At 39.4% G+C, this 288,358-nt stretch overlaps 3 protein-coding genes across 3 annotated transcripts; 1 reads left to right on the top strand and 2 right to left on the bottom strand.

The window, feature by feature from the left end:
• Positions 1-64,612: 64,612 nt before the first annotated feature.
• Positions 64,613-197,607, bottom strand: LOC126334521 (integrator complex subunit 13). Its single transcript, XM_049996873.1, has 12 exons — positions 196,810-197,607; positions 196,662-196,736; positions 187,414-187,572; positions 177,862-177,986; positions 162,205-162,295; positions 135,784-135,994; positions 122,423-122,576; positions 102,511-102,727; positions 100,730-100,894; positions 88,828-88,985; positions 65,961-66,152; positions 64,613-65,258 (listed from the first exon to the last, which is right to left on the bottom strand). The coding sequence occupies exons 1-12, from the start codon at positions 197,041-197,043 to the stop codon at positions 64,883-64,885; spliced, it is 2,157 nt and encodes a 718-aa protein (XP_049852830.1). The 5' UTR covers positions 197,044-197,607; the 3' UTR covers positions 64,613-64,882.
• A 25-nt stretch (positions 197,608-197,632) lies between these two features.
• Positions 197,633-241,229, top strand: LOC126334522 (28 kDa heat- and acid-stable phosphoprotein-like). The gene is made up of 6 exons (XM_049996874.1): positions 197,633-197,837; positions 198,087-198,184; positions 212,810-212,917; positions 212,996-213,129; positions 224,428-224,579; positions 240,788-241,229. The coding sequence occupies exons 1-6, from the start codon at positions 197,828-197,830 to the stop codon at positions 240,853-240,855; spliced, it is 570 nt and encodes a 189-aa protein (XP_049852831.1). The 5' UTR covers positions 197,633-197,827; the 3' UTR covers positions 240,856-241,229.
• Positions 241,230-282,582: 41,353 nt separating this feature from the next.
• Positions 282,583-285,348, bottom strand: LOC126334519 (zinc finger protein OZF-like). The gene is made up of 2 exons (XM_049996869.1): positions 285,136-285,348; positions 282,583-285,053 (listed from the first exon to the last, which is right to left on the bottom strand). Exon 2 carries the CDS (start codon positions 284,967-284,969, stop codon positions 283,707-283,709), a length of 1,263 nt encoding a protein of 420 aa, XP_049852826.1. The 5' UTR covers positions 284,970-285,053; positions 285,136-285,348; the 3' UTR covers positions 282,583-283,706.
• Positions 285,349-288,358: the final 3,010 nt, after the last annotated feature.

Genomic DNA, 288,358 nt, shown 5'->3' with positions numbered 1-288,358 from the left:
TTCTTTTTCCTTGGCTTTGTGCTCCATCTCCACAGGGCCAGCATTTAATTTCTGGATGTGGCAATGTTAGTGACAGATGTTGGTAGACATCTTTATTGTTGTCATCCTGTTCCCCTCTGTAATGAAATTTGTGTACCACAGCCATCTGTATCTATTACTGTTCGACATCAAACAATGTGAACATTTTCTTAATATTTGTATATTGAATAACATAGACAGGATGTGGCTACCAGCATGGTATTTGTCTAGTCAGATGTGGGAAATCACCTAAAAACAACATCTGGGCTGATTGGCATACTGGTTCTTCATCGTTGATCTTCCAGGCAGATCTGACCCAGGGCCAGTGTGACTCCCAGAATTCCAGAAGCAGCTTGCTAATATGCACAGTTACCCAGGTGGACCCACCTGTGAGAATACTGCTGCTGTTTATTTTTGTTGTTGTAGCATTCTCATATACATACAAAGCTGTTGAAATGATCCTGGGGGAGACTGTATTAAATGTGTGAATGATGTTAAGTGTGCGAAGTTTGAGGGACGTGGTGTGAGTGAGTGTACATATGTATGACTCTGGAATTAATGAGATCTACCTGTAAGTGACTAGAGAAGTGATGAGATCTACATGTAAGGGACTAGAGAAGTGACGAAGTCTGTGGAATAGTTGCAATATAATATTTTCCTTGTTTTTACACATTATCAAGGCACACAAATTAATTCCATGTGACATTATCTACTTTCTGTGTATCTATTTTCTGTGACTTTTCTATATAACTGCATAAAAGATGAATAATAATAATTATTATTGTCATTGTATTATTATTATTACTATCATTATTATTATTAAACTATATCTTGTTCTAAATCTGGCTTCTTAATTTTGTCCAATAAAACATATATCTGTGGTGTTGGTGAAAACCATTTAGAGAAAATCTTGTACTTAACAGAAAGTAGTTCGATAGGTTTATAGTTTATTATACCTTGTCTGTTTCCTTTCTCGTGAAGTTGAATAACTACAGTACTGTTCCACTAAAGAAAATTGACAATCTCCACAGATATTATGCAAACAATTATGGAGCTACTTTTGTATTACTTTTACTCTACCTTAATCTACTTTTACTGAAACAGTGGTTGAATGGCAGCTTTCATTGTTGCAGCAGCACATTCAAAGACACCGCTATCATTTGTGAACTGACACAGCATCCTGTAAGTAATAACTTATTTTAAATCTCCTCTGTGGCTCTCTAAGTTTTAACAGATGAATTTCACTTGTGTTTGTGCATTTTTCAGGAACAATTCCATGTTTTATTAAGTGTGTAGTGCATAGTACCACTGCTGGCATCACACGACGCATTTGTCTTGTTTTGGAAGAGGCACTTGCAGTAGTTAGGTCCTTCAGTCAAGTGGTAGCTTTTGTTACTGCAGCAGTCCATCTAATTACTTTATAATTTGTGAGTTGACATAGCTCCCCATAAGAAGCAACTTATTTTATATTTCCTCTCTGCTCTTTAGTTTTAACTTGTAAATTTTATGTGTATTTGTGTATTTATCAGGTACAGTTCCACACTTTATTAACTGCCTACAGTATATTTCTGCCGTCTTTGGTATGGATAGACACTTTGATTACTGTGCACAGATGTGAGCTGAGTTGGTGGACCTTTCCTCACAGCCCCAGGTTTTGGGTGCTATTTGTGGCTCACATAGATCCTGAGCCAGGTGCAATCACTCACCTTGCTCCAGATAAAGCACTTTGGCCAATAAGATCTGGGCATCCATAGAGCAGGAATACTGGTATTGGGAGCTCCAACATTGGGGACATAATGGGGGTCCCTTAGGGATATGGCTGCCAAAGAGGGGAGAGGCAAGAGAGCACACAGATGTGCTCTCTGTTTGCATACCAGGAGGAGTCATTTCAAATGTGGAATGGGTACTTCCAGATGCCATGAAGAGCACAGGGTGCAGCCAACTGCAGGTGGTGGCTCATGTCAGTACTAACAATGTGTGTTGCTTTGGACCAGAAGAGACTGTCTCTGGTTTCAGGCATCTATATGAAGTGTTAAAGAGTGCCAGTCTTTCTTGTGAGATGAAGACAGACCTCACCATCTGTAGCATCACCGACAGGACAGACTGTTATCCTTTGACAGAACTGAGTGTGGGCTTTCAATCAAAGGTTCAGATGGTTCTGTGACCACGTAGGGTGCACATTCCTTGACTTTCACCATAGGGTAGTGAGTTTTCTGGTGCTGCTTAATATGTCAGGCATCCACTACACATAGGAAGTACCTATTTGGGTAGTGGCAGATGTTTGGAGGTTAGCTTAGATGGCCTTGAGAAACTACAGTAAGGACATCACTCTAAAAGGATGGAGGAGAAGCACAGAATGAGGGTAGACATAACAACAATCAGTATCATAGTAGTTAACTGTTGTCGCTCTTTTGCAAAAGAACCAGGGCTCCAAGCACTAGTAGAAAGCACTGAAGATTAAATCATTATAAGTGTAAAAAGCTGACTAGAGCCAGAGATAAGTTCATCCAAAATTTTTAGGAAGGACCTAACCATGTTCAGAAAGGATAGATTAGATACAGTTGGTGGTGGAGTGTTGATTGGTGTCAGAAGTAGTTTACCTTGTTGTGAAATTGAAGTAGGTAGTTCCTTTGAGTTAGTATGGTCAGATGTTATGCTTGAAAACTGGAAGAAATTAATAATTAGCCCCTTTTACTTACTTCCTGACTTATATGCTATAGTTGCTGAATAGTTCAGACAAAACTTGAGTCTCATTTCAAATACATACCCCCATCATACAACTATAGTTGGTGGTGGCTTCAATCTACCCTCAATATATTGATGAAAATACATTTTGAGTTGATTGTAGGCATAAAACATTATCTTAATTTGTACTGAATGCTTTCTCAGAAAATTATTTTGAACAGTTAGTTCAGGAGCCCATTCACTCAAAATGTAAATACATACTTTACCTCTTAGCAACAAATCACCCTGTGCAAATAGGGACCTTCATGTCAGATACAGAGCTTATTGATTCCATGTAACTGTAGTCACCACTGTGTACTATGAGAGCCAAAACCACCAAAAATAAGTGTAATATAAAAATTCTCTCTATGCAGGTACTGACCAAATGTGGTTTGAATTCAAACAAATAGTTTTGATAGCAGTTGATAGATATATGCCAAATACATTATTAAGAGACTGTGATGTTCCCCCATGGTACACAAAACAGGTTGCAACATTTTTGAAGAAGCAAAGAAAAAAAGCATGCCAAGTTTAAAGAATGCAAAATTTCCAAGAGTGTGAAGTTTTACAGAATCTCGAAATTTAGCATGGTCTTCAATGGAAGTTTCCACAATGAAACTTTGTCTTGAAATCTAGCAGAAAATCCAAGGAGATTCTGGCTGTATGTAAAGTACACCAGGGGTAAGATGCAATCAGTACCTTGATTGCGTGATATCAATGGTGATGTTACTGATGACCATGCCGCTAAAGCAGAGTTACTAAAGTCTTCCATAATCCCCTCACCAAAGAAGATGAATAAATCTTTCAGAATTCAAATCTGCCTACATGTATAACTTAGAAGTAAATATCCTTGGTGTAGCAAAGTATCTTAAATCACTCACTACCAGTCCAAATTGTATAGCAATTAGGTTCCTTTAAGAGTATGCCAATAGAATGGCTCTGTAGTTAGCTATCAGCTACAACCATTCACTTGACAAAAGGTCCATACCTAAGAACATGTCAGTAACCAAGAAAGAAAATAGAAAATCCAATTAATTACAGACCTGTATTATTAACATCGATCTATAGTAGGACTTGAAACATATACTGTGTTCAGAAAGTATGAGTTACCTCAAAGATGTTCATTTATTGATAAATAGCCAACACGGATTTTGAAAATATCTTTCTATGAAACACAACTATCTCTTTATTCTCACAAAAATGAGTGCTGTCAACAGGGGACATCAAATTAATTCCATTTTTTAGATTTTCAGAAGGCTTTTGACACCATTCCTCACAAGCAACTTCTAATCAAATTGCATGCTTATGGAGAATTGTTTCAACTGTGCAACTGTATTCGTAATTTCATGTCAGAAAGGTCACAGTTCATAGTAACTGATGGAAAGTCATAAAGTAAAATAAAAGTAATATCTGGCATTCCACAAGGAAGTTTTATAGGCCTTACGCTGTTACTGGTCTACATAAATGATTTAGGAGACAATCTGGGCAGCCCTCTTATATTGTTTGCAGATGATTTACTATCTTGTAAAGTCATCAGATGATCAAAATCAATCGCAAAATGATTTAGATAAGCTTTCTGTATAGTGTGAAAACTGCTAATTGACTATAAGTAATGAAAAGTGTGAAGTCATCCACATGAGTACCAAAAGAAATCCACTTAATTTCATTTGCATGACAAATCTCACAAATCTAAAGACTGTAAATTCAGTTAAAGACATATGGATTACGGTTACAAATAATTTAAATTGGAAGAATTATCATTTAAATTGGAAGTATTATCTATGGATAACATTGTTGGGAAAGCAAACCAAAGACTGCATGGTAGAATGCTTAGAAAATGCAGCAGGTCTAGTAAAGCAACAGCCTACATTATGCTTGCCACTGTCTTCTGGTGTATTGCTATGTGGTGTGAGATACGCATCAGAGAGGATTGACAGAGGACATCCAAAATGTTCAAAGAAGACCAGCTCATTTTGTAATACCACAAAACAGCAGAGAGAGTGAAAAACATGGACATGTGTTATTGCCACTTACGACCTTAGATGTGCAGTGAACTAGCTTTATTGCTGCATCCATGCAATATATCCAAGAAAGAGGCTTGGTGGCGGGAATGTGACAGGAATTGATAAGAGTTGTCTTGTCAGCGACATATATTTATTTTGGCATACCTTGATAGACATTACAAGCAAACTCGTGTCTTTAATATCTGTACTGGCACTTTGTACTGGTGGCCTGGCTCAGTCACTGATCCTGGAGGGTACACACTCCAGTGATAAGCAAGCTGTGTGACTGTGTGAACTGCATGAAACAGAGATTGCATCTCTGAATGGTTGGTTTCCAGTGCAACAAGCAGAGTATCATGTATTTTGCAGGTGGATGAAAGACACCACAAAATAAATGAGTAAGCGGAACTTCGTGTACATTTCTGTGGGGAGTTGCATTAACTCAACCCACATGGTCTGCAGTGAGAAAGAATGGAGGAATGTGTTGTGTTGCATTGTCCAGCTCACGCTGATTGCCTGCTTTGTCTCGTGTGGCCTAGTAAACATCATATTTTGCCAAAATTTGACGTAACAGTAAATCTGCACACATGGGCCAGCAAATGCCGGGAACTGTTTGCTTGTGTCGACTGTGGCCACAGTTCCGCCATTCGTACATATTTGCAGGATGGCCACCACACAGATCCCTCTTTGTTGAGTGGAGCTAAATAGCTGCAATAAAGTGTGATGCCCAGTCTGTGGCATGTGTTTGTTTAGAGTTCATGCACTGTATGGTGACATAGGTGTAAGCACGATGGCTGCAGATCAGTCAGCAATGGAAGGGTGGTGGCTCGTGATGTCATTGTGCAGCACGTGTCCTCATGTGTTTGACTAGTGACAGCAGTGGCAGATGGCACTGGCTATGAACTGTCTGAAGCAATGCACAGTGTAGGTGCATGGCTGTGAGTCACTTGGAAAGTCATCTCGAAGTCTGATGCAGTGATACCTTAATAATGGCTCAGAGCTTTCACCAATGCTATAGTTAATACACTATAATAGAATGAAGTTCACAATTTTGAATTGTACAGAATGACATCCAGAATGGCAAATTCAAGGTTCACGAGTTGCACTGCACACAAGTTTCCCAACGGACTCAGTCAGAGAACCAGAGCGCAGCATTTGACGCGGCCTCAACGCTCAAGACAGTGGAGGTATGGAGATGGCACGCTAATTATAAACTAGCACGAGTACGGTGTCATTGTGACTTGAACATGGGTCCCAGAATTGTGACAGACAAGCCCTGCAGCACAGAGAGTGACGTCCAGAGCGCGACAGGAAAGCAAGTACAAAAAGCCATTGGCACGGGATGTGGTGTCCAAAGCTTAATTGTGGAATCTGGTTGCAGGCACAGCCAGCTAGAGGCAGGGTTTCTACAGCAGATGGCAGCAGAGGGGTGTCAGATTTTAATGGTGTATGGCGGCTGGGGTTCATGCTTGCTGCGTTGTGCAGCATGGCATTTCGACAATTATGCACAGGTGGCCAGCATGCATGATGTACTTCACTAGCAGTTGTAGTGGGGGTTACCCATGCACCTTTGGTGGACACAGCCCAGACAGCAGTGCCAGCTGACCGGGTAAGGTGGTCGGAGGCATGTGCGGCAGCACAATGACAGCTGGCTGCAGTTGTGCATCACTAGTGGCTACAGGTGTAGACTCTGTCTGATCACAGGTGGACAGAGTGTCATCTCTTGTTGCGTCTGCACAGGATTGTAGAAGTGTGTGCCTGCTGGAGTGTGCAAGATGTGAGCTGGCTTGATGTAGTCAACTGAGCTTCCCATTGCATTCAATGCTGAGCACATTTTCTCCACAGGTGGTCATACAGCATAGGTCCAAAGTAGCGAAGCTGGAGAGGTGGCTGTACCATGACAGTGTGCAACAAGACATGTATGCAGTGCTGCAGGTCAGTGGGCATGAATACTTCTTTCCTAGTGACATGACGCATCGGTTCATGGGCTCGGAGGCCAGACATGTGAGTGCCCAGACATTCTGCCAGGGTGGGGGCCATGGCATCTAGTTGGAATGGTACTCCTTCTACAGTATCACCTAGGATTGCAAGAGGTTGTCTATAAATGAGGTTGGCAGGTGATACATTGATTTCCTCCTTCAGTGCTACTTGCAGGTCCAGCAGCACAACTGAGAGTACCTCTGTCCAGGCGGTGTCATGTCACACGAGGGCAGCTTTCAGAGCCCTATGCAGCCATTCGACCATGCCGTTTGACACCGAATGGCAGCTTGTGGTTCAGTGTAATTGGACACCTCACAATCTAGTGATGTGTGTGAACAATGCTCTGTCAAACTGGTGGCCGCGGTCTGTTGTCACATGACTGGGGCATGTGAATTGGGCCACCCAGGTGTCAATGAAGGTGGTGGCAGCGGTTCTCGGCAGTGAAATCTGCAATGGATGTTGCCTCCAGCAACCAAGTGAAGCAGTCCACCATTTGGCTTAGTAGAGAGGGGGAAGACTGACAAGGTCCACGTGGACATGCACAGTCGGCGTGTCACAACAGGAAAGGCACCCACAGGTCCATGAGTGTGCTTCCTCACTTTCACTTGCTGGTATGCTGTGCCATCTGCACACCCATTTACAGCAGTCCTTCTGGAGCCCAGGCCAGATGAAACACACAGCCATGAGCATCACAGTGGTGTTGGTGCCAAGGTGTGAAAGTCCATGGACTCAGTCAAAGGCACTGCACCGGAATTTCTCCAGAAGGAATGGTCGGTGTCAGCCAGTGGAAATGTCACACCAAGTCTTCCATGAAGAGCCAGGGACAGGCTATAGCTCCAGATGCTGGCCACTGGAGGTGTCATGGCAGAAACTCTGCAGTTCTTCATTGCTCTCCTGTACTTGGGTGATGTCCTCAAAGTTTACAAGGGGCAGGCACACACTCAGTGCAAGCAATTGGTGACTATATTGTCTGTTGTGGAAATATGGCAGATGTCTGTCATAAATTTTGACAGATATTCGAATTGCTAGGGTTGGCATGGTAAACACTTGAAGTGATTGTTGTAGAATGCATCTGTTATTGGTTTATGGTTGGTGAAAATGACAAATTGTTGGGCTTCTACCGATGGGCGGATCACATATACCACAAGCAACTCCCGGTCATAAGCACTCCAATTATATTGCAATTCTGATAGTTTCTTCAAGAAAGAACTGAGCAGCTGCCAGCTCCCACCAACATGCTGTTGTAGCACTCTGCCAGTGGTGGTCTAGCTCACATCCACCACTACAGGTAAATCCACATTGTATACCAGGTGCACAAGCACCATTACTTCTGCGAGATTCCATTTTGACTCCATAAAGCTCTGGCCCACCGCATCCATCCAGTTCATAGGAATCTTTACTTTTGAGCTGGGACTGTGTAGTACCTTACTCATAAGTTCTTGCATTTGGCAATGTTGGGCAGATGGCAGTGATAAAAGTTCAAAATTCTGAGGTAATGGCATAATTCTTTGTGCATCTGTAGATGTGGTATGTTCAGAATCACTTATACTTTCTCCAGTAGTGACATCAATCCAGTGGGGATGATTAAATGGCAAAGGAACTCGATTTCTGTCACAGTGAATACACGCTTCACTGGGCTGATAATGATTCTGGCTTCACTCAGGTGCTGAAAGATGATCATTAGGTGGTGCAGTGGAGCTCATAGTGACTTAAAGAACACCAGAAAGTCATCAAGGTACGCAAAAAAAAGGCAGGTCTTGCAAAATGCCACCCAGTAACCCCTGCTATGTCTGGGTAGCATTCAGAAGACAAACATCATAAATAGACTTTCAGAAAGCTCAAATGGTGTGATGATAGCCGTTTTCTGAAAGTCTTTGGGTGCCACTGGAATTTGTATGTAAACCTTTGTGCAGTCAATCTTACTAAATATGACAACCTACCAAGGTGTGACTAAAATCTTGAAGATGTGGTACAGTATATTGGTCTGGTACCATTTGTGAATCAAGGGAGTGATAGCTCCTCGGGGCATCACCAATTGTCTTTTTTTGTAACTACATGCAACGCACCTGACCATGGGTTAATTGATGGATGAATAATACAAAGTCTGGTTGCAGCTTGGCCTCAAACTTGGTCTTTGCTACCATGAGTCTATAGGGCGTGAGCTGATGTGGGTGGCATGACATGAGTGGGCCAGGCATAGTTATTATGCAGTGCACTGCTGAATGCTTAATGTCCTTCACTGTGTTAGCTGGGCATATGAGTTCAGGAAATATTTCCAGACTGTCAACATAAGGTCCAGAGCACTTCATAGGTTTCATGCTGTAGAATGTGGCCTGTGGCCACTGTCTCACTACTTTTAAATTTGTTTTTGCATTGACAATCTTGCCTTTTGTGATGTCAGCTAACAGCCCATAGTGGCTGAGAAACTCTGTCCCAGGATCAGCCGGTTGACATTGGCAATAGCAAATGTCCATGGGAATGTGCGGCATAATCCAAGACCTGAATTGTGGTTTTGTGTGCCATTTGTGGTAATGGTTGACTTGTTTGCTGCAGTGAGATATAATCCTTTGCCTTGGCCCACCTGCAGTCTCTTAGCATAGAACAGGGGAATATCGAGAGGTTTGAACCTGTGTCAGTGAGGTACCTCACACTGCCCCTCCATTCTGCTACGAAGGGATGACTGGACACTGAACTGCAGCCAGATGCATCCAGGCCCAGTTGCATGTGGTGTTTGTGTGCATGCAGAGAGGTTGGCACTTTGTCGCCTCAGTGCTGAAGCGTGCATGATACTAGCAGAAGTCACTTGGTGGCTGCTCTGCTGTCAGTGGAGTACTCATAGAATGACTGGAGGTGCATTGCCAGTTGCACAAGATGATTCAGCAGTGGCTGGATCGGCTGCCACTACAGTGCCTCTTGCCCTCTGACCACAAATGCATCAGTCAGTTGACCTGCATGGTGAGAGCTGTTACCTGTGCACCCAAGTTGTGAACTAGCTGGTGCAGGTCAGTATCCATAACAAAGGCTGTGGTAGGTGCATGCAGGCTTTGAGCACTAAGAATTTCCTGAGCTCTACACTTGCAGTGAACTGGCTTTACTGCCGCACCCACACATTATGTCCAAGAAAGAGGCATGGTGTGGGAAAGTGATGGGAATTGATGAAAGTTGTTTTGTCGGTGACATACATTTATTTTGCCATACCTCATAACATATTACCAACAAAATCTTATATTTAATGTCTGTTCTGGCACATTGCACCTGTAGCACAGCTTGATCACCATTCCCAGAGGGTACACACTCTGGTGATAAGTACGTTGTGTGACCATCTGAACTGCATGAAATGGAGGTCACATCTATGAATGGTAGTTATCCTGTGTGACCCATGGAGCATCATGTCTCTTGCAGATGGATGAAAGACATTGTGGATTGAACAAATGAGCAAAACTTCATGTACACATTTATATGGAGTTGTGTTAACTCAATCCATGTGGTCTGCTGTGAGAAAGACTGGCGGCATCTGTTGTATTGCATTGTCCAGGTTACAGCGATTGCCTACTTTGTCTCACATGGGCCGGTGTGATTCACACTGTTGCCAAAATTTGGCATACCAGAAAATTTGTGCACAAGTGTTGGTGAATTCCAAGCACTGTTTGCTTGTTCAGGTGTGATTGCAGTTTCATTATTCATGCATTTTTATGGTGCATCTGCCACAAGAGTGCCACAGATATTGTACAAAAATAGCAATTGCAATCATTAAAACAAATACATTTCTTGTTGTGGCAGGATCGTCTCATGAAATTTCAATAATCGTCTTTCTCCTCTGAGTGCAAAAACGTTTCACTTGCACACACCTGCACGGACAGAAATGATTGTCATAATAAAATACAAGAAATCAGGGCCCTCAGGAAAAGACTTAAGTGTTGATTTTTCCTGCACGCTCTTTGAGGACGGAATGGCAGAGAAATAACTTGAAGGCAGTTCAGTGAACCTTCAGCCAGGCACTCAGTTGTTAACTGCAGAGTAATCATGTAGATGTGGAAATACCATCACCTCCAATTGCCTGTCTTTCTTCATACTTTGAATAATTTTATACACCACATCTGCCAACCTTCCAAAATTTTATTACTTTCATTATTAATTGTATGTGTTTTTAATCCACATGTCACAGTATATGAACATTAAGAAAAATCTTGGAATGTTTAAACACTTTTCTCTCTGTGTTGTTAGGTACTCTGTCCTCTGCCAATTTGTGTGAAGAAATGTGATGTCTACCCAATGTGAGTTCCTGTTTTGTTTTCTTCGTACTCTTATATTTCTAATTGTGTCTTTTTTTTTTATCAAATTTTCATTTTATCTTCTCACATCCTATAACAGAGCCCCTAAGTATCCTTCCTGTATGGACTATAATTAATTAAAGCACACACAGAGGCATTTAAGCAGTATTCTTACCATATTCCATATATGGAATGGGAAGAACACATAATAATTTGCACAATAGGAAATACCCTCATCCACGCATTTCTTAGAGGTTTCCAGAGTCTGGAAATGGATATAGAGTTTTGTTTAATTATTTATATTCTATCAAGTTACTATTATCATTTGAGTGAATGTCATGCCTTCTATTCCATAGCTGTGATATTCCATTTGAGATTTTCTTTGCTTTCAGTTTCTTCATACTTACATCATCTTTTGCTGATTGCATAAGTGTCTTTTTTTTTAAATATAATTGTCCCAGGAGGAATGGTGAAAACTATGGGACATGACAGAAATGATCATTAGAAGCAAGAAAGTCCAGTAAACATGGGCTCTAAAAGGCATACCTTACAAGCTATCAGCACAGCTTCATCTTTGATACTGTGAGACAAATCTTTTCTATTTGTGGCTCTTTGGTGACCAAACCAAGAAAAAATGCCCAAAAAACATAGGCTCTGAAGTGCATACCTTCTGACCTCTCTACATCTACATCTACATGGACACTCTGCAAATCACAGTTAAGTGCCTGGCAGATGGTTCATTGAGCTACCTTCACAATAATTCTCAATTTTTCCACTCTCAAACAGTGGGAAGAAAACACTAACACCTATATCTTTCTGTGTGAGCTCTGCTTTCCTTTATTTTATTATAATGATAGTTTCTCCTAGTAGATCAGTGTCAACAAAATATTTACATTTTCAGAGAAGAAAGTAGGTGATTCAAATTTTGTGAGAACATCCCACTGCAATGAGAAATGCCTTTGTTTTAATGTTGCCCACACCAAATCTTGTATTTTGTCAGTGACACACTCTGTGCTGTTTTTCAAAAATATAGAATGTGCTGGACTTCTTTGAATTTTCTCAATGTCCTCCATTAGCCTTTTCATGTAAGGATCCCACACCACACAGCAGTACCCCAAAAGAGGACAGACAAGCATCGTGAAGGCAGTCTCTTTAGTAGACCTGTTGCATCTACTAAGTGTTCAGCCAATATAATGCAGTCTCTGGTTAACCTTCCCCACAACATTTTGTATATGTTCTTTCTGATTTAAATTGTTCATAATTGTAATTATTAGGTATATAGTTGAATTTAGGTGTTTAGATTTAATTGATTTATTGTGTAAATGAAGTTTAACAAATGTCTTTTAGTACGCATGTGGATTACCTCAAATTTTCCATTATTTAGGGTCAATTGCCAATTTTCGCACCATACAGATATATTATCTAAATTGTTTTTGCAATTTGTTTCGATCTTCTGATGATTTTACTTGTTGATAAACAACAGCATCATCTGCAGACAACCCAAGACAGCTGCTCAGATTGTCTCCTATATCACTTACATAATTAAGGAATAGCAGAGGCCCTATAACACTATGTTGCGGAACACCAGAAAAAGAAAAATTGGAAATTTATGGTAAGTTCTATGGGACCAAACTACTGAGGTCACTGGTCCCTAAGCTTACACGCTACTTAATCTAATTTAAACTAACTTACACTAAGGACAATACACATACCCATGCTCGAGGGAGGACTCGAATCTCCGACAGGGAGAGCCACGTGAACTGTGACGAGGTGCCTGAGACAGTGCTGGTACCCCATGTGGCAGAACACCAGAGATCACTTGCATGTTACTTGATGAATTTCCACCAGCTACTATGAACTGTGTCCTCTCTGACAGGAAATCATGACTCTGTTCCCATAACTGAGATGATATCCCGTAAGTATGCAATTTTATTACAAACCTTCTGGAAATCTAGATATACAGAATTTGAAATCCCTTGACAATAGCACTCAACTCTTCATGGAAACTATTATTAGCATTTTGCACTGAAATCCATGCTAAATTTCAAGCGTCTGTAAAAGATGGCCAGTCTTGCAGATTTTGCATTCAATTAAATTTGGCATGTTTTTTTCATTGTTTCCTCAACAGTGTTCTGACCTGTTTTGTGTACCGAGGGGTTTTGTTAATTTACTTGGTATAAATCTTTCAACTGCTGATGATACTATTTCTTTGAATTCAAGACACATCGGACCTATACTTACATTGTTAACTTGAAATGAGTGGAGGTTGTCTCTCAGAATGGCATCAGGTGAATTTTTATCTGCTTTTATGACTAGATTTTTTTCGTCTATTTTCAGAGGGTTTGGGAATTCCAGTATTCAGTTTCACTATGACAAAAATGTCTTCACAAAGCCCCAAATCTGTTTCGATGCTCATTATTAGATCAGGATTATTTGTTGCTGAGAGATTAAGTGTATTTTCACAACCATGTACTATTTGAGTGTGCTCATGAACTAATTACTTGAAATAATATTCAGAGAATGTATTCAGCACAATTTCGGTTGATGTTTTTCCATACCTCCGGATTTAAACATGTATTTTTTCCAATATATTGAGGCTAAATTAAAGTCACCACCAATTATAATTATATGAGTCGGGTATATGTTTGAAATTAGACTCAAGTTGTCTTTGAACCTTTCAGCAGTTTTGTCATCTGAGTTCGAAGGTTAGTAAAAGGATTCAATTATCATTTTATTCAAGTTGCCAAGAATGACCACTATCCATACTAACACAAAGGAACTATCTACTGAAATTTCACTAGAAGATAAGCTACTTCTAACAGCAACAAGGAAGCAACTACCTACTGTATCCTTTCTGAACACCATTAGGTCCATGGCAAAAATTATGGCTGAACATATTTCCAGCTTTAGTTGGATTTCAATGTTTATAACAATTTGAGCATCAGTGCTTTCTATTAGCATTTGTAACACTGGTCCTTTCCCAACAGAGCTATGACAACTTACAGCTGTTATACCAATGCTTCCTAGGTCTATATTCTTGCTGTGTTTTATGTGCACCATTTGAGACTGAAACGTTTGTGTGTTTCTGCAAGACCCTGTAACCTAAAAAACCACCCACTCCATGTCACACAGTCCTCACTACCCATGTAGCCTCATCCGGCATGTAATGGGCACCTGACCTATTTAGCAGAACCTGAATCCCCACCACCCTATGAGGCAAGTTGAGGAATCTGCAGCCTACATGGCTGTGAGCATTTGTTCATCTTTGCTACTGTGAAACATATCTCTTCTGCTGAACAAATGCTCATAGCTGTTAAGGTCTGCATTTCAGAGCACATGTTTACTCGACTGTTCTGCTTCAAATTATTTTTCCTGTCATATCCCTAAATTTTAAGCATTCCTACTGGGACAAACTGTGTGTTTCTTCTTTTGGGATTTTCTCAGTTATCAGCTTATGTACCTTCTTGTTTTCACCTCCTCATCAGAATGTCAGAACATTGGAGTGTAAACTCGAATCATTTGCATGGAATATTTTTTCTTAATTTTCAAGATCAGTGAGATAGTCCTTCAATAAATTTAAAACTATTTTTAATTTTCAGGTTTATAATTAAGTCTACATCTGAATTTTCTCCCTGCTTTGTTCTCTTGCAGTAAAGCACATGACATGATTTTTAATTCTATAATAAAATTCTGATTCTGGATCTCATTCTCGACATGAGTGTGTCATAGTTCTTCCATTATTGTCTTTCATACTCACATGCACATTTGGCTCACCCTGCTAGTACAAATGGATACTGGAGAAGTTTAATGCCAGTCTTTTGTGGCTCACTGTGAGAATGGCTGAACGGTTTAAAGCTGAAATATTAGCAGAGGGTAAAGTTTCATTGCGACTGAACTCTCAAAATTTTATGGCTCAAGTAATACATTGTGAGAACATAAACATTCTCATGTGTTAGATGGATTCTACATTTGTAGACAGTTGCCTCCAGTCAGATTGTTAACAGAGTAATTCCAGTCATGTAGTAGATATCTATGGGATAAAGGTTTTAGACAGCTGCTGATGGATCTGAATCTTTCATTGGAATGTGATATCAACTTGCTTAGTGTGGGTGGCTTTGTAGTTTTGTGGTAGGACAGATACAAGGTGCACTCAATCTCATGAAGCAAACTGAGGAGCTACTCAACAGATCAGTAGAACCTGACAATGGCAAGGAGAGTGGTTTGCAGACCAGATACCCCTTCATACGGCATCCAGTGATTCCATTGCCAGAGAATGACATGACAGGTGGTCAGGCCCGATTGGCAGGTGTAGGGCCAGAAGGCAGAACTTCACCTGCTTCACCCTACTATATTTCTCTCAGATTTGTCTTTTTTCTTTTTTGTTTCTTTGATTTTCAGAGCAAAAGGCTATGTTAAAGTCAGTAAATGATGCCAGTATTGTTATCATGTTAAAAATCAGTTCAACATTGTGTCTTTTTGTTCTGAACTCATCCCAGATATTATCCAAATTGTTTGTTGAATTCTATTCATTATTATGTTGCATAGTTCTCAGCAAAATACTGACAGAAGAAAGTTACATTTTCGCCACTTGTCTTTCAGAGTGGTGATCACAATGAAGATCTTTATCACTCTTTGGGAGTTTTTTTCTGTAATTTTAAGTGTAAATTACCATTATTGGGTCTGAATATTTAAATGCTTTGCTGTAAACTAATCTTCACCATTTATAGTGTAACAACACAGATCCAACACATAGTCTTAATGTACCAGGATGTTTCACAAGCAAAGCAGTGAAGTGCACACAATATTAGGAACAGAAAGCTGGTTACAACATGGAGTTGACAGCAGTGAGACTTTCGGGGAACATTTAAGTGTACAAGAGTACAGCTCACAGGAAATAGAGATGGCATATTTGTCACATTAGACAAGAAACTTAAAGCCAATGTAATAGAAACTGAAGCTATATGCAGGATAGTTTGGGCAAGACTCAGCATCAGCAAAGGTTGTAAAACTGAAGTTGGACACATCCATCAGTTAACCTCCTGACATAACCAAAAACTTCAGAGCAAACCACAGATCACTTATATATAATTTCCCCTGTCATGCTGTAATCATCTGTGGAGACTTAAGTCATTCAACAATCAATTGTGAAAATTGCAGTTGTTTTAGTGGTGGGCATGGCAAGCCATCCTGTGAAACATTACTAAATACCTTCTCTGAAAACTACTCATGTTGGACATATATTAGTTTTAATGGCAACAAACAGACCTGAGCTCTATGAGGATGTCCACAATGAAACTGGTACCAGCTACCAAGAGGTGTTGTGGCAACACTGATTACCAAAGTACAAAGGGCAAGTAAAACAAGTAGAAAGATACATATATTCAAAAAACTAGACAAAAAGTAGTAGTTACTTATCTTAATGAAGAACTTGAAACTTTTACAACAAGAGAGGAGCATGCAGAGGAACTATGGCTCAAGTTTAAAAGAATAGTTGATCATGCAATTGATATATTATTATTTATTATTAGCGAATGTCCCCATAGGAGAACGATAAGCAGGTGTTGTTGTTGTTGTTGTCTTCAGTCCTGAGACTGGTTTGATGCAGCTCTCCATGCTACTCTATCCTGTGCAAGCTGCTTCATCTCCCAGTACCTACTGCAACCTACATCCTTCTGAATCTGCTTAGTGTACTCATCTCTCGGTCTCCCTCTACGATTTTTACCCTCCACGCTGCCCTCCAATGCTAAATTTGTGATCCCTTGATGCATCAAAACATGTCCTACCAACCGATCCCTTCTTCTAGTCAAGTTGTGCCACAAACTTCTCTTCTCCCCAATCCTATTCAATACCTCCTCATTAGTTACGTGATCTATCCACCTTATCTTCAATATTCTTCTGTAGCACCACATTTCGAAAGCTTCTATTCTCTTCTTGTCCAAACTAGTAATCGTCCATGTTTCACTTCCATACATGGCTACACTCCAAACAAATACTTTCAGAAACGACTTCCTGATACATAAATCTATATTCGATGTTAACAAATTTCTCTTCTTCAGAAACGCTTTCCTTGCCATTGCCAGTCTACATTTTATATCCTCTCTGCTTCGACCATCATCAGTTATTTTACTTCCTAAATAGCAAAACTCCTTTACTACTTTAAGTGTCTCATTTCCTAATCTAATTCCGTCAGCATCACCCGATTTAATTTGACTACATTCCATTATCCTCGTTTTGCTTTTGTTAATGTTCATCTTATATCCTCCTTTCAAGACACTGTCCATTCCGTTCAACTGCTCTTCCAAGTCCTTTGCCGTCTCTGACAGAATTACAATGTCATCGGCGAACCTCAAAGTTTTTACTTCGTCTCCATGAATTTTAATACCTACTCCAAATTTTTCTTTTGTTTGCTTTACTGCTTGCTCAATATACAGATTGAATAACATCGGTGAGAGGCTACAACCCTGTCTCACTCCTTTCCCAACCACTGCTTCCCTTACATGCCACACGACTCTTATTACTGCCATCTGGTTTCTGTACAAATTATAAATAGCCTTTCGCTCCCTGTATTTTACCCCTGCCACCTTTAGAATTTGAAAAAGAGTATTCCAGTCAACATTGTCAAAAGCTTTCTCTAAGTCTACAAATGCTAGAAACGTAGGTTTGCCTTTTCTTAATCTTTCTTCTAAGATAAGTCGTAAGGTCAGTATTGCCTCACGTGTTCCAACATTTCGACGGAATCCAAACTGATCCTCCCCGAGGTCCGCATCTACCAGTTTTTCCATTCGTCTGTAAAGAATTCGCGTTAGTATTTTGCAGCCGTGGCTTATTAAACTGATAGTTCGGTAATTTTCACATCTGTCAGCACCTGCTTTCTTTGGGATTGGAATTATTATATTCTTCTTGAAGTCTGAGGGTATTTCGCCTGTCTCATACATCTTGCTCACCAGCTGGTAGAGTTTTGTCATGACTGGCTCTCCCAAGGCCGTCAGTAGTTCCAATGGAATGTTGTCTACTCCGGGGGCCTTGTTTCGACTCAGGTCTTTCAGTGCTCTGTCAAACTCTTCACGCAGTATCGTATCTCCCATCTCGTCTTCATCTACATCCTCTTCTATTTCCATAATATTGTCCTCAAGTACATCGCCCTTGTATAAACCTTCTATATACTCCTTCCACCTTTCTGCCTTCCCTTCTTTGCTTAGAACTGGGCTGCCATCTGAGCTCTTGATATTCATACACGTGGTTCTCTTCTCTCCAAAGGTCTGTTTAATTTTCCTGTAGGCAGTATCTATCTTACCCCTAGTGAGATAAGCTTCTACATCCTTACATTTGTCCTCTAGCCATCCCTGTTTAGCCATTTTGCACTTCCTGTCGATCTCATTTTTGAGACGTTTGTATTCCCTTTTGCCTGCTTCATTTACTGCATTCTTATATTTTCTCCTTTCATCAATTAAATTCAATATTTCTTCTGTTACCCAAGGATTTCTAGCAGCCCTCGTCTTTGTACCTACTTTATCCTCTGCTGCCTTCACTACTACATCCCTCAGAGCTACCCATTCTTCTTCTACTGTATTTCTTTCCCCTATTCCTGTCAATTGTTTCCTTATGCTCTCTCTGAAACTCTGTACAACCTCTGGTTCTTTCAGTTTATCCAGGTCCCATCTCCTTAATTTCTCACATTTTTGCAGTTTCTTCAGTTTTAATCTACAGGTCATAACCAATAGATTGTGGTCAGAGTCCACATCTGCCCCTGGAAATGTCTTACAACTTAAAACCTGGTTCCTAAATCTCTGTCTTACCATTATATAATCTATCTGATACCTTTTAGTATCTCCAGGGTTCTTCCACGTATACAACCTTCTTTCATGATTCTTAAACCAAGTGTTAGCTATGATTAACTTGTGCTCTGTGCAAAATTCTACTAGGCGGCTTCCTCTTTCATTTCTTAGCCCCAATCCATATTCACCTACTATGTTTCCTTCTCTCCCTTTTCCTACACTCGAATTCCAGTCACCCATTACTATTAAATTTTCGTCTCCCTTCACTATCTGAATAATTTCTTTTATTTCATCGTACATTTCTTCAATTTCTTCATCATCTGCAGAGCTAGTTGGCATATAAACTTGTACTACTGTAGTAGGTGTGGGCTTCGTATCTATCTTGGCCACAATAATGCATTCACTATACTGTTTGTAGTAGCTTACCCGCATTCCTATTTTCCTATTCATTATTAAACCTACTCCTGCATTACCCCTATTTGATTTTGTGTTTATAACCCTGTAGTCACCTGACCAGAAGTCTTGTTCCTCCTGCCACTGAACTTCACTAATTCCCACTATATCTAACTTTAACCTATCCATTTCCCTTTTTAAATTTTCTAACCTACCTGCCCGATTAAGGGATCTGACATTCCACGCTCCGATCCGTAGAACGCCAGTTTTCTTTCTCCTGATAACGACATCCTCCTGAGTAGTCCCCGCCCGGAGATCCGAATGGGGGACTATTTTACCTCCGGAATATTTTACCCAAGAGGATGCCATCATCATTTAATCATACAGTAAAGCTGCATGTCCTCGGGAAAAATTACGGCTGTAGTTTCCCCTTGCTTTCAGCCGTTCGCAGTACCAGCACAGCAAGGCTGTTTTGGTTAATGTTGCAAGGCCAGATCAGTCAATCATCCAGACTGTTGGCCCTGCAACTACTGAAAAGGCTGCTGCCCCTCTTCAGGAACCACACGTTTGTCTGGTCTCTCAACAGATACCCCTCCGTTGTGGTTGCACCTACGGTACGGCCATCTGTATCGCTGAGGCACGCAAGCCTCCCCACCAACGGCAAGGTCCATGGTTCATGGGGGGAGGGATAAGCAGGTGATTTATCAATATTTCTTTAGGTTCTTCTTGTTTTGCCAATATTTCTTCATTTTCTCCCCAAAGGCCTTATTTCTTTCTTCAGTCCACTTTGGTCGGTATGGTTTTGGTGCCGTCTCTGAAGTAAACTTCCACTTGTCAATTTTTCTTCTGAATGTATCCCTGTCTGATGCGTCTGTTATGTCAATTCTTGCTTTTGTCAAATCCTTCTTAACTTCAGTTACCCAGGGTATTGTTGCTTTAAGTGATGTCACATAGTCCAATAGACGTTTAGTTAACCTGTTTCCAGGTAATCTGTGTAGGTGTCCATAAAATTTCATTCGCCTCTTTCTGATGTCGCTTTCGATATTTGATAGTTTTTCAGTTGTTTCGATGGTCTGCAGTCTGTATCCATCTTGTGTGTATCGTGGTTCCAAAATTTTCCTAATAATTTTTCTCTCTATTTTCTTAATATCTTGTAAATCTAGTTTTCTATTCAGTGAGAGCATTTCACTTGCATATGTGACTGTAGGTTTGATAACTGTGTTGTAGTGTCTGATTTTAGTTCCTTTTGACAGGCATTTTTTGTTATATATGCTTTGAACAAGTCCGAATGCTTTCTTGAATTTCTGTACTCGGTTGTTTTGTGCTATTTTCTTGAGTCCTGTTGGTTCAATAACTTCGCCAAGATACTTAAAGTGTTTGACTCTGTTGATTTCACCAAAATTTGTTTCCAGTTTCGGAATATCTAATTTGGAGCACATAAACTCAGTCTTCTCAAAGGAGATTTGCAGGCCAACCTTCTCTGCACATTCTTTAAGGATCTCAATTTGTTTTATTGCAGTTACTTCACTGTCAGTTATAATTGCTATGTCATCTGCAAACGCTAAATATGGGATGTTCAATTTTCCTTTACCTCTTCCTAGTTCAATTGGTTTCCAGAAGTTTTGTTTCCTTAGTTCGATTTCCCATTCTTCCATTACTTTGTCTAAAACTATGTTGAATAATAGTGGCGAGATCCCATCTCCTTGTCTTACTCCTGTTTTAATTAAGAATGGTTCTGAGATTTCGTCTATGAATTTAATTTTTGATTTGGTTTCTGTCAGTGTTTGTTCGATTAGTTTTCAGGTTTTGGTGTCTAGTCCACGTTCTTCGAGAATATTAAATAGAGACTGTCTGTCTATAGAGTCATATGCTTTTTTTAAAATCAACGAATGTGCACACTATTGGTTTAGACCAGATTGCTTTCATTTTTAAAATAGCTTTAAGGTTAAAGATCTGTTCAGGGCATGATCTGTTAGGTCGAAAGCCTGCTTGGTAGTCTGAAATTGTATGTTCTAGTTGTTCTTGTGCCCTCTTTAGTAGACACGCGAATAAAATTTTATAAGTCACAGGTAAAAGTGAAATGCCTCTGTAGTTGTTTACGTCTGCTCTGTCTCCCTTTTTGTGCAGTGGATGAATTAGTGCACACTTCCAATCCTCTGGAATATTTTCTGTCTGCCAGATTTCTGTGATGATTTGGGTGATCTCTTTTAGGGAGTTTGGGCCAAGGTTCTTCAGTAGTTCAGCTACAATTCCATCCTCTCCTGATGACTTATTATTTTTGAGCTTCTTAATGTGGCTATATATTTCTTCCTGAGTTGGCACTAGTGAACTTTCATTCGTGCATTCTGGTTGTAATCTGGGGAATCTTGTTTTCGGTTGTGGGCAGTTTAGAAGTTGTGAAAAGTATTTAGCTAGTTCTTGGCAATTTTCTTTGTTAGTTAATGCTAATTTTCCATTTTCTTTCCTGAAACAGAGATTTCGTGGATTGTATCCTTTGACTTGATTTGCGAACATTTTGTAAAAATCTTGTGTGTTGTGGTTCCTGAAGTCTTCTTCTATTGAGTTTAGTTGTTCATGAAGATATTTTCTTTTAGTTTGCCTAAGTATTTTAGCTGTTGCAATTGATATATATAATTGTCTGTGTATGTGCGGATGGATATGTGTGTGTGTGTGTGTGTGTGCGTGCGAGTGTACACCTGTCCTTTTTTTTCCCCTAAGGGAAGTCTTTCCGCTCCCGGGATTGGAATGACTCCTTACCCTCTCCCTTAAAACCCACATCCTTTCATTTTTCCCTCTCCTTCCTTCCTTCCTGACGAAGCAACTGCCAGTTGCGAAAGCTCGTAATTCTGTGTGTGTGTTTGTGTGTTTTGTTCATGTGCCTGTCTGCCGGCGCTTTCCCGCTTGGTAAGTCTTGGAATCTTTGTTTTTATATATATATATATATATATATATATATATATATATATATATATATATATATATATATATATATATACTCTTTGCCTTTAAATATGTCTGCTTGTGTCTGTGTATGTGCGGATGGATATGTGTGTGTCCCTCTCATTATATATATATATATATATATATATATATATATATATATATATAATGAGAGGGACCTTCCTTGATATGCAGTCAGAGTAAAGAAATAGAAACTACAGCATAATGTATGTAAAACAAAGCATAGGGCTATAGACAGAGAGACAATAAATGAAACATGTTGGCTGTCAAGAGAGCAATGTGAGATGCCTTTATTAGCTACTGTAGCAGTATATCATCAAATGATCCTTCCTGAAGCCTAAAGAAACTCTGGTCATGTGTGTAAGCTGTTAGTGGCATCACAGTTATCATCCAGTCGCTCACAGATGAAACAGGAATTGAAATGGAGGCTAGTAAAGCAAAAGCAGAAATGTTTAGTTTCATTTTCAAATATCCCTTTGTCACCTCCAGTGAGCAGTCTAGGCACTCAATGACAGTGGAGACTGGAGAAGCTCTCTCCAGTCAGCTAACATGGGGACAGCTAACTAGACGTCTAAAAGAGTTAAGGAACTCTGTCAGGAAATAATCGAACAAAGACAAGACTTGAATAACAACAATCTTTAACTATGTTTTCATCTGAGCAAGAATTTGATTGCAAAATCCCATGGATGGAGGCACATGGCTAAGTATAAGCACTAGCAGAGTCAGAGTGAATACTACATGTCCAGGCCCTGGGCCTCACCTATACAGATGTACCTCATGGAGTGCTGTCTGTATTGAACTATTCTGCAGGCTACACTGCCCCCACCTTTTATCTGTGCAGCAGGCTACATCACCCCTACCATGTTGGTGCTTCTGAACACCACCCTGTGAGGCCTTGTATGACCATATATGGTCACCGCCAATGCACTGCTACACGCTTCCAATGTGCGTTCACCGCGATGTCGCCAAACACGGATGCGACCATCATGATGCTGTAAACAGAACCTGGATTCATCCGAAAATATGACGTTTTGCCATTCGTGCACACAGGTTCGTCGTTGAGTACACCATCGCAGGCGCTCCTGGCTGTGATGCAGCGTTAAAGGTAACCGCAGCCATGGTCTCAGAGCTGATAGTCCATGCTGCTGCAAACGTCGTCGAACTGTTCGTGCAGATGGTTGTTGTCTTGCAAACGTACCCATCTGTTGACTCAGGGATCGAGACGTGGCTGCACGATCCACATGAGCTCCCTTGATACCTTGTAAGTCTATGTAACATTTCCAGCCAATATCCAAACCAACGTCCTTCCACTGGAATCTCCTTTGCATTCTGAGTACTTTTCTAGAAAAATTGTCCATTCTGACTGCTGTTGTGTTGCCTTTCAGTCATTGCATTTTTTAAATATGAAACACCGTTACAAAGGAAAACCAAGGAGAACTGCCCCAATTTAATCCTCATATACTGAAAAGATGAATGAAGTAAAAGTTAATGTCAGTGGGGTTGAGATACAATTCAAATCATTAAAACTGAACAAAGCTCCAGGGCCTGATGGAATCCCTATCACATTCAACACTGATTTTTCTGCTAAGTTAGCCCATCTGTTAACTATAATCTATCACAGATCCTCCAAACAAAAACCATGACCAGTAGTTGGAAAAAAGCAAAGGTCACATCCATTTAGAAGAGGGCTACTAGAAGTGATCCACAAAACTACCATCCGATAACCTTGACATAAATCTGTTGCAGAATTTCAGAACATATTCTGAGCTTAAACATAACGGGGTGTCTCAAACAAAATAAACTTCTCTATGCCAACCAGAATGGATTCCAAAAACATAAATCATTTGAAATCCGACTAACATTCTCCTCAAATGACATAGTGAAAGCTTTGTATAATGTAGCCAGGAAGATTCAGTATTTCTTGATTTTCCAAAAGTGTCTATGCTTATTGTCGAGAGTATGAACATGTGCAGTACCAAGTGAAATTTGTGTATGCAAATGTAGAGGTGACCCAGGGAAGTGTATTTGAACTCTTGCTGTTCATGGTGTATATTAATGAGCTTGTGGTAAATATTGATAGTACCCTCAGTTTTATTGCCATAGTATGCTATGACTATAGTATCAATGAGTCACTGCTGGAACAGGCTGACTTGTACAAATATTTGTAGTGTAACACTCTATAGGAAAATGAAATGAAGTGATCACTTAAGCCCCATCATGATTAAGCAGGTGATAGACTTTGGTTTATTGGTAGAATACTGTGGAAATGCAATCAGTCTACAAAGGAGATTACTTACAAATCGCTTGTGCAAGGCATTCTAAACTATTGCTCAAGTGTGTGGGTCCATACCAAATAGGAATAACAGGGGATATTGAATGTATACAGAGAAGGGGAGCATGAATGGTCACAGGTTTGTTTGGCCTGTAGGAGAGTATTACGGTGATGCTGAAGAAACTAAACTGCCAGACTCTTGAAGACAGATGTAAACTAGTGCATGAAAGTCTACTAACAAAATTTCAAAGACTGACTTTAAATAATGACTCTTGGAATATATAACAGCCCCCTACATATCACTCCCATAGGGGTTACGAGGACTAGATTAGATTAAGTACAATGTGCATGGAGTCATTTAAACAATCATTAAATAAGACTGTGTATTCCGTATGTGAATGGAACCAGAAAAAATCCTAATTACTGGTACAATGGGACATACCCCATGCCATGCACTGCACAGTGGTTTGCAGAATAAATGTAGATGTAGAACTATTGGTTACTGTTAACAAGCAGCTATAATAAGACAAGCCTGAGAAAGAATTCCATTCTTGCTGATATAATTAAAATTCTACAGATGAATTCACACATAGTAAGCTGGAGCCAGCAGCAAGTTCACGACACTTATCATTTAGTATAAACCATTCAATGGTGTATGGTGTGTAGCATTCTATCCCTTTCATATTGATGTTAATATGCATCTTATTTACACATTTAAATATTTTTCTATGCATGCATGTTACAGCTATAAATTTCAACCCTTTCAATTTCAATATTTTGCAAAATAGAGCATGGTAGAAACATATTGGAACCTTGATGCTCTCAGTTTGCTTGAATTTCATAATCATCATATTATTTCAAGAAACACCTGTCTTTTCTTATGCAGCTAATAGATGTTCCTTGTTAGTCAAGATAAAAATAATGATAACAAAGATATTGAAAACATCTTAAATTTTAACTTATACAAGTTAATGTTATGTCAAAGCATAAAAGTAATGAACAATAGGGTGTAAACTATATACAGAGACCCAGGTAAAGTACTGTTATCACCTGTGTGTGCATTTCAATTCAACTGATTTTCTCTCTGTGCTTACTGGCCCCCATCACATTATATTTTTGAAATAAACAGAACACTTATTTCTTGTTTTTAAGGGGTCTCATATATTGGACCATGACGGAATCAGCTACTAACAGCATCACCTGGGCATGAGTGGTGGAAACTTTGAGCATTTTTGGATGAGAAGAATAATGAATTTGCTGATTAGCTGTTGTGCTTACAATGCTTAAAGATCATAATTGTTTGTTGTTAATACTGTATTTTCTGATGTGAAGGAGTTATAGATTAGAACTACTTGAATGCTTGTTAATTAACAGTAAAGATAATGACATGACATGACAAAAAAGGTAGTGAACTTAATCAAGGACAAGGACAAAAATGTTGTAGTACATGTGCTGAACTCAGATTTCATGAGAAGAAGTGAAATGATAATATTGGGTAGCCCAGAAAATAAATCATTGAAACAATTAGAAGCATTAAGAAGGTGTGAAGAATCTAGGTCAGTTTGATGGGTAGCAGGTGTATTAGTGTGCTTTTTAAGCATACCATCAAAGATTTAATTTTTGTTTGTGTAATATAGCAGAAAACACGGAAAGACCGTACAGTTGGGTTAGAGTTGTATTTTCTGTTTACATTAGGCTGCAGCAAATCTATAGAATTTTGTTTAGTTGTTCTTTGCTCTCACCAGCAATTTAACTGTAGTGTACCTCTTCATTATTTAACTCAAATTTCCAGAAAGTTATGTAAAGTTTAAGTTGTTGTCTCAGAAACTTTGCACTGTTGTTTTTGTTTACATACAGTTGTGTATAGGCCAAATTTGTGGAATTATATTTTCGTGTTTCTCTGTAATTTAACTGACTTATTCTTAATAAACTATTATGTTTATAATGAGTGAAAAGTGCTTGACCTGCCATGGAACTGTTGGGTCGTGGCTTTGGTGTGACGAGTGCTGTAGTTTTTTCCTTGTGGGTGACTGCAGTGACATGGGAATAGGGGGAGTAAATGAGATGTGTCAGTGGTCTTGTATATTTAGGATATTTATTAGAGATAGGAAGATACTAGAATAGGAGGGGAAAATTGCTGCCCTTCAGGCTGAGTTAGACAAGACCAGGGGAGATCTTGATAGGTTAAGGAGGGAGAAGGGTAAAGAGAGGTGGGAAGTGGCAACAGGCAACAGGAGGAACAAGCCTAGAACTTTGTCTGACAGCTTCATGGTGAATGTGGAAAATAGATTTGTTCTGTTGCTTTAGTTAGAAGCTGGTGAGCCTCAAGCAGTTGCAAATTGAAAAGTAAGAATGTAGGAAAATCAGTAAAGAGAAAGAAATTGTTGTTGTTAGGTAGTTCCCATGGAAGAGGTGTTGGCCAATTTTTGCAGGATGAACTAGGATCAGAATACCAGGCCATCAATTTTTTTTAACCTAGTGCTAGTCTAGGGCAGGTGATAGAGAATTTAGGATCACTTTGCAAAGATTTCACTAAGGAAGACACTGTGGTTAAAGTGGGTGGGGCCAGGTAATAGTATTGACAGAGATCCTGGGTTCAGTATAGAGTGTGACCTTGCAAAGATTGCATCAGCATCGAAGCATACTAGTATTGAGTTTGTATCTGTTTTTGGGTGCCATGACCAACCTCATCTGAACTCTTCTGTCAAGAGAGTTAATTTGGAGTTGGAACGGCTGCTTATGTCGGGTGTAGGATCACACATTGCTGTGGTTCCTGTTGATTCTCTCAATAGGTGGGATTATACTAGGCATGGCCTTCACCTCAACAGGAAAGGGAAGGGTAAACTGGCTGGGAAAATAGTAGGAAAGTTAAAGGGGGGAGGGACTGTCATGAGTGATAAAATACTAGTGGTTATAGGCTTCAGAAAAGACCCATTTTTAGGGTAGGGAGGACAGAAAGAAACCATGTTTTAAGACAGATTAGGATTGAGACAAACCTTCAGTTTGAAAAAGAAACCAAAAAATATAATTCTAGATTATTACATCAGCATAAACAGCTATTGGTTAAGAATTTTCAACAATCAGCAGAAATTTCAACTCTATCCAATTTTAACTCAGTCAATTTGAAATGTCAATTATCTTTATTGCATCAAAATATTTGAAGCCTGAGAAATCAAATTAATGAATTGATTATCTGCACAGATGAATCAGAGTCCTCAAACCCAGCTGACATAATCTGCCTCTTGGAACATCATGTGACCACTGGTATAGAACTTTTAAGTGTTACAGGATTTAGGTTAGCATCTCACTTTTGTAGAGCAGAAATGGAGAAAGGAGGAGTTGGCACATTCATCAGGAACTGTCATAAATTTAAAAACATAGACATTCATAAACTTTGCCCAGAACAACATATGGAAGCATGTGCAACAGAAGTAGAATTTCACAAAAATTCCTACATAATATTAAGTGTATATTGAGCACCTGCAGCTAACTTTAATCTGTTCATAAACCACCTTGATGCTGTACTGGCCCATTTAGCAACCAAAAACAAAGAAACAGTAGTAGCTGGTGACTTCAACGAAGACTTCCTTAAAGACTCTCTCATTAACAACTTACTCGAGTTAGTAACACTGTCATTCAACTTAATTCCCACTGTAAAGTTCCCCACTAGGATAGCCAATTGCTCACAAACAGCCATTGATAATATCTTTACAGAATAGTCCAATGAAAAAATTATATTACAAAACCAATAGTCAATGGCCTCTCAGACCATGACATGCAGTTCCTTCTGTTAAATGTTAATACTGAAAAGGATACAAAATCTGTTAAATTTGAGCTCAAGAGTGTAATCAATTAGCCAAACATTGATTATTTTAGGAAACTCCTCAGAGACATTCATTGGAGTGATGTTTACAGTTCTCATGGTAAGAATGAAAAATATAACACTTTTGCTAATAAAGTGCTTACCTTATTTGAACACTGTTTCCCCCCAAAACTAACCAAGGTAACAGCAAAGTCTACAAAGAAGCCATGGATTACTCAAGGAATAGATGTATCTATAAAACAAAAAGAAAACTGTATCTGTCAATCTGAAACAGTACTGATGTTGATGCTATAGCACATTACAAGAAATGCACTCTATCTTAAGGGCACAAATGGCCCATCAGGACCATCCAACCGCAGTGTCATCCTCAGCTGAGGATGCAGATAGGAGGGGTGTGTGATCAGTACACTGCTCTCCCAGTCGTTATGATGGTTTTCTGTCACTGGAGTCGCTACTATTCGCTCAAGTAGCTCCTCAATTGGCATCATGAGACTGAGTGCACCCCGACTAATGACAACAGTGCACGGCGGCCTGGATGGTCACCCACCCAAGTGCTGACCACACCCGACAGAACTGAACTTCAGTGATCTGACGGGAACTGGTGTATCCACTGCGGCAAGGCTGTTGCTTTACAAGAAATACTGAAAGATAATAAAGACTGTAACACAAACATCAAAGCAAATATATTACAAGGAAAAGATAGTCATATCAGATAACAAAATAAAGACAATATGGGATATAGTGAAGGAGGAAGCCAGTAGAACCAGACATGAAGAGGGAAAAATAGCATTAAGAGAAAATGAAACATTGGTGACAGATGTATATAGTGTTGCAGAACTTCTTAACAAACATTTTATAACTGTTTCTGAAAAGATGGAGTTGTCACGTTTTGTAGATGTTGCTATGGAATGCCGCAGATCAGACATGTCAAGTAACTTCCATAATATGAATTTGACCCTCACTACCCCAGCAGAAGTAATGCCCATCATAAAATTTTTACAATCAAAAACATCTAGTGGGTATGATGAAATATCAACAACGTTAGTTAAAGACTGTGATTCTGACTTAAGTAACATATTAAGCTATCTGTGTAACCAGTGGTATATCAGTGGAATATTTCCTGAATGGTTGAAATATGCTGAAGTTAAGCTACTGTTTAAGAAATAGTACCAAATTTCCATCCAATTTCACTTTTGCCAGCATTCTCAAAAATTTTAGAAAAAGTAATGTGCAATCAGCATTATAACCATCTTGTCACAAATAACATACTGTCAAAGTCGCCATTCAGATTTCTAAAGGGTTCTGATATTTAGAAGGCTATCTACACTTACAGTAAAAATGTACTTAATTCAATAGACAAAAATTACAAGAAATTGGTATATTTTGTGATATGTCAAAGGCATTTGACTGTGTAAATTACAATATACTTTTAAGTAAATTAGAATATTATGATGTAACAGGAAATGCTGCAAAATGGTTCAAATCTTATATCTCTGGCAGAAAACAAAGAGTGTTACTAGGAAAGAGTATTAAGCTATCAGGCATCATCCAACTGGGAACTAATTACATGTGGGGGTCCCCACAAGTTTCTATCCCAGGGCCCTTACTTTTTCTTGCACATATCAATGACCTCTCATCGGTAACATTACCAGATGCCAAGTTTATTTTGTTGCTGATGATTTGAACATTGCAATAAATAGCAAATTAAGTTTAGTCTTAGAAAGATCAGCTATTAAAATATTTGTGGACATTAATCACTGGTTCCTAGCCAATTCTCTGTCACTAAACTTTGAAAAAACACACTACAAGCATTTCAGAACTTGTAAGGGGTGTCCCACAAATGTATGCCTAACATACAGTGACAAGCAGATAGAATAAAAGGACAGTGTTAAATTCTTGGGATTACAGCTTGGTAATAAATTCACACCACAGAACTGCTGGAGTGTCTTAACAAATCTCTATTTGCAATGCAAATTGTGTCAGACATACATAAAAATGAAAAACTGGCATATTATGCTTACTTTCATTCCATAATGTCATATGGGACTATTTTTTGGGTAATTCATCAAGCCAAGCTAAAGTTTTCTGGGCACAAAAATGTGCAATAAGAGTTATATGTGGTGTGAACTCAAGGACATCCTGCAGAAGCCTGTTTAGGGAACTAGGGATACTAACTACTGCTTCCCAATATATTTATTCCTTAATGAAATTTGTCATTAAAAATATATCATTTTTTCAAGCCAACAGCTCAATTCATTGAATCAATACTACCAATAAGAATAATCTTCACAAGGATTTAATGTAACTACTCTTCTACAAAAAGGTGTGCATTATTCAGGAACACACATTTTCAATAACTTGCCAGCAACCATAAAAAGCTTAACAACCTATGAAGTTCAGTTTAAGAGAAGCAAGCCTAAAGGATTTATTGGTGGCGAACTCCTTCTACACCATTGATGAATTTCTCAGTAGAACCAACTAACTTGTTTGTTTGTGTGTGTGTGTGTGTGTGTGTGTGTGTGTGTGTGTGTGTGTTTGTGTGTGTGTGTGTGTGTGTGTCTATATCCATCTATATCCGGATCCTGCTCCAGCTACTGCCGGGGATCTGGGTGCTGACGAGTCCTCTCCATTCGGTTTGGTCCTCCCACCATTTTTCTTCCTCCACTTGCTGCCAGGTCACACCTCTCCTTTCCACAGATATTCTCACTTCCATTTTCCACCATGTTCTTGGGTGCCCTCTAGGTCTTATTCCATCTATCTTTAGTTATTCCAAAATTTTGGGGAGTCTCTGCCCATGGATCCTCTTAACATGCCCATACCATCATAATCTCTTTTTTTTCTATTGCTTCTCTCATACTTTCTCATTTACGGTCGTTTCTAATTTCTACATTCCTTTCCATTCTTGTTTTTCCCTTAACTGCTCTGAGAAATTTCATTTCCCCTTGTTTGCAGTTTGCTCCAGTCCCTTTCTGTCATTGTCCATGTTTCTCCACCATAGGTGGCAATAGGGAAGTAATAATTCTTATACATAAGGAATTTTGCTTTTTCTGAAACTTCCTTATTCCAGATCAGGTGTTTTATTGTTTGGTAGAAATTGCCTCCCTTCTGTAACCTCCTATTAGTTTCACTGGTTATTCTTCCATCCCTAGATATTTCAATCCCTACATAAGTGAAACTTTTTACCACTTTGAGAGGTTCTCCAATCAGGTAATATTTCCGTTGATCCCTTTCTTTGTTCCAAATACCATTACTTCACTCTTATCTTTATTTATTTTTAACCCATACCTTTTCATTATTTCCTTCTACACATCAAGTTGTAATTGTACATCTACCTCTTTATCACCCCATATTAGCATATGATCTGCAAAAATCAACTTTTTGTCTTTTTCTATTACTATATCTTTAACTGCCCTATTCATTCCCTCCATGACAACATTAAAAAGTACAGGAGATAGAATATTTCCTTTCTTAAGTCCTTGTCTTATTTGGAAGTATTCAGAGTTCCCCAATGGTGGTTTAATTCTACAATTGTGTTCTCTGTACAGTGTCTTTATTACACTAATGTATCCATCTTCTATATCTATCTTCTTCATTTCTTCCCAGAGTCTTTCCCTGTTAACTGAGTCATATGCCTTTTCTATGTTTATAAAAACCATTATTACCCTTTTGTTATACTCCCAATTTTTTCCATCAGTTGATGGATAGAAAATATCAGGTTGATCATGCTTCTTCCTTTCCTAAACCCATGCTGTTCTTCACTCAGCTCCTTTTCTATCTTTTCACTTATTTGATTTAGTAAAATTCTTTCAAAAATCTTGGCTGTATGACTCATAAGGGTTATTCCTCTGTAGTTTTTATAAAGTCTTTTATTGCCTTTTTTGAAGAAGAGAACAATGTCTCCCCTTGTCCAATCATCAGGTATTGTACTATTTCTCCACACACTTGATAGTACTCTATACAGACACTGCATTCCCACTGGACCTGCTGCTCTTATCATGTCCACTGATACTTCATCAGGTCCTGGGGCTTTCCCCTCATTCATCTCCTTCACAGTTATTTCCATTTCTTCCAGTGTAATTTGTCCTAATTCTGCTTCCCAACTTCTCTCAATTTCTCCATTATTTGTTGTTTCCTCGTGTACCTGCTCCTCAGCATTTAAAAGTTTCTTAAAACATTCTTTCCAGAGATCTTTTATATTCTCATTCCAGTGCAGTAATGTGTTCACTGTAAATAAGTACTCTAGTAGTTCTATTACATGTTTATTACCTTATAAATAAATAAAAACTTTTTTTAAATTTTAAATTCAGTGCATTAACATGATCTTAGCAAATGATTGATTCTTTAATATAGTGTTCATTAAAAAAAAGATGAACATTCCACTTGGAAGGTACATTAGCTTATTCATTTCAGTTATAAATATTTGTTTTCTGACATGTTCTACATCCTGGAGAACCTTCTCACTATGGATCGATTGGAATGAAGGTAAATCTAATCTAATTTAATGGTGTCGTATACATTATTAAATCGCTAAACCAGTTCATGGCAGCTGGTCCTTGTTGAAGGTTGCCCATCTAACAGATTCTGAGAGCAACAAAAATTTGATTTTTAGTATTTTATACAATTATTGGCAGAATTTAAATTTTAAAATGCTGTCACGCTATGCTCATTATGAGGTATAATGTTTAATACAGTACGACAAGTATTACAGTAAAAAAACTGTCTATAAGGCTTGAGGTAGCATAATTCGCAGTGGGCATATTATCCAGCCTATATTCATGGAGTATTTCAGAATGAGAGCCCTTAAAGATTTTCAGCAAACTTTACGCATAATTTCAAACCTTTATGAAACTTTCTCTTGCTGGTGCCACCATAAAATGATGAAAGGAAAACAGTTATTGCTTACTGCATTTTCACTGTTCATGCAAAAGAACTTCAGTGCCAGGTATGACATTTTAATTTACACAACCTTGTTACTAACTGTATTCACAACACATTTTCCAGAAAAAAATCCACATATTTACCACTGAATATATCTGCAAAATTATATATTATTTAAAAAATCAAGGGCCTTGTTTACTGGTTCTTGCAGAAACAGAAAAAGGAGCAGAAAAGTATTAAAAATGGAAGCATATTAAAATGTATCATAGAACATTTTCAGGTTGAAATTTAGCACAAGCAGGACAAAACATAAATATTATATTGAATGGAGAGTTAGGCTTCAGGGGAGACTTTCGACAACATGATTGTTGTTGTTGTCTTCAGTCCTGAGACTGGTTTGATGTAGCTCTCCATGCTACTCTATCCTGTGCAAGCTTCTTCATCTCCCAGTACTTATTGCAACCACCGAGCGAGGTGGCGCAGTGGTTAGCACACTGGACTCGCATTCGGGAGGACGACGGTTCAATCCCATCTCCAGCCATCCTGATTTAGGTTTTCCGTGATTTCCCTAAATTGTTTCAGGCAAATGCCGGGATGGTTCTTTTGAAAGGGCACGGCCGATTTCCTTCCCAATCCTTCCCTAACCCGAGCTTGTGCTCTGTCTCTAATGACCTCGTTGTCGACGGGATGTTAAACACTAACTACCACCACCACCTACTGCAACCTACATCCTTCTGAATCTGCTTAGTGTATTCATCTCTTGGTCTCCCTCTACGATTTTTACCCTCCACGCTGCCCTCCAATGCTAAATTTGTGATCCCTTGATGCCTCAGAAAATGTCCTACCAACCGGTCCCTTCTTCTTGTCAAGTTGTGCCACAAACTCCTCTTCTCCCCAATTCTGTTCAATACCTCCTCATTATTTATGTAATCTATCTATCTAATCTTCAGCATTCTTCTGTAGCAACACATTTCAAAAGCTTCTATTCTCTTCTTGTCTAAACTATTTATCGTCCATGTTTCACTTCCATACATGGCTACGCTCCATACAAATACTTTCAGAAATCACTTCCTGACACTTAAACCTATACTCAATGTTAACAAATTTCTCTTCTTCAGAAACGCTTTACTCAAAGTAAAATGACAGGAACAAAAGCAAGGCCTGAAATAAATAACTGAGAACCTCTTTTTCTCCATTAGAATATAATGCTGCAAAAATAGGATTCTATCACACTGAAAAATTATTAAAAAGTTAAAGGAAGAGGTCAAAGAGGTCTACTCCATGAACAAATCTGTCGAAAACAGCACGGAAAGGAGATGTAAGGCATACAATACACCAGTAAGACAGATCCCCAAAGTCAGATTTACAAAAGAACAGTATTGATAAAAAAAGGCATTATTATTATTGGAAGATGTGTGTAAGAATTTGATAAAAGAAAATGCTTGGCTTTATTAATGACCATAAAAGATAACTAGCTATATCATCAACCAGGAGAGTAACTATAAGTTACCTTACTATACGACAATTCTAGTAATTAATCCAGAAACAGTTGTAAGAGTTCTGTAGTGCAGTTTCAAGATCATATAGCAAATAACTGCTTGGTTTCATCTCTGTACAGCTGCATGAAGAAATCGTTTGTGGAACACTGTAAACTCTGTCAACAGTTTGAAGAGGTTCTATGTCAGTACTGAATACGAACCAGACAAGATATGTTAAAGGCAAGTTTATTAACCCAGCACCATGTTCATTGCCATGCAGTGGTACTATTAAGGACTATGTTAGACAGCATTAAGGACAAAAAAATATCTGGAAGACTTGGAAAAGTATAGAGCATTAAATGAGATTTTCATTTCACTTTAGAAGTCAGTGAAAATGATTCCATAGAGCGACATTAAAGACATTTATTTTTTATTTTATTCATAGCTGTTATTTTCTCGGAAACTGTAGTATGGTATATATTTCAGAATAAAATTCAGTCATCAGTTTCACTCTATTTTTATTTTGCTTTATGGGTTTCTACAGATTAATTTGTCATCTTCAGAAGCCTACAAAATTTGGAATAATGTAATTTATGATATAAAAATCAAAATAATGAACATAGCTTTCTGGGCCTGAAACTGTATTTAATGTATGGTAAAATTAACTTTCACATTTACAGAAAACCCACTACAACAGATAACATCATTCACGCTTCTTCTTCTCACCCTTTTAAGCACAAATAGGTGTGCTTTCATGCTATGATAGACAGTTTTGTTGAGGTGCCACTGACACCTTCTGCTATTGCCACTGAACTTAATAATTTAATGTATATAGTGATCAGAAATGGTTATCATAAGAACTTTGAACCAGAACACTATAAAAATAAAGCAAATAGAATATAAATTCCTCTATGCTGTTGTTGGGTCTCCAATCCAGAGACTGGTTTGATGCAGCTTCATGCTACTCTATCCTGTACAAAGCTTCTTTATCTCCAAGTACCTGCTGCAACCTACATCCTTCTGAATCTGCTTAGTGTACTCATATCTTGGTACCCCTCGATGATTTAGAACCCCCTCACTGATCTCCAGTACTAAACTGGTGATCCCTTGATGCCTCAGAATGTTCCTACCAATCAATCCCTTGTTCTAGTCGAGTTGTGCCACAAATTCCTCTTCTCCCCAATTCTATTCAGTACCACTTCAATATTTACATGATCTATTCATCTAATCTTCAGCATTCTTATGTAGTATCACATTTTGAAAGCTGCTATTCTCTTTTTGGCTAAACTATTTATCGTCCATGTTTCACTTCCATACATGGCTACATTCCATGCAAATACTTTCAGAAAAGACTTCCTGGCACTCACATCTGTACTCGATGTTGACAAATTTCTCTTCTTCAGAAACGCATTTCTTGTCATTGCCAGTCTACATTTTATATCCTCTCTACTTTGACCATCATCAGTTATTTTGCTCCCCAAATAGCAATACCCATTTACTGCTTTATGCGTCTCATTTCCTAATCTAATTCCTGCAGCATCACCCAATTTAATTCGACTACATTCCATTATTCTCGTTTTGCTTTTGTTGATGTTCATCTTATACACTCCTTTCAAGACCATGTCCATTCCATTCAACTGCGCTTCCAGGTACTTTGCTGTCTCAGTCAGAATTAAAATGTCATCAGCGAACCTCAAAACTTCTGTTTCTTCTTAATGGATTTTAATTCCTACTCTGAATTTTTCTTTTGTTTCCTTTACTGCTTGCTCAATATACAGACTGAATAACATCGGGGAGAGGCTACAACACTGTCTCACTCCCTTCCCAACCACTGCTTCCTTTCATGTCCATCGACTCTTACAAGTGCCATTTGGTTTCTGTACAAATTGTAAATAGCCTTTTGCTCCCTGTATTTTACCCCTGCCACCTTCAGAATTTGAAAGAGAGTATTCCAGTCAACATTGTCAAAAGCTTTCCCTAAATCTACAAATGCTAGAAATGTAGGTTTGCCTTTCCTTAACCTATCTTCTATGATAGGTTGTAGAGTCAGTGTTGCCTCACATGTATCAACATTTCTACAGAATCCAAACTGATCTTCCCCGAGGTCACCTTGCACAAGTTTTCCCATTCATCTGTAAGGAATTCCTGTTAGTATTTTGTAGCCATGACTTATTAAACTGATAGTTTGGTAATTTTCACACCTGTCAAGATCTCCTTTCTTTGGGATTGGAATTATTATATTCTTCTTGAAGTCTGAGGGTATTTCGCCTGTCTCATACATCTTGCTCACCAGCTGGTAGAGTTTTGTCATGACTGGCTCTCCCAAGGCCGTCAGTAGTTCTAATGGAATGTTGTCTACTCCGAGGGCCTTGTTTCGACTCAGGTCTTTCAGTGCTCTGTCAAACTCTTCACGCAGTATCGTATCTCCCATTTCGTCTTCATCTACATCCTCTTCTATTTCCATAATATTGTCCTCAAGTACATCGCCCTTGTATAAACCTTCTATATACTCCTTCCACCTTTCTGCCTTCCCTTCTTTGCTTAGAACTCGGCTGCCATCTGAGCTCTTGATATTCATACACGTGGTTCTCTTCTCTCCAAAGGTCTGTTTAATTTTCCTGTAGGCAGTATCTATCTTACCCCTAGTGAGATAAGCTTCTACATCCTTACATTTGTCCTCTAGCCATCCATTCTTAGCCATTTTGCACTTCCTGTTGATTTCATTTTTGAGACGTTTGTATTACTTTTTGTCTGCTTCATTTACTGCAGTTTTATATTTTCTCCTTTCATTAATTAAATTCAATATCTCTTCTGTTACCCAAGGATTTCTACTAACCCTCATTTTTTTGCCTACTTGATCCTCTGCTGACTTCACTATTCCATCTTTAAAAGCTACCCATACTTCTTCTGCTGTATTTTTTCCCCTTTTCTTGTCAATTGTTCCCTAATACTGTCTCTGAAACTCGCTATTACCTCCAGTTCTTTCAGTTATTCCAGAGCCCATCTCCTTAAATTCTTACGTTTTTGCAGTTTCTTCAGTTTTAATATACATTTCATAACCAATAGATTGTGGTCAGAGTCCACATCTGCCCCTGGAAATGTGTTACAATTTAAAACCGGTTCCTAAATCCCTGTCTTACCATTATATAATCTATCTAAAACCTTCCAGTGCTCTAGGCCTCTTCCATGTCTACAACCTTCTTTCATGATTATTAAACCAAGTGTTAGCTATGATTAAGTTATTCTCTGTGCAAATTTCTTCCAGGCGGCTTCCTCTTTCATTCCTTACACCCATTCCATATTCACCTACTACTTTTCCTTCTCTTTCTTTTCCTACTATCGAATTCCAATCCCCCATGATTATTAAAATTTCATCTCCCTTCACTACCTGAATAATTTCTTTTATCTCGTCATACATTTCTTCAATCTCTTCATCATCTGTGGAGCTAGTTAGCATATATACTTGTATTACTGCAATAGGTGTGTGCTTCATGTCTATCTTGGATACAATAATGTGTTCACTATGCTGTTTATAGTAGCTTACCTGTGGTCCTCTTTTTTTATTCATTATTAAACCTACTCCTGCATTAGCCGTATTTGATTTTGTACTTGTAACCCTGTATTCACCTGAGCAGACGTTTTATTCCTCCTGCCACTAAACTTCACTAATTCCCACTATATCTAACTTTAACCTATCAATTTTTAAATTTTCTAACCTATCTGCCTGATTAAGGGATCTGACATTCCATGCTCTGATCTATGGAATGCTAGTTTTGTTTCTCCTGATAATAATGTCATCCGGAGTAGTATGTGCCCGGAGATCTGAATGGGAACTATTTTACCTCTGAATGGGAACTATTTTACCTCTGGAATATTTTACCCAAGAGGATTCAATCATTATTTAACCATTCAGTAAAGCTGCATACCCTCGGTAAAAATTACGGCTGTAGTTTCACCTTGCTTTCAGTGCCTCTTCTTTCAGTAAAAATGACCTTACTGTTAAGAAAAATATCACAATCCCATTTCTTGGTGACATTTAATATTGTATAGCTAATCTGTTTAAAAATATGGAATCACTTTATCCTTTTGCACAAATAATGCCACAAACCTTCTTTATTCATAATGAGAAGTCACCAACACACAAATTTCTCACATCTGGAGTACATAAAATCCAGTGTAATATAGATCAGAGTTTTCATATATATCACCATGTAGCGCACTATATGCTAGCACAGACTGACAGCTGAGGTGCAAGCTCTCAAGAAACATATGAGTACCATTGTAAAGTTACCAGTGTAGGCACTTGTAATGTAACAGAATGATACAATATATTCAGAACACTTCAATTCCATGTCAACAACAAAAATTATGGTACCATATGTTGTTCACTGTAAAGGTACATTACAGTTAATTATATATTTAATATATGGTCAGACAACTTGACTGGCATAGCAAATTTGGTTTTGGGCCACAAATACAATTATTCACAGAACAATATAAAATAAGTGAATATCACTACTATCATGTAACTTACATGACATAAGCAGTGCATGGCAGGAAACTTGTCTGGAGGAATGAATGTGTTCCATATAGAATTGGATTGTGCAGTGCATTCTCATGATAGTTGTAGGAGAACAGCATGATGGTAGTATTTATGGGAGAACATCTTCTTACAACCATTATAAATATTGTATGAAAATCACAGGTATATTTTAGTGTCTGTGATTCAGAATGTATTGGAAATTAGCTGAAGTGTGAAGCTTAGTGAGCACCATGATGCATTGTTGAGACTCATCGCCATCATTTTTTGCCCTGGACACCTTATGGCAACGTCTTCGCTTAGCCACACAAAGAATCATGTTGCATCCAGGTTTGATTCAAGGAAAGCAGAACACTGAAAGTTGAGTCATCACCTGTGCTGCTGGAAGAATGTACTGCATGTAAACAAAGTAAAGTTGCTTAAGTAATTTCTTAGAGTATGTTTCGCTTGATGCATTAAAAATAAAACAAAAATTTTTAGGGAAACCACTAGTTACAAATATTTGATTATTTCACACTATATGTCTCACATCACATGATGAGGTAGTTATCCTTTCATTATTGGTCATACTTCTTAAAGTTGAGTAACTCACTATCTCTTGAAGAATTTGCAGAGAGTTAAGAGCATGAACTGGAGTTGCTAAGGTGAAGAAATAAGCAGTCTGAAATTGTAATATTTCGAGATGCATCAACAGGAAATTCCTGAATCCCATTCAAGAACATTGTGCTCATGTCTTTATGATCTTTACATGGCCTAAATCTCTTTTTTGCCAGTGGAGATTTATTTACCAGCCTGCTGTATAGTTTGAAAGTGTCAAAACAAATAATACCTCTCACTCCTCTGCGCAGAGAATCATGTTTGCAGTTGCAAGTTTTGTCATAAGCTGCACTGCTGTAAAACTTCCTTTATATAAATGAAGCAAAGCTTATCCTATGCTGCACTTTGCAGAGGGGCCGAGCAGACACACCTCTGTATGAAATCAGGATAGCAGTTGGGTACCTGTGAAGCATCTCTGATGCTAGTAAAACATTGTCAAAGTTCAATTATTTATTAACCATGTTTACATTTATCTTGTTCCACATCCGCCTCATAGCCAATGCCTCAGTCAGCTGTGTGTTGGATTCCTGCTGATGGCTGCAGAATGAGCTCCTGGTCATGCAGACCCAGGGAAAGAGTGAGTGACCTCACACCACAGCACACTGCCAGCACAGCTACGGTCCAGCACCAATGGTCTCCTACTAGCTGCTGGAGTGTACTCCATCCCACACTGAATTCTATGCTGACTATGATGACCAATCCAAGATGTGATAATGTCAGAAGTCATGTGGTCAGTTGATCTCCTTCATACTGGAAGTGCCTGAGTGTTGAACAGGAATGTGGACCCTACAAGACCCTGCTGCTGGTTTCCACACTGAAGCTCAGTGCTGACAGCACTCAATAGATGTGGTATTGTTGGAAGACAGTCAGCTTCTCCATCAGCACATTAGTGGCAAAAAGTATGAAGTTCATCAGGTGAAGACCGTCATCTCAGGTACATCTTCAGCTGTTTTGTAGACTGTTCTCAAGTTTCTAGGACATAGATATGCTACAGTATCATAATCAGAGAATCAAGTGCTATTATTGTGAATGCCATCGATCCCAATGGTCAACTCCTTGAGAGCAGGAGGGCTCAGGTATTTAAGAGAGCTAACATGAGGCTACAATGCAATGCTCAGTTTATAATGGCTGCAAGTGTCCTTCTTATTCTGCTATATTCGCTTAACAGTCCCTTTAACTGCTGTGTTCATTCTCTCATACTGGTCCTTAGTAAATAGGTACAGTTTATTTCACATCTATTATGAGCTAATGGATATGCATGAAATGTTTCCCTTGGTTTTCTGTCCCATGCTATTTTCTGCTGAGCTTGTTCTCTCTCTCTCGGCACACTCTTGTAACCTATCGAGGCCTGACCTACAAGCAACATACCATTTATTTCCTGGTTCCGCCTCTGCCTCTGGCATGAGTGCAAATGAGTTTTAATAAAAATTTCTAATTTTCAGCCTTCCTACTCCTTAATGAATTTTTCCCAAATTTTATCTGTTTTACTCATTATTGCTTAGGTGAGACCTGCATTTTATTTAAAAAATTAGTTTACAGCTGTTTCCTGCATTGCTTCATAACCAGAGTCTACAATCTTAGTTACCTTAATTAATCTACTTTGTCATACTGACCTGGTTAACTACGTTCTTTACATTTTCTTCTTCTATTACTTATTACTGGTACTTACCCACTCTACAGGTATCTGTTGACTGGTTGCCGCATTTGAATGAGGTATCTTATACTTTAGACAAAATTAAGTTGCACAAATAATACTAGAACCAAGATTATGCTTGTCATTAATAAACTGTAAATGATTGTGTTTTATCTATGTTTCTTGTGATATCATTTCATGTCTTGCAATATTTGATTGACTGAAAATTGGCTTTTTCCTGAAGTTACCACATTAATTTGTCTATTGACTGTAGCAAAGATGAATCTAAGGTATCGTTAATAAAAGTCGGGTTTTGATTAGCTACGATATGTGAATACATTATTCATTGCTGAATCCATGGTTGTAGCTGGAAGATGAAATTGTCTTCCTTCTGTCCCACACCTAGTTCTATTAATTAACAATCCATTGCCTTGTAATTTTAGTTTCATTACCCTTGTTGGTTTACCATTCCTATAGCAAGTGATAATTAATGTTTCATTGAATAAAGCCAGAGATCTCCAATTTTCTGAAATTTTGTCTGTGGCGCTAAGACTTTTTTCTCCCACTCTCCTGTTCCCATTTGCCTCAAAAACAACAGTATTTCACATGATTTGTTGATCACCTGTTATATGCTGGTTGGAAAAATAATAACATTTTCTCTAATGAAGTCTTTGAAATCTGCTACAGACATGACATAAGCATCTCTCCACCTAGAAACTAATAATACTTCATGAACTGTATCTGATCCATTTCCCAATTCTATTCCATTTAATTGGATATGGGTGTACTGTGTAACACCAGTACTGCACATTTATTCCTACTACTGGAAATATAATTTTAATGTGCAGTCTAGCTTGACCAGTATTTACTTTTACATTAGATATACGATAAAATAAAGCTATATTCTTAATTTTTATCGGCATGGCATGAAGTAGTCCCTTTGGGAACTCTCTTTGTGTTTTCTGTGATGCCATTATCACTTTATATGGACTTAATAATGTTGAACTCAACTGCCCATAAGCAGCATGATGTATTGCTTCATGAAAAGTTTTGACCTCAATTCTTTTATCATCTAATCTATCTGCTAATGTTTATATTGATGTACCTATTATCACTTTCTCGTCTCAGCTGCTTAACCGGCTTGTACTTTTTCCACATCACTATTTAAGACTTTCCTGGTGCTACATGCATATTGTTCTAATTCTATTGTTAAGTTTCTTACTGTGTTAGTAACACTGAGTATTCTTTGCTCCATGTTCCATGTACATATTGTGTGGTGATCTACTTTTGCTTTTGTATCTTCTGCTAACTTGTACATTCCCAATTGTGCTGTTTAAATTCTTGATGATGTCCTTGTTATCCATTGCTCCAAACACAGTTTTTAACAGTTTTCTTCCTGCATCTAACCATCCATGTTTTTTACATATTAACATTTGTGGTTCAGTTTCTGTTATCAGTTGCAACTGAGTCCTCAGTTTCTCATATAAGAGTTTTATTCTGATACACGTTCTGCATGTCTTCCAATAATCTTCCTTTCTCTACTTCCTTTTGTACAGCTGTAAACCTATCTTGCATTCATTGCATATCATTTCCTACTTTCCAAATGTTAAATTTAAATGCAACTGTCCATTTTTGACTCATTAGCAGAAAATCTGATAGCACTCCATCTTCAGGCCACAAGTGGCCCATCGGGACCATCCGACCGCTGTGTCATCCTCAGTGGAGGATGCGGATAGGAGGGGAGTGTGGTCAGCACATCGCTCTTCCGGTCGTTAAGATGGTTTTGTTTGACCGGAGCCGCTACTATTCGGTCAAGTAGCTCCTCAATTGGCATCACGAGGCTGAGTGCACCCCGAAAAATGGCAACAGCGCATGGCGGCCTTGATGGTCACCCATCCAAGTGCCAGCCACACCCGACAGCGCTTAACTTCGGTGATCTCACTGGAACCGGTGTATCCACTGCGGCAAGGCTGTTGCCAAAAAATCTGATAGCCCAGCAAATAAAATTCCATTATATTGCGGTTGATTTTGTATCACATATCCCCTGCAACAGTATAGTAGCACTATGCTCAGAAGAAAATATTCTGGTCAGCATCTTGGCACACCACCTGGGGAAAAGGGAAGCACTGCCTATCCCCTCCCTCCTTTACATAAGTAAATAAACACAGAATGTGACAAGTTAAGAAAATTAAGACTAACCTAAGTAACAAATAAATATAATATGTGCATTGTATCCAAGAGCTTATGTTATTTACTTCTAGATCTAAGTACATAAGGTACTTTTTCTGATGTACTTGCTTCTTTTGTATTTTTGCTCTTTCTGTAACGGTTGAAGGAATTTGTGACAATGCGTCAACTCATCTTTAAATGGTTTGACTCTACTTACATGTATGATAGAAGTTCTAGTTGATAACCACAATTTGATATTGACTAGTAATTTCGATAACTTGGTAATGCCCATGGTATTTCCTTTTATATATATATATATATATATATATATATATATATATATATATATATATATATATATATATATATATATATATATTAAAAACAAAGATTCCAAGACTTACCAAGCGGGAAAGCGCCGGCAGACAGGCACATGAACAAAACACACAAACACACACACAGAATTACGAGCTTTCGCAACTGGCAGTTGCTTCGTCAGGAAGGAAGGAAGGAGAGGGAAAAATGAAAGGATGTGGTTTTAAGGGAGAGGGTAAGGAGTCATTCCAATCCCGGGAGCGGAAAGACTTCCCTTAGGGGAAAAAAAGGACAGGTGTACACTCGCAAACACACACACACACATATCCATCCGCACATTCTTCTGGTAGTCATCGTCATTGAATTTTCTGATGAAACAAATCTGCTTGTTATGCACAAGGAATGCAGTTCCTTACATATTGTTCTACAGCACTGTTATATTTTCCACCAAAATCTTTCAGCTACATGTCTATCAGTTGTCTTTTTTTGCCATGACCCAATGATACGTGGTCATGTGCTTGACGTAATACTTCCATTCTCAGCACTGCAGGAACTACAACATGAGGTCCACACTTTGTAGACCTGGATAGCAAGATTTCTTGCATTTCAAACTGAGGCTTTGTTTGAAACAACTGGCATTCACTGTCAGCTGTTTGTGCCTTTATCCACACTGTCTGGCTTCCACATACTACTTGCAAAGCTGCTATCTACTTAAGCTTTCTACTTAAAACATCAGCTTTTGTGTGTTTGACTCTGGGGTTATGAATTAGCTCATAATCAAACTCATTTAGTTTTAAACCCATCTTGCTAATTGACTCGGTTGATCTCTTAACTCTAATAACCATTTTAAATATGTATGGTCTGTAACTACTTTGAATTTACAAAAGTTTCAGTAGCAGCAAAAATAAGAGATTCCACATAAAAATGCTAACATTTCTTTTTCAGTTGTTAGATAATTAGTTTTAGCCTTATTCAATTGTCTGGAGGCATATGCCATGAGATGTTCTTTCCAATCAAAATTCTGACTCAGGACACAGCCCAAAGCAATGCTGGATGCCTAATGGTCATGCAGTTTCCACTCCATCTTGACTGATAATATGCCCAAGGTAAGTTACTTGTGTCTGAGCAAAATGGCATTTAACCACATTACTGTAAGGTGTGTTGCCCTCAATCAACTAAACACTTTATCCAGATGTTTAACATGATCTTCTATAGTTTTTGAATAGACGACTATAAACTCAAGATATACCACACAGGTGTTCAGTTTTAATTCATGAAGTACACCATCTAATAGTTGTTGAAAGGCGGCTAGAGCATTTTTCAATCCAAACAGCATTCTTCAATGTTGGTAATGATCTGAATGTGCAGTGAAAGAAGTTTTGGGTATTTCTGCAGGAAACACTTCTAGTTGGTGATAACCACTTCTATGATCAATTGTTAAGAAATATTTACATTTTGCTTTGTTGTCTAATGTATTCGTTATGTTCAGTATTGGATATGCATCCATTGTGGTTCATGCATTCAAATAACAATAGTTACAGCAATATCAATATTTTCTGATACCATCAACTGACTTTTTGGGCATCAGAAAAATACCTGCCGACCAAGGGCTATCGCTATACTTGATAATACCCTCACACAATTGCTGATCTATAAACTCATCTACTAGTGGCTGTAGATATTTCACTATCCTGTATGGTTTCCTATAAACTGGTGGATTATCACCTGCAGGTATGTTGTGTTGTGTGATAGGTGTTACTGATAGTGGACCATCTGAAACAGAAGGGTCTGACTGTTCTAACGCCAGAGCCTCCATGGCTTCTCATTCATTATTTTTCACGTGATGAACCTTGTCACATAGTACAGATGCTTTGATGGTCTGTTTCATGTTGTGAGCACAGTGTGACCCTTCAATATTCTCATCTTTGAGTATCTTTAAACTTGCTATAAGTAATCCTTTCGGCAGATTCACTTCATCTGTCTTGAAGTTATTCAGGTTTACTGGAATCATCAGTTCCTCATTGACAATAGTTATGTGAGCAACACTTATTCATAATGCATTTCATCTAATGCTTCACTGTATTGCAGTGGCTCAACCATACCATAATCTATGCTGTTGCATATCAGCATCTATAGATACCCAAACCAACTTCCCTGTACCAGCAAGTGCTTCATCATGTGTAATCATCTTTAATGTATATGTATGCAGTTCAGTTGGTGACACCTTACTGTGCGCTGTGAAAGATTAGTTTTTGTATGATGCCTATCCAGGAAATCAAGTCCAAGAATCACAGAATACCCTTGCCTTACAGTTGGCAATACTTCCATATGCTCATGAAAATCTATAGTTCCATTTCTAAAAATGATCTTTTTTTATCCCCAATGATACCAAGTCATTGTTTCCAACTCCATATAAGTTATACCTTGGAGCCCCTAGTCCTCTCCTACCCATGAGGTCCAGACTGATAATAGGTACATGTGCACCAGTATTGACTAGAAATTTACATTCTTTACCATTTACAAATCCCACCAAACAACAATCCGTCTCTACCTTAGTGCAGTACTCTGACTTATCAGGAATGTTTTCTGATGGACGTAGCACCTCAGATTATGTTTAATGTTTGCTTCTTATTCCCATACTCATTTACCTTGTGACCAAAACACCTACATCTGTAACATTGTGTTTGTTTGAATTGTGGCTTCAGATGCCTTTTCTTCCCACAATGATAACAATTCTTTTTAGAAGCACAAAGTCCCTTATCGTTGTGTACCCATGTAGCAATATTTACCTCCTACAGATGCATGGCAGTACGCAGTGCTGCAGCCAAGTTCTCTGGATTTTCCATTCAGGCTCTTTGTGAAAACTCTGCAGGACCTCCTCACAAAAACACATCGAGTGATCTGTTCTCTGACTCATTGAGTATGATGCGATTCATGTCAGGATACCACATCAACCCATATGTTTGCACATTTATTTTATGGGTTCTGTCTGGAAAAGTCTCATTTGCAATCTGTGTCAACCCACTCAACTTTTTCCTAAAAACCCTGGCATTATTTTGCTTACAGTGTCTCTGACACAAACCTTCCATTAACTGCTCAAATGTACTTGCCTTGCTCAGTGTCCCATGATACATCACATATGCCATGGCTTCACCCACAAGGCATTAAGTTGGGCCATCGACAGAGTAATTGCATATGACTGATTACATATACTGGCTGTAGCTAATACATCATTAATTAATTCCGTGATACCTGCTGTTGTTTTGCTGGAGAAGTGTGTAATGAGGTTAGCTATTGCAGAATCTACTGAAAAGTGGGGTATTGCTTCTGATGACTTAAATTCACTCAGACCCAGCTGTGAATTTCACATGGCCCACAAAGATTCTAACTGTGCCACTAATTCCTCATAGCGTAACTTCTGTTGAGAATTTTCCTCTGAAAATTGTGATGCTTGATCTGTTAAAGTGGCTATTGTATCATTAGTAGTAACTGACCTTGTGCCTAGCATATTTGTGCAATTTACTGCTATCTTAATGTATACCAAAAATATCTGCGCCAACATATATCAGACAGGAAAAATACGACTTATTCTGTCGAAACAAGACTCAGTTACTTCTTTTGCCTGATCATTGCCCAGTGACACTGAGTACATTCCTCTGCAGCATGACCATAAAATCTACAAATAGAACAAGCTGTCAGAACAAACTTAGTGCATGGTTCACTATGATCCTCTAAGTTACAAATAGTACATCTCACTGGTAACAAATTTCTTTACAGTTGCTTCTGAAGTCTGATAAATCAACAGCCTCCACTGGGTTTAAAAAGATACTTTTGACATAGCCTATCCATCAATATGGTTAAATTCTGCAATGTCACAAAGAAAGAAAAATGCTTTTGTGGTCACTGCATTGTGGTTAATGCTGCAACGTATGGACACTGTAGACGCAGACACCTCTGATGCCAAATCCTCTGATGATTGAGTCGGAGGGAACACTTCTGACATCAATTTAGAGAGTGGCCAAGTGGAGAAACCTCTGCATAAAGTCAGATAGCAGCAGTTGGGTACCTGTGAAGCATTTCTGATGCTAGTAAAACATTGTCGAAGTTCGATTATTTATTAACCGTGTTTACATTTGTCTTGTGCCACACTGGCCTTGTAGCCAATGCCTCATTCAGCTGCATAATGGATTCCCACCAACAGCTGCCAGGTGAGCTCCTCATCTGTAGACCTAAGCGAAGAGTGAGTGACCTCACACCACAGCACACTGCCGGTGCAGCTATGGTCCAGTACGAAGTTCAATGCCGTCAGCATTTTGTGATGTGGTGGTGTCAGAAAACAATCAGTTTCTTCATCAGCAATGAAGGTGCATCTTACAGAGATGCAGTGACCCTTTGATGAAATGATGATTTACAAGTGAAGTATTGAATTGTCATTGCAAATACAAACAGGAACATTAAGCTGCTGGAATCTTAAACACAGGAGCTCAGTTTACCTTAATTAGTATACACATGAACATGATTAGAAGATTCTGTACCAAAATATTGTGAAATCTGACAGCTCTCCCAAAATTTCATACAACATTAATAATAGTAATAGACATGTCACTTGAAAAAATATAACACATTGTAACCTCAGTGACTCTTTTTTGCACACTGTATCTTGAGCAGAGGGAATCTGAGAAAATGAGCAGGATTAAACACCTGGGAAAACGACTGGAACCCAATCTTCCTGAAAGAGTAGCATTATCAACTTGAGTATATGAGCTGGAACTGACATAACAACTGACCAAGAGCACCTGTAACAAACAGATCTCACCTCTAACACAAAAATGAAGCACTCCCAGGTAGTCATCTGCCCTGAAGCCCAATATGCTTCAGAATGTCTACTGCTCAACAGGAAGGGTCTCTCAAACTTGAAATCCAGGACAGAAAGATAATGAGGAATATACTGGGGACCAGTCAAGGAAACTAATGGCACAAAAGATGATCACACTAGCAGCTCTACAGATATTGTGAAAAAAATCACAGATGCTACGATATCTAGCCTTTTATGGCTGTGTCTACAGGATGCATCCCAGCAGGTTGACTAGTCGGCTTCCCAATTACTGGCAAAAGAGGACAGCCAAGTCACCATGGTTGATAGAAGTGACAAAATATCTGCAGGAAATGGGAGGAACAGAAAGAGACATAAAAAACTCAAAATCTCTCAGGGGATTCCTTAGGCAAGTAAAGTTGCAGGCAAACCACCAAGAAACGAGACAGGTGCCCTCTGGACAGAGGAGAAGTAGGGAACAACATAGCCGGAAGATGTGCTACTACTACTGGGTGAACATTAAAACCTCTCTGCAAACACAATATTTGAATGTTGTGGCTCTTACTTGGCCTATGTGAAAAACAACAACATTAATAATAATAACAATGTAAATAAATTGCTGCTCTTGGTTATTTTGGAGATGGTAATGACGAAAAACATGGCAACAACAATGACAAGAAATATGCACTGGAAAAGTAACTGAAAACAAACTCAATGAACCAGACTGAGATATAGATTATTTGCTATAAAGGGCGGCCACCCCAAAACTATCACTGACCAGCAATGGCAGCACAGAGTGAAGTGTTTGCACCCAAAATATTTAGTTCGGATTGAGCAACTGTGATTGTAAGACATTTGTACATTGTATTGTGTAAAATAAATCATTTACATTGAGATTCTACTTCTCTGTATACTACTGAGCAATTCCTTGTTGAAGTCACAGAGGAAACTACCCATATTCATGACTCCAACAGTGAAAACGTTGCAATTACCGTGATATTCTGCACTGAAGTTTTCTCTTCTCTTTTTGTTGTAGTGCCTACAATGCAACCAGATGATACGTCTTCATACCCACTGGCTATTTTATTTGGCTCATCAACTCTGTTCATGTACGGTATTAATGCTACTCAGTATTCACAGAACTCACCAAAACAAGAGGTGTACAAATTAGAACTGGACATGAGTGCTTACATTGCTACACAGAACACATTAAGGTTGATAGAACAGTGGCTCCTTTAACAGTGAACTGATGTGCCAGACTTAAAACAGGGTAATCCCTCATAAACTACATGTGTACAGACTGATTTTACATCTTCTGCATCTCATCACATACAAAGACTTTCAGTACAACTCCTCCATACTTTCAACCATTGTGCAACACTGATACCATGAGCAGGAAAACTACAAATTTAGTGTTCGCAATAACAAATACAGTCCAACTCCACATCCAGTACCTACTGTGACATAAAGCGTGCAGTGTCTACTGCATCGTACTTACAAGCTTTTGTCAGGACCTTTCCACAACAACAATACAGGGGCAATACCACCACAATGGCTGGCGACTGGACAACTACCCCTTATCTAGCGCAGATGCCATGGTAGTGCTTTATTATCCAGATGCCATGGTAGTGCTTTATTATCTGGCCCTCACAGAGCAGCAACTGGTGGACTACACCATACAGCGATAAACAGCAACACAACCTAAAACCCCTCCATTCAGGTCCAACCATGTGACTTTATTGTTTGTAGTGATAGAGTGCATTATTAAAGTGTTACGAATTGTGGACAATAACTCAAAATTTGTCGTGCTAATATACCATCCAGCTAAGTTCAAAGAGTTAATCACTAACCTAATGCTCACCTCCTGCCAGTAACAAATACAACATAGTGAAACCAGCACCCTTGCAAAGCATTTCTTACTCACCAAAGCAACAGGGGCCACAAGTGATATACTAGGAACATTTACTGGGCAGCACATGTTCTCAACTATGGCATCACCTACAATCATTAGTGGATCCCATCCTGTTGTCAAACCCCTCCCTCTGGACATTATGGATTGTGCAGCTCCTTCAGCAACAGCAGCTGACAATAATTGCCCACAAAAGTGATTTGTTGGACAGGAAACTGGCCCTGGCAAACAGACTTTTTACAGTCATGCAACAAGACAGTGCATCAGTGAGAGTGAGCCTACCCCTCCCTTCTGTCCAACTGGCCAGCACCCTGAACAAAGCTGATGCTGTCCGACAATAAGTACAGCTCATTTCACAACCCCACACCTGAGCACTTGTGCTCAATACATGTACAGCACAACATCATCAACTGGCAATACAGGACCAACTGATTCTGCCACTTTTCAATTCCCTGCTGTTGGTACCACACCCTTTTTGGCACTACTGCTCTCAACTGTTGACAGCACAGGTTGTGCACAAACATAGTCGATATAGGTGTACTGGACCTATGTGCATATGGGATTGTTCACTAATAAATACTTCCTGATCAGCACAGGCTTGGAAGTATGTACAGTACCATGACACGTACTTGAACCTTGCTATGAGGCTCCAGGTTTACAACTCCGTGCGGCACACCATGTCCATATGCATGGCAAAGCACAACATACCATACAATTCATGGATGAGTTATATTTACCTGGATGTTCAGCATTACTGATGTGGTAGAACCTGTCCTGGAGATCATTTCTGCCTTGACATCAACATGGCACTCTGTTCCATCATACAATGCGACATTTCATCACAGAGTTTTATTTATAATCTGCCACAGGCCATGAGACAACTAGTGTGAAAGCTGATGACTTAACCACACAGGTGCTCGAATGTATCAGAACAACACGTCATCTCTTCCACACAGGATTGTCTTTTTGCGACCTGGGATGACTCAGGGTCCCTAAGTTATGACAACAACGGATTATACCAGCAAATTCATGAGCAATCACTCAGCATTGCGCATATGTGTGTGCAGCTACGACACTTAAGACACATTACAGCAACTGTAAACGACACAGCCATTTCTCGGACAGGAAACTACCACCCTCCGCAATACACTGTTGGTGGTATGCAACCTGACCTCTTCCAGTGACAACAAACACACAGCACAGCAGCCACAAACAATGTAGCCATGCCTCCTATGGCCAACCATGCCCCTCCAGAACATGCGAGGAAGCCACACAGCCCACCCTATAACAACAACAACAACAACAACAACAACAAACACATCCAGTGGCGGCTGCAAATGACGCAGCCATGCCTCCATTGGCTAGCCACCTCGCTGTGCTACACGCTGAGGAGGCTGCACGATTTGAGCTGTTACAATGACAACAAAAATGCCACAATGGCTGTAAATGACACGCCACATGAACATCCATGCCCTCCCACCACACTACCTGAACAATTACAGGGACAACTCTCTCAGGCCAATAAAGCGCATCACGTCACCTCTTGCGACTTCCCAAAAACTCTGACCCCATCAGTGAAGCACCGCAGGTTCTACTTTATTAGTGCAAGCAAAAGTTTGTATAACACACTACATAAATCTGACAACGAGCCCCCCTGTTCAGCACAAAGCATGCCACCTCGCCCCGGTCCTCTTCAGCTACAACTGCAGTGAGTGGCAAGTAGAAAGTGGGTAACGTACGGCCATCAAACAGCACATAAACTTCTCCCATTAAATAAGTAGCTAAGAAAGATGGCTCTATTCAAATATGTGGAGACTACAGAACTCTTAACCCATGAACAATGTATGACAATTACCCTGTATCAAACATAGGTGACTTTACCCTTGCACTTGCAGAGGTTGCTAAAATCGCCATCATGATGCCATTTGGCTCATTAGAGTTTCTGGTGAAGCTGTATGGCCTCAAAAAAGGTGGCATAGACCTGTGAATGATTCATTGATGGGATATTGTTTAAACTTAACTGTTGCTATGCATATTTAGATAACATTCTAATTTTTTCCCATGGTCATCAGAGCCATTAAGTTCACATCAAATGTGTTCTCACTGCTCCTCATGATACAGGGATGAACATAAACAAAAACAATTACATAGAAATAAGGTCATGTTTCTTGAACATGTAACCATCACAAGAGGAGATTAAGCCCAAAACAGACTGTAAACCTGTAGCTCAACAGCTCCAGCCTCATTGCACACAACAAAACTTTCAATGGTTCTTGGGAATCGTTAAGTATTACAGACATCATCTCCCACATGCTGTGTAAGTTCAAGCACCACTGACAAATGCCCATGTGGGTATGGACACTGGAAATGCAAGCAGCATCTCCCTGCATGAAGGAGTGCCTGGAAGATTGGTTGCTCTGTCATGCCTGGTACCAGTTGCACAGCTGAGTTACCTCCTCCAGCTGGAAGTAGCAGGCAGTACACAATCTCCACAAAGCTTACAGGATCACAGACAAAATGGTTGGCTTTTGACTGCAAAGCACTCATCGTTTATGAAGCCATACACTATTTTCGTGAGGATATTGATGGTTAACACATGATTATACACGGTGTCCCACATAAAGCTGGTACGCTTCATGTACCGGTTAATCACCTCTAGTTGAACTTTTTTTGATGTGGCAACATTGTCTCCAAAGTTGGCTACACTGCATTTTATCAGAAAGTGGAGTGCAGCTGTGTGTTTGCATGTCAGATTTTGAGAGAAATTTGTATTGTTGAATTGTTACAGAAATGGGGTGGTCTGTATTAGAAAAGTGAACTGATAGTGTGGAGTGTTACATAAAGACAGGCTCCATCAAGGAATGTGAGGAAATGTTTCAAGCAAAGTATCCTGGTAGGAAACTCCACACAACCAGCACTATTTGAGTTCTGTACAAGAAATGGAGGACAATAGGATCTGTTCAGATTGTGCAGAGGAATAGGTGACCGATAGTGAGAACCGAAAAAACTATACACAGAATTCACATGGACATTTCGAGCAGTCCCTGTGAGCTGGTAAGGAGGTTATTGCAGCAAGTTGGTGTTTCGTGTACATTGAGTCATTGTGTACCAAAAGATATGAAATTAAAAGACTATCTTGTGAATGTAGTGCAGGAACTGAAATTTGAGGATCGGGAAAAAAGAGATTTCATTATTGTAACTGGCAGTTAATGTTAATTTCTAATAGCTATTTGGACCCCTTGCTTTACTTCATATCAGATGAGGCCTGGTTTCATTTGTCAGGTAATGTACATTCCCAGAATTGCAGATACTGGTCATAGGACAAACCACATATTCTGCATGAAGAACCTCTCCACTCAGAGAAGATAGATGTTTTGTGTGCATTTTCTGACATTATTGGCCCATATTTCTCAATCACATCTTAAACAGAGCCAAATATCTAGAGATAGTTGACTCTTTCTAAGCACAGTTAACAGATGTGGAAAAGCTGTACACAGTATTCAAAAAATGTGGAATGTGTGAGCGGTTGCTCCATCTACTCACACATCCAACTAAAGTACGGTCCACATAACCAACATGTTCCCTGAAGATAGACTTGTCAGTAGAGGCCTCTGGCTCCCAAGGTCCTCAGACTTAACATGATGTGATTTCTCTTTCTGGGATACACAAAAAAGCAAAGTGTATGCTGGCAATTCTCACACAATAGACAATCTTAAACGGAACATTACTAGAGAAATTAACATAATCATGCCCACAGAATTACAGTGTGTAGCTGGTAACACCATCGCACACGAAGGCAGCAATGCCTGGTTGCCCATAACCACTAGTTTCAGCATCTCTTATAAACAGGTAACTACATGTTTCTTAGTTAGTTCATTGTTACTTCAATCTTTAGTGTGAGGCACGGGACACCCTGTATATACAGATTATAAACATATGATTGATGCCCATCATTTATGATCAACCCAAAACAATTTTGGCACCTTGATGTGATTACAATGTCTGCAGGGCAGATAACATTGTCATGGATTGCTTATTGTGTAACAGCATCTCCTCCCTCACCCTCAACTTCAACATTGTTGTGGAAGAACAGGATTGTGATCAGATTATTAGTACATTGTTCAAGGATGCAGAAAGTAACCTCGAGATTGAACGTAGTTCAATCCTGGGAATGGATGCAACTGTCCTCTGTAACATTTTTCAGCAATATATTCGAGCCTATTACACCTTTATTGATGTGACATACAATTTTTGACACTCTACATAATCTCAGCCAGCCAGGGGATCATTACTGAATGTTTTGTTTGGCCAGGTGTTAAACACGATTGTTGGAAATGGACAAGGTCATGCCTAGACAGTCAATGCAGCAAAGTGGGCTGGCATGCACAGACTCACCTCAGCAAGTTCAAAACTCCACATGGATATACAATGAATACCACAAGAGGCCACTGCCATACAGGCACAACAACTTATCCAGTGCCTCTCAAGTCTGTGCAACAACCTTCAGATCGAACTCACAAACTCAAACCTCTGCTCCCACTTCGCCAACACATTGTATTCTTCCACTGATAGTGTGTACAACCATCATAGGGACTGTGGTCTGCATTACTTACGACTCAACTAGCAGACAGGTGCCAAAACGTGACATAATATGGACACACACACACACACACACACACACACACACACACACACACACACACACACAGTTCCGCACCAGCAATCAGAAAACTCAGTTCAGTACAGTACTCAGAAAACTATCTCCTAAATTAGCTGTCACTATTTACAGAGAGCTTGGACCACTAACAGTGTGCATATTACTTCAACTTATAATGAAAATATCATAGACTGCAGATCCACAGCTAAGTTATTTCGATATCATGGTTTTAGGTTCAGAACATCAAGTGCCACATATCAAATTGTACCAGTTGTACCATTTTGTAACATACTCTTAATAAATATTATTTCTTAATACATCTGTTATGGGGTGCCCTGTCATACAAGTACTTCATTATCTAGCATTCCATGGCTACCTTCAAGAAATCATGACAGGAAAACCTTTTTTGCTACCGTGAATGTTTGGGCTGAATTAATAGTAGCATCTAGTTACTACATCACATGTCCATTCATATAAATCACATCAACTATAAACAGTACATCAGCACTGACAGTTGTCACCTGTTCCTTGTCAAAGTCTCTTCCCTAAAGCCTCACCACCCGTAAATGCTGCATGCGCAGTTGGGAGGGGGTAGGAGTTTTTGAAATTTACTGATAATCTTTCCAGGGCCTTTTTTGACAGACAATATCCTATCAAGCTCATCCATAAACAGATCTCCTGCACCATCTCATTCTCCAACATAAGTAAACCTGTCAACCAGCCACCAATCAGCACTCCTCTTATCATATAGTATCAACCTGGCCTTGAAAAGCTCCACCATACTCTTCACCTGGGTTTTGTCACATGTGCCCTGAGATTAGGGATATCCTAAGTAAAATCCCCAGAATATCTTTGTCCATCCCTATTTCAATCCTGCTCCTAATCCTGCACCCCATGGGCCGTTCCCTTGTGGATAAACTAGATGGAAGATCTGTCCCTTAAACCAATCCATCACCTCCTACTGTAGTAAAGTCACAGGCATTTCCTACCCTGTAAAAGGCAGGGCCATATGTGAAGGCAGACACGTGATATATCAGCAATGTTGCAATTACTATCCAGCATTCTACATGGGCAAGACATGTAACTCAGTCAAACCCAGAAACTTGACCATCCAGCAGCCAAACATTATCTGCTCTACAATATAAATGACTTTAACAGCTGCTTCACTGTCAGTGCCATTTCCATACTCCCTTACAGCACAAGTTTCCCTCAATTACCCAACTGAAAATTGTCTCTCCAGTACATCCTGCATTCTTGCAATCCTCCATCCTAAAATTCCAAAAAGTTGTTTCCTACTGTGTCTCCTTCCCTCTTCCCTTTTCTCCTCTGTCATTATCCACAGTCCTCCTTTTTTCTGGATTGTGTACTGCCTTCTAGCAGCATTCTGCTTCTCCTCTCTACCCCCATATCCACGCCCCCTGAAGTGGACATTTTCTCTTATCTCTCTCTCTTGTCCCCTCCCTCCTTTCACTCCTCTCCCCACCCAAACCCCTCTAGGTCTCCAACTTTCTCCCTTTTAACCCCCTTTATCCTCCTCTTCCTATAACTCTTATGTGATCTGCCACCATCAGAACTCCTTTTATCTTGTTGTGCAGATGCTGAGTCATCTGTCTTTCCCTTTCTTGCGTAGCACTATCCCACCATCCCACTACCCCCTCCTTGCCTTGTGGTCCTTTCCCACAGCCTCCCCAAATCCATTAGCCCAGGCAACTATTCTCAATAAATAATAATGGTTGTCATTGCAGTCACAATATCATGCGTTTGCATGGCTGTGTATGTGGCACTTACAAATACAAGAAGAGCCAAAGAGCTCAAAAGCTAGTGAACACTATTTCCAGTTAAGTGTGTGTATGTACCACACATCAGTCTGCTATAGGTGAGTGGTTGCCTTTCCCTTATTTTATGTAGCTGATTCCTTATTTGTATCCAGTAAGTCATCTACAATATGGAGGATGTTTGGCATGGAGTAATTAACATGGACTGCATTTGAAAAAATTATGCTGACTGTTTCAACCTCTAATAATCCTTAAAAATTAAAATGATTTCCCTCATTTGCATATCAACTACAATTACAACAAGAATGATTACATTATATGCTTGTATTAAAAAATATAGAAACAAGTATCTGCATCTCACTCATGTAGTTTTCTAATTGCGAGATCCAACTGGCAAGTTCCTGTTGCTGGATCGGAAGTGGCACAAAGAAGTGCAAAACTATCCATAAATTATGAGCACTAGACAGAGATCACCATAAACAATATTATACTGATTATGGCTACAATGAAAAGCGTTACACTTTACATACTTCTTTGAAGGGTGCCATTTTCATGCCAATCAAATAGAACTTCACCAACTTGATACATTGAAATGAGCCATATTTATATAGGCAGGCAATCTCAGGAGCCCCGTTGATGGAGCAGTCATATGTTACTGTTCCATCTGATAGTACTCTTATGCCTTTGACAAATTAAAACAAAATCCCTGTTATATTTCTTCAAAAGAAATCCTGTAGTATAGTTGGTCTAATAGGGTCAGGTTGCCCTGAACTTACACTGAGATTGGCTAACAAGCATCCTGATCTCTAGGATCCATGCTGGTTGGTTAACAGTTTATCATTCCCACCAATATCTTCGCCATATGCAGAGTGATTCTTATCAACATTTAAAAAACGCTGAAATGACGTGGATGATGCTGAGACAAATAATTTAATATAAGACACATGGGCCCCGAATATCAGGAAATACCACAAAAGTGGATGACAAATGTTCAACATGTGATGCCATCAGATGACATACCTCGTGCTGCAGTTAGGCTTGCTGATCCTACCCTTACAGGCTGCACATCACCCAGCTAAGCTACTGTTTTCTTTTTCTTTTTTTAAACTCCTTTTGTAAATGTAATCTATTGTAAACTTAGAAGTTACAAAATTATCATCCTTGCTGTAAACAAAAAAGTTGTTCTTATTTTGCAATTATTTCTTTCTGGCCCTTCTTTTTGTGTTTACAGACTTTATTTAGTCTGTATTACATTAAACCACCAAAGAGACTGGTATAGGCATGTGTATTCAAAAACAGAGATATGTAAACAGGCAGAATACGGCACTATGGTCAGCAACGCCTATACATGACAACATGTGCAGCTGTTAGATTGGTTACTGCAGCTACAATAGCAGGTTATCAAGATTTAAGTGAGTTTGAACGTGGTGTTACAGTCGGCGCACGAGCGACGGGACACAGCATCTCCACAGTAAAGATGAAGTGGGGATATTCCCATACAACAATTTCATGAGTGTACCATGAATATCAGGAATCCAGTGAAACATCAAATCTCCAACATCACTGCGGCCAGAACAAGATCCTGCAAGAATGAGCCCGATGATGACTGAAGGGAATCGTTCAACATGACAGAAGTACAACTGTTCCACAAATTGCTGCAGATTTCCATGCTGGGCCATTAACGAGTGTCAGCATGCAAAACGTTCAATGAAATATCTACAATATGGGCTTTCAGAGCCGAAGGCCCACTCGTGTATCCTTGATGACTGCACAACATAAAGCTTTATGCCTCGCCTGGGCCCGCCAACACCGACAATGGACTGTTGATGACTGAAAACATGTTGCCTTGTCGGACAAGCCTTGTTTCAAACTGATCGAGCAGTATATGGGTATGGAGACAACCTCAAGAATCCATGGATCCAATATGTCAGCAGAGGACTGTTCAAGCTGGTGGAGGCTCTATAATAGTGTGGGGTGTATGTAGTTGGAGTGATATGGGACTCCTGATATGTCTAGATACGACTCTTGACAGGTGACACTACGTAAGTGTCGTGTCTGATCACCTGCATCCATTCACATTCATTGTGCATTCCGACCAACTTGAGTACTTCAGCAGGACAATCCAGTGCCCCACACATCCATAATTGCTACAGAGTAGCTCCAGGACACTCTTCTGAGTTTCAACACTTCTGCTGGCCACCAAACTCCCCAACATGAATCTTACTGCGCATATATGTGATGCTTTGCAACGTGCTGTTCAGAAGAGATCTCCAACCCCTTGTTCTCTCACAGATTTATGGACAGCCCTGCAGGATTCATGGTGTCAATTCCCTCCAGCACGACTTCAGACATTAGTTGAGTCCATGCCGCATCATGTTGCGACACTTCTGCTTGCAAGGTCGCTACATGATATTAGACAGATTCTTTGGCTCTTCAGTGTAGCTCATTTATGATAACAACACAGTTCCAAAGCTTACACTCATTCACTTGTGATGTGACATGTTAGGTTTTCATTGTAGTGTACTATGCAGTACACCAGTACAGATCACAACCCAAGTAATCACTTGTGATGCAACATGCTAGGTTTTCATTGTACTGTACTATGTAATAATCCAGCGAAGACCGATGAGACCCACAAATAAAGTAGTAAATCCCCATAAATAAAGTAGTAAATCCTAACTCTATGAAAACACATAATTGTCTAAAGCAATGCAAAAAAATACTGTCTGCCACGTGCAAGACACTGAGTAGAGTCCTGCGAGACCGAGTAAGCGAGCCCAAACATGAACTGGGGCGAGCACACCCTAACTGGATAGGCTGCCCGCACCAGTTCTAGCGACCGAGCATAGAAGCTGTGACCGAATACATAGCACGTAACTTCAAACACATTACAGTGTGAGACTGCAGCCAGCACGGGTTTCTCATTTGTGGTGTGTATCTCTCTCTAATCATGCAGCATGGGGAAGCCAGTGAAGTAAGAGGTAAGATTGAAAACAATGTTTACACGTTGAAGACACCAGAAGTTCTAAAAAGCAAAGTATGGCGTACATTTGTGTTGGCTGTAGATGAAAACAGTGCGTCTACTGGATACGTATCGTGCATAAACTGCTCCACGTTATTGTGTTTCCAGTCGGGAACCACTCATTTAAAGAAACACAATTGCAAGAAACCTCATAAAGATACAGCTACTTCAGGGATACGAGCAGTAATAAAAAAAATAGTATTACAGCAAAGGGTGCTGCAATGTGTGCTGAAGATATAAGACCTTTTAATGCTGTTTCCGGTGAATGTTTCAAAGAACTAGGCCAAGAATTAATACGTCTAGGTGCGCATCATGGAGAAGTTAACATGGCAGATGTCATGCCACATCCCTGTTCTATAAGCAGATATGTCAAAGAACAAGCTGATGCAATACGAAACAGCATAATGCCTTCTGGTATTGCAGAAGTTATTAATAAAACATATGCTGTGACAGTAGATATGTGGACTGATTCGCATAATCAGGTGCACTATTTGACACTCACAACACATTACATTAACTCAGATTTGTCTCTTGTGAAGAATGTTTTATTTTCAACAAAATTCCCGGACATTATGAAGATGGGAGTAAATGTTATGAAAGAAATTGAAGAGAGGATGGCTGATTGGGACATTTTGCCGGACACGTTGCACAGTTTTATTTTTGTCTCCCACCAGGGAGCCAATGTAATAAAGGCTTTGGAAAATCACGAAAGGATTCCTTGTGCTGCTCATTGTATAAACACAGCACTTAGCCAGACTTTCGATGAAGATAACTGCTTGTTAAATAATGCCCCGGACATCGCATCAACAATAAATACTGCAAAATGCAATGTAAGCTACATTAAGAAAAGTGGCCTCTGCTCGTCTTTGAAATCATCGTTGAAACAAGAGGTCTGCAAATGCTGGAACATGTTGTATGCTATGCTGGAATCCTTACACACTCAGTATAAAGAAGTTGCTGGCTTGCTGACGGAAAAGGACTCTGCTTACAGATTGCAAGGATATGATAATGAGCTTGCAGGAAAAATTGCACATTTTCTGATACCATTTAAAGAGGCCACAGATGAATTAGAAGGCGAAAAAGAACAGACAATCCAGTTAGTTCTTCTTTGGTTTTACAAACTGCAAAAAATTTGCAGTGTCAATGACACTGACTGTCACATGAGTAATTACTGCAGTTAAAAGCACTGTTTCATTATGATACACAATATATTTATGATTTACTAGCATAATTGATGTGTACCAATAGATACGTATTTTTAACAGGAGGTACAAAGGATTAAAAATCGAGCCTTGACTTTCGTTTGTGATCACTTCCAGACATAAATTTGCTGTGTTTCTTTGGCCGTCTTTCCATGATCTTAATATGCTTGAAGTAAATGAAAAGCAGGAAATTCCTACCAATGTGTGACAAATGTGTGCTACTTATGCAGGTACAACATGCAATCATTAACATAATCATTTTTGCATAGTTAGTGGATAGTCTATTATAGAGAAATGGGAATGTTATAATTCGTATAATATTTCATTAACGTAAAACACTCCGTTTTTAAGGGAATGTTTCAATGATTTCCACATCAGTTCTGTATTACTTGTCTGTTTTGTTTATTATCATAAATCCTTCAAGTACTGTGCCATCACCACCCAGAAAGAGAAATCGTTTCAAGGAATGGAGGAACAACAGATCATCTGCGGCAGATTAAGTTGATCTCTACATTTTAGTGCACCCCAGAGATGATGATAACATCTTAAAGTGGTGGAGCAGACATGAAATAGATCTGCCAGGCCAGGATGCAGTTGCAAGACGCATTTTAAGTATCCCAGCAACAAGTGCACCTAGTGAAAGGTGCTTTAATAAAGCCAGCACATTACTGAAAAAGGGCCGCAGCCAATTACATCCAGAACACGTATAACTATAATTTTGTTTCTGTTGCAAACAAGTGAAAAGTATGAAAAGTTACGTCTGTAAATGTTTAATGTTCTTTGTATGCTTTCTTTACGAAGATGGTTGTCTTCTAGGTTACAGGGACAGAACTTATTTAATGTTTCCTATTAATGAAAGGATTGTATTGAAATATCATTTTACTTTCCAAGTGCTTTATGAATTTAGCTGTGTTATGTACCCATTCTTGGAAACGTTACTTTCGTATTGAGAGAGAGAGAGAGAGAGAGAGAGAGAGATTAGATTTGTACAGTACAGTGCAGCGAGCCGAGATGCAGTGAGTTGAGACGTCAGCAGTGACTGGTCAAGCTCGGTTATCCATGTGTGAGGAATCCAGACATCAGACATGGGACGAGCACGTGACCGAGCCGAGTCGTGTGGGGCCGGACATGAGTGGCTCAGTCTCCCCGTCAACAGGTGAACCATGACTGGTCAAACATTGAGCATTGCAGCACTCTAACACTGAGCCCCACATGCTAAAGGTTTGCATTTATGCCCAAAGCCACACCGAAGTGAATACTTGACTTGGGTTGGGATGATCAGATGCAACAGACTGCATTGGCCGTAAGCTACATCCTCTGGTAACATCACCATGTTCAGTATTTGTCATCCACTTCATGGGTATTTCCTGACATTTGTGGCCCCAGTTGTCTTATATTACATTACTTGTCACATCATCATCTAGATCACTTTTTAAATGTTAATAAGAATCACCCCATATACTGTTAAGGCAACACTATTACAACTGGGACAATTTTTTGAGAGGGAAGGAAGACTACAATTGCCTCTCTCAACTAGCTGGGAAATTGTACTGTCTGCCACTGTATCTTAAGACATTGTAGATGGATTTCCTTTGTGTCATCAAGGTGCTGTAATATGAGGTACTTGATTTAAGTTGCTACAGAGAGCAGAATCATGACCATCAGAAAGTGCTGAATGCAGTTCCTACATGGAGTCATTACAATTACTGGACTCAAACATGTTAGATATGTAGCCAAACCCACCTCTCATCACTTTCACACGGCAGTAAAGGAATTCTGGAACCATGTAGGCATTGGCAGCACTTTTGGCAAAATGATCTGCCATTGTCTGGACAAAATCTCTAGATGATGTTCATACACTTTCCTCCATCAGTCCATCAGTATTGGATGTGGCCAACTGCAATTCCCAGAAATTATTTAGATTGAGCCCCATACTTGTGTTGAGCTAATAGAATAATTTATTTTGTCTCAGAGCATTCTGAATGAGCTCTTCCATCTCTCTTTAATGTTTATTGTATCTTTACAACATGAGAGGCTGAGGGGTTCTCCGCACTTGGTTGGCATTTGGAAATCTGTAGTCACATGCCTGGCCCTCATTGTTGGGAAGCAGCACTCCTCACCCAATAACAACTCTTACAGGGGTTTGTATTTTTTGCCTAATGATTAAATTGAAGGTTGTTGAAAATGTGTGTGGCTCCATCAATGTTTATAACTTCTTTGCCCAAATGTAATGCTCTCATTTGGCGGCTTTTATCTTCTACAGCATTTTTTTCACTCTGAAAACTGTAATTTCAGCTAAGTGCTGTGAGAATGTTGGAGCTTCTCTTTCACTTCATGTTTGCCTTACCACATTTGCCACATGTTATCTGACCATTACATGCAAATGTTGTATGACACTTAAAACAGCTCCCTTATGTCCAAAACTTACATGAAAAAAACATGCCTTAATATATTCTGAGGAACTGAGCAAGTAAAAAGTGATAATAATGAGGACAGTTTTTTTCACACACACCACTTACTCACTTCATACTGTTTCTACCATCCACAGGATGGTTTTTACTGTGAGCATAATGATCCACTTCATCTCGTAAGTAGCTATGGAGTTAAAGGTTGAACCCGACACGACTTTACATCATAATGACTGTAATACAATACAGGTGCAGCAAGTGCTCTAAGGACAGCCTATAACTCTTTTTCCTCATCAGCAACAATATAAAAAATATCTATTATTAATCATATTTGGCAACAACAAAATCTTTATTTATAGATTTAATCATATATCATTTAACAAAAAGTAGACGTTCCAGTTTTGTTTTTACTGCCCCTTAAAGAAATGCTTGGAATGTTAACCGTACACAGGTCTCAACCATATATAATTGCAACAAACTTAATAACCAAAACTTGCTACCATTATACACTATGGTCCATAGAGACTTGCATAGGTACATGATGTACTTTACTAATTAACAGTTTAGCATTCTTTCCCAACAAAACGATGTTCACACACAAACACATTTTAAAAATTATTTTCTGGTTACATATTTCTCATGTTTTCAGGCTATTATTTTTATACTTGTCCTCATTTCTGATGATTTCGGTTACATTTTTTATGACTGGAGAACAAAAGGTCATCAAGTTCCTGTTTCATTACAAATAAAATGTACTTCTTGCCAAAATATAATAACGAGCCATTAATTCCAAAGCATGCTGCACTCAAAGATTGTCAATATAGAATGCTTACGAATAATAATACATTAAGCCAGTCAATGAAGTTATAAGGGTAGTGATAAGTTCTTATTACAAGACAAAGTCACTCAAGTAAGTAAGCACAAAAACATTCATAATTATTAGTACTATATACAAATAAGGTTTAAAAACAGAGAAATAAATGATAAGTATTCTCATACTTGCAAAACACATTTTCATTACACCTCATTTCACTTGGGAATCGACATTAAGCACACTGGTACACACAATATTCAAAAATGGAACAAAGTACCACTCATGGCAAGTAGAAACTCGTTAGTTCCACTTGCCAGGAAAAAAGTGTGAGAAACTATCACTAACCAGTAAAAACGATAATCAGTATTAAGACTTGCACAGGCACATTAAGCACTGTCATGCTGTCTAAATAGTTTCCAGGTGATAAACAAGGAATCATAATAAAACACAGCCTACCCATCGCCAACTATCTCAGCACCACGATTACCACCAGTTCTTGATTCACTTGCATCTTTGACATTTGGATACAGTCTTGCAATGCTGCCGCCACCTGGAAGTGGATCTCCTGAAAGCCGCCCTGAGAATTCCAACTTTGTGTCAGAACGTGATGCAACTCGTTCAACCCACACATCAAGGAAAGTGCGAGGTCCTGAATATATGCTACTTCCTACAGCTGCTGATCTGTGTCCCACTGGTGGCACTCGAGTTGTGGAAACAATTCCCACTGTTGCAGATGCTGGTGGTGGAGACATTGGAGAATCGGTTGTTGCTCGGATAACTGTTGCTCGAGATGAAAACTCTGATGAGGTTTCACCCAATTTTCCAAATCTGCAGAAATGAATATTAAAATATCTTAAAAAGAATAAAAAGCTTACTACAATAAGCATTGCACATTTTAGACAATAGAAGCAAGCATCCCCTTATATCTCTTACGAAGGAAGATAGCCAAGTAAAACAATAGAAACAAAATTGTATAAGCATTCAAAGATCTCTTTAAACATTTCAGAGACGAGCCAGAAACACACATTCTTGTAGTGGTGCCTTTTGATGTTACCATGGAAACTGAATAGTTGGTGTGACCTTACTGTTGACCTCTGTGGTGTCACTACTGACTTGGTACTGATATTCAGGTGTGCCATCTGAAGAGGTGAAGTCTGATATGGCCTGGGACTGGACTTTGCTTAGGATATGGACTTAAGATAACTTGCACTGTTTCCAAAGAACATATTGTACATATATTTCTTTTTGTGAATAAACTCTATCTGTAATGTGTGTAAATCACCAGAACTAAAATAGTTAATAACAAATAATAACAATCTAAATGTAATGGTTGATTATGTGCATAAAGCCATTTAATATTTCTCTGTCTGCAGATAGTGGCTTTCAAATAGAAGTAGTTAAAGTCAGTGGCAAAGCAATACAAAAACAAATAGTGAAATTATTCACAAGAGTGTCCGGAGCAAGAAAATCCACCTAAAAATATGTACTGTATATACCTACTATACATATCTTAGAAATGCATTCACTTACTGGTCAAGTTCACGAAGAGCTTCATCAAGTTCTACTATGTCTCCAGGTTTCTCAGCCTTTGTTTTATCGTCGTCAGGAGACTTGTTCCGGCATTCCAAGAGGCAATTCAACACACGGCTGTGTTGCTCACTGCGACAATGTGCACGCAAGAAAGTTTCCAGTTCATTCCACATAATCCGATACTGTTCTTCCCTGAATAACCAAATAATGACCAATTTGTAACTTTCTACTATTTCGTATTATTTGTATGAAATAATTGGAATAAAGTAGAACACATACAGAGTTGGTTGTTGTAAATTGTGTGTATTAATATAAAATTAAATCCAAATGTTACATACACATTAACACACAACTCTTCCTAGAAAACAGCAGCACAAATAATACTACTAAATCAAATTTTGTCCCTTCTCCCTTGGATCAACACATTCAAAATTTAGAATAAAGAGAAGCAAATGCATCAAATAAAAAAAAACTGAGAAAGATAACAGCTTCATATATACAAAGACAATCGTCAGAGGTACACAATAATTGCTCACACCATAGACATGGTGAATAATATGACACGGAAACCATCAGATGCCAGTCCAAGTCGAAATCAGAGCATGAGACAGGCCATGCACTGTCGCAATGCAAAAATATAGTGGTGAGGTGGCTTTCTCAGCAAAGTGCTAGACACTATCACTATGGAACAAGAATCATCCATCCTTGATAATGGAGGGTTCTGTAGTCTGAAGGAACTCTAAATAAGGATTACTAGATTGCAGATTAATTAATGGTGAAAATCACAGTTGGGGTGATGGAGAAAGGTAGAAACAGACCGTGTACAGGAGAAATAGGGAAAGGACAGAAACATGTGAAACTTTGTAGGCCTCAAGTTTCACGTAAGGTAGCAAACGAATGAAATGGATATTCTAGTGAAGATTTCCTCTCTATCCCCTCTGTTCTCGTTAGCCAACTGAAAAGTTGAAAAAGGGAGATATTTCAGAATTTCTGGAGAATACTAAGAAATGGCATCTAACAAAAATACACTCCTGGAAATTGAAATAAGAACACCGTGAATTCATTGTCCCAGGAAGGGGAAACTTTATTGACACATTCCTGGGGTCAGATACATCACATGATCACACTGACAGAACCACAGGCACATAGACACAGGCAACAGAGCATGCACAATGTCGGCACAAGTACAGTGTATATCCACCTTTCGCAGCAATGCAGGCTGCTATTCTCCCATGGAGACGATCGTAGAGATGCTGGATGTAGTCCTGTGGAACGGCTTGCCATGCCATTTCCACCTGGCGCCTCAGTTGGACCAGCGTTCGTGCTGGACGTGCAGACCGCATGAGACGACGCTTCATCCAGTCCCAAACATGCTCAATGGGGGACAGATCCGGAGATCTTGCTGGCCAGGGTAGTTGACTTACACCTTCTAGAGCACGTTGGGTGGAACGGGATACATGCGGACGTGCACTGTCCTGTTGGAACAACAAGTTCCCTTGCCGGTCTAGGAATGGTAGAACGATGGGTTCGGTGACGGTTTGGATGTACCGTGCACTATTCAGTGTCCCCTCGACGATCACCAGATGTGTACGGCCAGTGTAGGAGATCGCTCCCCACACCATGATGCCGGGTGTTGGCCCTGTGTGCCTCGGTCGTATGCAGTCCTGATTGTGGCGCTCACCTGCACGGCGCCAAACACGCATACGACCATCATTGGCACCAAGGCAGAAGTGACTCTCATCGCTGAAGACGACACGTCTCCATTCGTCCCTCCAGTCACGCCTGTCGCGACACCACTGGAGGCGGGCTGCACGATGTTGGGGCGTGAGCGGAAGACGGCCTAACGGTGTGCGGGACCGTAGCCCAGCTTCATGGTGACGGTTGCGAATTGTCCTCGCCGATACCCCAGGAGCAACAGTGTCCCTAATTTGCTGGGAAGTGGCGGTGCGGTCCCCTACGGCACTGCGTAGGATCCTACGGTCTTGGCGTGCATCCGTGCGTCGCTACGGTCCGGTCCCAGGTCGACGGGCACGTGCACCTTCCGCCGACCACTGGCGACAACATCGATGTACTGTGGAGATCTTACGCCCCACGTGTTGAGCAATTCGGCGGTACATCCACCCGGCCTCCCGCATGCCCACTATACGTCCTCGCTCAAAGTCCGTCAACTGCACATACGGTTCACGTCCACACTGTCACGGCATGCTACCAGTGTTCAAGACTGCAATGGAGCTCCATATGCCACGGCAAACTGGCTGACACTGACGGCGGCGGTGCACAAATGCTGCGCAGCTAGCGCCATTCGACGGCCAACACCGCGGTTCTTGGTGTGTCCGCTGTGCCGGGCGTGTGATCATTGCTTGTACAGCCCTCTCGCAGTGTCCGGAGCAAGTATGGTGGGTCTGACACACCGGTGTCAATGTGTTCTTTTTTTCCATTTCCAGGAGTGTATTTACACATAAAAATATGTGATACTCAACTAGATATGAGAAGGACATGCTTTAATAAACCAAAACCGTGTGTACATTATGTTTCCCCAGTAAGTGATTCTAGATAGCAGCCACTACTCACTTATTGATGAACAAAACATTTTTGTTCAATAACTGAGCTAAGTTTGTGAGATTCAGTTTTAAGTATACAGCTAAGTTATGTCCGAAACATCTCTCAAATGAGAAAGCTTGTTTTATGTGAGGAGTCAACAGTTCTAAATTAATTAACTAACTGTGACTGTTTTGTCCTTGGTTCTTCCAGAAATATGCAGTAGTTTGCAGCCTGTGGTGGCGGCTTTGTGTCCCCTTTCCCTGGCAAGTAGTAAATCCTAAAGGCTATCCGTCCAATAAAACATGGCTTGGAAACTACAAAAATAAACACATAGGGTGAGGTAAAAAATTATGCAAATAAAGTACAGGTTTCACAAAAAGTATCCTAAAATGAATTGGGAGTCAGGTATAACATGAGGTACAATGTATCTGTGTCACAATGTCTACGATATTACAGCTACTGTGAAGAAGGCTGCCACACCTCACACACACTATAAAACAAATACAGAAAGATACACAAAGGACACTGGAGATCATTAACATTAGCAGCAGGCACTGAATATGAGAGAAGAGAACTATTAGATTTTATGAAGTAACCTAGTGCATTAGTGATGTACTAAGGGCAGTGAGTAACAAATAAAGCAACAGAGTAAGTTGTAATTTGTGTGTGAAATATAGTGTTTCAGTCAAACTAAGAATAAGGAAGCATGCTGTTTGTGTTTGACTGGGCAAGTGGCAATAGGTACAAGCGTGGTTTGAAAAGTTCTCGGAATCACCACGATATTCATTGGACTGTTGCCTGTAAACAGGTGCCACATCAGTGCTCTTGGAAGAGAGCTGGTGGCAGTGACATGGCTCTGTTATTGTTGCTGTGTAGTGATTTGCAAAGATGGAAAAAAATCGAGATTCGAGCAGTGATTAAGCACTTTGTAAAGAAAGGTATGAAAGCAAAGGACATTCATGCTGATTTCCAGAATACACTGGGGGACTCAGCTCCTTTATATTCAACTGTTGCTAAGTGGACAAATGAATTTAAATTTGGTCTGGAGAGCTTAGATGATGATCTGCGCAATGGTTAGCCATGATGTGTCACTACTCCAGAAATCATTGCAAAAGTGCACAAAATTGTCATTGAGGATCGCCGATTGAAAGCGCGTGAAATTGCTTATGCTTGTCAGATGTCACCTGAAAGGGTATATCACATTTTAACTGAAGAATTTGAAATGAAAAAATTATCTGCAAGGTGGGTACCACGACTCTTGATGCTGGTCAAAAACACACAAGAAAGGACATATCAGAACAATGCTTGGCCCATTTTAGGAGAAGCGAACAAGATTTTTTGCGCCAGTTTGTGACCACAGATGAAGCTTGGGTGCACTAATATACCCCAGAGACAAAACAACAGTCAAAGCAGTGGAAACATACTGATTCTCCATCACCAAAGAAAGCAAAGACAATTTCTTCAGCGGGAAAGGTAGTGGCATCAGTATTCTGGGATGTGAAGGGGATTCTGTTTGTAGATTATCTCCCTACTGGGCAAACAATTACTGCAGAATACTGTGCTAACCTCCTGGACAAATTGCAACACAATATACGGGACAAAAGGCCAGGTTTCACATGGAAGAAAGACATATTCAATCAAGACAATGCACACCCGCACACATGTGCCATATCCATGGCAAAATTACACAAACTAAGGTATGAATTGTTGCCACACCCACCTTATTCACCTTATATGGCTACACCAGACTTCCATTACTTCCCAAAACTGAAAATTTTTCTTGGTGGACGAAAAACGAAGAATTGATAGCCTGAGTTGAGAACTATTTTGCAGGCCTGGAGGAAACTTGTTTCTTTAAGGTTATTAAGGCACTGGAACATCGTTGGACTAAGTGCAGTAATCTATAAGGAGACTACATTGAAAAGTAAAAAAGTTTCAGTGATATAAGTACTTTTTTTCTATTCTGTTCCGACAACTTTCCAAACCACCCTCGTATAAAGCAGTATGCTTATATCAGGAGTATTTTTCAGTATGACAGTAAACAGTGTGTGGGATGTTTCAGCAGTGTATCATTCCATGAATGAAACAGGCTCAGTGGAACCTGCCCTTGGGAACAGCAGACAGCCACACCATATACAAACACCTGCCATGGAGAAACGTGCACAATTATTAAGATATGAGTACACAACAAGTGGATCTTGCAAAGCATGAAAATCCCATGTCTTTGTGGTTTATTTTATGTAATTATGCCTTTATCCAAACCATTTGCAAAAGGTGCAAGGAGTAAGTGAGGCTGATTTCCACCCACATGCAGAGATCTTTCACATGGTCACTCCTATAGTGATGTTTGTGTTATCCATGGCATCATTAAATAAGACTCACATGTAGATGCATTTTACTTGCTTTCCTAAGGCATTATTCAGGGCTGTTTAATGAGCCCATGCTTGTTAACGAGACACTTAATTGGGCCAGTTTACTTTATGTTCATGAGGGGCACTCTGCCTTTATCACTGGAAAATGTTTCTCTAGGAGCTAAGTGTACCATGTGGTTCATGCATGATGAGGTCCTAGCTGCTTAGGATTGGATATTCATCCGTTTTGGATAACATCTTCCACAGAGAGTGGATCAGCCATTTATGTCCACACCAATATCCCACCCAGTTTCCAAACTTTAGTCCACTTGATTTTTGTTGTAGGAAAGCATGTTACAGGTAATGTTCGTTACCACAACATCAACAACCTGGTACAATGAACTAATAACTCTAAAGTTCTTCTACAAAACCAAGTTTATTATCAAGTGGCTTCACTGACTACATCAAAATGTTGCCATGTGAGCATTGCATTCGTGGACAATTTGAGCATCTCCTGTAAAGTGACAACTGCATCTCCTGTAATACTGTAGCATACAATACAGTAGAAGAGTTTTGTGAAGCATTTGTTCACAGAAACATTTCATCAAGCAATCAGAGGGGTTAACACCATCCCCCCTCAATATCTGATACCAAGGTTTAGATACACCTTGCATAACAGAGGGAAAACTATCTAGGATGCAACAGGATTACACAAAAGCATATTAGACAGTGTATCTCTACATCAACGACTAATGTGAATGTATGTTTGTATGTATGTATGTACGCATGCATGCATGTCTGGTTAGGCTCCAGGCAGCAACTACACATAACAGCAAAACCCACAACACCTAAAGAAGACAGCTGGGTCGTTCATTGTGATAGAGTGCATAAAATAGATATGACAACTCGGCAAAACATCTGGAAGCCCACTATTAATGTGAAACACATTTTTTGTCATTGTTTACAAAGTTACAACTGAAATTAATTGGTGATTATGAATTAAACATCCCTACATATTTATAAATGAACTGGTATACCTAGTGACTTGTTTCAATATGTTATAAGACTGTTAAGTCCTTGTTTGACAGCCTTTTACAATTTCCCAATATATTTTGTTTGTGTGTGGGAGGGAAGGGATAAGATGGCATAACTGATGGCAGGATACAGCTATGTCAAAAACTATATGAGATGATACTTCCTACTAGTCGACATAGCACCATACAGACAGGAAATGGAGAGAAATTCCATTATGGGAATGTTCACAGGGAATGAAATGGGAGTCCCTTATGTATTCTCCATTGTGTATCACTGGTGAACAATACAGAAACCTCCTGTCACATCATGTGCATCATTAGAATGATTTGAAGAAGACTTGGTGGAAATGAGGGTGCTTGTGTGGTCAACCAGATCACCTGATCTTAATTCTATTAAGAACATCGGAGGTGCCATTAAGAAAGACGTGTCCCCAGTTTTGACTGACCCCATATAGTTGTAGGTAGTGGTTGATCAGACATGGATCAGAATGAGTGCCTAATTGCTTCCTGGAGTCCATATGATGGCCATCATTATCATGACAAAAGGAGGTGCTACATGCCATTTCATAGGTTCTTTAATTCAGGTGCTAACGAATATCCAATCAAAGAGTAAGCAACAACATAATAGACAGGAGGTAATACCCAACATATAAACTACAGTATAGAGTCAAACTGCTTCAATGGTTCATGGGCATCCCATCAGATAACACTGTGGAAGCTGCACAGTATTTCAACAAGACAGCTGTTCATCATCTTCAGGTGTTACTGATGTGTTGCTACGTTGCCTCGCCAATATATTCACTGGCTCACTAGAAAAATGCAGGTGCCTAGGGGTGGGGTTACAATGTCATCATAGATGAATTATAGAGCACGCCGACATTCAGGCCCTCTGACAGAGAAATAGCACACTGTTTTTGCATGCACAACATGGAAAAAAGCAAGGCCGAAAATAGTGATCCAGTGCGCACAGAGTTAGAATGTTGACACCCAGTTTAAGAGTGTGGACTCAGACTCGTTTGTCTGCATCCAACGATTCTATAATACCATCAATGCTGGTTCCCATGCCTTGCCGAGTTGGAATTCCATGTCTCTGTTAATCAGGTCATTACTTATATGGCTTTTGGCTGTTACTTTAATGGTGGAATCCCAGTACTTGGAAGTGGGAAAAAGTATTTTTGTTTCATAGTTCATGCTATGTCCTGTGTCAAGACAGTGTCCACCACAGCAGACTTTTATGACTGACCCAATCTGGTGTAACTTCTATATTCAGAGCACCTATCCTTAACAGCGTGACACGTCTGGCCAACGTATGATTTCCCATACTGGCAAAGGATTTTCTATATCCCTGGTCTCCTAACACATAACTTGTCTTTAACAGAACCCAGCATCATTTTCACTCACGTTGGAAGGTAGAACAAAAAAACAAATTTTATTCAACGTTTCTTGCACAACATGCCGATGTTACACACACCAGCAACATTAGAGTAGGAAACCCATCATCATGGAGTTCTCTGTTTCTTCTGGCCACTCTTGAGGTTTAGTGAGTGCATGTTGGAATGCATTATGAATCTGTTTAAGATTTTGAACACACACCACAGAGCAAATGTGGCTAAAGCTCCCTGCATCTCAGATAACTCTAGCCCTATGAAAAAAAGCCCATAATACGCCACTGCGTTGAGATGGGTGATGGCAGCTCACAGCTCATAGATGTAGGTCAGTGTGAGTTGGTTTACAAAACACACTGTGACCCAAGGAAACAACTTCTTTCCTCAAAGTCTTCCATAAAAATGTTAGCTACTGTGGGAGACAAATGAGTACCCATATTGACACCATCAGTTTGCTCAAAATACTATTCAATAAATAAAATGTAAGTCAAGGCAAGCATATGTTTGAGCAGATGTAAGATGTCCTCCTCCAACTTAGCTCCTATAAGTTGTAATGAATCCACCAGAGGTACTCGAGTGAACAAAGAGACCACATCAAACTCAATACATCAGCTGGCTCGAGATGCAAAGTCTGTCTTCAGTCATTATATAAGATCTTCTGAATTTCGAATGTAATGTTCACATTTTCCTACCAAATAGTTCAGAAGAGAGGCCAGATGTTTTGCTAAGTAATATATTGCTCACAATGGGATGAAGTGGAACCCATCCCTCATGGATCTTAGGGAGCCCATAAAGTCATGGTGGAACTCACGCTTGTACTCTTAAGTTCTTTTTAAGAAGTCTGGGAAACTGGTTGGACTTGAGATGTGCAGATGTCTTCCATTGTACTGCGTTAGTTGGATCTTTCTGGAGATGACAATATGCTGAAAATCCTGCAGTAAATCCATCATCTTGCTGAAGTAAGATGGTGCAAGCAAAAGAATAGTAGTGTTTCCCTTGTCAGCAGGTAAAATCACTGTTTTTCTGCCTTCTCTTAAGGAATGGAGCCCTTTTCTTCTTTCAGTGTTTATGTTCTGCTTATGTGTGGGCACCCAAGTTATGGCCCTGCAAGTTTCTCACCATATTTCTTCAGCAGTCTCACTGGGAAATTTAAAGGCACCTTGCTCAACAGCTCTGATAAAATTCTTGATAGGCAATGTCTTTGGAATGGGTGCAAAATTTAGTCCATTTTCCAACATCGATATTGTAGCATCACTCAGTTGCATATCTGTGGAATTAAACACAGTGTGTCTACAAGGTTTATGTTCTTGTGATGATTGGCGTGTACGGTGAAGGAACTTGGAAGTTTGAAGCACCACAGCCTGCTGCCATGTCATGTCGTGTCTGAAAGCGACCATGTAACACTGTTCACCCACTCCCAGGAATCTGCTGACACACTCTACAAGGTATTCATATGTAGTTAAAGCAAGCTTCCGGAGTCTCTTTATCTACTTCTCAGCTAGTACAGTTGATGCTTTCTCTCATCAATGCCATGCTGGCTTGTTGTTTGATCAGCAAAGTCTATATAATAAGAAAATTTGGCAAATATCATTATAGTTTGCTGGTCTCGACACCTCAATAAAAATGCAATGGAGCACAACTGTCTGAATATCCCCATTTGGTTGGCTGATCAAATCATGGTAAATCTAGATTAGTCGATCATTCAGAAGTGAGAGTGGCCTAGTGTTGGACTGAATGGAAATGTGAAGGCAGGCATACTCATCGTCATGGTTCTGGTTTACCATGTCTGACTACCACAAGGGAGATCACTGTATTGTGCATCAAGCACATCATAACAGTTTCACATCTGTGTCCGCCATCCATGGACAAGTAATGGACACACTACAACATTCTGTGCCACACTGCACCATTGGTCAGAGACTAGCAGCAGACAGACACGACAACATAAATTGCTGCATGTGCAGTGGTGTTGTGAGTGGGAAGCGTGGACTGCTGATTAATGGCATTCCATTGTATTCAAAGATGACTGAGCATCATCAGCAAGTGTGGTGGTGATATGGGGAGAGGTCCCATTCCTCCAAAGTTTTGTAGAGGTACAGCAGTGTTATTACTGGTGTCATGGTGTGGAAAACCAGAGTGTACGACCTCATGTCATGGCTGGTAGTGACTGAGGGAACTCTGAGGACACAGCAATACATCACAGACACCCTGCATCCTCATGTTACCTCTAATGTGACAGCAACACGGTGCCTTTTTTCACAGGAAAATGCCCATCTATACTTGGCATGTGCCTCTACGAATTGTCTGCAGAATGATGAGGTACTTCCGTGGACAGCAGGATCCCCTGATCAGTCCCCTATAGAACATGTCTGAGAGCAACTCAGAAGTCATCTCCATCTCAATACCAATATCAGAGATATAAAGGACCATTTGCTAACTTGTCTCTGATAAGTGGTCTCATATTGCAAAGTCCCTGGACTTTGTAATGACTTAACTAACATTACATACCCTCTCAACTCTTGAAGATTTATTCCATTTCTCCCTGCCCTTCTGGGAGCTTCAGTTTTTTGGTCAGGATGTGTACATCTGAATACTTAATAACTCCCAACCTTTTGCCACGTATGTCATACACATATGGAAGACCATGGTGCAAGACCTGTCCAATACATCCTTCCAGCAGATCTTACTCCAGCCCCATTATAGGCTTATCTTAGTCTACTATAGGCAGCACCACCCTTGAAAGCAGTCACATTGTATATCATCTGTGATTTCTGCACAGCATTTTATGTGGGCATCACCACTAAACAGCTGTCAGCCCAAATGAGTAGCCCACTGCGAAACTGCAGCCAAGAGCAGAACTGCCTACTCAGGGGCATAAAAGGATCTGCCTCAATGACTGTTCACGAACTTATGCCATCTGGTAGCTTCTCGACCACCCCCCTCCCCCTCCCCACCCCACATCAGCTTATATGAATTACAGAAATGAGAGTTCTTCGGGTAATACATCCTTCAATCCCATAACCCTACAGGCCTAGATCTCTGCTAGCACTTGCCACACTCCCACTGGCACCATTTCCTCATGACCCTTAACCTCACTCACCTTGTACTCACACCATCTTCTCCAAAGTCTCCCTTTTCCTCTGTTTATCTCCCACTCCCAATACATCCCTCTGCATCATTTTACATTGTGTACAACCCTCTCTGCCTGCAGGTAGAGCGATCGCACTGGTTATCATGTTCTGCCCTGCACATGTGTTTCCTCTTCATTCCAGCCATCAGTCACTCTTCCTCAACCTTCTCTCCCTCCTCCTTCCCACAACTCTCGCTCAGTCCCACATGCACACTCAAATCAATCTGCAGTGCTGGCACAATGTTGTCACCCAGAACAATGCAATATGGCCAAACAGGTGTGTGTGTGTGAGAGAGAGAGAGAGAGAGAGAGAGAGAGAGAGAGAGAGAGAGAGAGCACATGCACGTGTGTGTGCATGAAGGAGGACGATTTATGTGAAAGCTAGACATTATATGACTGTTGATGAGTCAGTGAGTTGTTACCTTTATTCATTAAATTATAAATAGTGATATTAGGAATAAAAGATACAATCACACACTGGGAAGCTTGGCTTGGAATATCAACAGTACTCTATGAAAAGGAAAGCTTTCTATTCACCATAAAGATGACATGTCGAGTTGCAGGCATAATGAAAAGACTGTTGTACACTGAGATTTCACCCAAAGCCTTCTTCACAAAACACACACACACACACACACACACACACACACACACACACACACACACACACACACGACTGCTATGGCTGCTGCAGCCATAATGCAACTCTCATGTAGAATGCAAGCAGGAATCTGGAATGAGGTGGGGAAGGGGGATAGGAATAGCATACCCATTGTGGGGGAGGGGAAGAAGAGTGCTATCTTGTGGAGCATGGAGTGTACAAGGACTAGATGACAACAGGACAAGGCTGCCAGGCACAGCATCATGAGGCTGTGGAGATGTATTTGGGGATACGGGGACCAGCAGAACATGAGAGCAGCAGAGAAGTGGAAAAGACCAGTGGATGTGTTGGTAGAGAGCAGTGCACAATGAGGGTGAGGGAGCGTGAGCAGGGAGGTAATAAGACCAATGGGGTGGCAATTGATGAATAATTTCAGGAGCAGAGAATAAGTTGTTAGGGTAACTCCCATCTGCACAGTTCAGAAAATGTGATCATGGAGGGGAGGATTGAAAGCATTTTATGTTCATGCTCTATGTTGTGCCATGGGGTGGTCGGTCCACTTTGCTCTTGGCCACAGTCTGCTGTGGTCATTCCATCCTAGTGTACAGCTGATTGGTAATCATATCAATACGAAGAGCTGTGCAATGATTGCAGCAGAGCTAGTATTTTTACAGGTGACTCAGCCTCTGATGGGGTAGGATAAACCTGGGACAGGACTGCAATAGGATGTGCGGGATGGTTGCAGTGGGCAGGTCTTGCACCTGGGCCTTCCACAGAGGTATGATCCTTGTGGCAAGGGGCTGGCATATGGAGTGGTGTAGGGATGAACTAGGATCTTATAAAGATTGGGTGGGTAGCAGAACATCACTTTAGGAGAGGTGGGAGGGATCTTGGGAAGACTGTCCCTCATATCAGAGCACAATGATGGATATCACATCCCTGACAAAAGATACGGTTCAGTTGTTCCATTCCAGGATGGTACTGGTGACAAAGTGGGGCACTGTTTTGTAGCTGGTTCTTGGGGGTTGGTGGGAGGATTGGGGACGTCTGGGGATATGGCATGGGAAACTGTTTGTGGATTAGGTGTGGAGGATAGTGCCTGTCTGTGACAGCCTCTGTGAGACCCTTAGCATATGGGAGTTCTTGTCACTGCAGATACACTGTCCACAGGTGGTCAGGCAGTAGGGGAGGGACTGTTTGGTATGGAAGGGATGACACCTGTCAAATGCAGGTACTCTTGGTGACTGATGGATTTAATGTGGACAGAAGTGCAGATGGAGCCGTCAGAGAGGAGTAAGTGAAATTCAGGTTGGGTGAGGAAGACCAGGTGAAGCTTCAACTGAAGCACATCTCCACACTCTCATTGTGTGCCACACACGGCCAATGAACCCAATGATCTTTTCCCCTTCTCTGCTCCACATTTCTGACCCCTCTCCCCAACCAATCCATCCCCCACTGTCTCCCAGGATGAACTAGGACCTTATGGAGATTGGGTGGGTAGTAGAACATCACTTTAGGAGAGGTGGGAAGGATCTTGGGTAGACTGTCCCTCATATCAAAGCACAATGACGGATATCACAGCCCTGACAAAAGATACGGTTCAGTTGTTCCATTCCGGGATGGTACTGGTGACAAAGTGGGGCACTGTTTTGTAGCTGGTTCTTGAGGTTGGTGGGAGGATTGGGGACGTCTGGGGATATGGCATGGGAAATCTGTTTGTGGATTAGGTGTGGAGAATAGTGCCTGTCTGTGACAGCCTCTGTGAGACCTTTAGCATATGGGAGTTCTTGTCACTGCAGATACACTGTCCACAGGTGGTCAGGCAGTAGGGGAGCCTTGTCCTGTTATCATTCTGCCAGACAGCGCTCTTCTTCCACTCACCTGTACATTGATATTCTTTCCCCCTACCCCGCCCCACTCAGGAGCACTGCTTTCGTTCAATACAGGAGAAGCATTCTGACTGCTGCAGCCAAAGAGAATGGTTGTGTGTGTGGCAGGTGTGTCTTTTTGTGTGAATGTGTCCGAGTTTTCTTCCTTGAAGAAGGCCATGGCTAAAAGTTTAATGTTTAACAACATTTTCATTCTGCTGTCTGCAACTCAACATGTCATCTTTAAGGTGAGTAGCACTCTCACCTTTTCATAATATTGCTGAATAAAAGATATAGATATTGAAATCAGGAGGTCTAACATAAAAATTGATGAAATGTGGATCTGAAGGCCATATGGGGCATAAAATATTTATTAACAACATAGGAAAAGATAGAGTGCTACTTACCGTAAAGAAGACATGACTTTGTCCGTAAAGAAGACATCACTTTGTCACTAAAGACACACACACACACACACACACACACACACACACACACACACACACACACACACAAGAAAGCACACCTCATGCACACACATAACCACCAACTTCAGCATCTCAGAACCTCCAGCATCCCAGCTGAGATGCTTGCTTGTGTGTGTGTGTGTGTGTGTGTGTGTGTGTGTGTGTGTGTTGGGGGAGGGGGGGGCTGTCACCTTAGTGACAACTATTTGATAACATATTTATTGTTGCATACCAAATATGTCATGGAATGGGCCACAGCAAAGCCAATACTAGGAATATAAATATTATCATAGTTGTGCTAGACCACTGGTTTTCAAACTTTTTGGGTCCATGGCTCCCTAGAGCTGAATATGAACACCAACTCCTCCTTTCACATGGCATCCAACTACACTCCTGGAAATGGAAAAAAGAACACATTGACACCGGTGTGTCAGACCCACCATACTTGCTCCGGACACTGCGAGAGGGCTGTACAAGCAATGATCACAAGCACGGCACAGCGGACACACCAGGAACTGCGGTGTTGGCTGTCGAATGGCGCTAGCTGTGCAGCACCGCCGCCGTCAGTGTCAGCCAGTTTGCCGTGGCATACGGAGCTCCATCGCAGTCTTTAACGCTGGTAGCATGCCGCGACAGCATGGACGTGAACCGTATGTGCAGTTGACGGACTTTGAGCGAGGACGTATAGTGGGCATGCGGGAGGCCGGGTGGACGTACCGCTGAATTGCTCAACACGTGGGGCGTGAGGTCTCCACAGTACATCGATGTTGTCGCCAGTGGTCGGCGGAAGGTGCACGTGCCCGTCGACCTGGGACCGGACTGCAGCGACGCACGGATGCACGCCAAGACCGTAGGATTCTACGCAGTGCCGTAGGGGACCGCACCGCCACTTCCCAGCAAATTAGGGACACTGTTGCTCCTGGGGTATCGGCGAGGACCATTCGCAACCATCTCCGTGAAGCTGGGCTGCGGTCCCGCACACCGTTAGGCCGTCTTCCGCTCATGCCCCAACATCGTGCAGCCCGCCTCCAGTCGGGTCGCGACAGGCATGAATGGAAGGACGAATGGAGACGTGTCATCTTTAGCGATGAGAGTCGCTTCTGCCTTGATGCCAATGATGGTCGTATGCATGTTTGGCGCCGTGCAGGTGAGCGCCACAATCAGGACTGCATACGACTGAGGCACACAGGGCCAACACCCGGCATCATGGTGTGGGGAGCGATCTCCTACACTGGCCATACACCTCTGGTGATCGTCGAGGGGACACTGAATAGTGCACGGTACATCCAAACCGTCATCGAACCCATCGTTCTACCATTCCTAGACCAGCAAGGGAACTTGCTGTTCCAACAGGACAATGCACGTCCGCATGTATCCCATGCCACCCAACGTGCTCTAGAAGGTGTAAGTCAACTACCCTGGCCAGCAAGATCTCCGGATCTGTCCCCCATTGAGCATGTTTGGGACTGGATGAAGCGTCATCTCACGCGGTCTGCACGTCCAGCACGAACGCTGGTCCAACTGAGGCGCCAGGTGGAAATGGCATGGCAAGCCATTCCACAGGACTACATCCAGCATCTCTACGATCGTCTCCATGGGAGAATAGCAGCCTGCATTGCTGCGAAAGGTGGATATACACTGTACTAGTGCCGACATTGTGCATGCTCTGTTGCCTGTGTCTATGTGCCTGTGGTTCTGTCAGTGTGATCATGTGATGTATCTGACCCCAGGAATGTGTCAATAAAGTTTCCCCTTCCTGGGACAATGAATTCACGGTGTTCTTATTTCAATTTCTAGGAGTGTATAAGTATGGATTAAATGAAAAAAAAAAGAGTATGAGTAGTTATTTATTTATTGAATGACATGCCATATTTTAATCAACTTTTAATGTCATTACACCTTACTCTTGCAATGAAATCAGTGGGAAGGATGAACTTGCTTCTGCATCATCAGTCCTTCAAATCTCAGCACAAGGCTGGAATTGTGACACTTCTCTCTCTACATTCATTAGCATTCTGTATTTCATGCTAAAGGCTGCAAATTCCAAAAAAACCTACCTCAAATAAGTAGAATGTTGGAAACATGTGTCAAAAATCATAGGCCCTCGTTATCTGCTGGTGCATACTTCTGCTTCATCATGCTCTAAAACTCAAGCAGTGATCAAGAAATGAACTTCAATTTCAAAGTTGAGTCTGACAAAAATCAATAAATTACACTTTCTTCTTCAGTTGATGGCAATTCTGCACTGACCAACTTGTTCTGGCATGAACTTGATGTATCAGTAAGTTCATTTAAATAATCCAGAAACACAGAAAAATTTTTCACTCAACTGAAAGTCACTGACCTGTAAAATCACTTGAACAGCAGAGGAAACATAACATATATCTTTATTTGCCACAATAGTAATTTTTTTCTGACGGCTAAAATTTTATCTAACAGTTGCAGAGGGTCAGTCCCACTAACTTGAAGGGATACATTCCATAGACTGAGTTTTTCAAGGATGTCACAAAAATATGCCAACTTCAAAACAGTCACATTCTAGTAAGTTCTCGGATTCAGATATTTCCCTTGCAAAGGATAAGGGAAAAGTTATTTCCTGAGCTCACACACCCTTTCAAGGCAATTTCATGTGGCAGCCAGGGAGAGACACTGTAATAAATGGGGAAATGTACTCAGCCCCCATTATTGACACGTTTGTTGAAAACATGTTGACTTACATGGCTGACTTTTAATGAACTTCACCACTTTGATCACTGATTGAAGAACTTATTGAAGGATGGGGCTCATACTTTTTGATGCCACACCTTTTCGTAAATACAACAGTGTGTTCAAATGGAGTTAGGATCCTCTTTATGGATCAGATCTTGCAATCCAGTGTAACAGTTGTCTTTACACGTGCCTACACGTTGCTTCCTTCCACAAATAGTGTAGTATTTCGAAGATGTCTGCTGCTTTAGTTCCAAAAGCCCCCCACACCAAACAGAAGATCTTGAGGAAGTAAAAAACCACACATAATAAATTAGATACACATCACTGTGGTTGCCTAGAGCCTTGTCAGTAAACAATCACTTATCAGTATGTCTAGTGTGTAGAGCAAGATATTGATTTTTCCTTGCCTCTCAGCCAAGGTCAAGATGACAGGACCTAGTGTATGCCATGAGCAGCAAACAAAGAGATTGCACAATTATATTACACAAAGTTAAAAGTTTAAAAATTGTTACAAGACTTGAGCAGAGATTTTAAATATTGTTACAAGACTTGACCAGATCATGTAAACCTACAAAAATATTTGACGTTGTAAATGTGTGCATGATCTGCTAATAGGTTTCTCAAAAATTCACTTCTTGTAAAATTTCAAAAATGTGTAATGTTATAGTTAGAAAAATGAAATTTAGGATTTATGTTCAGTTTATTATAAAAACATTTTGTACAAGTCTCATGAAGCTACCGCCTTTATTCATTTAATAGTTAGCTAAAAAATTGTAATAAAAACAGTAAAAACAAATTAGATTATCTTACTTTACTTAACAAGGTGCAAACTTGGGATGACTGCACTATACTTAATATATTTAATAATGAAGTTGTAACAATTGTAATTTAACAGAGGTAAAGAAATTAAGAATGATACAGTTCACAGGTCACTATCTACCCTCGATTTCATTTGAAAAATTCTGAAATCAAAGTTTTCGAGTAGTCGGGCTGAGACTTTTACACAATATAAATAGAGTATAGATTCACTTAGTCTTCAACTAACAATGATATCAATAACTTTATAATCAGAATGGGTGCTGACTGGGTGCTGTTGCCTTTAACCAAAGTATCTCACCTGGGGTGTGATTTGACCATCATTAGCTATACGGAATGTGTTAGGCCATGATTCTGTCCACAACACACAACACTTAAGCCTCAGATGGTGTTAACAATGACTTGACATGTTTATTTTTTGCTCGAATGAGGTACTGCACTTAACTAGTGTAAACATGTAAAAGGGAACTTACTGGGATTAACATTTGCCTGGAATGCACTTGTTTCATTTCAACATTTTATTTCGTGCACCACCTTCTCTACTGTAGTAAAATGTGTAGCAAATGACTGTGATTATTCTCTACTTTTAAGGTGAGGAATTAATTCTACAGTATACTTGTAACCACTAAGAACAGATATCATCTCTGAACTGTATCGAGTGCTGAATATGATAGGACAAGCTTTAATGATTTGCAAAAATTAATACTTGTGCTTGTGAACAGTGATCAGAATATACTGCTTCATTAAATGAGAGCAGACATTTATTTATTGTCATAGTTCTGGATTCCTCTGCATTATTCTTAAAAGTTAGAACATTTTATTTCAGTTTCAGTGAGCTGAATAAGGACCTGTGGACTGAAATTTATTGAACAGGGTGTTCTCCACTGTTTCCTGGCTGTTCACTCAAACAGTTTTCAGGCTCTTGTAAAAGGCAATGTTATCCAAAAATCACACAAACCAGATTTACAAAAATTTCATCTTCTAAAATGAACAAGTCAACCAACAATAAACTATAACCGCTGTATCATCCAACTGAATAGCAAAATCACCATTACCTCTGAATTTTTCAACCAACTGATCAATAATGTCATCAGCCATATAAAGTAGTTGATGACTAATAGCAGTGTCTAACACAGGAAAACTTGTCACCGACTTTGTAGCTGACTCACCTATCATAATAAATACAATGTCAACTATCATAATAAATACAATGTCAAAAGTAGCTGGTAAAATAAGGTCTTCCATTATGGAGTGAGGTTTCTCGCTCCCTGCTACAAAGGAGGCAACTTACTAAGATAAAAGAAGAGCCTTTGTAGGAATCATAGGTCATTTGAAATATCACGTTTGGTACTTACATTTAAAAAATTATCCATGCTGAGAGAGAAAAAGAAATCCCAGTTGACAAACAACAATTAAATATGATCTGCATTCAACAAAGCTAAACTGCAAACTGATTTTTACTGAATAAAAACAAATGCATCATATAGTAAAAAGTTTTAATTTTTTTGTTTTTTAGTTTTATTTATAGGCTTTGCCATACATATCATGCAACAGGCAGTTAATTACATAAATGATAAAATTGATAACTAAAAAATTTGTGAAATGAAATGCTGAGCACATAGTAGCTGGTAACAGACTGTAATAACATTTCATACCAAAATGCACAAGTACAATTACTTTAGATTACGGAAAGGAAAAAAAGGTAAAGAAGAACACAGGTACAATAATTTGCTCCAAAATGAAATTGCTAAGTAATCGTCTGGTTATATGATGTATTCAATGCAGTAATAATTAAACAACATGTACACAAGTCACAATCACTATACAGATAGTCCATGGGAGGGTACAGAAGTGATCCACGAGAATGGTCTTCAGTTATAAGTGCAGGTAATAATCTCTTTTAAAAGTCAATCACTTTTATGCAGTGATACAGTGAAAGTAGTGGGAAATTGCTTTATCTTGGATAAACATCATTTTTAGCAGTACTGCTCATTTGAAAATAATACATGATTTGAACCACCTTCTGGATTTGAGGCAGACAAACAAGTTGGAGAGTCTCCGATTATTACCCCATGATGGTGTCTAAACATGTTGTAGTGAAAGAAGCGGATTCTTACAATTTACATGACAAGCTATCTACTGCAAATCCAATACATAAACTGCAGTCTTATGAGGGAAATTACTGTAGATTGTAGTACTGATTGAATGTAGATTGATAATAGTACTCTTAATCAGTCAGACATGATCTAGACCTCTTTCATAACTAATTACTTGATTAATTGAAAAGATTGATAAATGGTCTATGCCTCTGCCACAAACACTGGAGCATTTTGAGTGAGGTATTATTACCAATCCATTTGTTCATCAGGACAAGTGAAGGCAATGCACTCATAGGGTAGGTCAGTAAATATATTAATGGCATTAGGTCACTACATTTTCACAGCTGTCCTGAGAATGTTGTTAATGTTAGATGGTTCACATCTGGCTGGCAGATGGATCTTGTACAAACTGATTAATAGAGCAAGAGCAGTTCCAAAGTGTTGGTTCTTCAGTGAACTGTTTACATATCAATTACTATTCAGCAACGTGTATTTGCTTCCCTGTACTTGATTCTCTGTCAAATAAATTTATGTATTAGGTCTGGCCCCTACTGTGGACAGCATTCCCACTGATTCCAAGACAAGAGCATGGATCAGTTAACAAAGGACACACCACATATCATTGCTTAGACCCCCCATCAAACATGGATCTTGCCGCTGATGGGGAGGCTTGCGTGCCTCAGCAATACAGATCGTCGTACCATAGGTGCAACCACAACAGAGGTGTATCTGTTGAGAGGTCAGACCAATGTGTGGTTCCTGAGCAGCAGCAGCCTTTTAAGTAATTGCAGGGCAGCAGTCTGGATGATTGACTGATCTGGCCTATTAACATTAATTAAAGCGGTGTTGCTGTGCTGGTACTGCGCACGGCTGAAAGCAAGGGGAAACTACAGCCATACCTTTTAGCAAGGGTATGCAGCTTTACTGTATGGTTAAATAATGATTGCGTCCTCTTGGGTAAAATATTCTGGAGGTAAAATAGTTACCATTCAGATCTGCAGGTGGAGACTACTCAGGACGACATCATTATCAGGAGAAACAAAACTAGCATTCTATAGATCGAAGCATGGGATGTCAGATCCCTTAATCGAGCAGATAGGTTAAAAAATTTAAAAAGGGAAATGGACAGGTTAAAGTGACATATAAAGGGAATTAGTTAAGTTCGGTGGCAAGAGGAACAAAATTTCTGGTCAGGTGAATAAATGGTTACAAGTACAAAATCAAATAGAGCTAATGTAGGAATAGGCTTAATAATGAATAAAACAATAGGACCATGAGTAAGCTATTATGAACAGCATAATGAACACATTATTGTACCCAAGATAGACACGAAGCACATGCTTATCACAGTAATACAAGTAAATATGCCAACTAACTCTGCATATGACAAAGAGATTGAAAAAATGAATCATGGGATAAAAGAAATTAATGAGAGAGTGAAGGGAGAGAAAAATTTAATAGTCACTGGGGACTGGAATACAACAGTAGGAAAAGGAAGAGAAGGAAAAGTAGTATGTGAATATGGAATGGGGGTAAGGAATGAAAAGGAAGTCATCTGGTACTTTGCAGATACCATAACTTAATCATAGCTAACACTTGGTTCAAGAATCATGAAAGAAGGTAGTATACATGGAATACGCCTGGAGACACTGTAATAGATTATATAATGGTAAGATAGAGATTAAGGAACCAGGTTTTAAATTGTAAGACATTTCCAGGGGCAGATGTGGACTCTGACCACAATCTATTGATTATTAACTGTAGATTAAAATTGAAGAAACTGCAAAAAGGTGGGAATTTAAGGAGATGGAACCTGGATAAACTGACTAAAGCAGAGGTGGTACAGAGTTTCAGGGAGAGCATAAGGGAACAATTGACAGGAATGGGGGAAAGAAATACAGTAGAAGAAGAATGGATAGTTTTGAGAGATGACATAGTGAAGGCAGCAGAGAATCAAGTAGGTAAAAAGACGAAGGCTATTAGAAATCCTTGGGTAAGAGAAGAAATATTAAATTTAATTAATGAAAGGAGAAAATAAAAAATGCAGTAAATGAAGCAGGAAAAAAGCAATACAAACGTCTCAAAAATGAAATCAACGGGAAGTGCAAAATGACTAAGAATGGATGGCTAGAGGACAAATGTAAGGATCTAGAGGCTTATCTCACTAGGGGTAAGATAGATACTGCCTACAGGAAAATTAAAGAGACCTTTGGAGAAAAGAGAGCCACTTGTAAGAATATCAAGAGCTCAGATGGAAAACCAGTTCTAAGCAAAGAAGGGAAAGCAGAAAGGTGGAAGGAGTATATAGAGGGTCTATACAAGGGCAATGTACTTGAGGGAAATATTATGGAAATCGAAGGGGTCATAGATGAAGATGAAATGGGAGACGTGACACTGTGTGAAGAATTTGACAGAGCATTGAAAGACCTAAGTCGAAATAAGGCCTCAGGAGTAGACAACATTCCATCAGAACTACAGATAGCCTTGGGAGAGCCAGCCCTGTCAAAACTCTATCATCTGGTGAGCAAGATGTATGAGATAGGCAAAATACTCGACTTCACGAAGGGTATATTAATTCCAATCTAAAAGAAAGCATGCATTGACAGGCATGAAACTTACATAACTATCAGTTTAATGAGTCATGTCTGCAAAATATAACACAAATTCTTTACAGACGAATGGAAAAACTGGTGCAAGCCAACCTCAGGGAAGATTAGTTTGGAGTAAATAGAAATGTTGGAACACGTGAAGCAATACTAACCGTACAACTTATCTTAGAAGATAAAGGAAAGGTCCACCTATATTTCTAGCATTTGTAGACTTAGTGAAAGCTTTTGACAATGTTGACTGGAATACTCTCTTTCAAATTCTAAAGGTGGCATAGGTCAAATAAAAGGAGAGAAAAGCTATTTACAATTTGTACAGAAACCAGAAGGCAGTTATAAGAGTTGAGGGGCACAAAAAGGGAGCAGTGTTATTCAATCTGTATACTGAGCAAGCAGTAAAAGAAAGAAAACAAAAATTCAGAGCAGGTATTAAAATCCATGGAGAAGAAATAAAAACTTTCAGGTTTGCTGATGACACTGTAATTCTGTCAGAAACAGTGAAGGACCTGGAAGAGCAGTTGAATGGAATGGACAGTGTCTTAAAAGGAGGATATAAGATGAACATCAACAAAAGCAAAACAAGTATAATGGAATGTAGTCAAATTAAATAAGTTGATGCTGAGGGTATTGATTAGGAAATGAGACACTTAAAGTAGCAGATGAGTTTTGCAATTTGGGGAGCAAATTAACTCATGATGGTCAAAGTAGAGTTTCTGAAGAAGTGAAATTTGTTAACAATGAGTATAGATTTAAATGTCAGGAAGTTGTTTCTGAAAATATTTGTGTGGAGTGTAGCCATGTATGGAAGTGAAACATGTACGATAAATAGTTTAGACAAGAAGAGCACAGAAGCTTTCGAAATATGGTGCTACAGAAGAATGCTGAAGATTAGATGGGTAGATCATGTAACTAATGAGGAGGTACTGAACAGAATTGGGGAGAAGAGGAATTTGTGGCACAACTTGACTACAAGAGGGAATCGGTTGGCAGGACATTTTACGAGGCATCAAGGGATCACCAATTTAGTATTGGAGGGCAGCGTGGAGGGTAAAAATTGTAAAGGAAGACCAAGTGATGAATACACTAGGCAGATTCAGAAGGATGTAGGTTGCAGTAGTTACATGGAGATGAAGAACTCTGGACTGATGATGACAACAACAACAACAACAACAACAACAACACAAACAACATTACTTACAGTAAAATATTTCTGTCTCAATTATTATTATTATTATTATTATTATTGGTGGTGATACTCACCTTTTCGGACCCTTTCCCCTCTGTCCCATATTTGGTGTTTGTAGGTTCTCATGTTTTGATTCCAAACCAATGAGATTATAGATTACCTGCTTGCATTGCACTACTTCTTCGTTTGTGAGCTCTTCTTTCACCATCAACTGAGGAAGAGGATCAATGTACTGAAAACAAAAACTGACATTAGTAGTGTAATAGACAGTTTAAATCTGAAAGAAAATTCCAGTCACATTAAAGAGAATGAAAGTTTGTACTTACTATATTTATACTTTCCAGCACAACCAAGGGGGAAAAAACTAGAAGTATGTAGGATGTATAGCATGCAATAACTACTGATGAAGATACAAGTGTAGAAAGTTTTGAAGTGTTCAATCCAATGTTCACATAAAGCACATGTGGGAAACACACTTCATCCTAATTTTACGAGATGGCCACATGGTTGATTGGAACACCACCACCTCCAGAATAAAAGTTTAATTGCTTATCAGCAGTGACGGTTTGTATTGGTAGCACTTGTCCACTATTATCTACAGTGATTACCCAGCAACAGGTTTGGGCGCATCTGATGAGAGGGTGCAACTGAACCACAGCTCTTACAGGGATCACCATGCAGGCTGGATGGATTATGTTTTGGCGTCCGATCTGGAGCAGATGGGCACGACAGCACCTGCTGAGGACTGTGTGCTGGGGCTGTGAAGACTAGCGAGAGGAAGCAGATGTGCTGGCAGGACTCTATTCTATAAAAGCATGTGGTACTCCAAGAGCACCGGCTAGTGGCAGGCACAGGCTGTACAGACTGAGGAAATTGCTGCTGTGGGATACCTCAGCAGCTGTCACCATGGGAATTAAAATTGGAGAGTGGGTTTGTGTACGTTTACTTTCAACCTTTCTGTGTTTTACAAACTGTATCTGTTGATGCTCATCCTGGTCAGTTTTGCTTCAGTTGTCAAGATTCATCAGCTACTGTAAAGGCTTATTCTGTTATTGTATTAGATGCTTGGCTCTGACTTTGCTTTTGGTTACCTCAGAAGCCTGTGAGTTTGGATTAACTGGCAGATTTTCAGTGTTTTGGAGTTTTACAAACTGATTAACTATATCCTGTGGTTTTCCCAAAGTTCAAGATTGTAATTTAATTAATTTTGTTGGGTGTTTCATGTGGGTTAATCACCTTATTGATGCATTAGTTAAGATGAGGCAGCTTTATTAATTTTTAGATACTTCTGTTAAGAGTTCATGAATGTATTTGCCTTGTGTATCTTGTATGGAATTGTCATGCGTAGTGTATTGCAATCCATTCTATTATGGTAGGTGCAGCATGTGTAGTGTATTGCAATCCATTCTATTATGGTAGGTGCAGCAACAGTAGCTTAAGGGATCAAATGAGTGAACAGTCTGTTGCACATATGTAATTGTTTATTAATTCCAAGTATGTGTCTCAAATGATTAGTGTATCACTGGACTGGAACAATAAGGAAATAATTACAGCCCAAATACACAGAAGTGGTACAACAATGTTACGGACAGGGAACTGTGCAACATGGATGCCAGCCAGGTGATAGTGCTGGAGCAGTTGAGGTTGTCTGGCGGAGGAGACCAGATAGCAAGGTCATCGGTCTTACTGGATTAGGGAAGGACAGGGAAGGAAGTCGGCTGTGCCCTTTCAAAGGAACCATCCTGGCATTTACCTGGAGTGATTTAGGGAAATCACGAAAAACCTAAATCAGGAGGCCAGACACGGGATTGAACCGTCGTCTTCCCGAATGCGAGTCCAATGTGCTAGCAACTGTGCCACCTTGCTTGGTCTCGAAAAGTGGAAATTTAGATGATGTGCAGGGGAAGGGGAGGGGGGAAAGGGGAGGAGGTTGATTATAGGAAACTTCTTGTATTAATATGAAAAGAAGAGGAAAAAGGGGGGTAAAAGAGGAAACATTGAGAGATGAGGATCATGTAAGATAGTGGGTAATGTTGCACGAACGGAAAGGGAAGCTTGTCGTGCTGTTAGAGGAAAATTTGGACCTGGGAAGAATGAAGAGAGTGTGACATAGGTGTCCAAAGAAGAGGAGGGTGGAGGAATTGGCTTTAATGAGGAGATAGAATAAGATGGAGGGAAAGGAGGCGAGTTATAGTCAGATGGGTGGGGAAGGAGGAGCTGGAAATGTCATTTTGGAAACAAGATGGTTAACACAGAGTGTACATAAAGTCTAGGAACACTTTTAATTATTTAAATGATAATTAACTGAAACCCTCAGCTGCCGACAGGTGTTTTTGATATACCTTGATGGGGACAGCTGAAAATGTGTGCCCCGACCGGGACTCGAACTCGGGATCTCCTGCTTGCATGGCAGACTCTCCATGCATCTGAGCCAAAGAATACACAGATGAATAGAGTGACTGCAGGGACGTATCCCTTGCACGCTTCCTGTGAGACCCACATTCCCAAATGTTCACAATCTACATACGTGATGTACCTGATAGATATTTGCCCATCCACTCATTACTCGTGCACACTATAGTGACGATTCCCGTATACTGTTCAAGCAACCTGTGCGCATTCGCACAGACGAAGGTCAATGGGTGGGTAGCCTTTAACTATATATATGAAAGATAGTAACTGATCTTGGAAGAACAGATACCATTGATGACCGTGCAGCTTCTCTAGAATCAATGATAATGTATATGTGTATCCGGTGGCTCAGATGAATAGAGCATCTGCCATGTAAGCAGGAGAACCCGGGTTCGAGTCCCGGTCATTTATTCTAGAGAAGCTGCACAGTCATCAATGGTATCTTTTCATTCGAGGACAGTTTGTGAACTTGACCACTCCCAGCTAGACCAATTTTTGGAAGTTGTTAGCTCCCTCCTATATGAGAAACTTACTTATTAAAGGAAAGTAATTTAAAAAGATCTCTCCACTACAGAAAACATACCTTGCAGCACATTATGATCTGAATCAAAGCAGAAAATACCAAGGTATCTTCCCATTTGTAGAAAGTGTGGTCGGACTCAGCTCCATTCATTTTAGTAATAAACAGCTCAATCTTCCTAAGGAAAGTCTCAAGAGCAATATTCAGCTCATTTCAAATGAACATCGGACCAGTGATCTCATTGCTGATTTAAAGTTTTCTTTAGATCATGCAGCTGATGATAAAACTAATCAATGAAAAATCTTATGTAAAGCAAGAGACAAAGGGAGACAATTATCTTCCAAAACTGTTTGTAATAAAGTTGGGACAGTAGTCTGTACAATATAATCTGCCCTGATAATCATTATAAATACAAAGTCAGAAATCCAAGAATACCAACCTTTCACCCCCAGATTAAGTCTCACAAGGAATTTTTCCCAATCTGTGCCGTTGTTAATTGTAGAGGCAATACTACTGAACTTGTTTACAAGATTGTATTAAATATGCTCAAACAATTTTATACCTTTGAAACCTCCTACTCTGTCCTAACCAAACAGTACTGAAACTTCCTTGCAGATTACAATTGTGTGCCCGACAGAGACTCGAACTCAGGACCTTTGACTTCCACAGGCAAGTGCTCTACCATCTGAGCTACCGAAGCACGACTCATGGCCGGTACTCACAGCTTTACTTCTGCCCGTATCCGTCTCCTACCTTCCAAACTTTACAGAAGCTCTCCTGCGAACCTGGATCAGATTCGTTTGCCACGAAGACCTAGCCTGTAGGGAAGGGACTGTTTGATGTGGAAAACTAGAAACGGTTGATTTTATAGTAGCGATAGTGTTGAAAGCGGAAAAAGATTTTTTTTTTTTTGTGTTATGGTTTGGAAGTGGGTTAGGTCTTATTGAGTATATATAGGCGGGATAAAATTGTATAGTAGATTACAGTAAAAAGGAGAAGGTGAATACAAAGTGAAACTACTGGCAAAAACAGAAAGAGAAAAAATAAGATGACAGAAAAGATTTCGAAAAGCAACAGTGACAATAACAAACGTAATTGTTGGGTTCAAATTAATGATATGAATATAATAGAGGGAAACATTCCATGTGGGAAAAATATATCTAAAAACAAAGATGATGTGACTTACCAAACAAAAGGGCTGGCAGGTCGATAGACACACAAACAAACACAAACATACACACAAAATTTGAGCTTTTGCAACCGGCGGTTGCTTCGTCAGGAAAGAGGGAAGGAGAGGGAAAGATGAAAGGATGTGGGTTTTAAGGGAGAGGGTAATGAGTCATTCCAATCCCGGGAGCGGAAAGACTTATCCTAGGGGGAAAAAAGGATAGGTATACAAACGCACACGCGCGCACACACACACACACACACACACACACACACACACACACACACACACACACACACACATATCCATCTGCACATACACCGACACAAGCAGACATTTGTAAAGGCAAAGAGTTTGGGCAGAGATGTCAGTTGAGGCGGAAGTACCCTTCAGTATATCCTCTCTTCTCAATATCCGCCAGGCCTCAACCTCCGCTAATTTCAAGTTGCCGCCGCTCATACCTCACCTGTCTTTCAACAACTTCTTTGCCTCTGTACTTCCACCTCAACTGACATCTCTGCCTAAACTCTTTGCCTTTACAAATGTCTGCTTGTGCCTGTGTATGTCGGATGGATATGTGTGTGTGTATGTGTGCGAGTGTATACCTATACTTCGTGGCAAACGAATCTGCTCCAGTTGAGAATCCTTGAACCATTACACTAACAACCTGAAAACAGCTTTCACACCCCGCAACTACCCTCCCAACCTGGTACAGAAGCAAATAAGCAGAGCCACTTCCTCATCCCCTCAAACCCAGAACCTCCCACAGAAAAACCACATAAGTGCCCCACTTGTGACAGGATACTTTCCGGGACTGGATCAGACTCTGAATGTGGCTCTCCAGCAGGAATACGACTTCCTCAAATCCTGCCCCAAAATGAGATCCATCCTTCATGAAATCCTCCCCACTCCACCAAGAGTGTCTTTCAGCCGTCCACCTAACCTTCGTAACCTCTTAGTTCATCCCTACGAAATTCCCAGACCACCTTCCCTACCCTCTCGCTTCTACCCTCGTAACCGCCCCCAGTGTAAAACCTGTCCCACGCACCCTACCACCACCACCTACTCCAGTCCTGTAACCTGGAAGGTGTACACGATCAAAGGCAGAGCCACATGTGAAAGCTTTGTAAAAAGCAAATGTCTGCTTGTGTCTGTATATGTGCGGATGGATATGTGTGTGTGTGCGAGTGTACACCTGTCCTTTTTTCCCCCTAAGGTAAGTCTTCCCGCTCCCGGGATTGGAATGACTCCTTACCCTTTGCCTTAAAACCCACATCCTTTCGTCTTTCCCTCTCCTTCCCTCTTTCCTGAAGAAGCAACCGTCGGTTGCGAAAGCTAGTAACTCTGTGTATGTGTTTGTGTGTTTTACTTATTGTGCCTGTCTACCGGCGCTTTCCCGCTTGGTAAGTCTTGGAATCTTTGTTTTTAATATATATATATATATATATCTTCCACATGGGAAAAATATATTAAAAACAAAGATTCCAAGACGTACCAAGCGGGAAAGCGCCGGTAGATAGGCACAATAAATAAAACACACAAACACACACACAGAATTTCGAGCTTTCGCAACAGGCGGCTGCTTCGTCAGGAAAGAGGGAAGGAAAAGGAAAGATGAAAGGATGTGGGTTTTAAGGGAGAGGGTAAGGAGTCATTCCAATCCCGGGAGCGGAAAGACTTAGGGGGAAAAAAGGATAGGTATATACACGCGCCCGCGCGCCACACACACACACACACACACACACACACACACACACACACACACACACACACACACACACAGAGATATATCCATCCATACATACACAGACACAAGCAGACATATTTAAAGGCAAAGAGTATGTGCAGAGATGTAAGTCAAAGTGGAAGTGTGGAGGCAAAGATGATGTTGAATGACAGGTGAGGTATGAGTGGCAGCAACTTGAAATTAGCGGAGATTGAGGCCTGGTGGATAACGAGAAGAGAGGATATATTGAAGGGCAAGTTCTCATCTCCGGAGTTGGTGGGAAGTATCCAGATAACTCGGACGGTGTAACACTGTGCCAAGATGTGCTGGCCGTGCACCAAGGCATGTTTAGCCACAGGGTGATCCTCATTACCAACAAACACTGTCTACCTGTGTCTATTCATGCGATTCGACAGTTTGTTGCTGGTCATTCCCACATAGAAAGCGTCACAGTGTAGGCAGGTCAGCTGGTAAGTCACGTGGGTGCTTTCACACGTGGCTCTGCTTTTGATCGTGTGTGTGTGTGTGTGTGTGTGTGTGTGTGTGTGTGTGTGTGTGTGTTTCCGTAATCTACCATACATTTTATCCTGTCTAATTATACTCAATAATACGTCATTTACTTCCAAACCATAACCAAAAAATTTTTAACACTTTCAACATAACCGCTGCTATAAAATCCACTGTTCCAAGTTCACAAACATTTCATGTAAACTCGTGAATACTATTTCACAGCTTCAGTTCCTTTCACCCATTAAACAACCATCTGAACTATTTCAAACAACTTTCGTTTTATTTCCATTCCCAAATTTCCCACATAACCGATCATTTTTTAGCAGCTTCCCACAGGTTTAAACGTTATTATTTCTTCATCAAACAATTGTTAGCCTCATTCTAATAACCTGCCAGTACACAACCAGTCCTTTGAATACATTTACACGCATATTTTTCGAGATTTTATTCGAAAAATTTTTTCGAATTTTTTTTCTTATCCGGGAAATTCTTTTCAAAACCTATTTCGAAAAACTTTTCTTTTTCGAAACTTTTTTCGAGAAATTTTTTTCAAAATTTTCCTGAATTTCCCCACCCTTTAATGTGTTTTGGAGACAACGCTACTACCTAACCTTTGCACCCATTGTTGTTCACCAACCTAAGTTCAGCACAGGATCAACATAGCTCATCTCAAACCAACACTTTTTCGACTTTTTTCACACCTTTATCTCTCCCTATATATATTTCTATTTATTTTCACTTTAACCTCATATTACCCTTTCCACCTTCTAATACCATGTCAACCTCACAACACCCCTACAACGATCAGATTAAATTTTATTTACATTCCCTCCACAAACATGCCTTCACCCTAGCCAGATTACGCTCCCATATTTTATTTACTCAGGCTTGTCTGACATTTGGCATTACTCCCAAAGGCCTCACACTTAAAGTTCCCATCTCTGGCTGCAATCCTTCTTTCCATCAGTCCTTATACCAGTTCCAAACAGCACAATCCATAGCCCTCACCCGCCTAATCCTTCACCTACACATCGACTCAGCCAATGAACACACCCGTCAACTCCTATCCCAAATCAAAGTCCTCAATCTTTCCAGTCCCACATCCACACCGGCTGTTCATAGCATCCTCCTACAGGCCAACCGCAAATTAGAACAGCATGCCACCCTCCACCTCAAAAAACTATCCAATCTCCTGGTTTCCCACCTCCGGAAAGGCAGCTCACTCACCCTCCACAACCTTTCCAACAAACCTCAACCTCCTCTCATTGCACACAGACCCAGTCTCTCCCATCTACTCAACCTCCCACTTCCAGCTCCACTCCCCCCAACACCTCAAAATTCTAGTCAACACAATCTGGAACCACAACACCCCAATTCAGTAGTTAACCTTTCCTTCAAACCTCTCTCCCAATCCGAAACCTCTGTCCTATCCAAAGGCCTCACCTTCAGTCCCACTCCCAGGTTCAACCAAACTGCCCTTGTCAAAGATTTACTGTCCTACACTCGTAGTCTCTGCTGGAAATGTCACTTTGCCACGAAGAAAAATAATCGTAATCCTACCCCTAATGATCCAACTCCCCAAGACACTGTCCAAATTGAACCCTGCCTGGAACAGTTCCGTCCTCCATCACAGCGGGACCCACCTCCTCTTCCTCAAAATCACCCTCTCCAAACCTTCCAGGAATTTCTCACTTCCAGCCTTGCCTCTCAATCTTTCTTGAAAAACCTTAATCCTTCTCCCAACATCACCACAGCCGAAGCCCAGGCTATCCGCGATCTGAAAGCTGACCGATCCATCATCATTCTTCCGGCTGACAAGGGTTCCACGACCGTGGTACTTGATCGTCGGGAGTATGTGGCTGAGGGACTGCGTCAGCTTTCAGACAACTCTACATACAAAGTTTGCCAAGGTAATCCCATTCCTGATGTCCAGGCGGAGCTTCAAGGAATCCTCAGAACCTTAGGCCCCTTACAAAACCTTTCACCTGACTCCATCAAACTCCTGACCCCACCGACACCTCGCACTCCTACCTTCTACCTACTTCCTAAAATTCACAAACCCAAACATCCTGGCCGCCCCATTGTAGCTGGTTACCCTACCCTCTAGCTCCTACCCTTGCAACCGCCCCCAGTGTAAAACCTGTCCTATGCACCCTCCCACCACCATCTACTCCAGTCCTGTGTACACGATCAAAGGCAGAGCCACGTGTGAAAGCACCCACGTGATTTACCAACTGACCTGCCTACACTGTGATGCTTTCTATGTGGGAATGACCAGCAACAAACTGTCCATTCGCATGAATGGACACAGGCAGACAGTGTTTGTTGGTAATGAGGATTACCCTGTGGCTAAACATGCCTTGGTGCACGGCCAGTACATCTTTGCACAGTGTTACACCGTCCGAGTTATCTGGATACTTCCCACCAACACCAACCTATCCGAACTCCGGAGATGGGAACTTGCCCTTCAATATATCCTCTCTTCTCGTTATCCACCAGGCCTCAATCTTCGCTAATTTCAAGTTGCTGCCACTCATACCTCACCTGTCATTCAACATCATCTTTGCCTCCACACTTCCCCTTTGACTTACATCTCTGCACATACTCTTTGCCTTTAAATATGTCTGCTTGTGTCTGTGTATGTATGTATGGATGGATGTGTGTGTGTGTGTGTGTGTGTGTGTGTGTGTGTGTGTGTGTGTGTGTGTGTGTGTGTGTGTGTGAGTATATACCTATCCTTTTTTCCCCCTAAGGTATGTCTTTCCGCTCCCTTAAAACCCACATCCTTTCACCTTTCCTTTTCCTTCCCTCTTTCCTGACGAAGCAGCCGCCGGTTGCGAAAGCTCAAAATTCTGTGTGTGTGTTTTATTCATTGTGCCTATCTACCGGCGCTTTCCCGCTTGGTAAGTCTTGGAATTTTTGTTTTTAATCAATACTCTTTATGGGTTGCTGAGATACAATGATCTTTAAATTAACCAGAATGCAGCACGTAAAGAAAAAACACATTTTCAGAAGTTTTTGAGCAAGCAATTTGTGTAACTTGGTACGAATCATCTCAAACTTTTAACAAAGGTAGATAAATCGATACAGCTAAAACAATTTTTTTTATCTAATAATCTTCATCGATTGTGGAGATACAATGACTTAAAGTTGAACTAAATGCAGTTTGTAAAATATGTTCTTACATGAACTGAATGTGTGGTTGCTTCTTAAAGTTGATAAAATACATAAAAAATGAAATCTTACTAAAAATTGAATTTTCAAAAATATAGTGTAATTCACACTTCACACACAAAAAAGGGTTCAAATTTTGTGCAAAAGTAGACAAATACATGTAATTAATAGTTGTCCTATTGTTTTGAGAAAGTTTCATCCAATGCCATGACACAGCACTTTAAAGTTGCACACAAAATCTTCAGAAACTACTATGAAATCTTGTATAAAAGTTATTTTCAAACAAAAGAAGCTAAAGTTCATCAATTTTCATACAGGATTTGAAAGATGACAATATTTTGTCATGTATATTGTGTTTCAGAGATCTGCTGATCTCATTTCAGTCACACATACTCATCCTTAATTCAGGTTGGCTGTTGCAATGTTTCATGGTAGAGCTAAAGTTGGGAACCACAATGCAAAATGCTCTTACCACAGCACAAAAATAGGTCCACCCTTGCCAGAGGTAGGAATGAAAAGAATGGAACTAGTTTTTGACTTATCTGGCAATATCAAAGACATTTAAATCTTTAAAGTTAATCCTACTTCCCCAAGACGATGAGCTGTCTTGGCTGCAATGTCTTGGCACACCAGCATCTTGCAATTTATAAGCTCAAGTCCCTGATCCTGTGCCCAAAATCCAGGACATTTGCCAGCCACAGTAAATAATATGTAATATCATATGACTGAAGAGCATACTTGTAATAGCTAAAAGAGTTTTTCTGAGGGATAAAATTTCTGGGCGTGGATTTTTTCCTGGAGGAACCCTAAGGCAAGTTTTTGGTTTTAGGTTGGGGGTGACTGATTGTTTCCTGGAGAGGACCTTTTCTCCCCCTAATCCATACCCTGTTACATGTATGGTGATGATGCAAGAGAGACTATAAGCACATTTATGTGCTTCTACAGAGTGGGATACATCTATAATAGGAAGTATCGGAGCTTGGCAGTGCATCTCTAATCGAAAATAGCACATTGTGGGGATGCATGCACCCTAAACTTTAATGACTTTTTGTGTTATACTGCACGACACGACAAATGCCATGCTGGATGACATGATGGCATGTCATGCTGTACAATATTACATCAAGTATCATGTTATTTTACTTGATACACTGCATGATATTTCATGACATGGGTACTAATACTAACAAGTGAAAAAAGTGTGTGTATGTCAAGATGTTTTGAATTAAATGTCTCGAAGCTGCCAGGTAAATTGAGAAGCTACTTCCCTTAGGAAATATTCGCCTCCTGCACCCCCCCCCCTTTTTTTTTGCCATGATAAGTGTGTTTTTCATTCTGGTTGTCTTCATATTTGATTTGCTCCTCCCCCTTCCATTCTCCCCTAATCTGTTATACTCAAAGTTTTTCCTATTCATCTTTCTGTGTCTTTTTATGGCTCCCCTATGTCAATTTGTAGTTTATGATAAGGTGTTTTTCACCTCTGTTTTACATGACAACTGGATCCCATACTTAAGACTTTCATTGTTTAATCAACTAAGTTTTAAAGTTTCTCAAATTTACTCACTTCTTAGTAATATGAGACCTACATATCTGAGTTGTAACTATTTCTTTATTGTTCCAGTCTGACAATGTGTCTGATGACGTGTAATCGGAATTAATAAACAATTACATAATTGCAACAGACTGCTCGCTTGTCTGAATCCGTTATACATAAATTTTAGTGAATAGGTTTTTGAATGTTATGTTACAGTGAGTTACTGTGGCAGTTTAGCCACGGAGTCAAGCAGAGTCCACATCCAGTACTGGTGACTGGAGAGAGCTCCTGGTTGTACTGGTTACCTGTCCTGTTATGCCTTTAGGCAATTGTTAATGCTTGTGTGTGTGTGTGTGTGTGTGTGTGTGTGTGTGTGAAAGGGGGGGGGGGGAGGAGAGGAAGGAGGGATGGAAAGGGTGGTTACAAGTTTCACTGAGAGTAATGGGAAGGAGACTTGAAAAGGAAAATCTGAAAGGAGGAGGGTCAGGTGAAGAAAAGCAACACAGGGCACAAAAATGGCGAGATGATGTAAAGAATGAGCCATTTGAAGCCAAAATTAAGTGATTCTAGCATAGCTCCAACTTTTACACAACCCCTTTCTTATCCTTCTACAGCCTAGCTTTTAGTGGTTCCCAAGTTAAAGTTTGGCTGTAGTATAGCATGCTACATTTACAATGCTAAAATTTTGAAACAATCATAATAGTTTCCTTCACTGGTCAAACAAAGCACAATATTTTTAATGACGCTGTACTTGAGCCTTGCATCCTGTAAATTGCAGGTGTAGACTCCACAGTCATTTTATTGTGGTCATTGTGAAATAACAACAATAATAATAGCAACATAACTACTGAATATACTAGTATTGCTGTTCTCATTGAGATAATTGGACATCTTTTTGATTTAATATGGGATCTATGGTAAAAGAAACATACCATCCTCAGATTAAAAATTAATGTTGATGAAATAGTGATGGGCCAATACTTTGTATGGCGATCAAGTCGGGCTCTCATCTTGTCTAATGGTGTCTCTGGCTCAGTTTCATCATATTTTCGTTTCAGAGGTATCAGTTTGTTATTCTGCATTAGCACACCAAAATCCTAAAATGAAGAAAATATAAAATCAGTGGATTCACTCAACACTGGCAGGAAACTGTACATGATGATGATGATGATGATGATGATGATGATGATGATGATGATGATGAGATAAATAACATGCTTTGCTTTACTTAAAAGCACATTTAGTTATACATGTACATTAACATAGTTTTTTTGTGTCATATTTAAATGTCAACAAATAATTGTGTTTGCAGAAAGAAAATGAATTGGGAGTATGAGTCACTGACAATAGCAACATTCAAAATACTGGTACTGTATGCACTATCTCACTCAGTAATCACATTTGATGGTGGTCTGTCTCTCTTCTTGAATACTGGGGTAATACAGCAAGTATGATATCTTTCAAAACATCACAACACACTGATCTAGTTACCTGGCTGAAAACCCATGAACTTTTTGTCATTACACGTGGATAAATACTCTAGTATAATTTCATGATGCTTATGTAGAAATAATGAGGTACAACCCCTAAACAAAATGTGCTTCTGATGAGCCTGAAACTGAAAGTTTACAGTCAGTCTGTATAACCAGATTTTACTTATACTATTGATACACAGACTTTCTAGAACTAAGGAGTGCTCAAGGAGCAGCTGGGTGCTGCATGGTGGTACACAATATACAAGATGAAATAAAAACATGGAATGGAAGACACAGTTATGGCTATAAAGAAACCACAATGGATGTGGGTATGGCATTTAGGTAATGTATAGTAAATCTACTTAGGAAGTTCTTGTCTGGATTCCATGAGATAAAAAACAGATCTAGATAATGACATAATGGAAGGTGGATAGATGGCAAAAATGAACTTGCAGGAGTGACATGGGGAAGTCTGGAGAAGACCAATATCCAGTAATGGATGTCAAATGGCTGATAATGATAACTATGAATGAAGTGTGACAACAGGCATTTTCAAAAATTTGAAAAAAAGTAAGATGTCAACCCAAAGACTTCTAATTAGCCCTTTGATAGCGTGCCACAAGAAACAATAACAATTATAACTATTTCATTTCTGTCATTTGTATCTATGCTACTTAATGTAAAGGGAGCAACCAATGCAAATAAAATATTTCCAAACTCAGTTGATAATGTCATATCCACACAATCCTCTGGTTACAAAGCTGGTTACAAAGTATCAACTGCCAATGCTTTTCAAATGTGAAATTACCCTTATTATTCAAGGCACAGATTACAAATATCCAACAAAGAGAGGTACAGTACATTTAAATCAGTTGACAGAAGAGCAACCTGATTTCTATGAGAACATGGTAAATAGGTTTCAGAAGAGTAAGTTCAAAAATATTGCTACATTTTTGTATCATCCTGGTTATAATATGAACATAACTAATTACATACACCATGCCAAAATGGTATATGGGACAATTTCTTTTAATAAAATTAAGTACATTGTAGATAGATCAATAACTGCTGTACAGTTTACCAAGAAGAGCAGCCATAGTGAAATAAATTGATGTAATGAAATAGATTCAGCTCTTTGAAGGTTCTTAAAAGAAATAATCAATGAGAATAGACCTCTTAAACAAGTAAGTGATAAAAATAGCATAAAATTTAAAAAAATGAAGAAGCTAAATTAGTACCGTTATCCGATAATCTGTCACACGACCTCCACAACCTTCACTGATAGAAGGAGGATCTTCCAAGACACTACGTGCAGTTACTAAAGTGTGGACAAATATTTCTCCGCCATGAGCAGCAAGCAAATGTGAAATTATCTTTCCTCCAGTTTTCCTTGGCATTTCCAACATGACAGAACGACCATTCAGCAAGAAGTTTATGAGACACGAAGAAGGCCGGCTATGGAACAAGATAGCAATAGATTAAATTAGATACACTGTTCATTGTGGAGATCTACAGAGAAGAACCCCTAAAGGATGTGGAGGATGTCAAACAAACAAAAATACACAATAAATATTTACAGAAAACCCTCATATATTAACATTCTTTCCGCAGATCTTAAGTGAGATGATCCTCAAGGATGCGGAAAATTTAACAAATTATACACTTTTGTTATATTCACATTAATTAAAAACTTGTGACAAATATTTCAATATACACACACTAATGTATATAAAACAATACCAAGGCTAATGCACCCAAGCACTTACAAGAACAAAATAAGTTTGCAAGTCACTTACACAAATCCCACTGCTGCGCTGAAGTGGTAGCAAAGTCGAGTATTTCATAGCATTCATATTATGAGATATAATTAATAATAAAAACATCAATATATTCTACTAAAAAAATCATCAATGAGGACAAGAAGTTAACCATCAATAAATACTTTTGTTTCCTCTTAAACTGTACTTAATTAGTAGTTGCATCTTGTATGCTTGTTGACAAGCTACTGAAAATTACTGAATAATAGACATCATTCTGTTCGAAAATTGACTGACTTTTAAGTCTTTATGAAGAATATTCTTAAATTTTATTTGCTATTTATCACAAAGTTTATATCATCTGTAAATAAAATGCACTCATCATCTGGTAATGTTGCTGTTGAAAGAACGTCAATAAGAACAATAAAAAGTAAGAGTCCTAAGAATGAAGCTTTTGACAAACACACAAACATACATACTAAAAGTGTATTGAATGCACTAGGACTGAAACATTTGCATGGTTTTGGCACATTTTTTTGAATTATACACACTCCACTTTGATCAAGTTGTCTGTACTTGTTAGTATGATTCTTTATGATTTTCCATGTGCATAGTACCTATAATAACACGATAACCTTCCGTAACGGTTAAAACACTAGTTAGAGGATGAACACGTTTAATACAGTGAAACCCAAGTGCATATACAGGACTGTGTTAGCCTTGTCAGCTACACTATCCAGTGGCGGAGCTATGTATGTGTTAAGGGGGGTGGGGAGAGTTGCAATGTCTCTGAAGAAAGACAATGTTCAGAAGAAGATCAGCAACATATTTAAACTCTCCTTTACATGCCTGCCAACCGCTCAATGCCTCAGCTAGAGGGTGAGTAGTTACCATTACTCCTTTCATTATTTGTATTCTATTCAAAACCTTCCAATACCATTTTATCATACTTAAGTGATGAGAAAAGACAAGTAAGTAACAAGAATGCAAAATACACTACTGACCAAAACATTAAACAACAGGGTGTGCATAATGTTATTACATGCAGAACTGGAGATACGGCTCAAGCATAGGATTTTCTCCGAATAACAAAGAATTACGAAGGAAAAAATATTTGAACATATATGCATTCATTGCAGTGTGAAGGAGAAAGTATTCACTTCCTCCTAGGTTCAAATTTTGCTTCTTTTGCTGGTTTCAGAAAATTATGATTGATGTAACAGAAAGCTGACAGTCTTAAATATCATAAAGCATTTGGCAGTGGGTCAAGTGGCTCAATGCAACTGCACTAACAGTAATTCCCAGTTTGGAAAAATTTGCACTACAGATTAAGAAAATTATAAGAGGTAATCAAAAAGTTTCTGTTTGAAGGTTATACATTCCAGAATTATTATGTCAATCGGACAAATTTGCCATGAGCATTGAAGCAATCATCCACTGATGCACCAAGCTGAAGATACCTGTTTGGTAAAAGGCCAGGTCCTGCTGCATGGAGAAGTCTCTAATTGCCTACTGCACATCCTCATGCAATAGGAATCACAAACCCTTCAAGGACATTTTTAAGGGACTGCAGGTATGATAATCGCATTTGTAATTATCAGAAGCATAGGGTGGGTGCTCAAGTGTCTCTCACTACCATTGGCATAACTTCTGTGTTATGGCATTTGTGGTCTGGGGAAGTGCTTCATCATGAAGCAGCAGCACTCACTGCCACTGCTTTCCAGGACATTTTCCCCAGATATGCTTCCTCACACACATTCTTCATTCTCTGATGGATGTCTACCAGTGTTTGTCCTTGAGCAGCCAGTACATTAGTCCTGTTTGGATGTGTTTGGTAATAACGTCGCCATAGTTTACGTTTCCACATTTACCGCATACATGTTGTAAATAAACAAATGCCACACTAATCCCTTTCCTATATGTTGGTGACTATAAACCCACACCAGAATTGTGCTATGTTGCATATATACTGCAGCACAGCCCTGAAATGGAAACTTTTTTATTGCCCTTTAGATGTTAAATAATAGCAAGATAGGTCTATAACTAATTAATTTCTGAAGAAAAGGACAGATTGCTACTCACTGTAGAGATGACCTGCTGAGGTGCAGTAACAATGAAAAGACAGCTTTTGGCCAAGGCCTTCTTCAGCAAAGAAAACAAGCACAAATTCACGCAAGCAAGCACACTTCAATCACACATGCCCACTGCTGCCAGTAGCTGCAAGTGGTCAGAGCCACTAGTGATGGTGGTCACCAATGTAACGGTCTGCATCTCAATGGGGCAACTTTCTGGTAAGTAGCAATCTATTCTTTTCCTAATACTGCTAATATTCCAACCTGGAGTTTCCATTGTTTAATTAATTTATCAACTTTTCTTACAATCCTCGAGGTTAATAATTAAGTCTCGTCTACAGCAACAGGCTAATCTCCGGAAGGCACATGTCTGTGCTATCTGAATGACACAGGACTAGGATCAGATCACATAGTCACAGTCCTTATAAGTGGCTCCTTCATTTAAACAACTTATGACCATATGCACAGTAGAAAGTTGTTATGTTCCCTGGATCAGATGAATTATGCACATAATTTCTTGTATAATGCTTAATATATGTACAGTCTTCCCCTATTTTCTATCATTATCACAACTTTTTTTCTCTGGCGTTTCCTGCTTATCACTGCAGATCCTGTCAATTCATCTCTTTTCAATTCATATTCCTAATTTTAACCTTTCTTTTTCTTGTCTTCCTTTGTACCTATTTTCTCCGTTTATGACTTAATTTTCTCACCTTTTAAAAATTAGTATTAATATGTATGTTATTAAACAATTACATTCAGCTGTTGTTGTACTTCATCTATGTGTCTCAGAGACAAAATTGTTAACAATTCATCATGTCTCCATTCATTTATGTATCATAAAAAACCTCATGGCAATTGTTTTTATCCATAACAAGTTTTCAATGCACAACAGTGTCCACTAAATACAGCAATGCTCTTCCCCAACCACCATGGAAATATCTCTTTAAATAGTTACATGAACCATGGATCTTGCTGTTGGTGGGGAGGCTTGCATGCCTCAGCGATACAGATAGCTGTATCGAGGGTGCAAACACAATGGAGGGGTATCTGTTGAGAGGCCAGACAAACCTGTGGTTCCTGAAGAGGGGCAGCAGCCTTTTCAGTACTTGCAGGGCAACAGTCTGGAAGAGTGACTGATCTGGCCTTCTAACACTAACAAAAACAGCTTTGCTGTGTTGGTACTGCGAATGGCTGAAAGCAAGGGGAAACTACAGCTGTAATTTTTCCCAAGGGCATGCAGCTTTACTGTACAATTACATGATGGAGTGTCCTGTTGGGTAAAATATTCTGGAGGGAAAATAGACCCGCATTCAAATTACTGGGCGAGGACTACTCAGGAGGATGTCAGTATCAGGAGAGAGAAAACTGGCATTCTACAGATCAGAGCATGGAATGTTATATTCCGTAATCGGGCAGGTAGGTTAGAAAATTTAAAAAGAGAAATGGATAGGTTCAATTTAGATATAATGGGAATTAGTGAGGTCCGGTGGTAGGAGGAACAAGACTTCTGGTCAGGTGACTACACAGTTATAAATACAAAATCAAACAGAGATAATGCAGGAGTAGGTTTATTAATGAATAAAAAAATAGGAGTGTGGGTAGGTAACTACAAACAGCATAGTGAATGCATTATTGTGGCCAAGATAGATACGAAGCCCACACCTACCACAGTAGTACAAGTTTATATGCCAATGAGCTCCACAGATGACGAAGAGATTGATAAGATAAAAGAAATTATTCCGATAGTGAAGGGAGACGAAAATTAAAATTAATAGTTATTGATGACTGGAATTCAATAGTAAGAAAAGGAAGAGGAGGAAACATAGTAGGTGAATACAGAATGGGGGTAAGGAGTGAAAGAGGAAGCCACCTGGTATAATTTTGCACAGAGCATAACTTAATCATAGCTAACACTTGGTTCAAGAATCATGAAAGAAGGTTGTATACATGGAAGAGGCCTGGAGATGCTGGAAGGCTTCAGATAGATTATATAATGGTAAGACAGAGATTTAGGAACCAGTTTATAAACTGTAAGACATTTACAGGGACAGATGTGGACTATAACCACAATCTATTGGTTATACACTGTAGATTAAAACTGAAGAAATTGCAAAAGGGTGGGAATTTCAGGAGATGGGACCTGGATAAACTGACAGAACCAGAGGTTGTGGAGAGTTTCAGGGGGATCATTAGGGAACAATTGACAAGAATAGGGAAAAAAATAAAGTAGATGAAGAATGGGTAGCTTTGAGAGCTGAAATAGTGAAGGCAGCAGAGCATCAAGTAGGTAAAAAGATGAGGGCCAGTAAAAATCCTTGGGTAACTGAAAAGATAAAAATGCAGTAAATGAAGCAGGCAAAAAGGAATACAAATGTCTCAAAAGTGAGATCGACAGGAAGTGCAAAATGTCTTAGCAGGGACAGCTAGAGGGCAAATGTAAGGATGTAGAAGCATATACCACAAGGTGAAAGATAGATAATGCCCACAGAACAATTAAAGAGACCTTTGGAGAAAAGAGAACCACTTGTATGAATATCAAGAGCTCAGATAGAAACCAAGTTATAAGCAAAGAAGGGAAAGCAGAAAGGTGGAAGGAGTATATAGAGGGTCTATACAAGGGCGACGTACTTGAGAATAATATTATGGAAATGGAAGAGCATGCAGGTGAAGATCAAATGGAAGATACAATACTGTGTGAAGAGTTTGACAGAGCACTGAAAGATCTAAGTTGAAACAAGGCCCCAGGAGTAGACAACATTCCATTAGAACCACTGATAACCTTGGGAGAGGCAGCATTGACAAAACTCTATCATCTGGTGAGCAAGATATATAAGACAGGCGAAATACTCTCAGACTTCAAGAAGAATATAATAATTCCAATCCCAAAGAAAGCAAGTGCTGACGGATGTGAAAATTATCGAACAATCAGTTTAATAAGTCACGGCTACAAAACACTAACACAAATTCTTTACAGACGATTGGAAACACTGGTACAAGCCGACCTCGGGGAAGGTCAGTTTGGATTCCGTAGAAATGTCGGAACACGTGAGGCAATACTTACCCTACGACTTATCTTAAAAATAGATTAAGGAAAGGCAGACCTACACTTCTAGCATTTGTAGACTTACAGAAAGCTTTTGACAATGTTGACTACAATACTCTCTTTCAAATTCTGAAGGTGGCACAGGTCAAATAAAGGGAGAGAAAGGCTATATACAATTTGTACAGAAACCAGAAGGCAGCTATAAGAGTAGAGGGGCGCGAAAGGGGAGCAGTGGTTGAGAAAGGAGTGAGACAGGGTTGTAACCTATCTCCGATATTATTCAATCTGTATATCAAGCAAGCAGTAAAGGAAACAAAACAAAAATTCAGAGTAGGAATTAAAATCCATGGAGAAGAAATAAAAACTTTGAAATTTGCCAATGACATTGTAATTCCGTCAGAGACAGCAAAGGAACTGGATAGCAGTTGAATGGAATGGACAGTGTCTTGAAAGGAGGATATAAGATGAACATCAACAAAAGCAAAACAAGTATAATGGAATGTAGTCAAATTAAACTGGGTGATGCTGAGGTAATTAGATTAGGAAATGAGACACTTAAAATAGTAAATGAATTTTTGTATTTGGGGAGCAAAATAACTGACAATGGTCGAAGTAGAGAAGACATAAAATGAAGACTGGCAATGACAAGGAAAGTGTTTCTGAAGAAGAGAAATTTTTTAACATCGAGTATACATTTATTAGTCAGGAAGTCGTTTCTGAAAGTATTTGTGTGGAGTGTAGCCATGTATGGAAGTGAAACATGGACAATAAATAGTTTAGAAAAGAAGAGAATAGAAGCTTTCAAAATGTAGTGCCACATAAGAATACTGAAGATTAGATGTGTACACCACATAGCTAATGAGAAGGCATTGAACAGAATTGGGGAGAAGAGAAATTTGCGGCTCAACTTAACTAGAAGAAGGAATCGGTCGGTAGGACATGTTTTGATGCATCAAGGGATCACCAATTTAGTATTGGAGGGCAGTGTGGAGGGTAAAAATTGTAGAGGGAGAAGAGAGATGAATACACTGAGCAGATTCAGAAGGATGTAGGTTGCAGTAGGTACTGGGAGATGAAGAAGCTTGCACAGGGTAGAGTAGCATAGAGAGCTGCATCAAACCAGTCTCTGGACTGAAGACCACAACAACAACAACAACAACAACAACAACAACAACAATCTAAGTAAGACCTTATTGTATATAATTCTTTAATAAAGCTTCTTAATAAGAACCCATTAGTACATGAACATTCATTTTTCATTCAAAATTGGGCAAATTATGCCATAATAAAAATTTTGTTCACCTGTCTAATTACAGGAAATGCACAACTGATAGCAAGAGTTGACTTTAAAATACAAGCAAACAAAAAATGTTTCTTTCTCAAGACTCTGTGCTGAAGATGAAATTTGATTTGGGAAAGTAAAGAATATATGATGTAACATATTTTCTGCTGCTGCACAACTAAATCGTTTTTTCACTATTGTGTATGGAATCTGCAGAAGAGTAACAACACACATAAGTTTGGCCATAAAACCGCACCCTAAAGTAAAAAATTACATTTTTTCATACAGTCTTTTCTTATGGTACTTGCATTGAGAATCAATTTTGTCAAAACTGATTTTACCGTTTTATGACACAGTTAAGTAAAATGGTGGAAGTAACGTTATGTAACACAGGTAAAATTTAAAGAAATGTAGCTGCTTCAATAAGTTTAGGAATACAAAGATTTGGGGAAAAAAGTGGCATATATATTCAAATAAAGCATTATAAAATTACAAATATGTATATCCCTGAAAGGCAAAAAAAGTTGGAGGGAAAGGGTTTGAAAATAATAAGTAGCACTTCGACTATTCCTTCATTCAAAAGGTGTTTTCAGTCTCCCAGATCTCCCATAGTTTCACAGACTGCAATCCCATTTATCAAACAGCCAGTCTATAATGTTACCTTTCTCTCTGCAGCTTCATTTTTTGTAGAAAGGTCTGATACCACAACTGAAGAGAGTGAGCTGATTTGTTCAATGATTAGAACAATTGATGAAATAAAGCTATTTTCTGAGGCAGTGCAACACCTCAATTCATCTCTGAACATGATGGGATACCATTCATCAGCTGTCAATGCTTCCCGGTCACCGCACTGCTCCAATTGCAGCCATTTGCATTGTAGTGTTAATGGCAGCCTATGCATTGGACTGTAATTCCATAGTCTGGTTGTTGCTAGTCTCTGACCAATGGTGCAATATGACACAGTATGTCACAGGGAGTCAACTGCTTGTTCTCTGATGGCAGGTGCAGATGTGAAGGAGCTACAAAGTGCCTGGTGCATAATACAGCAAACTTGCTATGGTTAAATGTCGTGAACTAGAACATTAATGACAAGTATGCCTGCCCTCACTCTCAGGCGGTTCAAGATCAGGTCACTGTTGCATCCAAATGCTCCAAAAATCTGGATATTACACAATTTCACTTGCTAGTCAAACGGAGAGCTACAATGATGCCACTTTCAAACTCTATCAGGTGCTGATATGGCTGTCACACACAAGTACATGGCTTCTCTGTGTGCTTCACAGTGAACACTCAATATCTGATACTGTTTATGCCTCTTCTACAGGGTGAATCATCTAAAACTTGTACCGCAAATATTGTGAAAATGAAATGTGCTATTCATGAGTGGTTTCCACAGAATGGACTGGCAGACAGGGGCTCATATTGTTAGCCAATAAACAGATTTTAATAATACTTAGAAAGTGTATTTTTGTGCAAACATGTATTTTAATAGATGGAACAATGCCTGTTGACATTAACAAACTAGAAGTGCAATAAATTAGAATGTCAGTGATGTTTGTTGCAAGAGTCTAGTGTGAGACATTTACAAGATATCGTGTTTTGGAAACTTCCCAAAGTGACATTTGTTTGTGACATTCAACCTGTGTATTTGCTAAGTACAACATTGTTATGTTTTTTACAGTGTGCCTGTGTGCTCCTTGAGTGCACTGCAGCTTGCTAGACAGTTAGTGTGTGATAGTCCAAGTAGTAGGTCATGAATGGATGATGGGATTTACCAACGCAGAAAAAGCTGACATGCTCATAGTGTATGGAAGGAGTAGGAAAAATGCAGTTTGTTTTTGTTTGGTGTATGTGGCAAGATATCCCAATAGACATCACCAATCTCTCTTCAACTATTTACATGAAGGTGCTAGTGCAAAACATAGACAATGTAACAGAAAGGAACAGTGACTACACAAGAGGGGAAAATAAATGTTCTTGCTGCTGCTGCAGCTGGTATGCACATCAGCTCCCGCACAATCGCATGAGGAAGTGGCATGAAGCAGGTGTCCTAGGCATTCTCCATCGAAACAGGTTCCATCTGTAACACACCTCTCTCCAACACGAGCTGCATGAAAACAAACTATCAGAACCATGTTATCTTCTGTACATGGACACAGAGACAGGATACTCTAGATGTGACATGTACCTTGTTTAGTGATGAAGTCACATTTAACAACCATGGGGGCCAGGTAAACTACAGAAACATGCACTATTGGTCTGTTGACAATCCCCATTAGTTATGTCAGGCAGGATGGCAGCACCCATGAAGTGTTAATGTGTGGTGTGGGAGAGTGAACCATCAGATCACAGGCCCATTTTTCATAGACAGAACACTGTACAAGCACAAGCACCGAAGCCTCCTAACAGACCATCCTCCACAGATGCCAGAAGGCGTTCCTCTGGAAACCACAAAGAACATGTGGTACCAAAATGATGGCTCTCCAGCCCATACTGCAAGAAGAACTACAGCATGCCTAATGAACTGTTTCCAAATTGTTGGATTTGATGCAGTGGACTTTTACCTTGCCCAGTCTATTCTGTAGATCTGACGCCTGTACACTTTTTTTCCGTGGGGAAAGGTGAAAGACGTTATCTACAAGAACACACGACTTATTCCCAATTACATGCAACAGCATATTACTGCAACCTGCTCGAATATCTCCACTGAAATGCCAGCATGTGCACAGCTGTTATTCCATATCAGAATGGAAGTATGTATTTCCACTGCTGGTGGTTATTTTGAATATAACCTGTGGTGGCCAACTGTCTCATTACTGGTCAGAATCCACATAACTAGTATATGCAGTTGTGCTGTTCTTTAGGTGTTGTACAAGTGTCAGTGTAGGAAATTTTCAATATATGATACCTCAAAAATGACTCGCACTAGACTCCTGTAACAAACACCACTGACCTTCTAATTTACCCTACTTTGCATTTGTTAATGTCAATAGGCATTGTTCCATTTAAAAAACTATGTTCGCACAAAAAATACACCTTCTAAGTATTATTACAATCTTTTGATTGACTAACAGTACAACCCCAGACTTCCAATACATTCTGTGAAAACCTCACATCAATAGCACTTTCCATTTCCACAGTATTTGCAGTGCAAGTTTTAGGTGATTCACGAACAACACTAATGCACACTGGTGGCCATTCTACCTATCACAGAGGATCACAACTCTAATCATTTTCAGACTCGCTGCTGGTGTGTTTGTGTATAAAATTACATTGACATTCAGCCATGTCTTCTATGTGCTTCACTTTTCTTGTTAGGCAGTGTAACAGCCATGCCATATGATGATTGTTTTTGATCAGTTTTACTAATCAAACTTAAGCACACTTGCATCTCAGCTTTGCATGTAATGAGCTGTGCAAGTACGATACGAGACAGCTGTGTCTGCAATGTTTGTGCCCAATCAGGCTTGGGAAGATGTTCATAAATATTTATGACTGAAACTCAAGTTGATCCAAGTCAACATGTTGATTAAATTTAACTGCAATTGCCTGCTGCACAGCATTATTCCAAAGTACGCAACAAAAGACCTGGTGAACAAATCCTACATTGCACAGTGCATCACATGCAAAGCTTAGACCTGTAGATGCTCACAGCTGATGTGTGAAACTAGTCAAAATAAATGAAACAATATACAATCTATGGCTGTGTTCTGTACATTAAAAGTGAATGTGTTGTGTATAATTCCAACCAAAGAACATACTTCTGAAATGTTTGGTTACTGTTACAGAACTCTAACGTACACTACATAGTAGTAATACAAAACTCTGAAACAACAAGAGAAAAAAAGTATTCATATCAGACTATTAACCAAGGATTTCCAGTATGTGTTCAGGTAATATTTTTTATATAGAACAGTCCTGACCACGTAAAAACACATTAATTCATAAGTTGTGACCAGTTTCAACCTGATATCGACAATCTTCAGATCATACTCCAATGATAAAATGTGGACACAATGGCATGTAGCATGAACTGTGGATACAACCCACTGGTGTCTACTGTACGGTCAAAACCAGTCACCACTCATTAATAAAAGTGTTTTTATGTGATCAAAACTATTCTGTTCAATATTTCATTACTGTTCACTGTGATCACTGCCATTCCCAAAACATTTACAAAGATATAATTTTGTGAAAGAAAAAAGAAACATAAAACTGTCAAGAAGAAAACAAGCAACTGTGTTGCCAGACCATGAGATGATAGTTTGAAGTTTGTGGTATTTGTGGTTACAGTGACGATATTTCTTATAAGTTTGTAGAGAGTACAACACAAGATAGAAAAATTTTATTATTATTTCATAAACTGAGCACTAGCACTGGAGCTGAATGTACCACATGGTACACTATGGGATGTGGTAGCCAATTAGCACAAAAAGAATGATGCAGTATGCTAGAAAATTCAACCACCGATTTACTTAACTCTTTATTATGAAGTAATAAGTAAAAACAATAATGATTGACAATAAGAATCCATGGGAGACACCTAAGATTAAATTGTTAATTTTATTGTATATCACAAATGTAGTAAATTAGTTCTTTTGTGAACCAATCTGAATCTATAGTACTATCCAAGATTAACTGAAGACTTCCCAGAAAGTATGACAGACTTATTCTTTAGCAGCACATCAAAAAGTGCAGTCAATGGTACAACATATCCTCGTCACATAACAGGATAATTAAATCTTTCTAAAGCTTCCAATATGGTTAGTTATGAAATTCTTTTACATAAGCTGGAAGCAATGGGGATAAACAAAAAAGAAAAAAAGTGGTTTCAATCACTTTTGCAAAGTAGGCCAGAGGTTGTGGAGCTCAGTTCATACTAACCACAAAATCAAATTAATACCTGATGCAAGGAAGGTCAAAATAGGTGCACCCCAGGGCAGTGTGTTAGGCCATCTTCAGTTCCTCATTTATATAAATGGCATACACACCTCAGAAGCTGCAGTCAAGATCATGTTGTTTGCAGATGACATTAGTGTAATAGGAAGTGATGTGAAAGAATCTCTGTCCACTACAACTGAACAAGTTCTCAAGTCCTTGCATTCATGGTTCACTGCCAGTAGGTTGACCTTTAATGTGAGAAAAACGAACTATGGACAATTTGAGAAGATGAATCAAAACCAAAAATCTCCATGTGGTACTTAGCTGAACTGTGTTAGAAAGTGTACGATGCATATAACTGGTAAGTATGTTGAATAAGACTACAAGTGGAAAGATCATGCAACTAAACTCTCCCAGGACTCAGTTCTGCATGTTTTTCTCTGCAAATTATTTCTAAAGTTTGCTCCTCAGATGGTGCTAGAATGGATTATTATGGTTGCTTCCAGTCCCTTGTAGTTTATGGAATAGTTGGGTTAAAATTAATTGTCAATTACATGAAATTTTTACATTACATCTGAACCTTGCCACACAGCTTTTCGAGGACTCACTGCAAGCCCCTATTTAAAAAGTTTTGTTTGCTCACTGTACATTCCTTGTGTGTTGATGACAAGAGCTAGTCTTGGTGACCTGTAAACAAACTCTGATTACCACAGTGCTAATACTAACAACTGTTGGTCGCTCCACATAGAACATGTTAGAACAACATGTACTCAAACACACTTTGGTGTCATTCTTTATAATGAACTGCCAACATACATAAAGAGAATGGAGTCAGAAATGGTTTTTCGATCAGGGTTAAAATCATTTCCTGTTGATAAGTGTTTTTACAATGTAAATAAATGCTTTAAGTTACAGGATTAGTATCCACTTGCTTACTGTTGAGTTCTTCTGATTCTCTTAACTAATGCACATTCTACACTGTGTTTGTCTTTGTAGAGAATGTTTCTGCTGCTGGTTTTCTGTTTCCTCTCTTTCAGATGCAGTGTAATACAACTCCAGCATAATTCAACTAACGAACACATCACAATAACAATTCCTAGAAACTGCAATAATGTTGAGATTAAATTTTTCCACTGTTCTGGGATACTGATTGTCTCCTTTTCAGGCATTGATCATTGGCAATAATGACAGAACCAGGAATGTATGTATACAGGGTGATTCAGAAATGCATGTAAATATTTTAAGGGTGTATTTGTGAGGTAAATATAAGACAAAAATGTTCTATAAATGTTTTTCCATAAACGTTTAATTCCAGAGTTATCGTTAAAATACGAAAGTCATGTCCGTATCAAAACGACGCCAGTGCAAGCAGCAGGATGCCATATTCTGGTACGTAATGCACATACGTATCTCCCAACAGTTGATTCGAAACTGCATGAATAGTGTTTGTTTGTGTTTGCAATTGCTGTTTACTCCTACTGTACAGAAGATGGCGCTGATGTTGTTGGTAACGGAAACGTACTTCCTGTCGTTCATTCATCGTCGGAAGGCTACAGGTTTCGTGCACATGATGTACTCAAATAGTGAGTATGCTGATATGCACCTTGTGTATGGTGCAGCAGATGGAAACGCACTTGCAGCAAGACGAAGGTACAGTGAGCTGTTTCCAAGACGACGGTTACCAAGTCATCAGACGTTTGTATCTGTGGACAGACGTATGCGGGAGTATGGCATTCGTCCTGGGCCACATTCAGGTCGACCACTTGAGCATGCAGTGAACATCGAGGAACATGTTTTGGACCTGGTAGACCAAGATCCAGCCATCAGTATGAGACAAATTAGTGCAGCTGTACAACTTCCACAATCTACTGTATGGCGGCTGCTTCGGAGACAACAGTTACATCCATTTCACCTGCACAAAGTGCACGAATTGACACCTGCAGACTATCCTCGCCATCAGCAATTCTGCCAGTGGTCACAAGAGCGTCATTTGAATGATCCAATGTTCATTCGGCGGATATTATTCACAGATGAGGCCATGTTTACTCGTGCGGGTGTAATCAATTCGCATAATATGCACCAGTGGGCTGTCGAGAATCCTGGCACGAGAATTGTGCGTGGATATCAACATCAATTCTCCATAAACATTTGGTGTGGTATTGTGGGGAATGACTTATTTGGACCTCATGTTCTACCTCCAAGGCTGACTGGGCACGCTTACCGCGAATTTTTGGAGGGGGAATTGCCTGGATTGTTACAGGATGTCCCTCTTGCAACACGAGCCACCTTGTGGTTTATGCACGATGGTGCTCCTGCCCATTACAGCCGCAACGTAAGGGCGTACCTCAATGATGCGTATCCACATCGATGGATAGGTCGCGGAGGACCAATTGCTTGGCCAGCCAGATCACCTGACCTGAACCCTTTAGACTTTTATTTATGGGGCCGACTAAAGACATTGGTGTATTCTTCTGCAGTACCGAACAGAGAAGTGCTACAACAAAAAATTGAAGGTGGTTGTGAAATTATTCGTGGAGAGTTGAACGGACTGTGTAATGTGCAGAGATCATTGCGGCGATGAGCACGGGTCTGTATGCAAGTTCAGGGACAGCATTTTGAACATGCATTGCATTAAGATTTGTGCAAATACAGTACAGTACAGTACAGTCTGTAAATTCTTCACGTATTTTCCTTAGTTATTTTGCATTGATTTAGTTCAATCAACAGGAACTAAAGTAATACAGTATTCGCGAGGAATTGTTTCAGTTTGTTACGTCACGTTTATTTACCAGTTTGCGTTTTTAGTCCAAATGCACTGTAATTAAACTGTGAACTCTGGGAAGTAAATACTTTACGTTGTATTGAATGTATTATCATGTTTTGTTCATAACTCTGTAATAAGTCAAGTATAGCAAAAATTGTATAGAACATTTTTGTCTTATATTTACCTCACAAATACACCCTTAAAATATTTACATGCATTTTTGAATCACCCTGTATATAGAGTCCTTGAAAAAGTGTGCCACTTTTGAAACATCAAATTTTGAGCTTTGTATTTTCAAAACACATTAACAAATTAAATGAACATGTTCATCACAGCTTCCCATTTCAAGTATGGAAAATGATGTCTAGCATATGTCCTCCTCTACTGCACTCACACATAAGAAGTTTGTCCATGAAATTCTCTTTGAACTACTTGCGAGACTCCTCTTGTATTACACCACCAAATTTCCTCCTTTAACTCACAGATATTTTGGGATTTATGGACCGTACACTAACAATTTAAGATAAACCCAAAGAAATAATCGCAAGAGGTTAAGTGCCATAACCTTGGTGGCTATTGTTGGTCACCATTCCATGAGATGAGGCAATCCAAAAAACGCTCGTGGAATAACTCAATTGTTTCATCATGAGAGTGACAGTTGGCATCATCCTGCTGGAACCAAAACTTGGACATCTATTACAATGCGATGAAGCCATAAAAAATCTCTTACCATGACATTGTATCTGTTTATATTAACTGTCACAGCTTGTCCTCGCTCACCTTAAAATAAAAAAAGGGCCATTGATGCCAACCACCCAAAAGCCACAACAAACTGTCACTCACCGTGGATGCATTTCCCTCTCTTGAACCAGGCAATTATTTTCTGACAGCTACAAGCAATAGTTCTGTTTATTCACAAACGCATTTAAGTGGAATGTGATATGTCACTAAAGATGAAGATCCTCACAAAATTGCTGTTTTCTTACAAACCAGTCAAAAAATGTTGCCTTTTCTCATATCTGACTTCTCTCAGTTGCTGTGTTAACTGCATTCTGTAAGGGCGGTAATGGAGATCATGCCAGAGAATCTGCCACACTGATATGCTGAACTCTTGGGAACAGCGAAGAACCAACTACACTGCACCAAAAAACACCTTAACACAAAGCACCACAATGTTTTGCAAAGGTAGGCCAAAACTAGTGTGCCCAGAACTCTTTAATGTTCACTGTTAACCTGTTTTATTGAACTTTAAATAAGTCTGTGAACTGTTGATTTTTTGGTGCTTCATTGCACCCTAGAATTGCAAAAAGACATCTCACAGTTGCTGCATAACTTTTTCCTTGTGATAAAATGTTTTATTCTTATCACACACTGCAGAATAGTAAACTACTCCATGGTTATACACACAATTAAGCAGCGTGAGAAATTCAGATTGAAGCAATAATCAAAATGCTTATGCAAACTGAAATGATACGCAATCAACAAATAAAAATATATTATGTGATTCCGAACTGGTGCACTTTTTGAAGGTCCCTATAAACACATATTTAATAAGCACAAAAATCAAATGACAATTACAAGAAGTGTTCTGCATTACCTACAACTATCATCTTCCAAAACATACATCTACATCTACATCTACATGACTACTCTGCAATTCACATTTAAGTGCTTGGCAGAGGGTTCATCGAACCACAATCATACTGTCTCTCTACTACTCCACTCCCGAACAGCGAGCGGGAAAAACGAACACATAAACCTTTCTGTTCGAGCTCTGATTTCTCTTATTTTATTTTGATGATCATTCCTACCTATGTAGGTTGGGCTCAACAAAATATTTTCGCATTCGGAAGACAAAGTTGGTGACTGAAATTTCGTAAAAAGCTCTCGCCGCGACGAAAAACGTCTATGCTGTAATGACTTCCATCCCAACTCGTGTATCATATCTGCCACACTCTCTCCCCTATAACGCGATAATACAAAACGAGCTGCCCTTTTTTGCACCCTTTCGATGTCCTCCGTCAATCCCACCTGGTAAGGATCCCACACCGCGCAGCAATATTCTAACAGAGGACGAACGAGTGTAGTGTAAGCTGTCTCTTTAGTGGACTTGTTGCATCTGCTAAGTGTCCTGCCAATGAAACGCAACCTTTGGCTCGCCTTCCCGACAATATTATCTATGTGGTCCTTCCAACTGAAGTTGTTCGTAATTTTAACACCCAGGTACTTAGTTGAATTGACAGCCTTGAGAATTGTACTATTTATCGAGTAATCGAATTCCAACGGATTTCTTTTGGAACTCATGTGGATCATCTCACACTTTTCGTTATTTAGCGTCAACTGCCACCTGACACACCATACAGCAATCTTTTCTAAATCGCTTTGCAGCTGATACTGGTCTTCGGATGACCTTACTAGACGGTAAATTACAGCATCATCTGCGAACAGTCTAAGAGAACTGCTCAGATTGTCACCCAGGTCATTTATATAGATCAGGAACAGTAGAGGTCCCAGGACGCTTCCCTGGGGAACACCTGATATCACTTCAGTTTTACTCAATGATTTGCCGTCTATTACTACGAACTGCGACCTTCCTGACAGGAAATCACGAATCCAGTCGCACAACTGAGACGATACCCCATAGCTCCGCAGCTTGATTAGAAGTCGCTTGTGAGGAATGGTGTCAAAAGCTTTCCGGAAATCTAGAAATACGGAATCAACTTGAGATCCCCTGTCGAAAGCGGCCATTACTTCGTGCGAATAAAGAGCTAGCTGCGTTGCACAAGAGCGATGTTTTCTGAAGCCATGCTGATTACGTGTCAATAGATCGTTCCCTTCGAGGTGGTTCATAATGTTTGAATACAGTATATGCTCCAAAACCCTACTGCAAACCGACGTCAATGATATAGGTCTGTAGTTAAATGGATTACTCCTAATACCCTTCTTGAACACTGGTGCGACCTGCGCAATTTTCCAATCTGTAGGTACAGATCTATCGGTGAGCGAGCGGTTGTATATGAGTGCTAAGTAGGGAGCTATAGTATCAGCGTAATCTGAAAGGAACCTAATCGGTATACAATCTGGACCTGAAGACTTGCCCGTATCAAACGATTTGAGTTGCTTCGCAACCCCTAAGGTATCTACTTCTAAGAAACTCATGCTAGCAGATGTTCGTGTTTCAAATTCTGGAATATTCCATTCGTCTTCCCTGGTGAAGGAATTACGGAAAACTGCGTTCAATAACTCCGCTTTAGCGGCACAGTCGTCGATAACAGTACCATTGGCACTGCGCAGCGAAGGTATTGACTGCGTCTTGCCGCTGTGTACTTTACATACGACCAGAATTTCTTCGGATTTTCTACCAAATTTCGAGACAATGTTTCGTTGTGGAACCTATTAAAGGCATCTCGCATCAAAGTACGTGCCAAATTTCGCGCGTCTGTAAATTTTAGCCCATCTTCGGGATTTCGCGTTCTTCTGAACTTCGCATGCTTTTTCCGTTGCCTCTGCAACAGCGTTCGGACCTTTTGTGTACCACGGGGGAACCGTTCCATCTCTTACCAATTTATGAGGTATGAATCTCTCAATTGCTGTTGCTACTATATCTTTGAATTTGAGCCACATCTCGTCTACATTCGCATAGTCAGTTCGGAAGGAATGAAAATTGTCTTTTAGGAAGGCTTCTAGTGGCACTTCATCCGCTTTTTTAAATAAAATTATTTTGCGTTTGTTTCTGATGGGTTTGGAAGAAATGGTATTGAGCCTAGCTACAATGACCTTGTGATCACTAATCCCTGTATCAATCATGATGCTCTCTATCAGCTCTGGATTGTTTGTGGCCAAGAGGTCAAGGGTGTTTTCGCAACCATTTACAACATACAGGGTGAACATTAACAAAACTTACAAACTACTGGGACAATTCCTGACTAGAAATGGAGGAAAAAAGGTCGTATGAACATGTGTCCGGAAATGCATCGTTGCCATAAATGGGGCTGAGAAATAAAAGTTCTTCTGACATTGTGCCATGTGTTCTTGTGTGTTACAGGCTGTGTGATTGATTTAGCATACTAGTTCACATCGGGAACAAGTAAAGATGGTGTTTGTGTACTGCCAAGCAAATGGAAACAGTTGAGAGGCACCACTGCTATACAAAACTAAGTACCCTCAAAGGCACCAACCACATCACACAATATTTATGTTAGTTACTTCTGGGTGCTTATGTAATTACGAGTTCTTTCAGACAGATGAATGTGCGGGGAGGCAGTGGACTGTGCGTTCACCAGATCTAGAGGACCGAGTTCTATAGGTAGTTTGAGGATACTTCATTTTACTACAGCTGTGCTGCCTCCATGCAGTCAAGAGACTGGTTTAATATAGCTCTTCATGCTAGTCTATCATCTATCTTCACCTCTGCATAAATAAGGCAACCTACATCCATTTGAACCTGTTTATTATATTCAAGCCTTGAGCTTACTCTACAATTTTTACCCCTCATATACCTATCCTTAAACAAACATACTACATGATCAAAACAATCTGGACACCCTTACATAACATGGAACTGAATATTACATTTAATCAGATGCAGACCTACCAATATAAAAGAGGGCAAAAAGTATGGTGTTGTAAGCAGTGAAGCAGTAACAACGGAATGAGTCACAAGGAGAGCTTAGTGATTTTGAATGTGAACTAGTCGCTGAATGTTACCTGAGTAATAAATACATCAGAGACATCATAACCCTTTTAAAGTTTCCCAAGTCAACTGTTGGTGTTGTGACTATGAAGTCTGAGGGAAAAACCACAGGGTACTTACTTTGGTATTGCCATGGTGCCTCTCTACCATTTCCACCTACTTGGCCACACACAAACACCTCTGCTTGTTCCCGACATAAATACCGGACCATTCTGCTGGTTACAGTTTGTTGTGTCAATCACACAAGAACACATGGCATATAGTCAGAGGAACTTTCATCAGCGCCATCTACCATGCCAATGATGAATTTCCGGGCACATGTTCATAGGACACTTTTTCTTCCATTTCCAGTCAGGAATTCATCCCTGTAGTTTGTTGGTTTTCTTGTTGTTCATCCTGTGTTGGAAGAACTCACAATTTGATGCTTTTACAACGCACAAATATACAGTCTAATAGCTTCCACTTGGCTCTTCATGCTACCTAAAAAATGTGCTCTCTATGATCTTACAAGCTATGCAAACAAAGAAAATGAGAAAACTTGTTTCTATAACATACATTATAGCTTTTTCAATCTGTGAATATTATAGAAAATTCGTGCAGCACATGTGAAGCCAATGAATCCAACAGCAGTAATTCTGGACAGAGTAAAACCAACCTGTTCACATCAACAGGAGTAATGCGGTGAGTAGCTGTGCAATTCTGCATCTCAGCGGCACTGCAACCACGAGGGGTACACCATTTCAAAGTCACAGTTTCATACTCTGCACCTTCTCGCTGTGTACGTATCATTGCTGAGTCTGCTGCATTACCTAAAAACAATTATCACAGACCTTAAAAAATCTAGAAACCTGTACTGCAGTAAAAGATGGCACATTATAATATGTATAATGAAAGTCAACTAATGACAAGAAGTACAGAGGTTTCATCTTCAACCATAGAGTGAATTGACTGCTAATAAAGATAAACTTTTACCTCTGGAGGATTAAAATTGTGTAAAATATGTAAAACTGTTTTTTTTTTTTTTTTCTTCCCTCCATGAACCAAACAGAATAGCTGAGCACATTAGCATGCCACTTCTAGGAGTTGGGGAGACTTCTATGGATCAAATTCAGGTCACAGATTAATGGAGAGGACTGGCGAACTGGCCAGCCTTGACATAATTTTTAGGTGGACACCAGGCTGGTACCCATGACCAGAATAAAATACATGCTACAAAAATACTTAAGAAACTATCCAACACTCGAACATGAGATCTATTTTAGATGCAGACAGATGGGATACACAAATTCCAGTCCTGGAGAAGTGGTAGCATCAGGAAGGGCATCTGCCGTCAACTGTCACAAACATTGCCAAAACCCATATAACAATGTTGACCTTATAGACACACATGAACAGTCAAGGAAGAAGAAGAGAAGGAAGAAGGAGGAGGAGGAGGAGAAGTAGTAGTAGTAGTAATAGTAGTAGTAGTAGTTGTTGTTGTTGTTGTTGTTGTTGTTCTTGGTGGTGGTGGTGGTGGTGGTGGTGGTGGTGGTGGTGGTCTTCAGTCCGAAGACTGGTTTAATGTAGTTCCTCAGGCTAATCTATCACCTATCTTCACTTCTTCATAGCTACTGCAACCTACATCCACTTGAACCTGTTTATGGTATTTAAACCATGGTCTTTCTCTACAATTTCTGCCCCTCATGCACCTATCCTTAAGCAAACAGACTACGTTACATGGTCAAAGGTATCTGGACATCCTTGCATAATGTTGACTTGAGTATTACATGCAGTGAGATGTGGAGCTGCTAATATAAAAGAAGGCAAGAAGAATTTTGTTATAAGAAATGAAGCAATAACAGAATGGGTTGTCAGGAGAGCTTAGTGAATTTGAACGTGAACTAGGCTTTGCACATTATCTGAGTAATAAAAACATCAGAGACATTACAATCCTTTTAAAGCTGCCCAAGTGAAGTGCTGGTGATGTCATTGGGAAGTCTGAAGGAACAACCACAAATAAACCAAGATCAGGCAGACCCAATGTACTGCTGAACAGGGTCCATCCCACACTGCAGAGAGAGGCTGCAAACAATTGCATGAAATCAGCTGAAAGAATCACTTGTGAATCCCAAAGTGCTAACAACAGTCTAACTAGCACAGCAATTGTGTATAGGACATTAAAAAGAATGTGGTATAATGTCCAAGTAACTCCTCGAAAGTCACACTTTTCTGAAGTTACCCTAAATGATAAAGCAGAATGCAGTGTCAAGGCTAGCCTAACTTTCCGTGACACACATACTTTATTCCTTTCTTGTATCTGCTCACGCTACAACACAATAACCCAACCTTGCAGATAAAGGTACTACTAACTAGTAAGTCAGATAAATAAATGGCCAATGAGATAGTAAAGAGCAACACAGGCCTCTCAACAACACATACCTTAAATGAACTAGGTGCAACAGCTTATAAAACAAACTACTGACAAACATTAAGTGACACATGAAGTGGTGTGCAGAGCAATGCCACTGCACAGTCGATGACTGGAAACGAGTGACTTGGAGTGATGAATTATGCTACACCCTGTGGCAGTCTGATGGAAGCATTTGGGTTTGGCAAATGCCTGGATAATGTTACCTGCCTTCATGTGTAGGGTCAATAGTGAAGTGTGAAGTAGGTGGTGTTAAGGTATGGGCGTGTTTTTCGAGGTTAACGTGTGGTCCCCTTGATGTGCTTATAAAATCATTACTTGTGGAAGGATAAGAACAAATTTTACAGTATTGTGTTCTGCACACAGTAGAGGAACAGTTAAGACATTATGTTTGACGTAACAGCATTACAATGCATCCTGTCATAAAACAGACTCTGTAAGGCAATGGCTTGTGGACAAGAACATTCCTGAAATGGACTGGTCTGCTCAGCGTCCTAACCTGAAGACAAAGACACACCATTGGGATAAGTTAGATCGTCAAGCACAGCAGCTGGAGTGGTTATAAAACTAAGTACTGACAAAGTTATTTGTGCACTGTTATACAGTTATTAAATTTAATAGTTTTCAGCAGTGTTTCATGCTGTTTTTGTGGCGAAATAACGATTTAATAAACTTTTGGAAATGTTCACTCACTGTGTTTTTTAGAGTTTTCTGTGCGTCAAAGTCATTTTGTAAATTTCGTTGTTTAGTTTTCAGCTGACATTTCTTATTATTTTTAGTAAAATATTTCAGTAAAATTTTCATTCAGTGTTTTAACTTCGTTGAGTATTTCAGTGGCTGCTTGAATTTTTGGTTTTAGCTAATAATTTTGTGAAGTTTTGTTGGTATTGATATTAGTTGTGGTACGGTAGTTTTGAGAGACAAAATAGTGAAGGTAGCAGAGGATAAAGTAGGTAAAAAGACAAGGGTTAATAGAAATCCTTGGGTAACAGAAGAGATACTGAATTTAGTTGATGAAATGAGAAAATATAAAAATGCAGTAAATGAAGCAGGCAAACAGGAATACAAACATTTCAAAAATGAGATCGACAGGAAGTGCAAAATGGCTAAGCAGGGATGGCTAGAGGACAAATGTAAGGATGTAAAAGCATAATCACTAGGAGTAAGATAGATACTGCCTACAGGAAAATTAAAGAGACCTTTGGAGAAAAGAGAACCACTTGCATGAATATCAAGAGCTCAGATGGAAACCCAGTTCTAAGCAAAGAAGGGAAAGCAGAAAAGTGGAAGGAGTATATAGAGGGTCTATACAAGGGTGACGTTCTTGAAGACAATATTATAGAAATGGAAGAGAATGTAGATGAAGATGAGATAGATGATATGATACTGCGTGAAGAGTTTGACAGAGCACTGAAAGACCTAACTCAAAACAAAGGCCCCAGGAGTAGACAACATTCCATTAGAACTACTGACAGCCTTGGGAGAGCCAGGAGAAATACCCTCACACTCCAAGAAGAATATAATAATTCCAATCCCAAAGAAAGCAGGTGTTGACAGATGTGAAAATTACCGAACAATCAGTTAAATAAGCCACAGCTGAAAAATACTAAAACGAATTCTTTACAGATGCATGGAAAAACTGGTAGAAGTCGACCTCGGGGAAGATCAGTTTGCATTCCGTAGAAATGTTGGAACACGTGAGGCAATACTGACCCTTCGACTTATCTTAGAAAATAGATTAAGGAAAGGCAAACCTAAGTTTCTAGCATTTGTAGACTTAGAGAAAGCTTTTGACAATGTTGACTGGAATACTCTCTTTCAATTTCTGAAGGTGGCAGGGGTAAAATAGAGGGAGCGAAAGGCTATTTACAAATTGTACAGAAACCAGATGGCAGTTATAAGAGCCGAGGGGCATGAAAGGGAAGCAGTGGTTGGGAAGGAAGTGAGGCAGGGTCGTAGCCTATCCCCGATGTTATTCAATCTGTACATTGAGCAAGCAGTAAAGGAAACAAAAGAAAAATTTGGAGTTGGAATTAAAATTCATGGAGAAGAAATAAAAACTTTGAGGTTGGCCGATGACATTGTAATTCTGTCAGAGACAGCAAAGGGCCTGGAAGAGCAGTTGAATGGAATGGACAGTGTCTTGAAAGGAGGATATAAGATGAACATCAACAAAATCAAAATGGGGGTAATGGAATGTGGTCGAATTAAATCAGGTGATGCTGCAGGAATTAGATTAGGAAATGCGAGGCTTAAAGTAGTAAATGAGTTTTGCTATTTGGGTAGCAATATAACTGATGACGGTCAAAGTAAAGAGGATATAAAATGTAGACTGGCATTGGCAAGGAAAGTGTTTCTGAAGAAGAGAAATTTGTTAACGTCGAGTATAGATTTAAGTGTCAGGAAGTCGTTTCTGAAAGTATTTGTATGGAGTGTAGCCATGTATGGAAGTGAAATGTGGATGATAAATAGTTTAGACAAGAGGAGAATAGAAGCTTTCGGAATGTGGTGCTACAGAAGAATGCTCAAGATTAGATGGGTAGTTCACATAACTAATGAGGAGGTATTGAACAGAATTGGGGAGAAGAGGAGCTTGTGGCTCAACTTGACTAGAAGAAGGATTCGGTTGGTAGGACATGTTCTGAGGCATCAAGGGATCACCAATTTAGTATTGGAGGGCAGCGTGGAGGGTAAAAATCATAGAGGGAGGCCAAGAGATGAATACACTAAAGAGATTCCGAAGGATGTAGGTTGCAGTAGGTACTGGGAGATGAAGAAGCTTGCACAGGATAGAGTAACATGGAGAGCTGCATCAAACCAGTCTCCGGACTGAAGACAACAACAACAACAACCACAGTAATACAAGTGGTTGCTTTCGTAGTAAAGAGAGAATTTTGAGACCGCTATTGTTAGTTCTATAAATAGTTCTACTGGTGCAACTGAATTTAGGTAATGTAGACGCATAGTTTTTTCCAGTAACCGTAAAATTTTACCATGAGTGAGAAGTGTGGGCTATGTCATAGGTTTGCGAGTAGTGGCTTACAGTGTGGGATTTGTTCAAAGCATATTCATTGGGGAAATGCCGTGGGGAAGCCAGTGGGCATTCTAGCGAGATCCTCTCCTGGGAATGCATAACCTGTAATAGAAGTTGATAGAAGAGCAGGAATGAAAGATCTGTGCCCTTCAGATGCAGTTATAACATGCAAAGGAGGAACTAGATGGGTTGAGGAGTTTGAAGGGTGATGGGGAATGGGAACTGGCAGTTGGCAAGAAGGCAGCTAGGAGGAGGAGGAGGTGGTATTCAGGTAGTTAAACTTTCCGCATATGCAATAGATTTGACCAACTGTCAGAGTTGTGTGGAGGGGAGCCTCTTGTAGCTGTAGGTGTATGGAATATGCAGCAGTCCTCAGCAGTTAGGAGGCCTAGGTCAGTTGAAAAGTCTATCAGAAAGAAGAAGGTTCTGCTGGTAGGTAGTTCACACGGTAGAGGTGTGGGTCAGCAGTTGCAGGAAGTGTTGGGGAGTGAGTACCATGTCACCAGTATTGTGAAGCTTAGTGTAGGTTTGGCTTAGGTGACTGACAGTATAGGGGCGTTATGTAGAAATTTTACGGAGGAGGATCAGGTAGTGATAGTGGGTGGAGCAGGGAACAGTCTTCATAGGGATGGGGAATATAATGTAGGTGGTGACCTGGTATAAAGATAACTACTGAAACTGGTGGCAATAATGTGCATTTCGTGCAACTGTTTCAGTATCGTGATTGGCCTCATCTTAATGCAGCTGTTGGGCATGTTAACAGGGGGTGGAGAAGGCACTGATGGCTGAGGACATGGGTCACATTTCAGCGATGCCAGCTTAGTCTATCAGTAGATCGGGTTTCACTAGGCATGCCCTACACCTCAATAGGATTGGGAAGGGGAGGCAGGCAAAGCTTATAGGTGACAGTGTAGTGGGTGGTTGTGGGATCACTCCTGGGAAAATTCCTGTTGTAGTTCGTGTTAAAGCTGCACCTTTTCTAGATTGAAGTCAGCTGATAGGTAGACCTGCTTCAAGGAAGTCCCTCTAACTAAGGGCTCACCTTCAGAGGACATTATAATTGGAGAATAGAAGGAATTAGTATATTTCATCAAATATAAGAAGCATTAGAGATAAAGTTAATGAAATGCTCTGTAGATGTTGACTCTGAAATTATTGGTATATCGGAGCACCACTTAAATAATTTGACAATTCAGAAGCTTTCTTTACCAGGATACAGATTAGCTGGCTGTTTTTGAAGGAGTTCTTTGTGGGGTGGGGGAGTGGCCACATATGTAAAAAGCAGAATTCCATTCGAGTTCATAGACTAATCTTGGCACTGCACTGAACAGGTACTTAAATGTTGTGCAGGGGCAGTGAATTTAGTGAAATTAAAATTGTAATTGTTGTTGTTGTTGTTGTTTACAGGTCACCTGGCTCACTTTATAGGAAGTACCAAAAATTACTTATATCTGGAGACTTCAATATTAATTTTATATGTGATTGTGTAAGAAAAAGTATGTTGGAAGATCTCCTAAATTCATATGATCTGATGCAGATTGTGTTTTTTTTCCCAACCATGGTACAAGGAAACAGTAGCACAGTCAAAGACAATATTTTTATTCATTCTGCATTACTAGATGGGCATTCTGTTAGTAAAAGAATGAATGACCTTTCAGACCATGATGCACAAATTTTAACACTAAAACGCTTTTGTACTCAAACAAATGTCACATATAATTACAAACTATGTAGGAAAGTTAATCAAACAGCAACAGAGAGTTTTTTAAACCTCGTCAAGGAACAAGAGTGGCAGGATATTTATAGTGCCATAACATAGATGACAAATACAATGCTTTCCTTAACACATTTCTCATGCTCTTTTGAGAGTTACTTTCCATTAGAATGTTCTAAACGGGGAACTAGCAGTAAAAGGCAGCCCAGGTGGCTGGCTAATGGAATAAGGATATCCTGTAGAACAAAGCGGGAATTATATCAAAATGTCAGAAGCAGTCACAATCAAGCTGCAGTAGCCCATTACAGACAATGCTGTAAGGTGCTTAAAATGTTATTAGGAAGGCACAGAGTATGTGGTATGCAAATAGAATAGCTAATTCACAGGATAAAATTAAAACCATATGGTCAGTTGTGAAGGAAGTGTCTTATGGTCAGTTGTGAAGGAAGTGTCTTATTGTCAGTTGTGAAGGAAGTGTCTGCTCAGTAGCACAAGGTCAACGATATAAAGTCAGTTCACAGTAAAAATGTTTCTGTTACTGATAAATCAGATATATGTACAATATTTAACAATCATTTCCTGAGCATTGCTGGTGGATTAAATAAAAATTTAGTTTCTACAGGGAATCTTACAACTATCTTGGCAAATGTCTTTCCGAGGTTGATGTCTGAAATACTCTTCTGTGATACAGACAATGAGGAGATTGAGTCAATAATTAAATCACTGAAGACTATGGACTCTCATGGATATGATGGAGTGCCTATGAGAATATTAAAGTACTGTGCTCCACATGTTAGCCCTTTATTTAACCATATTTGTAATTTTTCCTTTAGGAATGGCAGTTTCCTGAATTATTAAAGTACTCAGTAGTAAAGTCGCTTTATAAAAAAGGAGAAAGGGATAATGAAGACAATTTTAGACCTATTTTTATCACACGATTTGCTATCAAATGTACAGTTCAGCTTTAGAAGTTGTTTAACAACTGAAAATGCTATATTCTGTTTCCTCTGTGAGGTACTGGATGTGTTACCAAAAGGTTTTGAAGGATAGGCATTTTTTTTTTTTTATTTAACTAGGACATTTTATTGTGTTGATCACAAAATAGTGCTCCACAAGTTGGACCATTACGGAATACGGTGATTAGCTCACAATTGGTGCACCTATTACTTCAGCAACAGACAGCAAAAGGTCATTATTCACAGTGTTGAGAATGGCTGTGATGTGGGGCCTGAGTGGGGTACGGTCAAGTTGGGGGGTGCCCCAGGGATCAGTGTTGGGGCCACTCCTTATTTATGTAAATGATATGCCCTCTAGTATTATGGGTAACTCTAAAATATTTCTGTTTGCTGATAACACCAGCTTGGTGGTAAAGTATGTTGTGTGCAACACTGGCTCAGTTTCAAAAAGTGCAGTTCATGACCTAACTTCATGGCCTGTAGAAAATAAACTAACATTAAATCATAGTAAGACTCAGTTTTTACAGTTTCTACCACACAATTCAACAAAACCTGTTGTTTTTATTTCACAGGATGGGCATATGATTAGTGAAACTGAACAGTTCAAATTTCTAGGTTTTCATACAGATAGTAAACTGTCGTGGAAAGTCAATGTTCAGGATCTTATTCAAAGACTTAATCCTGCCACTTTTACTATTCAAACAGTATCTGAAGTAAGTGATCATTCAACATGAAAATGAGTCTACTTTGCTTATTTTGATTTGCTTATTATTATTATATTTTGGGGTAACTCTTCTCATTGTAAAAAGGATATTTTTGGCACAGAAACGGGCGGTTTGTGCAATAAGTGGTGTAAATTCATGAACCTCATGAGTCTGGGTATTTTGACATTGGCCTCTCAATATATATATTCCTTACTGTCATTTGTTTTAAAACTATTAGATTATTCCCAAGAATAAGCAGCTTTCACTCAGTATGCGGCAGAAATCAAACCTGCATTTGGATTGGACTTCTTTAACTCTTGTGCAGAAAGGTGTGCAGTATACTGCTGCATCTATTTTCAATAAGCTACCATTAGAATTCAAACATCTTAGCAGTAATCCACACACTTTCAAATCAAAACTGAAGAGCTTCCTCCTACTCTACTGAGGAGTTTCTTGAAAAATTAAGCTGATTCTTGTTGTATTGTTGGTTGCGTTTACTGAAACTTATGGTTTAACTTTTTTGTGTCCATAAACATTTTTTTTTATCTATTATTACTTTTATGTCATAATTTCGTGTTCTGTGACCTTGGAGATTCGCTCCTCAATTTGGTCCTACGGGACTTGACGTGTAAATAAATAAATAAATAAGCATCAAAAATCACTACCTTCTCTGGTTTTGGGTCCTGAGGAATAATGTGTTGCCATTCCTCCACAGACATCCAGACACCTCACTGAAAGTATTCCCATCAGAGTTCAAGTCATCATAAAGGCAAGGGGCGGACATGTCCCAATTAATGTCCACTAATAGGTGTCTAGATACTGTTGATCAGATGTTGTTGTTGTTGTGGTCTTCAGTCCTGAGACTGGTTTGATGCAGCTCTCCATGCTACTCTATCCTGTGCAAGCTGCTTCATCTCCCAGTACCTACTGCAACCTACATCCTTCTGAATCTGCTTAGTGTACTCATCTCTCGGTCTCCCTCTACGATTTTTACCCTCCACACTGCCCTCCAAAGCTAAATTTGTGATCCCTTGATGCCTCAAAACATGTCCTACCAATCGATCCCTTCTTCTAGTCAAGTTGTGCCACAAACTTCTCTTCTCGCCAATCCTATTCAATACCTCCTCATTAGTTACGTGATCTATCCACCTTATCTTCAGTATTCTTCTGTAGCACCACATTTCGAAAGCTTCTATTCTCTTCTTGTCCAAACTAGTTATCGTCCATGTTTCACTTCCATACATGGCTATACACCAAACAAATACTTTCAGAAACGACTTCCTGATACATAAATCTATATTCGATGTTAACAAATTTCTCTTCTTCAGAAAGCTTCCTTAAATCTCCAGGAAGTGTTCCAGTGCAATGATCTGAAGTTTTCCCATTGTATTTCTAATTTGAAGAATTCTTCAGTATCCATCAGGTCATGTGGTAATTACTCCTTGATATTTCACAAACAGATTCACTGCCATCCTCAGGTGGGCCCTGATGACTGCTGCCCTGCTCCTGTTTCTTCATTAGTCATCCATTCCATCCACACAATTTTCAGTCTTCTTCTGAAGCACTACATTTTAAAGCCTTCTATTCTCTTCATAATTTATTGTCCATGTTTCATATCCATACAATACTACACTCGAAATAATAATTTGAGAAGATACTTTGTAACATTTAAATTTACATTAAATATGCTGTTGCCAGCCTAAATTTTATATTCTCTCTACTTCAGTCATAGTGTTCTTTTGCTGCCCCAAAAACAAAACTTATCTACTACTTTTAGTGTAGTTTCCTAAACTAATAGCCTCGCATTATGTGACTTATTTTACTACATTCTCTTATCCTCATTTTACTTTTGTTGATGTTCATCTTAGAACTTTGTTTTTCAAACACTATAAATTTCATTCAACAGATCTTTCAAGTCATTTGCCATCTCGGGCAGAATTACAATGTCACTGCCACACCTGAAAGTTTTTGTTTCTCCTCCACAAACTTTAACACCCTTTTTAAATTTCTCTTTGATTTCCTCTAGTGCTTGTCCAGTGTACAGACTGAATAACAGAGGTATAGGCTGCAATCCTTATCACTCATTCACTACTAATGCCTCCCTTTCACATCCTTGAATTCTTTATAATTGCAATTTGGTTTCTCTACAAGTTTCTGCTGCTTGTACTTATCCCTGCTAACTTCAGACTTCCATAAAATATATTCAAGTCAACACCATCAAAAGCTTCTCTAAATCTGTGAATGCTATAAATGTAGGTTTGTCTTTCTTCAGTTTATCTTCCAAGATAAGACATTGTAACAGTATTGTCATGCATCTTCGAACATTCTCCTGCACTCAAACTGATCTTGCACAAATTCAACTACTGCCACTTTTTCCATTCTTTTGTAAATTTTACAACCATAACACATTAATGGTTCAGTAATATGCACACCTGTTAGTATCTGCCTCCTTAAGAATTGTGATTATTATATTTCTTGAAGTCTGAGATTGTTTTGCTTGTGTCATATATCTTCCATAGTGGGTGGAATAGTTTTGTCAAGGCCAGTTCTCCAAATAATTTCAATAATTCTGAGGGGATCTTTGGCAACATGGCGGCAAACTGACAAGCACGATTTTAGTGCTTTACAATATTTAGTGGCTATTTTACCTCTACAATGAATTTCTGTTAGTCATTATCTAGGTCTGACTTTTGTTTACATACTGAAATGCTCAAAATGAATTGTACACATTTGCACAAATTTTATAAATACCTTTGCTGTAAATAGCTGCACTAGTATCTTTTTTTTTTTTTTTTTTTTTTTTTTTTTACACAAGAATGAAGATTTAACATCTGAGTATTGTTTTTAGGAAATACCTTAAGTTGTTTTGAATTTCTTTTAGGTGCTACATCTGTTCAATGTTTTATTTACATATGCATGTCTGCCACGTCTGAATTCACACTCGTAGCAAACAAACCATATTACAGGATGTTACACTCTTTTATAGATAAATAAATGTGATACATCTCAGAATATTCTTTCTGTTTTACATAGTTAGGTTTTTTGTCCAACGAGTGGAAATTGAGGGAGTTGCCATAGATTACTAAGTTGTGGAATGCACTGTCGGAGCTGTAACAAATAGTTTCACTTGGGGGGGACAGTGTGTGTGGAGAACTACGTGGAGGTCACTTAGGCTTTCTTTTTTTGAACTGCAAAATATGCAGCAGGAACAGGTTAACAGAAGAGCAGGAAAGGAGGAACTGTGGCCTTCAAGTAAATTTGTATGAAGCTAGAGGAGAGATAGTGAGGATGAAGGAAGGTAATGGTGTTTGTGACAGTTGGAAACTGGAAATTGGTAGTAAGGTTACCATCACGCGGATGCAGTTTGACAGGTTTGTTGTGTCAACCAACAATAGGTTCCACATAACAGAGTCTAAGGGAAAGGGGGCTCAAGATGTTGTAGGTGTAGGAAATGTGCAGCAGACTCAGACCATGAGTAGGAAGGCTATGAATAAAATTAATGTTAGGAAAAAGAGAGTACTGCTTCTACGTAACACACTTGTATACTCTCAATTAGAGGAGAAGCTAAAGGAAAAGTATTACGTCACCAGAATTTCCAGACCAAGTGCTGAGCTGAACCAGGCGATTGAGGGTTTAGTGCCTTTGTGGGAGGATTTCATGAAAGATAATAACATAGTGATAGTGAATGGCGCATGGAATAGCTTGGTTGAGGCACAAGAACAGGTCCAGCAGCATAATCAGCCACATCCTGGCAGTGCTGTACGGTGGGCCAATGCTGAGCTGCAGATGGTACACACGAATGCTGACCGAATGCACATTGCAGTGGTGCTGATAGGACTATCGGAGATGAGGCTGCACTAGTCATGGTCTGCACCTTAACAGGGCAGCGAAAGAGATGCTGGTGGAGTTAATTAGTGAGTGTGTAGTTGGTGGGCATGGGGCAACACCTGGTCAAATACCTCGTCACAGGTCATGGATAGGGAGATTAGGCCTTTTTTCAGCATAAATCATGACAATAGGCTTCCCTCACTTAAAAGTGTTTCAACCAGTCCACAAATTTCTTCAGTGTGGACATGAAAGAGAGAATGCACCAAATAGGAGGGCACAAGCACCACAGAAATTTGCTCAGTACCTATTCTTCAGTAAAATGTGCAGTCAATTCAATAAATTACACCAGCTTGAAGTTGAATTATAGTTTAAAAGAGCATGGTGGTAAGCATTACAGAACACTGGTGTAGAGAAAATGAAATACAGCACTTAGTGCTATTGTCATCTGAATGTGCAAGTTGCTACTTTACAACTACCTTAAAGGGTGAGGGATCATGAATTTATATCAGAGGCGACACACATTTTAAAGTTGAAGAAAATATGACCACAGTTAGTGCAAATAAACATTCTGAATTGGCAACAATTGAACTAAAAAAACTAGATATCCATAAGAAGTTACTCATTCTTTGCACATATCACTCATCTAGTGGTAATGTGGACACTTCGTTCAACAGAGTAAGTCCTGGAAAGTGTCTCAGTCCCTAAAAATATGATGATAAGTAGAGACAAGGCCATTAACACTGGAGTTGAGAGTGAAATTAGTAATAACTTCCTAAACATTTTGAACACTTCTGGAATGACTCAAATTGTAAATGCTACTACTGAGATATCAGAAAGTTCAGCATCAGTCTTAAACAGTATACTGACAAATATGAATAGGGAGAATTTTGAAGTATTTATAAAAAATTTCAGGTTCACTGATCACTACTGTCAGATAATAAAGTTAAAGGCAAGCCTGGTAAAACCACAAAACTGAAAGCCTATAAAGGATCTTCTCAGAATGTAAAATAAATTATGAATATGCTCCCCTCATAAAAGAACACCAAGATGACATCAGAACACCTACATGTGGTGTTATCAAGAGAATTCAGAGGCGCACAGAAGTCTGAGGTGGAGTTAATGAAAATCCGCCTTGAACATAATCATTTGCCTTTACATAACACCTTCTGTGAGTCTTCATTTGAGTTACACTCTAACATCTGTATTTCTATAACCAATAAAAACTGGACACACATTATATCTCCTCCTAAAATGTTTACAGTTCTTCCTGAGACACCCTGTATATACACACACTTATTACCTGTAGTGAACTATATTTCATAACAAGCACAGAAGTGTGATAAGCAAGAAGTACTGCATGTAGACTCTGTCACCTTTTAAAATGGACGTGTGAGCAGCAGAAGAGTGAAATATTTCAACATCATAGTTAGCTGATGAGCTAGCATTTTGTTCTTCTTTCATTGGTATACCAGTTACTGTAGTGGAGGCCAAATCATAATGGCTCAAAATTAAATGGGTAAGTTTTGACGCAATCTGGCCACCAGCTTTCACAGAATGGACCTCAGAAGTCAGTATTGCTGACAGCTGAAACACATGCAGTACACATACATGAGTAGAAATCTAAGAGTTTACTGATGAATTATACACAAAAGGAACATTACACTATAGATTTCTACCAAAACAGAATTAATGGTGTACCTGAAACCCCTTGAAAACATAATTCTGATTATGCAGACATGCTGTGAAGAATAAAACCACATTTCACTTACAGTCAGTGTCAACAGTTGCGATATATACATGTCACTATTTACAACCTTCTTGTTTTAGTGTTACAATGAACATAATTAAACCCAAAATTCTAAAATTAAATATTTGTTATGGTAAAATCATGTTACAATCTAGATAAATAAAAATGTAAATGTATGTTTGTACAAAACGGTAAATCTCTGAATATCCAATCTTCGCAGATTGCTTTGAAATTTTGACACAATACTGCATTTGAACACCTATTGCAGTGCCATAGGGCAGGCACATGCCTGCTACCCCTCCACCCCCCCCTTCCTCCCTCCACCCCCCCCCCCTCTCTCTCTCTCTCTCTCTCTCTCTCTCTCTCTCTCTCTCTCTCTCTCTCTCTCTCTCTCACACACACACACACACACACACACACACACACACACACAAACACACACACACACACAAACACAAACACACACACACACACACACACACACACACACACACACACACACACACAAAACACTGTACAGGTTGGTTTCTGTTTAAACCAACTGAGAGAAAGAAAATGCTCTGTTGAAAAAATGTGTGGTAATGTTTCCTTTGCCACAGGCAGCTTTAACTACCATAGTAGACCTTTTAAACTGTTGGAAAAATTATTTCTGCAAATATATTCTTTCTCATTGTATATATACACAACAATGGGCTGTTTTATCTTCTCCCTCACAGACAGTTCACACAGAGAAAAGGGAAGTTGTGTTTCTGACTTACCAGTTTATGATTAGACTACTAACACAGAATTGTGGGAGGAAATGGACATAAAAAGTAGAAAGGAGGAGATGGTTAGAGAGGGGGGCAGGAGGAGAGGGAGAGGGAGAGGGAGAGGGAGAGGGAGAGGGAGAGGGAGAGGGAGAGGGAGAGGGAGAGGGAGAGGGAGAGGGAGAGGGAGAGGGAGAGGGAGAGGGAGAGGGAGAGGGAGAGGGAGAGGAGGGAGGGTGAGGGGGACAGGGAGGGGGAGGGAGGGTGAGAGGAGAGAGGGTGAGAGGGACGGGGAGGGGGAGGGAGGCGGGAGGGGGAGAGGGTGGAGGGAGGGAAGAAGGGGAGAGAGAGGTGGGCAGAGGGAGAGAGGGGGAGGGGTGGGGAAGGGGAGGGAAAGATGGGGTGGGGAAGGGGAGGACAAGTGAGAGAGGGGGAGGGGGAGTGGGAGGGGGGAGGAGGGAGAGAGGTGGGAGGAGAACATGGACAAAAGGAGCTAGGTAGACGTGATGGACAACGAAAGGTGGAGAAGGAGATTAGGATGTATATACAGTTTCCATACACATTAGAAATGTGTGCATTTTCTATTCTTTCTTTTCTATTTAACTTGACTGAGCCACAGCAATGCACGGCTGGGTACATCTAGTTTGTTATAAAACAGAAAGTGCTGTGAATTATGAGCAACCAAAATGTGAATATTTTCTTCCAGCACCAAATAAGGAAGTAATTTATAGCAAGCTAATGCGAGATGAATAATGTCAGGTTTAGCATTATGAATTCTTACACATTTAACATATTGGTATTGACACATTTAATATCTCAATATATTTCAAAGGAGAACATATCTTCACTTAGAACTTCCTTATCACTTTTCATACTACAAATTCATCATATGCAGTTTTAAATTTAAAAATAAGAATAAAGGGACTTTAGATAATCTAAAATGAAATATCTGAATCTTCTTCACAATAATATCATATTGTTGTTATTGTGGTCTTCAGTCCTGAGACTGGTTTGATGCAGCCCTCCATGCTACTCTATCCTGTGCAAGCTTCTTCATCTCCCAGTACCTACTGCAGCCCACGTCCTTATGAATCTGTTTAGTGTATTCATCTCTTGGTCTCTCTCTACGATTTTTACCCTCCACACTGTCCAACAATACTAAATTGGTGATCCCTTGATGCCTCAGAACATGTCCTACCAACCGGTTCCTCCTCCTAATCAAGTTGTGCCACAAACTTCTCTTCTTCCCAATCCTATTCAAGTCTTCCTCATTAGTTACATAATCTACCCATCTAATCTTCAGCATTCTTCTGTAGCACCACATTTCGAAAGCTTCTATTCTCTTCTTATCCAAATTATTTATCGTCCATGCTTCACTTCCATACATGGCCACACTCCATTCAAATACTTTCAGGAACGACTTCCTGACACTTAAATACACTCCTGGAAATTGAAATAAGAACACCGTGAATTCATTGTCCCAGGAAGGGGAAACTATATTGACACATTCCTGGGGTCAGATACATCACATGATCACACTGACAGAACCACAGGCACATAGACACAGGCAAGAGAGCATGCACAATGTCGGCACTAGTACAGTGTATATCCACCTTTCGCAGCAATGCAGGCTGCTATTCTCCCATGGAGACGATCGTAGAGATGCTGGATGTAGTCCTGTGGAACGGCTTGCCATGCCATTTCCACCTGGCGCTCAGTTGGACCAGCGTTCGTGCTGGACGTGCAGACCGCGTGAGACGACGCTTCATCCAGTACCAAACATGCTCAATGGGGGACAGATCCGTAGATCTTGCTGGCCAGGGTAGTTGACTTACACCTTCTAGAGCACGTTGGGTGGCACGGGATACATGCGGACGTACATTGTCCTGTTGGAACAGCAAGGTCCCTTGCCGGTCTAGGAATGGTAGAACGATGGGTTCGATGACGGTTTGGATGTACCGTGCACTATTCAGTCTCCCCTCGACGATCACCAGATGTGTACGGCCAGCATAGGAGATCGCTCCCCACACCATGATGCCGCGTGTTGGCCCTGTGTGCCTCAGTCGTATGCAGTCCTGATTGTGGCGCTCACCTGCACGGCGCCAAACACGCATACGACCATCATTGGCACCAAGGCAGAAGCTACTCATCGCTGAAGACGACACGTCTCCATTCGTCCCTCCATTCACGCATGGCGCGACACCACTGGAGGCGGGCGCATGCCCACTACACGCCCTCGCTCAAAGTCCGTCAACTGCACATACGGTTCACGTCCACGCTGTCGCGGCATGCTACCAGTGTTAAAGACTGTGATGGAGCTCCGTATGCCACGGCAAACTGGCTGACACTGACGGCGGCGGTGCACAAATGCTGCGCAGCTAGCGCTATTCGACAGCCAACACCGCGGTTCCTGCTGTGTCTGCTGCGCCGTGCGTGTGATCATTGCTTGTACAGTCCTCTCGCAGTGTCCGGAGCAAGTATGGTGGGTCTGACACACCGGTGTCAATGTGTTCTTTTTTCCATTTCCAGGAGTGTATATACTCGGTGTCAACAAATTTCTCTTCTTCAGAAATGCTTTCCTTGCCATTGCCGTCTACATTTTATATCCTCTCTACTTTGACCATCATCAGTTATTTTGCTCCCCAAACAGCAAAACTCCTTTACTACTTTAAGTGTCTTATTTCCTAGTCTAATTCCCTCAGCATCACCCGACTTCATTCGACTACATTCCATTATCATCATTTTGCTTTTATTGATGTTCATCTTATATCCTCCTTTCAAGACACTATCCATTCCATTCAACTGCTCTTCCAAGTCCTTTGCTGTCTCTGACAGAATTACAATGTCATCAGCAAACCTCAAAGTTTTTATTTCTTCTCCATGGATTTTAATACCTACTCCAAATTTTTCTTTTGTTTTCTTCACTGCTTGTTCAATATACAGATTGAATAACATCGAGGAGAGGCTACAACCCTGTCTCACCCCCTTCCCAACCACTGCTTCCCTTTGATGTCCCTTGATTCTTATAACTGCCATCTGGGTTCTGTACAAATTGTAAATAGCTTTTCGCTCCATGTATTTTACCCCTGCCCCCTTCAGAATTTGAAAGAGAGTATTCCAGTCAACATTGTCAAAAGCTTTATCTAAGTCTACAAATGCTAGAAACATAGGTTTGCGTTTCCTTAATCTAGCTTGTAAGATAAGTCATAGGGTCAGTAAAATTATTATATTCTTCTTGAAGTCTGAGGGTATTTCGCCTGTCCCATACGTCTTGCTCACCAGATGGTAGAGTTTTGTCAGGACTGGCTCTCCCAAGGCTGTCAGTTGTTCTAATGGAATGTTGTCTACTCTTGGGGCCTTGTTTCGACTCCAGTCTTTCAGTGCTCTGTCAAACTCATCACGCAGCATTGTATCTCCCATTTCGTCTTCATCTACATTCTCTTCCATTTCCATAATATTGTCCTCAAGTACATCACCCTTGTATAGACCCTCTATATACTCCTTCCACCTTTCTGCTTCCCTTCTTTGCTTAGAACTGGGTTTCCAGTTGAGCTCTTGATATTCATACAAGTGGTTCTCTTTCATTTTCCTGTAGGCAGTATCTATCTTACCCCTAGTTAGATAAACGTCTACATCCCTACATTTGTCCCCTAGCCATCCCTGCTTAGCCATTTTACACTTTCTGTCGATCTCATTTTTGAGACATTTGTATTCCTTTTTGCCTGCTTCATTTACTGCATTTTTATGTTATCTCCTTTCATCAATTAAATTCAATATTTCTTCTGTTACCCAAGGATTTCTACTAGTCCTCGTCTTTTTACCTACTTGATCCTCTGCTGCCTTCACTAATTCATCCCTCAAAGCTACCTATTCTTCTTCTACTGTATTTCTTTCCCCCCTTCTTGTCAATTGTTCCCTTATGCTCTCCCTGAAACTCTGTACAACCTCTTGTTTAGTCAGTTTATCCAGGTCCCATATCCTTAAATTACCACCTTTTTGTAGTTTCTTCAGTTTTAATCTACAGTTCATAACCAATAGATTGTGGTCAGAGTCTACATCTGCCCCTGGAAATGTCTTACAATTTTAAACCTGGTTCCTAAATATCTGTCTTACCATTATATAATCTGTCTGAAACCTGTCAGTATATCCAGGATTCTTCCATGTATGCAACCTACTTTTATGATTCTTGAACCAAGTGTTAGCTATGATTAAGTTGTGCTCTGTGCAAAATTCTACCAGGTGGCTTCCTCCTTCATTTCTTACCCCCAGTCCATAATCACCCACTATGTTTCCTTCTCTCCCCATTCCTACTGACGAATTCCAGTCACCCATGACTATTAAATTTTTGTCTCCCTTCACTATCTGAATAATTTCTTTTATTTCATCACACATTTCTTCAATTTCTTCATCATCTGCAGAGCTAGTTGGCATATAAACTTGTACTACTGTAGTAGGCGTGGGCTTCGTATCTATCTTGGCCACAATAATGCGTTCACTATGCTGTTTGTAGTAGCTTACCCGCATTCCTATTTTCCTATTCATTATTAAACCTACTCCTGCATTACCCCTATTTGATTTTGTGTTTATAACCCTGTAGTCACCTGACCAGAAGTCTTGTTCCTCCTGCCACCGAACTTCACTAATTCCCACTATATCTAACTTTAGCCTATCCATTTCTCTTTTTAAATTTTCTAACCTACCTACCCGATTAAGGGATCTGACATTCCACGCTCCGATCCGTAGAACGCCAGTTTTCTTTCTCCTGATAATGACTCCTCTTGAGTAGTCCCCGCGCGGAGATCTGAATGGGGGACTATTTTACCTCCGGAATATTTTACCCAAGAGGACGCCATCATCATTTAACCATACAGTAAAGCTGCATGCCCTCGGGAAAAATTACAGCTGTAGTTTCCCCTTGCTTTCAACCATTTGCAGTACCAGCACAGCAAGGCCGTTTTGGTTAGTGTTACAAGGCCAGATCAGTCAATCATCCAGACTGTTGCCCCTGCAACTACTGAAAAGGCTGCTGCCCCTCTTCAGGAACCACACGTTTGTCTGGCCTCTCAACAGATACCCCTCCGTTGTGGTTGCAGCTACGGTACGGCTATCTGTATCGCTGAGGCACACAAGCCTCCCCACGAACGGCAAGGTCCATGGTTCATGGGGGGAGGAGGGGGGGCGGGGCGTAATATCATATAGACTGCTGTATATACCTCTAAGCCTCTGAATATTCAGTATTGCTCATTTCAAATATGCTAAGCTTGTAACTTCTACAATTTAACCTCCCATTTTGCTAATGTTACAGAATTTAATCTTTCACGAAATCTATCCATTAAATTCTTACACATAATTCATTGCTATTTCTCTATAAATTGTTGCCATGTTTTTGGGTAAATCGAAATTGCATGTAACAGATATTCTGGCACACATTATGGATGGACAATGGGTCTGAATAGCACAGTAGTGCAAATGTATCTATTTTTCTTTGTACTATCACACAGTAATTCAAAATAAATTCACTGAAAGTGAATACCAGCTGTGTTAGTTACAGATAGATGCACTAACTATTAGTGATGTGTGAATATCTGTGCCTGATCGGGACTCTAATCTACATTTCCCACTTATCATGAACATTCGCCTTAATTGCGTTGGCTATTCATACACGCCTCCAAGACTGACTCAAGCTTACATGTCACATTGTCTACTTGCCTATACCATAATCCTCTATATCTGCATCTAACACAACTGATGCCAAGATGTCTGCATTCAGAAAATGTATTTCAAATCAATTTTGGACGGCTCTCAATCATTGTAAATGTTTGTTCATGCAGACATGCAAGTAAATACGAGGCAATACTCTTCCCTTTGCAGACAAGAGCATTATTGTGCTGACAAAGAAAATGTCTGATTCAATACCGTTGCCACAGTATGATTTGTACAAAATGTTTTCTTCAAGGAAGTATGTGGTGTGCAGGAGACCTTCTGTGCTATTTAGAAGACAGGAGAGAGATACTGGGAAAAGGAAGTGTGAGCGCAGGTCGTGAGTCATGCCTGGATAGCTTAGTCAGTAGAATATTTTCTGTGTTGGAGTTCTTGTTTCTGCCCTTTGACTACAATTGTGTACATTAACTTTTACTGTGTCTAAGCTGCAACAGAAGTATTTCTTCCAAAGGAAACCTGAGGTAAACATTTTGAATGTCCAAGCTTCCCATCATGCGTAAATGCTGCCAACATTTGGCATCACTATGAAAACATGAGCAAGTCAATGTAACAGTGTGCACCTGCTTGTGGCTGTGTGCAGGAGCTCATGACTATCAGAACATAAGGATGCAGTTGGTTCGCTGTACTCCAACGTACAACTGAATATTGTTATTGTTATTCTGCATGGTAATTATCGATTGATCATTTTACTATTTATTACAAAAGAGAATATTGTGTAATTAATTATTTTAGTCCATAAAATGAAACCCAGTGTGCAAGGTATGTTTTGAAAGTGGGCACATATTTTTGTATAAACTTGCATCTAAAATCATCAAAAAATTTCCTAAGCGCGTTAACACACAAAGAAAAATTTTCTTTCCTCCAGAAAAAAATCAGACCAGAAAGGGTTAATCTGTGAAGAAGTTTCAAATGGGTGCAGACTCAGCTGCATAATGAAAGTTAGTTTTGTAATGAGGTACCTCGACAAAATGACCTCCGTCATGCCAACGAGGACAGATCCTGAACATGTTAGCCATCTGAAACACAACTCGCACTCTTCACGCATGACATCTTGTAAGTTATAGCTCAAGGTGGATGCAATATTTTCTGATTTTTGAAATGTATTCAATGCAGTACTGTACAAAAGATTATCAATGAATGTTTGAATATTAAATTAAATTTGTGACTGGATTGAAGATTTCTTGGTAGTGAGGCTATGGTGTGATTTCTTGGTAGTGACAACACAGCATTTTATCTTGGATGGAGAGTTACCAAGAGTTATAACAGTAATTTCAGACATCGCCAGAAAAGTGTGTTGGGACTCTTGCTGTTGGTGTAATATACAGTGAAAACCCTACTTTACTTTTTCATATGGTCCAGACTAAAAACACACAATTGAGGAAAATATTAAAATCCCCAAAATATGAGCAAAAACACCTTTAATTGGCAAATATGATTAAAAATCACAATTTCCTGCAGAACTTTGTCTAAAATTCTGTCTAAATGAAGGAATTAAATGTACAATGTAATGTTTATACAATAATTACTGAGCTATCAGTTTAATAAGTCACAGCTGCAAAATACTAACGCGAATTATTTACAGACGAATGGAAAAACTGGTAGAAGCCGACCTCGGGGAAGATCAGTTTGGATTCCGTAGAAATGTTGAAACACGTGAGGCAATACTGACCTTACAACTTATCTTAGAAGGAAGATTAAGGAAAGGCAAACCTACATTTCTATGATTTGTAGACTTAGAGAAAGCTTTTGACAATGTTGACTGGAATACTCTCTTTCAAATTCTAAAGGCGGCAGGAGTAAAATACAGAGAGCGAAATGCTATTTACAATTTGTACAGAAACCAGATGGCAGTTATAAGAGTTGAGAGGCATGAAAGGGAAACAGTTGTTGTGAAGAGAGTGAGACAGGGTTGTAGCCTCTCCCCGATGTTATTCAATCTGTACATTGAGCAAGCACTAAAGGAAACAAAAGAAAAAATTGGAGTGGGCATTAAAATCCAAGGAGAAGAACTAAAAACTTTGAGGTTGGCCGATGACATTGTAATTCTGTCAGAGACAGCAAAGGACTTGGAAGAGCAGTTGAAAGGAATGGACAGTGTCTTGAAAGGAGGATATAAGATGAACATCAACAAAAGCAAAACGAGGATAATGGAATGTAGTCGAATTAAGTCGGGTGCTGCTGAGGGAATTAAATTAGGAAATGAGACACTTGAAGTAGTAAAGGAGTTTTGCTATTTGGGGAGCAAAATAACTGATGATGATCGAAGTAGAGAGGATATAAAATGTAGACTGGCAATGGCAAATAAAGCGTTTCTGAAGAAGAGAAATTTGTTAACGTCGAGTATCGATTTAAGTGTCAGGAAGTCGCTTCTGAAAGTATTTGTATGGAGTGTAGCCATGTATGGAAGTGAAATGTGGATGATAAATAGTTTAGACAAGAAGAGAATAGAAGCTTTCGAAATGTGGTGCTACAAAAGAATGTTGAAGATTAGGTGGGTAGATCACGTAACTAATGAGGAGGTATTGAATAGGATTGGGGAGAAGAGAAGTTTGTGGCACAACTTGACTAGAAGAAGGGACCAGTTGGTAGGACATGTCCTGAGGCATCAAGGGATCACAAATTTAGCATTGGAGGGTTGTGTGGAGGGTAAAAAATCGTAGAGAGAGACCAAGAGATGAATACACTAAGCAGATTCAGAAGGATGTAGGTTGCAGTAGGTACTGGGAGATGAAGGAGCTTGCACAGGATAGATCAGCATGGAGAGCTGCATCAAACCAGTCTCAGGGCTGAAGACCACAACAACAACACATACAATAATTTGTGGTAATGAATTTTATCGGTTCTTAAAAAATCACAGGTGTGTAACAGCAACTAACAACTCACGACCCATCCTAACAGCTTTACTTCTGCCAGTACCTCATCTCCTATCTTCCAAATGTCACAGTTCCTCTGCAAAACTTGCATGACTAGCACTTCTGGAAAAAAGAATATTGTGGAAACAGACTTAGCCACAGCCTGGAGGTGTTTCCAGAATGAAATTTTCACTCTGCAGTGGAGTATGCACTGATATGAAAGCACTTGCCCACAAATGGCAAAGTTCCTGAGTTGGAGTCTCGGTCCAGCATAGAGTTTTCATCTGCCCAGAAGTTTCAAAATGCAGTGTGTTTACAAAGAATTTGCTAGCAGAACACTTGGGTGAACAATTCTAGAAAATTAGTCAAGTGTATAACACCAAAATGGGACCAACATGGGGTATTGAATACATACAATGAAGGCCAGAAGACATGATCCAGCTTTATTTGACAACAGGCGTGTGTCACAGACCTCCTGAAAAATCTGCACTTGCTGGCACTTGAAGAAAGACAACAAATGTCATGTGAAAGTCTGTTTACAAAGTTTCAAGAAACAGTCAAGAATCTAGGAATACAATACAAAACCCTGGAATGCCTGAAGTGACCATAAAGACAAAATCAGATGAATTACAGTGCACATATAGACACCTGAGCAGCCACTCTTCCCATGCTCCCTATGGAAACGGAATGGGCAGCAACCTAATATATAGTACCATGGAAAGTATCCTCTCCCATGCAGATTACAGTGGTTTGCACAGTATGAAAGTACAAAGGCAGTTCAAAAAGTAACAACAAATTGTCAGTATTAAATGCAATTAACAGGTCAGGCATTTGAAACTCCCTGGAAGTGAAGATGCATGCTTTGAGAAAGTTCTGGCATATGCCGACAGGGCATGACACGACAAATAGGAAAGACAGCTGAAACAATATGGCCATGTCCCTATCTGTGTGCACTGTAAAAGAATAGCAAGCCATAACATGATTTCTGTGATTGGAGGGTGTAAAACCTTGAAAAATCCATCGTTACCCTAGCAACAGGTAAAGGATCAACCACTGTGGTATTTGACCAACAGTAGTATTTAGTGAAGCCCTACACCAGCTCCTCCATATGCAAACGGAATGGGAAGCAACCTAATATACAGTACCATGGAAAGTATCCTCTCCCATGCAGTTGTCCATTCTGACATCTCTACATACAGCATCTTCCACCGAGATCCCATCCCTGTGATTCAAACTGACCTGCAGTCACTCCTTAAAACCTAAGGCCGCTCACAAAGACTAACACCTCAATCCACAGAACTTCTTACCCCACCCAAACCACACACCCCACCTTTTACCTTCTTCCCAAGATCCACAAACCCAATCATCCTGGCCATCTTATTGCCGCTGGCTTCAAAGCACCCACCAAATGTGTTTCTGCCTTAGTTGATCATTGCTTGTAACCCACAGTACAAAGACTTCCCTATGCCTCTGTACGAGCCCTAATCTCTTTTATCTTATCTTTGTGGTCTTTCCACAGAATATAAGTTGGCGGCAGTAAAATTGTACTGCAGTCAACCTTAAATGCTGGTTCTCTAAATTTCCTCAGTAGCGACTCATGAAAAGAACGCCTCCTTTCCTCCAGAGACTCCCACCTGAGTTCCTGAAGCATTTCCATAACACTTGCATGATGATCAAAGCTATCAGCAACAAATCTAATGGAATAAGTCAGTCACAGATGAGCAATGCTCTAGCCATAACAGCATGGTTGCTGATGACGAGAAGATGGGATGCACTGATGCCACAATTCATGAGAACTGGCGTATTTCTGTGGAAGCTTTAGCTGTGGAACTGAGTATCAGTGTTAGATCTGCTCATACCATTATTACGTTATCAAGTACCTTTTTTTGTGTGCACAATTGGTGACTAGGATGCTCACTGGTGAACACAAGATGACGAATGTTAAGGCTGCCACATCATTTCTGGCACAATATAACATTGAAGGACATGACTTTTTGACATATATCATCACACGAGACGAAACCTGGTTGCATCACTCTGAACCAGACAGAAAAAGGCAGTTTTCAGAATGAAGAAACACATCTTCTACATCCACAAAGAAATTCAGGTCTCACCCTCTGCCGGAAAGGTCCTTTTCATCCCCCTCTTTGATATGAATGGGCCAATTTTGGAGCACTATCTGCGAAGGAGTGAAACAGTGAGTATTGCTTGGTACAGAGCCATATTGAAGAGTGAGCTAAGGCCAGCAAGACGAAGCCATTGCAGAGGACTTCCATCTAGAGGCATTCTTCTCCTTCACGACAATGTGTCCCCCATATCACCTGCAGCTCTTGCCATCACTGAGTCCACCTTGATAGCTGAGTGGCCAGGGCAGCAGACTGCTGTGCAAAGGGAACCGGGTTTGATTCCCAGCTGGATCAGAGATTTTCTCTGCTCAGGGACCAGGTGTTGTGTTGTCTTCATCATCATATCATCCCCATCGAAAAGCAAGTTGCCGAAGTGGCATCACCTAAAAAAGACTTGAGCCAGGTGACCGGTCTACCCAAAGGGAGGCCCTCACCACATGACATTTCATTTTTTTCATTTGGCGATTGAGATTTCAGGTTGTACTGCATTACCCATACAGTGCTAATCTCACTCCTTTGGATTACCATGTGTTTGGACCTTTGTATGAGGCTCTCAGAGGACAATGATTTGAAAGTAATGATGAGGCTAAAGAAGTGTGCACTCTTAGTTGTGAGCACAACCAAAACCCTTTTATTTGAATGAAATAGAAAAGTTTGTGCAATGGTATGAGAGGTGTATTAAAAAGGATGGTAATTATATTGAAAAATGACATAGTGTATGTATCTTTAAGTGAAATATATGCTTGGCAACAAGTAGTTTGCTGTTACATTTTGAATCACAGTTGTAGATGTTGAAAATTTTTTTCAAAATGTTTCAGCTTTTTACGATTATTTCTTTTTTACGCTCATGATTTTCCTTCTGAAAGACATTAGAATCACATCACTCTGACACAAAAAATATCTATGTCACTTCACAGTGAAACTGGTTTATTTATGTCCTGGATGTGACACTGATGTCCCAGCATGCCAGTGACTTTATGAGAAAAAAAACATTATGGGAAGTAAAAGTAATTCATGTTTGGAAAAATTCTTGTAAATGGTGAGGCAACACTGGTTACACTGGATACTCCTGTTGGTTCTCTCCACCTGTATTTTTGCTACGTCTACAAGTAATTTCTAATTGCGGACAGAAGTTGCCTTGTCAGAATGTCAGCCCTTATCACTGCTGTTTCTCACACTACAGGGGTTTTGATATTTACAAGGGGTTACTTCGTGTTTCCATATTCCTATAATCACCATCATTCAATAGTATTCCTCCTTTTTCCTCTTAGTTTCGTCATCTTTTTCACATGGTTACTACTATCTATAATTTCTTACAATGACCTCTTGATCAGCGTTTCAGTTCAGTTCATTAAAACCCATTTTTTCATTCACTCACTTTTTATTTGGCCATCTTAATATCAAAATGCCTATAACTTCCAGCTGGCAGATACCTCATTTCCCTGGTCTTAAGTCAGACAAGATGCTCTGCTTACAGAATACCACAATTTATTTGATAAAAATCCTTTTAGTAAAGTAACAGTGTAAGCTGGAAAGAAGCTTATTTGCACTGCAAATAGAGACAAAATACAACTAGAACTGTTGAACACTTAGATATAACAAGAGACAGCCATAAAATAGGCACTGTTTTAAGACACCTAAGTAATGATCCAACTGAGGCAACTCAACATTACAACATCACTGAGAACCAAATACCACATCAGCTGCTGCTAAATGGGAAGGCCTTCAAAAAATCTAAAATGTCCAAGCTTTACAGAAGAGACCAATAGGCGAGAAATGATCTTACAACAGCATTCATCATGGGTGAATTAGAGGAGGCTATCAAAAAGAGTAAAAAGGGAAAATAAGTTGGCTTTCATGATATTCAGGAGACGAGATAAAAGAAGTTATTTAGATAGTTAAGGGAGAGGAGAATTTAACAGTTATGAGGGACTGGAATTTGATGATAGGAAAAGTGAGAGAAGGAAAAATAGTAAGAGAAAATGAGCTGCGGTAAAGGAATGAAATAAGAAGCTCTCTGGTAGAATTTTGCACAGAGAATAATTCAATCATCGCTTACACTTGGTTTAATAATAATGAATAAAGGTTGTATACACTGATCAGCCAGAACATTATGGACACCTACCTAATCTACATTTATATCTACATCCATACTCCGCAAGCCACTTGATGGTGTGTGGCGGAGGGTACCCTGAGTACCTCTATCGGTTCTCCCTTCTATTCCAGTCTCGTATGTCTACCTTTAGATGGACAAGAGCGAGATGTGTTGTGGCACGGAAGCAGTGAGGTCGCTGGAGGGAGTCGGCACCACATCCGCACACAAAAGTCACCAATTCCTGTAAATTCTAGGGAGGGGTGCAATGAAGTCTGTTGACACGCTTAGTCACACCTCAGATGTGTTTGATACAGTTCAGAACCGGTGAGCTGGGGGAGAAGCACATCAATTGGAACTCACCATTGTGTTCCTCAAACCATTCCCATCACTCCTGGCCTTGTGACATGGCACATTATCTTGCTGAAAAATGCCACTGTCGTCGGAAAACATGATCGTCATGAAAGGGTGTACGTGGTCTGCAACCAGTGTACAATATTCCCTGGCCATCATGGTGCCTTGCACGAGTTCCATGGCACCCATGGATGCCCCCGTTAAATGTTTCCAATAGCATAATTGAGCTGCTGGCAGCTTGTCTCCACCCCACAGTACAGGTGTCAAAGAGCAGTTCCCCTAGAAGAAGATGGATTCGTGCCCTTCCATGATGATATGATGAAGAAAGTATCAGGCTGCATCAGACCATGTAATGCTGTGTCACTGCACCATTGTCCTGTGCCAATGGTCATGTGCCCATTTCAGTCATAGTTGCCCATGTTGTGGTGTAAAAACAAGCACATGCTTGGGTTGTCCGTTGCAGATGTCCTTTGTTAGGAGTGTTCGGTGCACTACGTGTTCACACACATTTGCACTCTGCCAGTATTAAAGTCTGTTATAATTCCGCCACAGTTCACTGCCTATCCTGTTTTACCAGTCTGTCCAGCATACGATACATGACATCTGTAATGAGGGGTGGGTGGCCAACGCCACGACAACTGGACGTGGTTTCACCACATGTTTAAGACACTCACTACAGCACTCCTTGAGCACCTGACAAGTTGTGTAGTTTCCAAACTGCATGTGCCGAGCCTTCGGGTGCTCACAACCTGCCCTTGGTTAAACTCAGATAGATTACATGCTTTCTCTGCTCTACATATGCACAGCACGCTCATTGACATTACATGCACCATATGTGTGTCTGACTAGCAGTCATTCCTTGCCAGGTGACATTGCTATCGCCTGGACAGGTTTATATCAATATGAGATGAGCTGGAAAGTTTCCAACTGATTATATAATGATTATATAATGGGAACAGGGAGACTTTGGAACCACATTTTAAACTGTAAGAGATTTCCAGTGACAGATGTCGACTCCAACCACAATTTATTGGTTATGTAATGTAGATTAAAACTGAAGATATTGCAAAAAGGTAGGAAATTAAGGACATGAGACCTGGATAAGTTGAAAGAACTACAGGTTGTTGAGAGTTTCAGAGGGAACATTAGGGAACAATTGACTGAAACGGGAGAAAGGAATATGATAGAGGATGACTGGTGAACTTTGTGAGATGAAATAGTGTAAGCAGTAGAGGATCGAATAGATAAAAATGGAGTTCCTGGGAGAAATCCTTAGATATCAAAGGAGATACTGAATTTAACAGACGAAAGGAGAAAATAAATAAATGAAGCAAATTAAACAGGTGAAAGGGCATACACATTTCTAAAAAGTGAGATTGACAGAAGGAGTGAAACTGTTACAGAGGAAGAACTAGAGAAAAAATGCAAGGCTACAAAGCAACATGTATGACTAGGGGAAATGTAGGAAAGTAAAGAGGACTTGGGAGAAAAGAGAAGCAGCTGTATGAATATCAAGGGCTCATATGGAAAATCGGTCCTAGGGAAAGAAGGGAAAGGTGAAAGGTGGAAGGTGGAAAGAGTATAGGAAGGGCTACATAAAAGAGATGAACTTGAAGGCAATACTATAGAAAAGGATGAGAAAGTAGATGAAGATGAGATGGGAGATATCATAGTATGAGAAGAATTTGACAAAGCACTGAAAGACTTAAGTCAAAACAAGACCCCTGTAGCAGACAATGTTTCCTCAGAACTTGTAGTATCCTTGGGAGAATCAACCATGAAAAAACTACAGTATTTCACCTATTGTGCAAGACATGGGAGGCAAGCGAAATATCTCGAGACTTCAAGAAGAATTTAATAAGTCCAATTCATGAGAAAGCTGGCAGATGCAAATCTTACTGAACTATTAGCTTAATAATTCAAGGTTGCCAAATTCTGACTAAAATAATTTACAGAAGAATGGGAAAAACTTATAGAAACTTACCTCAGGGAAGATCAGTTTGGATTCTGGAGAAATGAAGGAACATGAGAGACAACAGTGACCTAACTACTTCTCTTAGAAGACTTGTCAGTGAAAGGCAAACTTATATTTATTGCATTTTTAGACTCAGAATAAGCTTTTGATAATGCTGTCTGAATACGCTCTTTGAAATTCTAAAGGTAGCTGAGGTAAAAATACAGAAAGAAAAATATTTCTTCTTTTACAAAAACAAGATGGCTGTTACGAGAGTCAAGGGGCGTGAAACGGAAGCAGTGGTTCAAAAGAGACAGAAACGAGTTGTAGCTTATCTCCAATGTTATGCAGTCTGTATGTGGAGCAAGCAGTAAAGGAAATCAAAAAAAAAAATCTGAGAAGGAATTAAAGTTTGGGAAGAAAAAATAAAGACCCTGATGTTTGGTGTGACATCCACGAGATAAATTTTAGCTACAGTGCGGCGAGAGGAAATTATGCCTCTAGCAATTATAAACATTATCTATTCGACGTATTAAAAAAACAGTGAAAACAATGATAAATATTAATTATTTATATAATATTTTATGATGTAATTGGACATATTGATGTGTATCATACAAAGACAATGAAAATTGTAAATTCCTTTTATTATCTGCATTTGTCTTCTTTTGTTTTTACCTTTTATTGGTTGGCTTTTGTAGGTTGTGGACACATATCAAACTGTTAAGAAATTGTAATTATTTGTTAATTATTACTTGAGAATAGAGTTCATTATTATTATAAATATGAGTGAATAATTATTTGCAATTTTAATTCCTCTCTCAGTAAGCATTATCTGTGTTAATTATTTCTTTCCGCTGCAAGGAGCGCAGCTATTGATGATAGCGATTTGTATCGCGTTTTTGTCTGTTTTCCTTAGAAAAAAAATCAAATGTTTGCTTGATGAAGTCTAAATAGTGCACAATACGATAGTAAAGTGTATAAGCATTTCAAATACTTAACTTATTTGCTCCAACAATAGAAAGTCTCTATCAATTGTCTGCCGCCATCTTAACAATTATCTCAGCGGCAAATTCAAATTACGCAACTCTGCAGACATAAATGTCAAACGTAATACAAATGTGTAAAAATAAATCTGCACCAGTGGTCCCAAACTCATTTTAATGAAAATAATTCGAATCAGACTGGTTCTTTAAAAACAGTGCTCACAGCACGATCCTTATAACAAACTTTTCTAGCTGATGTATGGAGCCGAAAGTAATTATGCACGAGTTGTGAAGAATATTGTTTCAGGTAACATACATCAGTGTCGTGCGCGCCTGATATTCGGTGGTTTTAATGATCATTTTGCTGAAGATAACTGCTTCCATCATAATCAATCGTTTTAATAAATTTTTCCCATGTGGAATGTTTCTTTCTATTTTAGTTGTATAGAATCTGTTGTATGAACTGTGATTTAGTGACACTTACACAACTTACAGACACCACTTTAACACGACGTTAACTTGGAATTCTTTAGCATCTTGACCAAATCTTTAGTCCGGAGAAAAATTATTTAGTAATTACTCAATGTAATAAAATAAGATTATCATTTTAATTTACAAATTAGTTAAATACCAAACCACTGAATAACACAGTGAACGCCACATTGGCAATGACACTGAAATTCCATCAGAGACAGCAAAGGCCTTGCAAGAGCAGCTGAATAGAATGGACAGTCTCTTCAAAGAAGGGAATAAGATGAACGTCAACAGAAACAAACCAAGTGTAATGAAATGTAATTGACTTAAACCAGGCGATGCTGAGTGAATTACATCAGGAAATGAGACACTAAAGGTAGCAGATGAGTTTTAGTAACTGACCAATAAAATAACTAATGGTCGCCAAACAAGATTGGATATAAAATGAAGGCTGGCAAGGCAAGAAAAGAAAGAGAAATTTGTTAACATTAAATGTAAATTTAGTGATAGGATAAGACATGGAAGTCACCCCTTTAATTATAAGGCTTTTATTTTTACAATTCATGACCAGTTTCAGGCTAACACAATGTCAACCATTAGGTGCAATTAGTCACGTTCTGTGAGACTGCATAAGGAGGGCGTGGCTACCACAAGCAAGCACAGATTCCATGCTCTGCACTCGCTTGTGATGGTTGCCTCCGCTCTATCCAGTCTCGCAGCAGTTGGGGTCGCAGCACATGTCTAACTGCAGTTGATAATGTGTGTTGCTTAGCCCAAAGCTGGTCAAGAATTTTAAATATAAAGCCTTACAATTGAAGTGGTGATTTCTATGCCTATTTTGATTCTCAGTTGTACTTGTTCCACCATCAGGATTGTTAGTGATAGGAAGTCTTGTCTAGAGTGTAGTCTTGTTTGGAAGCGAAAAATGGATGATAAACAGTTTAGATAAGAAGAGACTAGAAGCTTTTGAAATGTGGTGCTACAGTAGAATGCTGAAGATAGATGAGTAAATCACATAACTAATGAGGAGGTACTGAAGAGATTGGGGACAAAAGAAATTTGTGGCACAACTTAATTAAAAGAGAGAATAACTTGATGGGACACGTTCTGAGTTATTAGGGGATCATCTGTTTAGTGCTGGAGGGAGATGTGGTGGTAAAAACTGTAGAGGGAGACTGAGATATGATACAGCAAGCAGGCTCACATGAATGTATGTTGCAATATATTCAGAGACAAACAGACTTGCACAGAATAGAGTAGCACGGAGAGCTGCATCAAACCACTCATCGAACTGAAGACCATAACAACAACAGAAGTCATATGCAACTTCACATGTTTTATTCTTGATGTTTAAAAGGCAGCCCTTCTTCGAATTGTTTGCCAGAAATAGCACCCACATTTTTATTGCAAAGAGGTATGACAATTGAGGTGAGATGTATATTTATGCCACTCACTGCCAAAATCCTTACATTCTTTGCATTTCATCCAAAATGTTATGCAATAATGCATAAATTATTTGCAAACAATAGCACTAATGTGTCTTTTGACATGTTGAGTGCCAGCTCATTGATAAACATATTACAAAAAATGTGACTTCAGATTTCTTGAGGCCTCACTGTGGACTTGAAAAATTCACATGTTGTGATAAGATGCAAACTGACCAATTAGAAGTTAATATAAATGACAAAAACCTTATGAACAAGGCTCAGATCTTATGTTTCTCAAATCACCATATTACAGAGAGAATTGGAATGTTACATATGGAAAGTTAGAGCCTTGCCACCTACTACTGTAGAGATAGCATAGGAAAAGGTGGAGTAGCTAATTTCGTCCAAAATAACTTAACTTTCAGATCTATCTAAAAACAAAGGTGATGTGACTTACCAAACGAAAGTGCCGGCATGACGATAGACACACAAACACAAACATACACACAAAATTCAAGCTTTCGCAACCAACAGCTGCTTCATCAGGAAAGACGGAAGGAGAGGGAAAGATGAAAGGATGTGGGTTTTAAGAGAGAGGGTAAGGAGTCATTCCAATCCCGGGAGCGGAAAGACTTACCTTAGGGGGGAAAATAGACAGGTATACACTCGCACACACACACATATCCATCCACACATACACAGACGCAAGCAGACATTTGTAAAGGAAATTTTAGATCTGTAGATGTAAGGAAATATTGCACTGACCAAAAGTTTGAAGTATGTGCAGCAGAAGTGACATTAAACAGTTCAGAGTTAATAGTGGTTACAGTCTACACGGCACCAGGAACCAATTTCAGAGTCTCTATGGTGCACCTGGAATTGTTACTATCAACCTTATTTTCAAAAAATAATGACACTGTCTTACTTGTGGACTTTAATGCAACACCAGAGTAGAGCTCCAGAATTTGCCGAGTTCCTACAATCTTACATCGGTGGTTGACTTTCCTACTAGGATCACATCTGACTGTCAATCTCTGATAGACAATACATTTTGAGATGTAAGTTTATACCAGAACTTCACTGTCACCCTGGTCTATATCAGACTATGATGGACAGCTCCTCACTCTACATGAATACATACCTAAAAAAAAAACAGTCCCATTCTGGAAGGCAATCATACTTATTAACAAAGGGACCCTAGAAATTTTTAACCATTAGCTGTAGCATGAAGACTGGAATTCAGTGCACAGAGTAGATGATGTTGATACAAAGTTTAACATATTCATAAATGAATTCCTATCATACTTTGAAGAAGCTTTTCCTAAAAAGTTTGTTAGAAACAATGTTTCCTCATCCTTAAAGAAGTCAAGGATCACTAAGGATATTAGAGAGTCATGTAAACGTAAGAGGGGACTTTATATTGCAACCAGAGTGTCCAGGGACAGAGAATCAATCAGCCATTATAAAAAGTATTGTAACAACCTAAAGAAACTTATTCAGACATCAAAAGCACTGTACTATGTAAAAAAATTAATAACTACAATAATACAATGAAGACTGTCTGGAAAATATTTAGCAAGGAGACAGGGAACAATAAAAAAAAGGACCCATAGAAAACTTCAAAATCAAACACGAAGGGAATCTTGTGCAAAATCCTGAGATCATGGCTGAAATCTTTAATAAATACTTCCTGTCTGTGTCTGAGCAAATAGGCTGCAAGGGTTCTCTGAATGATGCCTTGACCTTTTTGCAAAATGCTGTCCCTAACAAAATCATTCAAATGCATATCAGACCTATTACAGTATCAGAAATTGAAAGAACAATTGCCTCTATGAAGACCAAGAACTCCTGTGGAGTAGACAATATTTTTAGCAAATTGTTAAAACAATGTTGTACTTCTGTAAGTGATAAACTGTGTCATATTTTCAATGCCTCTTTGCAGCAAGGAATTGTTCCTCATAGACTAAAGTATGCTATCATGAAGCCTGTCTTTAAGAAAGGGGAGAAAACTAATGTTACAAATTTCAGACCAATATCTCACCTGACTGTGTTTTCAAAGGTACTAGAAAAACTTTTGTATTCTAGAATTTTATAACACCCACATAAATTCAATATTCTTAGCAAACATCCGTTGACAAAGCCCTGTCAACTGAACAAGTGATATATGCCTTTATAGATAAGGTTTTGAAACCTCTAAACGAGAAAATGGTGACAACAGGGTTATTTTGTGATTTATCTAAAGCTTCTGACACTGCGAACCACCAAATACTATTACTGAAGGCATACCATCTAGGAATAAGCAGTGTAGCAAATAACTGGCTTCACTCATACCTAACAGATAGAAAACAGAAAGTAGTCTTAGATAAGTCAGACAATTTGTGTGGTGGAATGATTTCATCAGAATCGAGAGACACAAATTGTGGAATGCCACAGGGTTCTCTATTCTTGGTCCTTTACTGTTCCTTTTATTTATAAATGATTTACTTTATTCTCCCATGATACAGTGCAATTTTACCATCTTTGCAGACGACACGAACATAATGGATAATGGTCATAAATGGGAAAATGTTCAAGAGTCTGTTAATATTATTCTTATAGATTTAATGAAATGGTTTACTGCAACAGAGGATGACAGACTAAATGGAAGTATGTTACAGTACACTTGTTCGCCCACTACTTGAATATTGCTCACCAGTGTGGGATCCATACCAGATAGGGTTGATAGAAGAGATAGAGAAGATCCAAAGGACAGCAGCATGCTTCGTTACATGATCATTAAGTAATCACGAAAGCGTTACAGAGATGATAGATAAACTCCTGTGGAAGACTCTGCAGGAGATGCTCAGTAGCTCAGTACGGGCTTTTGTTGAAGTTACGAGAACATATCTTCACCGAGGAGGCAAGCAGTATATTGCTCTCTCCTCCATATCTCTCACAGAGAGACTGTGAGGATAAAATCAGAGAGATTAGAGCCCACACAGAGGCATACCGACAATCTTTCTTTCCACGAACAATACGAGACTGGAACAGAAGGGAGAACCGATAGAGGTACTCAAAATACCCTCCGCCACACACCATCAGATGGCTTACAGAGTATGGATGTAGATGTAGAAATGGTCTTTCAACAAACCCTAGTGAGACTAATTATATTCAATTCACCCCAACTGCCGCAACTGAGGAAGAAATTACTGTTAAATATGCCACACAGGTCATTGAGAGAGTGGAAGTAACAAAGATTCTAGGCATGAAGATTGACTGAGGAGTAAACTGGTCCCATCACATTTTAGATCTTTACAAGAAACTGAGCTCTTCAATTTTTGCAATGCGAATCATCTCTGACTGTGCAAACTTAAGAATTAGAAAAGAATTTCTGGGGAAATCAACGTCTTGCAAAGAAAATATTCATTGCTCAGAAGTGTGTTGTAAGAGTGATGTGTGGTGTAGACCCTAAATGCAGTTGCAGAAGCCCATTCCAGAATCTGGGAATTCTTTCAACAACTTCTCAATACATATAATCACTCATATGTTTCATAAGTAAAAACACTGATTTATACAAATGTAACAGTGAATACCATCAGTACAACAGAAGGAGAAAACATGATTTCCACACTGAAGGTAAAAATTTGAAAGTTGTGCAGAAGGGTGTACAGTGCTTTGGTATAAAGATATTTACTGCTCTTCCTCCAGAAATAAAATGTGAAATTTCTTTTAGCTATGTCATTTTACAGTTCGGAAGAGTTTAAGAAACACAGTGAGAAACTGCCTTAAAATAAAATAAGATGTATTATCATATAAATTGTACATTAAGCTGTAAATTCTTGTCATGTCTGTTACTCTTTTAGTGTTAACTGCTTCTATTTAACTCTCTGGGTTATACGACCTTTTCGTATTTAATTTACTAAGTTTTATACTTTGTAATCTGTAGGCCTAAGGTTTCTCATTTCATCATGTTGTGTTACGCATCATGGTAGCAGTTACATAACTTTCTAATCTTTACCTCTAAACATAGTGTATACGTACTTGTCACTGACAATGTAAAAATTGACACACACTACATCCAAGTGAAATTCTCACAGTTGGAACGATGGTGTAATAACTAAATAAATAAAAATGGTAAATACTGCCTCAAAATGCAATATTGTGAAATTATCTAATAGATTTTATTCCACAGTGAACTGTCTCCAAATAAACAACTTTATCAGAGATAATTTGAAATAGCTTTATTATAAATTTAAAAATGAAATCAATTTTCAGTTACTGGTATTGCACATCATCTGGAGAAGTCCATCTAGGAAAGATAATGTGCGTACGAAAGTGTTTTCAAAATAAAAAGTGCATGACCACAACACTCGATGATCTGGTGCCATTTTAATTGTGGGCAGTTAAATGGCCTGTATTAAGATAACCCCACTTAATGGAGCATAGTACTCAGTCACTTTAGATCAAAGAAATGTGTATGTTTCTTTGTTGGCTAAAGTTCAAAAGTAGGTTATAATGCAGACACTTTTAACATCACAGTTTAAAGTGGCGGGTGTTTCGAACTTCTACATTTTTTCATGACACACAGAACAAAATTCTGCTTTGTGTTAGCTACAAAAGACTTGCATCAATTTTTTGTTACTTTCCTGATTTGGTAGCATTGTAATTTATGTTAAGGCATAACACTGAGAACAAAGTAACACCAGAAACAATGCTCACTATTCACAATCTATATTAAGTACTTTCAGTGTGTCATACAGATGACTGCACTGGTTTGTTAATTATGATGATACACTAATAAACCAAAACTAATATTATCACCACTCAGATACACTGCAATTCATTTATATGTTAACTGATCACTAGCATATCATTTCTGGTACTAGCATCATGTCTACTTTCAGGTAAAAGTAGCACCATTAGGATTTTTAACAAGTTTTACACTGCGACCGGAAGACTAAATTTGTATTGTGCACGGAACTGTAGTATACTCAATGTAGAATTACGATGAAGTACAATACTGTACAATACATAGGTTGTAGCTGACATACTGGATAATAATAATTAAACTTTCACTACCTGATACAGTGTACATGGAAGACTATTTATCCTATTGGTACCCAACTTTATAGGACTGACGTTCAGACTGTGCGCTGCACAATTTGCATTGTTAGTAGTGTTGGTGGCATGGTTTTCCATTAGGTCTGGTACTGGTTCAGTGACACAGGGTTGAAACACGTGCATCAGTGTGTGTTACAGCTGCAGACAATAAAACATAGGTCTGGACAAGGTGAGCAGGGCTAAACTTGTAAAGCTGTTTTCTCTAAACAGTAGCCGGCCGCGGTGGTCTAACGCTTCTAGGCACTCAGTCCGGAACTGCGCGACTGCTACGGTCGCAGGCTCGAATCCTGCCTCGGGCATGGATGTGTGTGACGTCCTTAGGTTAGTTAGGTTTAAGTAGTTCTAAGTTCTAGAGGAATGATGACCACAGATGTTAAGTCCCGTAGTGCTCAGAGCCATGTTTTTTTCTAAACAGTAGCAATAGTACTGCTGCTCTTTGCAATTGTTGACACATTAAAGAAGTTCGGAGGCATCCCCTTTCTGTACACAGAATGTGTTTCAGAAGTTCAAATTAACTGGTGATTTGGGAATCACTCCTGGGAGAGACCAACAACCAATTGTGCCACAAATTGTTACCATGGCTGAGAATGCTGGATGCAATATGCAATCTTCAAGCAGTGCATGAGCTGTCACAACAGCTGAACATTCCATGGTCCATCATTGGAAAAGAGCAGCAGACAACTGTGATATGATATCTGTACAAACTTCCAGGCTGTCTTCGACACTGATGGTCATCACATTCAGTAACATTTGTAACCTCGAACGTGAATGTGGTAAGGAATTAACAAATATTACCCTCTCATTTGGAAATTAAAACATGTTTCTTTCAATGACTTACTTAATATTGCTCTTCCACATGTCCTTACAAATGTTTCCACAAACTTTCATTGTCATATGATCACTCATTTTTTTATGGGGATCTTCTTAAGTAGTGGAAGTTCAACTATAACGTCCCCATATTTTAATGCTGAAACTGTCACACATGGTGTGGAAGTTCGTGAGTTACACTGTAATTAAGCCAAAAAGATGTGATGATAGTTTATAATGGCCAAAAGTGGTAATCATCTATGTTATCTCAAAACTATGACTGGAATTAATAATCAGTTATAACTTTCCTACAATTGCTGCATTTCTCGATATGCACTGTGTAATAATATTGCACAAATGGTAGCAATACAGTACTCTTCACAGAAGACAGCCTCACATCATGGAACCAACCATTACCAAACCTGTCTCTGAGTTGCATTATTACTTTAACACCTACAACACATTCAAACCAAATTACTGCAATTAGTGAGCAATGAACATCAATTACACATAGTAATGTATCCACAAGGTCAACCAATCATGCTTTGATACCTTGTACAACAATTTGGGGGAAGCTGTGGAATCCATAGGGGTGCTTGCACTCATTGCTTCTAGCCTATCATTTCTTCATTTGGTGCCAATTAATAAATATGATTATTTTACAATTTCCTCAGTTTCTTCAAAAATTCCTTATAGTTAACTTAGCCACTTTCATACAACATTTTGGAAGTGTATAGCTGTCTTTAACCCTTTAACTGCTCTGGACGTGTTAATGTGCGCGCCTTTGTACCTGTCCTGGTGGGCTCTGAACATGTTGGTAGCATGCGTAAACATGTTCAGAGCAGTTAAGGGGTTAATATAGTGTATACAAGATATTCTTCTTAAGCAAGTAAATCACTAAGTGCATAATAGAATTATCTGTAATTCACTGAATCTTATTCTTGTTAAGGTTGCAATTCTGTACAGTACAAATTAATAAATGAAAGATGTATTTATTCAATACAATAACATAACACCATAATGTAGAAATAATTTATTCTATCAACAATCTTAACATATTCGAAGAGTTCAGATTCTTGACTGAACTAGTCTGATGAAACCAAAAATATCACATAAAAAGCATATAATATTGTCTTTATCCATTGTAGTAAAAATATCACATGAGAAACATATGGCATTCTTTTTATGCCTGTTAGTATCAAAACTAATATTTTTTTTTTGAAATTCCAAAATGCTGTATGCAAAATTATGGACAGGGGGATTTCCTTAAAGTACCAAATCTTACAAAACTGGATAAAGGTGACCCACTGATAAAGACCCACGACATTTGCTCCAAAAGAACTGATAACTTAGCATGGTTACCTAATGCATCTTATTTTAATTGATACTGCTTTCATCAGACACTTACATCTCTAGGAGGATGTCCTGTCACTTGACTTTCTACATTGTTTGGGTAGACATTGATGATGACCAAGTGGCAATGATGAACAGTGATTAAGCTGAAAACAAGTATGGGTTCAGAAAATTTTGACAAGATATGTAAAATTTATGCAATTAAATTTTCATGAACAGTCCATATAACTTGCAACAATTTGTAACAGAAATTTTACTTCAGAAAGTTTTTTGATCACAAATGACATTGTTGACCATAGATCAGAAAAAACCAGCAGCAGCAATGCCTGATAATTAATACTCCTTTTCTCAATTGTTTCCTATGTAGATTTGATAAATTATTTCTCTTAACATTTAGAATATCTGTGAAGCAATTCAAACATTTTACATTGATGGCTATTCAAAATCTGAATATTTAGGACAATGGAAAAGTAAGATATAAAACATTATGGGTAAGATTCAATAATAACGGTTAGGAAGTGTCGCATTAAGTTTAGAAACAAATAACGATATAGAAGTGAAAATTTATTACTATATAGATGTTTTTTCCTAACAGCTAACTAAATATTCAAAATCAAAATAATTATTTATTGTTTCTTTATAAACAAATTTAAGTAAGCAGCCATTGCAGTTCTGTGTGCTCAAACCACAGCACGATGAAACAGCAAACACATGATGAAACAGCAATGTTTCCATGACATCACGAATCTTTTGCTGTGACTGGTTGACATGAGCAACTCAAGCAACTGCCATGGTAATTTACACATCGTATTTATATTTGTGTATAAAAAAATATGCATTTTAAGTGATATGACACACAACCACTCAGCTGCATTGTACATTTCTCTGTTAAAATTGCAAGTATATCTTGCCTAGATTTACACTGTTTTTGTTGTCGATTCATGTTTACATAATGTCTGGTGCATCAAGTTACTTCACTTTCATCATAACCACATGTCCAAAATTTTGTGTGATAAGTTGCACACTGAATTAATATTGTGTTGTTTTCAAATTCGTGGTAAGCTGTTATTATTCACAAGAACGTAAAACTCACTAAACTCATGCACAATAAACTCACAAAAAGAAACTTACTAATAACAAACATTACTACAGTCAGCAAGCAAGGAAACTAAAGTAACGGGGCATATTTCATGCACGGGCTAAATTTCAAACACTTTTTCCTCTTATCACTCATGAAACTCTTGCTAGGTGGTGATTCCTATGTTACCATACTCTAGTACACTCTGGTGAGACATTTGAAAACTTATTCCAACAGTGGATATAGCAGCCAATGACAGAAACAAAAAACTGTCTAAAGCACTATCAAAACAACAAAAGCACTATCAAAGCAACAATACTAAACATCGGTTAATGATGCATCAAAGCATATGAGAGATATACAGAGACAGGGAGTCAATAGCAAAGTTTCAGCAACTCTGTTCATTCCCCTATGGTGTAAGCAGTGGAACATGAAAATTGTTTATGTTGGTAGGACACTCTTAAGCTAAAACACCAGAGCCTTCAGGGTGCTCATAACAGCTGAACTCCAAGGAAGCCAAGGCCCAAAACCCTCATTACACAGAGCTACGCGGAATTTCAAGGCACAGCCTTAAGACTAACTACTACCTATTCAAAAAATATCACTTGATATCACATATCAATAGTTACAAAAATGTTGACCAGTGTTATTTAAAGCATGTGGGAAATATGTGAAATGTGTTCTGATAATTAAAATTCTGTAATACATTAGTGAGAAATTTATTTTAATATATATTTTGGGGCAGCTACACCTCAGAGTCTTTAATTATGAGCCGCAACTGCCCATAACCAATGATCCTCCGTGATAAAGAGCTCAGTCATGTATGTACAGTTAAAATAACCTGGGTTTAATAATTTTTGACCAATGCAGAATGCCAACACATGCTTGCACAACAACAGGATGTGAAAATGCGGCAATCATGAGGGAACATTTAAGAAATGCAAATCCCGGTTGCCATTTGATCCGACTGACTTCTATGTCAAATGTAACTGATTTAAAGTTTCCTTTGTGTTTCAGAGAGAATTGTCACATTTCTCTGTTTCATAATTATTTTACCATCACGTGAGCTTGCATTAATTGGATTAATCACACTGATCACTGAGTAAACATCAGAAAACCTTACAACCATGTATCATTGTAATTTAATCAATCATCCTGCCTTGAACTAAGCAGTTTCTTGTAGTCATTTAAAAGCTATTGAATCATATGAACAAGCCTGCTTTCCATATTGCAAATCACTTTATTTATTACTGTGACTGATGAATACCTGCATGTCTTGGGTGAGTATCCAAGTCAGCAGAGTTTAAGAAGGATTATATTGTACTTTAAGCCTCTAAGCCTGGGGCCTAATGCAACATGTCGAAGAGACTCTTCCAGTAGCCACTCAGTAAACAGGAAGCAAACCAGCTGCAGATCATGGTCCACATGGGAATGAACAACGCCTGTCATCCAAGTTGCATGATCATGCTCGAATCATTCCAGTGACTGACAGATAAGGCTAAGAAGAACGACCTTGTTCATCAAATTTCAATGAAGTTGACAATCATCATCATCGTCCCCGAAACTGATCATGGACCCCAGGTTCTTAGTTGAGTGGAAGGTTCGAATCAGCGACTTCGAAGGATTTGACAAGCTAGTTTGTGACTCCCTTGCTTTGCACAATAAGGATGAGAACTGCGGGATCCCACTAAATGACTCAGGTATGTAGTACTCCTCCTACACAACTAGCTGACTGTCTGTGAGCGCACACAACTGTTTTTTCAGATTAGGTGATTCTTCATTCAAACCAAATAATGACATTGATGGAGTCCCTGAAGTTCCAGAGCATAACAGTATAAGACCCCATGAAAAATCCCCCTTCCCCCCTCCATAATTCTTAATGATTAACTGTCAAAGCATTCACAACAAAGTGCCAAAGTTCGACGCAATGCTGAAAAGCAGTGGAGAACACCTAATACTAGATACAGAAAACTGATTAAAATACAAAACTGATAGCAGTGAGATTTTGGGAGTAAATGTAGTGTAAATTGAAAAGATAGACTAATGCAAAATAGAGGTGGTGTGTTTGTCACAGTAGACAAAAAACTGAAATTCAATGACAGACATAGCAACTGTTTCAGATTATTTGCGCAAGACTCAATATCCAGGGAGGACAAAATCGTATAACTGGGTATTTGTATCACACAATCCCTGATGTAACCATAAGTTTAGAAAAAAGAACTGGTTTTCAAATTTGCTATTACAAAGAAAGATACAGACAGAGATATTGTCCAGGTTCATTCTTGCATTAATGCAGAGATGAGTAATAGACATCATGGTCAGACACAGTGAGAAAGTACTGAAATTCCTAGAACTGAATAAGCCCCAAGACCCGACAGAATATGTGGCAGATTCTGTACAGAATCTGCTGCTGAGATAGCCCCTCTCTTAATCATAATACACTGCAGATTTGTAGAAAAAAAATAGTGCCCAGTAGCTGAAAGGAAAAACAGGTGAAGAAGAGCAGCACAAGTGACCCACAAAACTACCGTCCATTCTCACTGATGGTCATCTCTTGTAGAATCCCAGAACATATTCTGATATTGAATATAATAAGGTATCTCTAACACAAAGATCTTTTCCATGCCAACCAGCATGCATTCCAAAAACATCATACCTGCATAGTCCAACTCTCAACTCTCTCATGTGACATCCTTAAAGCCTTGAATCATGGCAATCAGGTGGGTGTATTGTTTCCCAAAACCAGGAAAGTTTTTGGTTTCAGTGCTTATAGTGACAGTACAATCATGGGAAATTCATGACTGTAACACACCATATAGTGGAGATGCTGAGTCGCAGATAGGCACAGCATAGAGACTCCCACACTTATAACTTTCGGCCATTAAGGTCTTCATCAACAATACACAGACATTCATACCTACTCACGCAAATGCAACTCACACATACGACTGCAGTCTCAGGCAACTGAAACCACACTGTGAGCAGTAGCACCAGTGCATGATAGGATTGGCGACTGGGTGGGGGTAAGAAAGAGGAGGGGGAGAGATAGTATGGTAGGGATGGAAGACAGCAAAGTGCTGCAGGTTAGACGGAGGGCACGTGAGACATGGGGAGGGGGGATAGTAGTGGTAAAGGAGAGAAATAAAAAGACTGAGTATGGTGGTGGATTGATGGCTGTGTAGTGCTTGAATGGGAACAGGGAAGGGGCTGGATGGGTGAGGACGAAGGTTGAGGCCAGGAGGGTTACAGGAACATAGGGTGTATTGCAGGGAAAGTTCCCACCTGCGCAGTTCAGAAAAGCTGGTGCTGGTGAGAAGGATCCATATGGCACATGCTGTGAAGCAGTCATTGAAATGAAGGATATCATGTTTGGCAGTGTGTTCAGCAACAGGGTGGTCCACTTGTTTCTTGGCCACAGTTTCTCAGTGGCCACTCATGCGGACAGACAGCTAGTTGGTTGTCATGCCTACATAGAATGCACCATAGTGGTTGCAGCTTAGCTTGTAGGCCAAACGACTGGTTTCACAGGTAGCCCTGCCTTTGATGTGATAGGTGATTTTAGTGACCGGACTGGAGTAGATGGCAGTGGTGGGAGGATGGATTGGACAGGTCTTGCATCTAGGTCTATTACAGGGGTATGATCGATGAGGTAACGGATTGGGAGCAGGAGCTGTGTAAGGATGGACAACTGTACTGCGTAGGTTTGGTGGACGGTGGAATACCACCATGGGAGGGGTGGGAAGGATAGTGGATAGGACATTTCTCATTTCAGGGCACAACAAGAGGTAATCGAAACCCTGGCGAACAATGTAATTCAGTTGCTCCAGTCTTGGGTGGTACTGAGTTAGGAGGGGAATGCTCCTCTGTGGCTGGAAAGTGGGATTTTGGGAGGTGGTGGGAGACTGGAAAGATAAGGCATGAGAGATTTGTTTTTGTACATAGTTGGGAGGATAATCACAGTCAGTGAAGGCTTCATTCCATCCTGGATTTTCCATTGTTTGAAATTCATTACTGGATTGTCAATTTCTTGGCGGAGAGAATACATCATGTCACTGACAGATGTATAAGTAACTTTCGGACTGCATCAATGAAGTGTAATGGGACCCATACTGTAAATGAAGTATATTATCAATCTGGTAGATAAAATTAATAGTAACCTCATACTGTTTGCAGTTATCTATAATGGATTATTATCTGAAAAAAAGGATGCACAAACATCTGTTCACATCTTAATAAGATTTCAAAGTGATGAAAAGCATGACAACTTGCTTTAAGTGTTCAGAAATGTAGGCACCTAGGCTCTCAATCATAGGTAAAGTACATGGCAGACTTCATTTCATTGGTAGGGTACTGGGAATATGCAGTGAGCTGCCCTAGAAAACATTCAATAGAACCATCCTAGAATACTGCTCACATGCCTAATAGGACTGACAGGGAATATTGAACATATTGTAAGAGGGTAGCATGAATGGTGACAAATTCACTTGACTTACAGGAGAGTGTCAGGGGAAATGCTAAAAAACATGAATAGGCAGACACTTTGAGATAATACATTGACTATCAGATGAAAGGTTAAGGAAACAGTAGTAAGTGAGGAACATAGTAATATACTACAGCCTCCTACATATTGCTTCTGTAAGGTCTGTGAAGACTAGATTACATTAATTACAGATGTAACTAAGCAGTCATTCTTCCTGTGATCTACATACAAATGGAAGAGAAAGAAACCCTAAGAGAGTATGCGGTAAAATGTGAAGTAGCCTCTGACATGCACTTGACAATGATTTGCAGAGTACGGCTGTTGTCGAGGAGATAGAAATGTGTACTGAATGAATGTATCGACACTAACTTGTGCAAAGATGATTATGATTCTATTGACAACACTATCTGTAGCTGATTACTGTGTAGTTTCACAGCAAGATACTATTAGTGTGGTACTGAACTTGCACTATTTTGATCTGTGTGCAATGCATTCAAATTTTACAAAATTTATGGTGTTTACTTATTTACTTACATTAATAGATCTTGTTAGGTTAATCAAGTGGATTTTACCTGTAACATGTGATGAAGGAACAACGGAGCTTTAAGGCCACAGACAACAATGTCATTAGAGGCCAAATAAAATAACTGATAAGATGGATATGAGAAAGGGTAATGCTCATGTTCTTTCCAAAGGAGCCCACTCCAGCATACACTGATTTAGGGAGCTCATAGAAACATAAATCTGGATGGAACTTTAAACCCTATTCCCCACAAGTATAAATCCAGCACCTGTCAATCAGTGTAGCTTGTAGCTTCGACAAAATGACTGATTATTATGAAAACAAACTAGATAGTTAAAACATCATAGGAACATTGATCAACAGCCATATTCAGCATGATGAAGGAATAGTTTGATGTCATGGAGATAACCGTGAAACACACAGCAGTCGATTGCACAGTTTAAAAAAAATAAAAACAAAACAAAATAAAAAAGGAAAAGGAAGAAAAGCACACTGGTTGTACTAACTTAGTTGCCTAGAAGTTCATTGATTATGTGGTGGTGATTGTGATTTTAAAGGGAATTAACTACATGGTTACTCACAGTGTTTGACACACACACACACACACACACACACACACACACACACACACATATTCAATGATAAGAATGTTATAAATGCATTACACTCAGTACTTGTGTGATTACCTTAAGTGATGAAATTTAGCTGTCATGGAGGTAAAATTAAAAAATTTGTGCAAAAAGTTAAAATTGTGAGATACTATATGTAGTTTATACCTATTACATTCAAGAATAGGAACAGCCACAAATCTTGTTCTTTATGTTGGATTCAACCCTTGCAGCTGTGCCTCCTGCCCCAACATCTAATAGTGCTAACTTTAAATCTGGTAACAAAATTCCCATCTTTATAGCAAATGTAACACATGGATTATGGTCATTACATAATCTGCACGAATCTGTGGTAGCTGGCTTCAACCGATATCGCGCATCTTCAACAGCTGTGCAATATTTAAAATTGTGATGATCTGCTCTACAGATACACTGTGAAGGATTCTTCTTCTGTAGTACAAATTCATTAGTAAGTATGGTATGTTCAACTATCAAGATAGCATGTGGCAATAGCTTCTCTTCTTGAACTTCATAAAGATATATACCAACCTTGGCAGTTGTCGTGTCCCAAAAGAGAGTGAGGAGGACACGTTTTGACTGACCAAGTGCTTATCTAGTTTGATGCAATCAAAGAGCGACTTCCTCGTGGGCAGCCTGCAAGTCTCCACCTAGTAAATTAACTACAAGCTAAGTGGGATTTCAGGGACACAGAAGTTGGCATAACTCTCAAGGAAACTCAGGGCTAAGGCAAACCCCGGATAACCAATATTCGATGGAAGTCTTCTTCTGCCACAACTGAAGAGAGTTGCTCTATTTCAAGGCCTGTTATTGCTGTGTATTATTGTATGCAGTCTATGTAGCTCTACTAATCAGCTGCCTGTGCTCTTGTGATCCCAAAACTATCTTCTCAATACTGTTCTTCTTCCGACAGTCACACCAGACTGTGTGTGTCCCATTTTAGGGCACGTCCCCTCTTTAAAGCATTCCTCAAGTTTATGGAAGATTCTCTCTGATAGCTAATGAGCCTGTATGTGAACATTACCAAATTAGGTCAAATCACAAGGCACTCACACTGCGGTCACATGCTTCATACAAGACCATTGCTTGTGTGAAGTACAGTGTCAGGCTGATGCTGTGTGAACAAACGATTAAGCCAACACTTACTCTACCTTCCCAATATCGATTACACAACATGGTATTTTACAATGTTTGTAATTTTTTGCATTTTATATTGTTTTGCTATTCTTCTTCCCATTTCTACAGGATGTGACATGCTATGTCTCTGTTATATTTGTACTTATGATGTCTAGTTCCAGTGTTTACATCCACATTGCTTCTTTGATTGTCTTGTCTGCCAGTTCATTACAGGGGATATCTACATGGCTCAGTGTCCACAGGAAAATGATGGACGTCTCCCTGCTGTAAAGGGAATATGGTTCATCATAGATGGACAGATCAGTGTACATCTTGGAGAGCATTAATCCATTGTTTGCAATGGACTCAAAAAGTCACTCCACACAATGATAATTCTGTTGAAGAAAAGCTGTACCAGTTTTTAGTCCTCTATTTATGGTTATTAATTACATAGTAAAAATACCACATTCTTTTTGCAGTGAACAATGTCTGATTCCATCCACAGGCAAGATATGCGTATTATGCATAGCTGATCACTCATTTTCTTTCAAACTACCTTTGTAAAAGAATCTTTGATGACTGAATAAAATATAGAGGGACAAAAATTGTGATCCATGTTGTCTTTGGTGCCACACCATGGACACATCCTTAGTACTAGTCACGAGGGGAGTGAGGGAGGTCGGGGGTTAACTGGTAGTTTTTGCATTTAGGTTATTCGGGGAAGATAAATTTCTTGCAGTCAACCAGAAGGAGAGTAGTGGAGAGTACTTAGTGTACTACTTCTACTTCTGAGCTGAAATTCCTCTAATTTTCCCTTCATGGTTTTTCAGGACATTCACACAGGAGGAAGTAATATATTGGTTGACTCTGCAAGGAATCCACTCTCTCAGTATTTTAACAGCAAACCAGACCATGATTGAAAATGCATCTCTTATAGTATCTGCCACTGAAGTTATGTGAGCATCTCCACAACACATTCACACCTACTAAATGAACCTGTGATAAAATGCACTGATCTTTAGATCTTATTTTCTTCCTCTATCAATCCCTGACTCAAAATCAATATTCAAGTATTAGTCAAACGAGTGTTTTGTAGACTACCTCTTTTGTTAGTGGTCTACCCTTTGTGAGGATTCTTCCAAGAAATTTAAGTCTGGCTCCTCCCTCAACTGCAATTAACTTTATGTGGTCTTTCAATTTTAAGTTAATCCATACACATATTCCCAGATATTTAATGCGCATAGCTGTTTCCAGTGATTGTTTTGCAATCATGTAATAGGAAAATAATGGGTATTTATGCCTATTTACATACCTGTAATGAGAGTTAATCCTCAGCAGATGTTTTTGCATTTTGCTACAATTTTCTAGTGTTGTGACTTCTTTGTGTATAACAGCATTGTCTGTGAACAGCCTCATGGAAATTCCAATGTTATCCACTAGTGATTCAGGCCTATAGGTTTTTATGCAGATTCAAAGACACTTCTAGAAAACTGGAATGACTGCGCATTTTCTTTTTTCAATCACTGGGAACACTTTCGTCCTTCAGCAACCTATGGTACAACACTGGTCATCCTGCTCTAAGGTTCATTAATAGCTGGGTCTTTGAATTCTTGAACAGGATGGGATGACAGGGGTGACTTGACATCTGCTTAATCATAATTGTGTAGGTAATTAAATTAAGCCTGGCATCATATTTTTGTAGGGTTATTCCCATTTCCACAAAGAGGCTCTTGATGGAGCTCCTGCAGAAATCCCAATTTATGAAATGTATTCTGTTCTGGTGGACAGGGTCTAACAAACTCAAGGTGAGCAGTGCTCCTGACCACTAAACTATGCCTTCATCATCATCTAAAAGGGATGAAAGCAGTATTTTATAAAATGTATCTAAACCAGTTCAATCTGCTACCAAGGAAAAGTTACACATGAAACGGAGCTTCTTGAGTTTCTTCATGCAGGCTATCTCAAGTTATCTTATTTGCAGTTAACATGGTAACTGCTCATTATCAAAAATAAATCCTAGAAAATGATACTGGTCCATTACCTCCAGCAGTTTGTATCTAACTATAGTTCTGGGAGATGATGGGTAGACCATATTTTACAAGTGTTCATGACAAGAGATTTAGCTGGTGAGAAGTTGTATCCACAGTTTTGCACCCATTTCTGAGACTTGTGTATAGCTGGAAGTTAATCTGGGTTAATCATATAACTAATGAGAAGGTGCTGAAGAGAACTGCGGAGAAAAGAAATTAGTAGAAAATTTAACTAAAAGAAGTGATTTATTGATGACACACTGTCTGAGACATTAAGAATCACCCATTTATTATTAGAGGAAAGTTTGGAGAATAAAAACTGCATAGGGAGACTAAGAAATTAAGTGGTTTCAAATGGATGTGGTTGCAGTAGTCATCCAAAGATGAAGAGGCTTGCACAGGATAGAATAGCATGGAGAGCTGCACCAAACTAGTCAATGGACTAAAGACCACAGCAGCAGCAACAACAACAACAACATTTATAGCTGTCTGGAGTTGGCATTCAGCAGTGCATAATGATGTGGAACTATAATTTAAACAACGGTTGTTGAAGTGTAATGATGGTGTGACTGTATGTATCATCATGTCTACTATGTCATTTATTGTAGCTACAAAAAGTGAAGTGTTCAAACTAATCCCTGTGTAACTCCATTACCCTGCACATGTTCTATGCTGAGGGTTGTGTGTATTCAGTACAATCAAAGTGATAAGAAAATGTTATAAAAGATGAACAAATTTCTGCAAAAATTCAACTTGTGAGTGTTTATAACATCTTACATTGCCATGTTGTGTTAACACATTCGTAAATCAAAATACAGCAATTGAATTTTGGTGTTTACTATGCCATGTACAAGGTGATTTTGCTATATTGGGACAAACTGTGGGAAACAACCCCCATGCGAATAAGAAGTAAAAATGGTCATATGGACCTATTGCCAGAAATGCTTTCCATGGAAGATACACCCACTTGAGGGCAGGTACAAAAGGCCTTTGTCGGTCGCCAAGCAGGTAGCCCACAAGCATGGAGTAGGTCAGATGACCATGTGGAACATTCTCCAAGACAACTGCCACATCTGTCTCACTTACAACGTGTGCAGGCCTTATTCCAACTTGCACAAAGGGCAATGGTTCTGTCACAGGTTCATTAAAGGGGCCACCACAGTGCTAGGATTTCTGTTATCCAATCCCATGGAACAGTGGCTGTGAACCATTAGCACACGGTAAGTCTCAGCATAGGGACGAGAATTATGTGTAACTGCTTCTTGAGAGTGGAGCTGAAATACTACTACAGACAGCACATTCCAACTTGCCTTGCTTGTTCTCATGTGTTCTTTCCACCACTAAAACCTACACTGTCACAGATCTTTTACCTCTAGCTTCTAGCAGATTTACCCATCTTCGAATCCATTTCCAGCCTTTTCTCCCATTTAGCAAAATAGGCCTGTATACAAGGCACCCATGCCCACAGGGCAAGGGAGTCAGGAGGCCACCCTTCAGTTCTCTGGGAAAGAAAAAAATGTATTGCAATCAAGCATTTTTCTTTAAAGAAATGATTTCAAAGTTGGTATTATGCAGGTTTTTAACAGGGTCTTAACTGGAACTTTTTTATGGTTACTTACAAGTTGCCCTGTATAGTCGAAAATTTGTAACTGTATGAGATAATCAATGTTGGTTTGGGATCTTCAGAAGCCTCATTGAAATGAGGAAAGAAGATTTCTAGATTCCAAACATCAATTAAGCCATCCATGGACCATCCTTTCGAACTACTAAACCAATTAGTTGTTAGACTGACTAGTCTACAGCAGTTTCTACTTTTTGTGTGTTGTCCTGGTTTTGGCGTAAGTATTATGATACTCTACATTGGTATGTAAATTTGCTGTCTTGCCATATCCTGTCAAAAAATTAAGATGGATTTTCTTTACTATGTTCAAGATGTTGAAGCATGTGATTATGTATGTTGTGTAGTCCTGCGTGCATATCCCTACACTAATTTAAAGTGTTTTTTTAAGTTCCCTGTCTGTAAAGGGGATGTTGTAAGTATATAGTTCTTTTGAATTAATGGAGAGACTATTGCACTCTGTTAAGAGGCAGTCTTGAATGAAGTCAGGATATCAGGATATTGTTTATCAGATGCAGACATTTTTGCGTAGTACAGTTCCAGAAGTTCAGCAATGTCAATAATATTGCTGTAAATTTCTCTTTTCTGAAGGATTCCTTCGATTCTACTGATGAATTAATGGCCACCCATACACTTTAATTTGACTCACATTTGGAAAGTCACGATATGTCCTTTTATGGAAGAAACATTATTCCCCAACATTGTTTTTTTCTGTTATTCACATAAGTAACATGATTTTGCCCATAATCTTTTAATAACGTTTAATGGTCAGTACAGTGCTGGCATTTATGTTGTCACACCACTCTCAGTGTCCTCTGCAACCTCTTTGTACCACCGTGGTATAAGCTTTGTCTAGGAGGGCCAAAAGAGAATGGCACTGTAGTATCTGCAGTGTGAATAATTGTTTGTGTTGCATCCTGTACTACTTTGTCAGTTCTCTTCTCTGTATTTATTCTGATGCGCACATTAGCAGTTCAAGCATTCCAGCTGGCTCTTTGTAGAGTATGTCCAATGTCATAAAAAAATATCAAATGTGGGACTGTTACTACAATCATGCAAATGTCACTATCACAAAGATAATCAAGAACACTCCATTTGGCCATAAGTGCTATGGCAGGTCTATATATTTGTGGTCTCAGAAGATGGCTTTCTCTTTTTCCCCCTCCCAAAGAGACATATAGTTCTAATAGGGTATTTGCAAATAATAGAGAAATCAGATTGCAGATATAAGAGTAGTACGACATGAAAGGGAAGTAGTAATTACAAAGTGGGTGAGACAGGTTTGTAAATCCCCCATGTTATTCAGTCAGTAAGCTGTGGGAGCAGTAAATAAAACCAACAGGAAATTTGGAAAGGTAATTAAAGTTTAATGAGAAGAAAAATTGACAGCCTGACTTCAGCTGCCAGAGACTGTTGTCGTGTGTGTGTGTGTGTGTGTGTGTGTGTGTGTGTGTGTGTGTGTGTGTGTATGTGTGTGTGTGTGTGTGTGTGTGGGTGCGCGCGCGCGTGCGCGCGCGTGCGCGCGCGTGCGTTTCGTCTAATTTTGACAATGGCCTTGTTGGCCAAAAGCTTATTTTGTGACAGTCTTTTTGTTGTGCCTATCTGTGCTCAGCATCTCCACTATATGGTGAGCAGCAGCTATCCTTTTCATAATATTGTTACATTCAACCCTGGATTCTCCCCAGTACGAGAAGAAATAAATTTTTTTAAATGTTTGCTGATAACATTCTGAATGGACAGTGAGTTGAAAAGAAGATATGAAACATATATCACCAAAAGTAAAACAAGGGTAATGGAATTTGGTCGAATTGAATCATATGATTCTGACAGAATTGGATGAGGAAATGACACACTACTAGATGAGTTCTGCTATCTGGGAAGCAAAATAACTGACAATGGTCCAAGTGGAGAGTATATAAAATACAGACTGGCAACAGCAAAAAACAAAAATAAATAAATTCTAAAAAAGAGGAAACTGTTAACATAAATGTAATTGTTAGTAAGTCTTTTCTGAGGATACCTATCTTGAGTGTAGCCTTGTTTGGAAGTGAAACAAGGACAATAAGCAGTTCAGACAAGAACAGAATAGATGCTTTTGAAATGTGTGGTGCTACAGAAAAATGCTGAAGATTAGATAGGTAGACTGGAAACTAATGAAGAGGTAATAAAACAAACTGAGGAAAAAAGAAATGTGCAGCACAAATTGATTAAAAGAAGGAACTGTTTGATAGGATGCATGCTGAGGCATCACTTTGTTAATGAGGGGAGGTGGGAGATAAGCAGGTTCAAATGGATATAGGTTGCAGTAGTTATTCAGACATGAAGATGCCTGTACAGGATAGACTAGCAACTAACCAGCCTTCGGACTGAAGACCGCAACAATAGTTCTAATAGTTGAAAATCAAATGCCTGTTAATGGACGGCTTCTTTGTAAAGGTAGCAGACAATTTTTGCCGCTTAATCTTGTTCAACAGGGACAACCAAAATGTTCCAGTTTTGGCTTTTACCTATGATGTAATGGCGTTGTGTTATATAATGTCATGGTTGCGCGGTGTGTTTGGAGACGGAGTTTCTAGTGTTGGATGTTGATACATCAAATTTGGTTTTGAGTGATGATGATTGACAGAGTGCCATATAATAGGTTGATATTAGAGTTATGTGTTTGGTGATTTGTTAGTGAGCTTTTTTAATGTCAGAAGTTCCTGGTTACTGATCTATTTTCGGGTTTGAAATTATTAGTTTGGTGTGATGTTCATCATGATTTGATTTCAATTTTCATTTGTTATTAGTTGTGGACATGACTACAAATGGCCAATGACACGTTAACCACTACTAAGTTTCCATGGTTTTATAGACTGTTAGGTTTTATGTATTTATATGTGAAGTCCCACATCCGTGGCAACGTTATGAAATTAACCAAAGTTCGTGTGTCTCAGACGAGGGATGTGTATATGTGCTATTGTCAACATGACTCACGATCAGTTTGGAATGGTTCCTAGATTGGTAGAAATGGATGGCATTAATGGTTTCTTAATCTTTTGTTTTCCAGTGTGTGTGTGTGTGTGTGTGTGTGTGTGTGTGTGTGTGTGTGAGTGAGAGAGAGAGAGAGAGAGAGAGAGAGAGAGAGAGAGAGAGAGAGAGAGAGACTAGATTTGTCTAAGTTGGTTTTGGTTGGTAAGTACTTTTTTATGATTTTATTGTACTATGTATATTGTGTGCATTTATGTTCATAACTGTGTGTTACATGTATATTGAAACTGACATCAGTGTAATTTTTTTTAATGAATTATTGAGTTGTTAGTCAAAGGTAATAATGAATGATTGTGACTGGTGGGTATCACGGAGATTGTTCTAGCTATTTCCATCAAGTCAAGTTTTCGATAACAACTACATACAGGTGAGTTTTGGTTTCTTGGTATCATGAACTTTGTTTAGGCTACATAGGTCAAGTGAAATTACTGATACTGGTTTTTGGAGCAATGTGCACTTTCGTGAGATTGCGGACTTCATTTGAGCTATGTAGGTCAAGTGAAATTTCAGATACCATGGAGCAATGTGTAGTTCTATGATATCATAGACTTTCTTTGAGCTATATATGACAAGTGACATATCCAGTACCAGTCTTTTGCAGAAACATTTCTTTTTTATTCACATCACAGAATTCACTTTCTATATTTATGTTTAGTGAGGTTTCATGGATTTCTGAGGATTTGGCTTGCTAAAGTTTTGTGCAAGTTTTTGTTTTGGAATATCTGAAGTGTCGTTGTACATCTTGTTTGTCACTGTACTAATTCCTAAAGTTGTCCCATTAGTTTCAAATTCTTTTTCCAGTTAAATATATCCTGTATTATTTTAGTCTGTTGACACCTTCAACGTGGGATGTGATGGTCACCATACTGTACAAGGGCGAAATGGCAGCTTCCAACATCTTGATGACACTGCAGGGCAATGCTGATTGGCAGTATTGACAGTTTCAGTAGTTCCATCCAATATGGGCTAATACTGTTAATCACTGTATTTCCAGCTGGTGGGAACTAGACTCCAACTTTCATTCATTCATTCTTACTTCTTTCCTTTAGTCTTCCCATCCTCACTCTCCCTATAGCTCTGGACGTGATTAGCAATGTGTCTCATTCCATTTTTCAATCTCAAATGGCAAAATAATAGAAAACATGTCATCCAGCACCACTACTACATTATAACCGAAATATAAATAAATACATGAACCCTTCAAAACTTACTGGTCAGATGCAGCAGCAATTTTGTTTTGCTGAATCAGAACATTTTGAAAGATATCTTCCAAGCTCTTCATACTAGCATTATCCCGGGCAGAAGTTATACATATAACACGGCATCTGTTCAGAACCTGTTGAAGAAAGCAACTGGTGAGTATTGTCACTTTACACTTAGACAATGTGTGCCAGCAATTTCTAATTCTCAGAGACAAGAAAAAGGATAAATTATCTTACCATTCTATTCTATGTCAAACTGGAGCATTTTCAGGATCCAGTTTTAATAAGACAAACATTGGTACACAAATTTTTTGCAAGTCCACACCATGAATCATCAGCCTCCTGTTAATTAACACAATCTCCCATAAAAATTTACACTACATGTAATTTTACTAAAGAAGGTTTTCTCTTTGTATTGGAGCTCAACATGATCATAGTGCCACCTCCAGTATAAGACAATCTTAAGGAAGATACCATATGCAACCAGGACCCTACTGGCGGAATATATGGAATACAAAATGAAGACTGGACACTGAAAATTACAGGTTTCCAATAATGGATGTCAGTAAATGGGTCAAAATTACAGTCACACCTCTTGCCCTCTGTTGTTTTTTTTTTTTCCTTTTTTTCATAGGCATACGTAAAACAACTGATTCCCAATGAAAATTATTTTGGAAATATGGTATGGTAACTAAACAAAAAAATTATTTGTAGTATAGTACAACTTATGATATCTGTAGTACAGTCAGTTCAAAAAATCAATAACTTTACATTGGCAGAATACAGATTTTGTTTTAATAGAGCTAAAGTTAACTATACTAACATTTGTGAATAATGCAACATCAAGAAGATACTTGTAACTTAAATGATCTTTACACTACAGATTAGGTTCATGAAAATACACAAAAAATTAAAATTACTGAAGTGCACACCATCTCTATCTTTGAAAATTCGGAGTGGAATCACAGAGTATTTTGATATGTTACTCAAGAACCTCTTTCCACATCATGTGCATGAACCCATAAAGCATTAACAGTGACTGCTAGAGAATTGTAAAGTTCTGAAGCTGCTGTATTTGCTTTGAACATTGGCATCATCAAAAATCACAGATGTAAGCAACACATTAAAACTCTTACGCAAGAAATACAATGAGTGTTCAGTAAGTAACGTAACACAATTTTTTTCTGTTCAGTTGAAAAACTGCATAATTTGTTGAGCATCAGGGAATATTCCTGCTTCAGCTGCTGTAGTTTCATGAAACTGCATAATTTGTTGAGCATCAGAGAATATTCCTGCTGCTGTAGTTTCATGAAGTTCCAACAGGGGCAAAACTATATGTAGTCTTCAAAATGCTGACTGGAATGGAGGTGCATTCAAAGCAGAGAACTGTCATTGATCTTCTTTTGGCAGAAAATCAGAGCTCACAAATATTTGTTGGTGCCTGCAGAATGTCTACAAAGACCTGGCAAAAGCATGGTGAGTCAATGAGTGAGACTTCCGTCATCATCGCAACAAGGTGGCAAAAACCTGCCCACTCTCCTACACTGGCCGGCCACATAGAGCTGCGACCCCCTGCAATGCTGGAACATGCAAACGCTCTCATTCAACATGATCAATGGACCGCAACAAAAAATCTCACTGCTGAACTGGACATTGTTGTTTATAGTGTTACCATGCTCATCCGCAACGGTGTGTCAGCTGGGTTCCTCGGTGTCTGACAGAAGACCATAAAGAGCAATGAAGGACCATCTGTGCAGAATTGCCTGCACATTATTAGGTTGACTGTGAGAATTTTTTATGCAGCTTCACATTAAACAGAGAATATCCTGAAAACGAAAATGTTTTGTAGCCAAAAGAGTGGGGAATGATATGGTCATTGGAATCCTGAATAAAATCTACCTGCTTTCAGAAAGAATGTGTTGTCCTTTGTACAGGCTGTGACCAGATATTTTTGGATTAAAGGAGACCACTAACCAAAAAGATCAATAAGCACATATCTATGTCTGTCTTCAAGAGTCTGCCAGTTCAGTTTCTTCAGCATCTCTGCGGCATTCTCCCATGGGTCAAACAAACCTATGACAATTCATGCTGCCCTTCTCTGCATGTATTTAGCATCCCCTGTAGGTCCTATTTGGTATGGCCACCACACACTTGAGAAATATTCTAGAACTGGTTACAGAAGTGATTTGTAAGGACTTTATACATTGATTTCATTTTCACAGTATCTCTGAACAAACCAAAGGCAACTACCTGATTTACCCATGACTAAGCCTATGTGATCATTTCATTTCATATTCTTAGAAGATATTACACTCACACACTTGCAGGAGTTGGCCAATTCCAACTGTCGCCAACTGATATTATAGTCATAGGACATTATGCGTTTTTGTTTTGAGAGGAGCACGATTTTACATTTCTAAACACTTAAAGCAAGTTGCCAATCTTTGCACCACTTTGAAATCTTATCAAGATCTGATCTTCACTATCGATAACTATGTCCTCTGCAAAAAGTATGAGGGTACTATTAATAATACCAACAAGGTCATTAATATACAACATGAACAGAAAGGGTCCCAGCATGCTTACATGGGGCACACCTGAAGTTATTTCTACATCTGATGATGACTCTCCATCTAAGATAACATGCTGTGCATCCTCCCTGAGAGAAAACTCTCAATCTCATCACAAATTTCACTTCATATCCCATACGATCATACTTTTGACAATTAGCATAGATGTGGTATTGGTCAAATGCTTTTCTGAAATCAAGAAATATGGCATATACCCGACTATCTTGATCAAAACCTTTCAGTATGTCATGTGAGAAAAGTACGAGTTGTGTTTCACATGATTGATGTTTTCAGAAGAGAAGATACATCATTACGTTTGAGCTCAGAATATATTCTACATCTACATCCATACTCCGCAAGCCACCTGACGGTGTGTGGTGGAAGGTACCCTGAGTACCTCTATCGGTTCTCCCTTCTATTCCAGTCTCGTATTGTAAGTGGATAGAAGGATTGTCGATATGCTTCTGTGTGGGCTCTAATCTCTCTGATTTTATCCTCATGGTCTCTTCGCGAGATATACGTAGGAGGGAGCAATATACTGCTTGACTCTTCGGTGAAGGTATGTTCTCGAAACTTTAACAAAAGTCCGTACCGAGCTACTGAGTGTCTCTCCTGCAGAGTCTTCCACTGGAGTTTATCTATCATCTCCGTAACGCTTTTGCGATTACTAAATGATCCTGTAATGAAGCGCGCTGCTCTCTGTTGGATCTTCTCTATCTCTTCTATCAACCCTATCTGGTGCGGATCCCACACTGCTGAGCAGTATTCAAGCAGTGGGCGAACAAGCATACTGTAACCTACTTCCTTTGTTGTCGGATTGCATTTCCTTAGGATTCTTCGAATGAATCTCAGTCTGGCATCTGCTTTACCGACGATCAACTTTATATGATCATTCCATTTTAAATCACTCCTAATGCGTACTCCAAGATAATTTATGGAATTACCTGCTTCCAGTTGCTGACCTGCTATTTTGTAGCTAAATGATAAGGGACCTATCTTTCTGTGTGTTCGCATCACATTACACTTGTCTACATTGAGATTCAATTGCCGTTCCGTGCACCATGCGTCAATTCGCTGCAGATCCTCCTGCATTTCAGTACAATTTTCCATTGTTGCAACCTCTCAATACACCACAGCATCATCTGCAAAAAGCCTCAGTGAACTTCCGATGTCATCCACCAGGTCATTTATGTATATTGTGAATAGCAACGGTCCTAAGATACTCCCCTGTGGCACACCTGAAATTACTCTTACTTCAGAAGACTTCTCTCCATTGAGAATGACATGCTGCGTTCTGTTATCTAGGAACTCCTCAATCCAATCACACAATTGATCTGATAGTCCGTATGCTCTTACTTTGTTCATTAAACGACTGTGGGGAACTGTGTCAAACGCCTTGCGGAAGTCAAGAAACACGGCATCTACCTGTGAACCCGTGTCTAAGGCCCTCTGAGTCTCGTGGACGAATAGCGCGAGCTGGGTTTCACACGACCGTCTTTTTCGAAACCCATGCTGATTCCTACACAGTAGATTTCTAGTCTCCAGAAAAGACATTATACTCAAACATAATACGCGTTCCAAAATTCTACAACTGATCGACGTTAGAGATATAGGTCTATAGTTCTGCACATCTTTTTGACGTCCCTTCTTGAAAACGGGGATGACCTGTGCCCTTTTCCAATCCTTTGGAACGCTTCGCTCTTCTAGAGACCTACGGTACACCGCTGCAAGAAGGGGGGCAAGTTCCTTCGCGTACTCTGTGTAAAATCAAACTGGTATCCCATCAGGACCAGCGGCCTTTCCTCTATTGAGCGATTTTAATTGTTTCTCTATCCCTCTGTCGTCTATTTCGACATCTACCATTTTGTCAACTGTGCGACAATCTAGAGAAGGAAGCACAGTGCAGTCTTCCTCTGTGAAACAGCTTTGGAAGAAGACATTTAGTATTTCGGCCTTTAGTCTGTCATCCTCTGTTTCAGTACCATTTTGGTCACAGAGTGTCTGGACATTTTGTTTTGATCCACCTACCGCTTTGACATAGGACCAAAATTTCTTAGGATTTTCTGCCAAGTCAGTACATAGAACTTTAATTCATTGAAAGCCTCTCGCATAGCCCTCCTCACACCACATTTCGCTTCACGTAATTTCTGTTTGTCTGCAAGGCTTTGGCTATGTTTATGTTTGCTGTGAAGTTCCCTTTGCTTCCGCAGCAGTTTTCTAACTCGGTTGTTGTACCACGGTGGCTCTTTTCCATCTTTTTCATCTTGCTTGGCACATACTCATCTAACGCATATTGTACAATGGTTTTGAACTTTGTCCACTGATCCTCAACACTATCTGTGCTTGAGACAAAACTTTTGTGTTGAGCCGTCAGGTACTCTGTAATCTGCTTTTTGTCACTTTTGCTAAACAGAAAAATCTTCCTACCTTTTTTAATATTTCTATTTATGGCTGAAATCATCGATGCAGTGACCGCTTTATGATATTCTGAGAGTCTACAACAAATCGACATCAAAGACATTGGATGGCAGTTTTGTGGCTCACTTCTACCACCCTCCTTCTAGACAGGTGTTATCTGTGCTATCTTCCAACTATTGGGCACTGTTTTCTGTTCAAGAGCTCTATGATCCATATAGTCAGAAGAGGCGCTAACACAGTCATAAATTCAATACAGAATCTGGTAGGGATCCCAGCAGACCCTGGAGCTTAGTTCAATGTTACCAATTTCAGTTGTTTCTCAACACCATTGATACTAATAATTATTTCTCTCATTGTTTTGGTGGTACAAGGGTTAAATTGGGACAACTTTCCTGGGTTTTGCTTTGTAAAGGAACATCTGAAAACATAGTAAAGCATTTCAGCTTTTGCTTTGCTACCCTCAATTTCAATTCCTGTCTCATTCACTAGAGACTGGACACTAACATTCATGCCGGTAACATCTTTTACATATGACCAGATTTTTCTTTGGGCTTTGTGAAAGATCAACTAACAACACTCTGCTATGGTAGTCACTGAAGGCTTCACACATTGCCCTCTTGACGGCCAAATGTGTTTCATTCAGCATCTCATGTCTATAGTCCTATGCTTTGTTTTACACTTATTATGCAGTAGTCTCTGTTTCTTTGGAGTGACTGCACACTATGGAGGGACCCTCTGGTTATGAACTATTCTATTCTATCTCACGAAGGACTTTCCCTTGCCATGATTATTTATTTATCACTTGGTACACTCTTATCCAGAAACTATTGAACAATAAATGTCAATCTAAATGAAATATCCCACACAGTTATTCATCACAGAAATGTCATATTTATCTTCCGTATGGTCTATAGTCACAACTTCAACTCAAGAAAACTTTTCAGCACCTCCAAATGATTTTTCTCAACTGCAGTAAGTATCGCATAGGAAAAACAAGACTATGATAACAGCCTGTATACTTGTTGAAATAAAGGGGCCGGCAGACAAAAGTACTAACTTTCAATTTGCTACTTATTAGTCTGATCACACTATCTGTTTTGCTTTCGTTTAAAACACACACTAGTAACAAGGTTTTTTCTTTATTTATTTATGTATCTTTTACACCTTGACCAAAGCAATATTACATTAATGGGGAATGAGCAACAATGACCAATGCAACTGCGGAACTTTGGTAGAAATACTAAACCATGATTTACACGACTGCCCAAAAAGAAAATTCAACAGCAATCAACTGGTTGTAGTCTTTGGTTATCCAACTATGCTAGGAAATGGATTTATCAACTTTCTTTAGCTAGAGAACTGGTATTAGCTAAAGGAAATTGAGATCTCCATTTCTCATCATAGCTAGATATCCAAAGAGTACAGACAATTGATTATTGCAGGTGTTGTGTCTGCAACGTCTATCCATGTACCCATAAATTTTCCTTTTGGGCAGTGCTGCAAAATGTGGTTCAGTATTTGCTCCAATGTTCTGCAGTCGCACTGGTCATTTTTGGTCATTCCCCACCAGCTAGTTCTGACATGGTTAAGGGAGCTCCCATATTTTTCTTGGTTGGTTCACTCCTTAGTGTTAGGTGGTCAGATCTATTTTATCTGTCTCCTCATGCTCATAAAAGGACATCCTACTCTGCTCTCGTCTTAGACTGCATAAAGGACACTAGTGTGAGCTATTGTTGAGTATTTCTTGAGTGTCTGGGAACTGTACCTGGTTGAATTGAAGGAAGACATCAAAGCAGATCAGAGGAGAGCTGCTAGATTTGTTACCAATATATTCAAATAACACAGAAATGCTTCGGGAACTTAAATGGGAATCCTTGGAGGGAAGGCGATCTTCTTTTCGAGAAATATCATTGAGAAAATTTAGAGAACTTGCATCTGAAGCTGACTGCTAAACATTTCTACTGCTGCCAACTTGCATTGTGCACAAGAACCATGAAGATAACATATGAGAAATTAGGGCTCATACAGAGGCGCGTAGGCGGTCATTTTTCCCTTGCTATTTGCGAGTGGAACAGGGCAGGAAATAACCATTAGTGGTACAGGATATACCCTCCGCCATGCACAGTATGGTGGCTTGCAGAGTATGTATGTACATGTAGATGTAGCTTTCTGGGATGAGTTGGCCATTGTTTACCTAGAATGGTTCCCTACCATCTAGTAGGGTGTGTGGTAAGTTCTTCAATGTTTCATGCACTCATAAGTCTCTGGAGTTCCATCCATTCATGTGTTATTGTTTGTTGTCATCACAGATTTGGAGGACAACTTCTGGTGTGTATTTAAGAGTTCCTGTCGTAATCCACATAGTGCTTGATTTGATGTACATTTGTTTTGTTGACGGCACTACTTTTACTTATAAAAGGAGATCAGTATTCTGCAACAGGATACATAAGTGCCTGTGTTGTCCAAGGTGTTTGTGTTACATAACCTGCTAGCAACAGCCAGATTTACCATTAGAAAGTACCAACTAACCTATAACATGTTTTGTCTTATTGTATTTATGTTCTTGCCTCTGAATTCAACCAAACACATAACACAGCACCTGCAGCACCTGAAAATACATTCTTGTAGGTTATCACTGTCTTAATTAGTTCACAAGTGTGTGTTGGTGTCCAACAGGCATAATACACTCCTGGAAATTGAAATAAGAACACCGTGAATTCATTGTCCCAGGAAGGAGAAATTTTATTGACACATTCCTGGGGTCAGATACATCACATGATCACACTGACAGAACCACAGGCACATAGACACAGGCAACAGAGCATGCACAATGTCGGCACTAGTACAGTGTATATCCACCTTTCGCAGCAATGCAGGCTGCTATTCTCCCATGGAGACAATCGTAGAGATGCTGGATGTAGTCCTGTGGAACGGCTTGCCATGCCATTTTCACCTGGCGCCTCAGTTGGACCAGCGTTCGTGCTGGACATGCATACCGCGTGAGACGACGCTTCATCCAGTCCCAAACAAACTCAATGGGGGACAGATCCAGAGATCTTGCTGGCCAGGGTAGTTGACTTACACCTTCTAGAGCACGTTGAGTGGCACGGGATACATGCGGACGTGCATTGTCCTGTTGGAACAGCAAGGTCCCTTGCCGGTCTAGGAATGGTAGAACGATGGGTTCGATGACGGTTTGGATGTACCGTGCACTATAAAGTGTCCCCTCGACAATCACCAGAGGTGTACGGCCAGTGTAGGAGATCGCTCCCCACACCATGATGCCGGGTGTTGGCCCTGTGTGCCTCGGTCGTATCCAGTCCTGATTGTGGCGCTCACCTGCACATCGCCAAACACGCATACGACCATCATTGGCACCAAGGCAAAAGCGACTCTCATCGCTGTAGACGACACGTCTCCATTCGTCCCTCCATTCACGCCTGTCGCGACACCACTGGAGGCGGGCTGCACGATGTTGGGGCGTGAGCGGAAGACGGCCTAACGGTGTGCGGGACCGTAGCCCAGCTTCATGGAGACGGTTGCGAATGGTCCTCGCCGATACCCCAGGAGCAACAGTGTCCCTAATTTGCTGGGAAGTGGCGGTGCGGTCCTCTACGGCACTGCGTAGGATCCTACGATCTTGGCGTGCATCCGTGCGTTGCTGCGGTCCGGTTCCAGGTCGACGGGCACGTTCACCTTCCGCCGACCACTGGCGACAACATCGATGTACTGTGGAGACCTCACGCCCCACGTGTTGAGCAATTCGGCGGTACGTCCACCCGGCCTCCCGCATGCCCACTATACGTCCTCGCTCAAAGTCCGTCAACTGCACATTCGGTTCACGTCCACGCTGTCGCGGCATGCTACCAGTGTTAAAGACTGCGATGGAGCTCCGTATGCCACGGCAAACTGACTGACACTGACAGCGGCGGTGCACAAATGCTGCGCAGCTAGCGCCATTCGACGGCCAACACCGCGGTTCCTGGTGTGTCCGCTGTGCCGTGTGTGTGATCATTGCTTGTACAGCCCTCTCGCAGTGTCCGGAGCAAGTATGGTGGGTCTGACACACCGGTGTCAATGTGTTCTTTTTTCCATTTCCAGGAGTGTATTTATTGACAAAATATTTTAGCTGATGGTCGTACACTCATGGACTAATTACTCATCATCTTCACCAGAAGAGATTGATTACTCATCATCTTCACCAAAAGAAACTGAAGAGTAACAAAATAATAATTAATGACAACTACTCAGAGTCTGGCCAGTGATTAAACATACAAACATGAAATTAAATGTAGTAGGTCAGGTTGCACACACATCTGCTTCTTCAGAACATGAAGCTACATATGCCCACACAAGTAACAGTGTTGCATATCAACTGCCCACACCAAACCACTGCTCAATGCCTCTTTTATATGATAAATAGTGGTGTTTGGATACTCACAAACAAGGGAGTGAAACGCATAAAACATTCTTTACTACAATATAAATATTTATGTGTTTCAGATTGGCACACACTCAATTTAAAAATACTTTTTTCTTGTGAAAAAATATGGCAACTTTACATATAACTAACCTTCGCAGCATTTTCTGTAAGGGATGTTCGTTTTTCATGCTGTATGTCAGAGCATTCACATAAGGCTTCAATTGCAGCACGCAGACCATGAATAACTGAATATTCAGAAGACTGGTGTGCCCTGGCAGGCACACCTACAGCTGCTGTGCCATTAAGAATCTGAAAAAAAAAACACACAAAAATGTGTGGCTTAAATATCTGGTAATTTTCTGTGCAAATGAGTGGACACAGAAAAAAAACATCCAGAGTAACTGAGCATAAAAAGGCAATACTGGTATAATTGTGCATTAGTAGCAAAACCAAACAACAGTATCTCTTCTTTCTTTAACATGTTCTTAAGGATCTGTCGTTATTTATTATTTCTCAAACAGAAGATCGTCTCTTTGTCTGTTATAGCAAAGGAATAACATCTATAAGTAGCTGCATAATATGAACCACCTTTAAAACTGTTAAGAAAAAGACAGTTATAGACTGATTATAATAAATGTTGTTGCAGCATATTTGACACATTTGCAGAGATGGGAGGGGAGTGGGTGAATATGTGGAGTGGATGAATATGTGGAGTCATAAAGAGCCCCCCTGCCCCCACAAAAAAGGTAAAAGGCTTAAAAGCATTTATATACTTACATGTATAAAATTCAAAATTCCACAGCTAATTTTCGAAGACTGATGTTGCATGTAAACTAAGATCCTCAAAAGACGGCGAGAAATTCTAGAAATTACAAGCTCTGTTTAACACAAGTTAATTTTCAGTTGCTTATGTTGGTGAACCCACAGGCAGAATTAGTAAACCACATGAAACTGCGTACAGGATGACATAAAGGAAAATCACTTCATTAAGAGGTGGGGGAAGGGGGGAGGACTGACTTCGTCTGGTATTTCCTCTCATTTACACACTCTCAGACAGCCATAATTTGCAGTCTTGTGTTTACAGTTTTAGTGGTTAATGGAATACCAATAATTGTGAGTGTCCATTTCAATGGTGTATGGTGAAATATTAACACACAATCAAATCTTTGGGAATTTATTGCTATTATAGTTCTCATCTTAATTTCATGACAACTTCTCAAATTTTTTGATGTATGTTTTTCAAAAGCTAATATTTTCTGAATTGCAATTTCTTGCTTGTTGAGCTAAAGCAATAAACTATTCACTAATGTTATGCTTACATTTTAATAATTAAAAATATGGTTTTGCTCATGGATAGCAACAATCCCCTGCACTTCTGGGAACACTGATGTCTCCTTCATCTACATCTACACAGATACTCGGCAAGCCACCTTACAATGCATGGCGATGGTACCCAGTACCGCTACTGGTCATTTCCTTTCCTGTTCTACTCACAAATGAAGCAAGAGATAAACAACATTCTACATGCGTCCATGTGAGCCCTAATTTCTTCATGGTCCTTATGCACAATATATTTTGATGACAGTAGAGCTGTTTGGCAGTCAGGTCCAAATGACAGTTCTCTAAAATCTTGCAACAGTGTTTCTCAAAAAGAACATCACCTTCCCTACAGGGACTCCCCTTTGAATTCCTGAAGCGCCTTATCTGTTGTTCAAACCTACCAGTAACATATCTAGCAGCCCACCACAATTGCTTCGATATCATCCTTCAGTCAAACCCAGTGCAGATCCCAAACACTCAGTGCTCAAGAATAGGTCACACAAGAATCATGTATGTCATCTACTTCACAGATAAACTGCTCTTTCCTAAAATTCTCCCAATAAACTGAAGTCAACCACTCACCTTTCCTACCACAGTTCTCACATGCTTGTTCCACCCATATCGCTTTGCAATAATGTTATGCAGAGATATTTTGACTGTGTCAAGCAGGACACTAGTAACGCTGTATCCAAACAGTACAAGTCTGGTCTTCCTACTCATCCGTATAAACTTACATTTTTCCAAATTTAAGACGAACTGTCATTCATCACACCAACTGGACATTTTGTCTCAGTCATCTTGTATTTTCCTACAGTCTCTCAACTTTGACACCTTACTGTACACCATAGCGTCATCAGCAAACAACTGCAGATTTCTGCCCACCCTGTCAGGCAAATAATTTATGTATATAGAGAACAGCAGCAGTCCTGTCACACTTCCCGAGGGCACTCCTGATGATACCCTTGTCTGTTATGAACACTCGCTATCTAGGACAAAACACTAGGTTCTATTATTTAAGAAGTCTTCGAGCCACTGACATATCTGTGATCTTACTCCACATGCTCATGCCTTCATTAACAGCCTACAATGGGGCACCGTGTCAAATGCTACCCAGAAATCTAGAAATATGGAATCTGCCTGTTGTTCTTCATCCACAGTTCTCAGTATATCATGGGAGAAAAGGACAAACTGAGTTTCACAGGAGCGAAGCTTTCTAAGACCGTGCTGCTTCATGCACATAAGCTACTCAGTCTCAATAAAGTTTATTTGGAAATATGGATGCGTCCGATCCCGCCCGTCTGCTTTGACCCATGACGTCACAAATATGGCAGAAACGACCATAAACCACGATTCCAATATGGCGCACATAAAGTCATTACGTACACATTACAAGGACAAAAATACATCAGAAGACACACACACACACACACACACACACACACACACACACACACACACACACACACACTTTCCACAAAAAGCCTAATGACACTAACAGGACAAGCGTGGGAAATGGGGTGTTTTTTGGGTGGTGCAAACGAAATATAAACAAATTTAGACACCCACCTCCATACAAAACCACACAAAATGACAACAAAACAAAACCGACATCACAAAACTCCCCAAATACCACTAAACACAATATCATCTGGAATAGGACACTTCCCTTGACCTATATAGCTCAACAGCAGCTCCTGATCCCATAAATTAGGATCAAACACTTCCCTTGGCCTATATAGCTCAAAAACATCTCCCGATACCAATACCAACATACACAGCCACACATTGGGATCGAACACTTCCCTTGACCTGCTCACTGTTAATTTTATCCTTCATATCCATTCCTGAACAAAAACAACAACTGATTAATTTTACTAAAATTACCACACGATGTACAGCGAACAACACTAAATTAACCTTCGCACAAAATCGTTAACTCACTGAAACAAATTCCACTACAAACATAGGCAACACTCGAACAATTCTGGATGAGCAAAAGCAAACTGACCCCATTACATCACACAAACGAAAACCCTGGACGTAGCACCAGAGAGCACAACACACCGACAGCTACAAACATGCCACACTCACAAACCAAACTCCACGCCGTCACGTCACACACATCAACACCCTTACGTCATGGGTCAAAGCCGACGCGTGGGATCGGACGCTTCTGTCGACTCGTTTATTTTATTCAAACTGAGAATATGTTCAAGGATTCTGCAGCAAACAGAAGTTAGGAATATTGGTCTGCAATTTTTCAGGTCTATTCTTTCACGTCTTATTTATTGGTGTCACCTACGATTTTTTCCAGTCACTCAGGACTTTGTGCCAGGCAGGAGACTCATATAAATGCTAGTTAGATAAGGGGCTGCTGCCGTACAGTACTCTATGTAAAATGGAACTGAAGTTCCATCTGGACCTGATGATTTATTTTCTTTCAATCTTTCAGTTGTTTCTCTCAGTCAGGTATGCTTTCCGGTGGTCAAATGACAGTGTGTTTGTACAATTCTCCTGTGTGAACGATTTCTTGAATGTGAAATTTAAAACATCAGCTTTCATTTTGCTATCTTCAACTGCCACACCAGTCTTTTAATAATTTATGGTGCTCACCCATGATTAACTTGTAGACATCTTTTTAATAACCGTTTAAATTTTGTGTTGATTTGTTTGTGCTCTCTGTAGATTAATTCAGACGTTCTTTGCACAACAGTTTTTAGCATGGATAGGGACTGCAACTGCTGTGTTCGGATGCAGACTGAGTTGGCATCTCTTCACTCCCAGCTTCAGGCAGTGTTGGCTTCGGTCACACAGCTTGAGGCTGTTGCCAATGGGCATCACTGTGGGGGTCCGGATGGGGGTTTGTCGGGGACAGCCAGCTCGTCCCACACATCCCCCGATCGGACTACGACTGTGGCTGTCCAGGATACTGCGCACATTGAGGCTGATCCCTCACCTGTGGTAGAGTGGGAGGTAGTCTCGAAATGTGGCAGGAGGCGAAAGACATTCCGGAGGGCTGAACGGAAGGCCTCTCCAGTTTGTCTGACGAACCGGTTTCAGGCTCTGTCTCCGACTGATACTGATCTTCGGCCAGAGATGGCTGCTTGTCCTGTTCCAGAGGTTGCACCTCAGTCTGCAAGATCCGAGCAGTCGCAGAGGGTGGGCTTACTGGTAGTTGGGAGCTCCAACGTAAGGCGCATATTGGGGCCCCTTAGAGATATGGCTGCAAGAGAGGGGAAGAAAACCAATGTGCACTCTGTGTGCATACCGGGGGGAGTCATTCCAGATGTGGAAAGGGTCCTTCCAGATGCCATGAAGGGTACAGGGTGCACCCATCTGCAGGTGGTCGCCCATGTCGGCACCAATGATGTGTGTCGCTATGGATCAGAGGAAATACTCTCTGGCTTCTGTTGGCTATCTGATTTGGTGAAGACTGCCAGTCTCGCTAGCAGGATGAAAGCAGAGCTCACCATCTGCAGCATCATCGACAGGACTGACTGCAGACCTTTGGTACAGAGCCGAGTGGAGGGTCTGAATCAGAGGCTGAAACGGTTCTGCGACTGTGTGGGCTGCAGATTCCTCGACTTGCGCCATAGGGTGGTGGGGTTTCGGGTTCCACTGGATAGGTCAGGAGTCCACTACACGCAGCAAGCGGCTACACGGGTAGCAGGGGTTGTGTGGCGTAGACAGGGCAGTTTCTTAGGTTAGATGGCCTTGGGCAAGCACATAAAGGGCAACGGCCTCAAAGGGTGCAGGGCAAAGTCAGGACATACGGAGACCAAGCAGCAATCGGTGTTGTAATTGTAAACTGTCGAAGCTGCATTGGTAAAGTACCAGAACTTCAAGTGCTGATAGAAAGCACTGAAGCTGAAATCGTTATAGGTACAGAGAGCTGGTTGAAGCCAGAGATAAATTCAGCCAAAATTTTTACAAAGGCATAGACGGTGTTTAGAAAGGATAGATTGCATGCAACCGGTGGTGGCGTGTTTGTCGCTGTTAGTAGTAGTTTATCCTGTAGTGAAGTAGAAGTGGTTAGTTCCTGTGAAATATTATGGATGGAGGTTACACTCAACAACCGAGCTAGGTTAATAGTTGGCTTCTTTTACCGACCTCCCGACTCAACAGCATTAGTGGCAGAAGAACTGAGAGAAAATTTGGAATACATTTCACATAAATTTTCTCAGCATATTATTGTCTTAGGTGGAGATTTCAATTTATCAGATATAGACTGGGACACTCAGATGTTTAGGATGGGTGGTAGGGACAGAGCATCAAGTGACATTATAACTGAGTGCACTATCCAAAAATTACTTCGGGCAATTAAACAGAGAACCGACTCGTGCAGATAACATCTTGGACCTACTGATAACAAACAGACCCGATCTTTTCGACTCTGTAAGTGCAGAACAGGGAATCAGTGATCATAAGTCCATTGCAGCATCCCTGAATATGGAAGTTAATACGAATATAAAAAAAGGGAGGAAGGTTTATCTGTTTAGCAAGAGTAATAGAAGGCAGATTTCAGACTACCTAACAGATCAAAACGAAAATTTCTGTTCCGACACTGACAATGTTGAGTGTTTATGGAAAAAGTTTAAGGCAATTGGTATGTGCCGAGTAAAACTGTGAGGGACGGGAAAAACCCACCATGGTTCAACAACAAAGTTAGGAAACTACTGCAAAAGCAAAGAGAGTTTCACTCCAAGTTTAAACGCAGCCAAAACCTCTCAGACAAACAGAACCTAAACAATGTCAAAGTTAGCGTAAGGAGGGCTATGCGTGAAGCGTTCAATGAATTCGAAAGTAAAATTCTATGTAATGACTTGACAGAAAATCCTAGGAAGTTCTGGTCTTACGTTAAATCTGTAAGTGGCTCGAAACAGCATATCCAGACACTCCGGGATGATGATTGCATTGAAACAGAGGATTACATGCGTAAAGCTGAAATACTAAACACCTTTTTACAAAGCTGTTTCACAGAGGAAGACCGCACTGCAGTTCCTTCTCTAAATCCTCGCATAAACGAAAAAATGGCTGACATCGAAATAAGTGTCCAAGGAATAGAAAAGCAACTGGAATCATTCAACAGAGGAAAGTCCACTAGACCTGATGGGATACCAATTCGATTCTACACAGAGTACGCGAAAGAACTTGCCCCCCTTCTACCAGCCGTGTACCGCAAGTCTCTAGAGGAACGGAAGGTTCCAAATGATTGGAAAAGAGCACAGGTAGTCCCAGTCTTCAAGAAGGGTCGTCGAGTAGATGAGCAAAACTATAGACCTATATCTCTGACGTTGATCTGTTGTAGAAGTTTAGAACATGTTTTTTGCTCGAGTATCATGTCGTTTTTGGAAACCCAGAATCTACTCTGTAGGAATCAACAAGGATTCTGGAGACAGCAATTGTGTAAGACCCAACTCTCTTTATTTGTTCGTGAGACCCAGAAAATATTAGATACAGGCTCCCAGGTAGATGCTATTTTCCTTGACTTCCGGAAGGCGTTCGATACAGTTCCGCACTGTCACCTGATGAACAAAGTAAGAGCCAACGGAATATCAGACCAGCTCTGTGGCTAGATTGAAGATTTTTTAGCAAACAGAACACAGCATGTTGTTATCAATGGAGAGACGTCTACAGATGTAAAAGTAACCTCTGGCGTGCCACAGGGGAGTGTTATGGGACCATTGCTTTTCACAATATATATAAATGACCTAGTAGATCGTGTCGAAAGTTACATGCGGCTTTTCGCGGATGATGCTGTAGTATACAGAGACATTGCAGCATTAGAAAATTGTAGCGAAATGCGGGAAGACCTGCAGCGGATAGGTACTTGGTGCAGGGATTGGCAACTAACCCTTAACATAGACAAATGCAATGTATTGCGAATACATAGAAAGAAGGATCCTTTACTGTATAATTATATAATAGCGGAACGATTTGAAGTGGAATGATCATATAAAATTAATTGTTGGTAAGGCGGGTACCAGGTTGAGATTCATTGGGAGAGTCCTTAGAAAATGTAGTCCATCAACAAAGGAGGTGGCTTACAAAACACTCATTCGACTTATACTTGAGTACTGCTCATCAGTATGGGATCCGTACCAGATCGGGTTGACGGAGGAGACAGAGAAGATCCAAAGAAGAGCGGCGTGTTTCGTCACAGGGTTATTTGGTAACCGTGATAGCATTACGGAGATGTTTAGCAAACTCAAGTGGCAGACTCTGCAAGAGAGGCGCTCTGCATCGCGGTGTAGCTTGCTCACCAGGTTTCGAGAGGGTGCGTTTCTGGATGAGGTATCAAATATATTGCTTCCCCCTATTTATACCTCCCAAGGAGATCACGAATGTAAAATTAGAGAGATTCGAGCGCGCACTGAGGCTTTTAGACAGTCGTTCTTCCCGCGAACCATACGCGACTGGAACAGAAAAGGGAGGTAATGACAGTGGTGCGTAAAGTGTCCTCTGCCACACACTGTTGGGTGGCTTGCGGAGTATAAATGTAGATGTAGAGTTGGGCATTCTGACTTCTGCTTCACAGTATAACTGTTCCCTTAAGAATTTTTTTGCAAATAATCCACTACAGTTCAAAAGAAACAATGATGTACATAATTACAACACAAGAAGGAAAAATGACATTCATTATTCCACATTAAGGCTGTCTTTAGCACAAAAAGTGGTGTACAATGCTGCAACGAAAATTTTTGGCCACTTATCCAGTGACATAAAATGTCTGACAGACAGCAAAGTAAAATTGGAATATAAATTGAGAAAGTTTCTCCTCAAAAACTACTCCTATTCCATAGAAGAATTTCTATTATTGCAATGTGTAACATCAGTGTAGGGTCATGAACGAAGTTGACATGGTTAATTTAAGAGGTGCCCAGATGACCTAGCTATCATCAACTAGTTACCCCATCCCAAGGACCGAATATGTGTATCCCAACTGTCTGCTTGTAATGTTAGTCATGTGAAAATGAGCAAAAGTTTTCTAAATTTTTGCGAATCAGGTAACTGAGGAGGGACTTGGGAACCAGCCCAGCATTCACTTTATGGGATGTGGGAAACTACCAAAAATGGCATCCAGGCTGACCAGCATACCAACCCTCGTCGTTAATCCATTAGATAGACTCGATGAATGGCCATCACATCTCCCCAGCCCAGAACTGATGCTTTAACAAGTAAAGCTATGTGATTGGTATGCTCTTTCACTGTATTAAAATAACATTTCAAATTTATGTGCCCAATTAAGCAGATGACTGATAAACTAACTGGCCCAGAATAGGGAGAAACCACACACAAAATTTTAAATTACGTGGCAGTCAACTTGTTGTCTATAAAACTGGTAACACTTAGTACTTTATTCTGTTTACTAAAGCTAGAAAAATTGGAATTTGTCAAAAAGCAAACTCATACATTTCAAGTATTGAGCAGCACTGAGCTGTCTAGAAAACTGAGAAAATTGCATCTTTTGATCCAAGACACAGTCTTTAACTCCATTTGCAACTGTTAAAAAGTGACACTATCACAACTATCAGTTGCACATCCCTCTAGCAACAGTAGCCTGTATTTGCAGCAAATGAGGTTGATATTGAATATATATATATATATATATATATATATATATATATATATATATATATATATATATATATGTGTGTGTGTGTGTGTGTGTGTGTGTGTAATAATGAAGCACTGGTGTACAGATTTTCAATTCTGTAATGTCACCATTAATCCCAGATAACTGGGATAGCTATATATACACATGGTGGACATGTGGAAACAAAGCCACTATTATTATCAGTGGAGGTCTTCATAATAAAAAAATATGAATGGAATTGTACTATATGTACCGGAGATGCGAATATTCATACTGTAGCAAATATAATCCTGTAACAGATTTTTCAATGACTACAATACATGAACAAATGACTACAGTTATAATAACTAATTTTCGTCATCAGTTACCAGATTCTCGATTTCTCTTCCCCCGGAGGAATTAGCATAAAAAGTGTTTGCAAATCATCAGAATTTCAGGAAGAACATTAACTTTTAAAAATGGTACCCAAGTCGAAACTTACATGAGTCAAATTCTGTTGCTGTTGGCTCCATGTGTTCAGAGTATGGGCACTTGTGTCACTTACGACGAAGCGGATCTGGAAGAAATAAATGAAATCGATACTGACCTTCTGGTTGTCTTTAACTCATTATCACAGTTAATCAAGTTACCAGTTTTCCTTGCGGGAAAAGGTCCCATGCAATTCTACAGTATTCCACGGCAGCTTCAACACTGCACGTCCACAATGATTTTGAAATTGGGGCTAATGGAATAAAACCTGGACCGCGAGATTTGCTGAAATCAAATTCTATCTGACATTCACAAGAAATGCCGAAGTAGGGTGTGTGATCTAGTACGAAAACTGTTTTATGGCTTGATGGGTACATTTTTTCGTAGACGGTCATTGTGAGTAGTGCTGACTGTATCACCGTAACCACGCTAATAGTTTAAATATGCACAGCAAAAATCTCTATTACCACGCAAAACAATCCAAAACTAGCATGTGTTATTAGTCGCGCTGACTGTTCCTATTGTCGTAACATACAGCAATATGTTGTAAAAGAACAGAAATCGATGTACACATTACGAAAAAAACCCATTGGACTGCAAACTGGAGCAAAAGCTTTTCCCTCTTATCGAAATCAAAACACTGTGAACCAATAGATTGTTTACAATGTTATTACGTTGTTTACATCGTTAGCATAGTAACTTTGCTCAAGTTTTCTTTTGATGTCAGTGATTTCCAAACTTGTGTGTCAAAACTCGTGCCACCAAATTAGCATGTGGAAATACTCTACTGGCATGACAAAAAAATGTGAACAAGCGGACTCGCCTAATTTTTTCACTTGTTGCATATTGACCATCACCGTAGTCCAGTGTATTAACATTATATCAATTTTCAGGTGCAACTAGCTACTCAGAAAACAAATCGTGGAAATAATGTGTATTTTGTTGTTGAAGAAAATAGGGGTTTACCATCTTTTGTAGTATCTTTGCTGTAGTGTGTTTGAAAGATATTTATCTTTGATTTCAAAACGAAAGAGTGTTGCAGTCTACTGTATCATAGGTTAAGTTTTCGATTGAATAGTAACCAACTCGAAACGAATTGCGAGGGTCTTAGACGGTGATAATTTGCAATTTTTTTTAATATCAGTTTCTGTAACTGTGTGTGATTAACCACCCGCGAAGATGCCTAGAGGTAAATCATCATTGTGTATATATTGAGCCAACTTTCGTGGAATTTAATGCTGTGTAGCAATAAAAACAATATTAAATAAATTATGACAGTTTTTTTTTTCAATTCCAGCATTGAATACTCTTAAAACATACATTAAATCCGCCTACACCTCACTCGCGTGGCCACTTTCCGGCAGCGTGTTAACTTCGTATCACATGGTTAAATTATCTTGATTAACCTTAGTGTTAATATTGTCTTTTGCATCTACAGGAAAATACACCAACCATAAGGGCAGAAACCGACATTTCACAAACCCAGAAGAAATTGAAGAGCAAATGAAACGAGAAGAAAAGGAACGGAAATGGAGAGTAAGATCTACATAAATGTTACCTTATTGAGTATGGAGTTATGGTGAGATTGGTTTGTTGAAAATATGACGGCACAAAATTCTTTTTGTTTTGGAGAATCATCGTTGTGCCAGACCGAAATTTTTGCAACTGCTGTTCAGTTAAATTACTACATGCTATTTGAAGAAGTTGGAATATACAAATCTCCTGATGTTACTTTTTTATTTATACTCATTTATTAATATTTTTATAATTGTGTGGAATATGTCAACTGATTTTCAGATATATATGTAGCATGAGTGAAATAGAATTGGTAAAGGTAAGATTATCAATCATTTGACATTGGTTGCAGGCTGCCTCTAGACTTCTCTTACCACAGTCTTCAGCTTTAAACATCCCGTTTTTTTTACTACCTTACTGCATTTAATTGGCAATCCTTTGTGGAAATTAGTCTTAACTGGTTTCTAGTGTCATCTGTTTTCATTCCACACAGCACAGATAATGTAGTTCCCAATTGTAAGAACCTTATGAAAATGAGTGATACATTCTGTAATTAGTAGTTGGCTAATAATAAATTGACACACACATTTTATCAGTTTTTATGTTTTTAAATGCACATAATTAACTCGATGTGTCATAAGTTATTGGTTACATGATACTGATATCGATTAACGTAGATGAGAATTCTGGTAATCACTATGTGATGTGAAAGGGCAGATGGTGGGCAATGCACATTGGCAAGAAGTACCATGTACACTCCAGCCAACATTGTCTGACTGTAGTGTGCACTTCAGGATGCACATGGAACATTTGGTGCGCATTTTCCTGTTTGTTTAACTTATATAAAGGAACTTGATTTAGGGTGACATAAAGCATAGACACGAGGTATAACATTAAGAACTAACAGCAGTTATTTTCTGAGCATATGAATTTTTCTATGGAAAGTCAGAAGCAGAAACATTAGCCCATTGTGGTGCTTGCCCCATTGTTGCCAATTAAGAGGGTAACTGTTGCAATGCGTGGCATGGAACAAAGACAGAGAGCACACTGTTGCCATTGCAAAGTATGCTCTATCCCTATTTGTACATATCACATTCCCAGCTTTTTACAACTATAACAGTTAAATGAAGCATTTTGTTATCTCACCAAAATTGACTATTTGGTCCAGGGTTGATACTAGAGGAGATAAGGGGGAGAGAAATATTGTTGGAGGATGGGAGGGAGGTGGTCTTTGATTATGCAGCACAAAGGGGGGGGGGGGCTGCCACCTTTCATTTTGTCATACTTTACAGCACATTGCTATCATTAACACTCAAATTATTTCAGCTACCCCATGTTGCAATTGATGTGGGGAACTAGTGCAGTGTAGCAGAAAGCACTTTTGTGCTTTAGTATTATGCGTTGTGAAGTGCCCACAAGCCAATATTGTTTTCAGCAAAATCAAAGTAATATTCATGTGTTAAAAAGAAAAAAAACACAAAATAGAAACTAAATGTTACAGAATGTGTTAAGTGAAAATGTTCATAATTTAGAATAGGAGAAAAGAGGGATAGGTAGATGTAGGTAAAATGGTTGAAGACCAATCAGTGATCAGAAGGGAAAGCCCCAGAATTGCATCAAGCCCTTTTCTTTCAATTTGACATTACAAGTTTCGTACAGAGAGGTCCAGGAAAATGTAAAAATACTTTGATAATCAATATTAATGGTGGAAAATTACATGAAGTTGAAATTCTTGCACATTTAGAGTAGGCTCAGACACATCTGTGATAGTGAGGTGGAGCACCATCTTGTTATAGGTAAAATCATCCATTTCCAAATACTCTCAGATGGCAGGTATTATCAGTGTTTACAGCATATGAAGATACACCTCACCAGTAATGGTACTTTCAAAGAAAAATGGGCCAATCAAACTGCACAGTGACAGACCACACCATACATTAACACCTATCAGATTAACATCCACGTGAATGTAAGGATTTTCAGGGTCCCAGTACACGCAGTTGTGATGGTTTACAGTACCATTCTGTTTGAAGTGTGCCTTGTCAAACCACTCATGAGAACTCTATCCTTTGATCTGGGTTGACCTCATACATAGCATGCAGAGATCTTGAAATGTACACTTTCCACTTTGCAGCCTTCAGAATTCATTGTACGTTTGATTAGCATACCCCGCTTTCACGTGCATCCTGCTTCAGATTTTTGAAGTGACTTAGTAAAATGTTGCAGCACTGCAGTGTTGGGAGTTAGACTTGAAGTTTTTGGGCAGCCAGACCTTTCCTTATGCAATGCTGAACAAAACAATTGGCTTACAGTTTATGCAAGATATGATAAATTGACATGTGTTGGTGGCTCATTTCCATACACATTACACCATTGAAATTGTACCTCTATCATGCTTTGTATTTCCAGTACCACTTCAGTATTGCCATGCACTGCTCAAACGACAATCCTACTTCATTCGTTACTGCACTGCACTGCACTGTCATCTGTTGGAAAACATACACCCAGATCTGTCGAGTACACAATGGTCTATGCTACCATGCAAAATGTCATTTTTCTCCAAAGAAATTATCAAAGAGTGTCTGCATTTTTTCTCAGTCTGTACATAAACAGACTTTATATGAAGGGTTAGTTTCATTGAAGACACTTAATATACAAGGGTGGTTTAAAAAGTTCTTGGAATGGAATAGAAAGAAAGTACTTACATCGCTGAAACTTTTTTTTGATGTAGTCTCCTTGTAGAGTAATGCACTTGATCCAACAATGTTCCAGTGCCTTGATCCCATCTCGAAAATGAGTTTCCTCCAGGCCTACTCATCCAGCAAGAAAAATTTTCAGTTTGGGGAAGTGATGGAAGTCTGACAGATTCATATCATATGAATAAGGCAGGTGTGGCAACGATTCATGCCTTAGTTCATGTAATTTTGTCATGCCAGTGGCACGTGTGTGTTGGCACGCATAGTCTTAATGGAAGATGACTTTTTTTTCCTTGCTAAACCCGGCTTTTTTCACGTATCTTTTGTTGGAATTTGTGCAGGAGGTCAGCAGAGTATTCTCTAGGAATTGTTTGCCCATTGGGGAGATAATCTACAAACAGAATCCCCTTCACATCCCAGAACACTAATGCCTTGACCTTTCCTGCTGAAGGAATTGTCTTTGATTTCTTTGGTGGCGGAGAATCAGCCCGTTCCCACTGGTTTGACTGTTGTTTTTTCTCTGGGGTATAGTAGTCCACCCAATTTCATCTGTGGTCACAACCCTGCACAAAAAATCTTATTTTCTCCTAAAACGGGCAAAACATGGTTCAGCTTTGTTTATTCTCAGGCATTTTTGATCCAGCCTAAAGAGTCACAGCACCCATCGTGCAGATAATTTTTTTGTTTTTAATTCTACATCTACATCCGTACTCCGCAAGCCACCTGACGGTGTGTGGCGGAGGGTACCCTGAGTACCTCTATCGGTTCTCCCTTCTATTCCAGTCTCGTATTGTACGTGGAAAGAAGGATTGTCGGTATGCTTCTGTGTGGGCTCTAATCTCTCTGATTTTATCCTCATGGTCTCTTCGCGAGATATACGTAGGAGGGAGCAATATACTGCTTCTTCAGTTAAAATGAGATATACTCTTTCAGATGACATCTGGAAAGTGTGAGCAATTTCATGCACTTCCAATCGGCGAGCCTCTGACCATTATGTGCACTTTTGCAATGATTTCTGGAGTAGTGACACATCTTGGCCGACCATTGCGCGGATCATCATCTAAGCTTTCCTGGTCAAATTTAAATTCATTTGTCCACTTAGCGACAGTTGAATACGAAGGAGCAGAGTCCCCCAGTGTATTCTGGAAATCGGCACAAATGTCCTTTGCTTTCATACCTGTCTTTATGATGTACTTAATTACTGCTAGAGTCTTGATTATATTTATTTACTTCTTAATTTTTTTTCCCTATCGTTGCAAATCACTATGCTGGAACAACTACAGAGCCATGTCACCACCACAGCTCTCTTCCAAGAACACTGACGTGGCACATTTTTACAGGCAACAGTCCAGTAAATGGCATGTGAACAACTAATTGTGCTAGCACTGACCTCTTGTGGTGATTCTTCATTGTAGTTATTACTGTCAGTACTTTGAGGAAGGCAGATCTCGGAATGGGATCTTACTTATGCTTTTCTGTCCAGAATTTTCTTTATTTGTAAGTTCATGTGTAGCTGTGTTCATATATTTGTGTCTAATATTATTCTGTGTAGTTTTGTGTCTGTGTTATGTTACCTTTTCTTGGGGTGTGTCTGTCTGCTTCATCTTTTCTGTATCCCTGTATTATTTTTAAATTTCTCTGTAATCACTGTCATTTGTATTATGATTGTTTGATCTGGGTATAGGTTTATTTGCCACTCTTGTGTACATTCTTGAAATAGTATCCACTGTTCTGTGCAAGTCTGCTCATTAGTCTTGATTCCAGAGTAGTTGTATATTGTCATCCTTTGTCTGACCTGTGTGTGCATGGTGCTGTAGTATTACATTTTCGAGGGAGCCAGAGGGGTATTATTGGCTCAGGTGGTTGTTCATCCGCTCTGGGTAATAGATTTCATGGAAGCAGCTTTTCCAGAGTAGTTCATGTTCACATTTGGCACTTATTTGTAGCAAATAATATTAAATAAATTAAGCCCATTCTAATAGTCAGTCATTGAGTAAGAAAGAAATGAAATTGAAAACATTTTTTAAACTTTTGAATCACAAATAATATAAACTAATTTTACAAGAGAGTGGTAAATGGAACATGGAATATAGTAGTGTCAAAATAATAATTCAAAATCTAATCAGACTTTCAAAATCAATTGTGGGTGCAAGCTTTCTTTGCATCATGCTGCCATTTATTGTAATGTGAAACAAAGTGACACCAACAGCAATAAACTGTCGACTGCATGATGACTACTGCAGGACCACACATTGGTACCCCGCATAAGTTAGCGGCAGTTGCAGAGCTTTTGTAAGTTAATTCCTTTGAATTTGGTAATTATGTTTATGTAAAGTTGTCCCACTGTTGTCTTTGTCTGAAAAATGGGTGTTCTTTATCTGTTTTTCATTTCTATTTATCTATTCAATCTGGACTCTGTAGTGTTTGCTTATTGGGAGCATTTTCTAGTTTGTTTTGTTTGTGGCTGGGAGTTAAAGTGACCATGGGTTTTTTGAATGTTGTCTTGGTTGTTGTTTTGGTATGGTATTTCTGTCCTCGTACTGTCTGTATTGGTTCAACCAGTTTATGGATTTTGTAGTCCACACCTTTTTTTTGCAGAGAATAAGATTTTTTACGATGTAACCTGGTCTGCTCTATGCAGTAAAGTCTCTTTAGGTACTTCTACTACATTGCTGCTCAGTATTTTTATTATGATTTGTGCAGGTGAATGTGCAAAAGAGACTAAAACGGGACACACTGTAGAATGTATAGGGATTGGCCAAAATAGTTTTGGATGCCCTGTTGCTTCACTGAAGATCCTAAGGCAAAACTTCGCTATCTTTAAGTAGTGAAGTGCCTTAGCCCCTCTTGTTATTAAATACAGTGCATATCAATAACATATGGAAATGTACCTGTATGATTGTGTTCTGTAACATAAGCCAAATTTTGGTGTATTTTATGACAGTTTCTCATGAGTTGGTATCACTAACTTACATAGTAGTGCAGTACACACACATCAGTGTTTAGTACATGGTTAGTCTGTAGTTTGCATTCATAAACAGTTATTCAGACTGTTAAAAACAATGGAAAATCCTAGATGGAACGTAACAGTGTTACTATGTCCATGCCTTTAATAATATTGTTCAAACTGTAAAATATTTATTTGGTTTTAGGTGGTATCCAACTATTAACATGCTGCTACATAAAGTTCACTTTTTGGATTTAAAAGTTGCATATACCGATAAAATCACGTATTGCCAAAGTGGACTTAAATATTAATGTGAAGAACATATATTCATTGTGACAGACATAGATGTAAGACTAAGACTTTTGAAATTTGTTCCTTATTCCACAGATACTGGTAGCTACTTAACTAATATTTCTGCAGTGTAAATAGGCACTGCATTAGGTATAGTGTTCATTAATAGGCAATAGAAAGCATATCCTGTTCCTTCTGGTGTCTTGAAGCCATTCATGTAGATTTGGAAGTAATTTGGCCTCTCATTTTGTGTGACAGCCAGTGTCTGTCAGTCAGCCCTCTGTATTGTTTTTTAATAATCAGTAATTTTTCTGTCCTCTGTGCAACACACAAATTATTAGTACTAGAGGAAAAAATAAATTGGAAGCTTAATCCCCATTTTATTTTATGCTAGGCAACATTTTTGATAAGTCACAATTTTTGAAATGTCAAGTAAAACATGTTGTTGTTGTTGTCTTCAGTCCTGGGACTGGTTTTATGCAGCTCTCCATGCCACTCTATCCTGTGCAAGCTGCTTCATCTCCCAGTACCTACTGCAACCTACATCCTTTTGAATCTACTTAGTGTACTCATCTCTCGGTCTCCCTCTACGATTTTTACCCTCCACGCTGCCCTCCAACGCTAAATTGCCTCACGTGTTCCAACATTTAGACGGAATCCAAACTGATCCTCCCCGAGGTCCGCATCTACCAGTTTTTCCATTCGTCTGTAAAGAATTCGCGTTAGTATTTTGCAGCTGTGACTTATTAAACTGATAGTTCGGTAATTTTCACATCTGTCAGCACCTGCTTTCTTTGGGATTGGAATTATTATATTCTTCTTGAAGTCTGAGGGTATTTCGCCTGTCTCATACATCTTGCTCACCAGCTGGTAGAGTTTTGTCATGACTGGCTCTCCCAAGGCCGTCAGTAGTTCTAATGGAATGTTGTCTACTCCGGGGGCCTTGTTTCGACTCAGGTCTTTCAGTGCTCTGTCAAACTCTTCACGCAGTATCGTATCTCCCATTTCGTCTTCATCTACATCCTCTTCCATTTCCATAATATTGTCCTCAAGTACATCACCCTTGTACAAACCTTCTATATACTCCTTCCACCTTTCTGCCTTCCCTTCTTTGCTTAGAACTGTGTTGCCATCTGAGCTCTTGATATTCATACACGTGGTTCTCTTCTCTCCAAAGGTCTCTTTAATTTTCCTGTAGGCAGTATCTATCTTACCCCTAGTGAGATAAGCTTCTACATCCTTACATTTTTCCTCTAGCCATCCCTGTTTAGCCATTTTGCACTTCCTGTCGATCTCATTTTTGAGACGTCTGTATTCCTTTTTGCCTGCTTCATTTACTGCATTTTTATATTTTCTCCTTTCATCAATTAAATTCAATATTTCTTCTGTTACCCAAGGATTTCTAGCAGCCCTCGTCTTTTTACCTACTTTATCCTCTGCTGCCTTCACTACTTCATCTCTCAGAGCTACCCATTCTTCTTCTACTGTATTTCTTTCCCCTATTCCTGTCAATTGTCCCCTTATGCTCTCCCTGAAACTCTGTACAACCTCTGGTTCTTTCAGTTTATCCAGGTCCCATCTCCTTAATTTCCCACATTTTTGCAGTTTCTTCAGTTTTAATCTACAGGTCATAACCAATAGATTGTGGTCAGAGTCCACATCTGCCCCTGGAAATGTCTTACAACTTAAAACCTGGTTCCTAAATCTCTGTCTTACCATTATATAATCTATTTGATACCTTTTAGTATCTCCAGGGTTCTTCCATGTATACAACTTTCTTTCATGATTCTGAAACCAAGTGTTAGCTATGATTAAGTTGTGCTCCGTGCAAAATTCTACTAGGCGGCTTCCTCTTTCATTTCTTAGCCCCAATCCATATTCACCTACTATGTTTCCTTCTCTCCCTTTTCCTACACTCGAATTCCAGTCACCCATTACTATTTAATTTTTGTCTCCCTTCACTATCTGAACAATTTCTTTTATTTCATCGTACTTTTCTTCAATTTCTTCATCATCTGCAGAGCTAGTTGGCATATAAACTTGTACTACTGTAGTAGGTGTGGGCTTCGTATCTATCTTGGCCACAATAATGCGTTCACTATGCTGTTTGTAGTAGCTTACCCGCATTCCTATTTTCCTATTCATTATTAAACCTACTCCTGCATTACCCCTATTTGATTTTGTGTTTATAACCCTGTAGTCACCTGACCAGAAGTCTTGTTCCTCCTGCCACTGAACTTCACTAATTCCCACTATATCTAACTTTAACCTATCCATTTCCCTTTTTAAATTTTCTAACCTACCTGCCCGATTAAGGGATCTGACATTCCACGCTCCGATCCGTAGAACGCCAGTTTTCTTTCTCCTGATAACGACATCCTCCTGAGTAGTCCCCGCCCGGAGATCCGAATGGGGGACTATTTTACCTCCGGAATATTTTACCCAAGAGGATGCCATCATCATTTAATCATACAGTAAAGCTGCATGTCCTCAGGAAAAATTACGGCTGTAGTTTCCCCTTGCTTTCAGCCGTTCGCAGTACCAGCACAGCAAGGCTGTTTTGGTTAATGTTGCAAGGCCAGATCAGTCAATCATCCAGGCTGTTGCCCCTGCAACTACTGAAAAGGCTGCTGCCCCTCTTCAGGAACCACACGTTTGTCTGGCCTCTCAACAGATACCCCTCCGTTGTGGTTGCACCTACGGTACGGCCATCTGTATCGCCGAGGCACGCAAGCCTCCCCACCAACGGCAAGGTCCATGGTGGTGATCTTTAAATGCCTCCACTGCCAAGCTCACGCCCCACTGGTCAGGACTTGGTTGTTCATGACACTTCTTTCTACCACCGTGCAATAATTTGCAACTACACTAACTTTTCCCCAGTCATCTTTTTTGGTCTTCGTTGACTGCCACTGTCCAGTTTCTCATAAAGAAGTTGCAATTTTTGTTCTGCCAAGGAGTCAATGTTCCACTCAATATGTGGGCTACAATGATTGTAGGAACTGATGCACTCACTGCATAATTGATAATACTAAAAAGTTCATAGTAACTTTCTGTCTGTGAGGAAGATGATGATAGTGTCTTAATCCAGTTCTGTATCATTGCTTGGTTTTCACTGAAGTTGCTTTGTAAACTTTCTTGGTGGGTTAGTGGGTGGCAAAGGATAATACTGAGTTGTCTTTATCTCTATCACAGCTGTATGGTCCCATGGGATAGTCAACGATATTCCACTGGAAACCTGTAGCAAGGTTTGGCGAACACAGTTACATAGATTGTGGACAGGACTTTTTCCAGTTTCAAAATCAATCTTAGCAATCTGTTATTCAGTACATAAAGACATCCACAATATCAAAAAAGCTGCTCCATAATTGTCTTGATAGTCAAATCACCAAGCATACCTGTGGGCATTAAAATCTCAAAAAATAATTAATGATGGTTCTATCTTGCTAACTGAAGTGTTCAGTTCCTGTCTTGAGATAAGTCCTTGGTGGGCAGTACAATAATACTATCAGTATTTATCAGTTATTTTTGCCCCACTGACCACTGTCTGAAGATTAGTAATATTTGCATAATCGATTATTTCCTCATAAGGCAAATGTGTGTGTAGTAATACATCTTGCATCTTCCTGATCATGTCTAAATACATTATAGCCTCTAAAATAGCCAAAAATTCCCCGTTTCCATGATGTATCACAGATACACATGAAGAAAATGTCTTGCAGTTACTTCATGATGCAGGGCATCTTTGTTTGCCAATGCTGTGAATGTGCATTCCACTGTGAAATTTTGAATTTCATAATTTGTCAGTATAATGTAAATGGATAGATAAAAATTCTACTCACTGTGTGGTGGCAAGAGAACACAGCAACAAAAAGGTATAACTTTTACAAGCTGTTGGAACCAGTGACTGCTGCTCCTGGCATAGGAGTTGAAGGGGAAGGAAGAGGGGTGAAGGAAAAGGACTGGAGATGTTTAGGGAAATGGTACAGATCAGAAAAGTCAGGGGAGACTTACCGGAGGGATGAGAAAGAAAGACTGGTTGTTGGGGACTGTACCAGACAAGATTTGAAAACCTGAGAGCTTAAAGGTGGAAGAAAGAGTAATATGCAAGACAGAGTACTACTAAAACAACATGCACAAGTTAGAGTGAAAAGCTAAGTGCATTGTATGTAACAGGTGGGAGAGGGGGCACAAATGTAAAAGTCAAATAATGAAAGATGTTGAAATCTTAAATGGAGTGAAGAAAGGAGTAGTTATTGTGAAGAACCAAGGACATGTTGTAGTGCTAGTTCCCACCTGCAGAGTTCTGAGATACTGATGTCTGGGGGAAGAATCCAGATGGCATATGCGGTGAAACATGCCCCCAGGTCATGACTGTCATGTTGTAGAGCATGGTCTGCTGCAAGATATTGTCTGCTCGTATACACCCTCTGCCTATTCCCATTCATCCTAACTAATAACTGTGTGGTAGTCGTGCCAATGTAAAAGGCCAACATTGTTTACAGAACGGCTGTTTTGTATATATATTCATCATTCTGCTGGAATTGTCTGTGATTTCTTCTGTATGTTCTTGTTGTTGTTTTCCTCCCAGCTGACGCTTGTCAGCTGTGCAGAATTTTTTCTCTTTTCTTCACTGGAATTTTCACTTGTTGTTTTCCCCAGTTCTTTTATTCATCATCCTTCTGTTAATTTAAAACTGTCTCAAAGCCTACTGTCATCTCTTGAAAGTTTGTTCCAACTATATTATTCATTGCAGTTAAGGAGCTCTTACCTGAATTATGGGTAGGTGCTGAGACTGTGAACTTCATTGGATCATTTTTTTCTGTCTCTGCATGTTGTTTTCTTGATTTTGCCATTTCTTGAATATCCAAGTTGAGTTCTTCCTTGGGTAAGGCCTGGTCCACACTGTTTTAAAGATTTTTCTGGATAAGGCGCAGTTTCTTCCTCTAATCTCTGCTAGCCATAATGGAATATCCACAAAGACCCTTTAAAGATTAAAATATAAGTTATTCTCTAATTCCTGACTTATAAATACCACACAGTTAGTTTATTGGTTGCTAAGCAAAGATCAAGCTGTTGGATCAAATGTTTCACCAGCAATACTCCAGCAGAAATAAACACTGGGAAAAATGAAAATCATGGATTGACTCTTTGAATGGGCCCCACGAAACAGTTAATGGAATTCTGTTTAAGGCATGGGACAAAATCATCAATAAATATAAAACATGGTGGGAAAGACAGTATGTAAAATGTAATGTTAGAACTTTCTGGTGGCTATATTGAAAAGAATTTAAACTGAAAATCATGTAAAGTGATTAATTAAGTAGTATAGTTAACCACTTAGTTAAGACATCCTCACACAGAGAAATGTGTGGAGAGGGGTGCACTGTTGCTAAAAAGATTCACCTGGAAGCTAGCAACATTCTCAACCTTGTTTCATGATTTTTCGGAACTTACATCTCTATTTGATTAGTGATTATCTTTGCTTCTTCAGCTATAAACTGAAAATGTCATTCTCGATTCTCTTGCAGCTCAATAACAAGGGGACCTAACTATCAGGCTTAGATATTCTTTGTACTTAAAGGACTTAAGGGGCAGTGCATGGACACAAATTCCCTGAAAGCAGTACAATGCAATTCTCAGAAACACTCAAAAACCTTTGCAATTTTCAAAGTTCTGTTATGTAAACTACATTTGAACACAGTTAATCAAATTGTCTGTAGCTAAGTGTGTAGTATTCTAGTATCTTAATAATACGAGCTCAAATGTTTAGCTTTTATTGGATTTCAGTATTTATCACGATATGAAATTTTAGTTGATAAATATTTAATCATAATTTTAATAAAATGTCTTATATTTAATTACAAATCACAAGAAAAAGTGAGTATTCATAATAAATTAAAATTTGGTACAAAAATGGGATGCCTTACTGTGAAATGAATAATAGCATTTACAATGTATCAAAAGTACTGTTCAGGCAATGGAAAATCCAGGATGGAACGTAAAAATGTTATGAAAAGGAGCATTGCTACTCACCATATAGCAAGAGATTTTGAGTCACAGATAGGCACAACAGACTCGCAAATAACCCACACTCATGCGAACACAACTCGCACACTCAACCAGTTGTGTGTGTGTGTGTGTGTGTGTGTGTGTGTGTGTGTGTGTGTGAGAGAGAGAGAGAGGGGGGGGGGGGGGGAGCACACCTGTCTGTTGGTCATCTGTTTTTGACAAAGGCCTTGTTGGCCAAAAGCTTATTTGTGACGGTCTTTTAGTTGTGCCTATCTGCGAGTCAGCAGCTCTGCTATATGGTGAAAGGTATTGTTCAATAATTTTCACATGTATTTTATGCTTTATTAACTGTGAAAGAAAGGTAGCCAAAGGAAAAGTTGAGGAATGTGAGCTCAGAGAGAATAGATGCTGTTCAAATCCTAATTTTACCATTCCTTTTGAAATGATGTAACCTTAGTGTGGTGAAAGTATTATCGTCTTCCTGTCTTTTCTTTGCACACTGAAAGAAAAAGAGGGCTATCAGAAAGGAGTTGTGCAAATTGGTCAAAAATTAATATTCATGTAAGAATCGACAGAAAATGCAAAATAGGAAACTTCAACAGTCAATTGATAAATGTGTGATGCTGCAGTGCAATTTCACCTTGCAGCTGGCAAGGATAGTGAAAAAAAGGACATTTCTGTAACAGATTATAAAATCCTTGTGAATTTCATTACTTGTACTCAGCTGGACAGTAATTGTGCTTTGCAGACAAGTGTGTGAACAATATATGTAGATGAAAGAATGTGTGGGGGAGGGGAGGGGGGAGACGATGTGTAGACTCAAAGAAGCCAGTTGGAGTAATTGGTAAATTACTTGACATTTGAATAGGAACACTGCCACTATTTGACAAAGTTGGCAGGAATGGGTGAACCATGGCCAGCATCAAGAAGGATGTAGTTTATCTACATAAACAATGGAACATGAGGACTGTGCACTCAGAAACGCTTTCCTTGCCATTGCCAGTCTACATTTTATATCCTCTCTACTTCGACCATCATCAGTTATTTTGCTCCCCAAATAGCAAAACTCCTTTACTACTTCAAGTGTCTCATTTCCTAATCTAATTCCCTCAGCATCACCCGACTTAATTCGACCAGATTCCATTATCCTCTTTTTGCTTTTGTTGATGTTCATTTTATATCCTCCTTTCAAGACACTGTCCATTCCATTCAACTCTTCCAAGTCCTTTGCTGTCTCTGACAGAATTACAATGTCATCGGCGAACCTTAGTTTTTATTTCTTCTCCATGGATTTTAATGCCTACTCCGAACTTTTGTTTTGTTTCCTTTACTGCTTGCTCAATATACAGATTGAATAACATCGGGGAGAGGCTACAATCCTGTCTCACTCCCTTCCTAACCACTGCTTCCCTTTCATGTCCCTCGACTCTTATAACTGCCATCTGGTTTCTGTACAAATTGTAAATAGCCTTTTGCTCCCTGTATTTTACCCTTGCCACCTTTAGAATCTGGAAGAGATTATTCCAGTCAACATTGTCAAAAGCTTTAGTAGACAAACAGGTACAAAAATATAAGTACTTTAGTGAAACAATATTGTAGCCAGGGTAACTGACAAGTAGTTTGTTAGAATTGTGTAATGAAAACCCTTGCCTGTGTTCTTGGGGTGGTCTACCAAGCCAGAAATATCATGAATTAATGGTAAACATTTGTCAACGTTAATGTTCAGTTACATTTATTGCTTCTAAGAGTAAAACTCCAGTCCAATCCTGTCATGTGTTTATTAATTCTCAGGAAGATAGTACTAAGATTCAGTCTGTTGCATATCAGCTACATTCACCTTCAGTAGTTTCAAACTTGATGCAACACACGAAATGGTTTCAAAACACTGCTAACCGAAAAGTATTTATAAATGTTAATGAAGTATGCTTCCTACATAGAATTTTATAAGCACCATATTCCTGCAAAATATCTACATTTATACTCTATGCTAGCTTTTATTATGATTATCATTGTGGGTCATGTTACTTAGTGAAATGTACTTGTTGTTCATATATTACACATCTATATTATTTATAATATCACATTTGTTTTTAATATAATGTTTGTATCTGTTATGATCTCTAAAAATAAAGTTTTTTTTCACATTATAGTTCGCAGGTTTCTGCCAAATTTTTATTTACTGTGAATAGTTTATTCATGCTGTTAATAGTTAAAAATGAAATTTGTTTGTTAACATTTTAATTTCATAATATGGAATACAAATAAGATATAAAACATCTATCACTAGTGACAGTGGAATATGCAACCTCATTATTATAAGGCTAGAACGTTGTGCCAATTTGGTTAACACGGTTAAAATGCATTGTACTTGGAAAACATCCGAGTCAATTTCCGTACACCCCTGCCTCTCACCCCTCTGTTTTTTTGATAATTGTCATGATGTCATAGGAAAATTATCCGGGCACTGATCTTCATGTCATAAAAGTGTGAAGAAGATCAAAAAGGGCCAATCTTTAAGGTCTCATTGTGAGTTCCACAACTTTTACTGTGTGCAATTTGACTGTGGTAAAAGGAGTCTCATTAATGTAGTTCATTTTGGATGTCTGTAATTGTAATATAGTCATTGCACAAAATTACAAATTATATATAAGTGGTATACCACCATAACTAAGTGCTTTCATATTATTTACGCTTACTTTGTAGGAACAAAGGGGAGATGAAAGTTCCAGTGAAGAAGATGAAGAAAAAGCAAAGGGAGGGAAAGGAGATAGTGAATCATCTGACAGCTCTGAAGAAGATAGTGAAGAGGAGGTAGGGTCAATTCCACTTACTAGATACATTTGTATGCATTACAAACTGTTTCTTTAGTTACATTTTTGTATTTTTCAGGCAAAAGCAAAAGGGGTAGAAAATCTGATTCAAGTAGAGAATCCAAATAGGATTCAGAAGAAAGCTAAGAAATTATCTAGTTTGAATGAGACGGTGAAAACCTCAGCCAAACCAGAGTTGTCTCGAAGAGAAAGGCAAGTTGTTCTTTCACTTACAGGCATTAATAAAAACATTTAGAGTAAACATTGCATGCTCTTACAAAGTCCATTACAGCTTATTTGCTGCATCTGAGTCAAGACTCAATCACTTATCTTAAGGTTACACTTAGATCCAGGAACAGTGTGGAATGGGTGTGTAGACATTATCTTGATCAAAAAAGTAGCAGATCTAAGCTGAAAAATAATTCATCGAAAACTGGCAGAAGTAACATGAATTTTACAGTAGATTCTGAATATTTTAAATTATAAATACTGTATTATGAAAACCTGAAAGTTATAATTAATTCCATTCTTTTTGAAACTGGTGTTAAGGTTTAAACTGAATGAAATTTTCCTATATTTCCAATTAACTAAAACAGTATTATAAATTTGGGAAATGGAGAGTGCTTTAAAGGAAGCACTCTCAACAACAAAATTGGGACTAGAAGTTTTGCCCTTATTTCAAGTACACACACATAAGTATTATTGTGACACTTTTTTAGTGGGTAATTTAAAGCCAATGCTCTTGGAGTAAGGAGCTCAATTGTTCTTACACGTAGGCAATAAATATTGGGAACAATGCATAAATCCCCTACCGCTATCATTAACAAGATTTAAGTGGCGATGGTTAAATGATTTCTTCATTCCGATCTTTTGGGAAGTACCAGGTGTTGATTACTGTGTGCTTGTGCAGTGTGTATTGTTGTGGAGGAATGTAAAAAAAATAAAGGGGAGGCCCAGTACCAGCTCATAGGTTGCTCTTCATAAACAAATATAAGTGGTAACTGAACCAAATTTCCTCATATAATGGGTACATCTCGAAGGGCACTTTCACATATCCTCATTCCATGGAGTTGTACACAGGTTTACATTTAAGCCAAGACTTGCCAAATATCTGACTATCAAGATCTTAGTGCCAGCACCATATCTCGTATCACTGCCCAAGTGATGATGAAATTTTCTTCCAGCACTGAATATAAATAATCTATCTCCAGCTAGTGTGCCAACACTTTAGTATGAATTATTGATGTTGTTACATAGGCTGAAGTGAAATACACATTAAATTCAAATATATTCCAAGGAAGCAGAGGAACGTGAATACCTTTACTTCAGAAACGTGATGCATTCCAAGATGGAATATTGCATTTTCTCTCCCCAGTTACTCTTTTCATTGTTGTTGCTTCCCTTCACCCCCTATCCACGCGGTCTTTCTTACTTTGTGTATTTTACATATATCTGGACATTTTTGTTAGAAAATTTTCCAAAGCAACAGGATATCATTATCTGGGTGAACTGTGTAAAAGCTGATACTCGACTGTCTGTCCTTAACCAGTCTGTCTTCAAAGCAATATGCAATTTACGTTTTGTAATACAACATAGGATCGAATGTAGTACTTTGTCATGTCATTCGATTGAGCATTCATTTTGCCTCTTCTTAGTGTTTTAGAATGTGGATGGTTTTTGCTGTTATGGATGTTGTTACTTAACCTCTCTCTGTGGCATGACAACTTCTGACCCACTTATTGCATCATGCTACATCAGTTGTTGTGATGGTATCAGTGATTCAAATCCATTTGCAAAACTTGGTCTTTATTGTATGCCGGTAGTGAAAAATAAAAGGTTATAGTATTGGGTCATATAGGTGGCTGAATAAATCACCTCTGTCAATCTAATATCCTGAAAATGCCTGTTCCAGGATACAGAACAGCCTTTGTTCAAGGTGGTGGCACACCATACTGTTACAAAACAAATGTTGGATAGCCAATTGTGAAGCATGCAGCTGTAATACATTAAGATAATTGTTAGAATTGATGGTTCTTTTTCCCTTAAAAGATGCAACAATGTGGTCTTTTATCAATTGACTTTAGAGTATGCAGATTGATGCTGCCAGAGGCCCAAGCATTGTTTGCTGACCATTTTGCAAAGGTGATAAATCGGTGCTAGTAAAAAATTTGTTACATGCTAGGAGCTCAGTGATTGCCATATTATGAATTACATTTTATTTCAGACACAATTGTAACCAGTTCTGGCTGATGTTGCTCATCTTCAGATGGTCATGGGTAATGTTGGCCAAAGCCGGTTGTAATTTTCATAAAATGTGATTTGTGTCTGAAGTAAAAGGAAGTTCACCGGTGGAGTGTCACTGGAAAATGTTCACAGCAAGTTGAATCAGTTGTGGCTTATACTATTTCAATGCTCTCAAAGCGTATAGATACAAATCTAAATATTTTTGAAGGATACAATCATCTTAGGTATGTGGGGATCTTGTGATAGCGTCTAAAGAGTCTTATGTGGTAAGCACAAGAAAACCACCTCTAAGTGTCCTGCTTCCACCCCTCCCCTGCCTCCATGAACTGTGGACCTTGCTGCCTTAGTTCATGCTGCAGCAGTATAGATAGTTGTACTGTAGGTGCAATCACAGTGGAGGTTTATATATGGAGAGGCCAGACTGATACGTGATTTTTGAAGATGGGCAACAGTCAGGATGATTGATTGATCTGGCCTTCTAACATTAGTCAACATTGCTTTGTACATACTGTGAACGACGGAAAGGAAGGGGAATGTACATCCATGCGAGAACTATTCTACCTTGTAATCAAAGCTTTGAGATTGCTGAAATACTCTGACCTCAAGCAAAATATAATTGCAATTTCAAAGAAAGTGGGTACTGACAGATGAGAATATTATCAAACTATCAGATTAATATTTGTGTTGCAAAATAGACATGAATTATTTACAGAGAAATATAGAAAATGGTACAAGCTGACTGCAGAAAAGATAAGTTTGTGTTCCGAAGAAATGTAGGAACAGGTGATACAGTATTGATCCTACGACTTACCTTCAAAGATGTGTTAAAGAAAGGCAAACCTATGCTTACAGCAATTAAGATTTTACAAAGCTTTTGGCAGCATTCTCTGGAATTCACACTTTGAATTTCAGAGGGTGAAAGGGGTAAAAGACAGGGAATGGAAGGTTATCTACATTTTGCACAGGGACCAGACTGCATTGACAAGAATCAAAGGGCATGAAATGGAAGTACTAATTGAGAAGGGTATGAAACATGGTTGTAGTATACCCCTGGTGTTGTTGAATCAGTAATTGAGCATGCAGTTACGGAAACTGAGTTGTTTGGAAAGGGAGAAGCAATAAAAAAACTGCAAGGTTTTAGTCTGACGTTGCAATTCTCACAAATCAAAGGATCTTAAAGATCAGTGGAATGGAATATAATGGGTTTTGAAAACAAGGTGTAAGTAAGATGTGGTGGTGGTGGTGGTGGTGGTGGTGGTGGTGGTGGTGGTGGTCAGTCCTGACACTGGTCTGATGCAGCTCTCCATGCTACTCTATCCTGTGCAACCTTCTTGATCTCTCAGTACTTATTGCAACCTACATCCTTCTGAATCTGCTTAGTGTATTCATCTCTTGGTCTCCCTCTAAGATTTTTACCCTCCACACTTCCCTCCAATGCTAAATTTGTGATCCCTTGATGCCTCAGAACATGTGCTACCAACCGGTCACTTCTTCTTGTCAAGTTGGGCCACAAACTCCTCCCTAATTCTGTTCAATACCTCCTCATTAGTTATGTGATCTACCAATCTAATCTTAAACATTCTTCTGTTACACCACATTTCGAAAGCTTCTATTCTCTTCTTCTGCCAAACTATTTTATCGTCCATGATTCACTTCCATACATCGCTACACTCCATACAAATACTTTCAGAAACGACTTCCTGACACTTAAATCTATACTCGACGTTAACAAATTTCTCTTCTTCAGAAACACTTTTCTCGCCATTGCGAGTCTACATTTTATATCCTCTCTACTTCGACCATCATCAGTTATTTTGCTCCCCAAATAGCAAAACTCCTTTACTACTTCAAGTGTCTCATTTCCTAATCTAATTCCCTCAGCATCACCTGACTTAATTCGACTACATTCCATTATTCTCATTTTGCTTTTGTTGTTGTTCATCTTATATCCTCCTTTCAAAACACTATCCATTCCGTTCAACTGCTCCTCCAAGTCCTTTGCTGTCTCTGACTGAATTACAATGTCATCAGCAAACCTCAAAGTTTTTATTTCTTCTCCCTGGATTTTAATACCTATCCCGAATTTTTCTTTTGTTTCCTTCACTGCTTGCTCAATATACAGATTGAATAACATCGGGGAGAGGCTACAACCCTGTCTCACTCCCTTCCCAACCGCTGCTTCCCTTTCGTGCCCCTCAACTCTTATAACTGCCATCTGGTTTCTGTACAAATTGTAAATAGCCTTTCGCTCTCTGTATTTTACTCCTGCCACCATTAGAATTTGAAAGAGAGTATTCCAGTCAACATTGTCAAAAACTTTCTCTAAGTCTACAAATGCTAAAAACATAGGTTTGCCTTTCCTTAATCTATTTTCTAAGAAGATTTGTAGGGTCAGTACTGCTTCACATGTTCAAACATTTCTACGGAATCCAAACTGATCTTCCTTGAGGTCGGCTTCTACCAGTTTTTCCATTTGTCTGTAAAGAATTCGCATTAGTATTTTGCAACTGCGACTTATTAACTGATAGTTCAGTAATTTTCACATCTGTCAACACCTGCTTTCTTTGGGATTGGAATTATTATATTCTTCTTGAAGTCTGAGGGTGTTTCGCCTGTTTCATACATCTTGCACACCAGATGGTAGAGTTTTGTCAGGACTGGCTCTCCCAAGGCCGTCAGTAGTTCCAGTGGAATGTTGTACTCAAGGATCCTTGTTTCGACTCAAGTCTTTCAGTGCTCTGTCAAACTCTTCATGCAGTATCGTATCACCCATTTGATCTTCATCTACATCCTCTTCCTTTTCCATAATATTGTTCTCAAGTACACCGCCCTTGTATAGACCCTCTTTACCCTTCTGCTTTCCCTTCTTTGCTTAGAACTGGGTTTTCATCTGAGCTCTTGATATTCATAAAAGTGGTTCTCCTTTCTCCAAAAGTCTCTTTACTTTTCCTGTATGTAGTATCTATCTTACCCCTAGTGAGATAAGCCTCTACATCCTTACATTTGTCCTCTAGCCATCCCTGCTTACTCATTTTGCACTTCCTGTCGATCTCATTTTTCAGACGTTTGTATTCCTTTCTGCCTGCTTCATTTACTGCATTTTTATATTTTTCTCCTTTCACCAGTTAAATTCAATATTTCTTCTGGTACTCAAGGACTTCTACTAGCCCTCGTCTTTTTAACTACTTGACCCTCAGCTGCCTTCACTACTTCATCCCTCAAAGCTACCCATTCTTCTTCTACTGTATTTCTTTCCCCCATTCTTGTCAACTGTTTTCTTATGCTCTCCCTGAAACTCTCTACAACCTCTTTTTTTAGTCAGTTTATCCAGGTCCCATCTCCTTAAATTCCCACCTTTTTGCAGTTTCTTCAGTTTTAATCTACAGTTCATAACCAATAGATTGTGGGCAGGGTCCACATCTGCCCCTGGAAATGTCGTACAATTTAGAACCTGGTTCCTGAACCTCTGTCTTGCCATTATATAATCTATCTGATGCCTTCTAGTATTTAAAAGATTCTTCCATGTATACAACCTTCTTTTATGATTCTTGAACCAAGTGTTAACTATGATTAAGTTATACTCTGTGCAAAATTCTACCAGAGGGCTTCCTGTTTCGTTCCTTACGCCCAATCCATATTCACCTACTGTGTTTCCTTCTCACCCTTTTCCTATTCTCGAATTGCAGTCACCCATGACTATTAAATTTTCGTCTCCCTTCACTATCTGAATAATTTCTTTTATCTCATCATACATTTCATCAATTTCTTCATCGTCTGCAGAGCTAGTGGGCATATAAACTTGTACTACTGTGGTAGGCATGGGCTTTGTGTCAATAATGCGTTCACTATGCTGTTTGTAGTAGCTTACCCGCATTCCTATTTTTTTTATTCATTATTAAACCTACTCCTGCATTACCCCTATTTGATTTTGTATTTATAATCCTATATTCACCTGACCAAAAGTCTATTCCTCCTGCCACCGAACTTCACTAATTCCCACTATATCTAACTTCAACCTCTTCATTTCCCTTTTTAAATTTTCTAGCCTACCTGCCCGATTAAGGGATCTGACATTGCACGCTCCGATCTGTAGAACACCAGTTTTCTTTCTCCTGATAACGATGTCCTCTTGAGTAGTCCCCTCCCGGAGATCCGAATGGGGGACTATTTTACCTCCAGAATGTTTTACCCAAGAGGACGCCATAATCATTTAACCATACAGTAAAGCTGCATGCCCTTGGGAAAAATTACAGCTGTAGTTTCCCCTTGCTTTCAGCCGTTCGCAGTACCAGCACAGCAAGGCCATTTTGCTTAGTGTTAAAAGGCCAGATCAGTCAATCATCCAGACTGTTGCCCCTGCAACTACTGAAAAGGCTGCTGCCCCTCTTCAGGAACCACACGTTTGTCTGGCCTCTCAACAGATACCCCTCCATTGCTCACTTGTGGTTGCACCTACGGTACGGCCATCTGTATCGCTGAGGCACGCAAGCCTACCCAACAATGGCAAGGTCCATGGCTCATACGTAAGATGAACATCAATAAAAGTAAAACAAGCGAAATGGAATGTAGTCAAATTGAGCATAGATGAGGGAGTTAAATTAGGAAATGAGATATTAAAAACAGTAAAGAGTTTTTCTAATTCGGCAGCAAATTAACATGATTGCAGAAGTCAAGGGGATATAAAATGCAGACTGGCAACAACATGAAAACATTTCTGAGAAGAATTTGTTAATATTGAATTTAAATTTAAAGAGCGAGAAAGTTCTTTCTTAAGGTATTTGTATGGAGTGTAGCTTTTTACAGGATGAAACATGAACAACAGATAGTTTAAACAAGAAAAGAACAGGAGCTTTCAAACTCTAGTTTTGAAGATAAATACTGTGTACTGGATGGATAAATTTTAAAACTTTTTCAGTACTGAAATAAATTGAGGAAAAAGAAATTTATGGTACAACTTGTCTAAAGGAATAAATTGGTTGATAGGACATATCCCGAGGCATCAAGGAGTTATCAGTTCGGTAACAGAGCCAGGCGTAGAGGTTAATAATTGTACAGGGAATCATGCTTTGACTAGAGTAGGCAGGTTCAGATGAATGCAGGTTGCAGTAACTGTAGGGAAATGACAAGACCTGTACAGTATATACTAGTGTGAGAAAGTGTATCAAACCAGTCTTTTGACTGAAGACCACATCAGCAGCATTCTGTGCCAGGATCATTAATCAATGTTTAGCCAGAATGGTATTTCATACTGACAATGCCTGTGTTCAAGGAATTGTTGTAACACAGGCATATTGACAGTGGAACTTCATTTGCACCTTTTGTCTAACAAGTAACACCTCACTATGATCTTGGGGTCACCTTGAACATAAACATTTATTTATGTCCATAGATCATTCTGTGCAATGGTATTGGACAAGCTTACATGAAGTTTGAAAAATTAAGTTTTGAAAATTTGTAACTTCATGCACATATCAGTAAAATGACTGATTTTTCCAAAAACAACCTTTAAAATAGTTGCATCTAAAAAAAATTATATACATACATTACATACATAATTACCAGTGATTAAAACTAATTTACGCTCCATGAAAGTTTTTTGCATATTTGCACAGTTATTTGATTCAGTGTATTCATTAACATTATGGACAAGTTTTAGTCAAGTGACATTTTAGTTTATTTTTGAAAGCACACACATTTTCTATTTTTATATGGTTCAGCAAACTGTTGTATATAAGGCGTCTAGCTTTTACAGGCTCTTTGTCAGTTTGTGTGTTTGTTGCCCTTGACATTTTTCTCATTAGAAATATACTTGAACTCACTTTATCACAAATATTATTTACATGCTTCTCCCATGTCAAGTACCTGTCCACTGTCACGCCCAGGAATTTATAAGTTTCTGTTCTTTTAGATCCAAGTCTCCAAGCCTGACAGTTATATTATTAAAGTTAGGTGTTTTGTTTGCATTTATTTATGTATATGTGGTTTTATTTACATTTAAAAAAAGGCTATTTCCTCTGAAATAATTGTTTCCATTTTCCAAATTTAGAGAAGCATGTTTTTGTAAGCAATCCATTGAAACACTACTAACAACAAATGAAGTGTCATCTGCATACATTACAGCATTTCTGTCTACTATTTTGGTCATATCATTTACATATAAAATAAATGGTGGGCCCAGCACTGATCCTTGAGTTTTGCTTTATTTCTATACATTGTTCTCTATTTTCCATAAAGGATTTTATGATACCGGCTGTTTTTCCTCTTTATACCATACCACTTAAGCTTTGCCAATAATATGTTTGGCATACACAATCAAAAGCTTTTCAAAGGTCAAGAAATGTACCACAAACTTTCTTTTGTTCATCTAGTGACTTGGTGACTCAAGTTATAAATTCAGCTATTGCTGTATTGGTGGATCTACCCTTCCTAAACCCATGCTGGACAACAACCAAAGTTTTGCATTTTTCTATAAAATTTAATATTCTGTCTTTGCTTGTTGCATTATTGTACATAAGACAGGTGTAATAGCTATTGGTTAGTAATTTCCTGGATCTTCCATGCTGCCTCTGTTGAAAATAAGGATCACTTTATTTTTAAACATGTCAGGAATATTCCTTCTTCCATGGCTAAGTTTATGGGAAAAGCCAGAGGCTTTACCATCCACTGCAGGCAGCATTTACTTAGTGTAGTAGATATAACACCTAGTCCATATTTTTTGTTTTTAATTGGGGTACACAGTGAAGTGGTCAGGTGGACATTGGGCATTTATTGTTGACCACTTTATAAAAAGTGGTTTACCAATGGCAACAAAGTATGCATTATATATCTGCTATTTTAATAGCAGGACACAGCAGGGTTTCAGTATAAAACAAAAAAAGTATTGTGTATCAAACTTTAGACAAACGAATTCCAATTTGAAACAGAAACCTCCTGGGTGCTATAAGACTGCTACAGCTTCATGAAATGTTGGTTGTCTGAGTTTTGATCTCTCTCTCTCTCTCTCTCTCTCTCTCTCTCTCTCTCTCTCTCTCTCTCTCTCACACACACACACACACACACACACACACACACACACACACTGCCCTGATGAGGCATATTTTCATCTCTGGTCTGAGTATAGCCCTTGGGAACTTCCAACAAGTAGCAGCACATGACCCCAGAGTGGCATTTCTTTATTGTGGTGTCAACACACTAGTGATTGTTATTGTGCAGTGTTCCAGAATTTTGTTATGCTCAATTAAGAAAAAAAGTTTTGGTCCTGTTGTAGTTTCAGTATTATGATGCAGTAACACACACATCTAATCACACATTAATTTCTGAGGGAAATGTTTCCTGTATGTGATACCTCCTTACTTAGGGATATCAGATGGTTGCATTCAGCATCAAAAACTATCAAGGGTGGCAACATCAGTGTGTGAACTTTCAGGGCTGACATATGGTTGGTGTTTCCTTCTGAAAATGTTGGTATGGAATGACCTGTGTACTCTTAAAAAATAAAGTTTCGAAAAGTTTGAAACTTTTAGCTTTGTGAAGGTGTTAGGTATGCTTTGAGATACCCTGCATAGTGTTAGGCAGGAATGGCTGAAGTAGTGGAAACTCTGTTATTTTTGTATTTTTTCTCTGTTTATAACTGTAACATCCATTTATATTGTGGGCTGTAATAGAAGTCTTCTTGGGCACCAAACTGTCAGTGCAGAACTTCCTTCCAATTTTCTGATACAATAGTTACTTGCTGCTTTGCATTTTGTTTAAAAAGGTGATTTATCTGGTAGTAAATATTCAACCAGTCACTTTTTACAATTTTTTCAACCATAGACATGTTTTCAAGCCACTGCAGGCTCATTATCAGATGTAACACCTCCATCTGATAATGAGCCTGCAGTGGCTTGTAAACATGTTCATGGTTGAATAAATCGTAAAAAAGACTGGTTGCATATTTATTACCAAATAAATTGCCTATTTAAATTGGTCACAGTTAATCATTCACAATGGAAGTATTAAAATTAATCCTTTCCTGTTCTGATTTTCTGACATACAGCATAAAAAATTACACTGAAAATGGTACAGATTGCATTATTAATAATGATTTTCCATATCACAACCACTAAATCATCACAGTTCTAAAAATGTTCCAGGTAGAATTGTGCAATTGCTGTACTTTTAGCCTGCCATTGTCACAGTGAGCATGCTCGATCATAATCAGTACATTAAATAATTTAAATAACTGTTGTGGTATCCACTGTAAAGATGACTCATTGGCAATACTATTATGAGGAGGAAAGTTGCTACTCACCATACAGTGGAGATGCAGAGTCACAGAGAGGCACAACAAAGACACTCTAAGCTTTCGGCCATTGAGGCCTTTATACACACACACACACACACACACACACACACACACACACACACACACACACTATTGTGAGTCTTTTTGTTGAGCCTATCTGCAACTCAGCATCTCCACTATATGGAGAGTGGCAACTTTCCTCCTCATAATATTGTTATATTCCATCCTGGATTTTCAATTGTTTGATTTTCATTGAAAAGACTGTTACACATTTAGCTTAGCCAATGCTTTCTTCAGAAAAGGAAACACACGCATCCACACAAGCAAGTCCATGTCACACGCATGTAACCACCATTGCCAATGGCCTCCAGTCCAAGCTGCCAGAGATGGTTGTAAGTGCACGAGGTGTGCTTACTTGTATGAATGTGTGTGCGTTTTCTTTTCTGAAGACTACTTTAGGTGAAATCTAGATGTGTAACAGTCTTTTCATAGTGCCTATCTGCAACTCAACCTGTCATCTTTACAGTGAGCAGCAGTCTATCCTTTTCCTGATATCGTAGATGTTCCAAACTGGACTTTCCACTGTATTGTAATACCTGTGAAACTCATACAATAAATTATTCCCCTAAGCATTTGGTAACAGATACAAACGAGGGAAGATCAGAAAGTGTTCCAATCTATCTAGACAGAAGAAAGGAATTGAACATCATTTTATTATTCAAAAATTAAATTACAAAAGTAATTCAAGGCAGAGTGTGGGTCTCACAGTAGCATTTGTGTCATCCTTGGACTGGTATTGGGATGCTGGAAATGTTTTAGCTTTATTGAATTCTAATAATATTTTGCATATGCCTTTCTTTATTAAAAAAATTATAGTGCCCAGGCAAGTTTCTTTAGAATGAAGCAACAAAACTGTTGTAATAGAATATGTTATCTCTTTTCATGAGAACATAGGTTATTATTTTATATTCACTTTTTAGAGAAGAGCTTGAAAGGCAAAGGGCACAGGCTAATTACCAGCGTCTTCATGCCGAAGGGAAAACAGATGAGGCACGTGCAGACTTGGCACGCCTCGCTATCATCAAGCAACAGCGAGAAGAGGCAGCCAAGCGACGTGAAGAAGAACGCCGCCGTGAGTATTAGCCATTTTTTTATCATGTGTTTCTTAGACTTTGCTTGTAGCTTTGTATGAGTGACAATATAAATTACAGTAGTGAAGTAAGTGGGAATGAAGTCTTATACAGTTCTATTACAAAATTACTTCCATGCTGTATGCTCTCAAACCTTTCTGGTTTGAAGGAAATTTGTGTTTTTGCTTATGTAACTTTCTACTAACAACAAAATACTTCAGGCGATTGGGAAAAGTCTCAGTTGTTTGCTCCTTTGTTAGAGCTGTGAATCAGCAATTTGATAACTGCCATTTCTAGAATCATAAGTCATTTCTCATAGTAATATAAATTTTTCTGAAAAGGTAACAAATCTGTGAAATGATTAGTATCGGGTAAATAATGAGTTTTACAGTTTCTGCACAATCAGAACAGTTGCTACACTGACTCATTCATTAGGTCACATTACTTAATGTTTGCTTGCAGGAACAATTAAAATTTGTGTTACAGTTGATTATTCTACCAAATGTTAAATATGTTTTATAGTGTAATTTTGTAGTGAGAGAAATTTGTGCAATGTATGGACCTAATATGATTAGTGAATGAAGGTATTGTGCATCAGTGATGTATGTTTGAGTGAAAGGACAAATGTTTGATGGTGACAGGAGTAGGTTTCTGTCCATTCAGTAACAAACTAATCCAAAAAACTGATGAAAAAGTGAGAGAGATTTGCCATTTCACGATATCTTAACTTTAAGACGCATTCCATGCTAAACTGGCATGTCTTCCATGGGGCAGATGATCAAAACAGTTGAGGAGAGATGAAAGGAACATAGACATACTCTGCTAAAAAACCAAGCACCTCGGTTATCACAAAGCACCGCCTTCAATATGATAATGAAACGAAATATGATTAGACCAGTGTTGTGATGCAGACATGAAGCTTCTGTGTCAGCGTAATGCTTGAATTATGATGTCAGAAAACTTCATAAACAGGGATGGTGATTTCTATGTAAACAACAGTTGGAATCTGGCACTCAGTTTATTAAAACCTCGCTGGCCATCACATTTAACAGTTAGGAAATGCTAAAAGAACTCAAATTTCACAGAATATCGGTGCAGACTCTGATTCCCGCCTTTTGATGCTCTTGTTTTTCAAACTATTATAAATAGCAGTGAGAGACCAACAGTAGTTCTCAGTTTGGTTGAAGTCAAGGCTGTGAGTAAATATAACCCACATTCCTTCTACGTCATGTTATAAATTGTGTTCATACCATGTTCCATAGTAATAATATACATTTTCTTGAAATTGCTGTTCGTTCCAAGTACCTTTGTCACATTTTTAAGGTAGTCGGTGCAGTGACAATGTATCTGTCAACCTTGATTAAAAGTTTCCTTGGTTTCTACAAATCATTTTATAAGAAAATGACTGGTTCCCTCAAAAACGGCTTCAATTCAATCATCTTGTTAAACTGAACTAGTGCTCGCTGTAAATCTCTTATGCCTTAACACAGGGCCAGCCACGGTGTACCAGATGTGTGGATTGAGGCTCAGTCTGTTTCAGGTTAGCTTGTTGCTTCTCAGAAGTACCAGGTACATCAAAACATTTCATTTAGTATTGCGGTCTAGAATTTTTTGGTCAGCACAACTCTCTTCAGTTTGGCAGAATCTTATGTCAGCGCTGTTTGCCCTTCGCTATTTGTTTGTGGTACCGTATGAAGAATGTTCACAGGTCCAGTGGCTTTTTGCATAAAAGTGGCAGTCCAGCAATCTGTCATCTTTTAACTGAATGGGAATGACAGAAAAGAGGCATAAGAAATCTTAATATCTATTATGCACTCACATAATCAACAGGTACTGCAAAATTGCTATGAAATGATATTACATTACCATACAGAAATATTTTAAAGATTTAACTGAAAATAGAAGAGCAAAAAATTAAATGATAGAGAGGAAACACTTTGTGCTAAATTTGCAGGTATGGAGCACATGACGAAATGGTAGTATGAATAATAAAATTTCTGATGTTGCTTGCATTATTCCACTGTCATTTACATCAGATTTTGATGGAATTGAACGAAGAATATGGTGAATGTATGTGTTACTGAAAAGAACATTGGTTAAGTCAAAGCAAATGCTTGGAATGATTTTTCGATTTAAAACCCACTACTTTTGAATTTGTGAAGGAGAAGGGAATGCAAGAACGAGAAAATCAGAACATCTGAAATGGATTGCAGACCTCGCATTTTAAGTGAAGTTGATTGCACACTGCCTGCAGTAAGACACTGCAAGGTAACAAACAACTTACTTCTGTCTTTATAGTGGTGCATTTAAAGAGAAAATCACATTTTAGATGGATAAATAGTGACTAACACAGTCCAGCTCTGTAGGTTTACTGGCGTTAAAGAAAACATGAGGGTGAAAGAATTAATTGTGGCGCTGAAAGAATTAAAAAATATGGTTTTCTAAATGGCTTGAGAACACTGCCAGTCCTACATTTGTTTTCAAACCATATTAGAGACCATTTGCTGTTTCGGTTAACAGTGCCCCTATGCATGTGCAGATGTGACTCATTGATCTGTAGTGTAATTTTAATGTCAAAACTGTCCAGGATGTCTACAGTGTTTTCTCCAGGTAGAGTTTCCAGTTCACCATAATGAAGTTGCAAAAGTGCTCTAAAATTGTGTGTGTGTGGTTGAGAAATGTGAGCTTAGGCTCAAGTAGCAGACTGTGGCAGTGAGGTAAGTTTGCAGACAGCCTGAGTGCTGTGGCACTTGTGCCAAGGTACGGCTCGTAAGCTGAATTCTTGTCCACCCCAGCCATAACACAAGTACTGTACTTCAAATTCCTGTCCAGCCATCCAGGTTTAAATTTTCATGAATCACTTGAGGGGGAATGCATTTATATTTATTGTGGAAACGGCGAGGACACTGGAATGTTGTCGAATTATCAGGTGATGCTGAGGGTATTAGTATAGGAAATGAGACAGTTAAGGTAGTAATGAGTTTTGCTATTTGGGAAGCAAAATAACTGATGACTGTCAAAGTTGGGAGGATATAAAATGTAGACTGGCTATGGCAAGGAAAGCATTTCTGAAGAAGAGAAATTCGTTAACATCCAGCATAGATATCAGGAAGTCTTTTTCTGAAAGTATTTGTATGGTGTGGCCATGTATGGAAGTGAAACATGGCCAATAAATAGTTTAGACAAGAAGAGAATAGAAGCTTTTGAAATGTGGTACTACATAAGATTGCTGAAGATTAGATGGCTACATCACATAACTAATGAGGAGGTACTGAATAGAATAAAGGAGAAGAGGAATTTGTGGCACAACTTGACAAGAGGAAAGGATAGATTTGTACAATACATTCTGAGACATAAAGGGATCACCAATTTAGTATTGGAGGGAAGTGTGGAGGGTAAAAATTGTAGAGGGTGACAGAGATAAATACACTAAGCAGATTCAGAAAGATATAGCTTGCAATAGTTAGAGATGGAGTCTTGCACAGGGTAGAGTGTTATGGAGAGCTGCATCACAAGTCTCTGGACTGAAGACAAGAAGACAGAAATTCCCTTCCCCCATCATTCCCCATTGCAAAGTTGTGCTCAGTATCTGATGACCTTTGTGTGTATGTAGTTTTCCATTAATTTTTATCATTACTTAACTCATTTAGAAATTAATAAAAAAACTAACTTTTAACATCTAACATAATGAGGAACACAAGATGATGAGGAACATAGATGTTGTATTGCTGCTAACAGTGCAAAGATTGATACAGGTGCAGAGTATGGTTATGTTCTATTTTAAATTATTATGTGTAATATACATGATGAACTTGAACTCCACTGACAAAATTTTGGAGGTCATTCAGTGATATTTTTGGACGATTTTAGTATAAGGGATGTGCCCTCTAGTGACTCTATTGCATAGTAAGTGCATTTAATTTGATTTTCTTACTTCCTGAAAATACCTTCAAAACAGTGCAAGTGTCAACAGACTGTGCTGTGTGTTGTTTGGATACAAACTTGTACCTTTCACTCACAATACTCACCCTCTTCACACTCAGCCCTCAAGTCGGTATTCAGTACTGATCAAGTTTATCTCACAAGTGAATGTGAGTAAGATGGCAGTGAGTGAATGTCATTTTATATGCTTCCTCTTCACTGTGTGACAGTCTGTCATTTTCTCCACATGCTGATAACCTTGGTGTTCAGTGCCCACAAGCTATACATGCGTGTGCTGCTGCCCCCCCCCCCCCCTTCCCCACATGTTAATGGTAATACACATTGGTAACATGATGATGACACAAACTGAATAAATCATAATTACATTATCACTCTATAATGAGCCAACAGACTGCAGGTCCCACATACCAAAATACTAAGAATGTTCCTGGACAACGGAGTTGACTCACCTTGTGGAATGATTCTTGTTTCTATGAGACTGAGTGTTATCCGAATTGCATACACTTTCTTGAATATTCATCTTTGGTAAAATGGATATGTGCAGAGTGTGTACCATCACGTGTTTTCTTCGTTTGTATTAGGTTCCTTTCAGTCCATATCTGCTATTTCATCTTTATGAAGACTCCATATCAACCATCACTTTTTGTATTTCAGTCCTGTTTCTTTTTATGTCTTGTAATTTGGTAACTGACTTTCTCATTTGTCACAAAAGAATGTGTCCTTATTTTGTATTTTTTAATTTATTTTATTCCAAGTGCAATAATTTATTCCTTGTATCTTTCACTGCAGCCTTCTTCCCCATCCAAATAAAAACTCTTAAAAGTAGACTAAAACTAATGTACAGTGTACTTTCTTCGCTATCTGTAGAGCCAAAGTGTGTGTGTGTGTGTGTGTGTGTGTGTGTGTGTGTGTGTGTGTGTGTGTGTGTGTGTGTGTGTTTTTAAATTTAAATTCATTCTTCACAAAGTCCACTTTTTGTCAGTTCTGCTACAAGAAATGTAAGCAAAGTTGATTTCATGTCCTTAATGTTCTGGACTGCTTGTTTACTCCGCTCTAGTTTCATTTCTTCTAAATTATGAGTTGGAATCTGCTGAAATTTGTGCCCTACTAAATTATGAGACAAAACTACTGGCCACTGCCCACCTGCAGAAAGCAAAAATTATTGCACTGCTGATACACACATAAAAGTAAAAGGGTCACCTTACTTAGCCTTTGCAACTAAACATTTCTTTGTCAGGGAGGAGAGGGACTGATGTCTTGAAGAAATGTTAAAAAGGAGTGGCAGCTCACTCAGACTTTAAGATTACACAAGACTTTACCAGTAGTGAGGATGATGATAAGACAAAAAATCGTTGGGTCACGTCTGGTGGTATTTCCATGAAAACTCTGAAAATATTTTTTTGCGTACTGGCAGTGTTCTGTTGTTCATATGAATATTATTTAACTTTAACAAGTCATTAAGGAATAGTCATCTGTAATGACAAAGTACTGTAAAATATTTTTCTCAGTCTCTTTTCAACCCTACTGGAAGAAATTTTACATGCCTTAATCTTCTGTTGACATGCTTAAAAAAACTTTTACTCATCACATTATACAAACAGTATCTGGTGAACTAGTGACATGGGGAAGTTGTAGTTGAAAATATACAACCATCTTACTCTATTGCTACCAAAGAAAAATCACTTACTGGTCGGCGCAAGCTGTTACATTTTGTACCCTCATTATGAATTAACAAAGAGGTGCCTGTTGCTAGGAATGTAGGCAAACTTTTCTTGTACAAATGACATAAACTGGTCATAGAAAATTTGACTTACTCAGCACCACATAGTCTAAAAATTCAGCCATAATGTTACAAATCACAACGAATGAAAAGACACTAACATACTTGACACTGGCATGCATTCTATTCCTGGACTAAGCACATTGTGTTGCTAATTTTTATACATTACTATCATACCCAACTTTGGCTTCTCAGGAGGATCATGCCTGAGTAATGACTGTCTACTTCTCTTAACACTGCACATGCATATTATAAATATTGGAGTAAATACGAAAATGTTCATTTCATGTTATGAACATAAGTTGTTAATGGTGTATTATTGCATTTTACTGTACCTCACTCATTAAACAAATTTGACCAAGAAAAGTGATACTGTTACAATACAGGAGGTGAAAACTTTGTGTGTGTGTGTGTGTGTGTGTGTGTGGGGGGGGGGGGGGGGGGGGGGTCGGTGGGTGGGTGGGTTGTAGTTTATAGCCCCAGGTGTGTATCACAATCCACAGCCATTCATCAAACAGGGCTCTCATTTAAGAATAATCAACAAAAAGTTTTGCATGATGCTCTAGAGCATTAAAAAGAATAGTTTTATTCAAAGTAGCAATGTAGCGTAGTGATGGAGATATATTCCAGATGTGCAGAAAGTTGTGGGTTCAAACTGCAAGGGGTAGCTTTGAAATTTTATATTTTTTAATGTTTACAAAAATGATTTTGATAATTATTTTCATTCATTACTAGAACCTGGCAATGCTTCGCAATTGCCAAATATGTGTTGTTGTTGTTGTTGTTGTTGTTGTCTTCAGTCCTGAGACTGGTTTGATGCAGCTCTCCATGCTACTCTATCCTGTGCAAGCTGCTTCATCTCCCAGTACCTACTGCAACCCACATCCTTCTGAATCTGCTTAGTGTACTCATCTCTCGGTCTCCCTCTACGATTTTTACCCTCCACGCTGCCCTCCAATGCTAAATTTGTGATCCCTTGATGCCTCAAAACGTGTCCTACCAACCGATCCCTTCTTCTAGTCAAGTTGTGCCATAAACTTCTCTTCTCTCCAATCCTATTCAATACCTCCTCATTAGTTATGTGATCTACCCATTTAATCTTCAGCATTCTTCTGAAGCACCACATTTCAAAAGCTTCTATTCTCTTCTTGTCCAAACTAGTTATCGTCCATGTTTCACTTCCATACATGGCTACACTCCAAACAAATACTTTCAGAAACGACTTCCTGATACATAAATCTATATTCGATGTTAACAAATTTCTCTTCTTCAGAAACGCTTTCCTTGCCATTGCCAGTCTACATTTAGCATCCTCTCTACTTTGACCGTCATCAGTTATTTTACTTCCTAAATAGCAAAACTCCTTCACTACTTTAAGTGTCTCATTTCCTAATCTAATTCCCTCAGCATCACCCGATTTAATTTGACTACATTCCATTATCCTAGTTTTGCTTTTGTTGATGTTCATCTTATATCCTCCTTTCAAGACACTGTCCATTCCGTTCAACTGCTCTTCCAAATCCTTTGCCGTCTCTGACAGAATTACAATGTCATCGGCGAACCTCAAAGTTTTTACTTCTTCTCCATGAATTTTAATACCTCCTCCAAATTTTTCTTTTGTTTCCTTTACTGCTTGCTCAATATACAGATTGAATAACATCGGGGAGAGGCTACAACCCTGTCTCACTACAACCCTGTCTCACAACTTTCCCAACCACTGCTTTCCTTTCATGCCCCTCGACTTTAATAACTGCCATCTGGTTTCTGTACAAATTATAAATAGCCTTTCGCTCCCTGTATTTTACCCCTGCCACCTTTAGAATTTGAACAAGAGTATTCCAGTCAACATTGTCAAAAGCTTTCTCTAAGTCTACAAATGCTAGAAACGTAGGTTTGCCTTTTCTTAATCTTTCTTCTAAGATAAGTCGTAAGGTCAGTATTGCCTCACGTTTTCCAACATTTCGACGGAATCCAAACTGATCCTCCCCGAGGTCTGCATCTACCAGTTTTTCCATTCGTCTGTAAAGAATTCGCGTTAGTATTTTGCAGCCGTGGCTTATTAAACTAATAGTTCGGTAATTTTCACATCTGTCAGCACCTGCTTTTTTTGGGATTGGAATTATTATATTCTTCTTGAAGTCTGAGGGTATTTCGCCTGTCTCATACATCTTGCTCACCAGTTGGTAGAGTTTTGTCAGGACTGGTTCTCCCAAGGCCGTCAGTAGTTCTAATGGAATGTTGTCTACTCCGGGGGCCTTGTTTCGACTCAGGTCTTTCAGTGCTCTGTCAAACTCTTCACGCAATATCTTACCTCCCATTTCGTCTTCATCTACATCCTCTTCCATTTCCATAATATTGTCCTCAAGTACATCGCCCTTGTATAAACCTTCTATATACTCCTTCCACCTTTCTGCCTTCCCTCCTTTGCTTAGAACTTGGCTGCCATCTGAGCTCTTGATATTCATACACATGGTTCTCTTTTCTCCAAAGGTCTCTTTAATTTTCCTGTAGGCAGTATCTATCTTACCCCTAGTGAGATAAGCTTCTACATCCTTACATTTGTCCTCTAGCCATCCCTGTTTAGCCATTTTGCACTTCCTGTCGATCTCATTTTTGAGACGTTTGTATTCCTTTTTGACTGCTTCATTTACTGCATTTTTAATATTTTCTCCTTTCATCAATTAAATTCAATATTTCTTCTGTTACCCAAGGATTTCTAGTAGCCCTCATCTTTGTACCTACTTTATCCTCTGCTGCCTTCACTACTTCATCCCTCAGAGCTACCCATTCTTCTTCTACTGTATTTCTTTCCCCTATTCCTGTCAATTGTTCCTTTATGCTCTCCCTGAAACTCTGTACAACCTCTGGTTCTTTCAGTTTATCCAGGTCCCATCTCCTTAATTTCCCACATTTTTGCAGTGTCTTCAGTTTTAATCTACAGGTCATAACCAATAGATTGTGGTCAGAGTCCACATCTGCCCCTGGAAATGTCTTACAATTTTAAACCTGGTTCCTAAATCTCTGTCTTACCATTATATAATCTATCTGATACCTTTTAGTATCTCCAGGTTCTTCCACGTATACAACCTTCTTTCATGATTCTTAAACCAAGTGTTACCTATGACTAAGTTGTGCTCTGTACAAAATTCTACTAGGCGGCTTCCTCTTTCATTTCTTAGCCCCAATCCATATTCACCTACTATGTTTCCTTCCCTCCCTTTTCCTACACTCGAATTCCAGTCACCCATTACTATTAAATTTTCGTCTCCCTTCACTATCTGAATAATTTCTTTTATTTCATCGTACATTTCTTCAATTTTTTCATCATCTGCAGAGCTAGTTGGCATATAAACTTGTACTACTGTAGTAGGTGTGGGCTTCGTATCTATCTTGGCCACAACAATGCGTTCACTATGCTGTTTGTAGTAGCTTACCCGCATTCCTATTTTCCTATTCATTATTAAACCGACTCCTGCATTACCTCTATTTGCTTTTTTGTTTATAACCCTGCAGTCACCTGACCAGAAGTCCTGTTCCTCCTGCCACCGAACTTCACTAATTCCCACTATATCTAACTTCAACCTATCCATTTCCCTTTATAAATTTTCTAACCTACCTGCCCGATTAAGGGATCTGACATTCCACGCTCCGATCCGTAGAACGCCAGTTTTCTTTCTCCTGATAACGACATCCTCCTGAGTAGTCCCCGCCCGGAGATCCGAATGGGGGACTATTTTACCTCCGGAATATTCTACCCAAGAGGATGCCATCATCATTTAATCATACAGTAAAGCTGCATGCCCTCGGGAAAAATTACGGCTGTAGTTTCCCCTTGCTTCCAGCCGTTCGCAGTACCGGCACAGCAAGGCCGTTTTAGTTAATGTTGCAAGGCCAGATCAGTCAATCATCCAGGCTGTTGCCCCTGCAACTACTGAAAAGGCTGCTGCCCCTCTTCAGGAACCACACGTTTGTCTGGCCTCTCAACAGATACCCCTCCGTTGTGGTTGCACCTACGGTACGGCCATCTGTATCGCTGAGGCACGCAAGCCTCCCCACCAACGGCAAGGTCTATGGTTCATGGGGGAGGGCCAAATATGTATGGGGATTAAAAGACAAACATTGTAATATCCTTCTCCCCTCCCCCTCTACCCCACTTCTCCCCCTCCTGACAATCGTTTGGAACGGAATGATTTCGACAGATACATCCTTGGTGTAATCGACTGTTGGGTTGTATCTGAACACCAAATGTTCAGTTCGAATTGTCATATTCAGCCATCTATTGAGAGTTTTTTTTTACAAATTATTTTGTGCGTAAGCCCGAACTGGGCAAGTTGAACTTGAGTGTATCCATCATTCCAGAGTTATAATGGATAGCACTTGACAAATTATTCAGTTTGCTTCCAATCAGTTTCATTGATTGTACGTCATATAGATATTTCGATGCCTCATTGGTGTCATTTATTCCAAAGAAGAAAACTAAAATCAATTAAATGTTAGCAGCACACCAAATTATCATGAACTGACCTCAGTTCAATCTTAACAACACATCAAAGATATGATCCACCGATAACACACTGAAATATCCCTTTTTTGCAAAATATCAATATTCAATGCGGAATTTGTAGTTTTTATGAAAACATGACAGTAGGACTGCCAGACTGCCACATTTCTTTCATTGGTATTTTCATACAAAAATACCATCCTCATTTCCATTTCTCCAGTGGATTTTCCAACAATTTTCTTTCATGACATCCTTGTCCTAAGAATTACAGACACAAAAAAAGAATTAGCCAAATGGTTGAGCTGTTCTCAACATATAGCCAACCAACAGTTGCTTCATCAGGAAAGAGGGAAGGAGAGGGAAAGATTAAAGGATGTGGGTTTTAAGGGAGAGGGTAAGGAGTCATTCCAATCCCGCGAGCGGAAAGACTTATCTGAGGGGGGGGAAAAAAGGACAGGTATACACGCACACGCACCTAACCTTTGTGCACATTGTTGTTTACCAACCCAAGTTCACCCCAGGATCAACATAGCTCAGCTTTAACCAACACTTTTTCGACTTTTTTCACACCGGATCTCCAGTTGCTTTCTAGTTAACCTTTATCTCCCCCCCCCTTTTTTTCCAGCCTCATGTTACACTTTCCACCTTCTAATACCATGTCACCCTCAAAACATCCCCACAATGACCCCCATTAAGTTTTATTTACATTCCCTCCGCAAACATGCCTTCGCCCTAGCCAGATTGCGTTCCCATATTTTATTTACTCAGGATTGTCTGACATTTGGCATTACCCCCAAAGGCCTCACACTTAACGTTCCCATCTCTGGCTGTAACCCTTCTTTCCATCAGTCCCTATACCAGTTCCAAACTGAACAATCCATAGCCCTCACCCGCCTAATCCTTCATTTACACATCAACTCAGCCAATGAACACACCCGTCAGCTCCTATCCCTAATCAAAGTCCTCAATCTTTCCTCTCCCACATCCACACCGGCTATTCAGAGCATCCTCCTACAGGCCAACCGCAAGTTAGAACAGCATGCCACCCTCCACCTCAGAAAACTATCCAATCTCCTAGTTTCCCACCTCCAGAAAGGCAACTCACTCAACCTCCACAACCTTTCCAGCAAACCTCAACCTCCTCTCATTGCACACAGACCCAGTCTCTCCCATCTACTCAATCTCCCACTTCCAGCTCCACTCCCCCCCCCCCCCCACCCCCCCAAACCTCAAAATTCTAATCAACACAATCTGGAACCACAACACCCCAATTCAGTAGTTAACCTTTCCTCCACACCTCTCTCACAATCCGAAACTTCTGTCCCTATCCAAAGGCCTCACCTTCACCCCTACTCCCTGATTCAACCAAACAGCCCTCATCAAAGATTTACTGTCCTACACTCGTACTCTCTGCTGGAAATATCACTTTGCCACATAGAAAAATAATCGTAATCCTACCCCTAATGATCCAACTCCCCAAGACACTGTCCAAATTGAACCCTGCCTGGAACAATTCTGTCCTCCGTCACAGTGGAACCCACCTCCTCTTCCTCAAAATCACCCTCTCCAAACCTTCCAGGAATTTCTCACTTCCAGCCTTGCCTCTCAATCCTTCTTGAAAAACCTTAATCCTACTCCCAACATCACCACAGCTGAAGCCCAGGCTATCCGTGATCTGAAAGCTGACCGATCCATCGTCATTCTTCTGGGTGACAAGTGCTCCATGACCGTGGTACTTGGTCATCGGGTGTATGTGGCTGAGGGACTGTGTCAGCTTTCAGACAACACTACATACAAAGTTTGCCAAGGTAATCCCATTCCTGATGTCCAGGCGGAGCTTCAAGGAATCCTCAAAACCTTAGGCCCCCTACAAAACCTTTCACCTGACTCCATCAACCTCCTGACCCCACAGACACCCCACATCCCTACCTTCTACCTACTTGCTAAAATTCACAAACCCAATCATCCCAGCCGCCCCATTGTAGCTGGTTACCAAGCCCCTCACAGAACATATCTCTGCCTATGTAGATCAACACCTTCAACCAATTACATGCAGTCTCCCATCCTTCATCAAAGACACCAACCACTTTCTCGAACACCTGGAATTCTTACCCAATCTGTTACCTTCGGAAACCATCCTTGTAACCATTGATGCCACTTCCTTGTACGCAAATATTGCGCACGTCCAGGGCCTCACTGCAATGGAGCACTTCCTTTTGAACCGATGACCTGCCACCCTACCTAAAACCTCTTTCCTCATTACCTTAGTCAGCTTCATCCTAACTCACAACCTCTTCACTTTCGAGGGCCAGACATACCAACAATTAAAGGGAACAGCCATGGGTACCAGAATGGCCCCCTCGTACACAAACATATTTATGGGTCGCTTAGAGGAAGCCTTCTTGGTTACCCAGGCCTGCCAACCCAAAGTTTGGTACAGATTTATTGATGACATCTTCATGATCTGGACTCACAGTGAAGAAGAACTGCAGAATTTCCTTCCAACCTCAACTCCTTTGGTTCCATCAGATTCACCTGGTCCTACTCCAAATCCCATGCCACTTTCCTCGACATTGACCTCCATCTGTCCAATGGCCAGCTTCACACATCCGTCCACATCAAACCCACCAACAAGCAACAGTACCTCCAGTATGACAGCTGCCACCCATCCCACTTCAAAGGGTCCCTTCCCTACAGCCTAGGTCTTTGTGGCAAACAAATCTGCTCCAGTCCTCAATCCATGAACCATTACACCAACAACCTGAAAACAGCTTTCACATCCCGCAACTACCCTCCCGGCCTGGTACAGAACCAAATAACCAGAGCCACTTCCTCATCCCCGCAAACCCAGAACCTCCCACAGAACCACCCCAAAAGTGCCCCACTTTTGACAGGATACTTTCCGGGACTGGATCAGACTCTGAATGTGGCTCTCCAGCAGGGATACGACTTCCTAAAATCCTGCTCTGAAATGAGAGCCATCCTTCATGAAATCCTCCCTACTCCACCAAGAGTGTCTTTCCGCCGTCCACCTAATCTTCGTAACCTCTTGGTTCATCCCTATGAAATCCCCAAACCATCTTCCCTACCCTCTGGCTCCTACCCTTGTAACTGCCCCCGGTGTAAAACCTGTCCCATGCACCCTCCCACCACCACCTACTCCAGTCCTGTAACCCGGAAGGTGTATACGATCAAAGGCAGAGCCACGTGTGAAAGCAACCACGTGATTTACCAACTGACCTGCCTACACTGTGAAGCTTTCTATGTAGGAATGACCAGCAATGAACTGTCCATTCGCATGAATGGACACAGGCAGACAGTGTTTGTTGGTAATGAGGATCGCCCTGTGGTTAAACATGCCTCGGTGCAGGGCCAGCACATCTTGCCACAGTGTTACACCATCAGAGTTATCTGGATACTTCCCACTGACACCAACCTATCAGAACTCTGAAGATGGGAACTTGGCATTCAATATATCCTCTCTTCCCGTTACCCGCCAGGCCTCAACCTCCGCTAATTTCAAGATGCCACCGCTCATACCTTACCTGTCATTCAGCATCTTTGCCTCTGTACTTCCGCCTCGACTGACATCTCTGCCCAAACTCTTTGCCTTTACAAATGTCTGCTTGTGTCTGTGTGTGGGCTTTCGTTTGGTAAGTTACATCATCTTTGTTTCGCTTGTTTCATCATTGTACTGACTTTATTTGCTCTCTTTTTTTTCTTCCTGTGGTTATCCCCCCATTAAAAATATCTTTGTGGATGATTTTTAATTATTTTTGTTCGTTGACTTTAATTTCTTCACTTAACATTTTATATTTTTGTCCATGTTGTCACAGAGATTATTCTATTCCTCATTTTGCTTGAATTCCATTTTATTCCCTTCTTTACTTTGAATCTTCATCTGCATTACTTTGTCCATAGGAATTTGTTTTAAAAGCCTGTATGGTGATTGTCATCCAAAAAAATCTCTCTCGTAACAAAAAATACATTTTTGACACAGTTGCACAGCCTATATAAATCATTTGATCTCTTTGTTTTTAACCAATAGTTTGCCATGTTCATATGTTTAAATAGTTTGAGATATAAATAAAAATGCTTACATTCATATGCCCAAATATTCCAGTTATGAAAAATAGAATGCTATGAAGAAAAATGAGACAAATAAAAATGTCAATATGATAATTAAAATGACACTGCAAAGAATTTATGAAAAATTTACATTTAAATCAGGTAACTGGATAAAAATACTGCTCAGTCATTTTGATCAAGGTTTAAAAGCAAAGCACTCTATGTGGTTCGAATCCACAACCTTCTGCATGTCAGGAATGTATCTTTACCACTATGCTATACCACCACTTGGCATAAAACTATTATTTTGAAGGCTCTAGAGCACAATGAATTCTTTTTTGTGAATTACTCACAAATAAGCATCTGCCTTGATGAATGGCTTATGTGTGTGATACCTTGAACCCCAACCTACACCAGTATATAAAAGATTTCAAAAAGTTGATTTCACCTCTGAGGACCTCCCCTTGTAAGAATTTTTTGTTTTAGTAATATCCTATGTTCAGGCTAGTGAAGGTGGAAACAAAAGATATTCAAATGCAGGTTGAAAATGATATTCACACTGATAAAACAGGCAACCAGAAAGCACATTTTAATGTTCACAATTCATGCAAACAGCCCTTAATTGAAACTGGAAAATTTCAGAAACTGACTGAAAAATAAGGTTCATCCAGTTTTAATTCAGCCAGTGCAAAAGATCCTTTATCCTTATTGCATCAGAATATCTGAGATTTATTTCCAGCATGAGTGTAACATATGAAGACACGCAGATAAGTTGACATTGTTAAATTCATGGGATTACAGCTCGATAAATTCAATTGGGAAGGCCATATCATAGACTTGCTGAAGTTACTAAACAAGTCCGTATTTGCAATGCGAATTACATCAGATTTAGCAGATACAAATATGAAAAGACATGTGTTGCTTACTTTAATTCTATTATGTCATATGGGATTACATTCAGGGGTAACTTGTTAAACCAAGAAACTGTTTCTAGAGTGAAATAATAGCAAGAATCATTTGTGGTGTAAATTCAAGAACGTCATGTGTAAACCTGTTCAACGAACTGGGTATTCTAACCACCTCTTCTCAGTATATTTATTCCTTAGTGAAATGTGTTACAAATAATGTGTGCCTGTTTTGAACCAACAGCTTAGTACATAGTATCAGTACTAGGAATAAGAAGAATCCACATAAAGACCTAAAATCACTTACCTTGGTCCAATATTCTGAAACACACATTTTCAATAAATTGCCAGCAACCATTGAAATTTGGTTTCAGACAGTTTAAACTGAGTTTGAAAGGCTTTCTGGTAGGCAACTGCTTCTACTGTATAAATGAATATCTTAACGGGAATTGTTAGACCCGCTTAAGTAAAAATGTCACATTTCAGTTTTGACAGCAGTTGATCTCAATAGTCAGGATTAGATATTTTGCATTTGATAAATGTAGTGGAATTGCATAACTATGGTTCATTCTGACAGTATATTAATTTTGTAAACCTTATTAGTTCCAGTTTACTGTAATATATTCATGTATTTGACAGTCTCTTGACAAATGATCATGGAAGTGAGTATTACATTCAAATGTTCTCTTTTTTTATGTTAGATGTTCCGACATGTTCCACAGCAATGAGAATCGTCTCATTTTTGGGTCAGTGGAACAGAAACTGAATCTAATTTAATCTATTTGGTAAATTATTGAGTTATTTGCCCAATATTTTATGGGATTAATAATGGATATGGCTATTGCACACACAAGAAAAATGTATTTGGCATTACAGTTTTCTATCAGTTTACTTTCACTACAGTGATGCTACATAGGTTATTGCTGGTTTTGCTATTTCTTTTTTCTGTTTACTGACTAATGTATCTCATAATTTCAAGGCCTATAAAATCAATGCTTCTCATTATCTTTTCAGAAAAAGAAGCCGCAAAGCAGTCAAAAACGGCGCAGGTGCATAAGGCACTAGGCAAGAAGAACACTTGACTTACAGAGAATTTGAAATCCATTTCTCCAGTTCTCATAAGAGAAATGTTTACACGGTATACTCATACTTGGTTATAAGAACACTTGCATTTTTGCATTCTGTTGTAAAACCTTGCCATACAATGGATTTGCATTGTAGGTCAGGATTAAAATTCATAACACGCTTGACAGTAGTGTGTGTGTGCGCGTATTGTTCTTGTTGTATTTTAACATAATTTCATTTCTGTTGACTATTACTGTCCTTGACTACTGGAGACATTTTCACCCTCATTTGGTAGGGTGAATGTCTTTGTTTTCATACCACTGGAAATTTGTCTTGTAAATAAAATTTCATGTTTTTGAAACTGATTACTATTAAAGACTATGCAAAGTTTTGTACACTTTTATTTATCACTTCTCATGTGTGTTTTTTTCCCACTATATTAAAAATCTCGCAATTGGGAAGTTTTGTGGAGAATTAGAAGTATTCTCTCTCTCTCTCTCTCTCTCTCTCTCTCTCTCTCTCTCTCTCTCTCTCTCTCTCTCACACACACACACAATGTGAGGAATGTGCAGCTCTCAACAAAAAACTTCTATGGTGTGTTATTGACACACTTACCATTTTTTCTCATTTTTAATATTATAATTAGTTAAAAAGTTAGCTGTGATATAATGTTTAAATAATAGATAGACACAAATCCACAACCTCAACTTATTCAGGAGTTATGAATCAATTACATGGAGTGTTAACAGCCATGGGTGAACCTGTAACAAGAGACACAAAATGAGAGCACTCCTTGGTGCATTTCTCACAAAGCATGGCTCATTATCGTCTTGAGAATGTTAGCAATGTTTGGATGTAACAGTTCTGTGGTTAATACTGAGAACAGTGAAATGCATATAGATGATGAAAGGGGTAGTACAGATCTGGGAATATTTCACAGATGTCACAGAAATTAAAATGCAGTGTTGTCTTTGTTTCTGACGTATTGTTTTCAGAAACCATGTAAAATGAACATCATTTGTCATTTGAAGAAACATGAAAAAATTTGAGGCAGTTGAGCATCAACTAGTATTTCATCTTTCCAGGTTGAAGTTATGACACAAAACAGTATGTCACACATTTTCTTGGTTTGAAATATGTTTTGTGTACATTATGTGTAAAACAGTTTCAGTAGGTGGTGGTGGTGGTTAGTGTTTAACGTCCCGTCGACAACGAGGTCATTAGAGACAGAGCGCAAGCTCGGATTAGGGAAGGAAATCGGCTGTGCCCTTCAAAGGAACCATCCCGGTATTTGCCTGAAACGATTTAGGGAAATCACGGAAAACCTAAATCAAGATGGCTGGAGACAGGATAGAACCATCGTCCTCCCGAATACGAGTCCAGTGTGCTAACCACCGTGCCACCTCGCGCGGTTCAGTATGTGGTCATAAGTATTGTGGTATCTGTTTAATCAATATTCTTTTTAGTAGCTTTATGTAATTACTTTTTCTGCTCTGCCTTCACATATAGAAAGTGTAAAAGTGTTGGGACCACCTAGATACTTTGACTTTGGACCTACTTACGAGACAAATCACTGTGTTAATAAGAATGTGCACTAAATATTGTAGATGTATTTATTTCAAATATAACACATTTAAAATAACTGAAATGCAAACATTACAGTAAATAAAATCATATTTTAAGCAGTCATCCATTTTAGAAGTGAACAAGTATTGACGTGCTTAAGAATTCCCTTTTAAAAAATAACCTTTTGGAGAAATTTTCATGTTACCATCAGTTAAATGTCTGGAAACATTTAACTCCTTCTGTCCTCAGCATATATTCCATGACTGACAAGTTTATATTAGTGGACAGTGTGTTGTTCTGTGACAAAATAAGACAACTTCCAAAATTTAAAAAAAATTAACATGATTCACCAAAATTTTAGCAAATGTGGCATGTATGCTAAATCAGCACTCAGATATGTTTGTTAATCCTAAAAATAAATTTTTTTCAAGGTTTGATGTAGTGAAGGTTTCATAAATTAACAGATACATAAATATATGTATGGAAGTATTACAAAATGTTGTGTGAAAACACAACCAGAAAATTTTCATAATTTTGCTTTTTTTTTTTCAGGAATTGCAAAATACATTCCATTTTTGTCATGAAACAATAAAGTTTGCTGTTAGTGCACCGCACAAGTATGAAAACATTAAGTTGAGGAAACCTATATCTGGAGCAACACTTTTGGATTGATCATCTTGGGTATATGCGTGGCTTGGGCGTTTCATAGCTATAGGAATTGCCACAGGCATTGGTGTTGTGGGGCATTTCCTGCATATTTGTCATGACATTCCTTGTCCTTTACTCACCCCCTCTTCTTATCCAATGTAGAGAGTTCATTATGAAAAACTTCAGAGATAATCTTATGAAAGGAATATTGAATACTATTCCACTCTTTCAAAATCCTGTAACATTACCCATCTCCCATTTTGTTGGGTAACACAAACTTCTTTAGGTAATCTGTTTAAGGGAAGTGGGGGCTCAAATTCCCCCTCTGGCCAATCAGATTTAGGTATTAAAAAAAATGGAGAATCCAGGATGGAACGACGATATTATGAAAAGTATAGAATGCTACTCACCACATAATGGAGATATTGAGTCTCAGATAGGCACAACAGACTGCTACACCTACAACCTCCTTCCCGGACATCATGATCCTACTATATCCTCACCCACTATTACTTCTCCTTTGAAGGCATCACTACAAGCAAATCTAGCATTGGACACCCACATGGCTCCATCATAGGCCCTCTAGAAGAATCCCTAATCACCCAGGATCCCAATCCTCTCACCTGGTTCAGACTCATTGACATCTTCATGACCTCCATTGAGGCTGATTACACCCTATCCACATTCCTCCAGAACACCTGATAGTCTTCAACCTAACAAGCCACCTTCTTTGATGTTGACCTCAACATCAAAGGTGGCTACATCAGTATGTCTGTCAAACCTACCAACCACCAGCAGTACCTCAACTTTGACAGCTGCCACTCATTCCATACCTGGCAATTCCTTCCGTACATCCTAGCCACCTACAGCTGTTGCATCTGTAGTGACAAGCAATCCATTTTGAAATGTACCAATGGTCTCACTGAGGCCTTCGCAGACCTTAATTGCCTTCCCAAACCTGTACAAAAACAGATCTACCATGCCTTCTCTCTCCACCATCCCCCAAGGTTCCCACCATCCAGCCACAGAAGAGCATTCCGCTTGTGACTAGTACCACCATGACTGGAGCAACTGAATCACATTCTCCACCAGGGTTTCAATTACCTCTCCTCGTGCCCTGAATTGAGGGATGTCCTACCCACTATCCTTCCCACCCCTCCCACAGTGATATTTCACTGCCCACTGCCCACTGATACTACACAATATCCTTGTCCATTCCTACACAAACTATGCTCCCAGCCCCCTTGGCTCATTTCCCCTTAATAGAACTAGATGCAACACCTGTTCCATACATACCACACCACCATCAGGTAGTAGGACATGTTTAAAGTTACTACTTTGTACTGCTGAAGCCAGCAGATTAACTTCAATGAAAACTTCTTCCAACTTATTGAACTTAGTGACTGTTTTGGGAACTTAAGGCTCATTTAATTCTAAAGCTGTAACAAAATGAATGATTGGGTTCATGAGCTCTATTATTTTCTTGTTCAGGAAATATCCTCCAGAACACATTCCTTTACGTACGGTTTGTAAGACAACTTTGACTGTAAACTTTCAAGACAAAGAAGATAGCTCCCCCCATCTAGTCTTTCCTGGAAACTTTGGTAAATTTTTTTAGTTGTTTCATTGAACACTTCTTGTTAAATGTGGCTGCATGTTACTGTTTTGACAACCTCTATTGCATTTGCCATGAAAGTTTTGATTGTTCAACAGCCTAAAATATCTGAGTACAGTATTAATAGATGAGCTGAGCACCCAAATGGAACAGTGTGAGGGAACTTATCCTTTAACAGATTCACTGCAGCTTTCATGTTTGCAGCAGTGTCATTTGTCCCATCCGAAACATTTAGTTTCTGGTCTAGACTTCTCCAAAACATTTGTGATAAGCTGAGCAATGTAATCGACATTGTGACTGTTGGATTTAGCACAGACGCAACAAAAAGTGGTTCAGGTTTTAAAGCTATGAAATTAGTAATGTATTCATTTTTGAGATTGCTCCAGCCATCACATTGCAGATGATTTCTTGGTGCCTGTAGTTGCTTATTTGTGTGACCTTGAATTTCTGTGTACTAGGCATCTAAGTCAGTCGTGGATAGCCGATATCTTGAAGGTAACTGAAAGGAAGGTCTGATTGTTTTGAAAAACCCATCAAAAGTGAATGTTCAGTCGTGAACAACGGTGGTCCACTGATGAATATGACTTTGGCCCGGCTTTGACTGGGGGGGATACATGTTAGAAGATTACATAAGTGTGTCAAACTAAAATTACAAAAAAAAACACACACACACACACAAACTAGAAGTCAGTATGCTAAGAATCTTGCCTTTACTATCCCAAAAAATTATAGCTGCCTAAAAATGAAGCTTAAAATATCTAAATGTGAACATTATTTATTAGGATCTCAGATAAAAAAATTGTAATATTTAATATGCAGTACTGATAAAAAAATTATGTATTTAAAGCAAATGCCTCATGTTTTATTTATTTTAAACTAAAAAAAGCCTTTGTATGGATAATAGGCCTAAGGAGGCCAAAGCAGCTTCATTTTCTGAAGCCCCCCACCCTAGTCTACCTAATGTTTGTGTACTTTAAACATTTGTACTTACATTGCTATTAGTGTCCTTCAGATCAGCATAGGAGAAAGTTCTCTTTGGAATTGAGGACGAAACAGGTTGTGGAAACAGCTCACTTGTTGAACTTGATTTAAATAATCATGCTAAGTTTGGTCCTGGTCCTGACTTAAACTAAGTCTTCCACTTCAACCAAGGATTTATAAGGGCTTTTCCTGTGAATATGTTTCTCAAACATTGTATCTAACTCGGGCACTTTTTTTTTTTTTCAAATTCTGTGGGTGCTTGAAACAGTTTTGATATGCTTTTCAATTTTCTTGGAATGTGACTCTGTATTACATAATAAAATATTGACAAGATACCCCTTTTCCTTTTAAATTGAAAAAGTTCCAAACAGATGCTTTTTGCTTGCCATTTTGCAACTGTTCAGTAGCAGTGTAAAAAACATACAGATGTAGTTATGTTACTTCCCACTCAACCACATAGACTTGATATTGTACTATAAAAATACAGCGACCAGCCACTTTTTTATTTTTAATGCCTTTTATTTATGCTGATATGCATTTCGGGCTTGCGGCCATCTTAGCTAACAAATTACACTACTGTCGAGATTGTACCACTGTAGAAACTGAAGATACATGTAATTTGTCAGCTGAAGATGGGTGCAAACCCGAAATGCATATTGGCATAAATAAAACGCATTAAAAATAAAAAGTGGCTGGTCGCTGTATTTTTATAGTAAAATATCATTATTCACGGCCATGGAACTCAGGTCCAAATAAAATGGACAAATTGTTATTGATACATAGACTTGAATGACTGTCCAATGATCAGACTGGTGTTGCCAGTCCCAGTAGCTAAACAATCCACAGAATTGCACGAATTACCTGAAATTACCAGCCACTCACTCAAAATTTAATCTCCTATATGCAATAAGATCAATAGCACTGATATTTACTTAGAATAACTGCAATTAAAGAAAATTATTCATATTGATTTTACTTAAGGATGTGTCATATTCAGATTCCACAACACCAAGAAATGCAGGTTGTCTAGAAATAGACTGGTATCAAAATTGATGAATTCCAGCATCTTGGGCTAAAATTGTCATTAAATCTTTGTTGGTGCTCTCATTTTATCTTCACAGCAGTGCAGTAATGCAAAAGCAGATCAAGAAAGGAGCAAGACAGAAAACTATAGTCTGTCTGAAATATCACTACATCTGACAAAGCTTTGTTCATTGAAAAGTTTCACATTTAAGAATACCTTTAGCATCAAGAAACACATACCAGCTGTTTAATACATTCAGTAATAATTTTGCTATCAATGATCATTCTTCACTAATATCAAGAGACTTGACATGGACTGTAAAGTGTGTTTCATTACAAAGTGATGACATAAGGACAATTTAATACTGGCTTATCGCTACACAGCTGTTCAATGCAGAGAGAGAGAGAGAGAGAGAGAGAGAGATATGGGGGAGGGGGGAGGAGAACTAAAAATAAAAAGGACAGTAGAAATGAAAAAATAAACAGCTGTCAGCAATACACACTTCCTTGGTACAGCAAGTTGGAACGCTTCTTTCCTTTCATTTGTAGTAATAAAGGTAAGTGTAAACATTTACTAGCTTTTAATATCGAGAGTATTGTCTAATTCCTTTATTTTAATTGGTAAATTATGCATTGTAGTAGTAAAAACTTTCGAAAGTACCTTTTTTTATACATATATTCCTAGATTTTGGGCAATTAAAACTGCTCTGGGCAAATGCGTATTTATAAATGTCCTATTCTCAGGGTGTTTACATGGCCCACATCACTACATGAAAATCAGTTGGAAGAGCATTCTTATTATCCCTCAGATCTTCTGTTGACTTTGTCATGTAACAAAACAAATTCTTCTAGTAAATGGTTTCTTAGCAATTTCAGCTATTTACAGAATATTCATATTAGAATGTCACAGGGTTTGAGTAATGTTTTATTTGTGTATAGCCAAAGGTGCTGCCATACTTCCAAATATTTTGCTCCCACAGCACAAGGAAATACAAAAATGCATAGCACCTTTCACTTTTTTAATTATTATTCCTAAGAGCTCTCTAGTCATTGTGACACATCATTGGTTACCTGTCCCGAGTAAACTGTGGCCCATCTACATCAGCACATGTAGCTTGTTTGACTGTCACTTCATTTTATAGCTCCTGTTCTAATTAAGGTAGTTCCTTCTTTTATTACTGTCAAGATGCTTTGCCCTTCATTGGAGTCTTGAAGTAAAAGTCAAAGGATATTTCTGTCTCTCCAATACTGCTGCTCTTAATGGAAGCACCTTAGCAGAAATTCCAACACAATTATGAAAATTTTCTTTCCAGTCAGTTTAATCAATTATAATTGCACAAATAGAAATGTAGAGAGTTATGTTCTAAATACTGACTTTAACAGTTAAGCATGTCTCACTGAAGATGTGACACCCAATGCCTGACTTCACTTTCAAATGCAAGAACACTGGCAGTTCACTGGAAGACCAAACAGTAAATTGTCAACCTGATTTAAACAAATTCAACGATCAAGAAAGATGGTCTCACATATCTATCACACCGAAAGGCTGATTATATTGCTAGAACTGGAGCATGTTTTCACAACTTTCCTTGAAAAGATTTCTAATTACAAAATTGTGATGGAAATACTCATTCTAGATTTGACAGAAGTAACAAAAAAAAGGCATTTTCTTGTATGTAGTGGCCACGAATTTGCACTTAGATCAGATATCTAAACAGGAATGCTGCTAAATGTCACTATAAAGAAGATCGCAGCAAGTAGAATCTATCTTCAGGCTGTAATCCTTTTAGCATTCAGTGTGAAAATCTAGCACTAATATTGTTTAACCCAACAGTTTTTTTTTGTAACATAACTGATGTGAAACATTACTATGGTGAAAGTGATAATTCTTACTCATCTGATGCTGTTCCAATGGCATTGTACAAGTTTGAAGTGGCCTACTTTTTAAACATATACCTTGGATGCTACCGTGAGTTCCTTCACAGTGTGGACATTGCTAGTGCCCATAATACCAGAAGTTGATGTGAAGTGTTTGTGAGGTACACTTTTTGAGTGTCGTGTTACTGGTAGCCCACTACAAACTTGAAAATAATATCTGCAGAAATGAGAAGTTCCACTGCATATTATGATCAGCCTCAACGGATTTGAGAGATCGCTTGCTAAAGCTCTGAAAGTATCCTTAGATATTTGGCGGTTTTGTTAAAATTCGTATTACTACAGTAATAACTCAGAGATGGAAACTGTCCATGGGAGAATACTATTCCATAAAAGATAAGCACAACAGACAAAAATTAACCACTCCCATGAGACATCACAATAATACCTTGTAACACTGCTTCTAACTTTGAAACTGGTATCAGTTCAAACAAGAAAGAGAGCACCTATAAGTTTTCTATGAAATGCTGCATTTAATTGAAGCTCCACATTGATGACCATACCCCGTAAGCTGCCAAATTTTGAGATATAAAATGTTACTTCCCATCCTCTGTTGTAAATTTTAGACATTTTCTGTGGGATTAAGATCACAGCATATAGCAGACCATTTGAGGTGTGATAGGGTGCCCAAGTTTTCGTTGGACAAAGAACATACACGTAAAGCCCTGAGAATGCGGATGTTGTCATCCTGGAAGATGGGAGAGTACACAACTTGTTAAGACGTAGACGACTGGTCAATACCGTTCATGAAGAATGTTTAAATAAATAGCCTGTTTCTTTACTCCATTTTTCAAGCAGGAATCCAGAATATTTTTTATTCATGTTTCAATATTTCAGCTGACACCCTTTCAGCCATTCTCAAGGTGAGTCATTTGCAAGTTTTTAAATCACTTTCCACACTGTGGAGTAAACATGCATGAGTCAGTGTTATCTCTGGCACATGAGCATTTACTCCAGTTTGCAAAGTCATTTAAAAACTTGAGTGACTCACCTTGATAGTGGTAAAAGGTTGTCAACTGAAATATTGGAACCTGAATCAAAAATATCTCAGATGTCCACCCGAAAAAAAGATGGAATACTCGATCCGCTGGGAAAACTTATAAAACGTTTCCTTGTTTATGTTTATAACCTGATTTACTGGGACCAAGTTGACACACGCAAAAAATCGTGGAACCTTGTCTGGCACTCCATATATTGTGACTTTTTGGATTGCTAGTGCACTCAAAACATAACAATTGCAAAAGGGTAGAATCGTGGCTTGTCGGACCATGCTACATGCTTCCAGTCAGATACTGTCTAGTTTCTGCATTATTAGGTACACTGAAGAGAAGGTGCTTTTATATGCTGCAGTGAGCAGTTTTTTTTTCTTTTTTTTTCTTTTCAATGAACCCAATTCCAAATGTCCATTGGACCTCCCTTCAGCATTCATTTAAAAACAGGTTGAGCTGAACCTGCTTTCACTGACAGTACAAGTACATGTTGGGTTCAAAACTGATTGTTATCAACAGGGTGTGATAATTGCCTCTGTATTCCGTTAGTTAGAATCTACATGTACATCTACATACATATCCTGCAAGTCATTATATGGTGCCTTGCACTTCTATCAGTAATTTCCTTTCCTGTTCCACTTGCAAAGAGGAGTGGAGAATGACAGTTGATATGCCTTTGTACAAGCACTAAATTCTTGTTATCCTCGTGGTCCTGTGAGAAATGTCATTGTGACAGTAGCATCATTCTGCAGTTAGTTTCAAATGCCAGTTCTGCAGATTTTCTCGAAACAATGTCTTCTTCTCTTCAGTGATTCCCATTTTGAGTTCATGAAGCATCTCCATGTGCTTGTTGACTCAACCTCACAGTAACAGATTTAGCAGCACACCTGTGAATTGATTTGATGTCTTCCCTTAATCCTATCTGGATCCAAAATACTTGAGCAGTCCCTAAGACTGTGTCGTACTAGTGTTCTATATGCAGTGTCCTTTATAGACAAGCTACACTTACCTCAAATTCTCCAAATCTGACCATTCGCATTACATGCTCATTCAAGTTCCTATTGCTTTGCAGCATTACACCTAGATATTTAATCAATGTGGCTGTCAAGCAGCACACTACCTATGCTGTTCTCAACCATTACGGGTTTGAGGAATGAAATGAACAGGAAGTGCAGGGAGGCCAAGGCTAAATGGTAGAAGGAAAAGTGTTAATCAAAAAATTAATGGTCATTGGAGGGTTGATTCAGTATATCGAAAAGTCCAAACAACCTTCCATGAAATAAAGCAAGGGTGTCAACTGCAATGTAACAGGATGTTGTGGATCAAGCCCTGTTCTGTTTTCTGAAGAATTGTCACGCCGGCTAAAGATGTTTAAGTAAAGTACGGAGGGTCAAATATTGAGAGACCTTCTGTGCATATTGTATCTGTTCCTACAGAGAGCGTATGAGGGAAGAAGGAAGCCAGGAGAATGCAGACTGTTTGCTGAGTGTCTGGTATGCAGTCCATGGACACAGAAGACGCACACAGAATAAAGGGGATTATGGACTCTTAGGAGAAAAACAAATGATGTTTTTGATTGTAATGTAAGAAAGCTTTGGTATTACTGTTAGATTGGCGGCACTCTTGTTTGAGTTCTTGTAGAGAAAGAACGCACTAGCATCATGTTAATGGACTTAATTGTAAATACAGTTACGCAATAAACATCTGGAAATGGATGGTGGGAAGTGAAAATACACATTCAGTTGTCATTTGATAATTTGGTATAAGTTATTAGTCAGAAAGCTTTAACAATTTCCTGCAGCAGAGAAGATGCTTCTCAGAAGTCCACATGGATGTGGCACAGCATAGCTGGCCCACAAAATGCTACACAGTGACCAGAATTACATACAAGCCAGATTCATCCAAAAAGAGGTAATCCTATAACAAAACATTGTGATACATGGAACAGGATGCAAGTGAAATAGCACAGTGATATATCTAGCTCCTTGTCTCATTTAATTTAAGCTCTCGGAGCCTTCTACGAATGCAAATCTGGCCTAGTACTACACGTTAATATGGTGCTTTTATGGGAGTTGAAAGTGTTTGTCACACGTATATCACTCAATAAGTCGTGCCAAATGATCATATTGAGGAACGCAACCTCTTATTGTAGGTGCACAGGTTTGGTGGACCCAGAGTTTGAGCTGGCTGCTGGTGTCACAGGCCTCTTGGTTGTTGTATGACCAAGCAGCTGCAGCTCACATGATGACTAGACAGACAGATACGCATTAAGCGTTGTACATTCTTGAGCGACTACTATGCAGTGAGTCACCGGAACAATGTGTGTGTGACAGCAATGTTATCTCCTTGTCGGTACAAATCTCAACATAAAGAGGTCCTCACATGCCAGTTCTACTCGTGATAATTGTGTGGAACCTACAACTCCTCTACGAATAATCCCTGTGATTCACGTGGTCCGTTGGCCAATATTCCCAATTAAATAGCCACAAGATTTTCAAAACTATATAAAGTAATGTTAGTAACTTTTGTTGTGATAAATGATGCATGTGTTGTGATTAAACAAGAGGAAGGAACTTTTTTGAAAATGCCAACTTTCTTTTTTCTGAAGTGATAGAGGTACTTGCAAGACCAATAAAATCAATTTTGAGATTATGCAATGAAAGTTGGTTGAGACATCAGTAGTGAAGCCGAGAATATTATGAAGAGAGGAATCAAAATTATTCGAGCACATAACTGTGTTTGCATCTTGTGGCTATGTCTAACCCCGTGCATTGCTCAAAGTGACTGCACGGTTTGCAAGGTGTGACTTGTGTGTGCACGCCTTGCTCCAGAAAACAATCTGGAGCATAGAATTTGAGGAAAAACATTTAGGAAATCATGGTAACTTATTTGTTTGCCAAAAGCGGCATTTAAGGTTAACTGACTTCTTCTTTTGTAAAATCATTTGCCACAACAATGAAACAGCGTTTACTAAAGATTACTTTGACACTCGATGAACTTTAATTAAAGAACTGATACCTGCAAATGAAAATTTAGATCTATGCCACTGACTAAATCAAGTATATTTTAAGCTGTGAAATAGTGTTTCGGGATCCACAGTCCTTACGATTTATAATCACAGGGTGCATTCTATTTATTATAACTAGTACAGGAATTTCATATGAAACATAGGCCACAAGATTTTAAAAAAAAAGAACTGAAACTTATCATAATAAATAAAATGAATCTTTGTGGTTCACACAGTGGAAAAAAACTGGACATGAGACATTGGCGACAAGATGTAACAATCGTTTCTGATGAAACCTTTGTGGTCCAGACAGCAAAACACTGCTGTACACTGATAAGGCAAAACATTATGACCACTGCCCCCTGCAATGCTGGATGCCACCTGGTGGCACTATGGGCACATGCCACAGTAACAAAAGTATGTAAGCAGAGCAGACACAGACAGAGGATCACCCTAGTGGAGATATGGGCTGCAAATGGGGAAATCCATTGAGGTGAACAACTTTAGCAAAGGGTAGACTATTATTATGCAGAGCTTGTGAACAAGTATCTGGAAAATGGTGAAGCCAGTCGAATATTCACATGCTGCTGTCGCGAGCATCTGTGGAAAGAGGTAGGAGGACAGTGAAACTACCACTAGGTTCTAAGTGGTTGGATGTTGACGACTCTTCACAGAACATGGTATTTGGAGGTCTGTCTGGTCTGTAAAGTAGGATAGATGGTGGTTTGTCATATTTCTGCCAACAGAGCACAATGCTGGTGCATGCACAAGTGCTTTGGAGCACACCGTTCGTCATACATTGTTGAACACCGAAGCTCCATGACAGACCACCCCTGCACGTGCTCACATGTTGACCCAATGACATTATCAGTTATGACTGAAGTGGGTATGAGACCATCAGGATGTGAACGTTGATCAATGGAAACTGTCAGCTCTTCGGGTCAATCATATTTTTGCTACACTAGGTCAACAGTCATCTCCACAAATGCTGTCATCAATGTGAACAGCAGCTCAAAATGTGCAGCACACTATAGATGCAGGCTGGTGGGAGCAGTATTATGCTATGGGAGACATTCCCCATGCTTGCATGGGACCTGTGGTATTAATTGAAGACACACTGACAGCTGCGGATCGCTTGCATCCCTATATGCCTGATATCTTCCCCAACAGCGATGTCATCTTTCAGCAGTATAATTATCCATGTCTCGGAGCCAGAACTGTGCTATATTGGTTTGAGGAGGATTATAGTGAACTCATGTTGATGTCTCGGTGACCAAATTCACCTGATATAAATTCTATGAAACCCATCTGGGTCACTATCAGGTGTTATCACTGCATACACAAATCAGGGGCCTGTTATTTACGCGAATTACATGACCTGTACATAGTCAGCTAATGCCACATACCTAAACAAACAAACCAACTAAGTGGTGGATCCCTGATATGCAGAATCAGTGATGCATTTTGCTACAAACAAGCTATTAAGCAGGCAATCATAATGTTTGACTCATCAGTGTAAACCAGTACAGGAGTATCTAAATTCAGACAAATGCCAGTGATAGAATTTGGTAATAGCAAGATAATGCATACCCTCACAACACAGACAATGAGAAACAAGAAGAGTGTGGTAACACTCAAACCAACTTCTCGAATATTTAAGCTTCCATATTACTATATTACAGAGGACATGGGTTCATAAAACACGGAGCAATGAAAAACTTCCTGCTTCTTCTTGATAAATATTGTCCAACCTTTTATGGAAGATAAAAACCACTCATATGGACATATTGAGAGTCCAACATTGAATGATTATTGATTATTTTACCTGCTGAAAATCTCGCTGGTACTAGTACTGATATATGACAGGCAGACAGGCGCAGTGGCATTGGAAGCATCTCCTGTTACCACTAATGTAAAAGAATACCAAGCAGAAGGAAACAAGTCTGGAGTGAAAAGAACTGGGCATGAAATATTCATAAAGAAAAGTGGGCAATAAAGAATGTGTTGCTGCTAAAGGCTATGTTGTACCAAAACAATACCCTAAGCTCAGATCATACTCTTGTAAAACAATGTTATTGGAAATTTACACTTGAGCATCAACAGTGCTTATACGATTCATCCCACAATTTAGCAAATTTGGCCTGCAGTCAGCATATATTATTTCTATAGTAAGAGGTGGTGTTAAGTCACACTTGCATGTACCTGCTGCAGAGGATTCATGACATAATAACACCAAACTAGATCACTTTCACAAGAAAGGTATTATGAGTCCATGCATGTAAAGTATTCTTTACAAATATTGACCTCAAAAGTTCTTATGCATGAAATTACCCACAAGTCCACATCTATAGCAAGAGAGGCTTATATCCTGCTAAAAATAAACACCAATGGAAAATATACTTGATGTACAGGAATTTATAAAATGATTTCTAACATCCCCATCACATTATACAAGGCGTAAATCTGTAATTATTTGTCATCTTATCTGAGTCTAGGGCAGTTATATTGTCTGTGTAAAGATGAGCATATTGTCCTAGTATCTTACAATGTGCTTCTATTTTCAGTATAACCTATAATCTATCTTTCCATCCTCTTATAAGTGATTCGTGAACAAAATGTGACTTCTATAAAATAAAAATTGACAGCTGACACCCATGATGAGCAGACTAAATGAGAATGTGAAAAAGCGTTACACTGAAGGAGGACCAACAGCTTGTGAACAAGAATGCGACAGGATTCAGAAGAAGATGTGGACCCGACTGTTAATGCAGTTGATCTGATGAAAATCAAACAACGGAAAGTCCAGAGTGGAATAACAACATTATTCTGAAGGGAATAGATTGCTACCCACTACATAGAGGAGGAGTTAAGTTGCAGGCAAACACAATGAAAGGACTATTAACATTTAAGCTTTGGGCCAAAAGGCCTTCTTTGAAAATAGAAAGCACACACACATATATTCGCACGAGATGAAGGCCTTTTGGCTGAACACTTTTCTTTGTGCCTGTCTGTAGCTCAACACCTCCTTTATGTGATGAGTAGCAATCTATCCTTTACATAATATTGTTGATTCGATGAAAATGTTATTGATGCCAATACTGACTACAAGTATTTTTTACTGCGAGAGGTAGCTGTGGACATGCTGTCTTGGAATCCCAAACCACAGGCACAAATGAAGCCAAAATGTGTCTGTAGAATGAATGCAATGCAGCCAAAGGACTGCACGAAATAGGATGTGCCTGCTAGATTTAATGAAAAGCTGCAACAAAGAGAATGATTATGTACTAAGACCAGTGCAGTGATCAAAATTGAAACATCACTCTACTGTGTCAACATATTAACTGCTCATTTGGGTTTCATACTGGAAAAAAATTAATCATAAATTCCATGTAATTGGACATTCATACCTGGCATGCAAACAGGTTTTCGAAGTTATAGAGGAAAATAACTGGCCAAGTGCGAACAGGACTCGCATAATGAGGGTTCATAAAAACTTAATTATGTACATATATAGTTCACCCTTCCTTTGAATCAAGAAACTCAACAATTTTTGCCTATTATCAATATAGATACTGACAAGTATGTTGGTCCCAGGAATCCAAGACAGTATCAAAATCTCTACAATAGTTCCTCAGACTTGCCCAGAAATATAAAAAGGAGTGAGCACATGGGCTTCAGTTTATATATGTAAGAGAGAAAAGATTTATTAAAACATTTTTATTTGCTTACTAACATAACTGTAGCTTGTGATTCCGTAGATTTTTCCGACGTCTCATATGTTTATGCTCTTCATGGATATGTTGCTGTTTCTGATGTTCATTCAGTTCCAGTGTGATTGTGTCTCAGTGATTGCACCTGAAGATGGCAGCTAGATGGATCACTGAAATATCTTGTAGTGAAGACGATCATATTCAGCTGCATACCCGTGAAGAGAATAAATGTATAAGACGCCCGGGAACATCTACGGAATATCAGAAACCTCTATGGGCAGGAGATGGTAATTCTTGTTAAGAAGTTTGATAAATTTCGCAAAAAGAAAGGGAAGTTGCTGAGTTCACTTGTATTTTTATTGAGATGCTGTGATGAAGGTACTGTTCCCAAATTTGCTAAATTTTCTCACTTTATTGATACAAAAATGGTAAAAAGGATCATGAAACATGCTAGTTTGCTGTTAGTATGGGAGAGAATTCATTTCACACGTCAACAGATAAGATCTCATATCCAAAGAATTGTGTTTCTTGCATTTAGAGCTTTCCTCTCATCTGTCTCCTGCATCCTGGAAGTGGGTTGATGAAGCTTCGTGTGCCTGTTCAGATTCTACGCAGGAGAATACTATTAAGAAACAATCTTCAAAATTTCTTTGACTTTGCCAACAACCATCCACATCCAATGACATTAATCATTGTCGGACTGTTATTAATTTAACCAACAAGAAATTGGATGATACTACTTTGTCGGTTTTGGAAAAAGGTATGAACTTTGTTCCTACACCAAGGAACCTGCCTACTATTGATTTTATTATTACTGTTGAGCAGGCCATTGCTCGATTTCCTGAAGATTTGATAGAGGAAATTAGACAGGAAGTTTCTTATCATCTTCATCATGCACTGCCACTACAGAGTAATATTTCTTCCAGTGAAAGGAAGACCATCTGGTCACTGAGGGAAGATAAGGATCTTTTAGTTCTTCCTGATGATATAGGTAGTGCCATTGTTCTTTCGTCTTGTGAATTTTATTTGGCTAAAATGTCCTGTATATTGGATGATTCTGGTTATGTAAACTTCCGAGTGATCCTACAGACCGGATAAAATGGAAGACCATTTCAGTTATTAAGGAAAGTGCCCTGCCTAATAACACCAACAAAAAATTTTCATCCAGGGGCAGCAGTACCACCCAGGTTGTGTGGTTTACCGAAGGTGCATAAACCTGGAACTCCTCTTTGCCCTATTGTTAGTAATGTGGGTGCTCTCACTTACAATTTAACTAAATATCTTACTTCCATCCTCAACCCTTACATTGGGAAATGTGAACATCATTTATCCAACTAGACTGATTTTATTCAATGGCTGAAGTCCTTATGCACAGGAACATCTAACATTTTAGTTTGTTTGGAGTGGTTTCTCTTTTCACCCAGGTACCTTTGGAAGAGTCCTTGTTAATTGGTCTACTTCTGGATGACAGAACTACTGAGCTGTGTCGCCATGTGTTGACATCAACATATTTTTTATTTAGTAATGTGTTTTTTCAACAAACTGACGGTGTGGCTATGGGAGTCCTCTTACCCCTATTGTCGCCAATCTTTTTATGGAAGATTTTGAAGATATTGTACTCAGGACTACTACTCTTCAACCTACATGTTTTTGGAGATACGTGGATGATATTTTCATTGTTTGGCCACATGGAATGGAAGCTCTTAATCGGTTTTTAGATCATTTAACTGTCTTCATCCACGCATCAAATTTTTGTTGGAAATTTAAATAGATGGCAAATTACTTTTTTTTGGATGTTATAGTACACAAAAAAGAAAATTGAACCTTGGGATGCGGCGTATACTATAAACCCACACATATGGATCGCTATCTTCATTCTACGAGCTATCATCCACTACATCAGCACATGGAAGTTCTACGTACATCGGTCGAGAGCTTATGCCATTTATGATTCCGAAAATTTAACACAGCAACTGGATCATTTTAAGACTGTCTTCAAGCTCCACAGATATACTGATCATCAAATTAATCATGAGTTTCACTTTGGACCATCAAGTGAACCAGCACCAAATACTGGTAAATCAGTCACTTTTCTACCCTTTGCTGGAAGTATTTCTTCAAAACTTTCTAAAATTCTCAGGAAATATGATATTAAATGTGTTCCTTTTCCTTTTGCCAAGACTAGAGCCCTATGTGGATCTGTTAAAGATGATTTGGGATTGAAAAAACCTGGAGTTTATAAAATTCCCTGTCATTGCGGAAAGGCTTATATTGGACAGACTATTCACACTGTTTATGACTCATGTGTGGAACATCAGCGTCACATACGTTTGCTCCAGCCTGAAAAATCTGCTGTCGTCCAACATTGTCTCCTCAAGGAATCCATCAAAATATGATTATCTGATGACATTATTAATAGAGATAAAGGTCTTCCTTTAAGACATGGAACACTATTTTTCTGATAAAAAACAACAATGATCTGGTTTTCGACCCGCTACATCCTAATTTGCGATTTATCGCTTTCGCCAGTTTCTACTGCCGGTGGCACTGCATTTCTTCACCTCGCAGGCATCAGCTCTTCCGCTTCTCAGGCAGGTGCAGTGACCTGGACCCAGAATATAAAGCAGCCGCCATTTCTGATGTTGATTCAGTTCCGGCATGACTGTATCTCGGCGATCGCACCTGAAGATGGCGACAAGATGGATCACCGAAATGTCGTGTAGTGAAGTCGATCATATCCGGCAGCATACCTGTGAAGATCATAAACATAACTGCAGCTTACTTTTATCTTTGTGTGCAGTAATGTTCATCTATTATGCTTTTGACAGATGAAGAGTGGCTTTTGACAGATGAAGAGTGCGTAGCTTCTTGTTGAATTTCATGGTTCTAGGACAATGGGAAGTATCATATAGGTTTTGACGAGTGAGTTTGTGAGTATCAAAATATGTGACATAAATGACTGGTCATTTAAGTGCACTTACTTAGAAGCTTAAATTTTGCACACCATAGACCTTAGTATGTAACATAAATTTGAATGTGATGCACCAATCTGTTCAAGAGCAAATGAGCTCTTAAAAGATGGATGGACAGACAGACAGAAAAAAAACAACAAAAACTATTTTTTCGTGTGATATAATTACAATTTTTATGCTGCCAAGGGCCCACAGACATTTGTACATGAAATAAATCTGAACTAGATATGCATAACAGTTCCAGAGAAAAAAAAAAATCTTAACAGATGGACAGACAGACAAACATATGCCCAGATAAAAAATAAAAAACAAGTTTTCATATGTGGTCATTGCAAATTAACAATTTCCATTCCTCCCCCCCCCCCCCCCCCTTACTTATACTGTGAAACCTTGCTTCTTGCCAGATTTCATGATTCTAGGTCAATGGAAACACCCTACAGGTTTTAATGGGTGAGTTTTTGAATATCAAAAAGTGTGACATAAAAGGCCTTATCTTTTGACTGAAGTGACTTAGAAGCTTCAAACAATGGACACTCCAGATAGGAATATCAACAATGTGGGAAAAGATAGATTGCTACTTACTACAAAAAAGACACGTTAAGTTGCAGATAGGCACACTTAAAAAGACACTTACACATAGCTTTTGGCCACAGCCTTCATCAGCAAAAGAGAAACAAACAACATTCACACACACAAGCAAGCTCAAATTATACACACATGAGCACCAACTCCAGCAGTTCAGGGCACAGTGCACCTATCACTTGGAATGGAAGTAGCAACCTGGAGGGGCCAAGGAAGTGGAAGTGATGGTAGTGTAAGGGTGGGGGTAGAGAGGAACACTGTCTGGTGGATTGTGCACCGACTAGAATGCCAGCAATAGGCACATTGTCAAGAGCTTGTGGGGTAGGGACATAGGGGAAGAAGGAGAGGAGGGGGAGGGGGGAAGGAGCAGGTGTGTTGACAAAGGGTGGGAAACAGAGAAGGTGGGAGATCAGAATGGGGAGGAGATGATAGGACAGAGAGGGTGGAAACTGTTGGGTAGAGGTGTGTTGACAAAGGGTGGGAAACAGAGAAGGTGGGAGACCAGAATGGGGAGATGATAGGACAGAGAGGGTGGAAACTGTTGGGTAGAGGGCATGAGGACAGTATGTTATTGTAGGTTGAGGACAGGATAATTATGTGAACAGAGAATGTGTTGTAGGCATAACTCCCATCTACACAGTTCAGAAAAGTTGGTGGAGGACGGTAGGATCCAGATGGCACGGGTAGTGAATCAGCCATTGAAATCAAGGATGTTACATGAAGCTACATGATGGTCTACTTTGCTCCAGCCACTGTTTGGCAGTGGTCGTTCATTCTTGTGGACAGCTGTTTGGTAGTCATAGCAATATAAAAATCTGTGCCCTGACTGCAGCATAGCTGATAAATGACATAACTGCTTCCACAGGTGGCCTGGCCCCTGATGTGGTAGATTAAACCTGTGACAGGACTGGAATAGAAAGTGCTGAGTGGGTGGATTGGGCGGGTATTGCACCTGGGATCTTCAACAAAAATATGATCCTTGTGGCAGCAAGCTAAGATTGGGAGTGGCATAGGGATGGACTAGGCTGTTGTGGAGGTTGGGAGTGGTGGGAAGAATCTCAAGTGTGATGTCCTTCATTTCAGAGTATCATGGTAGGTAACCAAAGCCCCGGTAAAGAACATTGTTCATGTGTTCCAGTCTCAGGTGGTACGGGGTGACGAGAGGGCCACTCCTATGTGGCTGGTGCTTGGGGGGAGGGTGAAGATTGGGGGTAAATGGCAAGGGATGTCTGTCTGCTGACTAGGTCTGGGGAATAATGCATATCTGTGAATGCCTTGGTGAGACCCTCAGCATACTTGAGCAAAGGAGTTCTTGTTACTGCAAATATACCATCACTGAGTGGCCAGGTTGTATGGGAGAGATCTTTTTGGGATGACAGCTGCCAAAATTCAGGTGCTGTTAGTGGGTTTAAAGTGGACAGAAGGGGGGGGGGGGGGGGGGGGTGTTAATGTGAACAGAGGTGTGGATGGAGCCATCAGACAGGAGGAAGTTTGATGTCTAAGAAGGTGGCACACTGGGTTGGAGGAGGACTAGGTGAAGCACATGGGTGAGAAGGTGTTCAGGTTGTGGAGGATGTCTTGGCCCTGAGTCCAGATCATGAAGATATTATCAATGAACCAGACTAGGGGTTTGGTGTTTTGGAAGGCTCGGAAGGTCTCCTCTAAATGAACCATAAACAGGTTAGCATAGGAGGGGGCCATGTGGGTGCCTCTGGTTGTGCCATGATTTGTTTGTATACCTCCCCTTCAAAGGAGAAATAGTTGTGGGTTAGGATAAAGTTAGTATAAGGGATGAGGTAGTGGATTTGGACCCTGAAGGACATTGGGGCAGGTAGTGTTAATAGCAGTAAGACCAAAGGCATGAGGGATGTTGGTGTGTAGAGAGATGGTGTCGGGGCAGGTAGTGTTCATAGCAGTAAGACCAAAGGCATGAGGGATGTTGGTGTATAGAGAGATGGTGTCAACAGTGACCAGTAGGGAACCAAGAGAGTGGTGGGGAGTCAGTGAAGGAAGAGGCTGGTATCTTTGGTATGGGAGGCTAGATTATGGGCAACTGATTGGAGGTGTTGGCCAATAAGTGCTAAAATTCTTTCAAAGGGACACAGTAACCAGTCGCAATGGGGCATCTAGGATTGTTGGGTTTGTGGATTTTGGGGAACATGGAGAAAGTGGATTGTAAGTAGGCTGTTTAGGTTTTTTTATTGGTAACGCCGCCGCCACGTAGTGCTCTGTATAAAAATCACTGGCTGTGCTGTGTGCAGTCTGTGGCTGGTTTGCATTGTTGTCTGCCATTGTAGTGTCGGGCAGCGGCAGCTGGATGCTAACAGCGCGTAGCGTTGCGCAGTGGGAGGTGATCCGCCAGCAGTGGTGGACGTGGGGAGAGAGATGGCGGAGTTTTGAAATTTGTAAGAATTGGTGTCATGAACTGCTATATATATTATGACTAGTGAGGTAAATACATTGTTTGTTCTCTATTAAAATCTTTAATTTGCTAACTATGCCTATCAGTAGTTAGTGCCTTCAGTAGTTTGAATCTTTTATTTAGCTGGCAGTAGTGGCGCTCGCTGTATTGCAGTAGCTTGAGTAACGAAGATTTTTGTGAGGTAAGTTGTTTGTGAAATGTATAGGTTAATGTTAGTCAGGGCCATTCTTTCGTAGGGATTTTTGAAAGTCAGATTGCGTTGCGCTAAAAATATTGTGTGTCAGTTTAAGCACAGTCGTGTATAATTTTTCTAAGGGGATGTTTCAGGATGTGCAAGTTGTCATAGGGATGAGGGTGGAAATGGGTTCAGAGGATAGGTTCTGAGAAGAGCCTAAGGCTTTAAGCAGGGATCGGAAGTTGTGTTGGACTTCTGGAGTGGGATCACTGAGTCTACATCTACATGACTACTCTGCAATTCACATTTAAGTGCTTGGCAGAGGGTTCATCGAACCACAATCATACTATCTCTCTACTATTCCACTCCCGAACAGCGAGCGGGAAAAACGAACACCTAAACCTTTCTGTTCGAGCTCTGATTTCTCTTATTTTATTTTGATGATCATTCCTACCTATGTAGGTTGGGCTCAACAAAATATTTTCGCATTCGGAAGAGAAAGTTGGTGACTGAAATTTCGTAAAAAGGTCTCGCCGCGACGAAAAACGTCTTTGCTGTAATGACTTCCATCCCAACTTGTGTATCATATCTGCCACTCCCTCTCCCCTATAACGTAATAATACAAAACGAGCTGCCCTTTTTTGCACCCTTTCGATGTCCTCCGTCAATCCCACCTGGTAAGGATCCCACACCGCGCAGCAATATTCTAACAGAGGACGAACGAGTGTAGTGTAAGCTGTCTCTTTAGTGGACTTGCTGCATCTTCTAAATGTCCTGCCAATGAAACGCTACCTTTGGCTTGCCTTCCCGACAATATTATCTATGTGGTCCTTCCAACTGAAGTTGTTCGTAATTTTAACACCCAGGTACTTAGTTGAATTGACAGCCTTGAGAATTGTACTATTTATCGAGTAATTGAATTCCAACATGTGGATCATCTCACACTTTTCGTTATTTAGCGTCAACTGCCACCTGACACACCATACAGCAATCTTTTCTAAATCGCTTTGCAACTGATACTGGTCTTCGGATGACCTTACTAGAAGGTAAATTACAGCATCATCTGCGAACAATCTAAGAGAACTGCCCAGATTGTCACCCAGGTCATTTATATAGATCAGGAATAGCAGAGGTCCCAGGACGCTTCTCTGGGGAACACCTGATATCACTTCAGTTTTACTCGATGATTTGCCGTCTATTACTACGAACTGCGACCTTCCTGACAGGAAATCACGAATCCAGTCGCACAACTGAGACGATACCCCATAGGTCCGCAGCTTGATTAGAAGTCGCTTGTGAGGAACGGTGTCAAAAGCTTTCCGGAAATCTAGAAATACGGAATCAACTTGAGATCCCCTGTCAATAGTGGCCATTACTTCGTGCGAATAAAGAGCTAGCTGCGTTGCACAAAAGCGATGTTTTCTGAAGCCATGCTGATTACGTGTCAATAGATCGTTCCCTTCGAGGTGATTCATAACGTCAGAGTCAGAGTTTATAGGTGGAGGAGTCAGATAACTGACACAGACCTTCTGCCAGCAAGTCACTGTGATTCATAACAACAGTGCTGGCATGTTTGTCTGCAGGTAGGATGAATAGGTCAGGATTTCAGAATGAAATTTTCACTCTGCAGTGGTGTGTGTGCTGATATGAAACTTCCTGGCAGATTAAAATTGTGTGCCGGACCAAGAATTGAACTCGGGACCATTGCCTTTCCCAGGCAAGTGCTCTACCTACTGAGCTACCCAAGCATGACTCACACCCCGTCCTCACAGCTTCACTTCTGCCAGAATCTTGTTCCTACCTTCCAAACTTCACAGAAGCTCTCCTGCGAACCTTCTGTGAAGTTTGGAAGGTAGGAGATGAGGTACTGGCAGAAGTGAAGCTGTGAGGATGGGGCGTGAGTCGTGATTGGGCAGCTCAAATGGTAGAGCACTTGCCAACGAAAGGCGAAAGTCCCGAGTTTGAGTCTCAGTCCAGCACATAGTTTTAATCTGGCAGGAAGTTTCAGATCAGGGTTTGTTTTGAGGTTTTGTATGGCTTTTCTTTTTTCTGCTAAAAGGATGGTGAGGCTAAGCTGGAAGTAAGCAATTCCTGGATGGTGACCAGTGAATGGTTAGGTTGGAGGGTCATGGTTGGATCTTGGTATGAACTGGGTGAGGCAGGGTTCAATACTGGAATTAGGTTGGTTTTGGTTGCAGTGTCAGGTGGCAAAGAAGTGCTTCCATTGCAGGAATCAAGAGAATGAGAGTAGGTCTTTCACATGTCCAGCATGGTGAAATTTGGGCATAGAGCTAAAGGTAAGGACTTTGGATAGGACTGAAACTTTTGCGGAGCTGAGGATTTTGGTGGAAAGGCTTAACATCTTCAACTCCTCTTCTCTGATCACTCTATCCACACGTCTGTCCATATTCAACCAACCAACCACCAACAGTACCTGCATTTCGACAGCTGTCATCCCTTTCACACACACAAAAAAGAACCCTCCCATTACAGCCTGGCCACCTAGGTACAGCATATCTGCAGTAACAAGAACTCCCTTTCCCAGTATTCTGGGGTTCTCACCAAGTCCTTCACAGAGAGGCAATATCCCCCAGACCTAGACAGCATACAGATCTCCCATGCCACTTCCCCCCACATCCCCAATCCTCCCACCACCCCAAGAACAAGCCATAAATGAGTGCCACCTTCATCGAACACATCGGTCATGTGAAACCCAACTCGCACTTTTCTCACCTGACATTCTGAAAGCTTTGGATTAAATCAACCAGATGGACGCAGTATTTCTTGGCTTTCCAAAAGCATTTGACTCAGTACCGCCCCTACGCTGCGAAAATTACGATCATGTAGGGTTGTTGTTGTTGTGGTCTTCAGTCCTGAGACTGGTTTGATGCAGCTCTCCATGCTACTCTATCCTGTGCAAGCTTCTTCATCTCCCAGTACCTACTGCAACCTACGTCCTTCTGAATCTGCTTAGTGTACTCATCTCTCGGTCTCCCTCTACGATTTTTACCCTCCACACTGCCCTCCAATACTAAATTTGTGATCCCTTGATGCCTCAAAACATGTCCTACCAACCGATCCCTTCTTCTAGTCAAGTTGTGCCACAAACTTCTCTTCTCCCCAATCCTATTCAATACCTCCTCATTAGTTACATGCTCTATCCACCTTATCTTCAGTATTCTTCTGTAGCACCACATTTCGAAAGCTTCTATTCTCTTCTTGTCCAAACTATTTATCGTCCATGTTTCACTTCCATACATGGCTACACTCCAAACAAATATTTTCAGAAATGACTTCCTGACACTTAAATCTATATTCGATGTTAACAAATTTCTCTTCTTCAGAAACGCTTTCCTTGCCATTGCCAGTCTACATTTTATATCCTCTCTACTTCGACCATCATCAGTTATTTTACTTCCTAAATAGCAAAACTCCTTTACTACTTTAAGTTCCTCATTTCCTAATCTAATTCCCTCAGCATCACCCGATTTAATTGGACTACATTCCATTATCCTCGTTTTGCTTTTGTTGATGTTCATCTTATATCCTCCTTTCAAGACACTGTCCATTCCGTTCAACTGCTCATCCAAGTCCTTTGCCGTCTCTGACAGAATTACAATGTCATCGGCGAACCTCAAAGTTTTTACTTCGTCTCCATGAATTTTAATACCTACTCCAAATTTTTCTTTTGTTTCCTTTACTGCTTGCTCAATATACAGATTGAATAACATCGGGGAGAGGCTACAACCCTGTCTCACTCCTTTCCCAACCACTGCTTCCCTTTCATGCCCCTCGACTCTTATGACTGCCATCTGGTTTCTGTACAAATTGTAAATAGCCTTTCGCTCCCTGTATTTTACCCCTGCCACCTTTAGAATTTCAAAGAGAGTATTCCAGTCAACATTGTCAAAAGCTTTCTCTAAGTCTACAAATGCTAGAAACGTAGGTTTGCCTTTTCTTAATCTTTCTTCTAAGATAAGTCGTAAGGTCAGTATTGCCTCACGTGTTCCAACATTTCGACGGAATCCAAACTGATCCTCCCCGAGGTCCGCATCTACCAGTTTTTCCATTCGTCTGTAAAGAATTCGCGTTAGTATTTTGCAGCTGTGACTTATTAAACTGATAGTTCGGTAATTTTCACATCTGTCAGCACCTGCTTTCTTTGGGATTGGAATTATTATATTCTTCTTGAAGTCTGAGGGTATTTCGCCTGTCTCATACATCTTGCTCACCAGCTGGTAGAGTTTTGTCATGACTGGCTCTCCCAAGGCCGTCAGTAGTTCTAATGGAATGTTGTCTACTCCGGGGGCCTTGTTTCGACTCAGGTCTTTCAGTGCTCTGTCAAACTCTTCACGCAGTATCGTATCTCCCATTTCGTCTTCATCTACATCCTCTTCCATTTCCATTATATTGTCCTCAAGTACATCACCCTTGTATAAACCTTCTATATACTCTTTCCACCTTTCTGCCTTCCCTTCTTTGCTTAGAACTGGGTTGCCATCTGAGCTCTTGATATTCATACACGTGGTTCTCTTCTCTTCAAAGGTCTCTTTAATTTTCCTGTAGGCAGTATCTATCTTACCCCTAGTGAGATAAGCTTCAAAATCCTTACATTTGTCCTCTAGCCATCCCTGCTTAGCCATTTTGCACTTCCTGTCGATCTCATTTTTGAGACGTTTGTATTCCTTTTTGCCTGCTTCATTTACTGCATTTTTATATTTTCTCCTTTCATCAATTAAATTCAATATTTCTTCTGTTACCCAAGGATTTCTAGCAGCCCTCGTCTTTTTACCTACTTTATCCTCTGCTACCTTCACTACTTCATCCCTCAGAGCTACTCATTCTTCTTCTACTGTATTTCTTTCCCCTATTCCTGTCAATTGTTCCCTTATGCTCTCCCTGAAACTCTGTACAACCTCTGGTTCTTTCAGTTTATCCAGGTCCCATCTCCTTAATTTCCCACATTTTTGCAGTTTCTTCAGTTTTAATCTACAGGTCATAACCAATAGATTGTGGTCAGAGTCCACATCTGCCCCTGGAAATGTCTTACAATTTTAAACCTGGTTCCTAAATCTCTGTCTTACCATTATATAATCTATCTGATACCTTTTAGTATCTCCAGGGTTCTTCCACGTATACAACCTTCTTTCATGATTCTTAAACCAAGTGTTACCTATGACTAAGTTGTGCTCTGTACAAAATTCTACTAGGCGGCTTTCTCTTTCATTTCTTAGCCCCAATCCATATTCACCTACTATGTTTCCTTCCCTCCCTTTTCCTACACTCGAATTCCAGTCACCCATTACTATTAAATTTTCGTCTCCCTTCACTATCTGAATAATTTCTTTTATTTCATCGTACATTTCTTCAATTTCTTCGTCATCTGCAGAGCTAGTTGGCATATAAACTTGTACTACTGTAGTAGGTGTGGGCTTCGTATCTATCTTGGCCACAATAATGCGTTCACTATGCTGTTTGTAGTAGCTTACCCGCATTCCTATTTTCCTATTCATTATTAAACCTACTCCTGCATTACCCTTATTTGATTTTGTGTTTATAACCCTGTAATCACCTGACCAGAAGTCTTGTTCCTCCTGCCACCGAACTTCACTAATTCCCACTATATCTAACTTTAACCTATCCATTTCCCTTTTTAAATTTTCTAACCTACCTGCCCGATTAAGGGATCTGACATTCCACGCTCCGATCCGTAGAACGCCAGTTTTCTTTCTCCTGATAACGACATCCTCCTGAGTAGTCCCCGCCCGGAGATCCGAATGGGGGACTATTTTACCTCCGGAATATTTTACCCAAGAGGATGCCATCATCATTTAATCATACAGTAAAGCTGCATGCCCTCGGGAAAAATTACGGCTGTAGTTTCCCCTTGCTTTCAGCCGTTCGCAGTACCAGCGCAGCAATGCCGTTTTGGTTAATGTTGCAAGGCCAGATCAGTCAATCATCCAGACTGTTGCCCCTGCAACTACTGAAAAGGCTGCTGCCCCTCTTCAGGAACCACACGTTTGTCTGGCCTTTCAACAGATACCCCTCCGTTGTGGTTGCACCTACGGTACGGCCATCTGTATCGCTGAGGCACGCAAGCCTCCCCACCAACGGCAAGGTCCATGGTTCATGGGGGGGCATGTAGGGTACCAAGTGCAATTTGTGACTGGACTGGGGACTTTTTGGTAGAGAGGACACAGCATGTTATCTCAGATGGAGAGTAAGCATCAGATGTAGAAGTAACTTCAAGTGTGCCCTAGGGAAGTGTGCTGGGACCTGGATGTTCATGTTGTATGGTAATGACCTTGCAGACAATATTAATAGTAACCTCAGGCTTTTTGCAGATGATGCAGTTATCTATAATGAAGTACTATTGAAAGAAGTTGCATAAATATTCAGTCAGATCTTGATAAGATTTCAAAGTGATGCAAAGATTGGCAACTTGCTTTAAATGTTCAGAAATGTAAAATTTTGCACTTCACAAAATGAAAAAATGTATCCTATGACTACAATATCAATGAGTCACTGCTGAAATTGGCCAACCCATACAAATACCTGGGTGTAACACTTTTGTAGGGATATGAAATGCAATGATCACATAGGTTGAGTCATGGTAAAGCAGGTGCTAGACTTTGGTTTATTGGTAGGATAGTGGGAAAGTGCAGTCAGTCTACAAAGGAGATTGCTTACAAATCACTCATGCAATTGGTTCTAGAATATTGCTCAAGTGTGTGGGACCTGTACCAAATAGGACTAACAGGGGAGACTAAATGTATACAGAGAAGGGTCAGCAGTGTGTTTAATCCATGGGAGAGTGTCACAGAGCTACTGAACAAACTGAACTAAAAAACTGTTGAAGACAGATGTAAACTATTCCGAGAAAGTCTATTAACAAAGTTTCAAGAACCGGCCTTAAATGATTACTCTAGGGATATACTAAAAGCTCTACATATTGCTCACACAGGGTTTGTGAAAATAAGATTAGAATAACTACTGCACACACAGAGGCATTCAAACAACCAATGTTCCCATACTCCATACGTGAATGGAACAGGAAGAAACCCTAATAATTGCCATGCACATCATGGAAGTTTGCAGAGGATGGATGCAGATGTAGATATTATATCCCATCAGGGGCTGAGCTACCTATAGAGCTGTTGATAAAATATCAATATATCAATATTTTTTTCCAAAAAATGTTGATATATATCAGTGATATATTCCCCCCAAAACATCAGTATTGAAATGGCAATATCAAGTACTGATATTTTTCTTTTATATTATATTTTTTTAACAATTTTTTGTAGCTATATGAAGTTGCTCTTTTGAAATTGTAGAAGAAGATAATTTTACTTTCACTGTGTGAAGTAGTGTTAATAATTTTTGAGCTTTCATCACGTCCCATCTTCACTTTGACTGTGTGGAGCAAGTGTATATGGCATAAAAGAAGAAGAAAAAGTCTGATTGCATTAGGGGGTGGTAGTGTGTGTGGAATAACAGGATATAACAGGATTCCTGATGTGAAGAAATAGCACACACGTGGCATTAAAAACAACTTTTAATGCAACTAGTGTGCTATTTCTTCACACTGGCATTCTTCAAAAAGATATGTGAGGAAACCGAAAAACAGACCCAGCAGACACCTTTTATTGTGCCACTTACATACAGTTACCACTGTTAGCAACATGGTTGTCACCAAGTGTGAATATGCATTGTTTTCCTTTCAATTCTTGCTCGAAGGGAGATAGGCAGGCTGCTAGCTTGATGATGTACAGGATATCTAACAATCAATCAATACTTAGATATACAGATCTAAAAATGTCAATATATTTACAGTGTGTAGCTGATATTTTTACACACAGGTACATCAGTATTCTTTATGTCGATATATTGATACTTTCTTTCCATATATTGAAGGCCAATAATGATATTTTTTTTAAAAAATTGATATGGAGCATTCCTGATATTTGTAAAAATATCAATATTCCTATCCATCTGTGAAAGCAGCAATCTCATTTACCAGGTCTGTGCAATAGTGGCACAGCTTTTTATATTGGTATTATCACCAATCAGCTGTCCACCAAAATGAACAACCAGCACCATCTGTGGCTGAGAGAAGACTAGGCCACCCTGTGGCACAATGTACAGTTGAACATAACATGCTCGATTTCATGGGCTGCTTCACTATCCGAGCCATCTGGATCCGATTGTCCACCGCCAGCTTTTCTGTACTGCACAGATGGGAGTTATCCTTACAACACATTCCCCGCTCCCATAATTACCAGGCCATGAACATATGGTAACACACTGTCCCCCCAGTCCCACCCAGTTTCCACCCCTGCTGTCCTATCATCTCTTCTCCATTCTCATCTCCCCCCCTCATTGTTATGAATTCTCTGCCAATTCATCCGTCTATCTTTTCCTGCTCCTCTTCTTTTTCTCCCCACCTCCTAGCCCCACACAACCTCCTTACACTGCATCTATTGGCATTCTAATCCTGCGCACACTGCCAGATAGTGTTCCTCTCTCCCCCCACTCATATAGTACTATCCCTTCCCATTCTATGCCCCCTGCAGATTGCTCCTTCCATCCCACATGACAGTTGCATTCTGACCTGAGCTGCCAGATTTGGTGGTCATGTGTGAGATGTGCTTGCTCATCTCTATGAATGGTGTGTGTTTCTCTTTTCCTGATGAAGGCTGTGGCTGAAATGTTTGTGAAGTGTCTTTTAACTGTGCCTCCTGCAATTCAACATTTCTTATCTACGATAGGCAGCAATCTATTTTCTTACATTGTTGATATTTCTACCTGGAGTTTCCATTGTATGATTTTTCTGAATGGTTTTCCTTGCATTCTACAAACCTATGATGTTTTCTTTTGTTACTCTTCTCTATAGCATACTCATCTCAGTGTCCACTCTTTTTCTGTGTTTATTCACCACCACCCAAACTGAACATGCTTTGAGCCACACTGTATCAACTATCATCCCCACACAAAACAGTCTTCATGTCCGCTTGGATTGTCAAGGCAGAATCTGATGCTCCAGCTTGATTCCTCTGATAGTTATAATTATATTTATTCCTATTGATTCCACTTCATCCCTCATCCTGATGTACTTCAGCATTTTCTTTTACACCATTCCTGGCACAAAGGAGCCCTGCTCCATCTTTCTGCATCAGTTCAGAATTGTATCCCTTTCCCTGTCTAAAATCCAGTCCTACATCCCCTTTCTCAAATGCAACCTAAACTGAGGAACTCCCCAAAAGGCTTAACTGTAAAGATTCTTTTCTCTGTATCCCACACCTCCTTTCACAATGACTGCATCTTCTCAGATTCTGCCAGTCTCTGGCACTCACAAAACTGGCACAGCAAAAACACATCGCCATAGCACAAGCATCCCAGAACCATCATCGGATGGTCGAGTCCTCCCTGGGACATGGGTGTGTGTGTGTGTGTGTGTTGTCATTAGCGTCAGTTAGTTTAAGTAGTGTCTAGGGATAGCGTCTTTGATTCATAATCAAAACGTCTTCGGTCCCGGGTTCGATCCCCGCCACTGCCTAAATTTTGATAAATAATCAGCATTGGCGGCCGAAGACTTCCGGCATAAGAAGTCAGCCTCATTCTGCCAACGGCCTTGTCAAAGAGGGCGGAGGAGCGGATAGAGGTACAGGGCACTCTCTTGTCCTAGGGGTGGGAAATTGCCCCTAAAGGCGGAAGAATCAGCAATGATCAACGACATGACGATGCAGAAGGCAATGGAAACCACTGCATTAAAGACATGTAACATGTATCCACAGGACATGTGGCCTGTAGTTGAAGAAGTGTTATGATGATCTCTCCATTGGCAAAAGATTCCGGAATAGTCCCCCATTCGGATCTCCGGGAGGGGACTGCCAAGGGGGAGGTTACCATGAGAAAAAGATTGAATAATCAACGAAAGGATAATGTTCTACGAGTCGGGGCGTGGAATGTCAGAAGCTTGAACGTGGTAGGGAAACTAGAAAATCTGAAAAGGGAAATGCAAAGGCTCAATCTAGATATAGTAGGGGTCAGTGAAGTGAAGTGGAAGGAAGACAAGGATTTCTGGTCAGATGAGTATCAAGTAATATCAACAGCAGCAGAAAATTGTATAACAGGTGTAGGATTCGTTATGAATAGGAAGGTAGGGCAGAGGGTGTGTTACTGTGAACAATTCAGTGACCGGGTTGTTCTAATCAGAATCGTCAGCAGACCAACACCGACAACGATAGTTCAGGTATACATACCGACGTCGCAAGCTGAAGATGAACAGATAGAGAAAGTGTATGAGGATATTGAAAGGGTAATGCAGTATGTAAAGGGGGACGAAAATCTAATAGTCATAGGCGACTGGAATGCCGTTGTAGGGGAAGGAGTAGAAGACCAGGTTACAGGAGAATATGGGCTTGGGACAAGGAATGAAAGAGGAGAAAGACTAATTGAGTTCTGTAACAAGTTTCAGCTAGTAATAGCGAATACCCTGTTCAAGAATCACAAGAGGAGGAGGTATACTTGGAAAAGGCCGGGAGATACGAGAAGATTTCACGTCAAGCACATAATTGAGGACGTAGGTTGCAAGTGCTACTCTGAGATGAAGAGGTTAGCACAGGAAAGGAATTCGTGGTGGGCCACATCAAACTAGTCAGTAGACTGATGACCACAAAAAAAAAAAAAAAAAAAAAAAAAAAAAAAAAAAAAAAAAAAAAAAAAAAAAAAAAAACTAGGGACTGTTGACATCAGCAGTTTGGTCCCGTAGGAAATTACCACAAATCTCCAAAGTTTCCAGAACCATCTCCACTCCCTCTGCAAGATACTATTACTCCACAATCACTACTCCATACATCATCTGAAACTGAATCCCTTGCTCTCCAGCACCTGGAGGAGATTTCCAGATAACACTTCCATAAGTTATCCAACCTGCTGACATCCTACTGTCGGCTCAGAGCACCATTATCAATCCCCTATCCTACCCACAGTGTTCCTCCTTATATATCCCTCACAGCACCTAAACCCTGTTTAGCTGCCATTTCAACTTGCCACATCCCAAAAACACCCCACCAACATCTCACCAAATAAAGAGCTTAAACATTCCTGTAACACTGTTGCTAACCTAAGCTGGTAGTAATTGAGGAAATTCTGGCACCACAGTGGTACATCCCAGACACCCTGCATTGCTGTACATTACTTTTCATGTGACAGTATCATGGCGCCATTTTTCAACACAGATGAAAAAGGAAAGAAATCTAATATTTGGAACTTTGGGACGTGCTCTCTGCAATACACTTCACAATGGTTTGCAGGATATGGCTGTAGATGTAGAATGTTCCCTAGTCATAGTCCAATACCTCCTTGCCTCAATTAGTGACTGACTACACCTATGTAAAAAAAAATTGTTTCCTGACAGTTTCAGAGGCACATTCCTGACGAAGGATTTTTAATGTCAGCAATTAAAGTTCCATTATTATAAAGGAGTACTACCCATTCATGATTCAGAAATTTTATTGTAATTTGATGGCCAGATGTTATTCCTGTCATCATGTCAGTTACCATAAGTGAAGAAAATCGTGTATCACACTTGTGTAGCTCATGTACGTATTAACTGCTTGCATGCCGTGTCTCTGAGGCCAAGATGAGGAGTCAGCATTGCATTTGCATAAGCAGACTCGCCGTATCACATTTTGTCTTTGAATTGGCCAGTAGCTTGTTTTGTACACTTACTACATCACTCACACAATTTTCCATTAACCTGATTTAAGACATTATTAATAGTAATTCTATCATGAATTATTATTTATGCAGTTTCTGTCCTATTTTTATTTATTTATTTAAATGCAAATAGACTGCTGTAGTAATTTCCACACTCTTGAAGTCGGTGTTGATGCCATATTTAATTGCTCCCAGATGCTAAATGAAGTTTTCCTCTGTACACAAATTGCTGCCATGATGTTAGATGAAAATAGGTCTAGATACCATTCACAACTGACATCAAGCCTCTACTGTATATATGAGCAGACACTGACAACTTATCTTCATTAGATGTTTGTAAGGTCTGACAAGATGGTAGATTAATGGAACAACATTATGAAAACATTTTCGGGTTTTCACATCTCATCCTGTGCACTCCCCAACAGTCTGTATTTCTTCTCATCCCATCTGGCAAGTCTCCCTTGACCCAAGATTCTGGGTGACTTTTCCTAAACCTTCCACTCATTTTCCTTCAACCCTCTTCAATACCCTTCAATCCTTCTGCCAGAAGACATAACATTACGTAAAGGATAGACTGCTACTCACCACAAAGATGACGCGATGAGTTGCAGACAGGCACAACAAGAAGTATTTTAAACACTGAGCTTTCAGCCAAATCCTCCTTCAGAAAGGAAAGGCTGGAGACTGTGTTAATGTATGCATCAGGTGTGCTCACTTATGTGAATGCTGTTTCCTTTCTGAAAGCTTAATGTGTACTAGTCTTGTCATTGTGCCCATCTGCAACTCAATATGTCATCTTTATGGTGAGTAACAGTATATTCTTGTCATAATATTGTTGATATTCCAACCTGGAATTGTTTGGAAGATTAATTCAGTATCAGACAAGGGCAGCACTGAATATTTACAAGTATACTATAACACAAGCAAAAAATAAAAATGTAGTCTGGGAATGGGGTGTTTATGCCAGTGTCTTCACATTACTATGTCTAAACCCTTCAGACTCGGGACAAATGATATTTCATTGTGTGGACACTTCACTTTGTCAACAGTGATCTCTCCTTTGTCATTAAATTACTGTCTCAGTAAACTGCTTTTCTTTACCACTCAGAAAATCAACTTTATTTTTTTTTCCTAATACAGTTTAAACAAATACAAAGTGATTTTTTTTTCAGTGTACCATTCTCCCTATAATTTCAACAGCATATCTGCAAAAAGAGTAACAACTCATTATTTAATCCCTTGTCAAGCATATGGAACATGGTGGTCTATCACAGGACACACACTGTGTATTTACTCCCACAGCAACAGACATATAAGTACTACAAAATTGCCTTGGCCGAAACCAGTCATAGCGATAAAAACTAAAAATTAAACTCCAACTGGTGCTGCCATTTGAATCCAACTCATCGTCTCTGCTTCCTGCTGTCTTCGACATAAGTTTTATTCAACATTACACTAATAGTCCACAAAACCTCTTGACCTTATCACATCTTCCAAGCTGTATCCCAATGCCTAGCTTATGTTGAAAAATGATAATTTGCTTGAGAGTTGATGAAGCCAAGGAACGTGAATGCAAAATAAATGTTGTGTTAATACACTGATCTGTAGGTTAGCCTGACATCTATGTCTGCAGAATACTTAATGCACTTTTAGTCATAAAAACTGAAACAGCAGTTTTTAAGTTTAGAAAACTTTTATTTAATAATGAACAACTCTCCAACAGGTCAGTCCATGCAAAATCAAATAATTGTCTACTTCTTGATATCTCAAAATTTGATAACTTTTTGTAAACCGATAACAGTTGTTTGCTTGAAATATCTTAATTTTTCTCAACTACTCATGTTTTAAATTTCCAAAATCTTACAATCACCATATCTCAAACACTATTTGAATTACAGACTTAAAATTTGTGGCATTTTATTCAGTTCCTTATAAGCTTTAAAATACTGCAACATTCACAAAAATGCTGAATTTTTCCAGGCCAATTTTTTTTCTTCTGCTTAATTGCCACTTTGGCCTGTGAGACCATACACATTCTCTAAATTCCTCCACCAATCATTTCTGTTCCCCACCTCCATGGTCCATTCTCCTCTCCTCAGCCCCATTGCCTCCATACCCCATTGATGTCGTCCTTCCATCTTGTCCATGGCCTCCCTGGCTCCTCCTGCCCTTCACAGATCCTGAGAACACTATTCATTGTAGTCTTCCCTCTTCCTTCCCAGTTAGGTGTCCTGCCCACAACAAACCACCTTTTCTTCATCCTTCACCCAATAACAGCCAATGACTATACGTTTGCCAGTTCCTTTAATATCCTTCATTTGTGTGACTGGAGGCAGCTCATTGGGCCAGATATTTCCTTAATATCCCCTTCTCAAAGACTAGTGTCTTTTATTCATCTCTTTTCCATAACATACATTTTTCAGGCCCATATAGAGCTACAAGGAAAACTACACCCTGGGATAGTCTGCTTTTAAAATGTCTCAAAACTGATCCACTGCAGAACACATCCCATAAGCCAAAATATGTTCTATATGGTGCTGCAATCCTCGCCTCAATCTTAATTTCCATTCCATTCTGCTAATTAACCATGCTTCTCAATTATTTAAATGCTTTTGGAATCCAGGGCACCACTCGCTGAAAAGCAGAAACAAGGAGTAGTTGTTAGCTACACACAAAAGAAAGAAAACTTGCTAGCTTTTGGAGTAACCATTTTTAAAGCTAGAGTAAAACAGACCGAAAACACACATACAAGTGCATCCATACACATGCCTATGTCACTACATAGCCACCTTGACGAACAATGCCAAAATGCAGCACTTTTTGATGAGTAATCTCCTTGAATCCTAAAGTATTTACTTTTAAAATGTAAACTTTACTTAATTTTGAAAAGTATTTATGTCCTACCAGAACTTTCCTACAACTTCTTTTAAAAATGACTTCAGAAACTGTCAATGGATACCTTACTCATAACCAGGTACTCAGTTTTCTCCTCATTAATTCATAACGCTGATTTTCTTGCAATACTTCTGTAATAACTTGCAGTGAGATACAAATCCTCCCTGCTATCACTTATTACATCATCATCTTCATATGCTAGCCAGCATTTTATTCATTACCTACTCTTATTCCAGCTGGCTATAATTTTTTCATCATATTTTCCAGAATTAAATTAAATAGTATTGGAGATACGGCAAGTACTGTACTCTGCATTGAGTTTCCTCTAAACTCATTAGTAATAGACATATTTAAAAAAGAATTTAATTTTGAAAATTTAAAAACTGGAATTTAAGCAATGGAAAATCTGTTGTTATTCCAAAACTGGGGTTTTTTTGTTTAGGAGAAATGTTGTTAGTCACATCTGTGTGTGCCAATTTTCACGATCATTTCCAAGGGCAAAATATTAAAATAAATTTTATTTTACTGTCAAGTGCAGCGTCTTGCACAGCCTTTAGGACACTGTACATACACTAGTGGCCATTAAAATTGCTACACCAAGAAGAAATGCAGATGATAAACAGGTATTTATTGGACCAAAAAATCATACGACAACTGACACATGATGACACTTTCACGCAGTTTGGGTGCATAGATCCTGAGATTCAGTACCCAAAACAACCACCTCTGGCCATAATAACGGCCTAGATACGCCTGGGCATTGAGTCAAACAGAGTTTGGATGGCGTGTACAGGTACAGCTGCCCATGCAGCTTCAACAGAGTTCATCAAGAGTAGTGACGTGTATGGTGACGAGTCCGTTGCTCGGCCACCAGTGACCAGATGTTTTGAGTTGGTGAGACATCTGGAGAATGTGCTAGCCAGGGCAGCAGTCAAACATTTTCTGTATCCAGAAAGGCTTGTACAGGACCTGCAACATGCGGTTGTGCATTATCCTGCTGAATGTAGCGTTTCGCAGGAACCGAATGAAGGGTAGAACCATGGCTCGTAACACATCTGAAATGTAATGTCCACTGCTCAAAGTAACGTCAATGCGAACAAGAGGTGACCGAGACATGTAACCAATGGCACCCCATACCATCACACCGGGTGATATGCCAGTATTGTGATGACGAATACACGTTTCCAATGTGCGTTCACCGCAATGTCGCCAAACATGGATGCGACCATCATGATTCTGTAAACAGAACCTGAAGTCATCCAAAAAATGATGTTTTGCCATTCATGCACCCATGTTCGTCTTTGAGTACACCAACGCAGGCGCTCCTGTCTGTGATGCAGCGTCAAGGGTAACCGCAGCCATGGTCTCCGAGCTGATAGTCCTGGCTGCTGCAAACGATGTCGAACTGTTTGTGCAGATGGTTGTTGTCTTGCAAACATCGCCATCTGTTGACTCAGGGATTGAGACATGGCTGCACGATCCGTTACAGCCATGCGGATAAGATGCCTGTCATCTCGAATGCTAGTGATCTGAGGCCGTTGGGATGCAGCACGGCATTCCGTATTACCCTCCTGAACCCACCGATTCCATAATCTTCTAACAGTCATTGGATCTTTACCAATGCGAGCAGCAATGTCACGATACGATAAACCGCAATCGTGATAGGCTACAATCCGACCTTTATCAAAGTCGGAAACGTGATGGTACGCATTTCTCCTCCTTACACGAGGTACCACAACAACGTTTCATCAGGCAATGCCAGTCAACTGCTGTTTGTGTATGAGAAATCGGTTGGAAACTTTCCTCTTGTCAGCACGTTGCAGGTGTGGCCATTGGCGCCAACCTTGTGTGAATGCTCTGGAAAGCTAATCATTTGCATATCACAGCATCTTCTTCCTGTCGGTAAAATCTCGTGTCTGTAGCACGTCATCTTCGTGGTGTAACAATTTTAATGGCCAGTAATGTATTACAGAGTTAACTTTATATATAAGAAAAACAAATAAGACTGTCAAAATCATTATTTTTATTTCATGACACTCAATTTATTCTATTATTAAAATTATATAATTAAATTCCTATTCTGATTTAGGAGCCCATGTTAACTAAGAAAGTATTTAAACATATACCATAACAACACATGCTGAACAGACTATGAATAGTTTATTTAACTGTACCTTTATTTTGCAAATACATAACGCTGATCATTTTTATCAATAAACAACGATTTATTATGTGTGTGCCATGCAATGAAAAATGTAAGGCCCATAGCAATCCAATAAAAATCTTATTAGAGCCTAAAATTATGTAATGCAGTTTTCTTTACAAGACATAACCAGGTTCTCTTAAGCAACAATGACAGATTTTTGCCGTATAGTTTGCTCTCAGTGGCAGCTGTGGGATTTAATTCACGAAGTATGAAGGCTTTTTGAAACAGTCAATTTATCTGGTATTCTTCATTATGAAAAAGGCTGAGTTGGTCAAGAAAGATGCATAAATAAAAAGTTAACTTCTCCTTTTTTCATCTCTTGATGGCATGTAAGTCATCCACCATTTTCTGTCAAAGACACAAAAACCAAATCCTGTAATGTCTTGAAAAGCAAGCCAACTGCATCTAGACTCATTTGACTTTTATTAATATCAAAGTCCTTAAAACAAGAAACATTTTTTTCTTTAAATTTACCTAGTCTCATAGAAATAAATGCATACTTCTGAGGCTCTGTAACTGCTATCGCTTCACAAACTCTCTTTTCGCAAGTTACTTTCTTACTCTGCAAGCTAATCATTTATCACATGGAAAAAAACGACTGGTGGGATACTTGCTTTGTATCACTTAAGCAGTCAAAATTAGAAGGGTGTGAATACTTCATCAGTGTGCTTCAACAAGTTATTAATATGCATTTAAGAGAACTGTCTCAACTGTAATTTTAGGTGCATTTGATAAGCCACTGGTTCCACTCTATATGAATATCCTTAAATGACAAAGTGGCAAAAATGAACCAGTGTTATAACTTGAAATGTCACCCAATAAAATACTGAAAAGCACTCATTGGAATACAAGTACAATACTCAACTTAGTGGTTGCGCATGATACTTATCATATTGGAACACCTGCCTTTAAATGTTTCGTTGAACAACAAAGCAAAAATCATGACACTATAAGTTTCCTGTCCCATTATCTCTAGAGAACATATTCTTTATGATAAAACATGCATGTAGCAACCTGCTCCCTTTTCCCACTCCTGTACTTTGGTAATTTTATTTCAATGATTCATATCAACAGAAGCAAATTACTATCAATCAAACTGAATGTTTTCCATTTCTGACAGTATTATGAGAAGGATAGTTGCTACTCACTATATAGTGGAGATCAGCTGCTGCTCACAGTCTAGCATCAACAGCCTGAAACTGTGGTCTTTTTTTTTTTTTTTTTTTTTTTGCCTGATTCTGTGAAGGCCTTTTTTGCCAAAAACTTACTTGTTGTTATGCCTATCTGTGATTAAGTGTCTCCGCAATATGATAAGTAGCCACTATCCTTTTCATAATTCTGCCATTATGCCATCCTGGAGTTTCCATAGTTTGGTTTTGTTTTCTTATATTTTGGTAATGTTTTTTCTGTTGTTTTGTAAACACTACTGACTACGAGCATAATTTTGTACATTTATAAAATAAACTGATGAGTGCTTAATTAGAAGGCTACTCAATAATTAAATTTTAACTATCGCTATGCAGCATATGTTCCAAAACACCGCGCATAGAAATAGGATTTTCTGGTGCTCATACCTCAGATTAAATTGATGACAAAAATGTAGGATCAAGGTTTTTTAGACAGTCCAAAGGCTATGGACCATTTGGATACCAAACAGAAGGATCGCCTTACTGTCACTATCCTACAGTATAGGGTCAAAGTATGAATATTACACACTTCCTCCTGCTTAGGCAAATGTACCAAACCGTTTGGTTCTTTTTGCATTTGATGTGGTTTATAGTGGGCTTGATGGGACTTACGGAGGCACCAATAGTTCACGAACAGTTCCGCAGAAAACCCTATCAAAAGGTTTTTTTACTACTTTTTCACATCACAAATGGACCAAAACACAGCTGAGGATTCCAAGACGGCTATGCACAGCAAACGGCTGCAAATTTTGTGATGGATTCCTGAAATCCTGATCTTGAACAACATTAAAAATTTTCTTTGTATCTTTCTCGATTTCTGAGATATAGATGTTCAAAGTAACTCTACTCATACTTGTAAAATATTCATGTAAAATCCAGCGAGAAGTGAAAACGCAGTTTATTAAGTGATTTAGCATGTATTCCCGTGGGAATACCATCATGAATTTTGACACACACATTAATAAGTAGTGTACAACTCTCATACTTCAACCTTTTTAGAAATATATTCAAATAGCACATATTTTAGAGTTTATAAGAAACCAAGTAAAATGGTATAAATTTCAGATCAGTGTGTCAGATTCTGAGAATGGTCATCTTAAGGTTTCAAAAGAACAAAAATCACTGAGCCCCTACTGTGGCACCAACATATTAAAAATTAATAACTCAAAAACAGAATGTCAAAAGTCTCAAATTTTGGATTTTACTTTATGCTGATATGTAGAATAAAATGACAAGCAATTACAAAATTCTAAATCATTGAAGCTCTAATTTGTTTTTTAGTAGTTGATTTATGTGGAATGCCCCATATTTTTTACTTATATTACGTACACACATACATATATAAACTACAAAAAATGCAAGGAAGCACGTCACCCCCTCCTCCCATTTAACTTTTAACCAGCATTGAATATGGTAAAATAATTCCTCTTTTTCTGATTGTAAACATACATTTATGACAAGACAGCCAGCCCAGCCAACACTTCCTGGACAATGGAATCATAAGCTCAAACCAATGTAGCTATCAAGGAAAATACCTGTTGGAATTACATAACCAACAAATGTTGTCACACAATCATTTGTATCACAGCCATTGAAGCATCAGGACACTCATAGCATTGGGGAGGTCTTGAGTGAGAACACTGTTATTCACCTCTTCCAGTACATGTCACATGAAAAAACTACTTTTTAAATGAAAGTTACAGGGACAGAGTGACATGTTTGGCGGCCAGGACCAGCTTATGCTGGAAAGTTATAGTTCAGTTGTGAGTTAGTGAAGTATACAAATATGTTATCAAGGTAGGCCTAATCTATTATGTTTAGACACTGCATGTTTAGCATTAATAGTTACAGCACCCCTCCCTTCTCCTCCAGAACCCCTTTTTCCCCAGTGTGGTTTGTTGTCTGATACTTTAAAGTTTTTATTATGTTGATCGCAACAATAAAAAGAATCTAAACCATCTCTTTTTGTCCAGATGTCCTTATATTCTGAAAGCTAACGTACAGGTGGATATGTGATGCTATACTGGGTATTGGCAAACAGACATGTTGCCGATATCACCGCCCAATGCTGATAGGTTGTACCATATTTCTCACTACTTGCATGTGTAGTTAACATTGCACTAAGCACTTTTTTATTATTATTCTGCTCAGCGGAGAAAGTGGTAGATTTGAAACACACACAAGTCAGTCCACAGAAGTGAGAAGCTTCTTTTCAAACAACATAATAACAATGATTTATTACCTTACGTATCTGATATGCACAAACATGAGGTGAACAGTAAAAGTACATATTTGCTCTTTCAAACTCACATCTAAAGTCTATAATAAACATAGAAGCAACACGGAACTCATCTGTCCTAACAAAAGTAGGGTAATTACTATAAATTCTTTCTCACACTGTTTGATACTTGTGTTTGGTATCTTCGATTTTAAAGACAGAATACAGACAATTCATACAAAAGCTTGTTATATAGTATTTATTATACAATTTGTTTTTATACAGCCAGTCACTTAACATAAAAATTCATAGCACTAACCAAAATAATAGAATCATTTTACATAAAGAGAAATTCTCATATAATCAATACTGTAAATAAAATGGGAATTCCATTTCAAGTTCAAATTATGCACATACAAAAAGGAATTCTAACTTTCATATTTTCAAACATATAGGTAGTTGATAAGATAGCACAATTCAAAATCACGGCATGAGTTTACACTTTAGCCACAACGATCAATTTCTTTAAGTATCTTAACATCTCCAGAATACATTAAGTAGAAAAACCTAACACGTTATTTTTTAAACTGATGTGCATCTCTTTTACTATCAGACTTACAATTTAAGTATACATATACGGACACACCCTGTTTGCTCCAGAATCTACTCTGTTTTCCAACTAATAAAACTATATGAAACGTAAGGTGGAGCAGATATAGCAAAATCATGACGACATATTAAACATGACCAACAGTATTTCAAACGCCAAAAGTAGTTGGCAAAGGTGCTAACAGAAATATGAAATAATTTTCATCAGCTGTAATCCACAGTGCATAATATATTACTGTCATCATACAATCTCTGAACCATTAATGCAGAAGGAAGTATGTCCATTAACGGCATTACTGCCTGAGGAACATGGCACTGTGTTCTAGAACCTCAGAACAAAAGATTACTCTAAACACACAATAAACATGCTCTTTGTGAACTAAAGTTTATGAAAAAACTGTTTAACAATCTTCTCTGTGAAGTTTCATATGATTTACATATGAGCCTTTCCGTACATATTTCTTATTACATAAATTACATTCAAAATTTTCTTGTTTCACATGCATTTTCATATGATTCTTTAAGTGAGATGAACGAACAAATTTCTTAGTACATATATTACACTCATATCTCTTTTCAATATGAATAAGGACATGTTTAGCAAGATCTGCTTTTCCAAAAAATGATTTTTTGCACACATCACATTCAAAACATCTTTCTTTGGTATGCACAGACCTAACATGCAAATTCAGTCTTGATGGTACAGTAAATCTTTTATTACATAACTGGCACTGGTAATTCCCATCACCAGCATGCCCTTGCTTATGAAAAATCAATGCAGAGCGGCAGGAAAACGTTCGTTTACAAACTACGCATTCATTTGGCTTCTCTCCTTCATGGAGCCGTAAATGATATTTCAACAAATAATTTGATGAATATGACTTTGAGCAAATTGTGCAAGCATAGCGTTTCTTGTTATGGACATTTAAATGAACAGTTAAAGCAGATTTTGCCGAAAATTTCTTGTTACATACACTACACTGATAAGCTTTGATGCCAGTATGCAGTATTAAGTGACGTAACATATCATTTTTCTGGGAAAATCCAGAACCACATACAGAACAAAAGAAAGACTTTCCTTTAGCATGTCTCAAAACATGATTCTTATAGTCAAAACTGCTAGCAAACTGTTTTCCACAGACTGTACAAACATATGGTTTGTCATCTGAATGTTTCCTAGCTACATGTAGAGTTAAATGTTCTTTGCGAGCAAAACCTCTAGAACAGGTTTCGCACTCATACTTTTTAATTCCTTTATGGAGTGCAGTATGAACCTCGAAATTTCTTTTCAAAGCATAGTTTTTCCCACAAACATTACAAACAAAGGGTTTCTCCCCTGTGTGAGAACGTATATGCCCCTTAAGAGCTCTATTAGTGGTATAATGCTTGGTGCATAACGAACAGCTAAATTTCTTTTTATTTTGCTTTTTAATATCGTCAGCGCTAAAATAAACTCCTAGTGAATCGTCATTGCTGGTATCATACACAAAATCAGTCAAGAAGATATCACTTGGCTCTACCTTCACCGTTGCGAAAAATTCTGCATCATCCGTATATAAGACATTCTGATTCGGACTCTCCTTAACACGGGCAGCAATTTCTTTTTCATTCTCTGTTGTGAGATCAGGAAATACGTTTTCAGTTTTCAAATCTGTAGCTAACATAGCTACAATCAACGAGCTTACTATATTAATTTAAAGGCATAGGGATCAGCGAGCAGCCTCTCCAAGAATTCCAGAACATGCCGTCTGCATCAACATACAAAAACAAAATCAATCTTTCACCCACAATCTGAAGAACATGAGAGAATGAAACTCAATTATTACTTACGCTATATGTCAAACGCATTTATCCGAAAGATGAGAAGTATGAAAACATTTTTCTGCTCACAGTTATTAAGACACTATAATATCACCAAAGCAGGGAAATAATTTACAACTGTAAGTGTAGTTATACCACATAAACATCTTCGAAATACAAAAGCAACTCTACCGCTCATTTCAAAGATAACTAACGCACAAGTGTACAATCACTTCAACTACCACGCAGCATAATATCTTTGACTTTTCGAAGATAATCAGTTGAACGGCAATCTAACACCGGGTTCACACACGCATCTCATGTGGTGCCATAGCTTTTGGCTTGCTGTAGTGGCTTCGTGAGCTACCGTTCAAATAGGACGGCACAAATTCTACGTAGTTGCACGGCTTTGAATATGACGTCAACTGAAATCGCATGGGCGGGTATGAATATTACAGTGTAGGTTATGGCCTTAGAGCTGTGACAAGAGTTAAATTCAAGGAAGACAAACCCGAATGTTGGATCCGAAAATTGATTTCGCACAGGCATAAACGAGGAGAAACAAACACGTGAATAAAAGAAATAACACACGAAACGAAAATACTGTCTGTAATGGCAAACATGTAAATATCATCTGAAATCATGCAGCTCTTCCAAGATTTTATAATCTTATTGTAGTCATTGAATATAATCTCGAATAACTAATTTTTAGTTTATCACGTGCCATACACTCTGGATTTGTTTAAGGTTAAGTTTCATTGCTGGTCCAGTGAAAATATTTATGCAATAGTCATATTTCCCTCAATACCTTTTCTTTCGAGATTTATAGGTTTCTCTTAATGTCTTGTATTTGACCTTTAATAGTTCAAGTGCCTTATTTGTGCTCGAGATAATTAGTGAAACCATGCAAAAATTAACCACTGATGCACGCTAAATTGTTTCACACACAATCCAGAGAGCTGCTTAAAAATAAATGGGTCTGTCAAAAAAATATATTTCAACAAACAACTTGAAATGTCTAAATGTTTCAATGCATTTCTCTACAAAAGAGTACAAATGCCTGATAACAAGCAAATAAATTCCACCTACTGATCAATCTGATTCTCTGCACAGTACATTTTTCGCATCAAGTTGGAGGCATATTGCAATGCATTTCATTGTAAAATGTTAAATACCGAACCGGTATGTATAAAAATCTACTTTATAAATGTAGTAAGTGCCGTGGCGCGCATAGCCACGCAAATACAATGGGCAGCTACGGCTGCAGAATAAGCCGCCCATGCAATGTAGTTCCGGCACTAGAGGCCTTTCTCCATCAACATGAAAGCAGCTGCGGAATAAGCAAGCTCGCGACCCCTTTTTCCGACGCGGATGGAATACGATGACATCACCATCCGCCAATCGGGTCTCGCCAATCCTCACGTCAGAATCCGCGGAGGAAGACTACAGTCGCCGGGTTAAATAGGCGGCAGGAAAGGAAACAGAGGGGCCAATCCAAAGCCCACCACCGCCTCCGACTCCTCAAACTCCTTTCTGGCCGGACATGGGGGTTGCACCCCTCTACCATCCTCCACACCTACAAATCCTTAACCATCCCATCCTCTGCTATGCCAGTCCTGCAAGGGTATCTGCCCCCCCCCCCCCCAATTCTATAAGTCCTTGAGCGTCATGCACTCCGCCTCGCCTTCCGTATACGCCTCCCGTCCCCCACACGGATCCTCTATGATCTCATTCCTTTCACCCATCTGCTCCTATTCCTCGAACATATCTGCATCCTCTACACCTCACGCCACCTTGAACCCCCTCACGCCCTGGTTGCTCCTCTCCTCTCCCATCCCTGCCCCCTACCACGTCTTCACTGTTGTATCCCCCCTACCCTCCATCTCTACACCCTACATCTCCTTTCCCAAGGTGGCTTTCATCAACTCCCCCTCCCAGATGATGCCCTCTCTCCCTCCATTTATCCCTCATATCAACTCTAATCCTCACTCCCCCTCCTTTCCTCTGTCCTTTTCCTGGGCTCCCTCTCCCCCTTCCATCCTCTTTTTTCCCCACCTCCCCTCTCTCTGCCCCCTTCTCTCCCCGAGTCCTTTTGCATTCCCCTCCTCTGCTTCTTCTTATTCTCTCTCACGTCTGCCCTGCCCGTCTCCCCCCTTATGAGTCCTCTCCCTCCTTGGTTCCCCCCCTTTCGTTTTCTTCTCTCCTTCCTCCTTGTTTTTCCCCCTCCTCCAGGTCCCCCCCCCCCCCCCATCAGCCTTTGGCTCGGGAGTGTCATATTTGTGCCACCATTTTCGTGCAGTGTTTTACAGTGTGTTTTTCCAGTGAGTGTTCCGTGGTGTGTCTTTAGGGAAGTGTAGCGAACAGCCATCAGACTGTCGCTGGGTGTGATTTTTTTAATCTCTTGCAAACAGAAACCAGACTGTCGCCATGTTTTTTATTTCTGTGTCTTCTGTGTTACTTGTCTACTTGTCTGATTCCTGTGTATTTTATCGACATTGCCAACCCCTTTTGCTTTCTGTTTTAACTTTCCGCATTTTTTACGCCGTTTTACACTTTCAGTCATCATTTTATCGCCTGCTTTTCCTTATTTCTTTCTTCTTCCTTTTATTAAAGAAAAGTCTGTAGGCTGTAGAACAGTGTACTAAGCTGCTGCCAGCCCGCCCCCTTCGGGGGGAATTGAAAATCAATAAAGAAAAAAGAAAAAAAAGGAAACAGAGGGCTTCCGACCCACCGCAGACCGTAGCTAGGAGGGAACATCGTCGCAGCAGGATAGACAAGGTGCCCGTCTTCAATACGCCCGTCTTCGACCTGGAAGCGGCGCCCGTCTAACTCCTCGGCATCTGTTGGAGAGCATCGACAGAGCACTACCAAGGAACGTAAAATCAGTTCAGCTTTAAAAGTCAATTTTATTAAGGTTGTATATTCGTCTTTTGATACTAAATTTTTGGGCAGGAGAAAAGCCTTTATATTTTCCAAAGAAGGTTATCTGTTGTAAAATTAAGTGGTGTCCTAGCTACACCTAATAAAGCAAATTTTATTATCACTTGGGTATTGATCAGTGAATATAACAGTAAGGGCAAGTAGTTCATATGTTCATGTCATACAATTCAGACGGCTACCTCAATGCTTCAATTGAACTTATGTTATTTATTATAAATTTTAAGAAAAGAGACAATGAAACGAAACAATTTTTAACAAATATCGAACAAAAAACAACTGATACTAACCAGAAAGCCCACAACAAAATGAAATA

Source organism: Schistocerca gregaria, chromosome 2, assembly GCF_023897955.1.
Source record: "Schistocerca gregaria isolate iqSchGreg1 chromosome 2, iqSchGreg1.2, whole genome shotgun sequence".
Lineage (NCBI taxonomy): Eukaryota > Metazoa > Arthropoda > Insecta > Orthoptera > Acrididae > Schistocerca > Schistocerca gregaria.
This window is presented reverse-complemented; position numbering and strand designations above follow the sequence as displayed.

Coding starts and splice junctions, on each gene's coding strand:
- LOC126334521 (XM_049996873.1), bottom strand. CDS start 197,043: ATGACCGTCTACGAAAAAATGTACCCATCAAGCCATAAAACAGTTTTC. Junction 187,573..196,661: donor AGCAACAGAATTTGACTCAT/GTAAGTTTCGAC, acceptor TTTTTTTTTCAG/ATTCTTAATGGCACAGCAGC. Junction 65,259..65,960: donor GCTCTTCGTGAACTTGACCA/GTAAGTGAATGC, acceptor TCATTTCTGCAG/ATTTGGAAAATTGGGTGAAA.
- LOC126334522 (XM_049996874.1), top strand. Junction 198,185..212,809: donor AAAAGGAACGGAAATGGAGA/GTAAGATCTACA, acceptor CTTACTTTGTAG/GAACAAAGGGGAGATGAAAG. Junction 224,580..240,787: donor ACGTGAAGAAGAACGCCGCC/GTGAGTATTAGC, acceptor TTATCTTTTCAG/AAAAAGAAGCCGCAAAGCAG.
- LOC126334519 (XM_049996869.1), bottom strand. CDS start 284,969: ATGTTAGCTACAGATTTGAAAACTGAAAACGTATTTCCTGATCTCACA.